Source organism: Schistocerca piceifrons, chromosome X (genome assembly GCF_021461385.2).
Source record: "Schistocerca piceifrons isolate TAMUIC-IGC-003096 chromosome X, iqSchPice1.1, whole genome shotgun sequence".
NCBI lineage: Eukaryota > Metazoa > Arthropoda > Insecta > Orthoptera > Acrididae > Schistocerca > Schistocerca piceifrons.
This window is the reverse complement of record NC_060149.1, coordinates 491,651,288-491,939,645: the sequence shown is the minus strand read 5'-3', so window position 1 is coordinate 491,939,645 and position 288,358 is coordinate 491,651,288. Positions and strand designations below refer to the sequence as shown.

The window sequence follows — 288,358 nt, the reverse complement described above, 5'->3', positions numbered from 1 at the left end:
GATGTCCTATACCTCCCCAGCGGCAGTGGTATGGCCCTTACTCTCTTTGGTGTACACATCGTCAACGTTTATGCGCCGTCGGTCTCCAGCTACCGTCGTGAACGCAATGTCTTCTTCGCGAATGAAGTTACACCCCTTTTTATGGGACCACGCGATGACTGGGTCATGGGTGGAGACTTCAACTGCACCCAGCGACCTCAGGATCAATTGCCGCGTCACTCACCATGCGCAGCTCTGGAAACAGTCATCACGCGACTACAATTTGTCGACACGTGGAGGCATGTTCACGGTGATCTTTTGGGCTTTACGTACTACACTGCACACTTCTCTAGCAGACTGGATCGCATCTACATCTCACGATCCCTAATTCAATACACTCGACAGGCTGAAATCTGGCCTGTTGCTTTCTCAGATCATGAGGCTTACTTCAATGATGTTGTTCTCACAAGACAGGCAGTATGGCACGGACGTGGTTTATGGAAATTGAACACGGCACTTCTTAATTCACCTGACTGTCGACTTCTAATAGAAGACACTTGGATCACATGTAATAGACGCCGTCCCACGTATCCGTCTACCATATCCTGGTGGATCCAGTGTGCAAAACCTGCTCTTCGAAAAACTTTGATCCGGTATGGCAAAAATGTTATCGCGTGGAGGAAGAGCACTATGGACTTTTACTACAGGATCCTACGAGAATGCTCCACGATGCCAGCCTCCCCTGAGCGCCATACAAGGATGAACCATGCTAAGGCCCAAATCTCCAATCTCATGCGAAGGCATTTGGAAGGGGCGATAGTACGATCTCGTACTGCTGATCGCATGCCTCATGAACATCCGTTAATGTACCATATCATCCAAGAACGCCACAATCGACGCCGAAAATTGATTCACGTCCTAACAGACAAAGAAGGGCGTCGCTACGTAACCCAGTCAGCAATAGGGAATGCGCTTCACGCCCACTACCAGCAGCTCTACGCCGCAATTCCACATTCCCCAGAGTTGATCGAGGAAGTCTCTCAGCTCAACTTCGGTGGTATCCCAGGAGATGCGGCGATTGACTTGATGTCAGAGGTGATTGATGATGAATTCCGCGATGCGATCTGGGCAGGAACCATCAATCGCTCCCCAGGACCTGACGGTCTTCCCCTCGAATTTTATCGCACCTTCCGTGATTTGTTAGAGTCCACCTTCACCTCCATCTGTCGGGAACTGATGTCTCCGGAAGTACCTGTGCCGGACGCTTTCATGGAAGGAATTATTATTCCTGTACATAAACCGCAAGGTGGCAACAATATCAGTGATTATTGGCCCATCACCCTTCTTAACAGTGGTATGAAAATCTTCACTCGCCTTTTGGCGGCACGTCTTAAAAATGTTGCCCGATATGTTCTGCCGCTAGACCAAGCATCTTTGGGAGGGGATAATAATATCCGCACGGCTTTATGCCGCTACAGGGATATGATCGCCGTTACCCAGGCACAACGCCTCTCTGGGGCACTTGCATCTTTGGACTTTAGTCAAGCTTTTGATAGGGTTGACCATTCCTTCCTTACGGCCGTTCTCCACTTTATGGGTTTCTCAGTCGCCGTTATCACGGTAATGATGCGCCTTCTGCGGGGTGCCTCATCCAGGATTATGTACAATGGCAGACTCACTCCTCCGATAACAATAGGTCGATCCGTACGTCAAGGTTGCCCTCTATCAGCGATTTTGTACGCCTTTTCCTTGGAATCTTTGCCATGTGGACTAAGACAACGTTGTCCATAGATCGCTACCGATTCTGTTGCACGGCCTATGCTAACGATGTAGTCATCTGTTTACGTAATGCCGACGATGTTCGAGCTGTTTTGACGTGGGTAGCGACTTATGGTGAGGCGTCGGGTAGCTCTTTAAACGTATGTAAGTCACAAGTTATGTTCATTGGGACGGGACTTCCCGTGGAGTGCGTTACACCTCTCACCACCGTTGATACCATTCGCTGTTTGGGAATAGATTTTTCGTCTGATCTCCGGCGTTCAGCCACCATCAACTGCCGACGCCTCCTTTTAATGATCAGAGCAGGTCTTATGGACCATAGACTTCGATCCCTAGATATTCCCCAACGAGCTCGATATATCAATATATATATCACATCCCGAGTTCCCCATGTAGCACAAGTTCTACCTTTCCCGCTTACTGTGGCACGTCGCATGTTGGCAGCGATGGCATCTTTCGTCAGCTCTAGGCTGTTGTTCAAAGTTAACTATGCCACCCTTACTCTTCCCCGTGAACGAGGTGGGATAGGTCTGTTTTACGTGCCGGATAGAGCTCGCGCCCTGTTTGTCAGCTCCCAGATGACGGTATGAACACGTTGCCCAACGAGACTCACTGGTCTCCTCCTGTCGGCATATACGCCGGTCTCACTGTCAGCCCCAGTGATGACCTCGGATGTTCCGGACCAGTTCCATTATATAAGATACTTCTTTCTTGAACTCAGTTCTCTACGCCTCACCTTACCAAGACAGCTTTTACTCAAGACAAAGGCAGTATACAATGTCCTCCAATTAGGTCGTCAGCCTAACCCGATTGAACAAAAGTTCCCCCAGGTTGACTGACGTCATATATGGCGCGCGGTGTTCGCCTTTTACCTTGACACGAATGTTCAATCTGTCTGGTACCTAACTGTCAATGGTACGCAAATCAACCAATCTCGCCTTCATCGTATCCACTTCGCCCAATCACCTCTATGTTCCACGTGTGGAGTGCCAGACAATGACGAACATCGGTTTGTTTGCGGACCGGCGGCGGAGGTTTGGCAATTGATTCGTCGTATTGTGGCTTTTCTAACGCGGGACATTCCGGATCGGATTACTCCCCTTTCAGTATTATTTCCGGAACGTGACTATTTTCCTCGGACAAAGACCAGTGCTGTGAACTGGATTCGCGGACATGTCATTCACTACCTATTTGGACAAACTGTAGACTCTGTACTCGATTTTTGGACATGCCTCAATGACCGTCATTATGTCGTTTTCCGTCACCCAAAATACAGACAATTTTTCTCGAACTTCCTTGGGAGTGCTTTCCACGACCCGCCTCGCAGCTGGAATGTGTTAAGCCAAGAGAGAAGAAGGTTCTCTGTTTGAACCAATGAACATTTCTGAACAATTCAACGGAACAAATCAATTTCGAGAAGACGTGACTCAACATATAACCAGTGGGGCGCAGAAGGCCTCTGATCAATTACACAACAAAAATAAACGAAAAAAATACAAATAAAAATAAAATTCAGAAAAAGGAAGATTTTGTTTTGTGTGTAAGGATAGCCCTAACCTTGAATTCCCATATTTCCCCTGGTATATAGGCAGATCTCTGGGGTAGGTTTAGTCAGGCGCCAACGCCTGAAGTGGACCAGATTTTCTTTTTATAGGATGAAAAGTGGCGGTGGCACTTAGTTTCTTTTTTTAGTTCCATTTTTCTAAGGGGCTTTAAAATAAGAGAGAAAAAAATAAAAAAAATAAAAAAATTTGGAATAAAAAAGAAACAGCTCAGATGGTAGAGCACTTGCCCGCGAAAGGCAAAGGTCCCGAGTTCGAGTCTCGGTCCGGCACACAGTTTTAAGCTGCCGGGAAGTTCCATATCAGCGCACAACTCCGCTGCAGAGTGAAAATCTCATTCTAGTATATATATATATAATTTGGCTGTGTTCAAGTCTAGCGGCCGATCAATCACTTGTTGCATCTGCACCAAATTCGTCAACCAAGAAAATGGAACTTTCAGTTAAATGCAGGCAGGAATCCGCGTAAAGAGTGTTCACTACATTCACAGATTCATTTTCCTGTTCTTTTCGTAGTAACAAGTCTGTGAATTGCCAATAATGATTATTACGCCAGTGAGAGAATTTAAATCAATCAAGGCAGTACCTAGCGCACTCCAAAATAAATAAAGAAGTACCGCTTAAGAAAATTTCAATACTCTCGCGAAGCCCGCGTACAAAATTCACGACTGCCTGGGAATGAATACTGTCAGAATCAGATTATTTGCCTCCTAGCGCTGCCAAAATCAGACTGTCCGCGCCGAGATAGCTGCCTGCTTCTTTTCTTCTCGAACATATAAAAACTGTAAATGTGTCACTTTACATACATGAATTTGTATGAAAATTTATTCAGCTTTTCATTGCTGCCTTCAGTTTTTCATTACATTCACTAGTTTTTTCGTAAATTCTCTTTATATCATGGGAAACGTTACTTGTTGTTATATTGTCGGTAATAGATACAACCAATTAATAGTAAGCGTACTCATACTTCTCTAACTACGTTTAGTTTACGATATTGCCGCTACTTTCAACATATTAATTAATCTTAGGGCTACAATTCATTATTTTCCAGCGCGGAATACACATCCCAGTCGTTATATCTGGACTGGTAATGTTTATAACAATTCTGTTTTGATTCTTTAGTAGATCTCTACAAGACCTATTCATAGACACTTCGTTTATTAAAATAGATGATGTGGTCGTAAAATCATTAACTTTTGAAGTTTATAGTGCTCACAAAGTACTTAACATAAAATAACTTAGAAGCTAGGCATCGTACCGAGTGCGTGTAATAATCATCGCACTCGTGGTAATGTTCTTCTTTTATTTGGGGTACTGGCTTTCTAGTATCTTATGGGTTCACATTTTTTTATTGGGATATCTTATATTCAGCATTATAGCTGGTCCCTCTCTGGACAGTTATGGCTACCTTTTCTTCATTCTTTGCCCCCAACGGCCAGCGAGCACGGGAAATTCCGAGCACGTGTTTTCAGAGCATCCTGAACAGCGGCTAGTCACTCCCAGACCGAACGACCCAGTAGCAAATGCTCAAAGAACGTGTAACGTTTGTGTGATTAGTTTAATAGAAAAATTAGTCTCATAGGCTTCCGTTTCCTTAATGTAAATTTTCACAACTTTACAAGCCCCCATCTACGATTATGTCGATGGTTAAACTGTACTTACATGTAAATGCTGCTTTTTTCCCTCAGTGAAGAGAACTAAACCCATCCACAGAATCTTACTGGCAGACTTCAACTTACGTGGTTACCTTTGAATTAGCATTACTCAAAAAGTGGTCCTTTACTGAAAAGCAAAATAAGTGACATTCTGTGTTTTTGTGTTTGACGTGTAAACAAAATCGTAAAGGAATACAAATCTGTCAGTTTCCTCCTAAAACGGCAATCATCATAAGACTGCAACACTCTTAAGAAATACCACGTTCCTTACTTAGGTGCCCTCCCGTTCTTTGTATCAACAAAATATTAAAAGTGATGTCGAATTTCATTGTCAGCTGTCATTATGTACAGTTTAATAGGCAGTTCACATTAATACAATAGTCTTAAAAATAAATTTGCCATGAAACGCGTTAATTAGCGACGCTGAAGCACCACGTAGTTACTCACTGCTGTAGTGTGAGCGCGAACCAGCTCGCACTAGCAGCTACGCTGAACTGCTAGACTTCTTAGTGTGCCTGTACCTGTGGAAAACCGTTTAGCCCGGCAAGAGCCCCAGGCTCAGTGCAAGTGTCACTCCGTGCAAATTTTCCAACGCCACTGAAAGCGGCACCCACCTGGCCCGTTTCCACCCATCTTTATACTGTCAAACTCGCGCTCGTGCTGCTACCGTTTGTCTTTCAACTCTCAACAAACCGTGCGGGCACAGCTCTCAAAGTTTATAGACACCGTTTTGGGGGCTGTACGTCTTAAATGCGATGTTAAAACATTTTTAAAAAAATTAACTCTGGAATTATTCTTTAGCTGCAAGATGACAGAGCATGACAAAGAGACTTTTTTTTGCAAATAATTCTGACCTCTTAATAGTTCTTTGCGATCAAGTTCTGATGAAGACTCTCACAGAATGAGAAGGAAAGGTTTTAGTGTCATATATATATATATATATATATATATATATATATATATATATATATATATATATATGCTCTCTCTCTCTCTTGTATTGCCGCGTAATTTTAGTTGACAGCTTGTGGCTACATCGTTTATTTGACCCTTGCACCACGAAATTCGATTTATAACTTAGATTGTATCATGATTCTTCTGTTAAAGTACATATGTGTGATGTCCTCTTCCTCTTGTACCTAGTGTTTACATTAAAGGCTCACAACTTCTATCACAAATTCCGATTACTTCCCCTGTGTACTGCATTTTCTAAATATATCTATAAATCAGTGTAACGTTACAAAAGTGGGAATTCTAATGGTTTTTGACATATGGGATTAGGCAACGAATTATATGATTCTTGTGTCACTAAGCGCTTGTGTAGTAGGGGCAGCATTGAGTTGTTGCTGGGTTTGTACAGCGTGCAAGTTGCCACTGGCGAGCTGTTCACACTACGCGAAGCATTTGGCAACGAATGATACTGAACCGTGTAGTACAGGTTTAAATGTCTTAACAGCAGCAGTCTGCAAGAAGTAAAAAGATGTTTTTAACTCTATGGAAGACTGCCTGCATCCACATATGTCGGTATTGTGCAGACTTGTGTCTGAATATTCTACGTTTTTACACTAAAATTATTAGTCTTTAATACTGGTCCGTTTTTATGAAGAAAATAACAAAATTGTGGTGTAATCATAGCCATCATATTAACAGATGACCTATCTGAGTACTATCTGTATCAATATAGAACGTTCACATGCAGTATATCACATTACCAAAAATAACATTTACATCCTTTGGAAGTATATAAATATACAGCATTTTGCTAACTATACTGTAAGGTTTCTACTGCGTATCTCTAATGCAATGTAGAGTATGCATATCTTCCATATCTCTCATGCCCGAAGTAGCACGTCAACTAATGTGTTTTGTCGTATGCCACGCTAGTACTAAGTTTTATTACAGTAACACTAATAATATGTAACAAATCTTCTTCTAAAGAGCGTGCATAAACAACGGTTGTTGTAACCAAGCGCACTTACGAATTTTAATTTTGCTTTCTTTCCTGTACTTTTTAAGGAGATCCAATTGGGAATGGAGGTCAATAAACAAATATTTTATCCATGTCTTCTAATGTAGTGAATACTTCCGAATCCATCACTTCCTGTTATATTTACAATTAATGCAGATATCTTGTATTGGCTTTCGTATTTAGATTTTCCGGTACTCTATTTTTAAAGTAATTATGAAGCTTCGCACACACAGCTTGTTCAAGTACTAGTTTATATTCTTCCTTTGTGACAAAGGCTTTGCACAATAACTGTACTTAAAGGACTAATTTCTATAATACGGACTTGACTTAGTGTATTCGATATATATTTCTTCTTTTTCTTAAGACCTATTAAATAACATTATTTATGGGATCAATAACAGTTTACAATTCTCTTTTGTTAAGACCTGTGGAATAAAAAGGTGCACAATGTTCATTCCACCCCACACAGATATATCATACCCATACCTAATCAAAATATCCACGGGTGTGCTGCCGGTCTATAGTGTCCAACGGGCACAATATTTCGGCGATCATACATGTCGCCATCATCAGGTGAACTGACGGACTGAGCTCCTGTGAACGTGCCGGCACGGAGATCCGTACGCTATGGCTGCTCAGAGGGAACTGGGTTCTGTCGCCTGCTGCTCTCCTTTGTGACTTCCTCGCTGTGACGATGTTCGATTGGAAGTTTGTGGCCGTTTGGCCTTTACTCCCCTGGGAATCTTGTCGAATCTTCTTTCTGTACTGGTAGGTATTTCTGGACTGGCAAGGAGTGCCGATGACCTATTTCCTGTACTTGTCGGTGTGACGATTTTTCTTCTTCTTGGCTGTTGCTGAGGACTCTTCCTCGGTTGGGATACTGGGCATAGAGTATCCTGCTTTTTCGTATTCTCCGTTGGCCAGAGCGAAGATGATGTAGCGCATTTGCCACTCTGTAAAAATAGGGTAGGAATTAATCAGAATGTAATCCTCCCTAGAAAGACCGACAAGGCCTTCTGGATACTCAGTTGGTTGATGTGGGTGTGGAGGTTTAGGATGGTTAGGTGGAACGAAAGGATAGGGGTTGTCGTGGTGGGGGTAAGTACCATCGCGAAGCGAGTCAGCGAACTTCTTCGTTACAGCGCTTGCGCTGTACATGTCTGGAAGCGGGAGGAATTGGGCTTCTTCCCACTCTTCTTCTTGCGCTGCTGCTTCGGTGTCTGTCTTGTGCTGTGTTGCCTCCCCTTCGGCAGGCAAGTCGGTCTGCGTGGCCACCGTCGCGAACTCCTTCTCACGTGGAGGAGTCGTCTGGGTGGCGGTGTCGACTGTTGTGGCGGAAGTTGCTTTGGCTGAGCGAAGCTCTTGCGTCAGCACAGCAATCTGACGCCGAGCCTCGCCCAGTTCCGCCAGCATGGCCGCCCTCTCTTCCGCCATGGTGGATTTGAAGGCGGACATGGCTTCTTGGACGGCGTCGATAAGGCGCCTGGTGACGGCGTCTTCGGTGCAAGTGACCACCTCTTCGTGTGTGGTGGTCACTTGCTTCTGCGTCTTCTTCTCCGGTCCGCGCCAATTTCTTCTGTAGGCGCAGGAACGGGCGTTGGCCGCGTGTGCGCCGCCGCAGTTGGCGCAGGTACAGGGGGCGTCCTTCTGCTTCTTGCAGTCACGTGTGTCGTGTGCTTGCGCACACTTCAACCACGCAACTGCTCCGCTGCAGTGCTTGGCGACGTGGCGTAGCTTTTGGCAGTGAAAGCACTGCGCTGTAGTCTTCCTCTTCTTCTTGCCGGATTTTCCTGCTAGCGTGAGCAGCAACTCCGCCAAGGCAGCAGCTTTGCGTCCCCTTCCGCGTTCCGACATCTCGAGTAGCAACAGCGCTAATCAGCTTATGCGTAACTCTCCGCGGCGTGAGCGGGAATGAGGCGTGAGCGGGAATGGGTTCTGTCGCGGCGGCGGCCGATTTAAATACCCTCCGTCCGCGGCGCGCTCCCTCCGCCCCGCGCCACGGTCGCGTCGTGGAACAGATTGCGACGGCGTCTGAGATGACGTCGGTGTGATGGCTCTGTCCGCCGTGGTCGTCACAACTATACGTTTGCTCGATTTACTCTTGATTAACCCAATCGCTGGTTCCCAAGCCTTGCTAAGATTATAGCCACAGTCACGGTTTATGAGGTCGTCATTGGTGCGAATTTCGATGGCCTCTCTAACAACGCTGTCCCAGTATCTCGACGTCTGTACCAGAATCTTCGTGCGGTCATACTCCATGGCGTGATTTTCCGACAAACAATGTTCAGCGACCGCCGACTTGCTCGGATACATCAGTCGAGTGTGCCTCTGGTGTTCACGGCATCGATCCTCGACGGTACGCATCGTCTGACCAATATACGACTTGCCACATTGACACGGAATCTGGTACACGCCGGCCTTCCTCAAACCGAGGTCATCTTTGGCGCTCCCCACCAGTGCACGAGTTTTATTTGGAGGACAAAACACAGTTCCGTCCCGGTGTTTCTTCAGAATGCGGTCGATTTTCCCCGAGAGTGCGCCTGTGTATGGAATAAATGCAGTGCCTACCTCCTCTCTCGTGACTTCATCCATCTCCACAGGTTGTGCTGCAGTGGTTGGGCGGAGAGCACGTTGTATCTGCCACTCTGAGTACCCTTTTTTTCGAAATACAGTTCTCAGATGTTCCAATTCCTGGGGTAGACTCTCTGCGTCAGAGATAGTGCGCGCTCTATGTTCTAGAGTTTTAAGTACCCCATTCCTCTGTGAAGGGTGGTGGCAGCTGTCTGCGTGCAAATACAGATCAGTGTGCGTTGTCTTCCGATACACCCCATGACCTAGGGTGCCGTCAGCCCTTCTCTTGACCAAGACGTCAAGGAAAGGTAATTTACCCTCCGTTTCAGTCTCCATAGTGAATTTGATGTTGGAGTGTATGGAGTTTAGATGTGTAAGGAAGTCAAGGAGTTTATCCACACCATGTGGCCAGATGACGAACGTGTCGTCCACGTAACGGAAAAAGCAAGTAGGTTTCCATACGGATGACGACAGGGCTTCCTCCTCGAAGTTCTCCATGTACAAATTCCCTGCTACCGGTGAGAGTGGGCTACCCATGGCGACTCCCTCCGTTTGTTCGTAGTATTCTCCATTAAAAAGAAAATACGTGGAAGTCAAGACATGCCTAAAAAGTTCAGTGGTCTCGGTTTGAGGAAGGCCGGCGTGTACCAGATTCCGCGTCAATGTGGCAAGTCGTATATTGGTCAGACGATGCGTACCGTCGAGGATCGATGCCGTGAACACCAGAGGCACACTCGACTGATGTATCCGAGCAAGTCGGCGGTCGCTGAACATTGTTTGTCGGAAAATCACGCCATGGAGTATGACCGCACGAGGATTCTGGTACAGACGTCGAGATACTGGGACAGCGTTGTTAGAGAGGCCATCGAAATTCGCACCAATGACGACCTCATAAACCGTGACTGTGGCTATAATCTTAGCAAGGCTTGGGAACCAGCGATTGGGTTAATCAAGAGTAAATCGAGCAAACGTATAGTTGTGACGACCACGGCGGACAGAGCCATCACACCGACGTCATCTCAGACGCCGTCGCAATCTGTTCCACCGCGCGACCGTGCCGCGGGGCGCGGACGGCGGAGGGTATTTAAATCGGCCGCCGCCGCGACCGAACCCAGTTCCCACTGAGCAGCCATAGCGTACGGATCTCCGTGCCGGCACGTTCACAGCAGCTCAGTCCGTCAGTTCACCTGATGATGGCGACATGTATGATCGCCGAAATATTGTGCCCGTTGGACACTATAGACCGGCAGCACACCAGTGGATATTTTGATTATCAAATACGCCGGGAGAAACTTAAGAATCACATAACCATACCCGTTTTTAAACCCATCCGAAAAGGAATGAAGGTTTATAAATAGATTCTTTCGCGTATTCGGTAATGTAATATACGTCATTTTTGTGCAGTTAATCTGACATGTGTCCACTTTATAGTGTTTATATTAAATGGGGATATCTCTTATCCACCATTCGTGACCAAATGTTTTACATGTTCTGTGTGTAAATGTATATGCGTCACCCTACCGGGCGTAACTTCCTTCCTTTAGCATCCGACAATCACTTGGATTCCCCTAGCCAGCCACAATCTCTACAAACTTCCTGCCAGATCACTTCTTACACTCCTGGAAATTGAAATAAGAACACCGTGAATTCATTGTCCCAGGAAGGGGAAACTTTATTGACACATTCCCGGGGTCAGATACATCACATGATCACACTGACAGAACCACAGGCACATAGACACAGGCAACAGAGCATGCACAATGTCGGCACTAGTACAGTGTATATCCACCTTTCGCAGCAATGCAGGCTGCTATTCTCCCATGGAGACGATCGTAGAGATGCTGGATGAAGTCCTGTGGAACGGCTTGCCATGCCATTTCCACCTGGCGCCTCAGTTGGACCAGCGTTCGTGCTGGACGTGCAGACTGCGTGAGACGACGCTTCATCCAGTCCCAAACATGCTCAATGGGGGACAGATCCGGAGATCTTGCTGGCCAGGGTAGTTGACTTACACCTTCTAGAGCACGTTGGGTGGCACGGGATACATGCGGACGTGCATTGTCCTGTTGGAACAGCAAGTTCCCTTGCCGGTCTAGGAATGGTAGAACGATGGGTTCGATGACGGTTTGGATGTACCGTGCACTATTCAGTGTCCCCTCGACGATCACCAGTGGTGTACGGCCAGTGTAGGAGATCGCTCCCCACACCATGATGCCGGGTGTTGGCCCTGTGTGCCTCGGTCGTATGCAGTCCTGACTGCGGCGCTCACCTGCACGGCGCCAAACACGCATACGACCATCATTGGCACCAAGGCAGAAGCGACTCTCATCGCTGAAGACGACACGTCTCCATTCGTCCCTCCATTCACGCCTGTCGCGACACCACTGGAGGCGGGCTGCACGATGTTGGGGCGTGAGCGGAAGACGGCCTAACGGTGTGCGGGACCGTAGCCCAGCTTCATGGAGACGGTTGCGAATGGTCCTCGCCGATACCCCAGGAGCAACAGTGTCCCTAATTTGCTGGGAAGTGGCGGTGCGGTCCCCTACGGCACTGCGTAGGATCCTACGGTCTTGGCGTGCATCCGTGCGTCGCTGAGGTCCGGTCCCAGGTCGACGGGCACGTGCACCTTCCGCCGACCACTGGCGACAACATCGATGTACTGTGGAGACCTCACGCCCCACGTGTTGAGCAATTCGGCGGTACGTCCACCCGGCCTCCCGCATGCCCACTATACGCCCTCGCTCAAAGGCCGTCAACTGCACATACGGTTCACGTCCACGCTGTCGCGGCATGCTACCAGTGTTAAAGACTGCGATGGAGCTCCGTATGCCACGGCAAACTGGCTGACACTGACGGCGGCGGTGCACAAATGCTGCGCAGCTAGCGCCATTCGACGGCCAACACCGCGGTTCCTGGTGTGTCCGCTGTGCCGTGCGTGTGATCATTGCTTGTACAGCCCTCTCTCAGTGTCCGGAGCAAGTATGGTGGGTCTGACACACCGGTGTCAATGTGTTCTTTTTTCCATTTCCAGGAGTGTATTTTTCCACAACATGTCTACTCAGAAAATCATCTGTAAACACACAATAAATGGTTTAAATGGCTCTGAGCACTATGGGACTCAACTGCTGAGGTCATTAGTCCCTAGAACTTAGAACTAGTTAAACCTAACTAACCTAAGGACATCACAAACATCCATGCCCGGGGCAGGATTCGAACCTGCGACCGCAGCGGTCTTGCGGTTCCAGACTGCAGCGCCTTTAACCGCACGGCCACTTCGGCCGGCTAAACACACAATACTCATCGCCGTTGCCTACATTAAAACACACGGATTATGGTGGAAGTATAGTGCATTATAATGTTAGTTATGGTATAGTATATGACTGTGCTGACTTAAGCTACCTCAAACATAGCTTTATGCTTATTGATTTCATACAAAATCTCGCTCCATGACCATATAACAAAGACGATGCCCATTTTTTACATTCTCATATGTACATAACACAGAATACGGTTCAACTCCTTCTGCCAAAGTTTCGCATATAGTCCAAACATCCAAAAAATACGCAACAGACGGAAATAAAAATAGATAACATATAAAAAATAAAAAATGTATGTGTTGTAAAACATCGCTGTAAGAGAAGGGGGAAAACAAACGCGTTTTTAGGTATCTCAGGGCGTTAAGAACGTGCATACATTCTAGCAACTATAGAAAGGTTTCATGTTGTGCTATAAGAGGCAGTATCTCTCAAGGTCTTTTAGGAACAGCTGCACAGGGTATCATAGTGGCATCGTCTGGGCAAAGAAATTATTATCGCTACTCAAATGGTAGAAGTGTGACAGATGCATATCCCTTACCTAACTTTAGAGAAACTCCGTATAATTTAGGACAGTGTAAGAACTCTTCCACAATAGAACTAAGCGGTGTCAGAGGATTTAGATACACTATGTGATCAAAAGTATCCGATCACAGCATAAAACATACGTTTTTCATATTGGGTGCATTGTGCTGCCACCTACTACCACGTACTCCATATCAGCGACCTCAGGAGTCATTAGACATCATGAGAGAGCAGAATGGGGCGCTCCGCGGAACTCACGGATTTCGAACGTGGTCAGCTGACTGGGTGTCGCTTGTGTCATACGTCTGTATGCGAGATTTCCAAACTCCTAAACATCCCTAGGTCCACTGTTTCTGATGTGATAGTGAAGTGGAAACGTGAAGGGAGACGTACAGCACAAAAGCGTAAAGGCCACCCTCGTCTGCTGACTGACAGAGACCGCCGACAATTGAAGAGAGTCGTAACCTCTCCAGACCACCACACAGGAATTCCAAACTGCATCTCGAGCCACTGCAAGTACTATAACAGTTAGACGGGGTGTGAAAAAACTTGGATTTCAAGGTCGAGCGGATGCTCATAAGCTACACACCACGCCGGTAAATGCTCGCTTGATGTAAGGAGCGATTGACAAGGGAAAAATGTTGTGTGGAGTGACGAATCATGGTACACAATGTGGCGATCTGACGGTAGGAAGCCGGCCGAAGTGGCCGCGCGGTTCTGGCGCTGCAGTCTGGAACCGCGAGACCGCTGCGGTCGCAGGTTCGAATCCTGCCTCGGGCATGGATATGTGTGATGTCCTTAGGTTAGTTAGGTTTAACTAGTTCTAAGTTCTATGGGACTAATGACCTCAGCAGTTGAGTCCCATAGTGCTCAGAGACATTTGAACAATTTTTTTGACGGTAGGATGTGGGTATGGCGAATGCCCGGTGAACGTCATCTTCCAACGTGTGTAGTGCCAACAGTAAATTTCGGAGGCGGTGGTGTTATGATGTGGTCGTGTTTTTCATGGAGGGTGCTTGCACCCCTCGTTGTTTTGAGTGGCACTATCACAGCACAGACCTAAATTGATGTTTCAAGCACCTTCTTGCTTCCCACTGATGAAGAGCGATTTGGGAATGGCATGCATCTTTCAATACGATTGTGTACCTGTTCATAATGCACGGCCTGTGGCGGAGTGGTTACACGAAAATAACATTCCTGTAATGGACTGGCCAGCACAGAGTCCTGACCTGAATCCTATATAACATCTTTGCGATGTTTTGGAACGCCGACTTCGTGCCAGGCCTCACCGACCGAAATCGATACCTCTCCTTAGTGCAGCATTCCGTGAAGAATGGGCTGCCATTCCCCAAGAAACCTTCCAGCACCTGATTGAACGTATGCTTGCGAGAGTTTAAGGACTCATAAAGGCTAAGGGTGGGCCAACACCATACTGAATTCCAGCTTCAGCGATGGAGAGCGTGACGAACTTGTAAGTCATTTTCAGTCAGGTGTCTGGATACTTTTGACCACATAGTGTACCATGTGCATTTCGACTGCTGGCACAACCCAAAATTATGTCCACTAGCAGGTGTCCTAATTCCTTTACATCACACAGTGAACTATAAGTAAATAAAAAGGGAGCAAGTTCATCAGTACTTTGTTTTTAATGTTCGTGCTACTATATATCGTTTAAACTAATATCGCACTAGACTATTTAGGGACTGTTCTATTGAATGGGTATGTTAAATGCAGCTTTAAAATCCATATTATTCATAACAGAAAACAAACCAACGCTTTCCGTCGACACTCAATGTTGCATAAAAGAGGTGTTGTAAGGGTTGATCATAACTACATTCTGGAAAAACGAAATTGCGAATATCTGCCTAAACACAAAAGACAATGGACCTGACGACTCTTAGAAGGGATACCGCATATCTCTTATAGCTGCGATAGGGGTAACATTATGCAACTTGAACAAGGGAAAGTGCATATCTCGTCATCGAACATGTAGTTAGTTTCTTAACAAAAACGTAATGTGTGCTGCTGACCAGCTTTGAGGGCTGTCTGGGTGGACTAATATCCTGTTCTATGGACCACAGCTGCCGGTAATGTGTCAACATGTCTCGTAGTTCTGCCCATGGCTGTCGCTCTCCCGCTCCTCCATGTGAGGTGACCATAGAATGACCGGTCACAGTGTATTGGTGAGGCGGTGTGTGCCTTCAAGCATGCGGCATCAGGCGATCATTTACCCACTCGGCCCTAGGTCTCAAACAGTGCCCAAAGGTGCAGTGTTACTGGCACTGATCACCTGATCACACTGCCCCCAGGTGATGGTTTGGCACATGTTCAGCTAATGGACCAGAGAGAGTAGTGATGTTTAAACATACTACATAACGCGATCTGTACCTTCCACATTTCTTACCTTATCCTACGTCCAAATGGCAGCGGCATTTATTTCAGAGCCGGCCGTTGTGACCGAGCGGTTCTAGGCGCTTCAGTCACAGGTTCGAATCCTGCCTCGGGCATGGATGTGTGTGATGTCCTTAGGTTAGTTAGGTTTAAGTAGTTCTAAGTTCTAGGGGACTGATGACCTCAGATGTTAAGTCCCATAGTGCTCAGAGCCATTTGAACCATTTTTTATTTCAGAACCTTACAAGCCGCATACAGCATAAACTTAACTCATATGAACTACGTAGGTTGCATCAGAGGGCTTCCCGTCACTTTAAACTTATGGTAAATCGATTTTTTTAGTTCTCGCCATTTTTACTCGTGAGCCATAGTGTTGGACTTACCATGGGCAGCGGGCCTTGGAAACATATGGCGACCAATTCTGGGTCATAAATGATACAAATTAAGAATGATTAATAGCACTCAAAGTTGTTTAAAATAGTGAATTAAAAAGTAATTGTTTCAAAAACAAACATTCAGAACTTTTATACTTAGTGCTGCTTATTTTTGCAGCATGATTTTAATATAATACTGGTATATATGAGTCCTAAACAAACAGCCCCAAATTTCTTAAAATTTATGAATATGATGTCATACAAAGCTTTATTGGCCAACATATTGGAAGCCATTTTTGGAACATAAATTACACTGATTACGTAATGAATTAAAAATGTAGAAATCATAAATTATACTTATAAATTAGAACTTGGATAAACCTGGTAACTGTGTGGCCTGTAATTTACACAGAAAATACGACATGGCTCAGATCGAGTTTTTAATGTGCCACTGTCATGTCACCCATTTGGCCTATAGAAGATGGGAATGGGAGAATGGTGATGAGGGATGGGGTGAACTTGACCTTGACCTTCATCTTGACCTTGGAGAAGGTCTGGCTACATTGTAGGCTGTCTTCAGAGCTGCTCTACCCTCTCCTCCCCCCTTACTAAAGACTGGCATTTGAGTGAAAAGCAGACATTGTCTTCGACCATCCCCATCTCCTCCTAATAGCACATCTCTGGAAAATGTTGCCCCCTGCCAATTGTTTCTAATTTAATACGTCTGGCGTAATGAATTATATCACACATAAGTGGGCCTTGGCGGCTCAGACCACGGCAATCAGCTAGCATTATGAGTCTCCCCTAGAGCTCCTGTTGTGTAGGCTAGGGAAAACAGACTCATATCCTAGTGTTGTAGATAAATGGGAAACCTCATGGTGCTTGGGGGAACTCCAGAAGTTGCATACTCTTGCGTTGGTAATAGACAAGTTCGTGTTTCTACTGTGCTGCCATTTATTGGGCAATACTGAAGAGACTTTAAACCCTAATTAAATACCTAATCAGTTAATTACATCTACATAGATACTCTGAAAACCACGTTTAAGTACCTGGCAGAGAGTTCATCGACCACCTTTACAATTATCTATTATTCCAATCTCGTATATCGCGCAGAACAAACGAACACCTATATCCTTCCGTGCGAGCTCTCGTTTGCCTTATTTTATTATGGTTATCATTTCTTACTATGTAGGTCGGCGTCAACAAAATGATTTCGCGTTAGGAGGAGAAACTGATTGATTGAAATTTCGTGAGAAGATTCCACCGCAAGGGAAAACGTCTTTGTTTTAATTATGTCTACCCCAAATCCTGCATTATTTCGGTGACACTCTCTCCCCTGTTTGGCGATAATACAAAACGTGCTGTCCTTCTTTGAACTTTTTCGATGTACTCCGTCAGTCCTATCCGGTAAGGGTCCCACATAGTGCAACAGTATTCTGAAAGAAGACGGACAGATTCGGCTGCTGATATTGTCTCCCAAATCGTTTGTATAGACAAGGAACAGCAAAGGGCCTATAATACTACCTTGGGGAACGCCAGAACTAACTTCTGTTTTACTCAATGACTTTCCGTCAATTACTGCGAACTGTGACCTGTCTGACAGGAAATCACGAATCCAGTCACATAACTGAGACGATGTTCCACAACCACGCAATTCCACTACAAGCCGCTAGTGTGGTAAGTTCTCAAAAGCCTTCTGGAAATCTAGAAATACGCAATCATTTTGAAACCCCTTGTCAATAGCACTCAACAGTTCGTGCGAGTAAAGAGTTAGTTGTGTTCCACAAGAACGATGCTTTCTAAATCCGTGTTGACTGTGTGTCCATAGACAGTTTTCTTGAAGGTAATTCATAATATTCGAACACAATATATGTTCCAAAATCCTGCTTCATGTCGAAGTTAATGATATTTGTCTGTAATTTAGTGGATTACTCCTACTACCTTTCTTGAATATTGGTGTGACCTATGCAACTTTCCAGTCTTTGGGTACAGATATTTCGTCGAACGAACGGGCGTATGCGATTGTTAAATAAGGAGCTATTGCATCAATATACTCTGAAAGGAACCTAAGTGCTATACAATCTGGATAGGGAGACTTGCGTTTGCCAAGTGATTTAAGTTCCTTCAGTACTCAGAGGATATCTACTTGTACGTTACTCATGTTGGTAGCTGTTCTTGATTCTAATTCTGGAATATTTATTTCGTCTTCTTTGGCGAAGGAATTTTGGAAGGCTCTGTTTAGTAACTCTGCTTTGGCCGCATTTCCTCCTATAGTATATCCACTGCTATCGTGCAGAGAAAGCATTGATTGTGTCTTGTTGCTAGCACACTTCACATATGACCAGAATCTATTTGGATATTCTGCCAGGATGCGAGACAACGTTTTGTTGTGGAAACTATTATAAGCATCTCGCGTTGAAGTCCGCACTAAATTTCCAGCATCTGTAAAAGGTCGCCAATCTTGGATATTTTACGTCCGTTTAAGTTTGGCCCAATGGTACCGACTGGCCGCCGTCAACAAAAGGATTTCATTACAGAATTTACAGAAAATTAACAAACGTGACTGCACACAAATATATCATCGTAGTTGTTGTTTCTATATTTATTGTGTCAAAAGGTCCATTGAAGATCGTTTATGTTCTGCAGACGACAATATACACTGTGGGTCCAACTATCTTCTTTATGTCAATGCTTTAACTTTAGATAACATTCCTTTTCCTGCTAGATTGGAACATGTACACATATTTCACAAAAACAACCAAATATCTGTGTTAGTGTGTACAGCAATATTGCATGGTTGTAGTAAGCAAATAAACAGTTTGAAAGGTACCATTAGACATTACAAAACGTCATAACTACTGGAAACATGTAAAACATTTAATTTTCCAAGCCGAAACCTCAGAAACGTACCTGTTCTGTTACATAAAAGCATTTCAAAGTTAGAACTTAATAGCGTTACTACTTCTCAACACCCAGTTGAAATATGTGAGAGATGCTTGTGTTACTGTCATTATAAAAAGGAGTTAGCTGCATATGTAGTTGATTACTCACAGTTAAAACGAGTCAGCAGTGTCACGCCCTGTGTAGGAAAGCACAACATAAAATTTCACAAATTTAGTAACAAATTAAGGCTTACATGAGTCATATATAGGGTGTATCAAAAAGAATCATCCGATTTGGCACGTCTATATTTCTGAAACTTATAAACATATACAATGATTTTTGTTTTCTGATAAACGAGAAACTCTAAAAGATTTTTTTCATACCTTTCCATAGGTGTTCAAAATGCCCCCCTTGAGATGCATGGCACATGTCAATGCGGTATTCAAATTGTTCCCACACTGCAGCGAGCATGTCTTGAGTTGCAGCTTCCACAGCTGCTATTATGCGATATCTCAGTTCATTAATTGTTGGTGGTAACGGAGGCCCATAAACAGAGTCTTTTATAAACCCCCAAAGAAATAATCGCATACAGTCAGGTCCAGTGAACTTGGAGGCCAGTAATGTAAGGCCGAATCATTTGGTCCAGTGCTACCGAACCATCGTTCAGTAATCCTTTGATTTAAAAATTCCTGCACTTCCAGATGTCAGTATGATGGAGCCCCATCCTTTTGGTAAATAAAGTCGTTCGAATCAGTCTCCAACTGTGGGAAAAGAGAGTTCTCAAGCACATCGAGATATGTGCTTCCTGTAACAGTGTTCTCGGCTAAGAAACATACACCTATTCCCGTGAAACTTCACAAAACACATTAAATTTTGGAGAGTCCCTCTCATGTACAATACCCCATATTCTCACATTATGACGGTTCACCTTTCCATTTAAATGGAATGTTGGGTCATCACTAAACACTAAGCGTGGAAGAAAACTGTCATCCTCAATCTTGCGAAGAACGAAATTACAGAGATCCACCCGTTGTTGTTGTTCACCTTCACGAAGAGGTTACAGTAGCTGAATTTTGTATGGTTCCATGTGTAAACGTCGACAAAACACACACCAGACCGACATCGGGGGCATATTGAGCTGTCGAGCTGCACAGCGAACGTATTCTACGGACTGCTTGTGAGATTTGACGGATACGTTCGCCGTCTATGTCAGACACTCGGTGACGGCCCGGCGCTTTGCTTTTGCACAAACAACCTGTTTCTCGGAACTGCTCTTGCCATCGTCTAACGCTCTGTGCTGCAGGAGGATCCGCACCTTACCTAGTAGGTAAGTCACTCTGAGCAGTTATTACTACCACGCACTGCGCAAAACGTAAAATACAAAACACTCTCTGTTGTCCCGTCGCCATTTTTACTAGAACTGAAGTGGGCGCACAGTGATGCTAACTAGCAGGAACCATGTAAAACTCGAGAGTTTGCTTTTCTCAATACTGCATTATTCACACACACACACACACACACACACACACATGTCTCAAATAACATAATAGTTATGATTTTTCTTAAATCGGATGATTCTTTTTGATACACCCTGTATTCTAATATTGATTTCTTCCTTCAACAGATGGTTACTGACAAAATTCTCACACATTAACTGTATAGAATTGCACTCTAGCTTCAACCCAGATGAGTTTGAGTTTTAGCTATACTTATATATCGACTAATGGTTTAGGAAACAGCTGAATCAGAATGCTGGGGGCGCAAAAGAATACGCATTCACCGCAAAACGAGCAGTTGAATATTATTTATATAGAGGATGTAGCATTTCGAGCAGCATAAATTTGCCACATCAGCTAGGAACACTTCAAGGCAATTACTCTGAAACACAGAGGTCATTGTATTTAGCTGATAGACATGTTGCAGCTGCACGTGAAGAATGTAATTAAAATCACAGATATAATTATACATTTCTAGTAGTTTTTTCCCTTCATGAGTCATGGACCTTGCCGTTGGTGGCAAGGCTTACGAGCCTGAGCGATACAGACAGCCGTACCGTAGGTAAAACCACAACGGAGAGCTATCTGTTGAGCGGCCAGACGCATGGTTCCTGAAGAGAGGCAGCAACCTTTTCAGTAATTAAAGGGGCAACACTCTGGATGGTTGACTGATCTGGCCTTGTAACATCAACCAAAACAGCCTTGCTGTGTTGTTACTGCGAACGGCTGACAGCAAGGGAAAACTACAGCCGTACTGTATGGTTATATGACGATGCCATCCTCTTGGGTAAAATATTCCGAAGGTAATCTAGTCCCCATTCGGATCTCCGGGCGGGGACCACTCAGGAGGACGTCGCTGTCAAGAGAAACAAAACTGGCGTTCTACAGATCGGACCGTGGAATGTCAGATCCCTTAATCGGGCAGATAGGTTAGAAAACTTAAAAAGGGAAATGGACAGGTTAAAGCTACATATAGTGGACATTAATGAAGTTCGGTGGTGGGAGGAACAGGACTTCTGGTCAGGTGAATACAGGGCTATAAATACAAAATCAAATACGGGTAATGCAGGAATCATTTTAACAATGAGTAAAAAAAAAAATAGGATCACGGATAAGCTACTATCAACAGCATAGTGAATGCATTATTGTAGCCAAGATAGACACGAAACCCACACCCACCCCAGTAGTACAAGTTTATATGCCAACTAGTTCTGCAGATGAGGAGGAGATTGAGGAAATGTATGATGAGATAAAAGAAATTATTCAGATAATTGAGGGAGCTGAAAATGTAAGTCACGGAGGACTGGAATTCGATAGTAGGAATAGTAAGAGATGGAAAAGTAGTAGGTGAATAAGGACTGGGGAAAAGGAAAGAAGAGTAAGCCGCATGGTAGAATTTTGCATAGAGAATAATTTAATCATAGCTAACACTCGGTTTAAGAATGATGAGAGAGGGTTGTATACATGGTAGAGACTTAGAGACACCAAAAGGTTTCAGGTTGATTATATAATAGTTAGACAGAAATTTAGGAACCATATTTTAAATTGTAAGACATTTCAAGCATGAAATGTGGACTCTGACCACAATTTATTGGTTATCAACTACAGACTGAATCTGAAAAAAACTGTAAAAAGCAGGAATTTAAGGAGATGGGACCTGGATAAACTGAATGAACCAGAGGTTGCAGAGGGTTTGAGAAGGAGCATTAGGGAACCATTGACAAGAACAGGGAAAGGAATACAGTAGAAAAAGAATAGGTAGCTTTGAGAGATGAAATAGTGAAGACAACAGAAGATCAAGTAGGTAAAAAGACGACGGCTAGTAGAAATCCTTGAGTAACACAAGACGTATTGGATTTAATCCATGAAAGGAGAAAGTATAAAAATGGAGTGAATGAAGTGGGCGAAAGGGAATACAAATATCTAAAATATGAAACTAACAGGAAGTGCAAAATGTCTAAGAAGGAATGGCTAGAGGACAAATGTTAATACGTAGAAGCATATGTCACTAGGAGTAAGATACATACTGCCTGCAGGAAAATTAAAGAGACCTTCGGAGAAAAAAGAACCACATGTACGAATATCAAGATCTCAGATGGGAAACCAGTCCTATGCAAAGAAGAGAAAGCAGAAAGATGAAAGGGGTATATAGACGGTCTATACAAGGGAGATGTACCCGAGGACAATGTTATGGAAATGGAAGGAGACGTAGAGGAAGATGAGAAGGGAGATATGACACTGCGTGAATAATTTGACAAAGCAGTGAAAGACAGACTTCAGTGGAAACAAGGCCCCGTGAGTAGACAACATTCTGTTAGAGTTACTGATAGCCTTGGGAGAGCCAGCCATGACAAAACTCTTGCCTCTGATGAGCAAGATATATGAGACAGGCGAAATACCCTCAGACTTCAAGAAGAATATAATAATCCCAATCCTAAAGACAGCATCTGCTGACAGGTGTGAAAATTACCGAACCATCAGTTTAATAAGTTACTGTTGCAAAATACTAACACGAATCCTTTACCGAAGAATGGAAAAAACTGGTGATCTCGGAGAAGATGAGTTTGGATTCCGGAGAAATGTAGGAACAAGCGAGGCAATACTGACCCTACGATTTCTCATAAAAAATAGGTTAAGGAAAGACAAACCTACCTGTATTGCATTTGTAGACTTAGAGAAGACTTTTCAGAATGTTGGCTAGAACACTCTCTTTCAAATTCTAAATGTGGCAGCAGTAAAATACACGGAGTGAAAAGCTATTTACAGTTTTTACAGAAACCAGATGACACTTACAAGAGTCGAGGGGCACTAAAGGAAAGCAGTGGTTGAGAAGGGAGTGAGATAGGGTTGTAGCCTATCCACGATGTTATTCAATCTGTATACTGAGCTATAAAAACTTTGAGGTTTGCCGATAACATTGTAATTCTGTCAGTGGTAGTAAAGGACTTGGAAGAGCAGATGAATGGAACGCACAGTGTCTTGAAAGGAGGTTATAACATGAAGACAAACAAAAGCGAAACGAGGATAATGGAATGTAGTCGAATTAAATCAGGCGATGCTGAGGGAATTAGAATAGAAAATGAGACAGTTAAAGTAATAAATAAATTTTGATATTTGGGAAGCAAAATAGCGGATGGTGGTCGAAGTAGGGTGGATATAAAATGTAGGCTGGCAGTGTCAAGAAAAGCGTTTCTGAAAATGGGAAATTTGTTAACATCGAGTATAGATTTAAGTCTCAGGAAGTCCTTTCTGAAAGTATTTGTGTAGAGTGTGGCCATGTATGGAAGTGAAATATGGACGATAAATAGTCTAGACAAGAAGAGAATAGAAGCTATTCAAACGTGGTGCTATAGAGGAATGCTGAAGATTAGATGGGTAGATCACGTAACTAATGAGGAGGTACTGAATAGAACTGGGCCGAAGAGAAATTTGTGGTACAACCTGAATAAAAGAAGGGTTCGGTTGGTAGGACACATCCTGAGACATCAAGGGATCACCAGTTTAGTACTGGAGGAAAGCGTGAGGGGTAAAAATCGTGGGGGGAGACCAAGGGATGAATACAGTAAGCAGATTCAGAGGGATGTAGGTTGCATTAGTTACTCGGAGAGGAAGGGGCTTGCCTAGGATAGAGTAGCATGGAAAGCTGCATCAAACCAGTCTTTGGACTAAAGACCACAAGAACAAACAACAACAGTAGTTTTTCACAATGTGACAAACTGGATGGTTATTTTGTAATCATGAACATATGGGAACATGTCCTACAACCTTCTTTTATGATTCTTGAACCAAGTGTTAGCTATGATTAAGTTATGCTCTGTGCAAAATTCTACCAGACGGCTTCCTCTTTCATTTCTTACCCCCAATCCATATTCACCTACTATGTTTCTTTCTCTCCCTTTTCCTACTCTTGAATTCCAGTCATCCATGACTATTAAATTTTCGTCTCCCTTCACTACATGCATAATTTCTTTTATCTCATCATACATTTCATCAATTTCTTCATCATCTGCAGAACTAGTTGGCATATAAACTTGTACTACCGTAGTAGGCATGGGCTTCGTGTCTATTTTGGCCACAATAATTTGTTCACTATGCTGCTTGTAGTAGCTTACCCGCACTCCTAATTTTTTTATTCATTATTAAACTGGTAGAAGCCAACCTCGGGGAAGATCAGTTTGGATTCCGTAGAAATGTTGGAACACGTGAGGCAATACTGACCTTACGACTTACCTTAGAAGAAAGATTAAGGAAAGGCAAACCTATGTTTCTAGCATTTGTAGACTTAGAGAAAGCTTTTGACAATGGTGAATGGAATACTCTCTTTAAAATTCTAAAGGTGGCAGGGGTAAAATACAGGGAGCGAAAGGCTATTTACAATTTGTACAGAAACCAGATGGCAGTTATAAGAGTCGAGGGGCATGAAAGGGAAGCAGTGGTTGGGAAGGGAGTGACACAGGGTTGTAGCCTCTCCCCGATGTTATTCAGTCTGTATATTGAGCAAGCAGTAAAGGAAACAAAAGAAAAATTCGGAGTAGGTATTAAAATTCATGGAGAAGAAATAAAAACTTTGAGGTTCGCCGATGACATTATAATTCTGTCAGAGACAGCAAAGGTCTTGGACGAGTAGTTGAACGGAATGGACAATGTCTTGAAAGGAGGATGTAAGATGAACATCAACAAAAGCAAAACGAAGATAATGGAATGTAGTCGAATTAAGTCGGGTGATGCTGAGGGAATTAGATTAGGAAATGAGACACTTCAAGTAGTAAAGGAATTTTGCTATTTGTGGGGGGGGGGGGGGGGAATAACTGATAATGGTCGATATGCACACTAGAACAACGAGTATGATTTTTAAAATCCGAGCCGGCCGGAGTGGCCGTGCGGTTCTAGGCGCTACAGTCTGGAGCCGAGCGACCGCTACGGTCCGGTCGCAGTTTCGAATCCTGCCTCGGGCATGGATGTGTGTGATGTCCTTAGGTTAGTTAGATTTAATTAGTTCTAAGTTCTAGGCGGCTGATGACCTCAGAAGTTAAGTCGCATAGTGCTGAGAGCCATTTGAACCATTTTTAAAATCCGATGAACTGAAAAAAACAAGAAAACATTTCTCCGAAAGTAAGCAGCTTAGCGTGACATATAAAAGTGCTGTTCTACCATATGAGTATGTAACTGAACAATCCATTTTATTGGACGACAATTTGTGTACAACTAAAGCACTCAGAACCTCGCTATCTAGTGAGTAACAACAATAGAGGATTGTGAATATCAAAGAGCGTGCAAAGTGTGGCATTTATTTGATTGCAAGGCACTAGGAGATTATTCCACTTCCATTTGAAAACCGATGTCTTGTTATTGGCTGATGTCTTTGAAAATTTTCACGCACGCTGTCTCATAACGTATGAGCTGTGTCCAGCCCTTCGTGGAACTTAAGATATTAAAGCATTGGATGCTTATTTGAGATTCACTAATGTAAAATTACAGCTTATAACTGTACAGTATAGTATCGAAGGAAATATACGGAGATCCGAAATGTGAAATAATTTGGGTGAAGGTCACGGTTAAAGCAGGCTCAAACATGGTGATTGGTTGTGTCTATAGGCCCCTGCCTCAGCAGCTGTTGTGGCTGAGCACCTGAAGGATAATTTGGAAAATATTTCGAGTAGATTTCCCCACCATGTTATAGTTCTGGGTGGAGATTTTAATTTGCCGGATATAGACTGGCAGACTCAAACTTTATAACGGGTGGCAGGGACAAAGAACCCAGTGAAATTTTTTGAAGTGCATTATCTCAAAACTACCTTGAGCAGTTAAACAGAGAACCGACTCGTGACGATAACATATTAGATCTTCTGGTGACAAACAGACCAGAACTATTTGAAACAGTTAACCCACAACAGGGAAACAGCGATCACAAAGCGGTTACGGCATCGATGATTTCAGCCGTAAATAGAAATATTAAAAAAGGTAGGAAGATTTTTCTCTTTAGCAAAAGTGACAAAAAACTGATTTCAGAGTACTTGACGGCTCAACACAAAAGTTTTCTCTCAAATACAGATAGTGTTGAGGATCATTGGACAAAGTTCAAAACCATCGTACAATATGCATCAGAAGAGTATGTACCAAGCATGATCGTAAGTGATGGAAAAGAGCCACCGTGGTACAACAACCGAGTTAGAAAAGGGAACTTCACAGCAAACATAAACATAGCCAAAGCCCTGCAGACAAACAAAAATTACGCGAAGCGAAATGTAGTGTGAGGAGGCTTATGCGAGAGGCGTTAAATAAATTCGAAAGTACTGACTTGGCAGAAAATCCTAAGAAATTTAGGTCTTATGTCAAAACGGTGAGTGGATCAAAGCAAAATGTCCAGACACTCTGTGACAAAATGGTACTGAAACAGAGGATGACAGACTAAAGACCGAAATAGTAAATGTCTATTTCCAAAGCTGTTACACAGAGGAAGACTGCACTGTAGTTCCTTCTCTAGATTGTCGCACAGATGACAAAATGGTAGATATCGAAATAGACGACAGAGGGATAGAGAAACAATTAAAATCGCTCAAATGAGGAAAGGCCGCTGGACCTGATGGGATAACGGTTCGATTTTACACAGAGTACGTGAAGGAAGTAGACCGCCTTCTTGCAGCGGTGTAGCGTAGGTCTCTAGAAGAGCGTAGCGTTCCAAAGGATTGGAAAAGGGTACAGGTTATCCCCGTTTTCAAGAAGGGACGTCGAACAGATGTGCAGAACTATAGACTTGTATCTCTAACATCGATCAAAAAATGGTTCAAATGGCTCTGAGCACTATGGGACTTAACTTCTTTGGTCATCAGTCCCCTAGTACTTAGAACTACTTAAACTTAACTAACCTAAGGCCATCACACACATCCATGCCCGTGGCAGAATTCGAACCTGCGACCGTAGCGGTAGCGTGGTTCCAGACTTGTAACACCCCATCCGTCACTTATCTGGTTTTGGCGTGTGTTCGCCCCAACTAATTGACTAACAGATCTACAGAGAGTGCAAAACTGCCACAATATCGGATAACGCAAAAAAAAGTAATAAGGCCCTGTGACTCCTGATTGAACTGCGGTGGCAGTGTTGACATTAATTGATTCAGAATTCATCACTTTTAATTAAAAATGGGTGCACATTGATGTGATATTCAGCTATTGAACACCAGGTGCAAATGTTGAATATAAAATTAATTAAGAAAGTGATTTGGGATTTTAGCTACTTGATTGAAAACAGATTCAGTCGATTAGCACAAATTTATTTTAACTCCCGTCCTTCAATCATCACACTACAAGACTCTCCTATCAGGCAGTGGTAATAAATTTCGTTTGCGTGGAGTAAAGCGCGATAACTCAAAAGTAATTCCTGTTGACTGACCCAGGCATAATGTGAAGTGCGAGAAGAATTCTACAATACACGGCCCATGAAATCCTCATCGAAACTTTGCTGATGTGATCCAACAAATTAATCAGTGGACGGAGCGGGCACAACATCACCGAACACAGCATGGTGGAGCGTCGTCATCGTGTGGACGTCGGCCGACCTCGTGGTGCTGCAAGGCTGCGCTCGTCTATTCACTCCTAGCTATCTTGCTCAGTACATAGCTGAACCTAAACTTCCTATGCTAAGTCCTAAACTGCAGAGATGCTCACTGTTTCTCAGGCAAGCTGAGTAAAGAACGCCACGTCTCCACTCTAGGCAAGCTGGGAACGGAAGACCCCTATGGGGACTTCTCACAGTCCGCTCTTCGCCTCGGTTTCCCCTACAGCAAAATCACTTACGCCAATTGCAGCGCAAGTCGCGTTAATTATGCGTCGCTTCCCAGCGCCGACCAATGCTGCTCTGGGAAGTGAACAAATTCCCACAAAATTTCCCTTCCTCTAAACTTCTGCTGTTTAGCTCCTCCCAGGCCACCCATCAAGGTTAGCGTCTGCACAAACACCAATTTTTACGGAATTCTGACTCCCAGGAGAGTACTTCAAATTCCTTGGTCCTACATTCCCATTGGAGGCCGGCGTATTTCATTCTGTCGCTCTCCACCTGATTTACTTCAGGCTCTGCAGACCGTGAATTCAGCGTGAAGTTGCTATAGTCACGAAAACACATATTTTGACCTCTGTGGACCGCTCCACCGTAGCTTTGCGCGGCTTTCTCGCATGTTTCACTGAAAACAGGACGATGGATATTAACAACAGGTGTACAAGTTCTCCGTCTGCTTCCCGGTACAGCAGCATGGTGTCAACCACCGACTCACTGTCACTCATCTTAAGGTAGCTGGAGGCCGCGCCCCGTTACCACTTTCTCAGAGCTTGAGCTGCCCTAAGCTGCCTATTGTCGCTTCCCTTTGCCACTCCCCCGCCGGCCGGCCACGGTCACTCTGTTTACTTCCCTGGGGTAAACTAGCCTCCAGTAAATCGACACGTTTCCACAAAATTTTTCATGTCGTGAGAATTACTTTAAAACCATCACCCGACATTAATTATTCCAATACGTCCATACTATACCCTCTACAAGATGCATTGTGCCTTGTCAGTCATTTTTGTTGATCCCTACTGTTTGCTCAACGTGAGTTAGGTGATCTTTAATGACTTCATGTAAGGGGCATAGTTCTTGCCATCTTACATAGCCCCTCTCTTCAAATCAATTTTGTAGTACAGGTGATGACTCCTATGGTGTTACCACCTGTGGTACAAAATTAATATCCCCATAACTGGTATTTTTAATCTGTTCACGTCATTAGTTACGGGTGATTGATTACCACTGCCTCCTCTCTGATGCAAACTCCCACTCATTCCTAGGGTACCTGCCTTCAATGACTGCATTTACTGGTAAATACGTGGTCATTATTTAGTCTTAGTTTTACTTTAATCTCTGCCGATTCCTGAGACAGTTATTGGTCAGAGTACTCAAAATAAAACTACAATTATATTACAAGGACACATGTCGCAAAGGGCAAATACACATGTTTAAGCACCTCTGTGCTTGTCATTTGAATGGCAAAACACGCAATTATACCTTAAAGTCCATTCACTCTCAGTTATCCGTCCCTACTCGACTTAAATTACTAAAAACATACATGAACAATATTCGTGTAACATTTTGTGAAGTTGATAGTGGTTGCTCTCATTCAAATATATGTGAACGTCCGTTTCACATTTTATAAGTAAAGGGATTTTTTTGTGTCTAACTGTCTCTGGACGTTTATATTGTGCATGGTGTGTCATCTTTACACAATTCAACAAGGTCTGGCCCTGTCCAGTGTCTGGGATTGTGTACACACATGTACCTTTTTTCATATATACATATCTATAAAACACAACCGAAATAACAAGAATCATTGAGTATTGAGCAACCACTGTTGTGTATTTGTAGCAAGGTATAAGTATGAGACCTTATTCTAACACAAAGAGACGTGGAATGACAAATATATGACTTTTAACAAATGGCACATTTATAAAATCATAGCCTTCTTATAAAATAATTTATAAACAGAAGAAATGAGTACTTTACGTTCGTTGAGGTGCATGTTATTCATTTGAATCCACACTGACACACTCACACACACGGCACATGTTTCTTGCAGGAACGGAAGTGACATTAGTGCTGACTAGCACGTTGAGGGATGGCCAATGGATGAGAAGAGAGAAACGTCGATTACCGAGATGGCACCACAGACACCTGCATCTTCTTGAGGTAGGATGGCTCTCACCTAAGAGCTCGTTGTTGACATCTTGTCCGACAGGCACAAGACCCCATCGGTGCATCTATGATCGGTGACCTCTCGCGGCTCAGCCACAGGTCATTGCTCCTTCTATAGACGTTTTAGGGCAAGGGAGGGACCGTGATCAGACAAGAGCCTATTTTTTGCTCAGGCCTTCAAAGTTGGTGTCATTAGGCCCAAAAGGTCAGCTGGGCTGTCGCCATACCTGACGTGGCGAGCAACAAATATAGAAACCTTCTTGGACCTCTTCATTGCTGCCCCCGTTCCGTACCGTGTACAGAGATCAGGACCGACCTCTTTGTCGTACACAGAGGTGCTGGGTGTCACCTCTCCTTGGCTGCTGAGTTGACCACCGTCCCCGTCGATTTAGGGCGTGGTCTGCATGCCATCACCATCGTCAGCTGTGTGCTCCCCTCATTGCTGTCGTCCTCGTTCCTTGTCAGCTCGTGTGTGGTGTGCCAGGTGTCGTAGCTTCAATTCCCTCTTGCTCAGTTACACCACCTTAACACACTAAGACAACTAATTTTACCACATGGAAAGTGCTCATGTTTAACCATAAGTACCATACATATTTTTTTAACACAATGAACTTGTTTCACTGCAAAAGGAATAATTTTACATGTTTGTAAATCAACTTCAGGATCAATTAAAATAGAAATGTAGCAGAACTTTTTTTATATACATAAACATAAAAAGTGTACAAGACAACTTGCTTCACAGTCGTTCACACACATACACAATCAAGGGATAGGGAATCAAGATTATCTGGACAGGATCCCATCACCATTTCTAACTACCAATTCCTACGACTAACACGGTGTTGGCCAACCCGACTACATATCTACTATTTACTACTTTTTATCTCTAATCTTGTTTTTTATTCTGAATTCCCTATGTGGCAGACGTCCCTCGTATTGGGCCTGTGAACGTGTATAAAACACAAAAAACTTAGACATGTGTCAGTCTTACCAAGATTTTTGTTGGAAGTTTGGATAGCGTCCTTTATCGTGTTCTATTGCGACACATCTTCTCTCCTCTGTTTTCTCCCCGTTTTTTCCTTTTGTCACGAATGGTTTTATAAGGCCTGTGAACATGTTTCAGATTAGCAATGTCACAATGGCACAACACAAATATAGCTCACTGCTCACACTCGCAATTGTTACACTACCTTGGTATCAACAAGTATCTCTGGCCTATCAATGCTGCTGTTCGCTCTGTAGATGATTACATCCGGTTCATTTTAACATGCACTGGGTGCGCTAATTCACGCAACTGCGCATAGCTGTCCACCTCTTACGTATTCAGGGGCATACGAGATGCGTCGGTGCGTCCTCGTAACGGCCTACGGGACTGGCCACCTTAAATATGTTCTCCAATGACGGAGATACAATTACGGGTAACTTTTCTGTAATTTACAGAGTCTCTAATCTATCTTTTTCTAGGGGTACGCCCAGAAATACTTGTTTTCCATTCTTTAACCATGTGTTTTTTACAAAATAATATAGTGAACTTCATTTTCACAACATCGAGAGGCGAGATATCATTATTATTAATAAAAACACAAAAATATCGGCACATATAAACGAGACATTCTACCACTAAGATCAGTATATACACAAACAAACAAGACTTTAAAAAAATCCTTATTCTAAGCCTATATTTACTACGTCCGCGCTCTGGTCTAGTCATTCGTAATCCTGCCCGTTAAGGTGGGATGTACCAGGCTTCGGAGGGCGGACTTCGACCTCTTCCTGGTTGTTATTTTGGTAACCATAATTCCTGTTCCTTCCCGACTGCTGATTACCGCCCCAGGTCCATTGTGATTTACTATGTTGCACCGGAGAGTGTCGCTCTTCTTCCGTGTACCTTCTTTTCGAGTTGCCATTACTCTTATTTTGATTGTGGCCGTTGTAGCTCGGTGCTGGCCTACTATCCCACTGGGGTCCATTATTGCGACGGTTGTTATTTTGTTCATGCTGTCGGCGTTTCTCCCGCGCCTGTTCCTCTTGAAATGCGAGTTCCAGTTCGCGTAAAATACACTTAAATACCTCAGTATCGCTACCACAACGACCGGCAAGTGATTGTTGATACGAGATGGGAAGTTTCATGTAGCATAATCTGATGATTTCCGCACCGTTACACGGGTTGTCTAGGTACTGGATCCTTTTTGTTATATTTTCAAAAAATTTGACCAGGCTACGGTACCCTGCCGCTTCCATATCTCTGGATGTCATAATTTCTTGTTTGAACCTTTCTTGGGTTCCTTTAGACCAATACTTGCCCAAGAACGCATTCTTGAATTCTTCGAACGAGACGCTCGTCTTCGCTACATTTCTCATGTATTCAGCGGTCGCGCCCTCCATATGGGAGCACACAAAATCCAGCTGGTACATCAATGGCCAGTGTGGGGGCAAAGATAACTCGAATTGTCCCATAAAAGTTTTTGGATGCAAGCTATTACCTTCGTCCTTGTAGTGATGGAACTTTCTGACTGATACAAAATGCTTGTAGTCAAACCAGCCATCATTCCAGTTATCATTTCGCCCTTTCTTACGATTCGTATGAACTTCGGGACGTGGACTAATTCGTTCCGACACGCTATCGTCATCTCTCCCCCTCTCTATGTTCGACAGTTGTCGAGTACTTCTAATCAGCCGACAACAATTGTGCTCACTGGACTGCTGCGCGCTGTCCGTGTTTACCTCGGTCGTTGCCTCAGAGCTGTGAATCAAGGAGTGGCTCCCGTTGCTTATAGTGTCAACTTTGTCACACCGTGAAGCGGTTATCTGTGTTCCGGCAACTGACGGTTCATTCGACGCAGTAATTACACCCTTCTCCTTTCCTGATGTCTCTGTAATGAGACGTTTTACCTCGTCCTCTAAATTTCTTTTTAATATCGCCACCTCCTGTTTCAACATTTCGTTGGGCCCTATGTCCGGTTGCTCTTGTTGCTTTTCTTCGACACGTTTTAACCGGCTTTGTAGCTTCGATGACATGACCTTTCCTACTTTTGCCGTGCTTTGTGTGGAGTCCCGAGTTTCTCTCGCTATTTTCCTTGCACCTTTCACAATTAATTTGGCTTCAATTGCCGTTCGTTTGATGATGGCAATCTCTTTCTCTATTTTGACGCCGAGATTCTTTACCTCATCTTTTACTTCCCTATGAACTTCTTTGAGCCAATAGTTCAGCTCCGAATTCGCCTTTTTAATTTCGGCATTAAGGTTCTCTTTCAGCTCCGAATTCGCCTTTTTCATTTCGGTTTTAAGGTTGGCGCTCTGCTCTAAGTTCACCGTTTGCATCTGTTGCAACAGATCCGTAATGTTTTGAGAGTAGCCGCATTTTGATCCTCGTCCTTTTGTGGTGGAAAATGCGACTGTTCTCCTCTGTTCTGAGGAACCCTTCGATATCTAGACAAGTACCGTCTCCGCGCCCCCGTCGGATCACTTGTGAATGAATTGTTTGATAATGGTCGGACACCGTTTTGTTCCAACACACTCTAGCTTCTTAGGCTGGATCTTCCATACTTATGGATTAATCCTGTACTCCCTGCGTCCCCCGAGCCCTCAGTATCACTGCCTGAATCAACGTCCGTGCTGTTCAGCGGACAAAACCAGTCGCGAGACGCAGTTTCATGAAGTTGCAACTCGCGTTCGTCACGCTCATAGGTAGAGCTTTCCCTACTATCACCCATGTTCTCCCGAGTAACAGTCTGATTATATTCTGCCGTTGTCTTGGCTTTTCCCCTTGTTATCATTTGCATTTTTACGTTACACGAAAACTCAAAACCCAGGTACCCCTTACACTCAATAATTAGATAACGCAAAACATATATAAGGACACAAATTGATACACTGGGTGTGAGCAGTGACCCGACAAACAGTTCATGAAGCACTCCCCCAAAAAGGCAAAAAGGCTAGTACCAATGATTGTGTTCTGTGTGCTCAGCATCGGCTGATTACGGCACTGCACATCATAAGTTCTCCAACAAATCACAAATACAATGAACAGGCACCTATAAATGTCATTTTGAAAGGACAGCACATGAAGAAGACAATGTAACTTATTGTAATTTTTTCAGTTAAAAATAGCTAAGCCATGGATCATATGGAAAAATTCCCTTTTTTAAGACTACTTCCTAGCAAATCCCGAAGTATTGTATCCTGGCATGGGTCAGCCATATGAAACACCCCATCTGTCACTTATCTGGTTTTGACGTGTGTTCGCCCCAGCTAATTGACCAGCAGATCAACGGAAAGTGCAAAACTGCCACAATATCGGATAACACAAAAAAAAGTATTAAGGCCCTGTGACTCCTGATTGAACTGCGGTGGCAGTGTTGACATTAATTGATTCAGAATTGATCACTTTTAATTAAAAATGGGTGCACATTGATGTGATATTCAGCTATTGAACACCGGGTGCAAATTTTGAATATAAAATTAATTAAGAAAGTGACTTGGGATTTCAACTACTTGGTTGAAAACAGATTCAGTCGATTAGCACAAATTTATTTTAACTCCCGACATTCAATCATCACATTACAAGACTCTCCTATCAGGCAGTGGTAATAAAGTTCGTTTGCATGGAGTAAAGCGCAATAACTCAAAAGTAATTCCTATCGACTGACCCAGGCGTAATGTGAAGTGCAAGAAGAATTCTACAATACACAGCCCATGAAACCCTCATGGGAACTTTGCCGATGTGATCCAACAAATTAATCAGTGGCTGGAATCACTGAATACAGCGTGGCAGAGCATCGTCGTCGTGTGGATGTCGGCCGACCTCGTGGTGCTGCAAGTCTGTGTTCGTCAATTCACTCCTAGCTATCTTGCTCAGTACATAGCTTAGCTGAACCTAAACTTCCTATCTCCAAGCTCAATCATTCCATTTGCTAAGTCCTAAACTGCAAAGATGCTCACTGTTTCTCAGGCAATCTGAGTAAAGAACGCCACGTCAACACTCTAGGCAAGCTGGGAATGGAAGACCCCTACGGAGACTTCTCAAGGTCCGCTTTTCGCCTCGGTTTCCCCTCCAGCAAAATCACTTACGCCAATTGCAGCGCAAGTCGCGTTAATTATGCGTTGCTTCCCAGCGCCGATCAATGCTGCTCTGGGAAGTGAACAAATTCCCACAAAATTTTCCTTCATCTCAACTTCTGCTATTTAGCTCCTCCCAGGCCACCCATCAAGGTTAGCGTCTGCACAAACACCAATTTTTACGGAATTCTGACTCCCAGGAGAGTACTTCAAATTCCTTGGTCCTACATTCCCATCGCAGCCTGGCATATTTCATTCTGTAGCCCTCCACCTGATTTACTTCAGGCTCTGCGGACCATGTACTCAGCGTGAAGTTGCTATAGTCAGGAACACGCATATTTTGACCTCTGTGGACCGCTCCACCGTAGCTTTGCGTGGATTTCTCGCATGTTTCACTGAAAACGGGACAACGGACACTTATCAACAGGCGTACAAGGTCTCCGTCTGCTTCCCGGTACAGCAGCATGGTGTCAACCACCGACTCACTGTCACTCATCTTAAGGCAGCTGGAGGCCGCGCCCCGTTACCACTATCTCAGAGCCTGAGCTGCCCTAAGCTGCCTATTGTCGCTTCCCTTCACCGCTCCCCCGCCGACCAGCCACGGTCACTCTGTATACTTCCCTGGGATAAACTAGCCTCCAGTAAATCGACGCGTTTCCACAAAGTTTTTCATGTCGTGTAAATCACTTTAAAACCATCACCTGACATTAATTATTCCAATACGTCCATACTATACCCTCTACAAGATGCATTGTGCCTTGTCAGTCATTTTTGTTCAGCCCTACTGTTCACTCAACGTGAGTTAGGTGATACTTAATGACTTCATGTAAGGGGCATAGTTCTTGCCATCTTACGGATTGTAGTGCCTACAACTGCTCGGCCACTCTGGCCAGCAGTTACCCCTCAGTCATTTAATGAACTAAGTAAGAGCATGTGGACGATCAGACCAATTGTGTGATTGGATGAAGAGTTCCTAAATAACAGAACACAGCATGTCATTCTCAACATAGAGAAGTCTTCCAAAGTGAGGGGAGTGTCGTAGGACCGTTGCTATTCACAATATACATAAATGACCTTGTGGGTGACATCGTTCGAATCCTGCCTCAGGCATGGATGTTTGTGATGTCCTTAGGTTAGTTAGGTTTAACTAGTTCTAAGTTCTAGGGGACTAATGACCTCAGCAGTTAAGTCCCATAGAGCTCAGAGCCATTTGAACTTTGGATGACATCAGAAGTTCACTGAGGCTTTTTGCAGATGATGCTGTGGCGTATCGAGAGGTTGTAACAATGAAAAATTGTGCTGAAATGGCGGAGGATCTGCAGAGAATTTACGCATAGTGCAGGGAATGGCAATTGAATCTCAATGTAGACAAGTGTAATGTGCTGCGAATACATAGAAAGATAGGTCCCTTATCATTTAGCTACAAGATAGCAGGTCAGTAACTGGAAACAGTTAATTCCATAAAATATCTGGGAGTAGGCATTAGGAGTGATTTAAAATGGAATGATCATATAAAGTAGATCGTCGGTAAAGCAGATGCCAGACTGAGATTCATTGGAAGGAAATGCAAATCGAAAACAAAGGAAGTAGGTTACAGTACACTTGTTCGCCCACTGCTTGAATATTGCTCACCAGTGTGGGATCCATACCAAATAGGGTTGATAGAAGGGACAGAGAAGGTCCAACGGAGAGCAGCACGCTCCGTTACAGGATCATTTAGTAATCGCAAAAGTGTTACGGAAATGGTAGATAAACTCCAGTGGAAGACACTGCAGGAGAGACGCTCAGTATCTCGGTACGGGCTTTTGTTGAGGTTTCGAGAACACACCTTCACCGAGGAGTCAAGTAGTATATTGCTCCCTCCTACGTATATCTCGCGAAGAGACCATGAGGATGAAATCAGAGAGATTAGAGCCCACACAGAGGCATACCGACAATCTTTCTTTCCATGAACAATACGAGACTGGAATAGAAGGGAGAACCGGTAGAGGTACTCAAAGTACCCTCCGTCACACACCGTCAGGTGGCTTGCGGAGTATGGATGTAGATGTAGATGTACATGTAGACATAGAACAATTAAAAATAGTCTAGTGTGGTGTCAGAGGCAGTGGTGTTACAAATGACCAATTTGTGTTCAGTTATGAAAATATATTGTTCAATCTTATTTGACAGATCTTGATGCAAATAGTTGGTACAACTGGACAATAATGCAATACTTATCACGCCTGATTTTTGCATGGCTATCAGCAGAAATGATACAGAATTTTAATTAAGTGAGTGTACCGGATGAGTCTGACACAGAATTTATTTTAGGGGTAGAACTTGAGTAGCCTTAAAATATTCATGAATTTCACTGCAGACTGCTATTAAGTCTGGAGAAAATTACCACCATCTAGTCCCAACAAGCTAGGACTTTGAAAGAAACTAATTTTCATTTTATATAATGAAATTTTTTTATTCACTACAAGACTTTAAGATAGTGTCTCAACAATAATCTTATTCCAAGAGAAATTCACAGAATATTAATATTCCATCAAGCTCCCTGGATGATGTTGTTGTTGTTGTTGTTGTTGTGGTCTTCAGTCCTGAGACTGGTTTGATGCAGCTCTCCATGCTACTCTATCCTGTGCAAGCTTTTTCATCTCCCAGTACCTACGGCAACCTACATCCTTCTGAATCTGCTTAGTGTATTCATCTCTTGGTCTCCCTCTACGATTTTTACCCTCCACGCTGCCCTCCAATACTAAATTGGTGATCCCTTGATGCCTCAGAACATGTCCTACCAACCGATCCCTTCTTCTGGTCAAGTTGTGCCACAAACTTCTCTTCTCCCCAATCCTATTCAATACTTCCTCATTAGTTATGTGATCTACCCATCTAATCTTCAGCATTCTTCTGTAGCACCACATTTCGAAAGCTTCTATTCTCTTCTTGTCCAAACTATTTATCGTCCATGTTTCACTTCCATACATGGATGTTACATATCGATATTACTATTGCTTAACGTAAAGAAATTATGTTAAGAACTCGACTGTATGTTATTAGATTCAAGCAACATTAATCTTAGACTGTAGGGCATAGTAAACTAGCATTCCTGGCCAAAAAAAATTAAGTGATTCATTTTTGAGGGTGAAATGGGCATGTTAGTTTGGGTAAACTTTTGGTTGCCGAGATAAGAAGACAGGGAAAGTCATCAGATAGATAATGTACTAAGTGTGCGACTGGAGGTGATGTAAAGTTGTTTTATGTGTAACAATATATTGTAGATTATAGTTGCAATGATCAGTACTTGTATTATGATAATTTAAATGTAGCAATAACAGAAATTCTGTGATGGAAATGTGAGGTACTGCATGTAGAGGCAGCAAAGATGCCATGCCTGTAATACGTTATTGCAAAACTTTACATTGCATGCTGATTTTAAATTGTGGCAGCACTACCGTTTGGGATAGGAAAAGTCAGTTTTGGTGCAATATTTCTAAGCGCGCAAGTTACAGCCAGGTGTGGGCCTGTTTGCAGTGAGTTCGCTCACCAGCGGTTCCGAAGTAGAATGGAGGCCACAGGGCTGTAGATCCGCTGAAAAGAGTAAACGCAGCGGTTTGCATGGCGCAATTTACAGGCAGAAGGGGTCCACTGGCCTACCTAGGTCTTATGAGTACGTGACTTGGAGCAGCACATTAGCAAACCAGAGGTGCACAGCCACGTATAAATAGGTGCCGGTTTTCTATCAAGGCATTCAAGTGTGGCAGCTCTCTTGGACGGCGGGGCGTGTCACACCACCGGCTACATATAGCAGCAGATGTGGTGCCAGCATTGCAGTCCCCAGCGGGTCGCTGGTTCGACCCTCTGAGGCTGATGCGGGGTCCGTAGCCAGCCAGCGATGGGCCATTCCACGGCTCGCTACCGCGGGCATTCCTCTTGGCTCCCAACATGCACCGGAGACATCCAAGGCGAGGGTCGCAGATTCAGACGCTGGATCGTGGCCGCTCGTTGTCGCCGCATTCTTAGCCACACCGGCCAGGGAGTGCTCTACAGGTCTCCTTGCAGCGGGCAGCAGTGAGGTGGCAGAGTTGGTTGCTGGCCCATCCTGACGACGCGGCAACTCAGCTGCTGTACAAGGCCAACACACAGCAGTGCGTGAGTGAGTCACTGAGGTAGCCATTACACGCCAAGCCGTTTCGCAGACTTTGAAGTGGTGTCCTCAGCATTGTAAGACCCAGTGACACAGACCGTGAAGAACGGGGGCACTGTAGTTGGAAACAATAAATCACTTGGAAAGCTCGGACGAGTCTTAATACGGTGCCTTCTGCCCCTTCCCGCTACATTTGGCGTTGCTGTTACATTCGGTGACAGAAGTTGCTACTACAAAATGAAGCATAAACTGACACTGCATTGCGCAAAGGTATTGAAGAGCCATTTGTTCGAAATTCCATTATTTCCCCACTTTGCGGCACAGAAGTGTGATATTTGGCTAAAAGGTCCCCACAACCTTCCTCTGTAATGGTGCGCAAGCGTAGCACCCTGCGGCGTCACCGTCCCAACTGCGGGCTATTCTAAAACATTCGACGAAATTTGAACGTGATCCGAAGCAGTTAAAAGTATTTAGGCTTTTTCAACGTCCTTTTTCAGGTCCCTCCTTTGGCATAATCATGGGGGGAGTGGGTGCTACATTGACATGTGCATGCATAAACCGGCAAAGGATCTTTCTAAGTCCCTCCCTCCCATCCCCCCACCCCCTTCCGAGTTCAGCAACACTCTCGGTGCCACCCGCGCACTTTGGTTGACAACTTACCTATACAGAGACAACCCCTGACAGATTCCTAGACGCCTGTGGAAGGCAATCCCATAACACTCTTCAGGTGAGTAGCTCTACACTGGTGCTGTAGCACCTACTTGCAGGCATGCAGAAGTTGAGGGGAGTAAAAGGAGCGACCCGCCCTCAGGTGGCTGGGAATCAGTAAAGGCTTGCGTCTGTACAGGTACATTTTTAAAGTGCTCAGTACTTTACATTACATTACATTTGTTCAGGCTGCATCGACTGCTTTGCCGGCGTCTTCGAGGAATGCTTCGGCGTTTTATTCACGCATGTGTCAATGTTGCATCTCCCGTGATCACGGCACAGGTGGGCGCAACGCAGGAGAGCTGAGAAACCTTAAACACACTTAGCTGTTTTCAGTCATGTTGAAATCTCGTCAAATGGTTTTGAAACTTTCGTAATGGTTCCCCCGCTATAACAGAATGGTTCAAATGGCTCTGAGCATTATGCGACTTAACTTCTGAGGTCATCAGTCGCCTAGAACTTAGAACTCATTAAACCTAACTAACCTAAGGATATCACACACATCCATGCCCGAGGCAGGATTCGAACCTGCGACCGTAGCGGTCGCTCGGCTCCAGACTGTAGCGCCTAGAACCGCACGGCCACTCCGGCCGGCCCGCTGTAACAGAGCCACGACTGCCACCTCACTACAGTCCAAACGGATCAGATCACGTTCTGTGGTGCTGCTGCCCCATGATGTTCTTAGAAAAGCGTTGAATAGACCAGGTCGGGGGGGGGGGGGGGGGGGGAAGGGGATCTCAGGATCTCAGTAGTGTCAAAGATTGTCAATAACGTCGTTCTGTTGCTCATCGCATTACAAACTGTCATTTCTGACCGCGAAATGTGTGTAAATGAACGCCTCAAGTAAAGTGCTGGTTTCACTGACGCGTCTTATGCCATCTCCAGAGGTCTTTTCGTGTCGATTCTGAGCGGTGGTGTGTCTGAAACGTTTTGTCGATTACCTGTAAGAAAACAGCGTGACCTCAACGCTGGACATTGCGGTTCAAATGGCTCTGAGCATTATGGGACTTAACTTCTGAGGTCATCAGTCCCCTATAACTTAGAACTACTTAAACCTAACTAACCTAAGGATATCACACACATCCATGCCCGAGGCAGGATTCGAACCTGCGACCGTAACGGTGGCGCAGCTCCAGACTGTAGCGCCTAGAACCGCTCGGCCACTCCAGCCGGCGACATTGCGGTTCTGGCCTCCAACGCAGAGGCGGCAAGAAAAGTAACGAGATGTGGGGAAGGGTGGCATGTGGCGACCTTCCGATTATGTGACACGTCCGCGGTGGTGTTGGACAGAATTGTACCGGAATTTGGTGCCAACGTGAGGTCATTATCCCATCTTACACGTCACACGAACTTCTGAGCTCTGACCTTTTCTTTTCTGTGTGTTGAGACCTTGCTGTTTGTTGCTTCACTAAGCTCATGGGTGACGTCGCAGCGCGACACACTTTTGCAAAATTAGAGAGATCCCTTGTGGCCACATTTGAGCCAAATATCACACTTCTGCTTTGCATTTGGAGAGGGAGAGGGAGGGAAATGATGTAATTTCAAAAAAAGGCGACCATTTAATTCATTTATGCATTATTTATTATTATAATGCTACATGTTGGCTCTGGATGTATGGGAGATTTAACTGTTGTATTATGATAATATTAAAAGCATACATTGCCATAAATGCAAGGAATTGATTGCATACTTTCCATTATATAGTCTCTGTAAAAATGTAAGTGTAAGTGAATTTTATGAAAATGTATAGTTTCAGAAATATAATTAGGTACACACTCGCACGCACGCACGCACACACACACACACACACACACACACACACACACACACACACACACCCGCACAGAGAGAGAGAGAGAGAAAGAAAGAAACAACTGAAAAATATTTTGCCTGTTCCAACCTGCATGCCAGACAGTTCGTTGTAAAGTAATCACCTGATATATTAACGTGCAGAGAAATATAACATTCATCCTATTAATTTAGGCTATACTGTTGTCTAAATTATGTCAATAAGCATTTAATATATTATCCATCAAACACACATTGTCATTAATGTAAGGAAGTGATTGCGTACTTTCATGATTATCATAGTTGATCACAAAAATAAATATGGCCACTACTCACAAGAAACTACAAAATACACATGTGGAGGTCATATTAGGGGTACCCAAAAAAACCGGAATAACATTCCCGAGGGCGGAGATTGTGTAGTTCGCTTTTTCGCGCTAGGCGTGTATGGAGAAACTCATTACCAGTTCAGTGCCGCCTGTTTTGTCGACCTGGCTTGTTCTGTCCATCTGTAGTGATTGTTTTTGCTGGCGCTGTTTTGTTCTTGTTTCGTTTTTCATCATGGCAAGTTTAAGTAAACAACGTGCAGCAATGAAATTTTGTTTTGTACTCGGTAAAAATACTGCTGAAACTGTTTTAATGTTAAAGCAGCTTACCAAGATGACGCTGTGAAACAAACTCAAGTGTTCGAGTGGTTTGCTCGATTTAAAAATGGCGACATGTCGATTTATGACAAACTTCGTTCTGGGCATCCATCAACAGCCCCAATCGACGAAAATATTGAAAAAATTCCAGAACTTGTGCCCATAGAACGTCGACAGACAGTTGATCAACTGCCAGAGATTAGTGGGTTATCTTGGAGGTCGGTTCAGGGAATTGTAACGGAAGATTTTGGAATTAAAGGGTCGCTGCCAGGTTCGCTCCTCGGGTTCTGACTGACAATTAGGAGGAACATCGAGTTGGAACATGTCGTGCTTTGAAACAACATCTTGAAACTTATCCAGATTTTCTGTCAAACTTCATGAGTAATGACTCAGAAACAAAGCAGTAGTCAAGCCAATTGAAGGCATCATCGTCAACCCGCCAAAAAAATGTCGGTAAGTCAAATCAAACATCAAAACAATGCTGATTTGCTTTTTTGATGCCAAGGGCGTAGTTCATTCAGAGTTTGTTCCCCCAGATTGGACCGTCAATCAAAACTTTTATTTGGAAATTTGAAAAAAATTGCGTGACAGTGTCCGTCAAAACAGACGCGATTTGTGGCAGGCAGGAGACTGGTTCTTCCACCGGTACAATGCACCTGCGCACACAGCTACCTCCGTTAGATAGTTTTTGGTTAAAAATAACATTGTTGTGCAGCCCCTCGCACCTCACTCGCTTGAACTGGCTCCGTGCGACTTTTTCTTCTTTCCACGCATGAAAGGACACCGGTTTGACAACATTGAAGAAGTCAAGAAAAAACGAGGGAAGAGCTGTCAGCCATTTATAAAGATGACTACAAAAACTGTTTCGAACAGTGAAGGCACCGGTGGACAAATGTATCAGTTTTAATGGAGAGTATTTGCTAGGGGACAGGTTGTTTTGCAAACAATTTGAAAATATATAGCTTTTTTTCTTGGGTACGCCCACGTACTTTGTCCATCACGGTAGAACCTATAACATCAGTCAATCTTCTGTCTGTTGATATGTCTATGACCGAGGTGTATGAACGTCACAAGCTGTCATATTTGAAGATCACCAAAGGCCAAGGTCAGTGTCCAAGGTGAGAAATCAGATCGAAGCCTAACGTCACATTTAACACATTTAATCCAGAGTTGTCATTGCCCTCTTGCTTAAACCCCTATATGCAGAATCTACTTGCTCTGGTATCTGCGAGAGATGTCTTCATTTTGGTGGCAGAAGAAAGTAGTTCAGACAGTGATTGATTCCAAAATTTGCTTCAGTGCCATATTGTGAAAAATAATAAGACTACAAAAATATTTTTAAATCGCACTGTGGTATTTTTTGCCCCAGAACAACAAATCTATATGAGACTGTGAGGTAACACTCTGTCATGTATGATATAAAAATCAAGTATCTCTTGCCTCGATGTTGCTAGTTTCCTTGGAGAGTAGCACTTCCAGACAGCACCCAATTCAAATGCCTGCCACAATACGAAAGTTCCCATTGAAATGGCTGCCGCAAGAGCACGATAGATCCCATAGTCACTGAGTTTCACTTTGGATTTTTTATAAGATATATACAAGCGTTACATTGCTGAATTTATGTCATAGAGATCTGCTATTCTTTCTCAAAAAATACCTTATCCCCATTTAAGAAATGATACGGTCAGTTGCATTATTACAATAGGCAATGGAGCTGTTTTTGGCAGTGCAAGTAGATAGGGCCTTTGAAACCAAATAACGTTTATCTGACCCATTTTTTGTTACATAAACTTAAACTAGTTCTTGCACGTTCTATTGCTGGGTGGGACACCATGTGTAGGATCATTTCATTGACTCCAACCCCATTGACCCAATTCATTTAATTTCAGCTAATTTAAATCGTTTGTAGTACATCCCAAAGAAAATGTAAATCAAGGTCATGTATCATGTCCGTTCGTCTGGTATGCTATTCCTGGATGAAAGAACGTTTGTTAGTTCCAAAGGAATCTGAAAAATTCTGACAATGAATGTTTGTGTTACATCTGGAGGTGCGCTTGTATGGCCTAAATGGCTCGAATACTAGTCTGACACAACTTTTCCCATGTTACGAGATTTTCAGTAATGACGTTGTTGTGAGCTTCAGTAAGATGACGGGTTTGATCCAACTCTCCATGCTACTCTATCCTGATCAGGCCTCTTCATTTCCGAATAACTACTGAACTGTTTATTGCCCATGTTTCGCTCCTGTACATGGCTACACTCCATAGAAACACTTTCGGAAAAGACTTTCTCACACTTAAACCTATATTCGATATTAACAAGTTTCTTTTCTTCAGAAACGCTTTTCTTGACAATACCTCCTAATATCGTGTCAGACCTCCTTTTGCTCGGCGTAGATCAGCAGCTCGACGTGGCATAGACTCAACAAGTCGTTGGAAGTCCCCTGCAGAAATATTTAGCCATTCTGCCTATATAACCGTCCATAATTGCAAAAGTATTGCCGGTACAGATTTTTGTAAACGAACTGATCTCGATTAAGTCCCATAAATGTTCGATAGGATTCATGACGGACGATCTGGGTGGACAAATCATTCTCTCCATCTGTCCGGAACGTTCTTCAAACCAGTCGCGAACAGTTATGGCAAAATGACATGGCGCATTGTCATTCATAAAATTTCTGTCGTTGTTTGGGAACGTGAAGTTCATTAGTGGCTTCAAATGGTCTCCAACTACCTGAACATAACTATTTTCAGTCAATGGTCGATTCAGTTGCACCAGAGGACCCAGTCTGTGCCATGTAAACACAGTCCACACCATTATGGAGCCACCACCCATTTGCACAGTGCCTTGTTGACAATTGCCTTCGTAGGGTCTGTGCCACATTCGAACTCTACCATCAGCTGTTACTATCTACAATCGGGGACTCTTCTGAACAGCCCGCAGCTTTGTACTCTTCTATGGTCCAACTGACATAATCACGAGCCCAGGACAGGCGCTGCATGACATAATCACGAGCCCAGGATAGGCGCTGCAGGCGATGTCGTGCTCTTAGTCATCGCGCTAGCGTCTGTCGTCTTCCACAGCCTATTAACGCCAGAATTCGCCGCACTGTCCTAACGGATACAAGCGTCGTACGTCCCATGTTGACTTATGCGGTTATTTCACGCAGTATTGCTTGTCTGTTTGCACTGACGCTTTTGTATTTTCGGCACACTCTCGGAACTCTGGATCTCAGAATGTTTAATTCCATAAAGCTCTCCGGAATGGAATTCCATTGCGTCTAGCTTCAGTCAACATTCCGCGTTCGAAGTCTGTTGATTCCCGTTGTGCATTCATAATCACACCGGAAACCTTTTCTAATGAATCATTTCCCTTTTATACTTTTTGTACGCGCTACTAACACCAAAATGATTCAAATGGCTCTGAGCACTATGCGACTTAACTTCTGAGGTCATCAGTCGCCTAGAACTTAGAACTACTTAAACCTAACTAACCTAAGGACATCACACACATCCATGCTCGAGGCAGGATTCGAAACTGCGACCGGACCGTAGCGGTCGCTCGGCTCCAGAGTGTAGCGCCCAGAACCGCACGGCCACTCCGGCCGGCTTACTATCACCATCTCTATATGTGCATATCACTATCCCATGTCTTTTGGCGCCTCAGAGCACTTCTACCATCGTCAATTATTTTGCTACCCGTTTAATAGAACTCATATATTATCGCAAGTGTTCCTTTCCTAATCTAATTCCTTCAGCATCTCCTGATTTAATAAGAATACTTTCCATTATCCTTGTTTTGCTTTTGTTGATGTTCATCTCACATTCTCCTTTCAAGACAGTACCCATTCCATTCAACTGCTCTTCCAAGTCCTCTGCTGTCTCTGACAGAATTGCAGTGTTATCGATAAACCACAAAGCTATTTATTTCGATTTCACTAATAAAGAGGACTAAACTTTCCCCTACCAGGCTGACAAATTCCTACTCGGTTGTGTAAGGTAATTTTTCTTTCAGTTTATTACACCTCGAAGCAGTTTAGCTGTAGAGGTACAGGTTTGCCGTTTGTGCACAGGTGACGATGCAGGCAGGCAGTGCGTCTGCGAAGAGCCGCTTGTCGGTGTCGGGCGCGCGGCCAGAGGACGGCGGGCTGTACGAGTGCGTGGCCAGCAACGCGGTGGGCACTGCCCGCCACAGCGCGCCGCTGCGCGTGCTGGGCCCGCCCCACGTGCGGCCCATGCAGGATCGCCGCGTCGTCGCCAGGGCCGACGCCGTCTTCCACTGCCGCGTTACCGGATACCCCATCAGCGAGATACGCTGGGAGCGCGAAGGTGAGCCTCCTTCCACACTACCATTTTGGCTGTGCAGCTCATCCCCACGTCTTCGTCTCTTCTTTTAAAAAATAACAGGGGTAAGCAACTACTGCTACCCCAGGCTGATCTGTGTTTCTTGTTGTACATCTACATCTACATCCACACTCCGCAAGCCACCTGACGGTGTGTGGCGGAAGGTACCTTGAGTACCTCTATCGGTTCTCCCTTCTATTCCAGTCTCGTATTGTTCGTGGAAAGAAGGATTGTCAGTATGCCTCTGTGTGGGCTCTAATCTCTCTGATTTTATCCTCATGGTCCCTTCGCGAGATATACGTAGGAGGGAGCAATATACTACTTGACTCCTCGGTGAAGGTATGTTCTCGAAACCTCAACAAAAGCCCGTACCGAGATTCTGAGCGTCTCTCCTGCAGTGTCTTCCACTGGAGTTTATCTATCATCTCCGTAACGCTTTTGCGATTACTAAATGATCCTGTAACGGAGCGTGCTGCTCTCCGTTGGACCTTCTCTATCCCTTCTATCAACCCTATTTGGTATGGATCCCACACTGGTGAGCAATATTCAAGCAGTGGGCGAACAAGTGTACTGTAACCTACTTCCTTTGTTTTCGGTTTGCATTTCCTTCCAATGAATCTCAGTCTGGCATCTGCTTTACCGACGATCTACTTTATATGATCATTCCATTTTAAATCACTCTTAATGCCTACTCCCAGATAATTTATGGTATTAACTGCTTCCAGTTGCTGACCTGCTATTTTGTAGCTAAATGATAAGGGACCTATCTTTCTATGTATTCGCAGCACATTACACTTGTCTACATTGAGATTCAATTGCCATTCCCTGCACTATGCGTAAATTCTCTGCAGATCCTCCTCCATTTCAGTACAATTTTCCATTGTTACAACATCTCGATACACCACAGCATCATCTGCAAAAAGCCCCAGTGAACTTCCGATGTCATCCACAAGGTCATTTATGTATATTGTGAATAGCAACGGTCCTATGACACTCCCCTGCGGCACACCTGAAATCACTCTTACTTCGGAAGACTTCTCTCCATTGAGAATGACATGCTGCGTTCTGTTATCTAGGAACTCTTCAATCCAATCACACAATTGGTCTGATAGTCTATATGCTCTTACTTTGTTCGTTAAACGACTGTGGGGAACTGTATCGAACGCCTTGCGAAAGTCAAGAAACACGGCATCTACCTGTGAACCCGTGTCTATGGCCCTCTGAGTCTCGTGGACGAATAGCGCGAGCTGGGTTTCACACGACCGTCTTTTTCGAAACCCATGCTGATTCCTACAGAGTAGATTTCTAGTCTCCGGAAAAGTTATTATACTCGAACATAATACGTGTTCCAAAATTTTACAACTGATCGACGTTAGAGATATTGGTCTATAGTTCTGCACATCTGTTCGACGTCCCTTCTTGAAAACGGGGATGACCTGTGCCCTTTTCCAATCCTTTGGAACGCTACGCTCTTCTAGAGATCTACGGTACACCGCTGCAAGAAGGGGCGCAAGTACCTTCGCGTACTATGTGTAATATCGAACTGGTATCCCATCAGGTCCAGCGACCTTTCCTCTTTTGAGCGATTTTAATTGTTTCTCTATCCCTCTGTCGTCTATTTCGATATCTACCATTTTGTCATCTGTGCGACAATCTAAAGAAGGAACTACAGTGCAGTCTTCCTCTGTGAAACAGCTTTGGAAAAAGACATTTAGTATTTCGGCCTTTAGTCTGTTATCCTCTGTTTCAGTACCATTTTGGTCACAGAGTGTCTGGACATTTTGTTTTGATCCACCTACCGCTTTGACATAAGACCAAAATTTCTTAGGATTTTCTGCCAAGTCAGTACATAGAACTTAACTTTCGAATTCATTGAACGCCTCTCGCATAGCCCTCCTCACACTACATTTCGCTTCGCGTAATTTGTCTTTTCTGCAAGGCTTTGGCTATGTTTATGATTGCTGTGAAGTTCCCTTTGCTTCCGCAGCAGTTTTCTAACTCGGTTGTTGTACCACGGTGGCTCTTTTCCATCTCTTACGATCTTACTTGGCACACACTCATCTAACGAATATTGTACGATGGTTTGAACTTTGTCCACTTATCCTCAACACTATCTGTACTTGAGACAAGACTTTTGTGTTGAGCCGTCAAGTACTCTGAAATCTGCTTTTTGTTCACTTTTGCTAAACAGAAAAATCTTCCTACCTTTTTTAACATTTCTTTTTACGGCTGAAATCATCGATGCAGTAACCGCTTTATGATCGCTTATTCCCTGTTCTGCGTTAACTGTTTCAAATAGTTCGGGTCTGTTTGTCACCAGAAGGTCTAATATGTTATCGCCACGAGTCGGTTCTCTGCTTAACTGCTCAAGGTAGTTTTCAGGTAATTCACTTCATAAAATTTCACTGGTTTCTTTGTCCCTGCCACCCGTTATAAAGTTTGAGTCTCCCAGTCTATATCCGGCAAATTAAAATATCCACCCAGAACTATAACATGGTGGGGAAATCTACTCGAAATATTTTCCAAATTATCCTTCAGGTGCTCACCCACAACAGCTGCTGAGCCAGGGGGCCTGTAGAGACATCCAATTACCATGTCTGAGCCTGCTTTAACCGTGACCTTCACCCAAATTATTTCACATTTCGGATCTCCGTCAATTTCCTTCGATTCTATTGCACTTCTTATCGCTATAAACACGCCTCCCCCTTCACTGTCCAGCCTGTCTCTGCAGTATATATTCCAATCTAAGTTTAGGATTTCATTACTGTTTACGTCTGGTTTCAGCCAACTTTCTGTCCCTGGCACTATATGGGCATTGTGGCCGTTTATTAATGAGAGCAGTTCTGGGACCTTTCTGTAGACGCCCCTGCAGTTTACTATTAGCACATTAATATTGTTATTCCCTGTTGCATTTTGCCTACTCCTTCCTTGCCGCGTCTCAGGAGGCGTCTTGTCGGGCCTAGGGTGGGAATTCTCTAACCTAAAAAACCCACATGTGCACTCCACACGTACTCCGCTACCCTTGTAGCCGCTTCCGGCGTGTAGTGCACGCCTGACTTATTTAGGGGGACCCTACATTTCTCCACCCGATAGCGGAGGTCGAGAAATTTGCACCCCAGATCTCCGCAGAATCTTCTGAGCCTCTGGTTTAAGCCTTCTACTCGGCTCCAAACCAGAGGACCGCGATCGGTTCTGGGAACGATACTACAAATAGTTAGCTCAGATTCCACCCCGCGAGCGAGGTTTTCCGCCTTCATCAATTCCGCCAACCGCCTGTACGAACTGAGGATGACCTCTGAACCCAGACGGCAGGAGTCATTGGTGCTGACATCAGCAACAATCTGCAGTCGGGTGCACCCAGTGCTCTCTGTCGCCGCCGGCAGGGTCTCCTCCACATCTCGGAAGAGACCCCCCGGCAAGCAGACAGAGTGAACACTGGCCTTCTTCCCCGACCTTTCCGCTATTTCCCTAAGGGGCTCCATCACCCGCCTAACGTTCCAGCTCCCAACAACTAATAAACCCCTCCCCCCGTGTGCCTGCACGGACCTTGCTGAAGGAGCGACCACATGTCCACTCACAGGCAGAGCAGGCAATGCCATACAGCCAGCCTCCACATTGATCCTCCGCCTCGTGCGCCGCGAACGTCGCTGAAACCGCCACTCCCCTTGGGGAGAGGGTGGCCCAACCTTGCCCGGTACCCGCGAAGATGTCTCGACAGCAGGGACAGTGGGTGAAGCATGTAACACCTGGGGTGTACTATGCGACGCACCAGACTCCCCACTGCCGCTACACTCCGAGGCAGCAGCCTGAAGACGGCTGACTGCGGTCATCCGCGGTGGTCTAGCGGTTCTAGGCGCTCAGTCCGGAACCGCGGGACTGCTACGGTCGCAGGTTCGAATCCTGCCTCGGGCATGGATGTGTGTGATGTTCTTAGGTTAGTTAGGTTTAAGTAGTTCTAAGTTCTAGGGGACTGATGACCTCAGATGTTAAGTCCCATAGTGCTCAGAGCCATTTGAACCATTTGAACCATTTTGAACCGCGGCCATCAACACGTTCAGCTGCTCGCCAACAGTGGTCAGCTCCTCCTGCGTCCGTACACAGCAGTCACACATCCTATCCATCCTAATAAATCAATTTACTGTAGAGAGTTAATCAACTTTTAACTAGACTGCTAATTCACTAAAGGCGGCTGATTGTTTACTAAACTGTGGTTGCTAGACACTTCTTGTAGGAAACAATGAAGATAGCACTACCTGTCTCTGGACTGTATTGAAAACAAACACTAGCACTACCGGCACTATGGTTGACTAAAGGGACTCTCTCTGACTGTATTCAAAACAAACACGAAATCTATGGAACACTATTAATAGCACTCGACAATTAAAGCTTCCTAAAAGCAAAAACTCACGGAAGAAGAAGTGACAAGTAAGAAAAATACAGTTAATACTTAAATTAACGTAGCTCACCGCACAGCAGACGTGAAGCAGACGGCAGTTACGACGACACATTACATTTGGTTTTTACTATATTGCCGCTCAGAATCACGATTCAGTGTCCCTTCGGACATGCATGCATGTCCAAAGGAACTTTGCATCGTATTTCTGAGCGACGGAGGCACTGTAATATCGTATTTATCCGCGAAAGCGACATTTAGTTAATATGTTACTCTTGTACGGGAATATACATAAAGGATGTATGAGAACAGGTTGTAGACACCTGGTTGACGACGTGAGGAAGTTTGCGTGTGGTCTTTAGTTGTGTTCGGATAAGCTAATCGTAAGGAGACCGCTCGTGACAAACGGGAAATCCGAGTTCGAGTCTCAGTCCGGCACAAATTTTGATTGTCGTCATTCCGTCATACAGCTCTTGGTTGTCCATATTCGCAACTGTGAATACATTTCATGTTTTTTGATTTTTGATCACGTGCGTTTTCTGTATCGTTTCATGGGGTCTGTCCTTTTGCGTGGAAAAACGACTTGCGATGTAGGTTTTCCATTTTTAAGTAGGACGTAGTCCACCAATTTTGGATGTATGAAATACCTTACAAATAAATTATTCGTGAACTAATCATTAGTACTTCTGCTGATGATATAATACTATTCATTGGCGTATATTCCTCTATTACTTACGACCTCAGTGCAAAACACAACTTGTCAAAAGACGACACTGACATTCTGAAGTATTTGACAAATTTTGGCGGGATTTTCCTTAATTTCTCTTCAACTGTAGAAAAAAAGGCCTATATTTTTCAGAAGTTGTTTGGACGTATGAATTTACATCTTGTATTGACGTTATTGGCGTCTTTATTTTCTTTTCAGAAACACAGATAAAAGAATCAGTTCTTCGTCATAGCGTACCTTGCAACTGGTTACTCAATCACTTAGCTCTTGCCACCGAAGTTATGCTGCGTGGTTCACTTGCGGGGGTGGAGGGTGGGGGGGCGGTCAACCGTAGCATCATCGAGCGTCGTATTCACTATGATAAGCAAGCTATACAGTTATATTTTATTACTGATTAGCGATCCGACCCGACTTCGCATGGATAGCATTGCGTATCTACGACCAGACAACCAGCCGACTTGCGTGGTGTAAAGTAGTTTATTTACGGGTCACTGTGTAGGTTTATGAATAAATTTCAAAGAACAACGTTAAGTCACCAAATTTCATCACTTTCATATAACTTACGCGATGTAAGCAGTGCATTGTAGGAAAATTGTCGGGAGGAGTGGTTGTTATGTGTTCGATATTTGGAGTGACATCTTATGGCAATGACTGGAGCCCATCGTGATGTAAGTTATATTTTTACAACAAATGTAAATATTCTTCGTGAATCATCGATGTATGTGTGTGTGGATGATTCAATATGTATCGGAATCTGGCTGATGTGGCACAAATAAAACAAAAAAAGAAAAAACACGGATGATGTACATGTTTAGCTCGTGTTACAGCACGTCTATTGTGAAGCTCAGTACGCACTGTGATACATTGTTGAGACTCATTACCGCAGTTCCTTGTCGTGTACTCTTTATGGCAGACTTCTTTGCCGTGCCATGTAAACAATCATGTAAACATCTACGTTTGATTGAAGGAAGGCAGAAATCTGAAAGCTGAGTCATCTGCTGCGCTGCCGAAAGAACGTAAAGTATCAAAACGAAGCAAAATTGCTGAAGCTGTTTCTGGGAAATCATTACAATTGTAGTGTAAACTATAAAAGGCCACATATTTTGGATTCGCAAGTTTTTTCGCTTTGCAATTGGTCTCAAACGACTGCAGGAAAACTATTGGTTCAAATTTTTTATTATTTCAAATTGGCAGTTTCACATCACAGCCCTATGATGAGGTGGTTATCCTTTCGTTATTGGTCTTACTTATTACGATACTTCAAAACTGAGTAACTCACAGCCTCTTGTTCGAAGAAATTGCAATGAATTAAGGGTGAAAACTGCGATTGCTAATCTGAGGGAAGCAGAAATTGGCACACATTGCTCACATGCTAGGTTAGGACAAGGAGCTGTTATTGTCTGTCGCACTCACAGATTTGGGTGATGAGGATGCTCGACCTATCCCCAAAACCTCGAATGCTGTTGGTGGTTCTAAAAAGTGAGATGGAGGTCAGTACTGGTCACCAACATGTGACCCATCCCACCAGCACATCACAGTGGTACCACACAGGCAGAGTGCAGATGCTGCAAATAAGAAGGTTCACACGGAGCCCAATTACTGGAGTAGGGCAGGGAGCTTATTGTCTGTCCTACACATTGATCTAAGTGATTAGAATGTATAGCCTGTTCCCAAAGCCTCGTGTGCTGCTATGCTGTAGATAAGAAGGTACTAAGTGTTCCCATGCTTTTCAGTTTTATATAAAATTTAGTGAAACGAAACGAGTATATGTGGATATAGAAGTACATCATGATAGGTGTGAAAGTGCCTATTTCTAAGTTAGACTGGGATTAAATTTGTCATGCTTCGTGCAGAGCGTTAAATCAATCAGCAGATGACCATGGAGTATTATCCAGCTCGTACCCCACTGGATATTCGCCTTACTGGTGTAAAACTATCTATTATTACAGTGTATGATGCTCTGCACTATATGTGAAATCGGATGACAAATGTGTTTATCTACAGCACACCTCAGTTGTGAACTTGTACGATGTGGATACTGTGCTGTATCTTGCGTTGAAGAGACTGAGTTGGTGATTGCCAAGCATAGACTCTGTATACCGTGATGTAAACTTTATACACGTGCATAGTGGAAGTGTAGATAATTTGGAACAGTATCTTTGTTTCTGCATGAACACAGAGCCGAAAGGAAAACAGGTTAAATGTACATATGAAAAACCAGAGTACTGTGAGGTGCCCATCGGTTTGAAGGATATACACACAGAATTTATTACTTATCAAGAAGTTTTATTTGAGATATATTGTACAGGTGCAAAGAAGATAAAGGAAGAGTCTGATTATTTTTTTGAAATACTGCAGCCGATGTACGATATTTAAATACATAATGTGTATATATAATCTCAAACTGCGTTTGTGTCTTAATTCACACATTTCTTGTTACTGTCCAAGTATTACACTTATTAATATCAGTATTTTCAATGATGTGCCTATAATCAAGCAGCGGCAGAAACTGCCTCAGATACATCCTCACCAGTCATTGTCAAACATAATGATGAAATTACTGTATGTATATATATATATATATATATATATATATATATATATATATATATATATATATATTCGCGCACTCGGTCTTCGCAGCACGACTCCTCACATGCCAGTGATAAAAAATGTCTGTCACAACATTTCGTCCAGCGAGTACATCCGGCAGAAAAAGGACGTTAAAGAGTGACAATCTGACAACACTATAACCACGTGTATAGTAACTACCTCTGCTATGTCATATTAGTTGGACTGTCCAGTTGGTGATAAAAAAACTGAGCTAATCGATCAACAACGAACTTCAACGGATGTCTTACGACGTCCGCCTCGAGCAGATGCAACGAACACAAGGGAACAAAATGAGATTTAAAAAAAAAAAAAAAAAAAGTTGGTACAGTGGCTAGAGTTTGGGGTTAGAATGCAGGAGGTGGAGGGTTCGATCCTGGGTTGGGGGTGCACTTTTTTATTTTCTAATTTCATTCTGACATTTCATACTGTAATATAAACCGTTTCTTAGTACACATGTATCCTAAATTTACAACTCTTTGTAACGGTGAACATAATAAATACGAGGTTAGACAAATACGAAATAGACAGTTGAAACAAATGACCTGTCAGAGGACAGAATAACTACAAAAACATTATCAGTTTCGAGATGCTAAAGATGACAGCACAATGGAATAACACAACTTCTACTTGTCATTTATACTGCATGTAATATGAGAGCTCAGAAGTCGTACATTAGCAACCAATGACAATAATAATGTCCGTATTAATGGCCGCATGACCTTCACAATAGAATGCGTTGTCCTCAGAACAAGAGATGCTCAAAGCGACCTCCCTGTAAGTCCAAACGTTGCGCAACCCGCCAGATCATACAGGCCTGGACCCTTCGCAGCAAAGCTGCATCCACAGTAACAAGAGCAGCATGAATACGTGTTATCAATTTTTCCACATTTGTTGGCGGAGCAGAGTACACGTGCTTCTTCAGGTCTTCCCAAGGAATAAATCCAGGGGATTTAGGTCAGGTGAATGCGGTGGCCATACAATTGGACCTCCACGTCTGAGCCATTTCCATATAAATGTTCTGTCCAAATACTGTCGCACGTTAATTCCAGAGTGTGGAGGTGCACCATCATCTTGGAACCATATCCTCTGCCCAACATGTAGTGAAATATCTTCCACCACATGAGGTTGATAGTTCGAGAGAAATGCATGATATTTTCGTGCAGTCAACCTGTCAGGCAACATGTAGGGGCCCAAACACTTGTCGCCCAATATTACGGGCGAGACGTTGATACCAAAGCTAGCTTGATAGCCATAGTCGTGGGTGACGTGAGGGCTAACCTCACACCGATGGTGGGCACTGTGCATATTGAAGACACCCTCACGAGTGATTGCTGCTTCATCCGACCATATTACGGTTGTTCTTGGAACCATTCACAGAGCTGCATCCGCTGATGGCGATCTGCAGAATGCAGGTGTTGCCTGAAAGCATAATGATAGGGGTGCAGCCCATGCTAGTACAGCACATTAGCGACCTTCCGTTGCGAGACACGCAGCTGCCTTGCTACACTACGTGTACTTCGCTAAAGTTCTTGGTGTATGACCTCCAGAATAGCTTCCTCAGTAGCTGGAGCACGGTGAGTCTGTGGAAGACCTCTGTCACGCGATTGTGGAAGGAGAGAACCTGACTCCTGAAGGTGCAGCTTCAGGTGACGAAATACATACTTATCTGGATGGCGTCGACGAGGATGTCTAGCAGCATATTCACGAGTTGCAACACCAGCCCGGTTATCAGATGCACCAAGGACCGGAAGCATATCCACATATTCATCCTTTGCGCACACCATACGTCTGCCACACTGGTTTAGAGGTTTACAATGAGAAAATTCTATACATGTACGCGTGTACATTGGAATTTGTCATAGGCGCGTTACTCCGCATTATCCCTCTGACAGTTATTGTTCTGCATGATTTATCTCGACACTTAATTGTGAAATGTTCAGTTTCGAATTACACTGTTTCCCTAACGGTAATACACGTGACGTTTCCACAGTCCGATAGATAATAATAATAATAATAATAATAAACTCCGTGGAGGCCTGGGAAAAGAATAGGCCTCCGGTATGTTCTGCCAGTCGTAAAAGGCGACGAAAAGAACAAACCACTAATAGGGCTAACCCCCCTTTTAGTGTGATTAGTTGGTTCAGGACAGAACTAATGACGCCTCGGACAAGCGCTGTAATGGTCGGGGACGACGCGTGAACCCTATGCCCGTCCACAATGGTAACGACACTGCTAGCCACACGGAAAATGATTTAAATCCAAATAGAGGTGTTTTGCAGGATATGCTTCCTGCAACCACTCTAGAAGGAAAACAAAGACCGAGGATGAGATGGTCAGATGAAGTTAACCGACACCTCATATTCTGTTATTACCAAGCAACAAACTTAGGAGCCAACACAACTGGATACAGATCACAGGTATACACAAAATTTATTACCAGATACCCAGAATTAAAATTTTTAACAGAACAACGACTAGCTGATCAGATCCATGTAATAATAAAAAATAACAGGATACCCCAGTCAGAATTAGAAAACATCAAACAACAAGTACAACAAATACTACAACAAAATAATGTGCAATCAGAAGAAGAAGAAAATACAGTAATGGACCAAACATACCAGAGCAAACAAACAAAGAACAACACACATCAATTAAACAATCAGAGGAAAACGAAATCTTAAGACAGCCACCAGAACAAGAACAAATAGAACACGAAGTGACACACATGTTAGATATAGAAGAAAAATTTCAGCTGACATATATAGAATATAAAGACACAAATACAGACATTAGACCATTCTTGCATAGACCACCAAATAACCCACAAGTCGAAACAACAATAACAACTATCAACACAATCATACAAAACAAAATAAATAAAAATACAACTATGGAAGAGTTACAACTACTGGTTTATATAGGAGCACTCACTACACTAAATATACACACTAGGCAGAGATCAGAACCAACTAACACACAGAAGAAACCCACAAAACCATCTTGGCAACACAGGCTACAGATCAGAATAGAAAAACTGAGAAAAGACATCGGACAGCTAACACAATTTGTAAGAAATTAAATATCAGACAAAATACGAAAAAGGTTAGGTAAAATCTCACAACAAGAAGCGATAGAGCAATTAGATGAAAAGAAGCAGAAATTACAAGCATTGGCCAAACGACTTAGAAGATACAAGAAAAGTGAAAATAGAAGGAAACAAAACCAAACATTCAACACAAACCAAAAGAAATTTTACCAGACAATAGATAACACACACATTACAATAGACAATCCACCAAACATAACAGATATGGAAAACTTCTGGAGCAACATATGGTCAAACCCAGTACAACATAACAGATATGCACGGTGGATACAAGCAGAAACAGACACATACAAGGTGATACCACAAATGCCTGAAGTGATAATTTTGCAACATGAAGTCACCGGAGCAGTTAATTCTACGCAGAATTGGAAAGCCCCTGGAAAAGATAAAATAGCAAATTTCTGGCTAAAGAAGTTCACCTCAACACATTCATATATAACTAAATTATTTAACAGTTACGTTGCAGACCCATACACATTCCCTAATACACTTACACAAGGAATAACTTATCTGAAACCTAAAGATCAAGCAGACACAGCAAACCCAGCAAAATATCGCCCCATTACATGCCTACCAACAATATACAAAATATTAACCTCAGTCATTACGCAGAAATTAATGACACATACAACACAGAACAAAATTGTAAATGAAGAACAAAAAGGCTACTGCAAAGGAGCACGAGGATGTAAAGAGCAACTGATAATCGACGCAGAGGTGACATATCAAGCTAAAACTAAACAAAGGTCGCTACACTACGCATACATTGATTACCAAAAAGCTTTTGATAGTATACCCCACTCACGGTTACTACAAATATTGGAAATATACAAAGTAGATCCTAAACTGATACAGTTTCTAAACATAGTAATGAAAAATTGGAAAACCACACTTAATATCCAAACAAATTCAAATAATATCACATCACATCACAGCCAATACAGATTAAGCGTGGAATATACCAAGTCCTTTCTGGTTCTGCCTTGCTCTGAACCCACTATCCAACATCCTAAATAATACAAATTATGGATATAATATTACTGGAACATACCAACACAAAATCACACATATGCTATACATGGATGATCTAAAAGTACTGGCAGCAACAAATCAACAACTCAACCAATTATTACATTTAACAGAAGTATTCAGCAATGATATAAATATGGATTCTGGAACAGACAAATGTAAGAAAAATAGCATAGTCAGGGGAAAACACATTAAACAAGAAGATTACATATTGGATAACCACAGCGACTGCCTAGAAGCAATGGAAAAAAACAGATGCCTATAAATATCCAGGATACAGACAAAAAATAGGAATAGATAATACAAATATTAAAGAAGAACTAAAAGAAAAATATAGACAGACTAACAAAAATACTGAAAACAGAATTGACAGCAAGAAACAAGACAGAAGCTATAAATACTTATGCTATACTAATATTGACCTACTCATTTGGAGTAGTGAAATGGAGTAACACAGACCTAGAAGCACTCAATACATTTACACGATCACTATGCCACAAATATAGAATACATCACATACATTCAGCAACTGAAAGATTCACATTAAGCAGAAAGGAAGGAGGAAGGGGATTTATCGACATAAAAAACCTACATTATGGACAGGTAGACAATTTAAGAAAATTCTTTATAGAACGAGCAGAAACTAGCAAAATACACAGAGCAATCACTAATATAAATACATCGGCTACACCATTGCAATTTCATAACCACTTCTACAACCCTTCAGATCACATAACATCAACACATACGAAGAAAGTAAATTGGAAAAAGAAAACACTACATGGCAAGCACCCGTATCATCTAACACAGCCACACGTCGATCAAGACACATCCAACAAATGGCTAAGAAAAGGCAATATATACAGTGAGGTGGAAGGATTCATGATTGCAATACAGGATCAAACAATAAACACCAGATATTACAGCAAGCATATTATTAAGGATCCCAATACCACAACAGATAAATGCAGACTTTGGAAACAACAAGTAGAAACAGTAGATCACATCACAAGCTGATGTACAACACTAGCAAATACAGAATACCCCAGAAGACATGACAATGTAGCAAAAATAATACATCAACAACTTGCCATACAACATAAACTAATAAAACAACACGTTCCCACATACAAGTATGCACCACAAAATGTACTGGAGAATGATGAATACAAATTATACTGGAACAGAACCATTATAACAGATAAAACAACACCACATAACAAACCTGACATCATACTCACCAATAAAAAGAAGAAACTAACACAGCTAATCGAAATATCAATACCCAATACAACAAATATTCAGAAGAAAACAGGAGGAAAAATTGAAAAATACATCCAACTATACATTATACCAATTATACTATCGACCTACGTGAGTCATACCACACAGTATCCACCAGTACATCAATGCAATACAGCTACATCCAAACGTATATATACAAGTACAGAAATCTGTAATTATTGATACATGTTCAATCACCCGAAAGTTCCTAAATGCAATGTAACATATACCGTACAGTTAAAAGGAAGTCACGCTTGATCAAGGTCCACGTCACTTTCCATTTTTAACCAGACATAACGTCTGAGAAAGGAAAGGAATAATAATAATAACGATAATAATAATAATAATGTATTGAGATATGTACTGAACAGCATAATTAATGAGACCATGGTGATAACACATACATATAGTAACTGAGTTTCGACATTATTTTCAAAGCAGGTTGCTAATCCTACTGGTCATAACGAAATGCAACGGACCTCAAGGAGGCAAGAATAATAGTTGGTACTAATTCATGGGACCATTGGAGAATGGTACAAAGAAAACAGGTTTCGCACCTAATAGATGAAGTGCTGCGAATAAATTCAAGATCACGACGTGAAAAGGGCTTCTTTAAAAGCTGACCAGTCTTCCATTTCTACGACTGTAGTTTGTAAGTGCAAATGTTTTTTAGAGGACCTGCTGCAATCGCTGTTGACGATTAGGATGCCAGATAGCGTACAATCTGGACTACGTTTACCAAACAAAGAAAGTATGCCTCAACCCAGGATCGAACACTCGACCTCCTGCATACTACCCCAAAACTCTGTCCACTGCACCAACCTTTTTTTATAAAAACATTTATTAAAAAAAAACATTGTTACACATTCCAGATACATACTATGTTCATGTACTAACCATGTACACATGTTATACATGAAGTGATTTAAACAAAAACAGTTTGATCATTTCATTTATGCTGATGTTAAAGAAAGTCAACAGAAGATTGTGTTACTGACTAAATAACCAGAAAGAATTAAGTTAAACATCAAGAAAAGTTATTTTTAAAGAAATTCAAACTTCAACATGAAGAAATAAAAATCTGCACTTTAGATTACATGTGCTCCAATCTATATAGAAGCATAAATAGCTCTTTATGAAGGATATCAGCAAGTTGGTGGGGTAATTTTAAATATAAAACAATTTAATAATCATATTAGAAAATTTCTCAAATACTTCAGAATGGCGGAAAGGAGATATTATAAAGTTGTCTAGCCTTCCATCTACATTTTCTGGGCATTAATTGAATGTTAAGTATCTGAAGTGATCAGACCTATGTAATAAGTCTTTCACTACAAAACTGATTTACACGTCACAGTGCAAAAATGAATAGGGCAATGTGGCAGCCATTGAATGTTACATTATATCAGACGGAATCTTATGGTTTTAACCAATCGATAAGGACATTTCCATAAAAACTGTCAATTTCCAGATTTCTAATATAAGCCAATAATGCACATTTAATGTTTTGTGTTTTGACACTATTAGACACACAATCTGACCGTCACATAAATTCTGTACATTAGCTTATAAATTTCAAAAAGCACACACCAAAAATATACAGCAAAATTTTAGATAGTGTCCTTAAGGTCACTACAATAATCGCTGTCAACACAGTCTTCTTATTTATATTAAAGAACTTTTTCTTGTGATTCGAATACCTTCTAATTTTGTGAAATTCACACAGAATGTGTACCTTGAACTCTATGATGCTATCGGATCCTAATTTGTTAAGGACGTAATTAACAAAATTTCCCAGCATCCAGCACTCAGCGTTATGTTTTGCTTCTGGGAAATAGCGTGCGTCAGGCTTGTGTATCAATGACAGCGACATATACTCAGGAGATGTTCTTGTAATCAGAGCTATTTGCTCCCGGATCCACTTCCAACTATTCATGTGACCACTGCAAGTATATCTATGAATTACTGTGTCAACTAGATGGCATTGTTGACATAAATTTGTTTCACAGAGTCCGATTGCGTGCAGTCTTTCATCGGTGCTATCTATGTTGTTAACTGTCTTGTACCATGACGTTTTTATATTAGACGTGAGCACATTAGAAGTAATTTTTTTCCCAAATCTCAGTCCACTCAATGTTTGGAAACTGTCGCTCTATTTTGTTCCTTCCTTCGATTTTCTTTCGTTCCCGAATTATGGCTCTTGATGTTAAGTGTCGTGACTGTCTGAGTTCGACACTTACATAACTAAACTCAACATAGAAAATCCTCATCTCCTGTAAACGACTGTCGATATTCTGCACGTCAATCGGGGGAAGCAGGCTTCGAGGTTTAATGATCTCAAAAAGTTGGCTGGCTATGCTTTCTCGCGATTCTCTTATTAAATTAACTTGCCTTTCGATAAAAAGTGCAGAGGCTTTATCCGGTATATCAGGTAATCCTAGTCCACCATTTTTAGGATCTAAAGCGGCTACTTTAGCAGGTACTTTGAACACTTCACCTCTCCAAAAAAAGTTGGTGATTTTAGACATTATTCTCCTCGCTATCATTCTCGGTATTAGAAACAGTTGGGCAGTATAATAAGCTTTAGCAAGGATGAATGAGTTGATATACTGTGTTCTTTGAACTTGGTTCATATATCGAGTTAAATTCTCTATAATGGCTCCTTGCACTTTATCTGCTGCAACTTTCCAGTTTAAAGCCGTCATTTTCATGGGGCATGCTGTCAGGGTGATCCCAAGTGTTTTATGTTGTCGGACTAATTTTGTCCACTCGACGTTGATATTATCAAAACCTCTGAGATTTAACATCTTACTTTTTTTTCCTTTGCATTGGCTCCAGATGCTCTACAGTACGAATCAATCATTGTTGCTAGCGTGGTTACCTCGTCATCATTCCTTATAATGACCCCTATATCGTCAGCATAGGCTCTTATAAATGTTTTATTTCCTGATAATGTTAAGCTTTTTAATCTAGCATGAACATGTCGGAGGAAAGGTTCCAGTGAAATGGCGAAGAGCGACATGGACAGAGGACTTCCTTGAGGAACACCTCGTTGTATTTGCATCGGCCTGGATTGTTCACAATTCACCGCTATTTTAGCGTTTATTCCAGTTGCTATGTGTATGACCCTATCGTTGAAACCTATTTTCTTCAATGTCTGTAGAAGATATTCATGATTTACTACATCGAACGCTTTATAAAAATCTAAAAACAATAAAGCACACTTTATGCTTGTTACAGAAGTTATTGCAATGATATCCCTGAATTCTGCTAGATTTTGAAAATGATTCTACCTTGCGCGCAGTTCTGATGTTGACTAATAATTTTATCAGTAAGACATGAAATTGTCTTGCTTACTATTCTAGCTATTAATTTATAATCAGAATTCAGCAGTGAAATAGGACGAAAATTATTTAAATCTTTGTTTCCATTATTTTTTGACACCAGAACAATTTTACTCTCCTTAAACTCAACCGGAATCATTTTACCCTGAATAACCTCATTTACGATGTCCGTGATTTTCGCACCTACTATTGGTCAGTAACGGATGTATAACTCTGCGGGCAGACCATCCGGCCTTGAGGACTTTTTTGGTGGTGAGGCGCAAAGAGTCTCATACACGTCTTCTTCACTGACAAAGTCTAGAAAATTTTCGATGTCATCTTCTGTCAGCTGTGGGGCTAGGATGTCAAGGAATCCTTCCAACGAAGCATCACTACTTTGATGTACAGAATATAGCTCGCAAAAATAGCGATAAATCTCGTCCATGATTCTCTGCTGGGTTCTGAGAATCGTACCGTCTTTTGTTCGAATTTCATCAATAAAAGTCCTTCTCCCATTTTTCGTATGCTTCACTAAATGCTATAGGGCAGTAGTTTCATCTTCTGACACCGAATTTGCCTTCGATTTTATTTTCAACCCTTCCATTTGACTTCTCTTGATATTAAGTAACTTGGCTTTGACTTTTTTTATGTCTGCTATCCGAAGTGAGGAACCTGCTAAGACTTGATCATATAGATCTCTCAAAACGGAATAGTAATATTCTATAGTGCATTTCATTTCTCTTGCGCTCTGGGCATTGTATTGAATAAGAACCTTCCTCAACTTTGGCTTTACCATTTTAACCCACCAGTCAATAGCAGTGGCATATCTACTACGAGCACGCAGGCATATTGCCCATGCTTCTTTAATTAGGTCTTCTAAATCATGATTTACTAACAAGGAAGTGTTCAAATTCCACTGATTCTTGAATCGGCGAACCGGCTGTCTTGTTAGATTTATGCAAGCTAAGACACTTGAATGGTCTAAAAAATACGTAGGAATGGTTTCTGCTTTTGTCACGGAAGTTTCAAGGTTTTCAGAAATATATAATCTATCAATCCTGCTACGTGATGTTGCCGTGACATAAGTGAACTCAACAATGGAGGGGTATTTGATTTCCCATGTATCCTTTAATTCTAAACCAGTAACTAGTTGTTTTAGTTCACTTGAGAAATTAAAATTAGGTAACTGATCTTTTCGATCTAAAACACAATTAAAATCACCTCCAATAATGACTGTTTTGGAGTTTTCCTTAACAAGTATATCAGGTCATCTTTGAAGAAACGTGACCTGTCAGCTCGGCGAGAACTTACTAAAGGGGCGTACAAGTTGATGATAGTCACATCAGATATTTAGTCCTATTCCTCTTCCGGATTCCAGTCGTTCCACCTCGCTTACTGTAATCCCTTCCCTCACCAAAACAGCAGATTCCAACACTTCTTTCGGGAGACACATTTGTGTATTGTAACTGACAAAACCGGGAATTACTAAGTCCGAAATTAGAACTTCCTGTAACAGGGCAATATCAGTCACGGTTCCGTACAAAAATTCCTTAAGGGCCGATAATTTCAAACCGGTCGTAATTTTATTTATGTTTATATTGGTTACAAAATATGATTGCGTCATTGTACTGTCACTATATAGTTGTTTTCGTGAGGTAAATTAGTTTCCTGTGGTTCAGGGTTCAGTTAAGCTGCAACAGTTTTCTCGGAAGGTTGAACATGGAATAACACTTCAGTCAGTTTATTAGTTACTGTCCCGTTTTTTTTCTGCTTCTGATGTTTTCTCTTGTACCGCAAGCAGACTGATTTCCTGGTGAACTTTCGGATTTTTCCTCCAGTGATTCGTGTAGGCCCGTTTCGGATCGAACATTCTTTGGGCTTGGGTCGCCCCTACGGGATTTTCCCTTCCCTTGGTTAAGAGCTACATTCTCATTTGGTTCCGTCGGTTTTTTACTTCGCGGCTTATCTGGAGCAGCAGCAGACGCTTTCGCAATTTCGGTTGCCGGCGCCTGCTCTGAGGTGTTGACTGTGATTTCCGTTTGGCCACCACTTTCTCGTCCTTTATTAATTTCACTTACTTCCTGATCGAGGGAAACAAATGGAGACTGCAGTTTTGCAACCTCTCCCTGAATTTGCTTGTTAACAGATAGCTACTGATCTTTGCAGTCGGCTACTGCACCTATTGTTTCTTACTAATTAATGCTGATTACACCCCCATCATTTTCTGGTACCGTATGTGTATTATCTTTCTGTTCATCAGTTTCCATTCGCATTTTGCCTTCCGGTTCCTCTGCCTCCTCATCGCACTGTTTTTGCTTGGGAAGTGAAGGAGTGGGAGAAGACAGCTCGTCCTCTGAACAACTATCAGTTGTCTCCAGAGTCTGCAGCTCGTGGTCGTGCGGTAGCGTTCTCGCTTCCCACGCCCGGGTTCCCGGGTTCGATTCCCGGCGGGGTCAGGGATTTTCTCTGCCTCATGACGACTGGGTGTTGTGTGATGTCCTTAGGTTAGTTAGGTTTAAGTAGTTTTAAGTTCTAGGGGACTGATGACCATAGCTGTTAAGTCCCATAGTGCTCAGAGCCATTTGAGTTGTCTCCAGAGGTCGTTTTTTCAGTTGCATTTCAGTTTCACGAGTAGTGGTAGCAGGGTTTCTCTTTGTTGTTAACGGGTGAAATTGACTGTTATCGTGAAGGGAGACATTAGCTTGGCCCGCTGCGTTAACATCCTCAACCAATTGATACGGGCTATTCTTTGGTAACAGATCATTTAATGTAAGCTTCTGATGCTGTACCAAATTACTTTTAAGAACAACAGTTCGCCAAGGACATTCCTGTCTGAAGTGGCCGGTTTCGTTACATAATATGACGTGTAGCTTCCTGACCTGTATAAACAATTTTTGCCTTATACCCACAAACAGTTATGTGAGACGCAATATTTGTCTTAACGTCCGCCTCTACACAGCGGACCCCGTTGAAACACTGCAGTTTAAAGCGAGGCGACCATCTTTCATTTGCAATTAATTTAACGTCCCCGTAGTTTGAAAGAGCTTCCTTAATCTCATCATTTTCAGTTTCAATGGGAAGATTCAAGACAAGAACGTTTTTGTAATGAAAGTCCGCTCTATACATGGAAACTTTACTTTTATAACCATTTCTATTCACAAAATCTACTTCATAGCCCCACACAGTATTTATCCTGATCCAGTTGCCAGGTATGGACGGTTTCAGAACTGAGACCGAAAACCTGTGTAATCCAGTGATCTATTTCCAGGGAAGTCGGCTGAACAGGACGGGATTCCTTGTCAAACGCAAATACCAGAGTAGTCTTCCTGAGGTTTGTAGCCATGGTTAATCCAGCGACGCAATTTCAGTTAAACAACCGAAATTCCAATTAGCAGCAGCAAGACCAGAAAGAGCGATGAGATCACAAGGAATAGGGACGAACACGGAAATTAACGGAAGGACAGCACTCGGTGAAGTACAAGTACAGCGATGTAAACACGGAAGTGCAGCGCAGCTGTTAACAGCGGCCACTCGCTAGCACGGCTGAAACGAAACTGTTGCCAGATTGCCACTCTTTAACGTCTTTTCTCTGCCGGATGCACTCGCGGGACGAAATTTTGTGAGAGACCTTTTTTGTCCCTGGCATGTGAGGAATCGCACTGCGAAGCCCGGGTGCGCGAATTTCGCTTCACCTTGTATATACAGGGGGTCCCATTTATCTTGACCATCCTAAATAACTGTCCAGATGCAGATTACTAAATGTTTCAAGCAAATGTTCGTTAGCCGTCGTGCTTGCTTGTAATTCGCTTCAGCAGGCACCACTGGAAGCAGTAAATAATTCTTTCATTCAACGAGTGCTCCAGTTTATCTGTGACCAGGGTCACCACTCTGAGCACCTTTGAATGTTCTACCCCTGGGCAATGGTACAGGAGGGTCAAAGTCAATTTTGTGTTATGTTTTTACTTGGTTTTCATTTGTTTTCTGACAACTCGAGCTAGTGGACGAGTTTGTGATCCCGGGATTAAAGTCAATGTTGTGTTATGTAATTAATAACGTTGTGTTTCAACGAATGGTACACTGATACATTTTTAATAGGTCTTTAGAAGAGAAAATGAATTACCGAACAAAAAATACAGGGTGCCATTTAAAAAAGTCATACCGCTGTTCATATCTTTGTAAAAAAACAAAGCAACAACGAAGACAATCATGCTGACTGATGTCCCCCTGACGGCTAAAGAGCATTTGCTTGAAAGGTTTCGTAATTTGCATCTGGACAAACAGTTATTTATATATATATATATATATATATATATATATATATATATATATATATATATATATATATATATATGGTGAGTCACCTAACGTTACCGCTGGATATATTTCGTAAACCACATCAAATACTGACGAACCGATTCCACAGACCGAACGTGAGGAGAGAGGCTAGTGTAATTGCTTAATTCAAACCATACAAAAATGCACGGAAGTATGTTTTTTAACACAAACCTACGTTTTTTTTAAAAGGAACCCCGTTAGTTTTGTTAGCACATATGAACATATAAACATATACGTAATCAGTGCCGTTTGTTGCATTGTAAAATGTTAATTACATCCGGAGATATTGTAACCTAAAGTTGACGCTTGAGTACCACTCCTCCGCTGTTCGATCGTGTGTATCGGAGAGCACCGAATTACGTAGGGATCCAAAGGGAACGGTGATGGACCTTAGGTACAGAAAAGACTGGAACAGCACATTACTTCCACATGCTAACACCTTTTTATTGGTCTTTTTCACTGGCGCACATGTACATTACCGTGAGGGGTGAGGTACACGTACACACGTGGTTTCCGTTTTCAATTACAGAGTGGAATAGAGTGTGTCTCGACATGTCAGGCCAATAGATGTTCAATGTAGTGGCCATCATTTGCTGCACACAATTGCAATCTCTGGCGTAATGAATGTCGTACACGCCGCAGTACATCTGGTGTAATGTCGCCGCAAGTTGCGATAATACGTTGTTTCATATCCTCTGGGGTTGTAGGCACATCACGGTACACATTCTCCTTTAACGTACGCCACAGAAAGAAGTCCAGAGGTGTAAGATCAGGAGAACGTGCTGGCCAATTTATGCGTCCTCCGCGTCCTATGAAACGCCCGTCGAACATCCTGTCAAGGGCCAGCCTAGTGTTAATTGCGGAATGTGCAGGTGCACCACCATGCTGATGCCACATACGTCGACGCGTTTCCAGTGGGACATTTTCGAGCAACGTTGGCAGATCATTCTGTAGAAACGCGATGTATGTTGCAATGCTCTCCGATACACACGATCGAACAGCGGAGGAGTGGTACTCAAGCGTCAACTTTAGGTTACAATATCTTCGGATGTAATTACCATTTTACAATGCAACAAACGGCACTGATTACGTATTTGTTTATATGTTCAGATGTGCTAACAAAACTAACTTGGTTCCGTTTAAAAAACGTAGGTTTGTGTTAAAAACATACTTCCGTGTATTTTTGTATGGTTTGTATTAAACAATTACACTAGCCCCTCTCCTCACGTTCGGTCTGTGGAATCGGTTCGTCAGTATTTGATGTGGTTTACGAAATATATCCAGCGGTAACGTTAGGTGACTCCCCCTATATATATATATATATATATATATATATATATATATATATATATATATATATATATATATATATATATATATGTGTGTGTGTGTGTGTGTGGGTGTGGGTGTGGGTGTGGGTGTGTGTGGGTGGGTGTGTGTATGTGTAGTTGAATTTTCTGTGCAGCAAAAAGAAAAAAACGACTCTAAGCACTATGGGACTTAACAGCTGAGGTCATCAGTCCTCTAGACTTAGAAGTACTTAAACCTAACTAACCTAAGGACATCACACACATCCATGCCCGAGGCAGGATTCGAACCTGCGACTGTAGCAGCAGCGCGGTTCCGGACTGAAGCGCCTAGAACCGCTCGGCCACAGTGGTGGTCTCTGTGTAGCAATTGTGGATCAGTTGGTTAAGTGACAGAGCTATTGTGGGTACACATATTGTTCCCATCCTTTCAACTGTGTGTGTGTGTGTGTGTGTGTGTGTGTGTGTGTGTGTGTGTGTGTGAGGGAGAGGGAGAGAGAGAGAGAGAGAGAGAGAGAGAGGGAGAGAGAGAGAGAGTGCGCGTGTGTCTTTCTATATGCTCTCTACTTGTCGTACCTGATTTAGTCGGTATCATGGCGGGATGGGTGAAACATCCTCATCACAAGGGCTTTGTTGTTGGTGACTGGTCCTGTGAAGATGCAGAAGAAAACCTGAAAAAGAAGAAGAAGAATGAAATACTCCTTCCTGACAATACACGAGCAATTATTGTAGGTCCATCCAATTGTGGTAAGACTAGTGTGCTCATGTCGCTGCTAACATATGTAGGTGAAGTCCGATTTGAATATGTTTCTGTATGCTCAGAAATACTGTTTCAAGCCAAGTATCAGCTACTACAGGAGATATAGCGAGGTGTAAAAGGCATTCAGTGAAAGCAGTGATATCCCCCTGTCCAAAAAAGTAAAGCCTAACGCTGTGTTGATAGTTGACGATGTTACTGTGGAAAACCAAGACCAAATTCGAAAATATTTCTGTATCGGTCATTGTATGGGTGCTGATGTATTTTACCTAAGATAAATATATTCCAGAGATAATCCAAACCTCATTATAGCCTTCAAACCAGACAATCTGAATTTAAAACACATTTACCATGCGCATGTAGGAATAATATGCCGTTCAGTGATTTTGTGAAGATATGTGCTGATTGCTGGAATCATTCACAGTATGGGTTTCTCGTTATTGATATAACAAGAAAACTGAATGATGGTAGATGTAGGTGAAACTTCGAAGAGTTTCTGTATATATAGCCTGGTAAGAGAGGTGAGTACGTCAGCATACGCAGCACCATGGACAAATCCGCGAACATGTCTGGCTCTCAACGCGAGAGAATGGGTGTACATAGACAAATCATTCGCTTGTACAAGGGTTCGAAAATTGAGACTATCGTGCATAAAGTTGGAGTTATGCGCAGATGTATTACTGGACTCTTCTAAGAGTAAACAAATGAGGTAGGCAATAAAATCGGTAAGAAAGTAAATGATTTAACTTAAAATGTTGACGCTGTTGAGGGGAAAGTAGCTGTAGAGGCCCTTGTTATTGAGATGGGGGAGCAGTCACATAATACGAGGGAGAAGGGTGGATATATAAAGCTTAACGCTGCAGAGAAGTGTGCGTAATATACATCTAAATTTCAACGAAGCAGAAAGTCATTCACGCGCGGAATGCCATTCGACAGTAATTACGATCGCTAAGGTTATGGCATATGGATCGACAGCAAACACTAAGAGAGACCTTTAAGCCACTTGCTGAATTTCTCAGGCAGCTCTCAGCAAATATAAAACCACACGATAACGATAGTGTTTTGCTACTGACGAATTCATTATTCGATATGCACTTGGCCAGATAGCAAATAGAACATTCGGCGTCAGCAGGGGAAGACTGCACATGCTGGATACGCAGCCTACAAATTTTACTGATGACGTAATATAGACTAGTGGCAGGCAGTTTGAGAGAAAACCTGACTTAATAAATCTCATTTTCCTAAGATCCAAGAAGAAAACCATAAATGATTCAGTTAATGATAGAGAAATGTACAGCGGAATACTACATTTGACTGACGTACGTAAGATCGCAAAAAGCCGAAGCAACAAGAAATATAAAACCATTTTAAAACCAATACTCGATAGTGAAAGCAACACCAGCAGCGGTGGTGGTATTGACATTGAGCATAAAGCAGTGAACAATCGAATCCCGCAGTATATACAGTATGTTATGACGACCACAACGAACTAATAGATCGACTACCCTGCTCATGGCATCGGCTGCTGCAGGTAACACAGATCATTCGAATGAAGTTGTTTCAGTAATCTCCGAGCTTAGATAGAGAGGTATCATCGAGTAAGTATGGAGGCAGTAGTTCAAATTCTGCACAAACCAGCGAACAAAACATACCCTCGTAGGAATGTTATGATTAAAGGTTTGGATGGCTTATGGCAGGCTGATCTTGTAGATATGGGGGAATATTCACATGAGAATAATTTATTCACATTTATTTTAATGGTTACTGATACATACTCCAAATTGGCCTGGACACAACCTGTTAAAGTAAAAACTGGGAATAATGTTCCGGATGTGTCTGAGCATTTGTTGCAGACGGGGCAAATCGATGCCAGGAAACCTCCAAAAGCGATCACGGTGGAGAGTTTTACAATAGGTATTTCAAGACCATGATGCAGCGGTACGGAATACATCACTATTCAACATTCACCCACCTGAAGGCGAGTATCGTGGATCATCTGAACAGAACAAAAAAAAGGTGAAATGTGGATGCGTTTTATTCTTCGCGGCTCATGCAAATGGACAGATATCCTCCCAGAAATAATTGCTCAGTATAATCGAACTAAACATAGAACAATAAAAATGAAACAAATCAATGTTCGTAATAATGAACTCATGGGCGACGTGTACTATCGCATTGAAATTCTGCATCCACATAAACAGAAATTTAATGTAGGTGATTCGATACGTATCTCAAAACACAAGACAGCACTTGAGAAACCATACCTGCCAAACTGGTCAGCAGAGATATTTACAGTTTCAAGTCTGCAAAGAACGAATACTAGAACGCATACCTTGAATGATAGTAAAGGTGAAGAAATAGCAGGTTGCTTCTACACCGAAGAGTTGCAGAAAAGTTCAGAACCGTACGTTTTTCTTGTGGAGAGAGTCATAAGAGGTCGAGCGCTAGTCAAATGGCGTGGTTTTCTTGCAGTAAAAGACAGTTGGATTGATGCTAACGATTTGCTATGTAATGGGGCGCTCAGTCCACAACCACCGCAGTAGCATAACGTGCGTGCTAGGAGATGGATTAGAGTTGTTGGTGGTATTCTAGACAAACTGCCAGTGGAATTACACATTCCGGGATATAATTACTGCAGACCTGGAACATAGCTTCAAAACTGTTGGCATGAGGTGATAAGGGGTTTAATCTGCTCAACGAAGCGTGTATGGAACACGACGTTGCATACGCTGCAAATAATGATCTCTCAAGTTGTCACATTGCCACAGGATTTTAGCTGATAGAGCTAAGGTGATATGCAGAAGAAAGGATACTGGCATAGGGCAACGCATCGCAGCATTTGAAGTTAATAAAATATTTAATGAAACCATGAGTGGAAAAATTAATTCGGGTTTAGGAGTGATGAATTTCAAGCGAGTTATTTATGCTGGATGTTGTGAAGTAAAGAAGAAGGATAGTGGGAAGCAAAGGTGTTTGAAGAACTGCATCCTGACAGTGATGTATAGCACCTTGAGTTTTACCAGTACCCAAGACGTCGGGTTGTTCTCTTCCATTCCTCATCCCAGCTCTCCCCGCTCTCTCGGCGGTGTGGACCCTCGCTGGTGATGCTGCAACTATTGCTCGAACAGTCAAGAACATGCAAAACCCCCAAGCGCAGTTAGAGGATGCAAGAAGACATAACCGCATGATGGAAGTCTCAGCCATTGAAAATGGACTATGCTTGAAACCGTACAGGAATGGCCTTTGTCTATTCATAAATTTAAAAAACGGCTCGTTAGTGTTCCTACGAGATCAGCCACACACAAATAGAATTCTTCTTAAGTTTGTCAGAAAAAAAAATCAACATTCGAAGATTCCGTGGTATGTTTATACGGGATACATTACCGAAGACTATGTGGAAAACTGGTGAATGTAGTATTGTAAATTTAAATGTTGCTGGAGGTCCTGGCACCCATTGGGAGTCATAAGTAACGAAAAATGCAAATACCGCCTACTACACTCCTGGAAATGGAAAAAAGAACACATTGACCCCGGTGTGTCAGACCCACCATACTTGCTCCGGACACTGCGAGAGGGCTGTACAAGCAATGCTCACACGCACGGCACAGCGGACACACCAGGAATCGCGGTGTTGGCTGTCGAATGGCGCTAGCTGCGCAGCATTTGTGCACCGCCGCCGTCAGTGTCAGCCAGTTTGCCGTGGCATACGGAGCTCCATCGCAGTCTTTAACACTGGTAGCATGCCGCGACAGCGTGGACGTGAACCGTATGTGCAGTTGACGGACTTTGAGCGAGGGCGTATAGTGGGCATGCGGGAGGCCGGGTGGACGTACCGCCGAATTGCTCAACACGTGGGGCGTGAGGTCTCCACAGTACATCGATGTTGTCGCCAGTGGTCGGCGGAAGGTGCACGTGCCCGTCGACCTGGGACCGGACCGCAGCGACGCACGGATGCACGCCAAGACCGTAGGATCCTACGCAGTGCCGTAGGGGACCGCACCGCCACTTCCCAGCAAATTAGGGACACTGTTGCTCCTGGGGTATCGGCGAGGACCATTCGCAACCGTCTCCATGAAGCTGGGCTACGGTCCCGCACACCGTTAGGCCGTCTTCCGCTCACGCCCCAACATCGTGCAGCCCGCCTCCAGTGGTGTCGCGACAGGCGTGAATGGAGGGACGAATGGAGACGTGTCGTCTTCAGCGATGAGAGTCGCTTCTGCCTTGGTGCCAGTGATGGTCGTATGCGTGTTTGGCACCGTGCAGGTGAGCGCCACAATCAGGACTGCATACGACCGAGGCACACAGGGCCAACACCCGGCATCATGGTGTGCGGAGCGATCTCCTACACTGGCCGTACACCACTGGTGATCGTCGAGGGGACACTGAATAGTGCACGGTACATCCAAACCGTCATCGAACCCATCGTTCTACCATTCCTAGACCGGCAAGGGAACTTGCTGTTCCAACAGGACAATGCACGTCCGCATGTATCCCGTGCCACCCAACGTGCTCTAGAAGGTGTAAGTCAACTACCCTGGCCAGCGAGATCTCCGGATCTGTCCCCCATTGAGCATGTTTGGGACTGGATGAAGCGTCGTCTCACGCGGTCTGCACGTCCAGCACGAACGCTGGTCCAACTGAGGCGCCAGGTGGAAATGGCATGGCAAGCCGTTCCACAGGACTACATCCAGCATCTCTACGATCGTCTCCATGGGAGAATAGCAGCCTGCATTGCTGCGAAAGGTGGATATACACTGTACTAGTGCCGACATTGTGCATGCTCTGTTGCCTGTGTCTATGTGCCTGTGGTTCTGTCAGTGTGATCATGTGATGTATCTGACCCCAGGAATGTGTCAATAAAGTTTCCCCTTCCTGGGACAATGAATTCACGGTTTTCTTATTTCAATTTCCAGGAGTGTATTTCGACTCATCCGGTGACCTGCAACCGCCAGATGAATTGCAACGGTACTTCACTAGCAGATACGTGTTTTCTACAATTTTAGGCGCTATCAGCACTTTAATACACACCCCTGCGGCCATCTATGCATCATGTTTCTTATGACATTTACAAAGAAGAAGAAAATATAAGGAAAAGCTTTAAAAAATCCTTCATCAGTTAAGGTTTGGATATAATGTCGTATACTTTGACTCTAAAAGAACGATCGTCAGTGTTACGTGCAAATTACTTTCCGCAAATTGATTTGAGTATTGGTGAGTGAAGTATTGCATTGATTGGACTGGAGACGTACAACTGGATATTAATGGTGAAAAAGACGTTGTGGGAATAGAACTTGGTGCATAGGATATCGACGATTTAAACGAAGTCTTTAACTATCTGGAAAAGGTATTGAGCTAGGTGCAAACATCAATACAGTTAAATCTGAAATAAATACTGTGGATGCAACGATTGACTTTAACCAGAAAGGTTCAGTAGGGGACCGACTGGGTTTCACAAAAGGATAGGTTTTGAAGAAGGACCCTAGTAAATTTTGCAAGTCAGATCAGACTGTGCACATACTGCCAGTCAGCACAACCCGAGTCGAATGTAGCAATGCAACGAACTCCTATCTCAACGACGGTCTGATTCATAGTATTTACGGATTGTTATCCTCAGTTGCAACAGGGTATAACGTTGCTGAGACTCTCACCAATGGAGTATACCTTCCAGTGACAGTTCAGACATTTGACTATTTGGAGTTGCGTATTATGGACCAGAATAATCAACTTGTTGACTTTCGCGGTGAGGAAATTATTTTAGATTACATCTAAGGCAGGATGGGCGTACGGTATAAAATCAGAGCATGAAATCCACAGCACACCACTTCGCTGGCGAACCGCAAAGTGATGACACATGTGGACAACGAGTTTCTTGAATCAGTTGGCTTGAAACCTCGCAATGACATCCTCACTCAGTATAACCAGTGCAGCCGAGTATGATGAGCAAATTATACATCAGTAATACTTCTCGCATCAACCTTATGCATCAACCACTTTTAACAAGAATGATGAATGTCATCCAGCACCAAGACGCGCTGAAGCTTCAGTGCAAGAATTTCATATATTTGGAGGGATAATTCAAGAAAACCAACGGCATCGCTACAGTCAGATCCAAGCTTACATGTAACGCTTTAGCATTACTGTTTCAAGAGATGCGATATGAACTTAGTGGGCCTGAGATCGACCGTACACGCAATGTCAGTGTAACACCAACCCTCAAAAGATACGTCTCTGCATCACCCACCGATCTGAATGGTTTAGAATATGCAGGATGGCTCATAGACGAACTGACAGATAGAACAGTTGCAGGGTACAAACGATTTACTGCATGCATACCTCTAAAAGAGCCTAGGGGCTACTTTGAGGACAAGAAGCAGGTTATTATGAATGCTAGAGAGGAACTCATTCTGGTACGGAGTGCGACCGGTAACAACTCATACATCAAAGGAGCTCAAGGTCATATACTACTCTGCAGACACACACACTCTCTCACTCATTCTCTCCCTCTCCATCAATGATCGCAATAAGCGAGGTAATGTGGAAAATGCCTCACATCAGTGCATCAAACGAGGAGATTTTAAAGCTTTTAAAAGTTCTGAATTCCGGTACATATCTATCACTAACAATCCATTCGTGGAGGTTTTCGAGTACCCAGTGCTACAGACTGCAAGCAGACAAACACACTATTTAAACCTCTTCGCATCTAGAGACACCTAGATTCATCATACTTGCGTTTCAGACTGATAGAATGGGGAATATAGCAAATCATTCCACTATATTTGACAACTGCAAGTTGCCAGAGTCTACCTGAATTCAGAATTCTACCCGTATGAAATTTTACACCTGCTGTGGGATGAAAATGTATACAGTCTAGCATGTGACATGTATGTTAGGTTTCCTGCTTCTTACTATGAAAGTGCTGAAGAAGAAGAAGGGTGCCTGCTCATTCCACGGATATTCAAGGAGGTGTAACCGACCATCGTAATAGACTGCTCAAAACAGAACGAGATAATTAAATCTGGACCTATAGATGTACGAATTGAATTTCAGTCTTGGGCAAATTTCCTGGAACAAACTACAGTTCATGGTCTGGTTCTACATGACCATATGATTAACTACAGCCAGCTCACCAGTGTTGTGCAACGAGCTGTATAAATGAATAGATGCTGCACAATACCCAGAGAATTCCACAATGGTATCTCAAGGTGTGAACACCATTGCAGACGGTCAGGGTTTCTATAGTGATGAGCGTAGACAGTTCATCTTTAAATATGTTGCATTCGTAGCTTACACTGAAGATGCCGGAATAATAGAGACATTCTCAGCAAATATTGCATCACCGAGGTCGCTCAAGGATTGAAGTGCGCTAAAACACGGAAGAGTGCAAAGTGGTTATCACATTTCGATCATGAAATTCACTGGGATGATCCTAGCATACCCTATAAAGACATGGTGACGTCGCTTCGATAATTCGAACATACGGATACCATCATCTATATGAAAGGGAAGGAGGAGATCTCATGGATACGTTGAATCTTCAAGTTTTCTGCAGTTCAAGACTTGGAATTCTACGGGTGTCCTGCTCTCCATCGACTCAAGAAGATGAGTGTGAAAACAGTGTTGCTGTGTCTCCTTATGAAAATGCAAAATTACTTTCAGGTCGGATGAGAAGTAAATGAATTTTTACCTCATAATACGTGTATGATTTCTCTTCACCCTGTTCCCGCATTGATAGTGCACAGTTTTGCCCAGCTGCTATGTCTAAGGTTTTCTTCAAGCAGAAGAGATATAATCATAGACATTTTTGGTATATGTCTTTGGAAGCCTCCTTATCCCAAAGCCAATTCGTAATCCAATAAAACCATTCTATATATTTTGTTATCTATCATCTTAAACCGCACTTCTTTAATATCACTCATCTTCAAAAAACTAGCGTCCTTTGTGTCAAGCACTTCCTTTATACGCACACAATGTGATAGGGGATGGTATTTTGTAAATAATAAAAGCAAAGTCTTATGGTAACGAATTTTTCTTCATTTATTCATTTGACAGACGTACAATTTCATTTTTGAGATATAGTTCAGTTCTTGAGGTACAATTTGACTCTGATGTTTCAATGAAGGTATACTTTTAATTTACACGCTACAACAGTAAAATTGGTTGAGAATAATTTTTAAAATTTATGTTCCAGTAGCACTGGATGGGAATGTTTTTACATTTATTTTAAATATACGCTAAAAACTAATGCGGAGACACTTTTTTTTACTACTATAACTAAATTCAAGAGTATCAATAGCGGAGGTTGAACAATAATTCTGATGGACTGTGTATACTTAGAAACTAATCAATCTTGGACTGCTAGCAGCAAGTGAAACTCGAAAACTATTCATGTGCGTCATGTAAATAGAATGGTTTGGCATCTCTATGGACACATTGGCAAAGTACCCCATGGATCCATCGCTGAAAGAAAAGAAGCATGTCAGCATCAATATATATATATATATATATATATGTTGACGGACATCATTTTGAGCATTTATTGCTTTAATGTGGTAGTCACAAGTAATGACGTTGAAACAGCATGCGTTCTCAGATATGGTAAGTTCAAAAGGGTACATGTATCACATTGGAACAACCGAAATAAAATGTTCAAACATACCTACGTTCTGCATTTTAATTTAAAAAACCTACCTGTTACCAACTGTGTGTCTAAAATTGTGAGCCATTTGTTTGTGACTATTACAGCGCCATCTATCACAAAGCGAAAAACGTGGTCCAACTAAAACATTCATATTTCTTTACGTACTACACGATTATGCAATAAAAAATGGGGGTTCCTATTTTAAAAAACGCAGTTGATATCCGTTTGACTATCAATGGACCACCCTATATATATATATATATATATATATATATATATATATATGTGTGTGTGTGTGTGTGTGTGTGTGTGTGTGTGTGTGTATGTGTGTGTGCACAATGTGTGAAAAAATCATATATATACGGGGTGTTACAAAAAGGTACGGCCAAACTTTCAGGAAACATTCCTCACACACAAAGAAAGAAAATATGTTATGTGGACATGTGTCCGGAAACGCTTACTTTCCATGTTAGAGCTCATTTTATTACTTCTCTTCAAATCACATTAATCATGGAATGGAAACACACAGCAACAGAACGTACCAGCGTGACTTCAAACACTTTGTTACAGGAAATGATCAAAATGTCCTCCGTTAGCGAGGATACATGCATCCACCCTTCGTCGCATGGAATCCCCGATGCGCTGATGCAGCCCTGGAGAATGGCGTATTGTATCACAGCCGTCCACAATACGAACACGATGAGTCTCTACATTTAGTACCAGGGTTGCGTAGACAAGACCTTTCAAATGCCCCCATAAATGTAAGTCAAGAGGGTTGAGGTCAGGAGAGCGTGGAGGCCATGGAATTGGTCCGCCTTTACCAATCCATCGGTCACCGAATCTGTTGTTGATAAGCGTACGAACACTTCGACTGAAATGTGCAGGAGCTCCATCGTGCATGAACCACATGTTGTGTCGTACTTATAAAGGCACATGTTCTAGCAGCACAGGTAGGGTATCCCGTATGAAATCATGATAACGTGCTCCATTGAGCGTAGGTGGAAGAACATGGGACCCAATCAAGACATCACCAACAATACTTGCCCAAACGTTCACAGAAAATCTGTGTTGATGACGTGATTGCACAATTGCGTGCGGATTCTTGTCAGCCCACACATGTTGATTGTGAAAATTTTCAATTTGATCACGTTGGAATGAAGCCTCATCCGTAAAGAGAACATTTGCACTGAAATGAGGATTGACACATTGTTGGATGAACCATTCGCAGAAGTGTACCCGTGGAGGCCAATCAGCTGCTGATAGTGCCTGCACACGCTGTACGTGGTACGGAAACAACTGGTTCTCCCGTAGCACTCTCCATACAGTGACGTGGTCCACGTTACCTTGTACAGCAGCAACTTCTCTGACGCAAACATTAGGGTTATCGTCAACTGCACGAAGAATTGCCTCGTCCATTGCAGGTGTCCTCGTCGTTCTAGGTCTTCCCCTGTCGCGAGTCAGAGGCTGGAATGTTCCGTGCTCCCTAAGACGCCGATCAATTGCTTCGAACGTCTTCCTGTCGGGACACCTTCGTTCTGGAAATCTGTCTCGATACAAACGTACCGCGCCACGGCTATTGCCCCGTACATCAAATGGGCATCTGCCAACTCCGCATTTGTAGACATTGCACTGACTGCAAAACCACGTTCGTGATGAACACTAACCTGTTGATGCTACGTAGTGATGTGCTTGATGCTAGTACCGTAGAGCAATGAGTCGCATGTCAACACAAGCACCGAAGTCAACATTACCTTCCTTCAATTGGGCCAACTGGCGGTGAATCGAGGAAGTACAGTACATACTGACGAAACTAAAATGAGCTCTAACATGGAAATTAAGCGTTTCCGGACTCATGTCCACATAACATCTTTTCTTTATTTGTGTGTGAGGACTGTTCCCTGAAAATTTGGCCGTACCTTTTTGTAATAGATATATATATATATATATATATATATATATATATATATATATATATATATGATTTTTTCACACATTGTGCACATATATACACGTATATATTGTACACATACACCTCTGTACAGGCACCACAAATACTCTTCAGTAGAGAGGGCTCTCGATGCCATACTACGCACACCATTAGCCCGCCTCCGTGTGGCACCTTCCATTGTGCGATACACATACATTTTTTATTGCAAACCTACAAACTCCACAATCGGCAATCCATTCACTTCGTCTTTCAAAAGGCCGAAAACCTTGTTGTTCTGTGGAACAATTCCATAAGGATCGACCATTAATGAGACATGTCGAATTCGTTACCGTGATACCTCATTACTTCATATGGATCAGAGTTCTTCACCCAATCTGTATCTATATAAAGTAATTTAGGATCTGCAGAATCAGTTTTCGCAAACCCATAATGAAAGTGGTACATGTGGGGTTTGGATAGGTCTAGTATACACATTCCCCTCTATAAATTGCTCTCTCAAAATATCATCTTCAACAACCCTTCTTTTTCCTCCTTATTTATGTTACACATTATAACTTCAGAGAAACCCTCAATCTCATTATCTTTTCCTAGACTCTCCTGATCTGCCTCAAAATTATCCTGTAAATTCGTCACATCGTCGTCCTCATTAGCATCAAACATATTATTCCCAGCCTCTGAAGTAACGATATCAGAAGCTGCACCCTACTCACAATTAAACACAAATCTTATTTCATCTCCCTTAAATAAAATCTCTCGTATTTCCGCCGAATCACTACAGGCTTTATTACAGTTAAATTCATTGACATCCGCCGGTAACCTATAAGCCTATTTGCTTAATCTTACTTTAAATCCTTCGATATATTTTAAAAATCACCATCAATAACTCCATCAGCCTCCTCCGATACATCACACAAATTGCCGCTCCTGCAATTCTTCGGAATTCACAGTACACTCGAATTTCGCCAAACTCTGATCTTCTTCTGTTTCCGTTGCTTTTCCTTTCATCTTAGTGGCCTCCGTCGCTTAATGCTTTAACTTACTGCCTAACATATTATTTCCACATTCACACTTCTACTTATACTCACAATTCATGTTTCCATCAAGATCCTTCATTTCACTTCGCACAATAGAGATATGTTAATCAGTAGCTTCAGCCTTCGTAACTTCAGCACTTAAAGCATTTTTAACCTTCCTTTACCAGAAAATACCCACTTTCGCCTATATATAATAAATTTCATTACCAGCTAACCAGACTACTGCTATGCCGCCCTCACAAATATCTTAACACACTTCCGCCGATACACAACCATGCATATTTTTCTCACCTACATAGTTATAATTGTTGCTACTGACTAATGCCTCTTCATAATTCTTCAGACGTTTTTCCTCCACAAAATTCAGATCCAACTTAGCCTCTCTTCTGGTCACTGAATTATCCATCAAACACACATTCAATCCACCATTCACTTCCCTTGCACCAAATAAAGTTTTGACCCCATATCACCATTATCAAATTCCTGTACATATTTTTCAACATTTCTTGCTCCCTCTTAGTGGTTGTGCCGCTTAAAAAATATTCTTCATTTTATTCTTACTTCTTATTACCTCTATTTCCACCATTTGTGGCTTTGCCGAATTTTCAGTTTGCACAAAATTTTTAAAATATCTTGTCCTTGTCAGCGCCAGTTTATTACGCCACCTCCTGCCCTGAGATTTGGCGAGCCCGAGATTTTCAACCTCTTATTCTGCTGTTGAAAGTCATGAGGCGGCTGCCCCTTAAACCCCAGTTCCCGGTTTCCATTTCTCCTTTGAAATTTATTATTACCATTACAATTATGATTATTTTGGCTGTCATGCTAATGATTGTTTTGATGATTATTGTTGTTCCCGTTCTGGTACTCATTTCTCTATCTACTGTTCCCATTAGGTGGCTTGAATTTCAGTGTTTCATCTGATTTTTGAACAAAACCTAAAAGTCCATCGTTAGAATGTGTCGGACTATGAAAAAGATCCCATTGTAAAAGTTCCAGGAAGCATCTCTTGAGCATCATGATCTCTGTTAATAGTCCCAGCAGATGATATACATATGTCAACTTAGCCAGCTCATGCACACAAAAATTCTGCATCGGCCGGTATCCGTGTTTGAAATTTACTGCATTTAGCAGCTCATGTAGAAGTACCGTTTGCTTCAGTTCAGTTCAGAATTAATTCAGAAAACAACTCTCATATACTTCATTGGTAGTAAATGAAGAACACATTAAATTTTCCAGTGACTGTGTGCTGCCCTCAAGAGGCCTTTTTGTGAATTTCATTTTAGCTTCTTACAACATCCCTCACACAAAGCCATCTCTACATGCAGCTATAAAATCAACTCATGGTATTTCCCATCATTTGCGGAACACTGTCGTTCCTGGATTAACCCATGGAACACCTATCACAGTAGTAGCCTGATTCACTTCTATAGAATTTAATTTTGCCCGTACATCTTGAATCTGCTGTTCCCACTGAAAAGCTTCGTTATTTATTCCTGATTCAAAATGTTCCCTATTTTTAACCACCTCTGTCTCACATTCTGCCTCTCTGCCCACCGAATTTTTAACCTATTTAGTGGTCACTTCCTCAAGCTCATATTGCCTCTGCATGTAATTCTTTACCTCCCTGCCCAATTCGTTTTGCGTCTTTTCTAACTTGTCCCTAAATCTTTTACCATTATGTTGACTTGGTGTTAAGCACGCCAACCTCCTCAGAAATATTTCCAACATCTGCCGTTATAGCCTCTAGTTTCGTATCTACCATCTCTCTAATCTGTGATTTCATTTTTTCCACCTCAGCTTTTACACTTTCTATATTCGTCTCTACTTTCTCAATTTTTGCCTCTACATTTTCAATTTTCGACCGTAGTTCTGTTTCAGAGCCCCTACAACAGAGTTCAAATTTGTCAGTCACTCTCTTAACCATACCACTGAATCAACCACAATTACATCGCCCATCTATGATTCTGGACATCTGTCCCGTTTATATCGTACCTGTCAACACTACCACGTTCAGATTTTGAGTTGCCACACTAACCTTATCCGCACCACACATTCTGGCATCTGGGTGTTTGCTTAATCGTTGTAAGCTCCATCGCTGGTAATGACCCCGCACATTCATACATATTCACACTTTCGGCACATATATACTTCACTTGTCGGTCATGACCGTTGACCGGTGCTACTGCTTTGCTGCTGCTGCCGAAACTGTAGATGCTGCTGATGCCAATTTCAATGAACTCAATGTCATGCCTATGCTGCAATGGCTGTTGCTGCTGCTTGGGCCTCCGTCAAAGTCACTGCCGTTGGTTGCACCAGACTGAAACTCTGCACACCTCCTCATAGCTTCTTCTTTTTTCTTTAAGTTATTCACTACTCCTAATTTCTGCTACAGATTTTCACGCATATAAATGCTGAAAAATCTTATGCTCGGAGTCCCCATGAAAACTGCCTATCATGCAACAGGTTTGTTACCTGGGTCACAGAATATTGTGAAGTGTTAGAGTTACATCTGCAGTTCTAAAGGGATTAGATTCATATCGTGGATAAGCCCCCAATTGGGACTTTATCTTGAGGATATTCTGCTGAGAGGCACCTTCTCTAACCAGCAGTCCACACGAGCAAACCAATTGTTTCTCTGCCTGCAGTTACTCATACCTTAGGTAGTTGGGCAATGCACGGCTCTGTTTAAAAGAATAGCTCGAAAATTGTCCTCTTGAAGAACTTACGTAAAAGTATCTTCTTCAAGACCTAACGTAAAAACACTCAAATGTTAAAATCTTGTAGCGATAATTCACCACCCTGAACCGGTTTATATCTTACCTAACAACACTACCACATTCAGATTTTGAACTAACTGGCCCACAAACCTCATCTGGGCCCCACATTCTGGGTGACTGCTTAATCGTTGTAAGCGCCATCGCTTATAATGGCCCTGCAGATTCACACACTTTCATAATCAAATACCACATGTTATGACAGGCAGGTCAGCCTTCTTCCTGGACTTGACAAAGTGTCTTCTTCAAAAACTCACGTTAAAGTCTCCCAAATCACACCTTGAGTGCATCACTCGAAAAGTGTCTGTCCTCACCAGGCTCCAGCTGTGTTCCACCACTGCCTGCTTCTCCATTGCCTGAAGGCTGACTGTACCTAAAATACAACATTTTTATATTCTACAGCGATGATTTTTACTCAATTTGACCACTTTCTTCATTAAACTAATATAATATAAAAGTATTTAAATATAAGAATGTTATATGCAATTGGTCACAATCATACCATTCACAATAAATAAAAATAATAACTGGCCCATAGTTAAATAATTCAATATTATTGATCATGTGCACTCACATTAATTAACAGTAAAAAGGTCATTAAATAATGCTGAAAGAATTATTTAACTCTGCTTTATAGAAGTGATAACTGGGCTCCTTTTCTATGGTGGTGTCGGTTAACACATGTGATTGAACACTATTAAATTATTTTTTTTAAATGTCAGCTATAATCAGTAGTTAAGGAAATATCTGGCAAAAATAGTAACATATTCATTTAGTAATTACACAAGTATGGCAAGATATGAGGTTGCTGCATTCATTTGCTGCGTTATTGTTGAGGATACAATGTTCTGACAAACATTTGCATAATAAAAAAGATACAAAAGACATCAGAAGTCAATAAATAAAGTAGACACAAATATGTAGGTTTCAGGTATGATAGCTATAGCACAATGCTGTCATTTGAGATATCGTTTCTTGAAACTTCATGAAGTGTTTAAAAGTTGTTAATTTTAGGGTTCATTCTGAAAATATTTAGTCACCGTAAAATATTAACTTCTGTAGTTTTTGAAGATATTGGAAATATAGTCGTTGGATGTGCCTCATTTTTATAAGATCACCGATGTATATAGATTTGCTTTATTATTCAAATGTGATTTATTATAGGTTTTCGAAGAGCTCTAAGAAGCCATCTTTCAGACTGCATTCAACTCCACCATTCTGGTGAATGTTCTGCACGTCGGCCAAACAAGCCACCACCTTCACATGCTCTGGAGTTTACCCACTTGCAGCTAAGCTGCTTACTGCCTTTGTACTCAGGACCGGGCCTTAATGGTAGACTGATCCTGCCACGCCGTGACCAGCACCCTGGGTCCTCTGCTGTTCAGCCTCACGAGCAAATTCACCTCCTACCAACTCATGGTACCTAAATAACTCGCCGACATCCATGTAGCGCTACACAAGGGATGCAGAATTACTTCACGGTTTCCAAGTGCAGTTGCAGCAGCTGCAGCAGGTACAAGGATATACTCTCGAGTACCGAAGAAATGAAATGCCGGATAACACGAGCCTGTGTTGTGATGAGCCCGGATGAAATTCAACATATAGTATTTTCTGCCTGGAATAGCTTTGTAGCATGTATCAGTGCTGAAGGTCAATATTTAAAAAAAAATGTCGTGTGACTAGGGCCACCCGTCGGGTAGACCGTTCGCCGGGTGCAAATCTTTCGATTTGATGCCACTTCGGCGACTTGCGCGTCGATGGAGATGAAATGATGATGATTAGGACAACAGAACACCCAGTCCCTGAGCGGAGAAAATCTCCGACCCAACCGGGAATCGAACCTGGACCCTTAGGATTGACATTCTGTCGCTCTGACCACTCAGCTACCGGGGGCGGATTGATCAATATTGACAGCACTAGATATGACAGTTACGCCCAGGGGCTATGGGGTCCACCGCCTCACTCCCCCCTAGCTCTGAGAGAAAGGAAAAAATATAGTTCAGACAAGAGTTTTTCTTTCAAGCAAATGATCTAAAAGTCGACATACATAGATTTTTAACAGTGTCAGAACCGGAATTTCTATGGCTAATTACAAGTCGCCATTCCTCTTCCAAAATATTAAAAATACACCATATCCCAAGTTCTAGCCACCCATCACCACCAAAAAATTAAGATATGGGAGATACTGCGCAGTTATGAAATTAGATAAATGAATTGTACATGAGTCACATATTTGCTTACCTTAGATACAGTGGGGATAGCTTTTCTGGGACCTCTTCTCCTGGTGGCGAGTCTGTGGTATGCGACGTTGTTGCCTTGTTACTATTTCATCAAATTACACATATACTGGAGTTCTCTTCGAATGCACGTTCCAGGGCAACAGAAAAAAAAGAGTTCCATAAAAAAGTCAGGTTGGGTCAGAATTTGGCAGCTACGAAAGTTATAAATTACTTTTACATTTCAGAAAATTCATCCCGTTGTCCGCTATAGCTAAGCGAAAGCCACACCTCCGTACATTAATTCGTTCTCAGTTCAAACAGAGCAGACACTAATTCAGACGACCCAGGAACATCACGCTTCTCTTCAGATGTGCCATATCCAACTGAAACCACTGACTGATTGATGACAACACCGTCTACCCATAATGTTCTGCGACTGATTTTATTCCTGGTGTGTAAGCTACGTCAGCGCAGTAACTACTGTGGCAGCTTGAACTAAGAACTGTAAACAACACTGTGCTCTCGACCAGTCGACTGTGAGCAGGCAGCGTTAAGTAGTAGCCGTGAAACAGTAGTTTGTCAGTATTGTTGTGTCACAAATGGTAATGGAACAGTGTCTCTAAATCAAGTGGACATGAGGTTATCCATAATGTTTTGAAGAACAGACAAGGGTGCGCAAAGTTTTTTTCACAGGTGACAAGACTTTGTGTTATCAGTACGAACCTATCATAAAATGACAAAGTGAATAAATTCACATGAAGGGTCAGCTCTTTCACGACGTAACAGATTTTCAAACCAATAACACACGCCACTTGAACAACATTCCAAAGAAGGACTTTTCTGACATTATCACATAGTTGTATGAAATCTCTGTCCGCTGTATTCAAGCGAACAGAGAAGCATTACCACCACTATCTTAAATTTCTCTATTTTTTATTAATCCAGTCTGGAAACTTTTTGGACTGGCAGGGTGGATCTCACAGAGCTGTCAAATTGCGGGGATGTTGGTTACGATGTTTCAGTTGTCGTTACACATAGTTCCACAATTTTCTGTGGTGTTAGGATCGGGCGATTTGGCGGGCTAGTAGAGGTGCATACGATAAGGTGCCTGAGAAAGTATGTGTGAAGCCTTATGGACGTGGCTATTGCTCTCTTGGAAGACATGAGTCCACAGAATACTCATTATGAAGATGTCGAAGAAAGGGCGAACCCTTGGTCATCGAGTATATACAAATATACATACTGTTCTGCAAAACGAACAACACTCCTCTTCAGAGCACTAGAACTCGTTCACACTTAGCATAGCTCCAGGGCAGCAACATAAAATCTATTGGATTACATTCTTCAAAGCTGATTCTAAGATGAAGCACGAAGAGCCTTCTCATAGCCATCATATAGGACAGCCCACAAGAAGATGGTAAAGAACTGTCGATATTTGTCAATTTTTTTAACTTTCAAGTAGTGTTCCCACAAATATATTAAGTGAGAAATCGTACCACCAATTTGAGTGTCTGTGACGGCATAGACCGTATGATCATGGAGCTACACTATCGAGTTATGCCTGGCCTTTAGAAAGGGTTTAAAATCCGGCAGGATAACACTGCTTAAACTCACATTTGCAGGAGATGTTCCGTTGACGAATGCCACCATGATCTGTCGGATTTCCCACACTGGGCGACACTTTAATCGATGTTCCCGTGCGTCGGGGTCACTATACCTTCCACAAGTAGCTGGACTGGTGTCCACGAGTAGCTGGTTCTTTGGTAAGGCGTTATTCACTACTTCGTACCATAGTCCGCGAACATCTGGTGGCAGCACTGTATGAGTAATATTCTTCCACAACTGTTTCCAGTCCAATGTAGACAACCGAATTTGCAGCTTGTGGACGTGTGGTCGTCCGAGCACGGCAGCATAAAGTCGCCGCACCTTCCTGTGCCTGTCCATGGCCCTCCGTAAACAGTAACTCTTGGTGAGGAAGTTCACGTACGAAAGACATCTGGTACGGGACGCCCGACACTGAAAAATATCTAGAGTCAACTCTTTGACGTCATAACAGATATTCAAACCAATACGACACGCCAGTTGAACAACATCCCAAAGAAGGGCATCTGCCGATGGATTGCCAAAAGTACCGCCGTCGATCTATCCAGACTGTTGGCTTGCAAGGTGGCTGTGCGGTGGGCAAGCAGTGCCGTGCAATGACATGTCTAGTACACCGGTCGCCGCAGTGACTTTAAAAGCCTCGGATCTCTGGAGCTGCCAATGTACAACTTGCGAAACTGACCAGCATAGAAGATTTGGTACGATTTCAATCTGAACAATGTACCTGGCCTTGGATAGGATGAACGTACTGACTAGTGTCACTTATTGATGCAGATTAATCCTTCTACTTGCCTGGATTGTGCAAAGTTCCTATATGATATTAAAACTTCCTCGCCAGGTTAGTGCCGGTGTTTGTCGCGGGCATGCAGTGACATTAAGCACCAATATCGTGTCCTCGCACGTAACATGGTACCAAGGTCATCTGTCGGCAATTCCGTTCTGGCCAGTTGAGAGGACTGTTGTACGGCGACCGTGTGCTGCACCTGAGGCGCGTTCATACTGACTCAGTAACTGACGAATCAAATCAATGTCATTCGTTTGTTCTGTGAAGATGGCCACCTCAACAGTGGCAGCCCTGCAGAACAGACCGTTGTTTTGCAATTGGCTTCGTTCTTCGGCTATTAATGAGCCACAGACCTCACTCCTGTGAGGAAGTTCTTGATTACCTGCGGGAACTGTTGCCTAAAGCCAAGTGTGGCAATGACAAACAATAGATACCTGTCACTGGTGCGGTCGAAGGGGTTGGCGAAGTCAGTTGATCGAATTATCGCGGACAGCCTATTGAGTGCAGTGTAGAAGACTGCGTCCCTGCATGCAGATGCAGCTTGGAGAATGTTGCGACGACGCTCCACATGACTGGTATGGGCTGATGACTTTGTCCATGAAAAGCTTCATCTTCGCCACGACGCATCTTGGTGCTAGTTTATAATCGGCGTTCACGAGTTTTATGGTTCGTAGTTCCTCAGCACGACACGTTTCATGTACCTTCGGTATCAACGCTATTCGTCTTTCGAGAAATTTGCTCTGGGACCGCTATACCACGAATGATGTCGTTTACCACGTTAGTGAATGTTTCTCCAATGATATCGGCGAAGACCTGATAAAATTCCGTTGGAAGACCATCTTAGCCTCGAGACATTACTTTAGGGCATCCTTTCAACATCTCAACGTCATGCTGCCTCACTTCTTCTTCCAGTGCACCGCGATCAGAATCAGAGATAACGCAAGGTATTCCTTCCAACAAGGAGCATATGGCAGCGTTGTTATCTACATCTACGTGGATAATCTACAAATCACATTTAAGTTTCTGGCAGAGGGTTCATCGAACCTCCTTCACAATTCTCTATTATTCCACTCTCGTATAGCGCGTAGAAAGAACGAACACCTATATCTTCCTATACGAGCTCTGATTTCCCTTATTTTATCACGGTGATCGTTTCTACCTAGGTAGGTTAGTGGCAAAAAACTATTGGAGGTGACTGAAATTTCGTGAGAAGATTCCGCCGAAACGAAAAACGCCTTTGTTTTAATGATGCCATCCCCAAATCCTGTATCATTTCAGTGACACTCTCTCCCCTATTTCGCGATAATACAAAACGTACTGCTCTTCTTTGAACTTTTTCGATGTACTCCGTCAATTGTATCTTGTAAGGATCCCACACCGCGAAGCTGTATTCTAAAAGAAGACTGACAAGCGTAGTGTAGGCAGTCTCCTTAGTAGATCTGTTACATTTTCTAAGAGTCCTGCTAATAAAACGCAGTCTTTGGTTAGCCTTCCTCACAACATTTTCGATGTGTTTCTTCCAATTTAAGTTGTTCGTAATTGTAATTCCTAGGTATTTAGTGTAATTTACGGCCTTTATATTTGTCAGATTTATCGTGTAACCGAAGTTTAACGGATTCCTTTTAGCACTCATGTGGATGACATCATACTTTTTGTTATTTACGGTCAGGTGCCAATTTTGGCACCATACAGGTATCTTTTCTAAATCGTTTTGCAATTTGTTTAGATCTTCTGACGACTTCTTTAATCCATAAACGGCAGCATCATCTGCAAATAACCTCATACGACTGCTCATATTGTCTCCCAAATCGTTTATATACATACGGGACAGCAAAGGGCCTATAACACTACCTTGAGGAACGCCAGAAATCAATTGCTTTACTCGGTGACTTTCCGTCAATTAATACGATCTGTGACTTTTCGGACAGGAAATCACGAATCCAGTCACATAACTGAGATAGTATTCCAAAAGCACGCAATTCCACTACAAGCCGCTTGTGTGGTACAGTATCAAAAGCCTTCCGGAAATCCTGAAATACGGAATCAATCTGAAATCCCTTGTCAAGTGCACTCAACTTTTCATGCGAGTAAAGAGCTAGTTGTGTTTCACAAGAACGATGTTTTCTAAATCCATGTTGACTGTGTGTCAATAGACCGTTTTCTTCGAGGTAAATAATAATGCTCTAACACAATATATGTTCCAAAATCCTGCTGCATATCGACGTTAATAATATGGTCCTGTAATTTAGTGGATTACCCCAACTACCTTTCATGAATATTGGTGTGACATATGCAACTTTCCAGTCTTTAGGTACGGATCTTCCGTCGAGCGAATGGTTGTATATGATTGCTAAGTATGGAACTAGTGCATCAGCATACTCCGAAAGGAACCTAACTGGTATACAGTCTGGACCAGAAGACTTGCTTTCATTAAGTGATTTAAATTGCTTCGCTACTCCGAGGATATTTACTTCTACGTTACTCATGTTGGCAGTTGTTCTTGATTAGAATTCTGGAATAATTACTTCGTCTTCTTTTGTGAAGTCATTTCGGAAGGTAGTGTTTAGTAACTCTGCTTTGGCAGCACTGTCTTCGAAGGTATCTCCATTGCTATCGCGCAGAGAAGGCATTGATTGTGTCTTGCCGCCAGCGTACTTCACATACGACCAGAATGTCGTTGGATTTTCTGACAGGTTTTGAGACAAAGTTTCGTTGTGGAAACTATTATAAGCACTTCGCATAGAAGTCCGCGCCAAATTTCGAGCTTCTGTAAAGATCGGTAGTCTTGGGGATTTTGCGTTTGTTTAAATTTGGCATGTATGTTTCGTTGTATCTGCAACAGTATTCTGACCAGTTTTGTGTACCAAAGTGGGTCAGCTCCGTCGTTTGTTAATTTATTTGGTATAAATCTCTCAATTGCTGCCGATATTATTGCTTTGAGTTGAAGCCACATCTGGTCTAAACTTACACTACTGGCCATTAAAATTGCTACACCAAGAAGAAATGCATTGGGCAAATATATTATACTTGAACTGACATGTGATTACATTTTCACGCAATTCGGAAACATAGATCCTAAGAAATCAGTACCCAGAGCAACCACCTCTGGCCGTAATAACGGCCTTGATACGCCTGGGCATTCAGTCAAATAGAGCTTGGATGGCATGTACAGGTACAGCTGCCCATGCAGCTTCAACACGATACCACAGTTCATCAAGAGTAGTGACTGGCGTATTGTGACGAGCCAGTTGCTCGGCCACCATTGACCTGATGTTTTCAATTGGTGAGAGATCTGGAGAATGTGCTGGCTAGGGCAGCAGTCGAACATTTTCTGTATCCAGAAAGGCCCACACAGGACCTGCAACATGCGGTCGTGCATTATCCTGCTGAAATGTAGGGTTTCGCAGGGATCGAATGAAGGGTAGAGCCACGGGTCGTAACACATCAGAAATGTAACGTCCACTGTTCAAAGTGCCGTCAATGCGAACAAGAGGTGACCGAGACGTGTACCCAATGGCACCCCATATCATCACGCCGGGCGATACGCCAGTATGGCGATGACGAATACACGCTTCCAGTGTGCATTCACCGCGATGTCGCCAAACACGGATGCGACCATCATGATGCTGTAAACAGAACCTGGATTCATCCGGAAAAATGACGTTTTGCTATTCGTGAACCCAGGTTCGTCGTTGAGTACACCATCGCAGGCGCTCCTGTCTGTGATGCAGCGTCAAGGGTAACCGCAGCCATGGTCTCCGAGATGATATTCCATGCTGCTGCAAACGTCGTCGAACTGTTCGTGCAGATGGTTGTTGTCTTGCAAACGTCCCCATATGTTGACTCAGGGATCGAGACGTGGCTGCACGATCCGCTACAGCCATGCGGATAAGATGCCTGTCATCTCGACTGCTAGCGATACGAGTCCGTTGGGATCCAGCATGGCGTTCCGTATTACCCTCCTGAACCCACCGATTCGATATTCTGCTAAGAGTTATGGGATCTTGACCAACCCGAGCAGCAATGTCACAATACGACAAACCGCAAACTTGATATTCTACAATCCAACCTTTACGCATTTGTCCTTCTTACACGAGGCATCACAACAACGTTTCACCAGGCAACGCCGGTCAACTGCTGTTTGTGTATGAGAAATCGATTGGAAACTTTCCTCATGTCAGCACGTTGTAGGTGTCGCCTCCGGCGCCAACCTTGTGTGAATGCTCTGAAAAGCTAAGCATTTGCATATCACAGCATCTTCTTCCTGTCGGTTAAACTTCTCGTCTGTAGCTCGTCATCTTCGTGGTGTAGCAATTTTAATGGCCAGTAGTGTACTACAGCCGCATATTCATGTTTCAAATGTATTCTTCTGACTTTTCGGTAGCGTACGAGAGCTCGGAGTGGTCCCCAGTGAAGTCATCCAAGGGCAATCTTCAATTATATCTTTTACAGTTTGCCCTGCAGCGCCGCCACAACCGCGCTTGGGAGAAGCTGTTTTTCCCCATCCATACAGCGAGGCAGCACATTTGCCACACTTTATTCAAATTCTACCTAGAACAGCCCATAGTTTTCGAGGCTTGTAGAATCCAAGTAGTGCGGTGGTGAGGCAAGGCATACTGCAGGGGTGCGTATTTGGTCCAACTCCGCTTTCCAGTGATTGCTTAGGCTGAATCCATTTTCATCCGAAATTTTTGCACTCTTTAGGGGTGGATGTCTAGAGTGCAATCTGTTTCTATCACTGTGAGGGATGTTTTGATGGATTTGTAGAAGAGATTTTTCCTCGATCTTTTTGAGTTCTCTAATGAGTGACTGCTCTCGTCGCAGACGGGAAGGAGCTATATTGATTAGCTTGAGTAGCCAGTAGTCTCAGGTTGCCTTTACTGTATCTGTTACAAGGTACATAGTTCGATTAAGATGGACATCGATGCAACTAGTGTAAGTAGGCATACAGTATTCCGCTACTGTGTAGACTAGACCTAAGATTCAATTCCGTAACATGGTGTCTGAAGATCGCAATGAAGTTCCACCAAGTTTCTGCAGGATGTTGCTGCGAGTTCTAAATTTGGAAGCTATGTTCGACAGATGATTCTTGAAGCTCAGTGATCTATCCAGGGTGACACCTAAATATTATGGCTGTCGGTTGTGGGACAGTAGATTGTTCTCAAAGTAAATATTGAGTTCTATGTTGGCTAACTTGTTGATGAGATGTACTGCAGAGGTATCAGTCTTTGAGGCACTAAATTGCAGTCTCTGTGGATAAATTATTTCCCAATAACTTTCAGGTCCTTCGTCAATATATCCGTTAGCCTCTATATCCTTAACACTTACTGCCAAGACCCAATCGTCGACAGATCCAAACTTCTATGAGGTTGTTTCGGGCATATCAGCTATATACACGGACGGAAAAGAGATTTACACTCTTTCCAGTTCACTAAAGGTTAATTGCTGCAACAGTGCACGTGGAGTATACGAAATGATTACATTTACAAGTCAGTAGCGGTTATGAGGTACCAGATATCGATCTATGCTGAAACACCCACGTTAGTACGTGGTGCAGTCTTCATGGGCAATGCAGGCACTGACTCTGGCATCCAGATGATATTACTGATGGCGAATCCTATCCTGGGATACGCTATGCCACACCCGCTCGACTTGTTCACGTAGCTGTGCAGGAGATGCTGGTTGACGAGTCTCACGAGTCACTTGTCATCCCATCATATCCCACACGTGCTCGATTGAAGACAAATCTGTAGATCGTGCTGGCCACGGAAATTGCTGCACATCTCGCAGAGCAGGTTAAGTTTCGTGCGCGATGTGTGGACGAGCATTATCCAACTGGAACAACACATCTCCTTCCAATGGCAAGAACGGCAAAAGAATGAGTCTAACAGTATTCTCTACGTACCGAGTGCAGGTTAGCGCACCCTCCAGAAACACCAATAGTGAACGAGAGTTCTAGCTTGTCGCACCCCAGATCATAAGTCCAGGTGTGGAGCAGACAACACTCACCAGGTCTATGTCGTACATGCAAACAACCATCATTTGCGTGCAAGCAGTATCTGGTTTCATGGCTGAAGAACATGGCGCGCCATTCCATCATCCAGATGATCCTCTGACAGCACCAGTCGAGCTGTGCACGTTGATGCTGTGGCATGAGTGGAAGACAGGCTAGAGGCGTTCGTGCTTGTAGTCCCAGTGCTAACAACCGTTTCGCAACAGTTCGTGTTGACATGTCTGGGCTTACGAACCCTCTTGTCTATGCTATGGTAGGTGTACAATCTGTCACTGCTGCCCTTACAATACGACGATCATGGCGAGCATCTATGCTGCGTGGACGTCCAGAATCTCGTGTACAGGTATGAGAATGTTCACCTGATCACTGATACCAGCGTCTTTGCACATCTGACGCAGCACGTTCAACTTATGTGGCAGTTCTCTCGAAGGACCATCCCACCACTCGGAAGGCCACAATTTGACTCCTTTCAGAATCACTCAGTCGGCTGTAGAGTGCAAGAATGCATCTCCGTGGCATGGTTAGCTGCTTGCTTCACGTGTTTGCACCACACTGAGCCCTCTGGCTGTGAGAATTCCCTATTAAAGAGTAGACACTGATGGCGCACTGGTAGTTATGCCACAACGTTATCTGTTGATGGACGACGTTTAAATCGTTGTAAGTACATCTACTATCCCTCAGGTGGCATACGCCGACATTGAATCAAAATCGAAGTCGTCTTTCCAGATGAATTTTTTTTTCCAGTAACGTTTATAGGCTGAATAACGGGGGAACCAAAACAGGTGCTTGCTGGATGTCATTGTTCAGTTTAGTTTAGTTTGGGTGCTCAGTCTATTACCCCTGATCACTTGGAAGAATTTATTAGAAATTCTGGCAGTAACCATGTTGGTGGTAGTTCTGCATGAGATCACTTTCATGAACGTAAGTATAATGCCCGGCCTCCAGCCTGTGCCGTATGCTGCTGTAAGGCTGATAAATATAACTGATGTGTTCAGGTGTTTTTGGTAAACTGCTTCTATGAACGTTGTTAACGAAAGAATTCGACCTGAACAGCTTCGAAAAGGGAGTAATCCCACCTGTTCTATTGGAACAGGTTTATTTATCTCAGGGCTGATTCTGTTATCATTAATCTTCCTGAAAGTTTGCAAATCATCCTGCTTAGTGCAACTGGTCTAAAGTTTTGTGGGGAATCATTTGTTTTTCCTGGTTTTAAGGTGGTGCAGATCTTAGTTCCCTTGACTTGGTGGGGAACACTACCTGTCTGAAAAGATATCCGTGACAAATCTTACAAACCACATTCTTGTATAGTTAGGAACTCTTTATGGATGCTATTGAAACTAGGGTCTTTTAATAATTTCATTTCTTGAACAGCTGCTGTGATTTCTTCCAAACAAAAGGGGACTCAGTAATTGGTAGTAGTGGGACAACCTTCGTGTCAGCGCACTCTGCATTGTTGCCAAATTCATTCAAGATTGCGGCGATGGCGGTATGTAGACTTGGCAACATCGCATGACGTCAACCTAGATGGCGGATTTCGGCGGGAAAAAAGGGCGATTGTGCTACATCCACTAACCTAAGCCGCCAGAAGAAAAAATGGGGGAAGTTTGAATTCCAACAGGATAATGCATGCAAAAACAGTACATTTCTTTATTATTATTGATTATCATTTATTAACATTCATTATCATTTATTATTATTTACTATCATTTATTATTATTTATCATCATTTAATTCTATTTATTATTATTGACCTGCCTCCACTAGAAAATTCCGTCCAAATTCAAATTCCAGCATGATAATGGCTCCAAAACCTTACTTTTGTTTATTATTATTCATTATTATTCATTATCATTAACTAACATTCATTATCATTTATTATCATTCATTATTATTATTATTATTATTATTACTATTATTTATTACTATATCCCTACCTCCACTAGAAAATTGCATCAAATTCAAATTCCAGCACGATAATGTCTCGAAAACTTTACTTCTATTTATTATTATTATCTTTTATCATTTATTCAAGACGTCCGATTTTCTCGGCGAGAAAGCCATTTTCCTTACATCCATAACAAAAAATCTTTCACAAGTTCAAATCCCAGCACCATAATTGATCACACATACGAACTTTCTCCGTCACTTATCTTTTTTCACTGGTAGCCTATCATAATCACATCAAATAATAAACTGCACTTACAGTAATGTAAGTCACGTCCTTCGATTTTGCGGGAGGGAAAGGGACTGAAGACTTTATCTCAAGCAGTACGGTCATCACTTGTTTTCCAACACAGTCAGCACACACATCTTTGATATCGCAGTGCAGTCGCCACAACGACCGCATTCCAACTGAATTAGTTCAAATCCTCGCCACCCCCTGGCCAGCGCACGGAGACACTGCCGACGCCTGTCACATGAACTGGCCGGCCACTCGCACTGGACTGGCGGTACGCTGGGGGCGAGCCCAGCAATCGCTCCCACATCGTAAACATGTTTTCGCTGGACACGCTGGAACTTGCCGAGTTTGATGTCACAGCGGTCCCTTGTCCAATCACCACGTATATTCATCGCCTCCACACGTTTCCCGCCAAAATTGTTTGACTCAGAGCTGAATCAGACAACAGTTGGCCGTTCCCTGCCACACTTTTGGCGCCAAAGTTGTTTTCCTGGGCATGTTCAAACCTGTCGATGCCGGCCACTCACCGTCCACAACGTGTCCTTGTGCGATCGAGAGCGCAGTGCTACACTTTGGGCGGCAAAGTTTGCTCGACAGTGGAATCCGCCACGACTATATAACAGCACGTTTGATCTGCACTAGAACGCTCGCTAATTGACTCGCTCTCACGTGCGTGTAATAACTGTACAATCGTTGCGCCGCCGCCCCGCATACATCACACACCCTCCATACACGCGACAGACATAGTCTTCTGTAAATACCTAAGTACTAAATTCCATTTCGATTTTAGTCATATTAAATAATTCAATTTACAGTTTCATCTACATATGCAAAGGTGTTCAACTACCTAATTTCAACTACTTTTCGAGGACTAGACAGCCACCTCTTCCTAGGAACCAGCGCCAAGTTTGAAATCTACCAGTAAACAAAGCTCACTTGCGCTCCCGCCACTAACCTAAGAAAATTATTGCAAACGAAGCTCATCACCACTAAACTAAGCCACCAGCACCCAACCTCTTCCTGCACGTTTCAGCTAAAAGGACTCACCCTGCACTAGGACCATGGATGGAGGCTCCAATTTACTTTGTTTAGGAATGGAGCATATGAATCACACCGACATGTTCCACACCATACAGACCTGCAAAACACTCCTTCATACGTCATTTATAATGCTCTAGACACACGCTTGCTAATTGTAAACAGTAAAAAACAACTCATAGCACAGCCTACAGACATGCGAACTGCTCATAAATAATGCAAAAACATTTACGTCCAAATAGCCAAACAATTGCTAATGTTCCTCAATAATTTCTGTGCATAGGCTGATGGAAGGAGGAACGAGTGTACTTTATTTCTTTGCGACATATCTTTTTGAAACTTTTGCTTCTCATAGGTTTCGATATGTAAGGCTGACCTAAGGCATGTTCTGAACTCCCGTACTGCACTGCACTTGGCAACACAACCACACCCATCAAGATATTCATACCAATCCAGACCTGTAACTCCTCTACAGATAAATTTGTCCAGTTATTTGTCGACTCACTCACAGTGTGACCAGATTGCCGTTATTGCGCAAAAACAGCTCAGACTGCGCTGTGCTGCTCGGGGAAGTAAGGAAGGACTGCACTCTATTTATTTCAAGCCCTTTTATTTAGTAGTGGAGTATATTTATCACAAAACACCAGCACTGATCCCACTGTGGTCATCTGACACAGGCCACAAACACGTAAACAACTCCTAATTTCACCACACAATAGCAAACAGCTCTTAAATAATGCAGTAACCAATCACAGCAGACAAGCTCTGTACTCTTAAACTCTCCAAATAAAGCACCGCACAGTGCACAGACATGCTCGCAAAATAGTGCAACAGACGCGCCCAAACACCCCCAGCTGCCAAACCGACCAAAAGTCTCTGCTCGGCCTCCCCCAAATATGACCTCAACACAGTCGCATTCGCACCTAACGAAAGAGAAATTGACATCGCCTATGCGTCTTAGATTACGCCCCAAGGCAGGCCACGCACGCGTGCGGGGAAGGGCGTTCCAGAGCCTTCACTCAAGTTCAGCTTCCCAGCGCTCGCTCGTGACAGCCGACCAGAAAAGGCACTCTCATCTGACACACATGAAAGCTGTAATGTTCTTCTTATGTATACTGCTGGCGTCTCAGGTCTGGACCTGCCTTCACGTCTATTGTCAGAATAGCTCATAGCTCGTTGACACACACGATTAACGCGGCTGGGAAGACATTTACTACTCGCATGCAACCGAGATGGTGACGGAAAACCAATCACTCTGATCTGCGCTGCAGGCGCATGTAATCATTGAGAACACTCTATCTATTTTTTCGAACAACTTATTTAACCATACAGTATATCTATCACACTATCACAAAACACCCGCCCAGATGTGCCCTGGGCCATGTTACACGGCCCACAGCCCACTGAGGACATAGCCTTCAATATTACAGTTCTTAATCCAATAACCACCGAAACAAGTACTAAATGCTCAAACTAATTCCATAGCACCTTACAAGGCGAGTGTCCGAGCGCCGCTGGCGGCATGTCAGAGCCACATAGCTGTCCATATGAACAGCCTTCCACTCAGTCCCAGGACCAGATTTCTGAAGTGGGCTCTCCCTATACCTGCTCTCCAGCTATTGTCTAACGACATAAAGTGCACAAATGCATTCCTGAATAGCGCAGATCTCTATCTCCCGCTTGCATCTCCAACAGGACATGTAAACAGTGTGTCCCCCCAGCCAGCGAACCCGACGTCATTCACCCTTCGCTGAAACACTTTCATATATAAAACCATATTCACTCCTGTCAAAACTCACTTAATAAAAAAGCATTCTCCCTCTCTAAGCATAGATGAGTATGCATTTATCTTCACCCATCTGATCTCTGCAATTTAATTTGGAGAAAGACATATTATTTACCTTCTGCAACTTGTCTATAAACAAACGATCGTAGTTACTACAACAGGACATTGTTTTGACCATTCGCCGGAAATGCGCGCAATGTTGTACGCCTCAAACTAGGTACAAGTACAACAGATCCTCAACACCCTATCATCTTTATCCTCTACCATCAAACAGTGAAAAAGTCAGGAAGGCACCAATGCGATCCACCTCCAGCGCGGACAAACGGAATTCACAATACTCCCCCGAATAACTCAGAGTGCGACCATCCAAGAATTCCTAACAGCTCGCCAAGTCCGACACCGCAAACTACACATCCCTATATGAACAAGATCATATTAAATATACACACGCTGCAGAGATCCCTTTAAAGTTTGGTCACCCATACTCTAAGCGAATGAGAAGTTGCCTCTGGCCCTTGTTCAAACAGTGTTTTCGAACACGCTTTTGTACACTGCCGAGCATTTCGTCTTTCTGCCGCGACTTCGAAGTCAGTGTCTGATTCTAAACAGACATTAACACGGACTGATGCACGGCCTCTCACAGGAAACTATACCTTGCACCTTGTAAATCACATTCTTACAGTCGTTAGCATAACATTGAATGATTTTAAATAAAGGACATCTCATGTGTGATGAAAGTTGACACATTCCTCTAAACGCACTTTGATTTACGCGATCCCCACCCTGCCGCATGCTTGGTGTAAAATCGAGACTTCAGCGTCATAACTAAGTTAGCTGCGGGTATTTGTGAGGGGCTGTAATCATTTTGTACACACTTACCCGACAGACGCGTGTTTACAGAGTCGGTGACGGGATGACTTGTAATTTTCGCATGTTGGACGCTGCTGTTATGCGTATCTGTTTGCTTGTAGGATGTACCGGTTGCTAATAACAATCATTTTTATATAGACCTGATGGAGTAATAGTATTATTTCTGACTCGTGATCTGGTGTGACCATTGGGCACTAGACGTGTCCGCAGGGCTATAATGGGCTCGTATAATAGAAATGAAAAGTTTTATGATTGGGGTAGAGATAGCTCAGCGTAGGGGGACCGGGGAGAAGGCTGTATGTCTGACAGGATAGAAAAGTAAGCGATCTAAGGTTATCGCCCGTTTTTAAGTGCTGAACGTTCTAGTCTTAGGAGTGTGTGTGTGTTTATGTTCTTTCTCTCTCTCTCTCTCTCTCTCTCTCCTACCGGAACCTACGATGCACCGATCCTGCACTCTAGAACAATACTTTACACATGATAGATTGGATGATTTACTTAAAAATGTGTCGAACTACGTTGTGTATAAATATCGCTCCGTTCTTGTTCTTAATAATTGAATGCTATTAAATTAAGGCACTTTGAGATCTGTTACTATAGATTGATATGGTGTGCTAAGCTCCAAGACTGGGTTACATTTCGAGAAATGTGGTGCACTTGGAGGGGTTAGGAGTAGGAAAGCTCTATTCAGTCAAGAGAGGTGGACTGTAGTTGTAATCGTCTGCTCGGTTGAGGAATAATTGGGTAGCGATGTTGCGGGGTAGGTTGGTCAATGCCGAGGTGAGGATGATCTTTTAACGTAAGAGGGCTAGATAGCTCTGTGACCGCCATACGCAGAGAGACTGATCGGGTACTGTGCACAAGGTCTTAGAAATATGTATAGTGTTGTGTGGTATAATTTGATCATCTTTATGTGTTCGAGAATTAAGTGTGAATGGACGTGCTAAGCAGTCATCTATGAATGTTCGCAATGATACTTGCAAAGCAAAGGATGTATGGTTTAGCTATGATACTGACATTGAAAAAACAAGCTGTCACATGATTGGCCAGTGTTGGACTTACTGTAAAAGTTTTCGCGATATCACATTTGATGGATAATATTACAGTAGAGCGGTGGTGTCTTATCCATCGCATCTGTGCACTGGGTACGACATAATGATTGACTGACAATGCTTGCTTGAGTTGGAGGGCAAGTTATGGTTGATGGACAGCAACTTCTGGCGTTGCTAGCACCGAAAACGGTGATCCTGTACTTGTGTGCAAAAATGACTGATCACTAGAAATGGAACGCAGAGTTATAAACTATTCGGTCACTGCGACATATGAGTTTAAATGTAGAGGTGGTCAATCACTTTCGAGGGAAGTCGCTACAACGCCAGCAGGCTCTTCTAGTTTCCTTGTGTTGTGGCTGTCCTTTATTTAAAATCATTTAATGTTATGCTATCGACTGTAAGAATATGATTTACAAGGTGCAAGGCATAGTTTCCTGTGAGAGGCCGTGCATCAGTCCGTGTTAATGTCTGTTTAGAATCAGACACTGACTTCGAAGTCGCGGCAGAAAGACGAAATGCTCGGCAGTGTGCAAAAGCGTGTTAGAAAACACTGTTTGAACAAGGGCCAGAGGCAACTTCTCATTCGCTTAGAGTATGGGCGATCAAACTTTAAAGGGATCTCTGCACCGTGTGTATATTTAATACGATCTTGTTCATATAGGCATCTGTAGTTTGAGGTGTCGGACTTAGCCAGCTGTTAGGAATTCTTGGATGGTCGCACTCTGAGTTATTCGGGGGAGTATTGTGAATTCCGTTTGTCCGCGCTGGAGGTGGATCGCATTGGTGCCTTCGTGACTTTATCACTGTTTGATGGTAGAGAATAAAGATGATAGGGTGTTGAGGATCTGTTGTACTTGTACCTAGTTTGAGGCGTACAACATTGCGCGCATTTCCGGCGAATGGTCAATACAAGGTCCTGTTGTAGTAACTAAGATTGTTCTGTTTATAGACAAGTCGCAGAAGGTAATAGAAATGTCTTTCTCTGACTTAAATTGCAGAGATCAGATGGGTGAAGATAAATGCATACTCATCTATGCTTAGAGAGGGAGAATGCTTTTTTATTATTAAGTGAGTTTTGACAGGAGTGAATATGATTTTATATATGCAAGTGTTTCAGCGAAGGGTGAATGACGTCGGTTTCGCTGGCTGGGGGGACACACTGTTTACATGTCCTGTTGGAGATGCAAGGGGGAGATAGAGATCTGCGCTATTCAGGAATCCATTTGTGCACTGTATGTCGTTAGACAATAGCTGGAGAGCAGGTATAGGGAGAGCCCACTTCAGAAATCTGGTCCTGGGGGCTGAGTGGACGGTTGTTCAGATGGACAGCTATGTGGCTTTGATATGCTGCCGGCGGCACTCGGACACTCGCTTTGTAAGGTGCTATGGGATTAGTTTGAGCATTTAGTATTTGTTCCGGTGGTTATTGGATTAAGAACTGTAATATTGAAGGTCATGTCCTCAGCGGGGTCGCTGTGTAATTGAGTAAGTGTGTTTAAGTATTTGAGGACATGTTTCGCGAATGGTGATATTAAGTTGATGGCGCAATTTACCTACCACTGTAAAAGAAATAACTGTCTGCTGCTGAAAGAAAGAAAGGAAAAAAGAAAGAAAGAAAGAACGGGGTGGCCTAGCCCCCCGACCTGATGGATGAGTTATTAGATAAGAGCAAGTGATAGTTGAATTATGCTATGTGTTCGGATATAGGAGTCTCTAAAAGGCGGGGCGAGATTTTTTATGTGGAAATTTATGCAATCTATAGATAGTGATATTCGACCTCCAGTGACAATAGCTAAGAGCGGAAAAATAGGTACAAATCGAGCGCTGGCAGAATGTTGCGGCAATAGTAATAATATTTAAATCAGGGTAGGTGGTAAATATGGATCAGGCTTTGAATATTGGTGTGAGTGTCGTATGTGCTTGATGCTCTGTATAAAAGTTTGACTCTTTAATTGCGTTTGGTATTTCTGGGTGTGTGTAAAATTAATTTTACTGTTGAAAGTGCGAGAAAGATGAGTTGATTGGTGTTTAATAGAGGCTACGTTTGTAAGATAGGGTGTCAAGACAGGGTTGAGGACGTTTGTGTATGTTTATGGTGGGAAGGGTGTGAGGTCAGGTGCGGTGAGAGGTGTAAATTAGATCTTTTTTTTTAAATGTTGTAAAGTAAGAATAATATTGAGAAGGTTATAGATGGCTGGTCACGCAACGAGGCGAGAGCAGGGCTGTTTAGTTATGTTCAGTTAAAGGGCCGTGTAATGTCGTGTGAGGAGCAATGTGCAGTGTGCTACAGTGTCATAGGAGGTAAAGACATGTGCTGCTATGATGTGTCTAGCGTATGGTGGCTGCGCTTTGCAATTATCCTACATTGATATAAAGTTGACTTTCACCCTCGTTCGGTGGTCACGGCTCGGGATTGTGACGGATCGCGGTCCTGGACGGACGTATGTGTGTGCTTTGACCGCTGACGAGCGCGTTGACTGCGCCAACTCACGCTTTCGGAAACCGAGCAGGGGCTGTGCGAGGTCTGAAATCAGACGGATGGGTGACTTCACGCTCCTGTGGGCAGGGTGTGGAGTGGCGGTACCTGCGCACGTTTCCTGAGCTATTTTGCGAGCGGATCTGCAGGCTCTGCTATGCGTTATTTGGATAGTTTACGAGTACTGAGTGTATCTACACATCTGTGTGAGGAATTATTTAGTAACAGTTTGCTACAGTGTGTACTGAAATTATGATTGGGTGCATGTCTGCTGTGCAACATGGCCCAGGGCACAAATGGGCGGGTGTTTTGTGATAGTGTGATAGATATACTATATGGTTAAATAAGTTGTTCGAAACAATAAATAGAGTGTTCTCAATGATTACACGCGCCTGCAGCGCAGATCTGAGTGATTGGTTTTCCGTCACCATCTCGGTTGCATGCGAGTAGTAAATGTCTTCCCAGCCGCGTTAATCGTGTCAACGAGCTATGAGCTATTCCGACAATAGACGTGAAGGCAGGTCCAGACCTGAGACGCCGGCAGTATACATGAGAAGAACGTTGCAGCTTTCATGTGTGTCAGATGAGAGTGCCTTTTCTGGTCGGCTGTCACGAGCGAGCGCTGGGAAGCTGAACTTGAGTGAAGGCTCTGGAACGCCCTTCCTCGCACGCGTGCGCGGCCTGCCTTGGAGCGTAATCTAAGACGCATAGGCGATGTCAATTTCTCTTTTGTTAGGTGCGAATGCGACTGTGTTGAGGTCATATTTGGGGGAGGCCGAGCAGAGACTTTTGGTCGGTTTGGCAGCTGGGGGTGTTTGGGCGCGTCTGTTGCACTATTTTGCGAGCATGTCTGTGCACTGTGCGGTGCTTTATTTGGAGAGTTTAAGAGTACAGAGCTCGTCTGCTGATATTGTGTACTGCATTATTTAAGAACTGTTTGTTATTGTGTGGTGAAATTAGGAGTTGTTTTCGTGTTTGTGGCCTGTGTCAGATGACCACAGTGGGATCAGTGTGGGTGTTTTGTGACAAATATACTCGACTACTAAATAAAAGGGCTTGAAATAAATAGAGTGCAGTCCTTCCTTACTTCCCCGAGCAGCACAGCGCAGTCTGAGCTGTTTTTGCGCAATAACGGCAATCTGGTCACACTGTGAGTGAGTCGACAAATAACTGGACTAGTTTATCTGTAGAGGAGTTACAGGTCTGGACCGGAATGAATATCTTGATGGGTGTGGTTGTGTTGCCAAGTGTAGTGCACTACGGGAGTTCAGAACACGCCTTAGGTCAGCCTTACATATCGAATCCTATGAGAAGCATAAGTTTCAAAAAGATATGTCGCAAATAAATAAAGTACACTCGTTCCTCCTTCCATCAGCCTATGCACTGAAATTATTGAGGAAAATTAGCAGTTGTTTGGCTATTTGGACGTAAATGTTTTGCATTATTCACGAGCGATTTACATGTCTGTAGGCTGTGATATCAGTTATTTTTTACTGTTTACAATTAGCAAGCGTGTGTCTAGAGCATTATAAATGAATTGCGTAGGAGTGTTTTGCAGCTCTGTATGGTGTGGAACATGTCGGTGTGAGCTTTGTTTACTGGCAGATTTCAAACTTGGCGCTGGTTCCTAGGAGGAAGTGGCGGTTGGGCGGCTGAGGTTGGTACAAGTGCCCTTTCTTTACTGCCAGAATTCAAACTCGGCGCTGGTTCCTAGGAAGAGGTGGCTGTCTGGTCCTCGAAAAGTAGTTGAAATTCGGTAGTTGAACACCTTTGCATACGTATATGAAACCGTAAATTCAGTTATTTGATATGATTAAAATCGAAATGGAATTTAGTACTTAGGTATTTACAGAAGACTATGTCTGTCGCGTGTATGGAGGGTGTATGATGTAAGCGGGGCGGCGGCGCAGCGATTGTACAGTTATTGCGCGCACACGAGAGCGAGTAAATTAGCGGGCGTTCTAGTGCGGACCAAACGTGCTGTTATATAGTCATGGCGGATGCCACTGTGGAGCAAACTTTACCGCCAAAAGTGTAGCACTACGCTCTCGCTCGCACAAGGACACGTGGTGGACGGTGAGCGGCCGGCATCGACAGGTTTGAACGTGCCCAGGAAAACAACTTTGGCGCCAAAAGCGTGGCAGGGAACGGCCAACCATTGTGTGATTCAGCTCCGAGGCAAACAATTTTGGCTTGAAACGTGCGGAGGCGGCGAATACATGTGGTGAGCAGACAAGGGACCGCTGTGATATCAAACTCGGCAAGTTCCAGCGTGTCCAGCGAAAACATGTTTACGATGTGGGAGCGATCGCTGGGCTCGCCCCCAGCGTACCGCCAGTCCAGCGCGAGTGGCCGGCCACTTCATGTGACAGGCGTCGGCAGTGTCTCCGCGCGCTGGCCAGGGGGTGGCGAGGATTTGACCTAATTCAGTTGGGGCGCGGACGTCATGGCGACTGCACTGCGATATCAAAGTTGTGTGTGCTGACTGTGTTGGAGAACAAGTGATGACCGTACTGCTTGAGATAGTCTTCAGTCCCTTCCCCCCTGCAAAATCAAAGGACGTGGCTTACGTTACTATAAGTTCAGTTTATTATTTGACGCGATTGTGATAGGCTACCAGTGAAGAAAGATAAGTGACGGAGAAAGTTCGTATGTGTGATCAATTATTGTGTTGGGATTTGAACTTGTGAAAAATTTTTTGTTATGGATGTAAGGAAAATGGCTTTCTCGCCGAGAAAATCGGACGTCTTGAATAAATAATGAATGATAATAATAATAAATAGAAGTACAGTTTTTGAGACGTTATCGTGCCGGAATTTGAATTTGATGCAATTTTCTAGTGGAGGTAGGGATATAGTAATAAATAATAATAATAATAATAATAATAATAATGAATGATAATGAATGATAATTAATGATAATGAATTTTAGTAAATGATAATGAATAATAATGAATAATAATAAACAAAAGTAAGGTTTTGGAGCCTTTATCATGCTGGAATTTGAATTTGATGCAATTTTCTAGTGGAGGCAGGTCAATAATAAAAAATAATAATAAATTATGATAAATAATAGTAAATGATGATAAATAATAATAAATGATAATGAATGTTAATAAATGATAACCAATAATAATAAAGACATGTACTGTTTTTGCATGCATTATCCTGTTGGAAACCGAGCGAGGTGGCGCAGTGGTTAGCACACTGGACTCGCATTCGGGAGGATGACGGTTCAATCCCGTCTCTGGCCATCCTGATTTAGGTTTTCCGTGATTTCCCTAAATCGCTTCAGGCAAATGCCGGGATGGTTCCTTTGAAAGGGCACGGCAGATTTCCTTCCCTCACCCGAGCTTCCGCTTCGTCTCTAATGACCTCGGTGTCGACGTGACGTTAAACACTAATCTCCTCCTCCTCGTGTTGGAATTCAAACTTCCCATCATTTTTTCTTCTGGAGGCTTAGGTTAGTGGATGTAGTACAATTGGTCTACTTTCCCGCCAAAACTCAAAATTCCCGCCATTTTTTCTTCAGGTTAGGTTAGTGCACGTAGCACAATTGGCCTATTTCCCGCCAAAATCGCCATCTTGGATGACGTCATGCGATGTTGCCAAGTCTACATACCGCCATCTTGGATGACGTCATCGCCTCCATCTTGAATAAATTTGGCAACAATGCAGTGTGTGCTGACACGAAGGTTGTCCCACTACTATTGGTTTGTGTGTTTCAGGATGGTTTTACTGTCCTGAGCTCTTTTTTAAGCTTGTTGTATGCTTGACGCTGTCAAGATATGATTAGTGACTTACTTTGGCGATATAAAGTCGCATACACGTTCCAGTAGGCTAGCACCCCCCAAACTTCCTTAGCATAGACCAAGCTGTTCTACCTGACTTTCTTAAAATCCAAGCTTTCAACGGTCCGACCCACTTCCCGCGTCTCGCAGTATCGATGCTGTGAAGTAATTCATCTGCTATCTCTTGATCTCCACTTTGCTAAAATTGCTCGTTCAAGTTCTCGCACTCGAAGGTCCAGCTAGCGATATATTCCTACCGGGAGGCTCTAGAAATGACTTCTTTTGGTGTACTGGTAACTGTCTCAGTAAACCTCTGGTAGTCCTCACTTGTTGGCGGTGTCCATCCCAGCGTGTCAATAAATGTTACGAGATAGTTTACGTAGTTTCTGAGTATCCACACCACAGTATTTTAACGATGACTAAACGATAGCGCTCTCATTCCATCTCCATTTTAGTACCAAACGGATTCTTTTCCGTGAGCAGCTATAGTGACGTCTTTGGAGTCTTTGTTTTTGCTTTTCTTCCGCACTGCATTGGTATTTCGATGGAATCTGTTTCCACGGGCGTCCGCTAGTCTTGAACATCTTGACACATGGAGGAGTCGGAGGGTCTTGACCGCCATCGGAATCCATCTGTTCTCGAGTCGCTTCTTATTCCTGCTTCGCAGACGTATTTTCCGCTACTGGCAATAAGCTTCCGCTTTCCCTTTGCTTTCCTGCTTGCTTGATGTCACTAAGTCTTTCGTCATATTTGTTTTGTGTTTGTGACGGATACACGTCTGTTTCTGCACAAGCACTGCTTTCCTTGTTTTGTTTATCAAGAGTTCGTGCTTGTGGTTCAGCTTGTTTTGTTTGGGAAACTAACAGCGGCATTTGCGGGATCAAAATGGCCTCTGAATGTTGCCCTACAGGAGCTGCCTGCAAGTTGCTCTGTGTGACGTCCTGCACTGCTGCCTTAACTTCTGGTCCTGTAGCTTTTGCGGCGTTCGTTTTAGGTGCCGGTTTCGGACTTTCTTTCCATGCGATCTGTTCTAAATCAGGTACGTCCTCGTTCGTGCTGCTTCTATCACACGTTTGACGCCGCTTGTGTTTTTAGAGGCTGAACATTTGCTCCCAGTTCTGACAGTAAAGGAGGAAAACGAGCAGCTGGTAGTTTTGATTCCTGTTATAATACGACACAAGAGCTTGATCCTTCCATATCTATCATTTGGTTCTCCGTCAGTAGTTTAGCTAACAGTTTTTTTTGCGTTTCTCTAGTGAATCTTTCTAACTGAAAACTCGACTTTGGCATTTCGTTCTTTAATTGCCGCGTTCATTTCAGATAAAGCATGTTCCTATCTGTCGACTGCGAGTACATGCGCCTCGTATCCACAAAAAATTGGATGGGACGGAATATTCTGTCTGAATTGCATTTCAACTGATCTGATGCCGCTAAAACACTGCAATTTGTGTTGGGTAGAACAACGTTCGTTACGGATTTGTTTCATTTTTCAATACTTGGTTGAAACCTCTTTTAAACAACAGCTCTCAGCCTCAGGAGGCAGGTTAAACATGCGTTCATTTTTGCACTCTATGTCAGCGTTTGAAATTATGTCAGTACTCACCGAGGCTTCACGGTGACGGAATTCAACTTTCTCTCCTTGTTTTAGCAGTGTACTTTCCAGCAACACATGGTTTAAGAGTTTCACAAAAAGCAGTGGAGCTCCATGTTACAGTAAGCAGTGTGAACTTGATCTGATGTGATACTTGCGCGATCCAGTAGTGTACTGCTAATGAACTTGGTTGAACATTTCTTGTTGCCTTGTCGAATTCGAAACTGAGTACGCATTTCCTCAGAGACATTATTGATATCATCACGACTAATAAACGGCCGAAACCACTAATATGGAAGAACACAAAACACTATAACAGAAGGACAACGGGAAAACAACAAATGATTATAGAATACGGAGAAAACAAATATTATTTGTGGCTTGCGAACGCTAAGAAGGATTGGATGCACAGGGTGTTAATATTTAAACTTTGGCTAGTTGAGAGATCCCCCCACCCCCTTCCAGCAAAAGCTAGTGATCGTATGACAATGAAACTTAGTGGAAACATTTGTAAGTACATGCGAAAGAGAGCTAACGAATAAAGTGTGCTTCATCACTGCACAAAATGTTCCAAGGCCACATGTCGTCAACTTCAACCCTTGCAAGAAACGTAGAGCAAATTCTACGGGAATGTCTGCGTCAGGTGGCAAAAGTTCGTGAGGAACGTGAAGTTTGTACGAGTACCATTTCGCAATTGTTCGTAACACTTTGAGAACGGTGGACCATAGAACGTTCATCTATAGTGCACAGCTCGTGCACTGCTTGAAGGTCGCACATTGCATCCAGCATTCTCAGCCATGTCAACAATAACTTCTCCAACAGTTTGTGGCGCAATCGGCCGTCGACCTCTCCAAGGAGAAATTCATAAACCGACAGTTAATTCGAACCTCTGAATCATGTTCTTCAACCCCTGTGCGAAAAGAGGACCTCTCCGTATTCCTTTAAGGCGTCTATTCTCGCGAAGAGCAGCTGCAGTACTGTTGTTATTTTGATAAAACTGTTTTATGAATAAAGCCCTACTCCCCTTGTCCAGACCCATGTTGACTGTCTGCAACTGCAATGCACACTGATGTTTGTTTTTCAACCCTACGTTGTCGTATCGGTACTGGCGAATGACGGCAAGTCATTACACTAATGTCACTAAAAACGCAAACCCACAGTGCACAGTCTGAACATCATTCTTATAAAGTTTAATAATCATATGTTTAACAGTTTTCCCTCTACACTCGCTCAAGTAGCAAAAGTATACTTACAAACACCCTGTATAACACGTCCGCTCTGTTTGATGTCCCATGTGGAACTTCCTACTAGACGGACTACCACGCCATAATTCGAACTGGTTCCCAGTGAAGGAGACCTACAGTTCAACATTGAATTCGAAATAAATTTCCTTTCGCGTAAATGTCCATGTCATTTAGAGATCAGTGCCAGGTTAAAATACACAGTAAAACATCTGTGGTCCTAGCGGTATTTGCTTCTGTGACCATTCAAGTTTCCAGGCAAGTGCTTTATGGCTATACGATCAGCCACGACTCGTGCTGTACTCAAGCTTCGCTGCCCTCTGGCGTTGTTGCAGCTGTACCGCTAGATGGCAATGCCATCGTCTTTACAGCGACGGCGGAGTTTAATTCCTCATAGTTCAGCCAATTTATACGAAATATTTATAAATTAATATACACGACATACCTCGTGAGTCACTCTATCTATTAGTCAAAACCGAATCAAAATCCCTACTGTAATTCCTAAAATTATCTACATCTACCTACATCTACATTGATACTCCGCAAGCCACCCAACGGTGTGTGGCGGAGGGCACTTTACGTGCCACTGTCATTACCTCCCTTTCCTGTTCCAGTCGCGTATGGTTCGCGGGAAGAACGACTGTCTGAAAGCCTCCGTGCGCGCTCTAATCTCTCTAATTTTACATTCGTGATCTCCTCGGGAAGTATAAGTAGGGGGAAGCAATATATTCGATACCTCATCCAGAAACGCACCCTCTCGAAACCTGGCATCGTCAGAAGCGAGCAGGGAACTTTAATTTATATACTAAGAGAAGAGGAGATATGTAGAACATTCAAATCACAGCACAAGACATTAAACTTATCCTCCGGTCAAAACGCAACACAGCCCACGATCACGACTGCATCACCTACTGCCAACTCAAAGAATGCCCCTCCTCCTCCTTCCTGACTGTCCTTGCCGATTTATAAAACGTCATCCTCTCCACCAGCTTCTATCCCGACCGGTGGAAGACTTCCCCGCGTCCTCTTGTTCCTCAAATCCGACAAACCCCCTTGCTCTGCCTCTTCATATCGTCCCATGTGCCTCACCTCTGTCTTCAGTAAGGTATTCGAATCCATCCTCCCCCATCGTATCCATCACCACCTTAATCAACACCACCTCCTCCCCCTTACCCAGCATGGCTTCCGACCCTCCTTCTCCGCTGAAGACCAACTCCTTAACCTCGTCCACCTTCTCTCCCTCCACCTTAACTGTCGTCGCTCCGCCATTTTTGTTTCCCTCGACCTCCGAAATGCTTACTACCGCATATGGCATCCTGGCCTCCTCTTTAAACTCCAAACCTTCGCCCTGCCTATCAATTTTGTCCTGTTGGTCGCTTCCTTCCTCTCACGCCGCCCTTCCTATGTCACCTTCCAAGGTACCAACTCCCATATCTTTTATCCCGCCGCTGGCGTCCTCCAAGGCTCCGTCCTCTCCCCTCTCCACTATCTCCTGTATACTTCCGATATGCCCAAGCCACCCCCACCTGTACAGCTACTCTGATATGCTGATAACACTGCTTTCCTGGCTCTCTATCCTACCCTTCAACAGTCCCAACACACCCTCCAAACCCACCTTGACCATTTCACCACTTGTTGCAACCAGTGGGTCCTTTGTATGAACCCCTCCAAGACCCAAGCAATCATCATAGGCCGCACCACCCACACCTTCCAGCTCCATAATTTCTACCAAACAATTTATGGTCATCCCATCCAGCTCACCCCCACCCTGAGATACCTTGGCCTTACTCTTGACCGTCACCTCTCCTGGACCCCTCATCTCCTAATCATCCAGCAGAAAGCCCATACCCGCCTCCACCTCTGCCTCCTGAAATTCCTGTCCTGCCGGACATGGGGATTGCATCCTTCCACCATCCTCCACACCTACAAATTCCTCCTGTCCTATCCTCTGTTATGCCAGCATTGCCAGGATCTCCATCATCCCCCCCTTCGCCTTGCCTTCCATATCTGCCTTCTGTCCCCCACATGGCTCCTGCATGACCTCATCCCCTTCCCCACCACCTCCTTTCCCTCCAACATATTCACATCCTTTACACTGCCCGTAGGCTTGATCCCCCCCACCCCCTGGTGCCCTCCATCTTTTCCACCCCCCATCCGTTGCTGTGCCTCTATTGCTGAATCCCCCCCCCCCCCTCTGTCCACCTCCACACTCTCTGTACCCTTCATCAGGACAGTTTCCAGCACCTTCCCCTCCCAAATGATGAACTTCGCCATGACATCTACCTTTCGTACCAACTGTAGCCTGGCCATGTCCCCCATCCCCAGGGCCCCCCTGTCTCATCCGCTCCTTTCCCCAGAGTGGTCTTCCTCCTGTCCTTCCCTCTCAGCCCCCTTTGTCGCGCCTCCACCCTATTTCCCCCTCTCTCCCATGCCTCTAGCACCACCACTTCCCCTCCTTTCTTCCATTCTCCCTCGTATCCCTAACCCTGGCAGATCCTCCCAGTTTGTTCTGTGCTACGTCAGTGTTGTGTTTGGTGTTGTTCTCCAGTGGCGTCAAGTGCTGTTCTTTTAATTGTGTGCTTGACTTAAGTATATAGTTTTGGTGCTTGTGATTGTTCTGTGGTACGCCATCCGTCACATGGCTGTTTTAATCATTCTGCAACTTTTATGCCCCAGCCGTACTTCACCTTGTCTTCTTTCAATCCTTAGTGTGTGCGGTTTTTTTGTGTTAACTACTTTTTCAGATTTATATCTCCATTTTTGCAGTCACCCCCTTTTTGGGTACTCTCTTCCATTATGTTTTTCCTTTTTATATCTATGTTCCGGCATGTTTTCTCCTTTATGTTGTTTTCAGTGTCTTCATGTTACGTATTTAATGTCTCTCGGCTGAAGAGCAGCGCCTATGCTGCTGCCAGCCTGCCCCAGATGGGGGATTGAAATACAATAAAGAACAAAAAGAGATATGTAGAGAAGAGGAGAAGAGACAGATCTTTTAATACAGAAATGTCTACTCCAAGCATGATCATTATCATGAAGAGAGAGATAATTGTCGTCACCAGCCTATTATGGGGCTTATTGATAATCAGTATTCACACCATGCAGTCTGTATGATGTACAAATGTAGCTATCATCCTGAAACAATGTGGACTATAATTCATGAGACCAAGTAGATAAAGATGAAAACTCATCTTTATCCAATGGGGTACATGGATGGTAGTTCCTGTCATAATTTGCAATTGTAGCTTGTTCGCAATAATCAAAATCAAAATCAAGAATTAAGAGTCATTGATAGTGACCTAGTGAATGTTAAATGCATTTGATGCAGTATTCGTAGTGCACAATGTCTCAGGACTGTAATGTTGTATTCAACAATTTTAAAATATGGATGTGGAATGACCTAAATCAGTATAGTCAATGAAAGACTCTTTTAAGTATGTAAATTTACCATTACTTGCGCAAATCTCAGAGAGCTGAGAAAAGGCATAAAATTTACTCACTACCAAAATGCATTTATTTTCAGGGAGATCTCTACCAGAAAACCATCGCCAACAAATCTTTCCTAATGGAACCCTAATAATTAAGGATATTCAGAAGCAAGCTGATGAGGGAGGATATGTCTGTATTGCAACAAATCCCGATGGTCACACTTCCAGAAGCAAGTTAAATATTCAAGTTCTTGGTAAGAAATATTTTGTTTAAGTACTTCAGTAACGCTCTTCCATTTGCGATAGAATTCTCTCTCAAGAAATTTTTAATTATAACTGTGTGTCAGCATATTTTGTATTCATATACTTAAAGATATTACGGCACATTATGAAGGCACTGGCCGTGAGTCTCCAGAGGAGGCGTATTCATTTATTCATAACTACATTCAGAGTAATATCTCACCAATGAAAGAAGTTTAAATTTCTTCAGACAACTGTGAAGGTCAAATTAAAATCATACAGTTATGCAACTTTCGCTTGCACTGACTCACTTGGGGATGTTTCATAAAATCGTGCACTGTTTCTCCCAACGATGTCATTCATTTCTCCCGTACGATCGTGACTTTGGTAGTGAAACGCAAAGTCAAAAGGTCAGACAGAGTGTATGTGCCAGAACATTATAATGCCATAATCAATCTGGCAAGCACAAACAACAAATTCGCTGTAATCAGAGTCACTTCTAATGGTTTTCTTAATCTTAAAGACCGGTCGACACAATTTACCGGAGGATCTGCTGCTCAACACCCGCACTTGGGATAAAAAGTAAAGAGAATTACCGAATCTGCCTACTCAAACGATAAACCTGGAGTTTTGAGTGCTAGAGTTTACATCGTCAATGATGCTGCTGAGCACATACACCGATGTCCAGAATTAAAGCAACAAATGGCAATTTACCCGTCCTGTGCCTATTTCTCGATATAATCATACAAACTGTCAACAGATGTCCGTACAATCGTATTCTGCACGGAAGATGGCATTTCGGAGAACAGAAAGCCACGCCAACAATTACCTCAGGGCACCTATCAAGCGGGTAGTGTTTGCCGGGTTGTCCCACAGCCAAAATTGCTGTGTATACAATCACACACGGTACAGTATGTCACAGAGAAGACGCCTACCAGGGTCTATGCGACGGAGGGCCGTAGAAAGAATGGAAACAGAACAGTCGCAAACTCATGTGACCCAATGGCTTAATGTGTATCGTTCTGTTGTTTTTCGGATGTGGCGACAGTTTATAGAGACTGAAACTGTATGCTGAAGACCAAGGCAGGGTCGACCACGTGCGACATCAGAAAGAGAGGACAGTTATCTGGCTGTAAGGGCCCGACGATACCTCCTTAGTACTGCGCAGCAATTGGCATCTGACCTCGCAGCATCCACTGGACGCGTTGTATAGAGGAAACGATCTAGAGAAGGCTTCGGCAGAGTGGCCTTTATTGTCGGAGACCTGCTGTATGTGTGCCTCTGACGCGTCTTCACAGAAGGGAACGTCTGGAATGGAGTCATCAACATGCCACCTGGACACTTGAACAGTGGGCCAATGTTCTTTTCACAGATGAGTCCCGATTTGGTCTGGAGAGTGATTCCTGACAGATTCGCATCTGAACATGACTTCAAGACCCGAACATTGTGGAAAGAAACTGATATCGAGGAGGATAAATAATGATGTGGTCAGGCATTTTGTTGACCACTCGAACATCTCTTTATGAAATTTTTTGGGTGAATCGGGAAGGTTTAACTGCTGTTAGGTATCGCGACGAGGTCTTGGGACCTCATGTATGGTTGTTGCGAGGTGCTTTCCGCCCAGACTTCGTATTGATGGACCATAACGCTCGACCCCATAGAGAACGAGTGGTTGATGTTTTCTTGGAAACGGAAGATACAGCACGCGTGGCGTGGTCTGCTCACACTCCCGATTTGAATCCCATAGCGCCTGTCTGGGATGCTCTAGGGAGACGGGTTGCATCACGTCAACATCCACCGACCACTCTCCAAAAAAATGGTTCAAATGGCTCTGAGCACTATGGGACTCAACATCTATGGTCATAAGTGCCCTAGAACTTAGAACTACTTAAACCTAACTAACCTAAGGACAGCACACAACACCCAGCCATCACGAGGCAGAGAAAATCCCTGACCCCGCCGGGAATCGAACGCGGGAACCCGGGCGTAGGAAGCGAGAACGCTACCGCACGACCACGAGATGCGGGCCCACTCTCCAAGACTTGCGAGCAGCTCTACAGGAAGAATGGGCATTATTACCGCAACATGAGATTGATGACGTTATTCACAGCATGCTCCGTCGTTGTCAGCACTGTACTGCTGCCAGAGGCGGTCACCTCCCATAGTGAACACATTAACCAGTTGTCGCAATGTGTGTACGAATCTGTTAAGTTGGGAAAAACGAAGAATATTTTCGTCTACTGTATGTTGCAGTTGTTTACGGTCTGTGTTCTTTACGTTGTTTCTGCTTTGCTGTCACCTGTTTATAATGTTTTGTGACAAAATAAACGCAACCTTGCAGAATTTGCGTTTGTGCTTTAATTTTGGACATCAGTGTATTTTCTTTGCAAAAACCGGGCACTGGATGCCTAAAAGGGCATATAGTGGGACAACTCCACGACATTCAAAAAGTATAGCAGTGCATTCCAACAGATGACAGTTCCCTCTATAAAGATATAACGAATTGGCCAGCTTGTGACAAGGAATGTGCTGAGGACTACGTATAAGAAAATTACGTTGTATTTAATCAGTATTCTACCATTAACTTTGGAGGCTCACTTTGAAAAATGTATCATAATACTGAAGTAGCTCTTTGTTAAGTTGAAGCAATAGTTACTCAAAGCAAGTCTGCCTTGTTTCTTTAATATTAAGCTGTTTCATATCAAAGTGATTTTGGTTAAACTGGATTTAACTGTTTATTGGTTTACATAAATATACAGGGTGTTTCAAAAATGACCAGTATATTTGAAACGGCAATAAAAACTAAACGAGCAGCGATAGAAATACACCGTTTGTTGCAGTATGCTTGGGACAACAGTACATTTTCAGGCAGACAAACTTTCGAAATTACAGTAGTTACAATTTTCAACAACAGATGGCGCTGCGGTCTGGGAAACTCTATAGTACGATATTTTCCACATATCCACCATGCGTAGCAATAATATGGCGTAGTTTCTGAATTAAATTACCCGAAACCTTTGACAACGTGTCTGGCGGAATGGCTTCACATGCAGATGAGATGTACTGCTTCAGCTGTTCAATTGTTTCTGGATTCTGGCGGTACACCTGGTCTTTCAAGTGTCCCCACAGAAAGAAGTCACAGGGGTTCATGTCTGGCGAATAGGGAGGCCAATCCACGCCGCCTCCTGTATGTTTCTGATAGCCCAAAGCAATCACACGATCATCGAAATATTCATTCAGGAAATTAAAGACGTCGGCCGTGCGATGTGGCCGGGCACCATCTTGCATAAACCACGAGGTGTTCGCAGTGTCGTCTAAGGAAGTTTGTACCGCCACAAATTCACGAAGAATGTCCAGATAGCGTGATGCAGTAATCGTTTCGGATCTGAAAAATGGGCCAATGATTCCTTTGGAAGAAATGGCGGCCCAGACCAGTACTTTTTGAGGATGCAAGGACGATGGGACTGCAACATGGGGCTTTTCGGTTCCCCATATGCGCCAGTTCTGTTTATTGATGAAGCCGTCCAGGTAAAAATAAGCTTCGTCAGTAAACCAAATGCTGCCCACATGCATATCGCCGTCATCAATCCTGTGCACTATATCGTTAGCGAATGTCTCTCGTGCAGCAATGGTAGCGGCGCTGAAGGGTTGCCGCATTTGAATTTTGTATGGATAGAGGTGTAAACTCTGGCGCATGGACGATACGTGGACGTTGGCGTCATTTGGACCGCAGCTGCAACACGGCGAACGGAAACCCGAGGCCGCTGTTGGATCACCTGCTGCACTAGCTGCGCGTTGCCCTCTGTGGTTGCCGTACGCGGTCGCCCTACCTTTCCAGCATGTTCATCCGTCACGTTCCCAGTCCGTTGAAATTTTTCAAACAGATCCTTTATTGTATCGCTTTTCGGTCCTTTGGTTACATTAAACCTCCGTTGAAAACTTCGTCTTGTTGCAACAACACTGTGTTCTAGGCGGTGGAATTCCAACACCAGAAAAATCCTCTGTTCTAAGGAATAAACCATGTTGTCTACAGCACACTTGCACGTTGCGAACAGCACACGCTTGCAGCAGAAAGACGACGTACAGAATGGCGCACCCACAGACTGTGTTGTCTTCTACATCTTTCACATCACTTGCAGCGCCATCTGTTGTTGAAAATTGTAACTACTGTAATTTCGAAAGTTTGTCCGCCTGAAAATGTACTGTTGTCCCAAGCATATTGCAACAAACGGTGTATTTCTATCGCTGCTCGTTTAGTTTTTATTGCCGTTTCAAATATACTGGTCATTTTTGAAACACCCTGTATTATCTCATATTCCATTTTATTGTATTGAATAGTTTAATTTCTCTGGAATGCAGCAACATAGATTCTACTTTATATGCAATGCCTTACATATTCTTTTAGTACTAGATATAGATTTATAATCTGAAAAATAGTGTGAAATTTAGGGTATATCACTTGCATAATTTCTATTGTTGTTGAGGTGACAAAAGTCATGGGTTAGCGATACGCACATATACAGATGGCGGTAGTATCGTGTACACAAGACATAAAAGGGCGGTGCATTGGTGGAGCTGTCATTTGTACTCAGGTGATTTATGTGAAAAGGCTTCAGACGTGATTATGGCGGCAGGACGGGAATTAACAGACTGAACGCAGAATGTTAGTCGTTAGTTAATTCAATATTCCAAGATCGACAGTGTCAAGAGTGTGCCGAGAATACCAAATTTCAGACATTACCTGTCACCACGGACAACGCAGTGGCCGACATCCTTCACTTAACGACCGACAACAGCCGCGTTTGAGTACAGTTGTCAGTGCTAACAGACAAGCAGTACTGTGTGAAATAACAGCAGAAATCAAAGCGGGACGTACGACGCTTATATCCGTTACGACAGTGCGGCGCAATTTGGTGTTAATAGGCTATGGCAGCAGACGACCAACGCGAGTGCGTTTGTTAACAGCACGATATAGCCTGCAGCGCCTGTCCTGGGCTCGTGATCATATCAGTTCGACCCTACACAACAGGTCAGATGAGTCGCGATTTCAGCTGGTTAGGACTGATGGCAAGGTTCGAGAGTGGCACAGACGCACGAAGCCATGGACCCAAGTCGTCATCAAGACAGTGTGCATGGTGGTGGTGGCCCCACGATGGTGTGTGCCGTGTTTATATGGAATATACTGGGTCCTCTAGTCCAAATGAAGCGGTCATTGACTCGGAATAGCTATTTTCGGCTACTTGGAGACCATTTGCAGCCATTTAGGGACGTCATGTTCCCGAACATGTCACCGGACCACAACTGTTTGCAGTTGATTTGTGAACATTGTGGGCAATTCGAGCGAGTGATTTGGCCACCCAGATAGCCCGACATGAATCCCATCGAACATTTATAGGACATAATTGAGAGGCCAGTTCGCGCAGAAAATCCTGCACCGGTAACACTTCAGCAATTATGGACTGCTGTAGAGGTTCCACGGCTCATAATTTCGGCAGGGGGCTTCTTACGACTTGTTACGCCCATGCCACTTCGAGTTACTGCAGTACGCCGGGCAAAGAGCTCCGACACAATATTAGGAGGTAGCCCACGGCTTCTGTCACCTCAGTGTAATTTAGAGCTTTCCAGTAATACCTCCTGAAAACACGTGTGTTTCGGTACATTCCTATTACATATGCAACACTTCATTACTAAAAGGGGACAAGTCAGGGTTTGAATAAAGATCATTCTGGACATTTTTTTGATATGTATGTCTTCAAAAATGCACAATTAAACTTCTTAAACACTGATCCAAACCTGGGAAAAAGGCTAAAACTAATTTATTATTGTAAGTGAAAACAGGTTTTTTTATGTTATCTCCAAATTTACATTTTTTTATTTATCCTGTTTCTGCAGTGACCGATTCAATTATATTCTTAAAGTCTCTCATGTTCAAACATCTAGTCGCTCAACAAAATAATTGTGGTACTTAATTCTTCACTTTGCAGAGACTGGACGTCTTCCTATTTTATTTCATCATAATGTGGGAAGTAACTGCAGATGCTTTAATGCTACGAATTACTAGTAGACTCTGGAAACTATAGTATATTTATATTTGTAAATGACAGATACGTAACTGGAAATGGCTCAGCAGTAATAGTCAGTGTAAAGCTGGTGTGTCAGGTTCCTAGCTGAAGGGGCTCTTCACTACGGTCAACCGTCTTCAGGATGCTGCCTCGGGGTGCAGCGGTGGCAGAGAGTAGGCCCATCACATGGGATACCTCGGTGTCGCTTGTTTCGCCAACAGACTCTGCTGCTGAGGCACCTTCCAGTGTCATCGACGCTGTGGACCCAAGCTCATCCCAAGGGAGTGGCGGATGGTAATCCGTTCGCATCCCTCTAGGCGGTGCGCCGATGTGGAAGATGGTCATCTAATCTTGCCCATTCATCCAGTGAGAGGGCAAGTGGCCGTTCCTTCAGCAGGGTTCTAGCAGGCACACGGGAGAAGGCGACAGCTAATTATCGGGAGCTCCAATATTCGGTGCGTTATGAAGCCTCTTAGGGTAATAGTGTTCAAGGGCCGAAAGGAAATCAATATACAGTTGGTATTTCTGCCGAGAGGTCTCGTCCGACAGGAGGAGTAGGCCTTTCGTGCGTACAGGGTGCAGCCATCCCTAAGTTGCTCACGTAGGCATCAATGACGCCTGTCGCTTGGGTTCCGAGGGCGTCCCTACTTCATACAGGCAGCCGGCGGAAGTGGTGAAGGCTGCTGGCCTCGTGGGTGGGTTCGAAACAGAGTTGACCGTTTGCATCATTGTTCCCACATTTGATGGGGATCCTTTGGTTTGCAGAATTCGTTGACTCCATGACGGCTTGGCTTCAGAATTCTGGACCTGCGTTACTGGGTTGAGAATTGTAGGACTCCTCTTGATAGGCCAGGAGTGGAGTACTTATGGACTTATGGAGTGCATGTGAATGTTTTTTAGGCTAGACTGTAGTTTGAGATACTCTGATGAATACTCGCGAATCGACGCGTAAATAGGTAATCAGAACGCTTTCAGAGTAAAGACAATTCGACCGTCAAAATGGTATCAGTAAACTGTCTAAGATTCTGTAACAAAGTTCCAGAATTTACCATCCTCCAGGGAATTTCTCGCGCTGAAATTATTCTCGGGACTAAGAGCAGGCCAAAACCCGAAGTAGAAAGCTCTGAGTCATAAAATGTACATCGGAAAGACAGGTGAGACGCCATGGGAGGGGGAGTGTACATTACAGTTCACAAAAATATTGTCTCTACTGACGTCGACGTTTAGTGGCCAGTAAAGTTATCTGGAATGCGTATAACAGATCTAGCTGAAATCAAGTTAACTGCTGATGTTTTTACCGGCCACCCGGTTCCGCTGTGACAGTTTTACAGACATCCAAAGAAATTCCACGGTCAGCAGCGCGGAAATACCTAGATCATGCAATATTAACTGAGACGACTTTAGCCTACTGAGACGTCTATGGGTTCATTGCATGGGGTACGGACAAAAAAGTCTTGCGAACTACTTTTGAACATGCTTTCCGAAAACTGTTCTGAGCAGCTATTTCGACAGCCCACGCGCAATGAAAATATTTGAGACCGTGTAGCTAAAAACAGGTCTGACCTTATCAACGGTGTCAGTATAGTAACAAGGGTTATTGAGCAAGAAATGGTCATAGCAACGGTGGTTACTAAAATTAATAAATCTATCAAAAAGTCTAGGAGAGTGTTTCTACTAGAAAGAGCAGATAGCAATTGTAGGCATCAAACTTAGTCAACGAATGGATATCATTTAGCCCCAGCATTATTGACGTAGAGGAATTATGGGCTAACTTTAAACGAACCGTAAATCAAGCTCTGGAGATGTATGTGCCGAGGCAAGTAAGTGGTTGAAGGAAGCAAAAGACCCAGCTTGGATTAGCAACAAAATTCGGAGATTGTTGTGGAAGGAAAGACTGTTGCACTGTCGGTTCAAAAGAAGACGATCAAATTATGACAGACAAAAATTAATAGAAACTGGTGCGTCTGTGAAAAGATAGATGAGCGAGGCATACAACTACCATAGTCATACCTTTCCACGAGGTATTGCCTAGAAAATACCTAAGCGGGTCGAAGGTTTGCATCGAGGTATTGCCTAGAAAATACCTAAGCGGGTCGAAGGTTTGCATCTAGTCACTCCTTGACCAATCTGGTGCGGCAGCGGAAGATATCAGAAGGAAACCTGAAGCGTTATATTTCGCGTTCAAGAAATCGTTCAAGCAGGTGAATAGTATAAACATACTGTCGCTTGACTATCTCACAGACTCCCGTGTAGAGGACATAGTAACAGACATCCCTGGCATAGAGAAACAACTGAAACAGTTGAAAATAAATAAGTCGCCGGGCCTGGCTGGAACCACAGTTCGGTTTTATAGACTATTATACAGCATTGGACTCTTGCTTAGCTTGCGTTTATCGCGTATCTCCCGTCCAGCAAAAAGTACCAATCGACTGGAGAAACGCTCAGGTCACTCCGTTATAAGAAGGGTAAGGAAACTTTTTCAACGGTTTACTGCAAAATTACTGAACAAAAAACCGAATGTAACAAATTTCGTTGGCACGGAAAAAGTCCTGTCCACAAACCATCAGTCGAACGAAACTCAGCTTGCCATTTTCTCACATGATATCCTGTGAACCATGGATGGAGTGCAACAGACGAATTCCATGTTTCTAGATTTCCGAAAAGCGTTTGACTCGGTGGCCCAATGTAGACTGTTAACGAAGGTGCGACCATACGGAAAGGATCCCCGATATGTTAGTGGGTTGAAGACTTCTCAAGTATCAGAACCGGTATGTTATCCACGACGGGGTGGGTTCATCAAAGACAAGGATATCGTCATTAGTGCCCCAGGGAAGTCTGATACGACCCTTGATATCATCAGTTTACATAAATGATCTGACGGACAGGGTGAGCAGCAAACTGCAGCTGTTTGCTGATAATACTGTTTTGTAGGGCAAGGTGTCGTCGTTGAATGGCTGTAGGAGGATACGAGATGACTTACACAAAATTTGTAGTTGGTGTGATGAATGGCAGCGAGCTTTAAATGTAGAAAAATACAAGTTAATAGTGCCGAGTAGGAAAAATAATCCCGTAATGTTCGAAAATAGCATTAGCAGTGCGCTGTTTGTCACAGTCACGTCGATTAAATATCTAGGCGTAACATTGCAAGGCGATAAATTATAAGGATTGTTGTAGAGAGGCGAACGGTCGACTTCTGTTTATTGGGAGAATTTTAGGGAAGTGTAGTTCATCAGTAAACGATACCGTGTATACGACACTAGTGCGACCCATTCTTGAGTGCTGCTCGAGTTTTTGGAACCCATCAGATCGGATTAAAGGAAGACTTCAGAGACTGACTGCTAGATTTGTTACCGGTAGGTTCGATCAACAAGCAAGTATTACGGAAATGCTTAGGGAACTCAACTGGGAATCCCTAGAGGGTGGGCGACGTTCTTTTCGAGGAACATTGCTGAGAAAATTTAGGGAACGGGCATTTGTAGCTGACTATACGACGATTCTACTGTCGTCGACGTACATTTCGCACAAGTAACACAAAGGTTAGATCAGAGAAATTTTTACTCGTATGAAGGTATGCAGACAGTCGTTTTTCCTTCGCTCTGTTTTCGAGTGGTATAAGAAATGAAATGACTAGTAGTTGTACAAGGTACCCTCTCGATGCACCATATGGTGGCATTGGGAGTATGTATGTAGATATACAGGGTGGTCCATTGATCGTGACTGGGCCAAATATCTCACGAAATAAGCGTCAAACGAAAAAACTATAAAGCACGAAACTTATCTAGCTTGAAGGGAGAAACCAGATGGTGCTATGGTTGGCCCGTTAGATGGCGCTGCCATAGGTCAACCGGATATCAACTGCGTTTTCTTCAATAGGAACCCCCATTTTTTTATTATTCGTGTAGTACGTAAAGAAATATGAATGTTTTAGTTGGACTACTTTTTTCACTTTGTGATAGATGGCGCTGTAATAGTCACAAACATATGGCTCACAATTTTAGACGAACAGTTGGTAACAGGTAGGCTTTTTAAATTGAAATACAGAACGTAGGTACGTTTGAACATTTTGTTTCGGTTGTTCCAATGTGATACATGTACCTTTGTGAACTTATCATTTCTGAGAACGCATGCTGTTACAGCGTGATTACCTGTAAATACCACATTAATTCAATAAATGCTCAAAAGATGTCCGTCAACCTCAATGCATTTGGCAATACGTGTAACGACATTCCTCTCAACAGCGAGTAGTTCGCCTTCCGTAATGTTCGCACATGCATTGACAATGCGATGACGCATGTTGTCAGGCGTTGTCGGTGGATCACGATAGCAAATATCCTTCAACATTCCCCACAGAAAGAAATCCGGGAATGTCAGATCCGGTGAACGTGCGGGCTATGGTATGGTGCTTCGACGATCATTCCACCTGTCATGAAATATGCTATTTAATACCGCTTCAACCGCACGCGAACTATGTGCCGGACATCCATCATGTTGGAAGTACATCGCCATTCTGTCATGCAGTGAAACATCTTGTAGTAACATCGGTAGAACGTTACGTAGGAAATCAACATACATTGCACCATTTAGATTGCCATCGATAAAATGGGGGCCAATTATCCATCCTCCCATAATGCCGCACCATACAGTAACCCGCCAAGGTCGCTGATGTTCCACCTGTCGCAGCCATCGTGGATTTTCCATAGCCCAATAGTGCATATTATGCCGGTTTACGTTACCCCTGTTGGTGAATGACGCTTCGTCGCTAAATAGAACGCGTGCAAAAAATCTGTCATCGTCGCGTAATTTCTCTTGTGCCCAGTGGCAGAACTGTACACGACGTTCAAAGCCGTCGCCATGCAATTCCTGGTGCATATAAATATGGTACGGGTGAAATCGATGTTGATGTAGCATTCTTAACACCGACGTTTTTGAGATTCCCGATTCTCGCGCAATTTGTCTGCTACTGATGTGCGGATTAGCCGCGACAGAAGCTAAAACACCTACTTGGGCATCATCATTTGTTGTAGGTCGTGGTTGAGGTTTCACATGTGGCTGAACACTTTCTGTCTCCTTAAATAACGTAACTATCCGGCGAACGGTCCGGACACTTGGATGATGTTGTCCAGGATACCGAGCAGTATATATAGCACACGCCCGTTGGGCATTTTGATCACAACAGCCATACATCAACACGATATCGACCTTTTCCGCAATTGGTAAACTGTCCATCTTAACACGGGTAATGCATCACGAAGCAAATACCGTCCGCACTGGCGGAATGTTGCGTGATACCACGTACTTATACGTTTGCGACTATTAGAGCGGCATCTATCACAAAGCGAAAAAAGTTGTCCAACTAAAACATTCATATTTCTTTACGTACTACACGAATATGTAATAAAAAATGGGGGGTCCTATTAAAAAAAAAAACAGTTGATATCCGTTTGACCTATGGCAGCACCATCCGGCGGGCCAACCATAGCGCCATCTGGTTTCCCCCTTCAAGCTAGACGAGTTTCGTTATTTGTTGTTTTTTCGTTTGATGCTTATTTCGTGAGATATTTGGCCCGGTCACTGTCAATGGACCACCCTGTCGATGTAGATATGCACATAGGTGTGGATGTATATAACCAGCCGTGATAAAACTATTCCACGTCGTGTGCAAGAAGTATAAGTCAGGCGAAATATCCTCAGACTTGTGCAGGAATTTAATAATTTCTGTGGCATAGAAAACTCGTACTGACAGGTGTAACTATTACGGATCTATCAGCTTCAGAAGTGATCGTTGCAAAATATTAACACAAGTTATTTACTGAAGAATGGAGAAACGGGTAGAAGCCGACCTCGGGGGAGCGTCAGTATGGGTCCCAGAGAAATACTGAAACATGCGACGCTATGCTGGTTCTTCCACTCACCTTAGAATATAGGTTAAGGACAGAAAACCTACGTTTGTAGTATTTGAGGCTTGGAGAAATCTTTTGTTGATGTGTACTAGAACACGCTCTTTGAAATTCTGAAGACAGTGGTGGTAAAACGCATGGAGCGAAAGGCTATTTACAACCTGTACAGAAACCAGACGACCATTACAAAAGGCGAGGGACATGAAAGGAAAGCAGTGCTTGTGAAGGAAGTGAGATAGGGTTGTAGCCTATCCGCCATGTAATTTAATCTGTACCCTGAGAAAGCAGTAAAGGAAACAAAGGAAAATTGGGTGAAGGAGTTAACGTTCATGGAGAAGAAATGAAAACTTTGAGATTTGCCGATGACACTGTAATTCTGTCAGTGGTAGCAAGGGACTTGAAGGAACAGTGGAACTTCCGACAGAATCTTGAAAGGAGGATATAACATGAACATTAACAAAATCAAGAGAAGAGTAATGGAATGTAGTTGAATTAATTAAGGCAATGATGAGAGCATTAGCTTAGTTAATGGTACACTAAAAGTAGTAAATGAATTTTGCAATTTGGGTAGTAAAATAATTAATGACGACCGAAGTAGAGATGACGTGAAATGTAGACTGGCAATGGGAAGAAGAGCATAGCTTAAAGAAGATATTTCTTAACATCGAACATAGATTTAAGTGTAGGAAGTCTTTTCTGTAGGTATTTGTCCAGAGCGTAGCGTTTTATGGGAGTAAAACATGGCTACATGCGACAGCATCAACAGAAATCAGTTGTTTCAGGCGTTACAGAAGATGGGCATACATGGTAATCTCCTGAGAATGGTTCAAATGATTATGTCTGCCGTAAGAAGCTCCATTCGAGTTCGAGGAAATTACTCAGACCCACTGAAAATTTAAAAAAAATGGGTTACGTCAGGGAGGTGCATTAGTATGCTTATTATTCAATATAACACTCGATAAGGTGATTAGGGAAGACTAAGAGCACCATCTTCTACAAGTCAATGCAGGTTTTAGCATATGCAGATGACGTAGACATCATAGCAAGGACAGCATCAGCACTGAAAGAAGCTTTTGCAGTCTTAAGTCAAGCAAGTAAGAAGAGGTGTCTTATGATAAATGAAAATAAAACTAAATACATGGCCTGTCGGAAAGCATATCAACTCAATATGCAGTCAACTTTGATTGAAAGGGTTGATAGCTTCAAGTGTCTTGGTTCTACAGTCACTTGCTTTAATGACATCTCAACTGAAATTAAGGTTCAGCTGGTATCAGCAAATAAGGCATATTTTGCGTTGAGTAATTTATTCGTGTCAAGACTCCTCAGCCGCCCAACAAAATCCACTATTTATAAAACCCTTGTTAGACCAGTTCTCACTTATGCTTCGGAAACATGACCCTTGGCGGAAACCGATGCAAGGCTGCTCGACGGATTTGTGAGGAATGTTTTGAGGAGGATAATTAGCCCTGTGTATGACAAAGAACAAAGCAGGAAAGGTACAATGCAGAATTGTACACTATATATTCCGATGCTCCTATAACAAAAATTATACGATCAAGAAGGATAAGATGGGCAGGTCATGTGGCAAGAATGGAAGAGTCTGAGGTGATAAACGAGACTCTCTTTGGTAATCCAGGAGAACAAAGAGGGCGAGTCGACCTCGAGGAAGGTGGCTCGATGAAATGGAAGAAGGCCTACGGAAGCTCGGATGCAAAAACTGAAGAGGGCAGCATGTGGCCGTGATGAATGGCGGAAGCTCGTCCGGATGGTCAAGGTTCATTTTGGACTGTAGCGCCACGGAAGAAGAAGAAGGTACTTGGATGATAAACACCTTACAACAGCAGAGAAGAGAAGCTTTTGAAAATCACAACCCCAACAACAAAGATGAATACATCTACAATATAGCATGGCCGTGTTCTTCAGTCTGTAAGATCTGCTGTGCCGTGTAAAGCTCAGTGTCGAAGGAGTAAGTCATCATGGTTCTTTTTTGTCTACAAACCATAAACTATAGCAGAGATTCTCTTGTGCAGCAAGAGCAAGGACTGCCCTCGTGGAATTTGGGACGGATGACGTTAACGTACGCTGCTTACCATCCATATTCGTGTTGTGCTGCGTATCTGCGTGACATGGTACTGGGTCGTGCCATTTCTGCAGTTCAATGATGGCTGTACGAGGAAGCGACAGAAAACAGATTGAGGACGCTATTTCAGCACTGCTCTCTTATCCATACTGACTGTATAATAGCGAAGAAATCGCCGCCACATCGAGGAATCGCCATAATTCTCCGTGAACTGCGTGACAAAAAAATAATTTAGGTATATAGTGATTGCTATAGTAACAGTATTTCCCATCACAAAAAGCTATGTTAGATCTACAGCGTAGTAAAGTCCCATGGTATTTGGACGCAAGGGCAATATTAGGGACTTATTTCTAGGGCCAAAATAGTTAAAAAAATATTTTACTTTGCTTTAGACTAATATATCAGAAATACAAAAACTATGTTATTAAAAAGTGATATAATGTACGATAAATGAGTCAACAATACACACAACTCAAGAACATGTAACAACAGGTGAACTTAAAGTAAATACTAACTTAAAAGGTCAGTGAATGGTAAACCATTCAAAAATATGTAATATCATATTCAAAATCATAGCAAAAAATCACAATATTTTCAAAAGTAACAATGCACATTACATAGAGGAAAGAGAAAAATTAATATGACTTCCCAGCAGTACTTACAATGTTAAAACGGTACTTTCAAGGCATTGTGCAACATGATGCAATAATCTGTCTGTATACAGTAACTGTCAGACAATAGTGAAAAGCACATATCAACAAAATTTCACCACTACCCTAGAGGCGAAAAGTGGGAATGCAGTTAAATTATCAACGACGCTACATGCGGCAAGGTCCTTCGAGAGGTGAAGCAAGAACTACGATTCTGCCACGCAGATGAAAATGTTGGCAACGTCGATGTTGAACTTGCTGGACTGGGACTGCGGACTATACGCATATTCGGCCGACCCTTCGAACTGCCAGCACCAGACGTCGTGGTGGCGCTTCGCTTTATGGTACAGTACAAGAACATGTGGCAGAAATGTGGACGCAGTTTAAGACGTATCCATTCCTTAATGGAGTACGCCAGATGCGCATTGAACACAGACGACACATACCGTCATAAATAGGAGGCTGTTAGAACATATTTATATTCAGCCAACATAAAATGTTCTGAGTGCCTCCAAAGTCGGATCATACTACTCCCACTACAGGACGTTGCACCCTCACTGGCGCTGACGATCCTGCCAGTAACTGATGTAGTGGTGCTGCAACGGAACAGACCGACGTCGCAGTACGGGAACTACCCACTGTGGACCAGCGCCTGGCCGATCAATGAGCCTGGCCAGTGGCGGAATGCCGTACAACGCCACTGATACCACCAAACACTGCACGCACTACCGACAGCTGTATGGCAATCGATACATTTATCATACCAACAGACGCCTTTGTGCCAGCGAGGCGTGAGTCAGTGCCATCGTTCGGCACGGAAGGTAACACACGAAAGCAGCGTTCTCCAAAACACCGAAAATGACGCCGCAGGACCGTGTCGGAATACGGTAGCTCCCACTCACAGGAGGAAGAAGAACCGATCCTACAGGACACCATCCATGAGGCTGATAGCATTGCTACTGACTCCATTCTTGCAGACCGGACGGCGGGGCTGCCGGAGTCCGTCTGCCAGTCCTCTGTGGCGAACAGTGATCAGCAGGAAGGTTCCAGTGCAGGCTGCAAAGCCGCACGTTCCCTTCTAATCAACCGTCACGACCTTATGGAACATGAACAGACTTCCACGACAACGCCGTTGTCTGAGGGCGTCGAGACCAGGTAGGGCCCCGATATTAGGCCCACTACGGTTTGAATAACACCGGGAGGGCCGCGGTCGGAGGAGTGCAACGGCATTCGCGATATCCGCTGTCTAAACTGGATCGAACAATATGGACAGGCTGCGGGCAGCCTTCTGAACATCAACACGCTGGCAGCGCTGGATATTGGGCAGGGTCGTGGGCCAGATGGTGTCGCCCCCTCCCGCCTCTTATTGGACTGATATATTTGGGAGCAACATTTATAAAGGATGCGCGGGGAACGGCTGCGGAAAATTGTCAATGGTTACTACAGATTGTACATGTGATGATGCTCCAGACCCTGCTCTGGGACTTGAAACAGCTGCAACGTGTGGAATACCTGAAACCCTACGTGGAGTCAGAACTCATTAACGTGGCACAGGTCCTTCCCCTATTGGCAGTGATTGGTTGCAGACTTCAGGCGGCCTTTAATTATTTCCTATCCACAGGTCAAAATAAACTGTCAAAATAAACTGTGACACTCCCACACCGTCCCTACGCGATGGATGCCTGGAACTGTTTAACGTCTGGTCACTGGCAGCTGTTCTTTCCACGAGCAACATGTGCAAACGGTGGATCAATCAACACACGACCCTCACGGACTGTCGATTAGAGTTCTTGTCGACGGTCTCTCACTTACGAGTGGTCTCGATGATGAACAATACGGCACAGCTCTTCCATGTATCGACATTCATTCTAGAATACAACTGTGTGACCTCGGATCTCCCCACAACACGCCTACGAAGGCCAGAGATTTTTTACACCACCCTTCTGCTGGCAGTTCCGCGTGACGTGGTATAAATCAAGTACCCAGCTGTCAGTTGACCACGAGCGTAAAAAACGATACACAGATTTATTCTGCCGTCCACCGTGGCCGCGACGTGGTATCAAGTCTCCAACAAAAAATATGGAATGAGACACTGGCTCCACGTTATCAAATTGACGAACTCCCTACTTCGCCTTGACTATTGACTCCTGGACACTGATTAACGTCACTTCACGTGCGTTTGGCGACTGACACAGAGGTCTTAATTTGTTACTTCGTGTTCACATAATCCGATTGAACCTCAGACTCTTCTGTGTCCAGATAACTGTTACTTTCCCCTCATAAAATATCATGTGCTTACATAGTTGAAGGGAATGACCGTCGATTACATCGTCGGCGAAGGAAAGAAAGTGGAGCTTGATTACTGGAGGTACCTGCAAAACGCTCACAACGATCTTGAATGCACACCGCGGTACAGCACACACTTTGCAAAATTTATGAACTGTTTTCGTAAACCCGCCTTCTACAGTGAAGAGCCAAAGAAACTGGTATACCTGTCTAATATCGTGTAGAGCCCCCGCGAGCACGAAGAAGTTCCACAACACGACATGGCATGGACTCGACTAATGACTGAAGTAGTGCTGGAGGGAACTGACACCATGAATCCTGCAGGGGTGTCCATAAATCCGTAAGAGTACGAGGGGGTGAGAACAGCGCGTTGAAAGGGATCCCAGATATGCTCAGTAATGTTCATGTCTGGGGAGTTTGGTGGCCAGTGGAAGTGTTTAAACTGAGAAAAGTGTTCCTGGAGTCACTCTGTAGCAATTGTGGGCGTTTGGGGTGTCGCATTGTCTGGCTAGAATTTCCCAAGCCCATCGGAATGCCCAATGGACATGAATGGATGCAGGTGATCAGACAGGATGCTTACGTACTGTCAGCGTCATACCTATCCCATATCACTCCAACTGTACACACCCCACACCAGATTGAACAGTCCCCTGCTGACATGCAGGGTCCAAGGATTCGTGAGATTGTGCACGTCCATCCGCTCGATACAATTTGAAACGAGACTCGTCCGACCAGGCAACTTGATCCAGTCATCAACAGTCCAATGTCGGTTTTGAAGGGTCCAGACGAGACGTGAAGCATTGTGTTGTGCAATCAAAGGTATGCGACTGGGCCTTCGGCTCCGAAAACCGGTACTGATGATGTTTCGGTGAATGGTTCGCACGCTGACACTTGTTGATGGCGCAGCCTTGAAATCTGCAGCAATTTGCGTCAACGTTGCACTTCTGTCACGGTGAACGAGTCTCTTCAGTCGTCGTCGGTCCCGTTCTTGCAAGATCTTTTTCCTCCCGAAGCGATATCGGAGATTTGATGTTTTACTGGATTCCTGATATTCATGGTACACTCTTGAAACGGTCGTATGGGAAAATCCCCACTTCATCGTTACCTCGAAGATGCTGTGTCCCATCGCTCGTGCGCCTACTGTAACACCACGTTCAAAGTCACAAAGCCACTTATATCTTGATAACCTACCATTGTAACAGCAGTAACCGATCTAACAACTCCGTCAGATACTTGTTGTCTTATATAGGCGTTTCCGACTGCAGCACCGTATTCTGCCTGTTTACGTATCTCTGTATTTGAAAACGCATGCCTATTCCAGTTTCCTTGGCGCTTCAGTGTAGTTAGGGCGTGCCAGGCTCAGTGTGATGTTCGGCATAGCATCACATCGAAGACAGAATGACCTGCATTGTAAGCAGTGAGGAAGAAAATAGACTGTCTGATTCATGGAAAGCTGCATCCATTGAGGCATTAGCAAAGCAGCATGAGACTGTCGTATGTATTTTATACGACGTTGTTGTAGAAAGAAAACGCCAATGACAGTGGACAAGAAAACTCCAGTTGCATCATTACTTAAAGAAAGTCTTTTAGCTGAAGCAGCACATGTCATGTATAAGGCTGTTTTAGTTTGTCCTTTCAATCACATGTTTCGTAACATTCCATTTTTTGGAATTTTCGCTTGTATACATTTACTAATTATAATCATAAATTAAAAAATAAGTAAATAATAAAAATATATACAACTGTGGAGTCTGTCGGCTTGGGAGAGTTTTAGGGAATAGTTAGGGCCAACGCCTGAAGAAGGATAGTTCATTTTTTTATGATAGAGTATACTTGGCGGTGCCAAGTAGCAGTGGATTTGATTTTAGATTCATTTTCTTTGGAGATTAAACTTCGATAGATAAGGAGATAGACGCATCAAAATAAAGTGATAATCGGGGCATCATCTGAATGCAACGTCTCGAGTTCGAAACCGCACGTAGCCTAAATTTTTATAGCGCCTTTCGTCCAAATGCACAAGTCTTTAGTGTAATGGTAGCACAGCTACACTGTAATTCACTTTCTGATTCAACAATAAAAACAGTTCCGTCCAAGAACGTTTTTGTGAAAGATTTCGTGGCAGACTGTCTGCCTCTGAACCCCGTATGCGTCAGAGTTCTCTGGGGCAGCAGCTACCGCGGCGGGGCTGCGCTGACTCGCACTTTGTCGAAAGCGTCAGGTACCGTTCATCGTTTTGGAAAGTATAAAATGCTTTACTGTTGTTGAGAGATGATTTATAAAAAATATCTACGATTTGCATTTTACGCTCCATAACAAAGGAGGCAGACGACCTGTTTTTATACGATCGGTATTGCATTACACTAATATGCAAGACATGAATAACGCTCAAACCTAATTTTATAGTTTGTGATGCAGTCTGACTAACTTACTACGTTCTTTAATGACATTCTTAAAGTTTTATATCTTGTTTATTTCCCTTTTAGAAGTAATTCTTCGTCCAAGATTTTCGTCATAAATTCATGTGTTTTCGTCAAGGCACAGTCAGTAGCTGTGCTATAATGAGTTTTACTGTCGTGGTTTGATTTCTTGTGGTAAGTGCTGTGATAACCTATGTGAATACTCTGCAATGGATGCTCTATAACAACGCAGGTATACTGTACATTTTGAGGTCCACTTACGGATTCACGGAAAACTGAACGCTGACAGAAAGTGCTGTTTAAGGTATTCGGTTACATTTAAACCAACAAAATTGCCCATTTCTGAAGCTACACAGAGTGGAAAATGATGCTAACATCAAATTTGAATGGTTGACGGTTGGTTAGAAGTTCCTTAGATACGTTTATGTTGTGAAGAAGCTTGGCATTCTCAAAGCAGACATCTATGACCATTTACACAGCATACTGAATCGAGCTTGTGAGAAAACTTAATGTGTAAAGGTTTTCTTCGGATTTTGTTAAAGTATTTCTTGTAGCAGTTTCCAGCTGCCTTAAATAAAACGGAAAATAATAATCAAGCGTGCATTTGTCTGTACCCCAATTAGAACTGATAACTCACGCCGGCCTTGTATTGCAAGACATGTGTTGAACCACTGAGATAAGGAGGCGCTCTCTCATCGGACGATTCAGCACCATATGCAACCAAAATGGCTCTGAGCACTATGGGACTTAATTTATGAGGTCATCAGTTCCCTAGAACGTAGAACTACTTAAACCTAACTAACCTAAGGACATCACACACATCCATGCCCGAGGCAGGATTCGAACCTGCGACCATAGCGGTCGCGCGGTTCCAGACTGTAGCGCCTAGAACCGCTCAGCCACTCCGGCCGGCCTACACATATTACCAATGATATTTCCAGTTCTTACCTGTGCTAGGGATAGCTATGAAGCGAAATATTTATCACGCTCATGTTATCTGGGCGCTTAGCGAGCACGTTTGGTTTTTATGCAGCGTAATCTCCGGAACTTTCTAACGTCGCACATTAACCGTGACAAAACATACAGCAATCTGCTTCTCCAGATTTTCTTCGCTCGGGGACTGTGTGCTGTGTTGCCCCTATCATCGTTTCATAATCATCGACCCGCATGTCGCACGCTATGGCGTCTCCTTGAAAGACTTGCAACTTGGCGGCCGAGCTTCTCCAGGTGGGGACTTACGGCTATCATTACATTTCACTGGTCATGTGCATCGTTAGCAGATAGGAATAGGACAGATCTTGCGAAAAAACGGTAAGAAACTAATAATAAATGAAGTTTATTGTCTTACAAAAGAATGTCGTCAGTTAAAAACAATTATATACAACAATAGGTTGACGTTCAGTTGACGCCGGCAAAAGTTTTCTTAGCATTTTGTTACTGAATTCCGTTTTGTCTAATTCCAGAGATAACAAAAAATGAACCAATACCATCTTTAGTTCAACGGGATCTGAACCAGCAACTGCCCTTGCCTTTGATCACGAGCTGAACATTGCGCCGTGGAACAGCTCTCTGTCACCGCTCTGATGGAGGTCAATATATATAAATACTAAAGCAATTGAATAATAAGCGTGCAATTATCTGCATAGGGCCGAGAAATTTAATTTATGATCTCGATCTCATATAAATGCGATGACTATTCAGATTACTCCATCAGTATGAAAAGAGAATATTAAGAGAATTTAGCAGGCTCACCCAGCATCAGTCACGAAAACAAGCAAAAGATTACGAGGTACTAAACATAGTCTGCAATATTACCAATTTTCAACGGCACAAGCAATATGAAAAACTTCATATACAGCTTACAATCTCCTTATTACAATTCATAGCCTAGTCCAGCCAGTCGTCAGAGAATCTGCGCTACCAGATGCCGATCTGAGGGGCAGCATCAAACCGACAGTAGATTACAACACTGAAAAATACAAATAAGTTGCGCACTTATCCTCTTCAGTTTCTTGCGAAAACTTATTTCAATAAAACTGAAAATATGTGCAAAAACGACGTTGTCCAAAAGTCAATAAACTGTTGACCTCAAATGAACTATATTTACGCCCAGTCTAGTGTCATGCACAATTAGAACATCAGGTATACCAGAAAAATGTGTAGATATTGTGGATAATAGACTAATACATCGATGCCACAGAGTAATAAATCAGATTGTGGATTCACAGGGAAAAATTGAACGCACTACTGAAGCAGAAACAAAAGAGGCAAATGTGCAGTCGTGCCCTTTCATACGTTTTTGAACTACAGATCTACAATAAGTAATGCGTACTAACAAGCTTGTTCATTGCTTCCACGATTTATCCTGTCTTGTTCGATACAGAGATGATGACCAAAATACAATCCGTGTCACTGACAGTTGCTTCGAACCAGTTCAGACACTTTCTTTTGTCTTATTGTTGACGTAACAGCGTATTTGCGATGCTGGCCGCTATAGCTACTCCTGCGTGGCTGACAGACGACATAGGACATGCAGTGTTAAGATTCTTCACTTAACTTGTGGCAGTTAGCGGCTCAATTAAAGTAGTAGCGAAAGTAAGCGATAAGCTACAACTTTTGCAGAAAAACTGAAAATGATTTCGAAAAGAAGTAGCGTTTTAGATATTATTTATTTTCAAATTGTCGTGCAGAGCAACTAGTACCACCGGTGAGAGAAATTCGGAATCCATCCAGTCCATCGTCGCGAGACAAGGTGAAAGTAAGATTAGTCAAACACTGGATGCGACGTAACGCAGGAAGGTATTTTATCGATTACACCTCGATAGTTATTCCCACACGAATATGCCGACATTTTTGTACTAATAGCACCCTTAGGAGCAATCCGGTAGTAAACTGAGAGGAAACGGTACCAACTTCTGGCATTATGTCAACCCTGCACCCGCTCAAGGTGGTAAACATGCTGCTCTTAATATTATTTTATTTCTTTCGGTCTGTAGTGTTCTGCAAATTGTAAAGCTCGTTCACCAGACGTTGTTCGCATTTATTGTCAAAGTTTTCTGAGCGACCACGCGGTAAACAATACCTGCAGATGGCGTTTATCGCCTTTTTGAAGGATAGACGTAAATAGAAGGACAATACACTGTAATATAATTAAGTCAGGTTATGGAGATGGAGTTTTACTACGTAGGCACTGAAACACCTGATGGTGGCAGAAGCGAAAAGGATATGAAATGTCTACTGGCAACAGCAAGAACAGCTCTCCTCAAAAGCTAAACATGCTAACTTCATAGATAAATCAGAATGTTCGGAAGTCTTTAATCATTCTGTGGGTTGGAGTTAGCAAATTCCAAATCGGAAGATTTCTGCATCCTGGGTTACACTCAAGGGCGAAATCGAAGTTTAGGAAGCCCCACTCTGCTGCCGTCTGTCGCCGCCCGATGTTCGCCGTCGCCACATCCCCATCTCCGTTCTCACCTTTTCCCTTCTGTGTCGTCTCGCCGCTCCTCGCTATCCTACCTCCGCGACGCCCGTCGCTGGTAGGCCCAATACCATTTCAACATGGACACTTCTACCACCACCACCATCATCTACACCTCCTCCTCACCAGCCCCCACCTTCACTTCATGGAGCACCTTCTCCAGCCCCCCTCCTTACTCCCAGCCTCCTATTATTATGGTTTCGTCCACCTCCATCTCCTTCCCCAACTTGTAGCCCCACATTTATCAGCCCACTCCCACTCCCGCTGCCGCTCCCGCTCCCGCCATTCGTCATCATGAGTTTCTCCCTCTTCCCAAACGCCGTAAGCCCCACACAGCTCCTTCACTTGCCCAGGTCATAGTCCCCAACCCAGATGATGCGCTGACACCACCTGCTGATGGCACCTCCGCACCCTGAGTGGGGCCTGACTCCCACCACCTCCCACTCCAGCCTATTCCTCACCCTTCTTCCCATGCCAATCTCACTAAAAAAACCTCTAAACGAACTAGTGTCGACCCACTGCTGCCCCCTCCACCAAAAAACCGCCACTGACCACCACCACTTCTGACCCCCGCCATGGAAACCACCCCTGTTCCCACAACCCAACCCCCACTGTGCACACCTTCATCCTCTCCCACCCTCACCCCAAGTTCCTTGACGTCCACGCCCTCACCTCGGAAATATGCAAATAGTTCCCCACTACCCCCATTTCCCAACTCATCCCCCGCAATGACTCCATCCTTATCAAACCGCCAATCCCTCCCTCCACACTGACCTTCTCAAAAAGATCTCCCACATCACCTTAGGTCCTCATGCCACTCTTACATCCTTCCTTACACGTCCTCTCTCTGCCAGCCCCAACCTTCTCCCCATCCGTCAACTCTCACTTAGCGATCATGAAGCTCAGCTCTATAGTCATGGAGTTTGAAGTGTTGGCAGAAACGAATGCCTCCAAATTCGTTCTGGCTGCCATATCTACAATGACTCTGGACCCACCTTCCTTATGCATGTATTCATCGATCTCCCTCCTCCATCGACCACCTCCTCACCCAGAGAGCACTTATTTATAACTGCCCCCACCTTGTTGTCCCTTCCCACTCCCCTACACAGTCCCACTGGTGCCAAAAGTGCCTGGTCTATAACAACCACCTTACCTCTGCCTGCAAAAGTCCTCCCACCTGCCCCCGCTGCAAAGCGTCTCATTTTCTCAAACAGTGTCCGAACCTTGCCTCCCCTCCTTCTTGCAATACATGTAATGAAGCTTATAGCACCTATTTCTCTAAATGTAAGGCAACCCCTCCCCCACAACCAAACCAGAACCCACCATCCCCATTCATCCCATTGATCAACCCGTCCACCCCAACAATTCTCTCTGTCCACCTCCCACCTCTCCACAGCTGACGACATCATCTGGTTCCCTACCATCGTTCAAAACATCCACCCGTTCCAACACCCACACACCCTCCAGCACATCTCCCTCGCCACCTATTCCATTTGCCACATGAACGCCTACACCAACTACTCTCACAACCAAGCTCACTTGATTTTTATCCGCTTCTACGCCTAAACCTTCCTCAGCTCTCCTCCTTCCCCTTCCTCTCTCTCCATCTTGGCGCAATGAAAGTATCATCTCCTTTACCAAAACATTCGCTCCTTCTCTGCCAACAAGCCCTTCTTCTTGCACTGTCACAGCACCAGGTTGATGATTTCATCCTCAATGAAACCGTCCTACATTCTTACTGCAACATCCACACCTCTCCCTATGTCCTTCACTGTACTGACAATCCCAGCCACTTGGCGCAAGGTGGGGTCGCTAATGGCCACCTTAAGCATATCTCTGTCTGGCCACAATCCCTGCTCAATGATCCTACTGAACACCTGATCCTCAACGTCATTTTCCCTACGCTCACCTTCACCTATGCCACAATCTATGTCTGTCCTGCTGCTCCGCTCTGCTTTAACTTCCCCTCCCATATTGACTGCATTCTCCTCCTATATGACTGCCGCTGACCTTAACATACATAGCCATGACCTTTCCACCCTCTGGTGGTGGCATCAGTTCCTTTACACCCTTCAAGGCGACGTTGTCCCCCTCCCTCAGCAGATCCATCTCAAAAGTAACACAACCCCTGCTGTATCTCTGTGGAAGTCCTTGATCCCATTGGCAGTGATCAGCTCCCAGTCCTTCACACTATTTCCTTCGCCCCTCACCGTTCCCCAGCTCCCTGCCCTGTAGCCCCTCCCAAAGTCATTCACAGCTACCTCTATGCAGACTGGATTACCTACTGGGAATCCATTAATACCCAGGTGGGAATCACCCCCTAGCCTTCCACCACCCTGATGACGTCACTCACGCCTCGTCCTTCCTCCACAAGACCATCTCTGACAATGTTGTGGCCCACATTCCCAACAAACTTCTCCACCCCCACCATCGTACCCTCCACCTACAGGCCGTACTCCTTCTCCGTGAATTCTGCTTGCTCTACCATTCCTTCCTCCGCACTACACTCTTCCACCACTGGCTATTATAAAGACATGTTCTTAACCTCCTGACAGCGAAGAGACGCCGGGACTGACGCCATACATGGACCTGACTCAACACCACCTTCCCTGTTAACTCCTCCAAGTACTGGTCTGCCTTCCACTGCTTTACTGGCAGCTATCCCACCCTGTATTACCCACTGCTCCATGACAACTGCCCCTTTCCTGACAACCTCCATAAAACCAACCATTTTGCTTCCCACCTCTACAAAGGCATCTCCATACCTGATGACCCTGACTTTGGTTACTCCCTCTTCCCTGATGTCCTTGACCACACTAATACTGCTGTCCTGCCAGTTGCTCCCAGCTTCCTGTACTTGGACCAGTTACCACCCTCAGAACTGAACACTCCTATCACAGCACGTGGTATTATACTCATCCTCCACCCCAAACGCAACACCTCCCCTGGCCACGATTGCATTACCTATCACCACCTCACGGAATGCCCTCTCTCCTTACTCGTCACCCTCACTACCCTGTGCAACATCTTCCTCTCCACTGGCCTCTACCCCAACCTGTGGAAACTTCCCATATCCTACTCCTTCTTACACCTACCAAACCGTCTTCTGACACCTCCTCCTATCACCCCATCAGCCTCAGCTCTGAGTGCAGCAAGGTCTTCGAGTCCATCCTCTCCTGCCATATCCATCACCACCTAACTCTACACCACTTCCTCCCTCTTACCCAGTGTGGTTTCCAGTCCTCCTTCTCTGCCGATGACCAGCTCCTTAACCTCCCACATCTCCTCTTCCTCCAACTTGACTCCTGTCACTCTGCTATTTTTGTTTCCCCTGACCTACAGAATTCCTATGACCATGTATAGCATTCTGGGCTCCGTTTCAAACTCCAGACCTATGCCCTTCCTGTCAACTTTATCCATCTCACTGCATCCTTCCTCTGCCGTCATCCTTCCTCTGCCATTATCCTTCCTATGTCACCATTAATAATACCAATTCCTGTACCTTCTACCCCACCGCAGGTGTACCCCAGGGCACTGTACTTTCTCCTCTCCTGTATCTCCTGTACACCGCTAATATGCCCAAACCACCCCCAGCCATCCATCTCGTTCAATATGCTGATTACACCGCCTTCCTTGCCCTCTGCCATAACCTTCAATAGTCCCAGTGCTCCCTCCAAACCCACCTTAACCAGTTTACTGCTTGGTGCTACCAGTGGCTCCTTCGAATCAATCCTTCCAAAACACAACAATCATTATAGGAGGTACCATACCCTCCTTCTGGCTCCAGGATTTCTACCTCACCATCTATGACTACCCTCATTCAACTTACCCCCACTCTGCAATACCTTGGCCTCACCCTTGACACACTGGACTCGCATTTGGGAGGACGACGGTTCAATCCCGTTTCCGGCCGTCCTGATTTAGGTTTTCCGTGATTTCCCTAAATCGTTTCAGGCAAATGCTGGGATGGTTCCTTTGAAAGGGCAAGGCCGATTTCCTTCCCCATCCTTCCCTAACCCGAGCTTGCGCTCCGTCTCTAATGACCTCGTTGCTGACGGGACGTTAAACACTAACCACCACCACCACCATCACCCTTGACCATCACCTCACTGGATTCACTGGACTCCCCATCTCCTCACAATAGACTCTGCCTCATGAAACTCCTGTCTGGCGGACGTGGGGATTGTACCCTTCCACCATCCTTCATACCTACAAATCCTTCATCTGTCCTATCCTTCATTATGCCAGTGGTGCCTGGATCTCCTCCCCTCTTAATTCTATAAAGCCCTCCAAATCCTTGAACACCCTGTGCTCCTCCTCGCTTTCCATATCCGTCTCTCACCCCCCCCCCCACAAGGTTCCTATATGAACTCATTCTCTTCCCATATCTACTCCTTTTCCTTGAACACATCCTTATCTTCTACACCAACTGCCAAATCGATCCCTCTCGCCTCCTGGTGCCTCCGTTCCCCTCCACTGCCCACCTGATGCTGCACCTTTACAGATGTGTCCCCCCTTCTCCATTTCCACATCCTCCACCTCCTCTCCCAAAGGAACTTCCACCATCTACCCATCCCAGATGATGTGCCTCACCCCAATGTTTATCCTTTCTTCCAACTCTGACCTTTCTCTTACCCTCCGCTCCTCCCTTGGGTTCCCTGTCCTTCCCCTCTCCGCCTCTGCTATTTCTCCCTCCTCCCCCTGTCCTCCTCACCTCTCCTTTCGCAGTCCTTGCACTCTCTCCCCATCTCCTGCTCCTTGGTGTGCCACAGACTCCACCTTTTCCCCCCTCTTTCCTACCTCCCTCCTCTGTCACCACACATCTCTCTTTCCTCTCTCCCCCCTTTAAGACCTCCCCTCTCTTGGCAGGCTCTTCAAATTTTATTACAGTTACTTTGTGTTTTGGTGTTCACCGTGTCTGTAACATCAGTGCAGTGTGTGCTCTATGTCATCATCCCTTACTGTGAAAGCCATTTTTAATTGTGCTGTTTGTGCCGCCAGTGTTACTGTGCCACATCTTCATTGAGTGCCATTTTAATTGTATGTGGATTTTATGTAAACATGCCTCTTTCCACTACCCCTTTTTTTGTACATTTTAACTCCAATTGCTTCCCTCTTCTCATATGTACATTTCATCTTTTGTCCACCTATTTTGTGAATATAATGTTTTCCTACGGTATTTCATGTAATCTCTTGGCTGAATAGCGGCGAATTTTATCGCTACTCATTTGTATTGATGAAATGAATTCATCTAACCAAATTGACATAATCTGCCTCTCTGAACATCAAGTGACCACTGGTATAGATATGTTAGACATTTCAGGATTTAAGCTAGCTTCCTACTTCTGCAGAGTAGATATGGAGGTAGGAGGAGTTGCCACATTTATTAAAAACTGCCATAAATTCAAGAATATTGACATTAATAAATTCTGTTTACAGCAGCATCTAGAAGCATGTGTAACAGAAGTAGAGTTCCATAACAGATCCTATATAATAGTAACTATCTACCGAGCTCCTGCAGGAATTTATAATCTATTCATTAATCATCTAGAAGCTCTTTTGTGTTATTTAACAGGAAGAAACAAAGAAATTTTGATTGCTGGTGACTTTAATACAGATTTTCTAATGCAATCTTCCAGTACACATTTACTGCAGTTAGTAATGTTGTCTTTCAATCTAACTCACACTGTAAACTTTTCAACTAGGTTCACTAAATCTTCAACGAAAGCCATTGATAACATTTTTATAGACAAATCAAAGGAACAAAATCATATCATAAAACCTGTAATAAATGGACTATCAGATCATGACATGCAGCTCTCTGTTTTGGACGTAAATTCTAGGCAGATTATCAAGACTGCTAGATCCGAGTACAGGAGGGTACTCAATAAACCAAAAATTGAGTGTTTTAGAAAACTGCTTAAAGATATGAACTGGAAAGATGTTTATAGTGCTCATGGCATGAATGAAAAATATAACACATTCATGAACAATGTCAGTACCATGTTTGAAAACTGTTTTCCTCTGAAAGTTACTCAAATTAAACAGAAATCTATAATAAAACCATGGATTACGCAAGGATAAAGATTTCCTGTAAGACAAAAAGGGAAAATGTATCTGTCGACCAAGAATAGCTCCAATGCTGATGATTTAACTAAATACAAGGAATACTGTAAAATATTAAAAAAAGCAATTCAGACATCTAAACAAATGCACTACGAGAAGAAGATAGCAATGTCCGGGAACAAAATAAAAACAATATGGGATATAGTGAAAGAGTAGACTGGTAGAACCAGAAAGGAACAGGAGCAAGTAGCATTAAGGGTAGATGAAACATTAGGAACCGATGGGCATAGTGTGGCAAATCTATGTAACAAGTACTTTATATCCGTTACTGATAGAATGGGATTGTCAAGATCAGTAAATAATACCCTTGATTATCTGAAACTAGCCTTTACGAATAGCTTCAGGTACATGAATACGTCACTCACTTCACCAAAAGAAATAACTTCCATAATAAAATTTTTAAAAACAAAGCATTCGAGTGGTTAAGATGAAATATCAACAAAGTTAATTAATGCATGTTCTTGTGCGTTTAGTACAATTCTAAGTTACTTGTGTAACCAATCAATTTTAACTGGGACATTTCCTGACTGGCTAAAATATGCAGATGTTAAGCCACTATTCAAGAAAGGGGATAAAGAGATACCATCAAACTACAGACCCATTTCACTATTGCCAGCATTCTCAAAGATTTTAGAAAAAGTAATGTACAGGCAGCTTCTCAACCATCTGACCACAAATAACATATCAAGAACACAGTCTGGATTTCTGAAGGGTTCTGATATCGAGAAGGCTAGTTACAACTACAGTGAAAATGTACTTAATTCATTAAATAACAAATTACAAGCAGCAGGTATTTTCTGTGATTTGTCAAAGGCAATTGATTGTGTGAACCACAACATCCTTTTAAATAAATTAGAATTCTATGGTGTCACTGGCAGCGCTGCAAAATGGTTCAAGTCATACCTCCCTAACAGGAAACAAAGGGTGTCAGTGCAAAAGACTAGTGAATTAAGTCATCAGTCATCATCAGAATGGGAAGAAATTACATGTGGTGTCCCACAAGGATCCATTTTAGGGCCATTGCTTTTTCTTGTGTACATTAATGATCTCTCATCAGTTACACTGCCAGAAGGAGAGTTCGTTTTGTTCGCAGTTGACACAAGTATTGCAATAAATAGTTTGTCGAGTGTAGTTCTAGAAAGATCTGCTAATGATATTATCATGGATATTAATAAATAGTTTAAAGCCAACTCACTGACATTAAACTTCGAAAAGAATCACTATATGCAATTCAGAACCTGTAAGAGGTTTTCACCCAGCATATGCATAACGTACGAAGAAGAGCAGATAGAAGAGGTTGATAGTCTTAAATTACTGGGATTACAACTTGATAATAAATTCAGTTGGGAGGAGCACACCACAGAACTGCAGAAACGCCTTAACAAATCTGTATTTGCAATTCAAGTGTTAGCAGACATAGGCGACATAAAAATGAAAAAGCTTGCATACTTGGCCTACTTTCATTCCATAATGTCATATGGTCTAATATTTTGGGGTAACTCTTCAAGTCAAACAAAAGTTTTCAGAGTCCAAAAGCGTGTAATACGTATTATTTGTGGAGTAAATTCACGGACGTCCTGTAGAAACCTCTTCAAAGAACTGGGTATACTAACTACTGCCTCTCAGTATATTCACTCCTTAATGAAATTTGTCCTATATAATATATCTCTTTTTCCAACAAACAGCTCAGTTCATACATACAATACCAGGAACAAAAATGATCTGCACAAGGACTTAAAAGCACTTACTTTAGTTGAAAAAGGGGTCCACTACTCAGGAACACTCATCTTCAATAATTTGCCAGCAAACATGGAAAATTTAGTTACAAATAAAGATCAGATTAAGAAGCCTGAAAGACTTACTAGTGGCCAACTCCTTCTACTCCATTGACGAATTTTTTAACAGAAACAAATGATATACTGTATATACTCACACTAATCGTATTGTCATTTCACCTTAAAAAAAGTGACATGTTCCACATCCACGAGGATCTCCTCAATATGGATCTATGGAACGAAAAACTAATCTAATCTCACCAGCCCACCCTCTGCCCCCATGCTGCAGGGAAATGAAATGACAGTAACGAAAAGAAAGAAACTTTACTGAAAGTATTTTTCAGCCCGCCTTCTGTTATTCTACGGTGTATTTGTATGCTAACATCGAAGATAAATACGAATGTTAGGGAGTCTTTATTGAAACTATTTGTTAGCCTTTCTGTTGTTATTCTGTAGTGTAGTCTGTCGTCACTATGGAGAACCATTGTTCTTAGATAAGCATTACCCACCAGCAGAGTCACATAAATGGGAAAAAGACTCAGTGGGGTTTTATTCAGTTTTCTGCTCGTTTTATACAGCTGGAAAGACGTGTCTAAAATCCGGGGAAGTGTCACCAACATATTGTCTAGCAGTGAAGCTAAAAAAATGTTCTAACACTGTCAGACATCTAGATGATGTGAGAGACTATATTGCTGCTTCTATATTTATTTTACACGGTTATATGCTTTTTTCAATGAACTAACGAAAAACCACTACATACTATGCACTGTACTAAAAAAATCAATTGCAGTTTATCATGATAATGTTACGAAAAAGTCTTTTTTAATTATACAGAGAATTCCAAATTGTCACGCATTAGCAGGATATTGCGCACTTACGGCGTCAAAACGGTCTGTCTCTACGTTCAGCCCACAGACGTATTAAAAACGTCTTCCAGGACTATCACAGAAGTGTGTGAAGTGGTAGTAGGGATATATACATGGCAAAATTCAGTTAACAAATCGTTCCGTATCACAATTATCCCAGTAAAATTGACAGAAGCAGAAAAATTAGGCATAAGTGTGTAATTCAGCAAGTTTATCACCTTTAGACCTAAGGGTACAGAATTAATGTAGTGACAAAACGTACGGGAGAGAAGTTATCTTAGGATTTCTTTACTGATTGTCAATCTGCCTGCTAGTGGCTTTTACACAGAGGATGTAAAAATCTTGTTTCCAGTGAGATTAGAACCGAAAACTACAGCACTCTTCTCCTAGCTGTGCGAACACTTTAATGTTAAGCTAGCGTACAACACTGCAGTGTTTGCGAGCAAAAACAGCAAATAGGACAATGAGCGTTATCCGCATTTCTGTTACTATAATTTTGGTCTAAAGCAGGGCTTCCCAACCTTTTCAGCGGCGGACCCCTTCTTCAGTTGAAAATCAGTCAATAACACAGTAACTTTAAATTTCAGAGCGAAACCCATGGGAACTGAATACTTCTTAATGCAAGTGCCATGTTCCAATGACCCCCCCCCCCCCCCCCCCCGAAGTATCAATAGCCTTTGGTTTAGAGATGAATGAAAACAACTTGAAATTAACGATCCAATTTGAATTGCCACTGTATCCAGACACTTCCTAGTGGATTTACTCCCTTTTTTCAACACACTATAGCCCGATTAAAATTACTTTGTAATTGACATTTCACACGTTGGAGCTCCCTTCCTCCAAGAGCAATCAACGTCACATCCAAACTGTTCGTTCATTGGTCGACAAAGCTCGCTCCGCGATGCGTAAAAGGTTTCAGCGCATCTAGCGCCGTGAGCCGGCGCACAAACAACCCCGTATTGTCGCGAAACAGTCGATCAGAGAAACCGCATTCTCCGGCACTAAACTGTGTATGCGTTCTCACTTAAGAACCGCAAAGGCTGCTTGGGAATACGATCTGAAGTAAAAGTAAACGTGTTTTTCATCTGAAAAAATAGTGATGAATTTGATTTTCACATCTTTATTCAATAATTTTACTCATTATTTTACGCGATTTGGTGAAAGGTGGCCGCGGACCCCCTAGAAAGAGCCGGCAGACCCCTAAGGGGTCCGTGGACCACACGTTGGGAAGCCCTGGTCTAAAGCATAGTTAGGAATATTATCCAGATGCACCGACTGCAACTCGAACACCATAAATAGGAGCAGCAAAAATTATTTCAGTGGTTCTCCCCTATTGTAGATACCGTAGATATTTCTGTTTTTCTGCATTAAGTAATATAGTGGCAACTTCTCATACCGGATGTAACAGAAACACTAAATGTAGCGGGAAGAGACAGAAGGCTCCGTTTTAAGACTCATCTGATCTTTCCTAGTGATTTATTGTTTCCAACTACAGCGCAGTGTTCCCTTGGTCTGCATCACCGGGTCCCACAATGCTGAGCACACCACTTCGCTGTCTGCGAAACGGCTTGGTGCAGAATGGCTGCCTCAGCAACCCGTGCACACACTGCTGTGTGTCGGCCTTGTACAACCATGAGTCAGGATGTGCTGGTAGCTGACTCAGCAGCCTTCGCCTCTGCTGCCTCAACGCCGCTCTCCGGGAGCCGCAGGCGGCCCACTGCACGCTTCTTTGCCATCATGGTTCAGATCACGGGCGACAACAAGCGCCTGCAATCCGACGTACGAATCTGCGGCCCTCGCCTCTGGCATGTGTTGGGAGCCAACAAGTCTGCCCGCGGTAGCGAGCCGTGGGGTAGCCCGTTGCTGGTTAACTATGCGTTGTGGTCTAGCGGTTCTAGGCGCGCAGTCAGGAACCGCGCAACTGCTACGGTCGCAGGTTCGAATCCTGCCTCGGGCATGGATGTGTGTGATGTCCTTAGGTTAGTTAGGTTTAACTAGTGCTAAGTTCTAGGGGACTGATGACCTTAGCAGTTAAGTCCCATAGTGCTCAGAGCCAGCCAACTATGCGTTGCCCTCAGAGGGTCGAACCAGCGACCCTCAGTGGACTGGAACGCTGACGCCCCATCCGCTGCTGCAGATAGCCAGTGGTGTGACACACCCTGCCATCCAGGAAAGCTGCCACACTTGAATGCTTTGTTAGTGAACCAGCACCTATTTATATGTGGCTGTGCGCCTTTGTTTTGCTAAACGAGCTGCTCCGCGTCACGTACTAATAACACTTACGTTGCCCAGTGGGCCCCTTCTGCCTGTGACTTGTGCCGTGCAAACCGCTGTGTGTACTTTTTCCAGCGGTTCTACGCCCCTCTGGCCTCTGTTTTACTTCGAAACTGCTGGTGAGCATAACTCACTGTAAACAGGCCCGCGCCTGGCTGTAACTTGCGCACTCAGAAATATTGCACCAAAACTGACTTTTCCTATCCCAAATGGTAGTGCCACAACATTATTCTCCCCTTTGGAAAGACTTGCATGGGTCAGCACCTATGACCTGAATGTGGTCTAGTGCACCTTGAAATTCATGACATGAAACAAAACGTAAAAATTACTTACTGGACGACCACTGCTCGATCAACCTCTTACCTACTCATCTCACGCCCTCAGTATCCGATCTACTGGGCATTGGACTACCCTTGGTTCCCTCTTGGAATTGGCTCTCCGCCTGATCAGAATGAAAACAACTCATAACAAAGTTAAGGCTGCAAAGACACTTGGCACAGAGGTGCTCAACATGATCGTTATTTGCCGTTGCCTTGCCCTGTACTGAGCGACATGTTGCACAAGCTGTTCAGCTGATATGGGCCCCTCTTGCTCTAAAATGAACTGGTTCATGGATCTCAACAGATCTGGCTCCAGAGTTTGATTTAACAAGGTCAGATTCTACCGTGGCAAAACTCTAAAGTGGTTTCTGGCCAGTACAGCTGTGACTGCGTAACATTCAATTGCGTGACTTCTGAAATTGACGCTGGCAGATGGAAGGTTGGTCCTATTATGTTACATGCAGTTCCATTGATTAATATTCCGCTCCCCTCGATCTCTATACGTTTCACTTTTGCAAATACTCCCTGCTCAGAACATCTTGCTACTACTTCCAAATTCTCATAGGCGGAGAAGATCAAATGCTTCCTGACCCATTGTAAGCTCAATTTTTGCTCCATAATGTCCCCTGAAGAGTCTATTCCTTTCCGCCTATGTAAAAATAACTGCACCGTGCACGTGTCCGAATTGGTGCTTACCAGCCTGGCTGGACATACCGTTACCTTCCCTCTATGGCACCTTTGTAGTTACTCCCTTGCCATCTCAGCATACAGGTTGCTAGCTGCCGAGATCAGCAATACCTCCTCAGTTTCCTACTCCTACCAACTTGCTCAACACTCTCCTTTTTAGTGACCTGAAGACAGGGATCACCATCACCTTTCCTCCCTCTTCAAAAAGACTGTTGTCCCCAGCAGGCTCACAATACTCGAAAACACATACAGCATAAGAAAATACAATGCCTAATTAATCTACGCAAACCCAGTGATACATAACAAGAAAACAAAAAAACTACAAATACTCCACTACTTTCTGGATGACAAAGCATAGGGTACTTCATGCTGTACTCTGTCTTCCTAGTTTCCTGTGTGCTTAGCACCTCGCTTCACTCTCTATTTCTTCCTCTTTCCTTCCTGTGGCCGGCCGGTGTGGCCGAACGGCTATAGACGCTTCAGTCTGGAACCGCGCGACCGCTACGGTCGCAGGTTCGAATCCTGCCTCGGGCATGGATGTGTGTGATGTCCTTAGGTTAGTTAGGTTTAAGTAGTTCTAAGTTCTAGGGGACTAATGACCTCAGATGTTGAGTCCCATAGTGCTCAGAGCCATTTGAACCATTTTGAACCTTCCTGTGACATGCCTGGAATCACATCTTGGCAACCCTTAAATGGCTCCAACCGCCCGATGTGTACTATCGTTGTTCTAGTTGGCAGCTGAAGCTTAATATTAACGGTGGATATCGTATCAACAACTTGGTATGGCCCTTGATACCTCGTGACGAACTTCTTCGTTTTCCCTTTTTGCATATAGGGGCTGGACAGCATTACAAATTGTCCCCCTCTATACTGCGGTAAACTTCCTTTCAGCTTCACTGCGTCTTCCGGCCTTTCCAAAGCCTTCGTATTCACCTTTTATACCCGTTTCCAAACATCCTGAATTGTTCTCGCAAACTGACGTACAGATTCACCGGTCCTTCCTTTCTGTAGCCTCACCAAATCCAACGGCCACGGCATTTTTCGCCCGTACACTACCTTCTATGGAGACAAACCGGTATTTATATGGATTTTTGCATTATTTGCGTATACAATATCCTTCAAATACTTGTCCCACTGGTGTTGATGAAAAACCACATAAAAACTCAGCATCTTCCCGAATATTCTGTGTACCCATTCCGTCCTTCCGTTGGCCTGTGGATGCAACGCACTCATCCTCAACTTCTTTACGTTGAACAATTTACACAGTTCCTTCATTCAATCCGACATGAAGTTGGTACCTTGGTCACTAATTATCGTCTCTGGTACACCAAACTTCAAAATCCAGTTGTTTACTAACGCTTGCACGACTATTGCTGTCTGTTGATTTGGCATAGCCACCATCTCCACATACATCTCAGAATGGTCTATTACTGTCAGAACGAATCTGTTTCCCGATGGTGTTCGCCTGAAATGTCCTAAGACATCAATCCCCAACATAGAGAATGGACATGTCGCTTCCGGCAATCGTTGTAGTTGTATCCGTTTCCGACTCAAATCTGCTCTTTGCACACACGGTATACAATTATTGACATCCTGATACGTATTTACTTTCATACCTCTCCACTAATGCCTCTCCGCAACTCTCCTGTTCGTCGCTCTACGCCCTCCATGACCAGATAACCCGTGATCATGTGCCTCCTTTAAAACCTCATCTCTCAGTTTCGCTGGCACTACTACCCTTGGCCCTAACTTCGTTTCCCTGCACAGAAGACCGAAGCACGTATTAAATTGTGACTGTCCGATACACTTTACAATCGTTGTCTGCATCCTGTAATTTTTGCCATACCGCTAGGTCATAACCTATGACTTCTACTTTCGCCACCTTCCTACTTTGTGCATCCGCATTAACATGCTTCTTCCCAGGCTTGTGCACCACCCCGTAGTCAAATTCACTAAGCCTCACAGCCCATCTAGCGAGTCTAGTGGACAGACCCCAACAACCACTTCAACGCAACATGATCTGTCACTACCCGAAATCTTCTCCCATATAAAAAACATTTAAAATATGTGATTCCATAGATTCCGCTAAGCATCTCCCTCTCTGTTGTTGAGTAATTCCTCTCTGCTGCATTCAACTGCCTAGACGCATAGGCTACAAGATGTTCTTTCCCATCAGTTTATGACTAAGAACACAGCCTAATGTTGGATTTGATGCATAGCATGCTACAATAAATTCCTTTTCAAAATCTGGAAAAACAAGAACCGGACTTGATGTTAACACTCCATCAATTTTTCAAACGCTTTCTGACACTCTTCTATCCACTCAAATTTCACACCCTTCCGTAACAATCGCTTCAATGTCTGTGCCAAATCTGCAAACCCCTTCACCAACTTTCGACAGAAATTGCATATTCCGATTAATGACTGCACTTCCTTAGCTGTTTTCAGTTCCTGAAAATCCCTTATAGCCTGTACCAACCTCTAATCTGTTCGCACTCCGTCCTTACTGATAATATGACTCAAATATTTTACTTCTTCTAATGCAAAATCACACTTCTCCAGGCTCAACATCAATCGACCTGCTCTTACCCTCATAAAGACTTCCCTTAACCTCTGTCCATGTCGCTCCATACTACATGAAAACAGTATAATGTCATCCAAATAGACAAGATATTGCTGTCGTTTCAAACCCCTCAACACACTGTCTAACAACCTCTGAAACGTTGCCAGAGCGTTTTTTAAACCGAATGGCATTCTGATGTACTGGTAATGGCCTCCAGGAGTGGAGAAAGCAGTTTCATTCTGATGTACTGGTAATGGCTCTCTGGCTCTGAGCACTATGGGACTTAACATCTGTGGTCATCAGTCCCCTAGAACTTAGAACTACGTAAACCTAACTAACCTAAGGACATCACACACATCCATGCCCGAGGCAGGATTCGAACCTGCGACCGTAGCAGTCCCGCGGTTCCGGACTGAGCGCCTGAACCGCTAGACCACCGCGGCCGGCTGGTAATGGCTTCCAGGAGTGGAGAAAGCAGTTTCTGGACGATCCTCTGGAGCCACCTCTAACTAATTATAACCACTTGTCAAATCCATTGTAGAAAAGTACTGGCACTGTCCTAAGTGATCCAAAGTCTCCGATATGTTTGGAATGGGGTATGCGTCCATTACTGTCTTATTATTGAGGTATCGGTAGTCGCAACAGAACCTGTATTCCTTAGTTTCATCTATAGATTTTTTAGGCACAACGACACTGCCTGGTCGCCGGCAACTGTTACTATGCTCTATAATACCGTCCGCAAGCTGCTGGTCAATAAAATACTCCATCAGCGGCTGAAAATACCTCGGTATTCTGTATGGTTTACCGTAAACAGGTGCTTCATTCCCTGTTGGTATCCTATGTTGAACTAATGGAGTTGCTGCCAACGGCCCTTGCGGAAAAACAAATCCTTAAATTCCCACAATAATTCTTCCACATGCTCTCTTTCCCCTCCTTTCAAATGCTTAATTTTGTTACGCATTGCAGTTCTATCTGCAGTTAGTGGTTGATCGCTTCCCCTACCTCTTGAACCCCAGTCTTCGTCATCTGGCACATCCAAATTTGCTACTAAAACCCCTTTTCTCAAATTCGCGTCTACAGTGCTAAAAATTATGCACGTCACGGGGACCACTCGCCCGTCGTTTCCCTGTTTTACGCGTACAATACTATGTTTCACAAAACAACCTAATGGATCCAGAAATTAATTATCCTCCAATGGTTCAATCACACATACCATACCCGCAGGTAGATTTGACTCTACACTTACCCAAAGCGACTTCCCAGTGCCAATAGACACACACTCATGCGAATTAATCCTTAATGCTAATGTACGCGGTTCAATTGGTTTGTTCCTTACGTTGAACGCTCCTCCTGACAGCTCTGCATCGACAACAGTTTCTCCTAGCTGAAATAACATTCCACCAAGTTCCACATTTCGTTGTCCATGGTCAATTTTGGCATGATGTTGATGCAAGAAATTTGCTCCTAGGATCATGTCGTAGCCCTCGCTTACCCATGGTACTACCTCCATGCATCCATCAAATCTGACTTTTCCTATTCGAAAGTCAACTGTCACTGGCCTCAATGGTATGACCTCCTTATCCCCCACTCCACGCGACCTATAACGAAGTGGGCGTAACTTCCTTCGTCCCATTAAACTCTTAGTAGCTACTGACACTTGCGCCCCTGTGTCCAACAAAATCTTTAACTTTTTAGTTCCTACGGATCCTGCCACTGAACATCCTACGTCTGCATACGTATTTGTAGCACTGAAATTAAACGGGAGCTCCTTTAGGTGGGTCTTGGGCCCCCTCTGCCGTTTAATGATTGTTCACCTCTACTAACTCCACTCCTCCATCCTCCACGCTGCTGATTTCCACCCCTTCCTTTATTCCTCGGTGACTGGGTACATTGCCTCTGCACATGTCCTGTACGACTACACTTATAACATTTTATACCCGCTGCAGACACTGTTTGTCTATCACGTACCCCCGTTGCGACATCTATTTCCTCACATTGGATTGCAAGCTGAATGGCCGAAGACAAATCGTTCGATGTCCCTTCACGTACTTTCCGCGACATATGCGCCGGTAACCCTCTCAAAAATACATCAAGCGCTCTTTGCTTGGGCTCCTGCAACAGAACACCATTCGCTCCATCGCTTTGACCCTACTTGTAAGTGTACTCGTTAATTTCTCTTATTCTGTCCGCAAATTTCTCTACCGTCTCCCTCTATCTCTTCGTAATTGTACTCAACCTCTCCCTAAAGTACCAATCGCTATTCTGTCTCTTGTACCTTTGTAAATACCCCTCCTTCAACTGCTTAAACTGTCCTGCCTTCCTTAAGGCCTCAGAATACCTTACATATGTCTTTGCTTCACCCGTTAATCTAATCTTGGCTACATGTAACAACTGTTCATCAGACCAGTCATTCATCACTGCTGAAGTTTCCAAGTCCTCCACAAACGAACGCACATCCTCAGATGCCTTACCAGAAAATGGAATAGTCAGACTCGCAGCAGCAGAATCAATCTCCTGCTGCAGTTTCCTAGACAACAATGACTGATCCGATGTGGTTTCCCGCTCACTTCAAGATGTCAATTAACTCATCAACTGCATATTGTGTGCTGTCAATTGTGCTACCTTTTCCAACAAAATCCGTACCGCTTCTGGTTCCGACACACCTCGCATCCCTGACTCTGCCATTGTGTTGCTTGTTAGTCCCGAAACAAAACATTTAAGTACAAGAATAACCTGACTTCCTACAGCTCTGTATCATTATACTCAGTATCATCATACACCAATACAAAATGCCACGACAAAAAACATCTTACTGCCCCAAACCCACTAACACTTATTCTGACAAAAAATAATAATAATATACCTACGCAAAACATCTAAAATGGCCTGCCGTGAGCCATACTCAAAACCACACAAAAGAAAGAAAACGTCCAATACTCAAAAGAAAACTGGTCAAAACTCACCACATCTTGTAATCCAGGCGGTGGGCCCGAACGTCATACTGTACAGATGACGTCCGCTATTCTGGCACCAAATGTAGTGGAAACTTCTGACACTGAATGTAACAGAAACACCAAATGTGGCGGGAAGACGTAGAAAGCTCCGTATTAAGACTCATCCAAGCTTTCCTAGTAATTTATTGTTTCCATCTACAGTGCCCTGTTCTCCTTGGTCTACGCCACCGGGTCCCGCTATACTGAGGACACCACTTCACTGTCTGTGAAACGTCTTGGCGCAGAATGGCTGCCTCAGCAACCCGTGCACGCACTGCTGTGTGTCATCCTTGTACGGCTGAGACGTCAGTTTGTGCCGGTAGCCGACTTGCGGCCTTCGCCTCTGTATCTCAGTGCCACTCGCCAGGAGCCATGCTTCTTCGCCGTCGTGGTTCAGACAGCAGGCGACAAAAAGCGCCTGCAATCCGATGTTCGAATCTGCGGCCCTCGCCTTGGGATGCCTCCAGCGTGTGTTGGGAGCCAACAAGTCTGCCCGCAGTAGTGAGCCATGGAGTGGCCTGTCGCTGGCTGGCTGCGGACCCCTCGTTGGCCTCAGAGGGTCGAACCAGCGACCCGCCATGGACTGGAACACTGACGCCCCATCTGCTACTACGTGTGTCCGGTGGTGTGACACGCCCCGCCGTCCAGGAGAGCTGCCACAGTTGAATGCTTTGTTAGTGAACCGGCACCTATTTTGCTAAACGCGCCGCTCCGCGTCGAATCTCATAACACTTAGGTTGGCGAGTGGGCCCCTTCTGCCTTTGACTTGCGCCATGCAAACCACTGCGTGTACTTTTTTCCAGCGGTTCTACGCCCCTGTGGCCTCTATTTTGCTTCGCAACTGCTGGTGAGCGTAACTCACTGTAAACAGGCCCGCCCATGGCTGTAACTTGCACACTCAGAAATATTGCACCACAACTGACTTTTCCTATCCCAAACGGTAGTGCCGCTACAGTAAACTGCAAACAAAAAATCTCATTAATCGGAGGCTATTCGCTTCTTTAGAGTCACCAAACGCTACTAACATTATGAATAAATAATGTTCATTTTTATGTTGTATACTTGAAAACAGTGTCCCTTAGGCAAAACTGTCATTCATTAGGAAAAAAAAATCAAAGAGACGAAAAGTAAAATCTAATTTAAACGATTTCAGTATAACTACAGGATTTCATTGACCAATAACAGCGAAAAGCGCTTGATGAATGAGCCTTTCAATTTTCAGACATCTTAAGACAGAGAGGATCAAAGTAACAAGAATATGTTGCCCTAGGTGAGTGTGAGAGGGAGTTTCTATGCAGTATCTCACATCTGATGCATTTTGCACATAGTTTATTTCTCTGTTGCTCCATACCACCCACTCCTCCAGGCTATCACAACATTCATATGTGAAGTATCGAGGTGTAATTGTTGAAACAGACTGCTATCTTAAATAATTATATGTAAAGTGAAGGTGGAGAGGGGAAGAAAGGAAAGGAAGGGGTGGGGATCGCTGCTGTCAGCTGCCTCGAGACTTTACACAGACTCAGTCGTGATGAGTGAAAATGTATATCGGACCGGAGTTCGAAATCTGGATTTCCTGCTTACTAGGCAGGCGTGTTAACCACTGGACCATCTGGGACCCAGCGTTATCGCACCTGCGCGTACTATCTCGACTCGCCTCACGGTCGATTCACATTCCCCTCGAACGCTACCTATCCGCAGTGTCTGTCCATTTCCCCCATATTCGTTCTATGAGACTCCCACAGGAGTCGGACGTGTTTGTGCATCCATACAGAAGCATTCATATAATGCTACCTTGAATATTACAGCACTTGTGGCCGAATGTAACTCAGTGGATAACTCTAATTGTAATTTCATTTCATCTTGGAGAATACTTTAAAGGTTTAATAACGCTTTAAAGATAATCACTGCGCACGTAAACTTGTATGCTTAGGCAGTTGCTCATCGGCTCTTGCTTAACTAAAAAGTTGAGGGTCACATAAGTAGGGAAAAACCAGAAGGACAAATAGGCATGGAGACCAGGCACCTCAGTCTTTACATCAGTGTGGACTAGCTCCAAAAAGTTGCATTGGTGAGGCAAGGAGTTTAGATGAAACTTCCTGGCAGATTAAAACTGTGTGCCCGACCGAGACTCGAACTCGGGACCTTTGCCTTTCGCGGGCAAGTGCTCTACCAACTGAGCTACCGAAGCACGACTCACGCCCGGTACTCACAGCTTTACTTCTGCCAGTACCTCGTCTCCTACCTTCCAAACTTTACAGAAGCTCTCCTGCGAACCTTGCAGAACTAGCACTCCTGAAAGAAAGGATATTGCGGAGACATGGCTTAGCCACAGCCTGGGGGATGTTTCCAGAATGAGATTTTCACTCTGCAGCGGAGTGTGCGCTGGTATGAAACTTCCTGGCAGATTAAAACTGTGTGCCCGACCGAGACTCGAACTCGGGAGTTTAGATGAAATGGAGTTGATGAGATTAATTAAATATTTCTAAAAGAAAATATTTCTTAAGTATTTCTGTTTTTAATTGTCTCTACACAGCTAACAAACTCCAAATACGTGTAATTGAGGGTCTCTTCGAGTCGTTACAAACCGGTAACTCTAGGTGGCAGTGGGGGTGTCCGCTACGCGATACTGTCATCATCGCAATATCGGTGCGACACAATCCCCAACCGGCATCCAATAGTTCATCGAAAACTTTAGGAATGATGTAGTTCTAGAAATAGTTCAAAAGAGTGAACAAAAAAGTCCAGTTTTCATGGAATCAATACGGTTTAATCTTACTTTAATAAGCCTAATTACATCGTAGTAGGCAGAACGTGATGATTAATTTCGATTGCATATTAGTTTCACAAGACCAATGTTTGTGGCCCATATGGATTGGCGCGAAAATACTGCAAGAACTCCATGTTCTATTCACGGGTGTGGAGCTACATCAGCAGTTTCCTGAGACTATAGCTTACGAGGAGGAGGCACAATAGCTCGCTCTCTGACACAGTTGAAAGAAACTTCGTTTGGTGAAAAAAATGGCGAAAATAAAGGAACAGCTATTTTGGCTGAGTTGCCAACGCTCGATAGTTTGCGAGAAAGTGACGATAAAGGTTTAGGTGCTACCACATCAGTTCTCTCAGATGGTGTCATAGCAAGCGAGCTGCTCTTTACTATGTTTCCTATATGTCTGCGGATCTATTAAGACGTTAATTTTACTGTGACAGTCGGTCGCATTCAAAATTACCGTCGTATTTTTTAGTGTGACCAACTATCTTAGTAAGATTAACGACTTCTAGATCCAAGGCATATAGGAAACTGTGTAATGACCCCACTGACAAAGGTCTTAGAACTGTTAACGCGGTTGATAAAAAAAGTCTTCTGTCGAACAGAGCGTTCAAAAAAGTCTGTACAATTCAGTTGCTCTACCAGCATGACTTTATGGGTTGCTGAAGGTGCATAAAGAACATGTTTCTCTAAGACCTATAGTGAGAGCTGTTGGTTCGCCCACCTATTCGACTGCCGGGTCCTTACAACAATATTATTACCATATGTGCGCCGTGTATCAAGAATCGGCACATTTTATCACAAAATTAAACGTTGTAGTAGTCTAGCCGGAGCCCTCGGACACACATGTCAAGAATTAGGCACATTTGTCACTAAATTAAACGGCACAGTGATCCAGCCGGAGGACATATTAGTTAGTTTTGATATTGTATTGCTATTTACTATGGTTCCGCTCAACGAGGAATTGCAGCAGCTCAAACGTATTTTTCCTCCTCATATTGCAGAATTGTTTGAATATTGCCTCATAACCACATGTTTCCAATGATTTCTGTGAATACACGGATTGCGTGGCTATGGGAAGCCCCCTAAAGCTCAGTTATAGTGAATTTCTTTCTGGAAAAATTTGAGGTACCGGCACTGGAAACTGCCAACAAGAAACCGAATGTTTGGTTCCGCTACGTGGGTGATACGTTTATTTTGTGCAGGCATGTCAGAGAGAAACTAGGTCGTATTCACAAGCATTTCAACGGGATTCATCCGAAAATCCAGTTTACCATGTAAGAGGAGGCAGGCAGAAGGTTATATTTATTGGTGTACTAGTTTTTGAGAAAGAAGATGGTAGTTTAGGCCACACAGTTACCTCCACCGGGCTTCAAACCACCACCCACAACAAAAGTGAGTCATCATAACAAAGTTGGAGGAGAGAGGAAGGAATATCTGTGGAACAGAGCTGCTTCACACCGAATTCAAACATTTCGCCAATGCATTGGAAAGTAATGGTTACTCGTTCGCTGACGTAAAAAGGAAGCATTAAGACCACCGCGCAGAAATCATGCCGCCTGTGAAATCGAAAGTTTTCCTGCCTTTCATTAAGGACGTTACTGACAAAAAAAGAAAAGCTTGAAAAACTGTAACATTGATGTAATCTACAAACCAATCAGCAAGATACAAGATCGCCTAAAATTGGTCAAGGATGCTCTCAAACCATTGCAAAAAGCAGGAATTTATAGGATTCTGTGTATTTGCGGGGAGGTGTACGTGAGTGCTACAAAAAGTACGGTCAAAAAACGACTTGGAGATAACAAGAGCAAATGCAGAATCGGGGAGATTGACGGATCAGTTGTTGCTGAACGTGCTTTTCACCACATTCATTTTGATAGGACTCAAGTACTGACAGCCACAGCGGATACCATGACAGACTATACAGAGAGGCCACTGACATTTCCAAACAGTCCAGGGATTTCAGCAGGAAATTGAATGACATTTGGATCCCGGTGCTGAATAAGATGTGTACCAGTCTCCCACCAGAGGGTGATAGCGACAGCGGACGACGGCAATCGACAACGGCCAATTGCGCTCGGGTATTCAGAACATCTCACGACACGCCACTGCGCGGAAGCACACGTAATTGTAACTATGCGGCGGTGAGTGGCGAATCAAGGTGTGAATCGGACACTCAAAGACGCTACGATCCCCCTTGAAAAGTATTGTGCAGATGAAGACGAAACGTTGCCTCTAAATGCCAAATCCATTCGACCACGGCATAATAGGAACATTTTATTAATTGTGAGCAATGAGATGCTGCAGCCATTCCCCGCTGCCACAACACTCGTGTCCACTGCTTCTAGTCTCTGAAAAACGATCGAACACACACGAATCGTTCGTTTTATATATATTTAGAGATGATCCTCCACTTGTCACTTTGGTCCACCATTGCGATAGCTGTTTTGTACATGTGAGCTTACGCACTCACATACTGCCCAGTAAGCATTAACACTTCCCGAAAAACTGTTACTAACAGTTTTTGTTTGTCTCCAAGAAGTCAGTGGCAAAGTTGTGCTCGACTCCAACAAGACGTAACCAGCCAATGGAACGGCATCATAATGCGTACCCAACAGTTACGAAATCTATATACAGGGTGACAATTATTGAACTGTATGAAAACAGACGTAAATTGGTTACATACTACGGCGTGCACACAATTTATTCAACATGTAAACGTCACTACAGGTATTCGGATTTAGGTTATGACATGTTCAATATGCCTGTCATCATTGGTGATGACGTGGCGCAGACGAATAGCGAAATTCTGCATGACCCGCTAAAGTGTCGGAACATTCATGCTGTCGATGACCTCCTGAATGGCTGCTTTCAGCTCGTCAATGGCTTCTGGGTTATTGCTGTACACCTTGTCTTTAAAATAGGCCCACAAAATAGTTCCAAAAAAATGAGTCGCATGTGTTCAAACCGGAAAATATGGCGGCCAATCGAGGCCCACCCCAGAGCCAGAATGCGGTCCCCAAAGTACTCCTTCAGGACATCAAACACTCTCCTCCTTCAGTGGAGTCGAGCTCCGTCTTGCATTAACCACATCTTGTCGACATCTGGGTCACTTTGGATAATGGGGATGAAATCCTCTTCCTAAACTTTCATGAAGCGTCGGTAGTCACCGTGCATCGTGCACCGATTATTCCGTGACTGGACATTGCATACCACACAGTCTCCTGTTGAAGGTGAAGAGACTTCTCGATCGTAAAATGCGCATTCTCAGTCCCCCAAATGCGCCAGTCTTGCTTATTGACGAACCCATCCAATTGAGTGTGGGCTTCGTCTCCAAAACCGCGTGCGCGTATGCATACTAATTTCCATAATGCCCCGCCGCCAAATTTGCAGTTGGAATGTCCTAACGCAAACAGTTCGGAGGTTATGATGATTTTATTTCATATAGCTCTATAATTGTCACCCTGTAGCTCACCAAAGATACCTGTCATCAGTTTTAGGGCAAAGTTCTGCGACCTTACATTAAAACGGACCCGTTTTTGTACGCTAATGATTTGCGGGTTGGGCAAAGCTAATCTGCCTCATACGATGGCGTGGTTGTCAATGAAATCGGCATCTCGTCGAGTTCATTAAAAGTAATTCCGTCAAAGTTTATGTAGTTCTGTCAAACCTACGACGTGTACTTTTACTGACAGGTAAAAAATTGTGTTCGCCTATTACAAAATATTCTGTTCTCGTAGCAAAGCAAATGAAAATCACGAATAGATGCGATGACGTTATATAAATATAGCACGAACCCGTAATTAACTGCAAGCTCCTGCTATTGAGAAAATGCTTTGAAATGGTTGGTTAACCTTGAAATTTTCGTCAGATAACGAGGTATTTAGAACATTAACAATGTTGCTATTCATCATGACACATTTAGGAATATGACTGCGGCATATGTGCCTTCACACGTTGCTAGTGCTGGAGAGGAAGGACCTCACAACAGAAAATTCAGGTACATAGCAGAATCTATAATGTTTATTTATAAAAAAATTCAGTATGCAGGGTTGAATCTCTCTTGATCAACATTCTCTGCTGTTGGGGAAGGTGTAGGACTTGTAAGATACATGGAAAAAAGTAATTAAATCGTTCGCTTTTTTATCCCGATCGCATAAAGAACATGTCCTTCAGCGGCCATGCCACGTGCCAATATCCAAAAGGTGTCAGCTCGGGCCCCGCGACTCACAGACCGGATGTCACGCTAATCCATGAAGAAAAGCATTAACTGACAGCAAACCCTTTATACTTCATACTCGATTTATTCCTGTGGAAACACGTGCTCTCTCTCTTTTACTCTCTCTCATCCTGTATCGTGCCACTGCTGGGCCTGCACTCGCCATCAGTTGCGGTCAGATCACACCACAAACAAAGCAGCGTTTACCCAGTAAACCCCTGTGGAATACCGATGCATGCGAGAACTCGTTCCACGTCAAATGCGTGATTGAAAATGAATTCCGCTGTGGCCTCTAAGCTGCCGTCTGTGCTGGAGAGGAAGGGTCTCACGATACGACTTTCAATTATATAGCATTAGATATACTCTTTATTTATAAAATTCAAATCGCAGGGGCTGGACTTGTAGTTGGTGGGAAAATCACACATCCAGCAACTACATGTCTTAATTACGTAATTACACTGCTGCCGATTTGAGGTGTCGTCTTACTGGAAAATTTTCATGTGTGCGCTCACCTTGACATGCAGAGATTGACTGAGCTAGCAATCAGTGCCATCACCATAGGACATCCCATCCCACTACCCTTCGCCCCCTCCGTCACCACCCATCGCAGAAAAAAAATGGTGGGAGAAAGTCTCAGTTCATGCTGGAGAGGAAGAATCTCACGACACAAAATTCAAATCAAAGTCAATAATATATTGATACATATTCGTTATTTAGTCAGTTTGCGGGAGAGAGGGTTCCCTCACTTTGGTAGACATCAAGACTGCATCCCCCACTCTTACTCCCCATGACATAATAACTGTAATCACCAGGGGATGGAATCAAGTGCGGTATAGTAACCACTGTTTAGGGGCACCTACGTGTGTGTCTATCGTCATGGCGCCTTGCGAAGGTCAAAACAGCCCATTGCCCTAATTACAGATCACGTTGCTAAATACCACCGACCACGCACCGTATATCGGCCTCATTTGATCTCGTGGCCCCTAAACAAAGCAAAAATCCAGACTCGCTTCCTATCTCCGGCTCTCTCAAGAGGCTTGTCTGTGTGAATAACGTCTCCAAACACGAAGATGGAGGTTTTCATCTCTACTCAGAACTTCGAGGTGTGTAGTCAACAACATCGCTGCACTGGATAGGGTAAAGCAGATTTTTTAAGCCGGTGGGCCTATGTCATGGTGGAGTTGTATACAACTACTGTATACATCCAAGCTGCAGCTACTTGTTTCGCAGTGCACCACGGCTGGCTGCAGCGGCAGTCACGAGGAGTCGGAACCGGAAGTAACGGATTAGTTCAGCCTGGGCTGGGTACAAAGAATGCGGCGACCTATCTGATCTTGCCCATGGCAATAAGGTCTGTGTGGTGTGTGAGTGCAGCAGAGTGGAACGTGGGTGTGTTGCGTGAGAGAAGATTCACAGTTATGGATGTTTGCACTGGACGTATTGATGACATCCAAATTCCTACCACTCCAGTCATCCCCAGATGCCCTCCATAGCCGCGGGTGGTGCACTCTGGCATACATGTGCGTCCATAACTGTGGTTGCGGCCGCAGCTGTAGTTTCTTCCAGACCTGAACGTCGGAGCTGCCAGTGTAGCAGTGGACAGCTGCGCTGTGTGTGGACGACTAGGAGGTGAGCGTGAGCGATTTGCAAGTGTTTCAGCGATCTCTGACATCCACCCACGGCAGCTACTGCTACGGCTCATGGTTTAAGTGTGTCGTGTTTAGTGCTTCTCAATACATCGCAGTGGACTCTGTCTTGCAGTGGTATTTGCTTTTGTCTCTATCCAATCACACAATAGAACTTTCATCTCTCCTTCCGAATGTAACAGAGGGAGCCAGGTAAGGAAGTCTGTTGTACTTTTAAAAACCCAATCGCGAAGTCAAATTCCCGATTGATTAGTTTGCTGTTTCCATTAATTGTACGTCATGCGTTCGGTACGGGCGGGCATGAATGTCGTGGGTGTGGGTCTCTCTCTCTCTCCAAGCAGGCGTGGGTGGTGATAACCAGCAGTTGGCGGATGGTGCGCTTCAAGATCGCGAGTTTGTGTGATCGTCATGATTTTTTCTTCGCCTAATGTGTTTGTGGAAACGTTGTGGTGGGGTCTGAAACGTCACTGCGTACAAGATCTCGAATATATTTAGTGCTACTCTCTACTTGTGACAAAAATTTCATTACTTGATTTGCATAATGTTTGCGTGTGATACTCAAACGCCGAAAATATGTTTTATTATGAAGAATAGTCATTGTAAGGTGTAAGTGAGTGTGTTAAGCGATTTGTTTGACTCCTGTAAATTGCTAAGCAATTAATTTGACAGGATAGTGCAAATGGGTTGCTTCACTCTATTTTTGATATCCAAATTGCGTCAGCTTTCCCTTTGTCTCCAGCATTAGCAATAGGAATACAGTATACTGAGGAGAGATGAAAACCTCCATCAGAGAGTGGCCTCTTGAGAGCGACAGTGATACGAAGCGAGTCTGGACTTTTCCGATCAACACAATTCCACCACTTGATGCTTTGTTTAGGGGCCACGAGATCAAATGAGGCCGATATCCGGTGCGTGGTCGGTAGTACTCAGTAACGTGATCTGTAATTAGGCTATTGGGCTGTTTTGACCTTCATGGTAGCGCCATGATGATAGGCACACACGAGGGAGACCTCAAACAGTGGCTACTATACCGCACTTCATTTCATTCCCTGGTGATTACAGTTCTTATGTCATGGGGAGCAATGGTGGGGGGGGGGGGGGGGGGGAGGTGCAGTCTTGATGTCTACTCAAGTAGAAGAACCTTGTCTCCCACTAACTAATTATATAAAGAATATGTATCAATATATTATTGAGTTTGATTTGAATTTCGTGTCGTGACATTCTTCCGCTCCAGCACAGAGTGAGAGTTTTGCCTACCAACTTCTTCTGGGATTGGTGGAGAGGCTGGAGGCAAGGGGTTGGGGAGTAAGATGTTCTCTGGTGGTTGCACTGTACACTAGCTCAGTCGATCTCTGCATGTCAAGGTGAGCACACATGAAAATTTTCCAGTAAGACGAGACCTCCAATCTACAGCAATGTAATTTCGTAATTAGAACATGTAGTGGTCAGATATGAACTTCTGCCACCAAATAAAAGTGAGGTTCAAGCCCTGAAAATATAATTTTATAACTAAACAGCATATTCTATGCTGTATAACCGAATTTCCTGGCGGAATCGATCGCCTGTCAGGCATTTGCCTTGGAAGGAGTTCTCACATGCGTCGGTATTCCGCAGGGGTTTACCAGGTAAACGCTGCTTTGTTTGTGGTTGGTTTCTGACCATGCAGGCCCAGCACTGACACGCTACAGTATGAGAGAGAGAGAGAGAGAGAGAGAGAGAGAGAGAGAGAGAGAGAGAGAGAGAGAGAGAGAGAGAGGGAGAGGGAGAGGGAGAAAGAAAGAGAGAGAGAGATAGAGACAGAGACAGAGACAGAGAGAGAGAGAGAGAGCATGATTTTCGACAGGAATTTCTCGTGTACAAGTATCAAAGGGTTGCCACCAACTGATGCTTTGGTTTGGGGATTATCTTTTTATCCAGTTTGTCAGTCATGGTGCCCGAGTGAACACATCTAGAACACCAGAGTGTGGCATGGCCACTGACGGACATGTCACTTTGCAGGGGCCCCGGTGCAGCCTCAATCTGACTCTGGACAACCTGCATGAATGGATGTGGGAGGTCGTACTGGCTGAAGGACTGTGGATAGTCCGTTCTTCGCGATCGATAGATTTTTTAACAGTGTAATTACGTGTGATGACTGTTTCATGATGGTATTCCTTGAGTGATCAGGATAAAAAAGCGATCGATTTAATTACTTCCTTTTGATGTATTTTATAAGAGCTGCATCTTCCCAAACAGCAGAAAATGATGAGTAGGGGAGATACAACCACTGCAAACTGATTTTTTTATAAATAATCAATACAGCTTCTGCTATGTAATTGAATTTCCTGTTGTGAGATCCTTCCTCTCCAGCACAGAGTCGCCAATTTCCAGCTGGGGAGGGCGGGAATGGAGGGGAGGGTTGGGTGTTTACCAGAGGGGGAGGCGTTAATTAATTGATCAAGTTAATGAAGTAGTCAATAAAACTGATAGAGAGGGAGGGGGCTGTTCGAAAAACTTAGGCCTGAAAGTGTACCTGTATCAGAAAGGGGGTGGAGGAGGTCATAATCCTCTTAAGAGAATAGTAGGCAAAAGAGAACAATAGGTTTGCCCCTGAAAGTATAAATGCCCCTGATGTATGCAACCCACACTAACAAAGCGCCACAAAACGCAGTTTGCTCTACTACTACATAAGGATTGAGGTGTCTACTCTCCATGCTCATTTCTCCTTCTTGTTTTAAACTATTTATGTAATCCTCAACTTTGTAGTTAAGCCAGAGCCGATGAGCAATTGTCTTAGAATAAAAGTTGATGTGTGCAGTGTGTATCTCCAAAGCATTATTAAGCCTTTCCAGTAGGATCCTAAATGAAGTGAAATTACAATTGGCGCTGTCCACTGAGTCGGATCAGGCCACAAGTGTCGAAAATTTACAATAGCAGTTTGTTTTAACAATTACACCTCGATAAATCACTTATGAATGTTGTGATAGCCTAGAGGGGTGGTTCGTGTGAAACAGCAATGAAATAAACTATGTGCAAAATTCATCAAAGCGTAATACTGCATAGAAATCCACTCTCACACTCACCTATCTTTATCATATTTTGGTAACTCTATGTCTTACGCACTCTGACAATTCAAAGGCACATTCATCAGCGCTTTTCGCTGTTATTGACCAATCAGGTCCAGCAGTTACATTGATATCGTTTTAATTAGGTGATACCTTACAGCTCTTTGTCCTTTTTTTTATGAATGACACTTTTCTTACAGGACATTGTTTTCAAGTATATAGCATTAAAGCGAGCGTTATTCCCTCAAATGTTAATAGCGTTTGGTGATGCTGTATTCTAAATTATTTTGACTTAAGGTAGCAAACGTACGGTTTTGATTCCATGAAGCTCATTCTAACAGAAACTGAATCTTACTTCTCTATTTACGTTGTGCATTCTCTCTCTTGCCCATCAGTGGGACAACAAGGTAGCCGCTGTGTGATGCAGTTGTATGCTAGCTTAGCGGTAATGTGTTCGCACTTCTATGATAAGAGAGCGGTAGTTTTCGGTTCTAATCTCACTGAAAACATTATTTTTATGTCCTCTGTGAAGAAGCCACTAGAAGGCAGATTGACAATCAGTTAATAAATCCTCAGACAACTTGTCCCCCGTACGATATGTTATTAGCACGTTTATTTTTTGAGAAGAGCTGTTCTTGCTTTTGCCAGTCTATCGTTTTTGCTGTTGCCACCATCATGTGTTTTGCTGTCTACATAGCAAAACTCCCTCTGCATAATCTGACTTAATTATGTTACAGTATATTGCTCATCTATTACGTCTATCCTTCAAAAGAACGATAGCGAAATCTACACGTAATGTTTAACACATGGTCGCTCAGAAAACTTTGATAATAATTGCGAACATCATCAGGTGAACGAACTTTTCAATTTGCAGAACACTTCAGATAGAAGGAAATAAAATATTAGAAAGAGCAGCATACTTACCACATTGAGCGTGTGCAGGGTTGACGTATTGCCAGAAGTTGGTGCCGTTTCCTCACAGTTAACTGCCTGATTACTCCTAAGGGTGATGTTGGTACAAAAATGTGGGCATATTCATATGGGAATAACTATCGAGGTGTAATCGATAAAATTCCTTGCTACTTTAGGTCTCATCCAGTGTCTAACTAACCTTACTTTCACCTTGTCTCTTTGCGATGTACTGAATGGATTCCGAATTTCTCTCACCGTTGCTTGCCTCGTTGATTTCAGAAAGTATTATTTCATCTGGCAGTCAGAACTTAATGCAGAAAGTCTTTCAGTGTTGAATACATCAAATCTTTTAAGTTGTTAGTTGCTCTGCACGACAATTTGAAAATAAATAATATCTAAAACGCTACTTCTTTTCGAAATCATTTTCAGCTTTTCTGCAAAAGCTGTACTTTATCGCTTCCTTTCACTACTTCCTCTGTTGAGCTGCGAACTGCCACAAGTTAAGCGAAGAATCTTAACACTCCATGTCATATATCTTCTGTCACCCACGCAGGAGTAGCCATAGCGGCCGACATCGCATATACGCAGTTACATCAACAACAATACAAAAGAAAGTGTCTGAACTGATTCGAAGCAACTGTCAGTGACACGCATCTGTATTTCGGTCATCCTCTCGGTATCAAACAAGACGGGATAATTCACGGAAATAATGAACAAGCTTATTAGTACGCATTAGTTATTGTAGATCTGTAGGTGGAAAACGTATGAAAGGGCACGACTGCACATTTGCCTCATTTCTTTCTGTTTCAGTAGCCATACTTTAAATTTTTCCCTGTGAATCCACAATTTGATTTATTACTCTGTGAAACTGATTTTATTTTATTTTATTTATTTGCACGTCAAGTCCCGTAGGACCAAACTGAGGAGCAAGTCTTTCACCAAAGTTATTCAAACAGTACAATGAACGAGTTGTGAAGAAACCGAAGCAGAACTTTGGAGTCGGAATCGAAGTGCAGGGAGAAGAAATAAAAACTTTGAGATTTGTCAGTGCCATTGTAATTCTCTCAGAGATAACAAAGGACTTGGAAAAATATTTGAATAGAATGAATAATATATTCAAAAAATGATGGTGGTGGTATGTAGTTTAATTAATTCAGATGATGCTGAAAGATTTAGATAAATAAGTGAGACACTAAAAGTGGTAGACGAGTTTAAGTATTTAGGCAATGAAATAACTGCTACGACCAACTTAACAAAGAATACAAAATGCATGCTGACAATAAGAAGAAAATCATTTTTGCAAAAAAGAAATTTATTGACATAGAATATAAACGTAAACTTGTAGGAAGCCTTTTCTGAAGTTATTTATCTGGAGTGATGCCTTCTATGGATGAATAACATAGACAATAAACTGTTCAGAAATGTAAATAATACAAGCTATTGAAATCTGGTGATAATGAAGAATGCAGAACTTGAAATGGATATGTGAGATAACTAATGAAGAGTCACTGTATCGAACTGGGGAGAAAAGAAATATTAGACACAACTAAAATAAAAGAAATGATCGGATAAGAGGACACTTTCTGAAGTATGAAATAAACGTTAGTTTGGTAATGAACGGAAAAGAGGGGGGTAAAAACTGTTGATGCAGACATAGGCCTGACTACAGTAAGTAGGTTCAAATCGATGTAGGTTTCAGTAGTTAGGGAGAGTGGAAGAGGATTGCACACATAAAAATAGTGTGGAGAACTGCATCAAATTAGCGTTGGGATTGAAGACTACGTCACTGCCTACAACAACAATTAATTTTCAGCCAGAAATATGTAAGTAATTGTAAATGTAGTTTCATTGCTACCATTCAAACAAATAAGCTACAAGTGTACAGATGGAACACAATCTTAATAATAAGTAGTTATGTGTTTCTATTTTCTCTTAATCAGTATTATGCATTCAATGTTTATTTTTCAGTTCTCACACTCCTGACCTTTCGCCTCTTTTTCTCTCATGCGAGACTGCCTATATTAAGTGCAATCATTGATGTGTAGTTGTAGCATGCAATTCAGATAGTGGTCTGACAGTGAGTTTCTCAAGTGTTTTTTATTTTTGTTCATTGCTGAAAACATTGGTTCACGAACGTTTGTTAACAAATATTGATATTATTCCCGTAGCCATCTTTCGCAAAAAAGAAAATCGATCCTTGTGGAAATGTTGAGTGAACTCTACAATGTTTCTCGTTTTATTAGATTTGTCTTTATAGTCCATATCGCAATAAGGGTCAATTACTTCAAGAGGCAGATCTGTGCCACTGTCAATAATATTCATTAAATGTGGGAAGAAAACAGTTAAATCCCTTTTTACAGGAACGGCCAAGACTGGCTCGTGAAGCGTTCTCTGACATGACTGCCATAGCGCTCAGCTTGGATGCAAATTTCCTCCACCGCCTTGCCACACTGCTCGGTGTGCGGAGGGAGAAGAGGGGAACACAGCAAACACCCCCCTCGTTTAAATGGCAATGCAGTCGCGCTGCATACGACTTGGTTTCATGTTGCATATTTTAGCAACATACATCACAAACAAAACAAATTTCCAATACTGTTCCTTTTTTTGCGCACTGAAAACACAATACAACTTTTATGTGGTACAATGTATCGGCATACGGACAGACGCAGACACTTCCACAGCTTTTCGCACTCAGGCTGCCACGTTATCGTCACTTAATTAGTTTCATAATCGAAAAAAGATCTTTCACACATATATGTTGACCGGAATATTGTGGCACTTTTGCAACCTCATTATGGAGACGTGGAATCCCTGACTGAGGAAAACAGTGTAGACGTCCTGGAAACTTTTAACGTAAGAGGGTATGTCTTTAAACGGGAATTACGTTTCAGATCAACCACTTACATCTGCACATGCACAGTGAAGCTTTCAACTGAAATGGCAAACTGTCTCAAAAACAACTGAAACCGATTTAAGATTGGCAGTGTCCTCAAAACGTGTAGAAAGCTACTCCTGTCATTATTTCAAGGCCACAATGAATTCTTCAAACCTCGCATTTCCTTTAATGTCATTGAGGTTAGAGAACTGAAGTGAGTTTGTCAGAATTTATCTCTTCTACAGTGCGATTTTCTTTGTAAATGCTCCCCCATAAAAACAGAAATAAGTTGTTTCTCACCTTTCAGTGCCTTAACTGTGGGCGTTGCGCAGTCAAGTCCACTTAAAATGTAAGGTGTACGGCCCACTCCGCAAGTTCTAATTATTGTGGCTGCACTTCTTTTTCCCTCATACTTTCGATAAAAGGGGGTTTTAAATAGAAAAGTTGTTCCAGGAATGTTCCTTGACTTATCAAATCTACTTTGTAGCAAGTCTCCATATTCGTTTTATTTTATTTTATTTATTTATTATTTACACGTCAATTTCCTTAGGACCAAATTGAGGACAAGGTCATGGAACGTCTCAGTACAAGAAATTACAACATACAAGTAATAACAAATAAAAATAAAATGTTTAGAAACCCGAAAAAAGTCAGGCCATAAGTTTAGGTAAACGCAACCAACAATACAAGAACAATCAGCTTAATTTTTCACGGAACTCCTTGACAGAATAGAAGGAGTGACTCATGAGGAAACTCTTCAGTTTTGATTTGAAAGCGCGTGGATTACTAGGAGTTTTGAATTCTAGTGGTAGCTTATTGAAAATGGGTGCAGCAGTATACTGCACACCTTTCTGCACAAGAGTCAAGGAAATCTGACCCAAATGCAGATTTGATTTTTGCCGAGTATTAACTGAGTGGAAGTCGGCCTGCTTAGCTGCGTAGTAACGTGCTTGCCTCTCATGCACTGGGCCTGGATTCGATTCCCGGCCAGGTTGGAGATTTTCTCCGCTCGTGAACTGGGTGTTGTGTGGTCCTCGTCATCATTTCATCCTCGTCATCGGGCGCAAGTCGCCCAATGTGGCGCCGACTGAAATAAGACTTGAACTTGGCGGTCGAACCTGAATGGGACATCCAGGCCAACAGTGCCATACGATCATTTCATTTCACTGAGTGAAAGCTGCTTATTTTTGGGAATAAGCTTCTGTTGTTAACAAAAAAGGAATATATATATTGAGAGGCCAATGTCAAAATACGCAGACTCGTGAACAAGGTTGAGAAGAGGTTCGTGAACTTATAGCACTTATTGCCCGAACCGCCCGTTTCTGAGCCAAATATATCCTCTTAGAATGGGAAGAAGTACCCAAAAATATAATACCATACGACATAAGCAAATGAAAATAAGCAAATAGAATAATTTTCGTGTCGAACGATCACTCACTTCAGATAACGTTCGAATAGTAAAAAGGCAGCATTAACTCTTTTAGAGTTACCCGTAATACTAGAGGGCATATCAATTACTTAAATAAGGAGAAGGAGTAGCCCCGACACTGATCCCTGGGGCACCCCCAGTTTGACCATATCCCACTCAGGCCCCACATCACAGCCATTCTCAACACTGTGAATAATGACCTTTTGCTGTCTGTTGTTAAAGTAAGAGGTGAACCAATTGTGAGCTACTCCCCGTATTCCATGATGGTCCAATATCTGGAGCGAAATTTTGTGATCAACACACTCCAACGCCTTAATTAAATCAAAAAATATGCCTAGTGCTCGAAACTTTTTGTTTAACCCATCCAGTACCTCACATCACATCCATATCCATGAGAGTCCGTAGTCTTCAGTGATTTAATTATTGACTCAATCTTCCACTTGTCAATATCACAGAGAAGTATTTCAGACATCAATTTCGGAAAGGCATTTTCCAAGAGAGTTATATGATTCCCTGTAGAAGCTAAATTTTTATTTAGTTCACCAGCAATGCTCAAAAACTGATAGTTAAATACTGTACATATATCTGATATATCAGTAACAGAAATATTTTTACTACGAACTGACTTCATATCGTTGACCATGTGCTGCTGACCAGACACGTCCTTCGCAACTGACCATATGGTTTTAATTTTATCCTGTGAATTAGCTATTCTATTTGCGCACCACATACTCTTTGCCTTCCTAATGACATGTTTAAACACCCTGCAATACTGTCTGTAATGGCCTACAGTAGCTTGATTGTAACTACTTCTAACATTTTCATATAATTCCCGCTTTGTTCTATAAGATATCCTTATGCCACTTGTCAGCCACCCAGGCTGCCTTTTACTGCTAGCACCCCATTTATAATGTTCTAATGAAAGCAACTCTCAAAGAGCGTGATAAATGTCTTAAGGAAAGCATTATATTTGTCACCTATGTTACCTGCACTACAAAACTTCATGCCACACTTGTTCCTTGACGAGTTTTAAAAAACTCTCTATTGCCGTTGTATTACCTTTCCTGCATAGTTTGTAATTATATGTGACATTTGTTTGAGCACAAAAGCCATTTAGTGTTGAAATTTGTGCATCATAGTATGAAAGATCATTCACCCTTTTCCTAACAGAATGCTCATCTATTAATGAAGAATGAATAAAACTATTGTCTATGACTGTGCTACTGTTCCCTTGCACCCTAGTTGGAAAAAACACATATGCGTCAGATCATATGAATTTAGGAGGTATACCAACAACCTCTTTCTTGCACAATGATATACAAAATTAATACTGAAGTTACCACAGATAACTAATTTCTGGTACTTCCTATTAAGTAAATGAAGAAGCCTCTCTAGCTTGAACAGAATTGTTCTGAAGTCAGAGTTAGGGGACCTATAAACAACAACAACAATTAGAAGTTTAGTTTCATTAAATTCAACTGCCCCTGCACAGCATCCAAATATCTGTTCAGTGCAGTGCCATGATACGTCTATGGACTCAATTGGAATATTGTTTTTTACGTACGTGGCCACTAGGCCATCCCGCAAGGATCTCCTTGAGAAACAGCCAGCTAATCTGTATCCTGGTAAAGGAAGCCTCTGAATTGTCAAATTATTTAAGTTGTGTTTCGATATACCACTAATTTCTGAGTCAACATGTATAAGCAGTTCTCTAACTTTATCTCTAATATCTCCTATACTTTGATGAAATATGCTAATTTCTTCTCTGATTGGAAACTTGACGTCCTCTGAAGGTGATTCCTTACTTAGAGGGACTTCCCTTAAGCAGGTATACCTCTCAGCTGAATTCAATCTAAAATCGATGTATTAGTGTATTATACATAACATCTCCACATTTTTGTGGTTTTCCTGATATTCTAATTGTGCATGACACTAGACTGGACGTAGATATAATTCATTTGAGATCAACAGTTTATGACCTTTGGACAAGGTCGTTTGCGCACATATTTTCAGTTTTACTAAAATAAGTTCTCGTCACAAACGGAATAGGATAAGCGGGCAACTTAAAATGAATTTCTTCATATTGCTAGTGGCGTAGAGAAATCGTTATACTGCTGCCTATGTTTAGCACCTCGTAATCGTTTGCATCTTTTCGTGAATGAAGCTGAGTGATCCTGCTAAATTCTCTTAATATTCCTTTTTCATATTGATGAAGCAGTGTGAACAGTCATCGCATTTGTATGAGATAAAGATCGTAAATTAAATTCTTCGGCCCTACGCAGATAATTGCACGCTTAATATTCAATTGCTTTTATATTTCATGTTGTGAACTGTCTGTGTTAACCACCATCAGACCGATGACAGAGAGTTGTTTCATAATTGCTCCATGGCGCCATGTTCAGCTCGTGATCAAGGGCAAGGGTAGGTGCTGGTTCAAATCCCGCTCAACTAACGATGTTATTGATTCATTTTTTCTTATCTCTGGAAATAGCCAAATCGGAAATCAGTAACAAAATGCTAAGAAAACATTTTTCGGCGTCAACTGAACATCAACCTATTTTTATTGATTATTGTTTTTAACTGACGACACCCTGTTGTAAGATTCGGAAATAACGCTGTATGAAGAGCAAACGTGCTCTCGCCTATCTTATGATCCAGTATAACACGAGCATGAAAGACCAGCGTTGCCAACAATTAAAGTGAGCTCCCCGCCCCCCACCCCCCAGTTTCAAGTGCAAACACCACCAAAAAAACAGTAACAAAAATGCTCCTACTCTCATAATCGCTAAAATTACCACTAATTTTTTAAATTATTATGAAAACAGTAAGTATATTATTAATTAGTTTCATTTATTATTAAGTAATAAAATATTCACAATCATTAAATGAACATATAATAAATAAATCAGCAAGTCAAGGTCAGGAACATAAAAAAAGTTCTATAACACCAGCTAATTGCTTAAATGAATTCGTCTTCTTCTGATGAATCATTTTGGTCCGCACCAACATCACTGTCGCTTTCAGATTGATACGATTCTTTGGTACCGATTTGTTTCACAACGTTTATTGGAATTTCATATTCGTTGCAGCATTTTCATTCCAAGCTCAAACCACACCGTATTCTTAATACAGCAGTTAAAAGATTTAACTTCATTCTATTCCTCTGCTTGTTTTTAATTACATTCATACTGTTAAACAGTCTCTCAACATCGGCACTGGAATGAGGCCGTATTAGGAGAGTAATCGTAAAAGTCGCTAATTCCTCAAATCTCGATTCCCCTTGAGCATCTCTGAAATGCAATACTTAATTCCAAAATTTGTCGCCACTGATCATCTACTCTTGCTATAAATTCTACACTTTTATTGAACTGAGCCATTATATCAATTAGATTTTGTTTGTTGTGATTAAGTGCTTGTTCAACACTTAATCTGGAATTTTTTTCATCAACGTCACATTTTCTGGTAACCTGTTTTTTATTTCTTCAATCAGACTTACTACAAATGTTCTGCACCGATTACGCAACATTTCTTTGTCTTCCCATTGCAGTCCTTTTAGTCTGACTTCAAGCAACTACTTTTTAAAGTGGAATCCCAGATTATATCTTCGATCGAAGAAATCACGAATATTTTGAGTGAAAATTCTCCACTTTGCTGACAAGCATATTTATCAGGTTGGTCAACTCATCAAAGAGTTAGGCGTGTTCTGTATCTTTGGACTCGAGCATTTTATTGACTCTGTTTGTTTCAGTTAATATTGGCTATAAAAATTAAATATATGCGTAATTAATCTCGTTCACATACATAGCGTGCAATAACTCTGTCATGTGACACCTTTCGCCCACTTCAGGTATCAAAAAAATATGTTTTTAGCTTTGACCATTGCGTGTAGATTCTTGAGAGAGCGGATTCTATTGATAACCACTTTGCCTGGCACGCCTCAACTATTTGTAATGGTTTCTGTCCATCGTTGGTGGTTTTGTATAGCTCCTTATAAAGAGATTGTCTGGAAGAGGAGTGACTAAACCAGTCACATACCCCTTTAATTAAAACTCCAAATTTCTCGGTAAAAATTCTTTTGTAGCAGCTGAAACAGCCGGTTGCAAGGAATGGCACAAGCAACGTGCTAAAAACAGGTGTGGTTCCTCTTCTTTCAATTTCATAAATACACCGTTATTTACTCCAACCATGACAGTGGTTTTATTTGTAACAATGCCCATTAAATTTTCAAGTTTCAAATCGAATCGTTGAAGTGTCTTCTTTGTAGCAGAGATAATAGCTTAAGCATTGCACTCGTGCGGTTCAAGAAGGTCAAGGTATGTAAGTGCTATTATTTGGTGTAATTTACTGTAATAAACTATAATCAATCCCAATTACTTATGTACAGCAATATCAGTAGTTTCATCAATTAATAAGCTAAATGGTTTGTCTTTGCAATCTTGTTTTATAACGTCAGTGAAATGCAGTGCTAACAAGCTTTTTATAACTGAGGTGCACTTAGTTTGATGCAGATGAACTTTTTCGATATCATTTTCATGACTGTGATTAATTACCTCTCCCAGATGGTCGACTACACGTGTACTGGTATGCATGGCTGTGAATAATGCATGTCTTTCATCTTCCTTTTTTAAAATTCCCAATGGGCTCTGACTTACGAAAAATTTTAGGGTGCGTAGTTACAACCTGCAACAATTTACTTAGTCAAGGAGTGGTCAAAGATGTAAAGCCGATTAATGAATGACTAATCAATTGAAAAAAGGTTGCTTACCTTTTTATTTTGTAGATGCTTCTTTGACATCCCGTGAGACTTCTTATCTCCGTGTGACTCCTTAAAACTGATCCACAAAATTTGTGCTTCGCTATCTGACCAGTAGTAGTTTCAATAACTCGAAGCCAATCTTTTCAATTTGCGTCTTGAAGCCAAGAATCCCGAAACTTTTGCCTATATTGTGGTTTCGGCACGTATGAATTCGTGAAATAATACCATACATTGAGAATCACAATTGTATAGTGCACACCAAGAACAACGAAAGTCGAGTTACTTTTTTGCTCATCTGACGTGACGCTTTCTGCGTTAGCCAACAAGCGCTCTGTCGTTATCCGAAGCCACGCGGGGTATCCCCGTGGTCTAAGGGCCCTTGTCACAATTCGCGCAGATCCCCCCCGTCGGAGGTTCGAGTCCTCTCTCGGGCATGGGTGTGTGTGTTGTACTTAGCGTAAGTTAGTTTAAGTTCAATTAAGTAGTGTGTAAGCTTAGGGACTGATGACCTCAGCAGTTTGGTCCCTTAGGACTTCACAACGTTTTTGGTTATTCGAAGCGACAGTGAAATAAGTGAGCACCCATTGCTTGAAACTGGTTGCTGCACTCCCTGCACCTGCGCAAGTCGCCTTCGCTCATGAAATGAACTATAACTACTCGTAGTTACCACTAAATACTGTTAATTCTACAGGGAATCCGCGCATGTGGTCTATGCAGTGTGATGGTTCGTTTGATGCCACATTGTAAAACAACAGTGCTGTCTTCGTAGTAAAAGTTAAATACTCCTGAAATCAAATAAAGTAGAAATAACATGTTTCGAAACACGTAAATAGCTTATTGGTTGAGAGACCATATTTTCAGTAACTGAAACTGAATTCTACTAAACCACAATAAAATCCAGTAGCCATATTTCGCCATTAAAAGGGAGATAGAAACCACCAGTTTTAGTGGAAAATCCCCAAAGTTGGCAACACTATGACAGATATATCTCTATGCAGCTGTCCCCAGCACAGCTAAGAAATGGCAACATCGTTACAATTATTGGCAACCCTGTAATAGTGCACTTACTTCCCCATGTGGCTCTGAATCGTTCCGCTGTATTCACCTGGAATTCCCTTTCGATTTCGATGACTTATGCTACATAATCCTCACGTAAGATGATACACTGAAGCAGATAAATTGATTTTGGGGCTCCAGGAATTCCGTACTTAACATAAGTAACAACTGTTTTTATCTTTATCATTGCGTTATGAGGATTAGCGACCGATATTGCGATGAGAGAAAGTTGATCCCAGCTGCGTCTCATCTCAGTGGTTCCACACATGTCTTGCAATACAAGGGCAGTGTGAGTTCTCAGTTCTAATTGGGGAACAGACAAACACACACTTGGTTATTATTTTCCGTGTTATTTAATGCAGCTGAAAACCGCTAGAAGAAATTCTTTAAAAAATCGGAGGAAGACCTTTCACATAAAGTCTTCCCACAAGCTCGATTCAGTACGCTGTGTTAATGGTCATAGATGTCTGGGTTGGGAATGCCACGTTTCTTCACTACATAAACGTGTCTGAAGAACTTTTAACCGACCATCAACCATACGAATTCGAATTTCGTTCGTCATATAGGACCCATATGTCAGGGTACTAGTTACGAAATGAATATATGAGGGTTGGAACTTAGATAGTGGCAACTATTTATTCACAACCGATACAAAAAAGTTACATGTTTGCACCTGTTACTGCCATTCAAACTAGTAACCAGCGTAGTGTAGAACCCATGGAAGGCGTAGTATACCGTTAGCAGAGCCTGTTCTATTGATGGTGCAAATGGAGCGGTCTACTGCTTGTCGAATCTCTGAAACAGTTCTGAAGCGAATGCCACAAAGTGGTTCCTTCATCTTTGGAATCAAATCAAAGTCACGAGGACTTAAGTCCGGGGAGTATTGTGGATGGTACAGTACTTCGCAGTCCCATTGACCGAACAGAGCAGCCACAGCTTGCACTGTATGCATTGTCGCGCAAAATGGTGGGTGGGTTGTGCAGAAAGTGTCACTGCTTCTTTCGCAAAGGTGGTCGCAGGTGATGCTCCGAAAACGAACAGTAATACTGTGCATTGACGGTCTGCCGTGGAGGAACGTGATCACGGTCGTACACTAGAATCGCCATAACTTTAGACCGCTCCATTCGCACAATCAACAGAACAGGGTCTGCTAACGGTATACTAAGCCTTCCACATCGCTGGCAACGGGTTCTACACAACGCTGGTGACTATTTTGAAGGACAGTAACAGGTGCTACCATGTAACTCTTTTGTATCGGCTGTGAATAAATAGTTGCCACTATTTAAGTTCCAACCCTCGTAGCTCCTCTGTCCTTAATCTGTGAAAGCACCCCTGTAGACATTTGCTGACACCGACATTAGCAACTTCCCCCTCTCTGGGTAGCTTCAGAAATGGCCAATTTTGTTGGTTTGGATCTGATTGAATACCTTAAACATCACATTAATGAGGGCCCAGAGAGGGAGAGAGAACAAAATAATCCAATATGTCTTCGATATGACGTAGCAATAACGCAACAGTGTCCGCGTACGCTCGCACCGAGAAAGGTTCTCCCAATGTCTTCCAGCCATATAACTGATCAGCAATACGGCGAATCAGAGGTTCTAAGGACAAGACAGAAAGGGATATAGAGTTCGATTCACCTCCGGTAAGCCTCGTCGAATTGTATTCTGGAGAGTAAGTTGTCCATTCACCACGAGAGATGCTTGAATACCAGTAACTAGATTGGATAATACCTGATACGCAATGTGATTGAGACCGGTTGACTCGAGCACCCGCAGAAATAAGCTGTAACTAACCCTGTCAAATGTCTTATTAAAACCAATAGAAAGTAAGGCTCCAGAAGCGGAAGTAGCTGCAGCTACCGAGACGACGTCATGGCATTCAACCACAGAAAGCAGGACCGTGCGCTCAGGCACGCAGCTTTGGTGAGCAGCAACAATAATCTCTAGCAGTATCGACAAATGGCTGATAACAGCCCGGGCGACTGTTTTGTGATCTAAATTAAGGAGTCTGATTGGGTGGAACTTACATAAAGTTTCTTAGGAATACTGTAGAGTCCCATTGATTTTTGCGATTGTGAAATAATAATAAGGGGATATATATCAACTCGAGTAAATTCACTTAGAAATTTATCACTTAATGCAGGAGTAACAACGCAGTTCAGGAGAGGAATAAATGAATGAGGGAAAATCGTATCAGTAGCACGGTCGTCATAAGAGTCGGCAACGTAATTACAGATCGCTGGGGAAATATCACGTTGGAACGTCAGTACGTCACCATCGATGTGAGTGAGGGACGCGACATGCTCTTTTTCGGCGCCCCCGCAACCCGATGAGATGATATCAGGAAGTGAATTCAGCCAGTAACAATGTGCGGGATTTTGATCACAACCTGAAACCTTCCATTTGTTCTCTATTTGACTGAAGAAGCTTCCCCTTAACATGATGGGCACCAATAATCCTTAAGGTAGCTTGATGGCACCTTCATAAATTATTCATAAGTCGGAATAATAAAATTCCTGGGTCTGCAGGAGATCCCTCGCAGTCTCAGCATCGTAATGCATTAACGCTTTCCGGCTCAACGGTTTTGCATGCCTTGACCACTATTCCATAGGAGAAGGATAACGTCCTGGAAAGGCAAGCTACGAGTCCAAACGTGTCGAACGAGAATCTTGAGGGAAGGGACCTTTAAGAGAGATGTGTTCATCATCCTTAGGAGCCAATATAGTTTTACTGGTTGCGGTACCTGATCTGAGGTTTCAGAGAAAAAAATGTGATCAGTGAAACAAGCGGGTATCATGTTTATCGCTAACAGTTGCCAACATAAAGAACAAGAAAGATGAAAACAATAGAGTCTGCTGCTGGAGGAAGCTGTAAAATGCGATTACCTGACAAGAGGTGGATAGTGACAGATCCATGCATCTCGTATTTGCAAAGAGCGCACCAAATCGTCAAGTTCCTTATTGAAATTGATGTTCTGGGTATGATCTACATGACGCAAAACACAATTAAAATCTCCGCCTAACTGTAGGTTCTGCTAAGTTTTAAAAAATAAATAACATACATCCTGTTTGCAAAAACGCACTCGATCTTCGGAATGACCAGATGCTGTAGGGGCATAAAGAAGAATTAAAGTAATGTCACAAAAAGTGCAGCCTATCCCTCGGCCATTGTTAGAAACATCGAAATCGGTCAATGGTATTCCCTCCCTGTAAAATAATGCGGTACCAGTGGATAGTTCAGAAGTCTCATTTAAAAAATGTAGAAAAGGTAGGAATAGAAAATTCATCAACTAACACTTCTTGCAAAACTATCACGTCTGCAGTTGAATCGTAAGTAAACTGTCACAGTGCCGCAAGCCTAAGATCGGAACTAATACTGTTCACATTCTAGGTACGAAAGGTACAGGTCTGCATCTAGTTGTTACTAAAAGAATTCAGATGATTGCTTGCAATTGGCCTTTAAGCTCGTGTATCACAGCCCACAGCCCGTGGCAGATTCAACGGAGGAATTTAAATGTAAAGTGTTGGATCCGTCTCTTCCACCCTCTTTCTCTCCACCCCCCCCCCCTCTTTTTTTCCGCGATGCCGCGATCAGATTGAAAACGCTGTTCGTTGCAGCTTGGCGGGAAGGCGACTACCACCTGGGGCAACGTGGGTGCAGAGGACACACCCCACTCTTCCAGGGTGGGTGGTGCGACTCCTGAGAATCGACGGAAATGAAAACCGGCGGTATGTCTTTTGCCTTCAACACATGTTCCACTGGCACACTTGTGCCTATCCGGGTCTGATCGGCAGCGGCCTGTGGCATGGTTTCCCCATCCGGGGTCGCAGAAGAAGGGTGGGAATGCGTTACAGGTTCAGGGATACCCTGCAAGTCTGTCGATATAGTACGAAGCTCCAAACAGGTCCATCTTCACGCGATCCCGAGGAGGTGATCACAGTCTCTGGAGATACATCACAGGGGATGCTGGACGCTTTCGAATCTTGAACAGCAGTCGACATGTTATCATCTGGTATGAACTCAGTGAAGGAAGCGACCTCCTCCAACAGAATAGTTCCAGTAGAGCATAGAAGGGAAGAGGACTCGGTTGACTCCTCACCATCTTGCGTACGTATTTGCTTGTTTTGAAGTAGAAGTGGTGGCGAAGCATCAGCTACTGCGGCAAAGTCCGTACGCGAGGTTAACCGTGGAAATTCACTAGGACAATCACGAAATGGCTCACGTTGCCCCTCAGGAAGTACGTTTGGGCACAACGGTTGTCACTGGTGGAACGAGGTCCCCAAAAGTCAGCCTTTTACGATGTTCGTAAGTGGATTTCAAGACGGTGACACGACGGGGACAGTTTGTGCGGTAGTGACCACTCTCATTACATATAAAACAGGTCCCTACTTGTCCTGTGTAAATTACATGTGCGTGGTATCCGAACACCTGCAAACGAGAGGAGATATTCCGTTCTACCACGATGTCCACGGATCTGACCACTGCAAACTTGTAAACTACGACGATCGGACCAGCTTTCCAAATGGTTCAAAGGGCTCTGAGCACTATGAGACTTAACATCTATGGTCATCAGTCCCCTAGAACTTAGAACTACTTAAACCTAACTAACCTAAGGACATCACGCACATCCATGCCCGAGGGAGGATTCGAACCTGCGACCGTAGCAGTCGCGCGGTTCCGGACTGAGCGCCTAGAACCGCTCGGTCACTGCGGCCGGCTCCAGCTTTCCCGCTGTATATTTTTCATGTCTCCAAACGGAAGCAGGACGATCTTGAGGAAACTGTCATCAACTTTGGACGGAAGGTTAAACACCCTGGCATTCGTATAATCCGCCACCGCACTTGACAAAATAAGCGTATAATTAGAACCATCACGATAAATGAAAGGGACTTGTTGTCTGTACCACAAAAGGAGCCTTTTAACTTGAAGTGGATCTAAAAACTTGACATAAAACACGCACGATTCATACTCGAATTAAGCCATGTGAACCTTTTCTGAAGTTACCTTCATCGTGTCTATAAGACAATCTTAAATTTCTAACGAACCTGGTGGCACATGCCGCATGGAATTGTCAAAACTATAACTGACAATACCTGTGCATGGAATGTTCCTGGAAGCCACCGACGACATCGCGGTACAAGACAACGCCGCTTCAAAATTGAGTCCCGAACATGAGACGCAGAGAGACAAACAGTGATGTTGCGTACGCAAGGACTCACACGACACTAAAGGGGAACAAGGAAGCTCTCGCGGCCGTACGGTAGAGGCGGGAACAGGCCGAACCTACTAGCCCGACGTGCGAAACGGGAGTATCGCTAGACCATGGGCGCAGATGCAGCATAGTATCTTGAACAGGATACTATACTTCCTTCGTGAATTGTCACAGCTTACAGTGTTGCCACATTGTGCAGATAGCCGGATTTAGAGAATTATCTGTGTGGCCCGTTGATTTGTCCCATGTTGCGATTGACACGGCTTAAACTCTGCTGCGGCCAGCCGAAAGCCAGATTTTAATCAAAGATTGTGCATGCAGTGAGACTGCTAGTGGAAACACTCAGCGTTCTGCCATGTGCTAGACCATGCATAGGCAACCTTTGACGACTCGCGGGTCTGATTCACACATTTGCTCAAGCCCAATGACCACATCATCACATGAAACAACAGCAGCACTCTTTGCACATAATGTCAAAACTCAGAGGTATCGCACCGGCATGTATGGAATCCCTTCCCCAGTGCGCCACACTAACAAATTATACCTCTTAACACACATTTTTAAGAGTGCATTCATTTTACATTCACCCCATTTACAGAAGTTTACATTGATTTATGCGTCATGAACATTGTTTCTTTACTTACAGTATTTTACAATAGCTGTCTTAAAAACGTTCGTTGCGATATTCTGCAACACTTCGTTCTCTCTCCAATTTCTTCCGCGAGTCACACTGAGACTATTCGCAGGCTGGATACAGCACATGGACTACCAGTTGTCCACCCATGTGCCAGACACTGGACGGCAAGTTGTCTGAAACCTGATAACTACTTAGGCGGTTGCTTCTTAAAGCGAAGATGTGGATTGTGTTCAGCAAACAGCACTTACAATACTCAGGTGCAAAGATTATATGAAAATAACACTTTCAAGTACCGAAAGTCAGAATAATGTTTATGGAAGTACTGAAACTCAAGTGCCTAGAGGCTTTCATTCTCACATAGAAGCTCCAATACACAAAGCATAGTATAACCAAGACTTAATGATTGCGCAGAAATGTATCCTTCAAATCAGCTTACTTCATTTAAAATGAAGTTCACTAATCACATATACGCCAACGGTCATTCATGTAAGGTGTTACCTTAATGAGGATAATTTTTATACAACTTGTCTCCAGTGGACTAATTCTCTAAATTTACAACTTTTTTGTTGTTTTCAGGCCTGTTTAATCAATTAATGTGATGGATAGCTATAGTAGGCTGATGTTCATTGTATTTACAGGTCTTTTACCACAAGACGACAAGAACGGAATGTCTTATTTAGACCAAATAAATCCCGACTGCAGTTAAAATATCGTATTATGCTTTAATTTGTTTCTTATAATAACCGTAAACACTGGCTACACTATACTCAACGAATACATAACATACTGATTTCAGTTTAATTCACTGAATAGAGCTTTGTTCGTATTACGCTTCGTGTCACTTCCATTCAGCTTAGTATTCATTAAATGTTATTCAGATATTGAATAACATTTTCTCATTTGCTTTGGTTTATTAACTTAGTAAACAAATTTTAAAGTTTCTCCTATATATGGACTTATTTTGGGGGAGAATTAGAGACGAAATTTAAAATAAATCGTTTTCAGAAATGTACCTAGGCCTATAACTATGTACAAATTATTCTTAATTCCTTTATGTACAATAGACTTTATTTTGAACTAGTGATCAATAATGTTATATTCTTGCATTTTTCAGAACCACCTGAAATTGACCCCATAGCTGTGAAGTCAGATTTACAAGAAGGAATGAGAATGCATCTTACATGCGTTGTCAGGAAAGGAGACTTTCCTATCAGCATTCATTGGTTAAAGGACGGAGCTGTTATTTCCCGAGACCAGGAAATATCTGCAAAGCCATATGATGAATATTCCAGCATACTCAGCTTTACTCGACTTGCTATTAGGCATACTGGAAATTATACCTGTCAAGCAACCAATGCTGCTGCTGTAACAAATTATACAGTGGAAATAATTGTTAATGGTAATTTTCACTGAAACTTACGTTAACAGTTTCACATCTGGTAATGATATTTATTTCTTGACACTCTTGGCCTAAGACGTAGCACATTTTAGTTTATGATCATTACTGTTGTCACTCATTGGTCATTTTTCCACTTCAGTTTGCGATTCATAGTACTTTATAAACTAAACAAGAATACAGTACGGCGTTGGTGATGGGAGTATTGCAACTTTCACACAAGGAAACCAAAATAAAAATATAATTGTCATCATACTTAGTAGCTCTCTCACTTTCTAGCTAGCGAACTCATTTTTAAGTGGTTTTTCGTTACGCTGCTTTAGGTAGTCTATAGTTTTAGAAATGACGTTTATGTGGTTCTGTATTGTATCACATTAATTTCCTGCTATGTTGTGATCTAGAATTTTGGGAGTCATGAAATGCGCCTGTGATTTCAGGTAGCCTAAAAGAAAAGAAAATTAGGAGCACATACTGGGATCAAGACAATAGAAACACAACGTAATATCATCACCTCTCAATAAATTAGAGAATATGCACTGAATGATTTACTTTGCCATGAGCACAGACGACTATCACAGCAGTCATTTTTAAATAATTACATTGCAAATCATTCTGCAAGACTGACTGCAGACCATTATGAGTTAACTGAAGGAGATAACCTTGTACTTGGTCTTGAGTTCACATAGGGCCTTTCTTGCTTCTCCATTGTATATGGGAATTATACACTTTTTTCCTGGCCAAATAAATTCATTTATGTAGCATAACAAGAACCTCAAAATTAGCATCCTCACGGAAGTATTATACTACAACAAGGTACACTGTAGGGACTTGCAGTGGTGAAGTTCTCAGGAAACAGCTACTGAGCGATCACAGAACTGTCATTATAGAAAAGACGTCAATTACAGACGTGTGACCTGTGCATTCAACTCCACCAACGAAATTAAATTCACTTATAGCTTTTTAGACATTTAGCTGATGGCAAGGTACTACACTCAGCAAATTTCTGCAATTAAATTGAAGTACAGTCCTCTAGAAACAAATGGAACCAAGAATATACGAAGCCAAACTGTACAACAAAGGCAATGAATAAGTTTGTGTTCTTATTTAAACGTCAGATGAGCAATATAAATTATGTCTCTGGTGAAGTATTCTGATTGCACTTCTGAAATTAACATGTATTAATTCTGTAGCTGTAAAACAGTTATACAATTAATATATTTGAAGTTGTAAACAGAGAATGTAAAAAAATCTAGGTTATCCGCAACACATTACTCAAAATCTAGCTGTAAGTATATCCAATCGGATAAAATGTCAGTCTGCAGGTAGCTGTACGTTATATGAATTATTACTTCTAATGTTGTAAAGTAACCACTTTTCATTGTTCTTGCACAGTATACAAAGCTAATATCTCATCCAAATCTGCCGACATCGTAAACGGCATACCTACATGCTCGGAAAAGAACAGACACCAGTGGTGTACGCTAGTAGATTCTTACAGCTCAATCCTCGTAAAACTCCAGGACCTACAAAAATTCTAAAGGCAGAACTCTGATAATTCACTGCATTACACACCCTGGATGTTGATGATAGCAATCCACAAAATTAGTCAGTCAGCACCCCAAACACGTAGATTTGTTACTATTTTACAAGGGCGAGAAGCAACTCTACTTGTGTGTCAAAAGAATTTCCCACCTACATTCGGCCCAAATGACTAAACACGAACGACATATTTGTTGTAGATGCCTCAATTCGTTTACCACAAGTGCATAGCTTGAAAGGTTTATTAAAGACTGCTCGTGCCATGAACCGGTACATGTCGAATTGCTTACCAGGATAAAAACTTACTAAAGTTTAGGAACGCCCACCACCAGGAGCAATGTCCATCGCTTTATGTTCCGATTTCGAGTGCCTCCTTGTTCTTGCGGCTCGTTGAAGGAGACCACAATGCCTCCCATACTAAAAGGCGTGTCCGAAAAGAGTACTATTTCGGTCTGTCATATACTGGTTCATTGTATTTCCACCGACGCTATTACAGCCGGACTATGTTATGTTTTTTTGCTGGTGATAGTTCAAAATTTTTAAGACGATCTCTGGGATGGTCAGTTATGAAGTGTGTTCTGTACTACGGTTTTTTAGTGCTCGGAATGTTAAGCCAGCTGAAATTCATTGTCAACTTGTAGAGACTTATGGTGAAAATGTAGTGATCGATGGAATAGTAACAAAGTGGGTAAGAAAATTCAGTGATGGACTAAGCAATGTTCATGACAAATCACAGAGTGGGTGGCCTTCTGTTTTCTATGATTGTTTCGTTGAGAAAGCGAATGAGAAAATTCGTTAAAACAGTTAGTTCACAATAAGAATGCTTTTTGATGAGCTTTCACAAATTTCTAAAACTGTTTTGCATGATACTGTCACAAATTGCTCAAATTTTCGCAAATTGTGTTGCCACTGGGTTCCAAAAATCTTTAGAATGCCCACAACACGTAGCGCCTTGGAAGTTCTTTGAAATTTCTTACCTGATGCATAGACAAAGGAGATGAATTCTTAAACAGAATTGTGCCTGGTAATCAACCTTGGGTTTGTCATGTCACTCCAGAATCAAAACAACAGTCAGTCATAATATATTTCTTTCAAGCCCGTACCGCCATTAGACTGTTGTTTATTTGCAGTGTTACATTTACACTTACACAATCATGATTTCGGCTTCAAAGTGCCATTATCAAGTGTTTTAAGTGTTATACAGTGCCTAAGATGGCATACTGTCGTATTTAAAATACACTATTAGACACATTTTCTAAGGGTCGATATTTCTGATAAAGCCTACTGCTTTGTTTCATCACTGAGTATACCATCTTGACTAGACGATAAATTACAGCGTCATCAGCAAACAATCCAAGGGGGCTGCTCAGATTATCACCTAGACCATTTACGTAAATCAGAAACAGCAGAGGGCCTATGACACTACCTTGCGGAACGCCAGATATAAGTTCTGTTCTACTCGATGATTTACCGTCTATCACTACGAACTGTGACCTCTCTGAGAGGAAATCACGAATCCAGTCACACGTCACACATCTGAGACGATACTCCATATGCACGGAATTTGATTAATAGTCGCTTGTGAGGAACGGTATCAAAAGCCTTCTGGAAATCTAGGAATATAGAATCGAAATTGTTAAGGCTTTCGTGGCCACTTGTTGACAAACTGCCTATTGGCTTCTGTCTCGGGTTCTTCGGCCGACGTTCATCTAATGATTTTTCTGACGTTTCGCCAGCACGAGTGGCTGGCATTATCAAAGCTTCACCTTCCATTGCCGGTGGTGAACTGGAGCCGAGCTCGCGGCCGCAGACTATATGTACCTGGCGCGCCAACGTCCGAGGGCTTCTCCGCGGTCATTTCCGGTGCGGTTCTCCTCTTGCTACCTGACACGGTCGTTCGCTGCAGTACGGGAAGCCAGGATCCGTTTACCTTAAGGCTTTCCTCTTTCTTGTTGAAACTGTTCGCGTGTTTTTGTATTTCTACAGCTTCTCTAAACAAGCGCGTGTGATAGTGCTTCTCTACAGCCAGAACTTCCGTGTCGGCGAATTTTATTACGTGGTCGGTCTCATTCAGTGCGTGCTCTGCCACGGCCGATTTCTCCACCTGCCCCAATCTGCAATGTCGCTTATGCTCTTTGATCCTGGTGTTAATGGATCGTCCAGTCATTCCGACATAAACTTTTCCGCATGTGCATGGTATACGGTATATTCCCGACATTACAAGTGGGTCTCTTTTCTCCTTCGCCGATCTAAGACACTCTTTGATCTTCCTTGTCGGTTTGAAAATCGTCTTTACGCCATGTTTGCGCAATATACGGCCGATTCTGTCCGTCACTCTGGGAATGTATGGCAGAAAGGCCGTACCCGACATTTCTTTTTCAGATTCCTTACTTCGCCGAGTGCTTGGCTCTGTTACACTTCTAATGTAATTTGTGGAGTACCCATTGCTCCTCAGAACAGTTTCCAGGTGTTGCATTTCTCGTTTGAGGTGTTGCGGCTCACATATTCGTCCTGCTCTCGTTACGAGCGTACTAACCATGCCTATTTTCTGGCTCGGGTGGTGGTTTGACAGTTTGTGCAGGTATCGGTTCGTGTGTGTTGGTTTTCGATACACGCTTTGTCCCAGGTTTTCGCCGTCCCTTGTGACCAGCACATCTAGAAATGGCAGTTTCTTGTCTTTTTCTACTTCCATGGTAAATGTTATGTTGGCATGGAGGCTGTTCAAGTGCCTTAGGAAGTCACCGAGCTGTTCTTCACCATGGCTCTACACCACGAAAGTATCATCGACGTACCTGTACCACACCTTAGGTTTGCAAGTCGCCGAGTCCAGTGCCTGTGCTTCTAATTGTTCCATGAAGAAGTTGGTCACCACTGGACTGAGAGGACTACCCATGGCGACGCCTTCCAGCTGTCCGTAGAAATCACCATTCCACGTGAAATAGCTCGTGGTGAGACATGCATGGAAGAGCTTTTTGATGTCTTGCGGGAACATGGAACCGATGTGCTCCAGAGCGTCACTGAGTGGCATTTTAGTAAATAACGAAACAACATCAAAGCTGACCAGTATGTCGTTTGATGCAAGTTTCAGTTCCTTCAGTTTCTCAATGAAATGTCCTGAGTCCTTAATGTATGTGTCGGTCTTCCCCACGTATGGCTGGAGCAGAGAGGCCAAGTGTTTTGCCAGTTTATACGTTTGTGAGCCAGGAGCGCTAACGATCGGTCTCAGTGGAACGTTGTTCTTATGGATCTTGGGTAATCCATACAGCCGAGGTGGTAGGGCTTCTGTGTTGCGCAGGTTTCTCTGTATGTCCGCTGGCAGAGAAGACGCCTTGATTAATCGATTCGTATTCAGAGTGATACGCTGCGTCGGATCTGCACTGAATAGAGCTTTGTTCGTATTACGCTTCGTGTCATTTCCATTCAGCTTAGTATTCATTAAATGTTATTCAGATACTGAATACCATTTTCTCATTTGCTTTGGTTTATTACCTTAGTAAATTTCACATGAATCACGTGAGTGCAAATGACAGCTCCACCAATGTACTATCCTTTTATACCTTATGTATGCGATACTACCGCCATCTGTACATGTGCATATCGCTATCTCATGACGTTTTTCTTCACCTCAGTGTACTACGAATACTGTGTGAATAACTAAAACAATAAAGAGTTTTAAAAAATATGGTATCATTTTCCCAGTGAATGATCGGTTCAGTTGGACCAGAGGACCCATTCTATTCCACATAAATACACCCCACATCATTATGGAGCCACCACCAGTAGGCACAGTGCCTTGTTGACATCAGATGTATGGTATGTTTGCATATTTTGGTTAATTTCTGTCGATAGCTAGAAGAAGCCATACAATCCAAAAGCCATCCCATTCAGCAGTATTCTGGGCATTAATGCATGATATTTTTGGCGGCAATATATCTCGGAAGAGAGATAATACTGGAGCCCCAAAAAGTGGATAAAACTCAGGCGAGTATATATCAAGGTGCGGTACACAGCGAAGTGCCTTATCGGACCCTCTTCCTGCATTTCGGAGAAATGCGTCTGTGTGACGCTCTTGGTAAAAGCTGTAAACCACTCTGCGGTTTACTTAGCCCACAATATTTCACCATTTCCCCCAAATTTGGACAATGATCTGGTGACATGGCTCACTGTCATCAATAAAAATTCTGTTGTTGTTTAGGAACATGTAATCCACGAATGTCTGTAAATGATCTCGAAGTAGCCGAACATAACCATTCCCAGTGAATGATCGGTTCAGTTGGACCAGAGGACCCAGTCTATTCCACATAAATACACCCCACATCATTATGGAGCCACCACCAGTAGGCACAGTGCCTTGTTGACAACCTGGGTCCATGGCTTCATGGGGAGTGCACCCTACTTGAACCCTGCCATCAGCTCTTACCAACTGAAATTGAGACTCACCTGACGAGGCCACGGTTTTCCCATCGTCTAGGGTCCAACCGATACGGCCACGAGCTCAGTAGAGGCACTGCGGGCGATATCGTGCTGTTGGCAAAGGCACTCGTTTTGGTTGTCTGTTACCATAGCCCTTTAACGCTAGATTTCGCCGCACTGTCCTAACGGATGCGTTCATCGTACGTCCCACATTGATTTCAGTGGTTATTTCACGCAGTGCTGCTTGTCTGTTAGCACTGACAACTCTACGCATACGCCACTGCTCTCTGTCGTTAAGTGAAAGCCATCGGCCACTGCATTGTCAATGGCGAGAGGTAATGCCTGAAGTTTGGTATTCTCGACAAACTCTTGAAACTTTGGCTCTCGGAATATTGAATTCCCTGAAGATTTCCGAAATGGAAAGTCCCATGCGTCTACTGCCAACTACCATTCCATTCTCAAAGTCTGTTAATTCCCGTCGTGCGGCATTATCATGTCAGAAATTTCACATGAATCACGTGAGTGCAAATGACAGCTCCACCAATGTACTATCTTTTTATACCTTATGTACGCGATACTACCGCCATCTGTACATGTGCATATCGCTATCTCATGACGTTTTTCTTCACCTCAGTGTACAACGAATACTGTGTGAATAACTAAAACAATAAAGAGTTTTAAAAAATATGGTATCATTTTCTGATAACCCAATTTAAAAGTATCAGTAAATTTTCTGATGCACATATATAATCACTAATGTGTCTGCCACACTTATTTCTAAGACTCCAAACATCTCGGCAGTTATAATCTTCAAGATTTCTCACTGACACACTTTTGAAAATATTATGAAGCGACAACACTTTTTCAGTCTTTGACGTAATCTGTTGTGCCATTATGATCTTAGATTCAGAGTGATGTTATCATTTCTTCATACTGCAATCTGTCATCATCCGACGGCTTTCCATGGTGATGGCGCGTCAACCTCGTAGCTCTCCATTGAACCTTGGTTCTTTGTATTGTACAACGGCGTGCTGAAAAGTAACGCCTCCGCCTTTTCTGTTCTGTTCTCTATATCGGTTGGAGTATTACATCTCATGCAATTCTTGGTCGTCTTTCCCAGTTCGATGACGCAAGAGGGCACCGAATTCTAACGTGTGCTGTGGCGATGTGTAACGTGACTATATTGGTATGTGAGAGACCCTCAGAAAACTGAAACCGCAAATTCAAAGTTTCTATCGATACATGCAGCACCCTCTCTTTCAGTATGGTAATGCCAGACCACGCACGAGTGCGGCGACACCTGCTGCAATCTGGGCGCCTTGTGCTCATGTCATAGTTCATCCTCCATACAGTCTCGATATAACGCCATCTGATTTGCACCTGTTTCAGAAAGTTAAAGGACATCACTGAGGACTTCATTTTGTTGGTGATGAAGCGGACCCAACAGAGGTGAAGTTGTCGCTCCGTTAGCTAAGTCAAACATTCTACAGTAACGGTATCGACATACTGGTCTGTTATTGGGAGAAATGTGCCTGTCACTAGGGTGACTATTGTTTAGAATAAATACATAGACCTGAAGAATAAAAATGTGAGCTGACAATAAACTTGTTCGTATTATAAAATCGTTACGACTTTTTCTATAAAAAATTTGGTGGCATCACTTTTCAGCTTGCCCTCATATTAAATGGTTTAGGTGAAGCGACAGTAACGGAAAATATCACAATACTCATCCATGTTGTCAAATGCAGTGAATGCAACAACTTTATATACATACTGTCTACACTTATTGTAAAAGTCCTGCACAACCCTGGATGTTCTCATTTTGAAGTATCATCGTGGAATGCCTTTGGTGTGAAACAGCACCAACACATTTATACTAATCGCTATAAAATTCCTGTGAAATGCAATTAATTAATAATACAATCATGCAGAAGTAATGCACATGCCACGCTACTTAAAGGAAAATTGTCTGATGATTCAAATTCAGTTTGGATAACTATGGGGCCTGTCTCAATAATTTAGCTTTGCTTTGAGCAGTTGATCACAACTGGAGCTAATTCTTTAAACTTCTGTGGGCTCAGCATGCATCCAAATTGATTGTCTCATAGTAAGAAGAACAAACCTTGAGTACATATCGTACAGTAGACCAATACCAGTCAAGTTGTAGACTTCTGTATGGGTAATATAAAGAATTTTGGAACGCTTTTGCATCGATTAAGTTACAGTCGTCAAATACCTTGGAATCCCTATTTGTATTCCCTCTCCTGTCTATCTGCAGCACCAGAATATTAAATATATGGTTTCTAGTTAAACATGTATTGTTATTGGCCAGCTATGTCTTAATGTCATCAGTAAAACGGGATACTCAGAGAGTTCGCATGAATGGAATCTTAATGCCACATGAACTCCAGAATGTTGCACATGTCAAAGTTTCAGATGGCCCTCACCTGATACAGATATGTGCGGTAATTTCCACACCAACATATCCAAAATACTTTTCTTTCCTGCCGCTTCTGTCTCCTGAATGTATGCATTGTTATCTGTAACACCTCAAACGTTAATCAGTTCTTGTTTGGCCTTTGTAATGATGTGTTTATTTTCCTCAAAGGATGCCATGAAGATTTTGAGAATGATACACATACTAAAATGATTACTTACATATTCATGAATGATTCATGCTACATTTTGTAGGGCATTGAGGTCTGAATTTGATGTATGTACTCAAGTTTTGAGTGCTGAGGTTATTCCAATGTTTCTTGTTTGGTCAACTTCAATGTCATTAAGTTTGTATCATATTTCTTGAAACATAAAGGTGAAGACATTGTGTGTAAGTCTCTGTTTTTCCTCTGGAGGGCTTTCATCATTCTTCGGAGATCTACCCCTGTCGGAGGTTCGAGTCCTCCCTCGGGGATGGGTGTGTGTGGTGTCGTTAGCGTATGTGTAAGCCTAGGGACCGATGACCTTGGCAGACTGGTCCCGTAGGAATTTACAACAAATTTCCAAAATTTCTTCGTAGATGTGCCTTCCAAGTACAGAAAACTACGGCTCAGAAGTGTCAAATCATCTTGATGTTGAATCACAATTCTCATCGCGTCATTATTACTGAACCCTGGCAAAGCAAATGGTTTGTAGGAGATATATTCCTGACGATTGATCTGTTCATCGTGTGGAAGCTGGAGGTGTTATAGGTTCCAATACCACTGAATTGAGGAACTCGTAATTCTGACTTGTTATCACGTTGCCCTAATGCTGCGGAGTGGAGTACTGACTGGTGTGCAGATTGGTTACACTCATAATGCTGCTTCAAATGAAGATACACCACGGTTTCCTGTCCTCGAAAATCGACTGTATTCCCGTCCTTGTCAACAATGCCGAAACCAAGGTGGTATAATGTCTGAACAGTCACTGGGAGGTATACTGGATTGCTCACCAACTCAACGAGTCTGTGTTCTAGTTCCAATTAGGGAAAAATCCGTAGGTAGTACGTATGAACCAGCTGTTACACGCAAATCTAAGTTGCTGCACTAAGTGCTTTTCAAAATAATGTCCTTCTTTCAATGTATGAACCCTGTTGTAAATATTATGATGTGAATATACGATGCATGATTGTTATACAGCACTGTGTGGGTTGTAAAAAGTAAAAAAATTATTTTTACTACTCAATATATTTTTAAAATAATATGGGTAGGAAGTACTTGGTAATGTTTTAGGAATCAAAAACGCTGTCACTATGTTATAGTCTCCATATCCCTTCATGACTGTTATTTCATACTTTAATGAGGAGGACACAACTGTGTGTCCATCCATTACAGAGCTGTGTGCCCCATGTGTGGCCACAGATTATTGGGACCTCCTTTAAGCTGCAAGCTCTCTCTCTCTCTCTCTCTCTCTCTCTCTCTCTCTCGACATGCGACACCATCTGATACTCATCCACATTTTTTCTATGAGGGAGGCAGCTGCAGCGATGGTGATGGCATCGAGTGTGATTGCAGAGGTGTCAGGGGTGGCAGCGGAGATGTCAGGGGCGGTAAAATTACATGGTGTAGTGGCAGCAGAGAAATTTAAAAATACCGGCATTCTGTAAAGCCTTAAATTCGGCTAATATTGCATTCAGTCTAATAGGAGAGCTAACATTCATAGGAATTGCTTCAGTGGACTCAGCCTCTACAGGCTTAACATGTTCTATACTTATACACTTTGATATAGGTTGATTACAGTCATTGGTACACTGTTCCAACAGCTACATGGTTACATTAAATCTGCTCAAATAGTTAACAAACTCATTGTACACGCCTCTACATATGGTCACCAGTATCAAAATTTGTCTGTCGTGATCAGATCATCTAAATTCACAACACCTGAATGTTTTAGATATATGTGCCCCATGAAGTTAATTCTAGCATTGTCTTCATATACATATCTACTATGGAGACTTTACGTAGTAATATTTGAATGTCTATAGCAGTATGTAATGGATCATACTCAAATTGCACCTTATTCTTTATACACCCCATCATAATGCACAGATATTCCCACTCATACCACAAGTGTGGAACTTTGGCATCAACACATACCATATTTTCAGCTTCAGTCATCACTCCAAAGTCTCAGTGCGGTGATAGACCCACATTTACATGCATTCGTAGTCACATTATAAGTGTTGATGAACAACAGCACTCTTGAGGGACTATCCTGCGGCCCTGTGAGCTGTGGAAGTACCAACAGCGATGGTTGGTGCTGCTGCAGCTGTGGTTCAGAATAATCAAACGATACAAGGTCCAGTAAATCTTGATGAACATCTGTGGATTGTTGCTGAGTCACCTCGTCCAGCAGATCCACTGGCAGACCAGGGATGTGTTGCACTGCTGGGGAAAAAAAACATCAAAACGTAATTACAGTGCAACCGAATGTACACTGAGGTAAAGATGTATGCCATGGGATAGTAATATGCACATGTATAGATGGCGGTAGTATCGTGTGCACAAAATATAAAAGGGCAGTGCATTGGTGGAACCTTCATTTTTACTCAAGTGATCAAGTGAAAAGGTGTCCAATACGATTATGGCTGTAAGATGGGGATTAACAGACTTTCAGTGCGGGATGGTAGTTGGAGCTAGATGCATGGGACATTCCATTTCGGATGTCGTCAGGGAGTTCAGTATTCCAAGATCAACAATGTCAAGAGTGTGCTGAGAATACCAAATTTCAGGCATTACCTCTCAGCATAGACAACACTGTGGCCAACGGCCTTCACTTAATGACAGAGAGCAGTAGCATTTGTGTAGAGTTGTTATTACAAACAGACAAGCAAAACCGCATGAAATAATCGCAGAAATCTATGTGGGACATACAACTAACATATCCATTAGGAAGTATGGTGAAATCTGGTGTTAATGGGCTATGGCAGTAGACAACTGACCCGAGAGCCTGTGCTTACATTACGACATCACCTGCAGTGTCTCCTGATCTCGAGACCATAACAGTTGGACCATAGGCGACTGTAAGACTGTGGCCTGGTTAGATGAGTCCTAATTTAGTAAGAGCTGATGGTATGGTTCAAGTGTGACACAGACCCCAAGAAGCCATAGACCCAACTTGTCAACAAGGCACTGTGTAAGCTGGTTGTGGCTCTATAATGGTGTGGGTTGTGGTTACATGGAAAGGACTGTGTCCTCTGGTCCAATTGAACCGATCATTGACTGTAAATGGCTATGTTCATCTACTTGGAGATCATTTACAGCCATTCGTGAACTTCACGTCTGGGCTACAATTGTTCACAATTACTTTGAAAAACATTCTGGACAATATGAGGAAATGATTTGGCCACACAGATCACCAGACATGAATCCCGTTGAACAATTGTGGGACATAACTGAGAGGTAAGTTCGTGTATAAAATCCTGCACCAGCAACACTTAAGCAATTATAGATGGCTGTAGAGGCTAAAGAGGCTTGTTGACTCCATGACATGTTGAGATGCTGTGCTACGCTGGGCAAAAGGAGGTCCGACAAGATGTTAGGAGGTTTGACTTTTGTCACCTCTATGTATTTACTAATAACAATATTAATAACTATAACATTAACAGATAATTACTTTCAAATTTAACAGTCTTATTCTTCTTATGCCTGGCGTATTGGCTGGCGCCTGGCAGCAATTTATCATTTCACTATCACCATCAGATTTTGAATCAGGAGGTTTGGGCAGCTGGATTCATAATACAATAAAGGGCAGGGGAAGGGATAACGCGCTTCCTATTGGTTTGGACTGCCTATTGGTCCAGGGGGAAGGGTGGAAAGCGAAGGCGGAGGGGTACAGGTGATCCTGATCAGTTGCTGGCTATTCCCCAGGTGCAGGGGAGTGGGGATGGTCTTCAACATAACTAGTACAAGTGAGTAACCTGACGCCAGAAAACCTTGTCACTGCTCTTGTGATAAGAAACAGGCTATAACAAGATTTCGGCTGGAACCAGCACTGATGACCTGTCTGTGGCGAGCTGATCATGGATGGAGAAATGGGTAGCCAGCTCAGTAGAGATTTACATTGTCCTTTTGTTTCTGTTTTAACAATACATTTTATACCATGACTATAGAACAGGTTGTGGGAGTATGAATTGGAAAAATGGCTGTAATTTGTATTAGGAGTAGATATTTATTTTTAAACATTCTAACCACTTTTGTCACAAAGGCGTTAATTGAGGCTCTGGTGACCACAACAAATAGCACTGTAGTTGTAACATCACTACCTACTCTGTAAAGACGTGCTTAGCCATTTGCACAACACTTGTTTGCGTGTAACGCATGCTGGAAAACCCATATCACATGTTAAACTTTTGTAGACTGTCCAAGACTAAGAATTACCAACATACCATAATCTCATATCATATGATCTAAGCTGGAAACCCACATTGCTCAAGACTCACTGAACAACGCCTAAAATTAGTGAAGCCTCCTTGCTGGGATATTGTCCCTCAAACTTATTCTGCAGAAAATAGCACACTGGTTAACAGTTCTTGAATGGTATGGCTACTTAATGGGGATATAGTTGGTGCTACAATGAAAACCAAGTCTGGAATGCTATTAATGTTATCTGTGACAGAGTTCAGCAGCATCATATATCTCCTCTTCACAATACCATATTACTTTAAACACAAAACACACAAACACATAAAATATATTGTAATCTCTACAGTACGACCTGGGACTTCGGGCTGGGTGATTGTCTAGTCACTGACCGACTACTAGTTCAAATAGTTGTCATCATGAACCATCGAATATAAGTAGCTTTCTTCAAAGGGATACATTTATTCTTTCATTTTTAGTTTTGAACACAAACAGATTCATTAAAAACATTCAACGAATGTTACTATGTTGAGAGACTGCCCCAGCCATCAAGATACTGTTGGATTCACGTATCATAGGTTAAATAACAAAGTCAGTTTAGGACACAAACTTTTTCCGGTGGTGCTTTTTACCTGATGTCATTGGTGTGGAATCAGCTACGTGCCCACATTCCTAGCTCATTACCCCACAGTAGCAAGTATTATAGGTCACACCCCTGCACTGATATGAAGTTTTTTATTACATTTATCGCGTGTATGTACACTGGATTACTAGTTTCGATAGGACTAAGCTGCCGTCTTCAGATCCATAGAGCACGGGTTATGAAGTCATGGTGTACAACAAATCGTATGATTGTTGTCGTACCATCGAAACGGAATAATAATAGAAGCAGAGTAGCCGACAACCAGCGGAGACACATGTGGCAATTCTTGATGTGGCCACCCTTGTATGACTCTTTCTTGCCATGAAGACACAGCTGTGTTTTGTAATGTTCTCCTCTCTTTTTATTATGAGTCTGTCTCGACGGCACGAAACAAACGTGCAGTTTATCGCACAACGTGGTTTCATAGCCTGTACTGTGTGGATCTGAAGATGGCAGCTTAGCCCTGTCGAAATTAATAATCCATTGTAAATACAAGCGCTGGAGGAAATAAAAAACTTCATGTCAGAATCTTTCTTTACAATGAATTAATTGATCACTCTTCATCAGCTGACAGTGTCAGGTATTTATAAAAATCACTAAGCATTTTGTTCTCAACCAGTGGAATATGTTAAATCATCCTGAAGAAGTTGGGTACTTTGATGGGTTAATAGGAGACAGGTGTGGAAAATTATCAGGTTATTAACTGCCTCTTATTACTCAATAAATTGAACAGTGCTATTGAAAACTACTGTGTATACAAACGAATTGCCATCATCTGACATGGGTCACAAAATAGCTACTTCGAATCACATAATCAGATTTGAGGTGAGGTGAGATTTTAAGTCATCCATCTTTGACATGCTAGCGGCTACATGCAGGATTAAGAGGCCGGCGGAAGTCTACCTGTGGATTTTTAGATAACTGTGGTTGGGGACAGTACTAAATGACTTAGATGTCAGAGTCTGGAGTGGCTTTAGATCTCCTTTTAATGCTTCTTTACGTGTTTATGCAAACATTCCCAAGGGCATAAACACTGGTTTATAACTTTAGTCGTGGCACACACACAACGTAAGTGTAAAACACAGACGATGCTTGTATCCTTAACCTATTGCTAGATACTTCAACCAAGTACCAGAACAAATGGCCACACTGTCCTAACACACTTTTATGATTAAGGTACACGAAACAACGTCTAAAAATTTTACTGGAACCACTAACCACTGTTGGAGCTAGTTACTATTGCTACAATTGAACCCTTAGGTTCAGCTACACATCACAATGAAAGTGACAAACAGATATACAAGGGTTGTACAAAAATATGGATGCATCGCTAGAAACGTTGCAGGTGTCAGTCGTGGTTAGAACAGTGGTCTGTGTAGTTGTGAGTGCATCATGTCTGAGCTAAGTGAATTCGAACGTGGACAAATTGTTGGTGCTCGTGTGGTGGGTGCTTCTGTAACCAAGGCAGCCGACGTGTTTCATGTTTCAAGAGACGTCATATCGAAGATTTACTCTGCGTACAGGGAAAGCGGAAAAATATCTGCTGAGTCACAACACAGTCGAAAGTGTGTGCTGAGTGATCGTGACAAACGGTCATTGAAGAGGACTGTTACGAAAATAAGAGGACGATAGCTGCAAAAGCCACAGCAGAACTAAATGTCACACTCGCGAACTCTGTCCACACCAAAACAACACGAAGGGAGCGCCATAAGCAGAGAACTGAAGGTCGATCTGGAATTCCAAAGTCACTCATCAGTGAGGCAAATGCCCGTAACAGGAAAGTGTGCTGCCGAAGCCATAAAATCTGGGATGTGGATCAACGGAAGAAAATCATTTGGTCGGAAAAGTTTTGTTTCACACTGTTTCCAACTTCTGGTTGATTTTCCGTGCCAAGAGTAAAAGATGGTGGCGATTCGGTGATGATTCAAGCACCCCAATCGTGGTATTTCATGGGCCTCGTTGGTACTCTGCAAGGTCGCATTATTGCAAGGATTATATGACCGTTTTGGATGAAGGTCCAGCCTACGGTACAATTTTTGTTCCTCAATGATGATGCTGCTTTTCAAGATGACAGGGCCCGTATTCACACAGTCTGCATCGTCCAAGACTGGTTTTGTGAGCATTAGGATGAACTGTTGCATCTCCCGTGACCATCACAGTCACTATATCTCAGTGCTATTAAGTATTTGTGGTCTGCTTTGGGGATAAGGGTGCGAGATCGCTGTCCACCTCCGTCATCGTTTCCTGAACATGAAGCTATTTTTCAGGAAGAACGGTATCAGATTCCCTTGAAAACCAACATTCCGACAACTGGAAGCTGTTTTAAGTGCGAACGGTTTTCCTATACCGCACTGGGCATGATATTGTGTTGTATTACTGTTACTTCTATATTTTTTTCCAACCCACGTATATTGTCACTTCATAGCGATCAACTTATGAAGAATGTGCTACCTTTATATTCTTTTTCGGTTTTCAGATAGTTCTAAAAGTTCATTATGCTGAACTTTTGATAAGAATTGTTGTCATCTGTAACTAACTGTTGGTGCGCAATGAGCTAGTCCACTGGGATGGCTTTTTATATTGTTTTCGGTACGCTGAGCTCTGGGTGATGTCTGCCATGGTAGAAAGGGACGGTGGATTTCGATGCTGTGCTTTGGACACTGATGTTACTGTGTCGTCACAGGGTTCACGTACCACATCACAGTGTTCCCTTACTATGCTATGTGCAGGATCCAAACATATGAGCTGGCTAAACATCTAAAAATACTGTGATGTCCACATGTTTGATACTGTCAGCATGATACATGAAACTCGGGAGACGTTCTACAGTGAGTTCAAGAACTTGTAGTGTGCAATATGATGGTTACTTGACTTGATGTCTCTTTTCATTCTCTCTTTCCATACCACACACAATTATTTTAGTAGTGGCTACATCATTGGAAGAAAAATTGACAGTAATACTCAAGTTTAATTTGAAAATAGTTTTTCAAGTTATTCCAGTTTGAATTCATGCTCAGTTAGGTTTTGTATCCAATGTTTATAAACTTTTTCTAAGTTAACTACAGTGCCAACATAAGTGCAACTGTGGCTTAAGTCACAGAATCGCTTGCCTAATTTCAGTTGAGTTAAATCGTTATGAAATGACACAATAGACTGACTAACAAAACAAGTGAAGCACCCAGAAAGGGATGAGTAAATAAAATGAAACTTTACAGGTTGACGGGGTATGTGATGTTATTTTAGTGATTACAAAATCGAGTCAAATTTACAAAAGACTCAGCAGACTATGTTCACTTATGATTGTTACTTGGATCCTGCTCTGGCGTGGATGCATGCACTAATTCGGTTGGGAAGGGTGTCGTAAAGCTGTAGGGTCTTCTTCTGAGTAAAGCCGGCCCACAACTGTTGTAAATGACCTTGATATCTTGGGTACTACCACCGCGGAAGAGCTAATATTCGAGCCGGCCTCATACGCTCTCTTGAGAACCGATTTTGGTGATTTCACTGGCCACAGAGTAACTTACCATCACGCAAACAGTCCACAAAAACACATGCCATGTGTGGACGAGCGTTGTCCTGTTGAAAAATGACACCACGATAGATGAGAACCCAGAACGTCTGTGAAATTTCATTGTGCTGTCAAGAGTTCCCTCAGCCAGCCGGCCTGAAGTCATACCTGATGGCTCCCCACATGCTGATGCCATGAGTAACACCACTGTGCATCTCTTAAACACTGGTTGAAGGTCGCTGCCGTACTTACCCACGATGGTCATCCGGGGTACTGCGGAACTGGGAGTCATCACTGAACACAATGTGATTCCGTTCATCAGCAGCGCATGCTTCCCGTTCACGGCACCACTCAAGACGCAGCCGTTTGTGTTGTGATGTTAATGGCAGCCTACACACGGGACAGTAATTCCCTAGTGAAGCTGCTGCTCGTCACATGCCAGTGGTATGGGGTGACACAGACTCTTGCAGGGAATCTGTTATTTCGGACTACTGGCGCAATTGTAAAGGGGTTCCAATGTTATTGGTGTACAATACCGCGATTCTACTTTGTAGTAATTAGACATGGTCTACTGGAACTTCGACGACGATTATACTTACCCTCTCTTTACATGCTGTCCCACGCTGGGCCACTGTCACCTCCAAATGCCCCACGAATCTGGATATCGTACGATTCAACCAAACAACCAGCTGTAGACCCACAATGAGTCCACTTTCAAACTCTGTCAGATGCCGATAACGTTGTATCACACGATTATGTGGCATCTTCATGTACCTCACAGTGATCACTCAACATCTAATGTTGTTCACACCTCTTACATACCCCAACAGGTATTATAAAAACTCAAACACGAACAACACTAATGTATTCTGGTAGCTGTTTTCCCTGTCACAGAGAACTGCAAGTCTATAGTCTGATTAAAATTGCTCGACAATGGTCACTTGCCACTATGTTGCCGCATCGGCTGCTGTGTACCACTCGGTTATAGGCGACACACAAACACAACTATCGACAGAGCATCTCGCATTTCCGTCATACCTCGTGGCGGCAGCTTCCAACACTGCTCCGCGTCACACATTAACAGCATTCGTGAAGTGTCACGAATGCTGTTAATGTGTGACGCGGAGCAGTGTTGGAAGCTGCCGCCACGAGGTATGACGGAAATGCGAGATGCTCTGTCGATAGTTGATTTTAAGTGACCAATGACTAAACTACAGGAGACGACGCGGTTTGTAGGACTCAGCTTAAACTCACGTTGTAACGTATCAACAATCTAGTGATGTGCAATGGATCCGAGAAAACGGCGGTCAACAGTCTGAATCAGAGCAAAAAATCACTATTTTTATGTTCACAGCGAAAGGCTAACCTCTAGGAGCATACTCAAGCCAGAAAAAGTTCAGTTTCAGCGCTAAAAGCAAAATTTAATTTCTCGCTATCATTGGTTTCCTGAAACTATGCTCACACTGGCTACATGATCTGCCGCATTGCCAACCGAGGAGCAGTCCTGGTTGGCACTTGGTTGCAGATTATAGGCGACACAGGTAGATCCCAAACAAATAAAGAATAATAGGAAGAAAAATAAAAGCAAGTTAAAAAGTCAATAAGACAATGAAAATGCCACAGCAAAGTATTAGAAATAAATAGAATTACATTTCATAAAATGAAGTGAATAAAAATAATAATCGAAATGTTTATATTTGATTTAGTATCAAAAACAATTCGCTGCTGTTAACGTTACTCGAACCTACGAGCCAATCTTTGTGATTATAGTATCATTACATATGATGCTGTATGGCGTTTTGCGCGGAAGGATCCAGTAGTGTTTGGTTAGTGCTGTGAATGAAACGTTTGTATTTAGTTACAACCGGCGTGTGTGTGTGTGTGTGTGTGTGTGTGTGTGTGTGTGTGTGTGTGTGTGGTTATCATGTGCGATGAAATAACAAATAAAAGTTCCAGACCCAAGGTTCAGGAGTAAACACTTCAAGAAAGAAAGCCAGATAAAGAATTAGAACTGAACTGTAGTGACAGTTTGGCAGCAGCGAACGGATAGGGCGTGACGTTGAGCGCTCTTCTTGATAGAAACCAGCTCCAACGCATGAAGTATGAACTACCAAATGATTTTAATCGAACTTCTAATCTTTTACACACCCTCCGAAGCTGTGTATGTGTACACAGCTACATTGACACATGACATTTTCTTCTGAGTGCTTCACTGTTTTGTCGTGTAGCGTATATTCAAGTAAGCTAGATGACGTTATTTTTATTTGGCACATTATTTGCACTTTGACTTTAGATTCAAGATGCGTGCTACTGATATGTGCAGAAGTGTTTTCTGACAGAATAAACTCTTCATAATAAATAAACTAGTTTCACATATCTGTCATCTCTCTCTCTCTCTCTCTCTCTCTCTCTCTCTTTCTCTCTGTAGCTGCCTATCTGTCTGTACCAAAATTTGTTCAGTCTAAAGTTCCCAGAAGAGTAATTTTTTTTCAAGGACTAAAAACATAAATGACATACTTCCTGTTATCTCCCATTCTACATCGATATTCACACCCACACCCTGAAAATTATTGGTAAGCACATGGTAGGGGCTACATCCCTTTGTACCATTTATTAGCGTTTCTTCATGTCTGCATCACACACTGAACAAGAAAAGAATGACTGCTTAAATGTTTATATACTTACGATAATTAGTAGAATCTTGTCTTCATAATACCTATGGCAGCGATACATAGAGAGTTGTATTATATTCCTAGTTTCATCAATGAAAGTTGTTCCCTGTAATTTATTAAGAATGCTTTCACGGGATAGTGTGGATCTATCTTCAAGCCTTTGCTAGGTCAGTTTTTTTAGCATCTCTTTGAAGATATCCCATAGACCAAACAAACCTGTGAACTCTTGTTCTGCCCTTCTTTGAAGATGTTAGACCTATATGGTTACAGGTTCCATACACTTGAGCAACGTTCTAGGATGGATCGCATGAATGTTTTGTACTGTTCTTTCGCAGACTGATATCGTTTCCCCATTATTCTACCAATGAACCATTGGCTTCCACTGAAGTGTAAAATTTTATATTTTTTAACATTTAAAGAAAGTTTACACTCTTTGGACCGCTTTGAAATCTTATCAAGATGTGACTGCATATTTGTGCAGATATTTTTCAGACTCTGCCATTATAGATAAAGAAATCTGCGAAATGTTTTAGAATACTTTTAATCTTGTCTGCAAAAGGAAAGGAGGAAGATCAGAGTTAAATGTTCCGTCGGCAGCATGGTGATAAGAGATGAAGCTAAAACTCTGATTAAGAAAAGTTCATCCTCAAAGCAGTCACAAATTTCACTTGATACCCCATATTATCATATTTTCGATAAGTGCATATGAAATGCTGAGTCAAATGCTTTTCAAAAGTCAAGAAATACTGCATATCCCTGGCTGCATTGATCCATGGCTTTCAGGATATAATGTGTGACAAGCATGAGTTGTGTGTCACATGACTGATGTTCTCAGAATCCATGTTGATTGTTATGGAGGAGATCATTCTTCTCGAAATTTTGTCATTGTTGTTGTTGTTGTTATCGTTGTAGTCTTCAAAAAAATGTGTTCAAATGTGTGTGAAATCGTATGGGACTTTACTGCTAACGTCATTAGTCCCCAAGCTTACACACTACTTAACCTAAATCATCCTAAAGACAAACACACACACCCGTGCTCGAGGGAGGACACGAACCTCCGCCAGGATCAGCCGCACAGTCCATGAGTGCATTGTAGTCTTCAGTTAGAAGACTGGTTTGGTGTACCTTTCCCCCTCCCCTCTTTATTGTGTGAAAGCCCCTTCATCTTCTACAAACTACTACAATCTAGACAGATTTGAACTTGAATACAGTATTCATGCACTGGTGTCTCTCTACAGTTATTATCCGCCACAGTTCCATCTATTACCATTCTGAAGATTCCTTCAAGCCTCATGATGTGTGCTATCAATCGACCTCTTCTTTTAGTTAATTTATGCAATAAATTTCTTTTGCCTCCATTTCAGTTCCTCATTAGACCCTCGATGTACCCATCTAACCATCATCACCCTTCTGTAGCACCACATTTCAAAATCTTCTATTCTCTCCTTGTGTGCACCGCTTATCAGCCACATTTCACTTACGCTACATTCCAGTGAAATAACTTCAGGAAAGTCATCCTAACACTCAATTTTATATCTGATGTTAACAAATTTCCCTTCTGTATAAATTCCATTCTTACCGTTGTCAGTCTGCATTTTATAACATCTCTTAAGTTGGCCATTTTAGATATTTTGCTGCCCAAATATCAAAATTCATCTACTACTTTTAGTGTCTCGTTTCCTACACTAATTCCTTCAGCATAGCCTGATTTAATTCGATTACATTCCATTACCCTTATTTTACTTTTCTTGACGTTCGTCTTATAACCTCTTTTCAAGACATTATCCATTCCATTCAGTTACTTTTCCAAGTCCTTTCCTGTCTCTGGCAGAATTACAATGTCCTTGGCAAACCTCGAAGATTTTATTTCTTCTCCTTAAACTTTATTTCCTCTCCCAATTTCACCTTGGTTTCCTTTATTGCTTGCTCAATGTCCAGACTGAATAACATCGAGGATATCTTACACCCCTGTCTCGCTGCCTTCTCCATCCAGCCTTCATTCCCTGTCCTTCGATTACGATAACTGTCATGCGGTTTCTTTACAACTATTAAATACATTTTCACTCTCTTTTTTGTATCCCTGCTACCTTCAAAATTTCAAAGAGTGTATTCCAGCCAAAATTGTCAGAAGCTTCCACTAAGTTTATAAATGCTATAAACTTAGGTATGCCTTTCCTCAACATATCTTCTAATCTAACCTGTGGAGTAAGTATGGCCTCTTGTGTTTTTACCCTTCTCCTGAACTATAAAATGATCTTCCTAAAGGTCAATAAATAACAGTTTCTTCGTTCTTTGGTAAATAATTCACGTCAGTATTTTACAAGTAAAACTTACTAAACTGGTAGTTCAGCAATATTCAAAATTATCCTGCTTTCTTTGGAGTCTGAATAATAACATTTTTCTGAAGAGTGGATCTCATTATATTTTATTTGAGCCTAGAATATGCTCTAAGATTCTACATCAAATATATGTCAATCATACTGGATGGTAGTTTTGTATATCAATTTGTTGCCTTATTTTTCAACAACCGCTTCCATCTGTACTTGTTATGCTATTCTTTTTTCTACTTCCTAATTTTACAGATCCACCATCATGGAAAGTAGAGCCAACTGATGCAGAAACAGTGGCAGGAAAATCAATTATTCTTCCATGTGCTGCAGAGGGATCTCCAACTCCCCTAATAATGTGGAAGAGAGATACTGGAGCTATACCTCCCCTTTATCAAGAACTTAACCATTTAATGAAGAACTATAAGTGAGTACAATAGTACAATATTTTAAGTAAGTAATTACAAATGCGCATCTTTCTGGGTGTTGAATTAATGCTACTGCTTACATTAAGACGTCAGGCCTTTGTAATACTAAGGTAGTATCTTTTATGTGTATGAACGTGTATGGGTATGTATGTATGCCCTGTACAGAAAATAATTGAAAAACATTATCTTCACATACTAACACAAAGATAGTCATACATATAAAAGTTGTTATCTAAGTCTAAAACCGTTCAGATGTGTTAATGTATACAGTAGCAAAAACGCATGTGATCTGTTTCTTGAGAAGAAAGGAAACAAAGTAGGTCTACATCAAATGGTTCAAATGGCTCTGAGCACTATGGGACTTAACATCTGTGGTCATTAGTCCCCTAGAACTTAGAACTACTTAAACCTAACTAACCTAAGGACATCACACACATCCATGCCCGAGGCAGGATTCGAACCTGCGACCGTAGCAGTCGCGCGGTTCCGGACTGAGCGCCTAGAACCGCTAGACCACCGCGGCCGGCGAGGCCTACATCGAAAACGAGTGTATTGAGGAACTAAACAAGTGTTATGGCTTTGAAGAAAACTTCCATAGGAAATCTTTAACATCAAAAACTAGTGTATTCAGGAACTAAACATGTCTTATGACTTTGAAAAAAACTTGTGTAGAATACCATTAAGCGCTGGTAAGTCTATGAGAGTGTTTCATGAAGTAGTTGATACAACTATTGCAATCTAAAAGTAATAGATTGCTGACAATACTATAAAAATGTATATAGTGTATGTTAACACTTTATGCAAATGTTAAAATCCATATATCTTATAAAAATGGAAATATGTATGTGGTGTTCCACATCTCCTCCGAAACCATCAGATCAATTTCAACCAGACCTGATATACATAGCACTTACTGTCCGGAAATACATACCACTTACTGTTTGGAAAGAATCACTGTGGGGGTAGGGACAGCCTACCTCTCAAAGTAGCTGGGGTGAAAAGAAGCACTGCTCGCAATACGAAAATAGATTATATTCATTTGCTACGTCAGAATGGGAGCACATGGTGACTTGCAACCAACTTTATGGATAATTGTAAGCCTGTTCGAGACATCTTCTCACTGACACCCAGCGAAATGCCGAATGGAAAAAGTTTATTGCTTACCATTACTGCAACATCGCAGCTCATGCAGTAAAAATGCCACATCAGGCATGATCTTTTAATTTATTACTTATTTACTTCGCCGCTGTTTGCAACACATTTGCAGGCCGTTTTTACATATATCATTGAACTGCAAAAATATATCATATTACGACATATGCTTATAGAGATATGACATCATAAACATTGAGCTGCGTGAACACGGAACTGAAAGGCGAAGTTCGCTAGAGATACAGGTGAAATATGTGTTCAAATGTGTGCGAAATATGTTACATATATGTGAAACATACGTGACATGTGAGTACAGTGGCAAAACCATGATAAGGAAGCTCCTGTTAAACCCCTGGATTGATTTAAATGGAAGTTGGTACCACATTACTTGCAAGCAAATCCTATGGGGGAAAGAACCAGCAACCTCCTGTTGGGTTGGTAGTGAGATAACATGGAGTGAGAGGGAGGGAGGAAGATATAGACATAGAGTGGAGAGGGGGATGTAAACAGAAGATGAGGAGCAGAAGATCGACAATGAAAGGGGAAAAGAGTAGATGGGCACAGAAAGAAAAATGATCAGAGAGAAGGGGGGAGGATGAGATGGTCAAAGAGGAGGGAGTTGGAGACGGGCAGAGAGAGTGTGGAGGATGAGTAGGGCAGGGAGAGGAACACAGTGTGGGATGAGGAGATGGACAAAGAGAATGGGGAGAAGTAGATGAACTTGTAAGGGGCAAGAGGAAATAGATGGAAAGAAGAAGGTGACACAAGGGGAAAGAGCAGATGAACAGAGGGGGAAGAAGAAGATGAATAGAGGGAGAGCAACAGATGGACAGTGATAGAGGAGGATCAGATGAACAGTGAGGCACGGGTGGATAATATGGGCAGTAGTGGGGTGTGGAGGAGGGGAATAGACAAATGATAGGAGAAGAAGATACATGGGGAAGGGAAGGAGAAATTAGTCAGAAAAAGACAGAAGGTGAAAATGGACTGATGAAGATTGCAATAAATACATACTGCACAACATCGATTGCACACATAAAAATAGTGTGGAGAACTGCATCAAATTAGTGTTAGGATTGAAGACTACGTCACTGCCTACAACAACAATTAATTTTCAGCCAGAAATATGTAAGTAATTGTAAATGTAGTTTCATTGCTACAATTCAAACAAATAAGCTACAAGTGTACAGATGGAATATAATCTTGTTAATAAGTAGTTATTAGTTTCTATATTCTCTTAATCAGTATGAAGCATGTAATGTTTATTTATCAGTTCTCACACTCCTGACCTTTCACCTCTTTTTCTCTTATGCGAGACTACCCATACTCAGATGTGTAGATGCAGCATGCAACTCAGATAATGGTCTGACAGTGAGTTTCTCAAGTGCGTTTTATTTTTGTTCATTGCTGAAAACATTGCTTCATGAACGTGTGTAACAAGACATTGATATTACGCCCGCAGCCATCAATCCTCGTGGAAATGTTGAATGAAGAGTACAATGTTTCTCATTTTATTAGATTTGTCTTTATATTCCATATCGCAATACAGGTCAGTTACTTAAAGATGTAGATCTGTACCAGTTCACTAATCTTCGTTGAACATGGGAAGGAAACATTTGAATCCGTTTTTACAGCAACGGCCAAGACTTCCGCTCGCGAACCGTTCTCTGGCATGACTGCCATAGCACTCAGCCAGGATGCAAATTTTCTCCACCGCCTTGCCACGCTGCTCGGTGTGCGGAGGGAGAAGAGGGGAACACAGCAAACACCCCCCTCATTTAAATGGCAATGCAGTCGCACTGCATACGACTTCGTTTCATGTTCCATATTTTGGCAATATACATCACAAACAAAACAAATTTTCAATACTGTCCCTGTTTTTGTGCGGTGAAAACACAATACAACTTTTATGTGGTACAATGTATCGGCATACGGACAGACTCAGACACTTCCACAGATTTTCGCACTCAGGCTGCCACGCAATCGTCACTTACTTAGTTTCATAATCGAAGAAAGGTCTTTCATACATATATGTTGATCGAATTATTGTGGCACTTTTGCAACCTCATTATGGAGACGTGGAATCCCTGCCAGAGGAAAACGGTGTAGATGTCCTGCAAAGTTTTAACGTAAAAGGGTATGTCTTTAAACGGGAATTACGTTTCAGATCAGTCATTTCCATTTACACATGCACAGTGAAGCTTTCAGCTGAAATGGCAGATTGTCTGAAAAACAACTTAAACGGATTTAAGATTGGCAGTGTCCTCAAAACGTTTAGAAAGCTACTCCTGTCATTATTGCAAGGCCGCAATGAATTTCTCAAACATCGCATTTTCTTTAATGCAATTGAGCTTAGAGAACTGAACTGTGTTTGTCAGAATTGATCTCTTCTACAGTGCGATTTTCTTTCTAAATGCTCCCTCATAAAAACAGAAATAAGTCGTTTCTCACCTTTCAGTGTCGTAACTGTGGGCACTGCGCAGTCAAGTCTTAAAATGCTAGGTGTGCAACCCACTCCGCAAGTTCTAAATATTGTTGCTGCACTTCTTTTTCCTTCATTCTTTCGACAAAAGCAGGTTTTAAATAGAAAAGTTGTTCCAGGCATGTTCCTTGACTTAACCAGTCTACTTTGTAGCAAGTCTCTACAATCATTTTATTTATGTTTGTATTTACACGTCAAGTTCCTTAGTACCAAATTGGGGAGCAGATCTCCAAGGTCATGGAACGTGTCAGTACATGAAATTACAACATAAAAGTAATAACAGATAAAAAATAAAATGTTTATGAACCCTAAAAAGTCAAGCCATATGTTTAATTAAACGTAAACAACAATACGACAACAATCAGCTTACTTTTTCACGGAACTCCTCGACAGAGTAGAAGGAGTGACCCATGTGTAAACTTTTCAGTTTCGATTTGAAAGCGCGTGGATTACCGCTAAGATTTTTCAATTCTAGTGGTAGATTATTGAAAATGGATGCTGCAGTATACTGCACACCGCTCTGCACAAGAGTTAAGGATGTCTGACCCAAATGCAGGTTTGATTTCTGCAGCGTATTAACTGAATGAAAGCTGCTTATTCTTGGGAATAAGCTAATATAGTTAACAAGAAAGGAATATATATATATATATATATATATATATATATATATATATATAGAGAGAGAGAGAGAGAGAGAGAGAGAGAGGCCAATGTCATAATATGCAGACTTGTGAACAGGGGTCGACAAGAGGTTCGTCAACTTATACCACTTACTGCCCGAACAGCCCGTTTCTGAGCCAAATATATCCTTTTAGAATGGGAAGAGTTACCCCAAAATATAATACCACACGACACAAGCGAATGGAAATAAGCGAAGTAGACTAATTTTCGTGTCGAACGATCACTCATTTCAGATACCGTTCGAATAGTAAAATTGGCAGCGTTAAGTCTTAGGACAAGATCCTGAATGTGGGCTTTCGACAGTTTACTATCTATCTGAATACCAAGAAATCTTAACTGTTCAGTTTCACTAATCATATTCCCATTCTTTGAAATTAAAACGTCAGTTTTGTTGAATTGTGTGTTACAAACGGTAAAAACTGAGTCTTACTGTGATTTAGCGCTAGTTTATTTTCTACAAGCCATAAACTTATATCATGAGCTGCACTATTTGGAACGGATCCATCGTTGCACACAACATGTTTTACTACCAAGGTAGCGTCATCAGCAAACAGAAATATTTTAGAGTTACCTGTAATACTAGAAGGCATATCATTTACATAAATAAAGAACAGGAGTGGCCCCAACACTGATCCCTGGGGCACTCCGCATTTGACCATATCCCACTCAGACCCCACATCACAACAATTCTCAACACTGTGAGTTGCTGTCTGTTGCTGAAGTAAGAAGTGAACCAATTGTGAACTACTCCCCGTATTCTGCAATGGTCCATCTTCTGGAACAATATTTTGTGACCAAAACAATCACACTCCTTAGTTAAATCAAAAAATGTGCTTTGCGTTCGAAACCTTTTGTTTAATCCATCCAGTAACTCACAGAGAAAAGAGGATATAGCATTTTCAGTTATTAAACGACTTCTAAAGCCAAACTTTACATTTCATATCAGATTGTGTGATATAAAATTATCAATTACCCTTACATACACAGCCGTTTCAGCAACGTTAGCAAACACTGATGGCAGAGAAATAGGTGACCATTCCTAAAGGAAAAATTACAAATATGGCTAAATACAGGGCTAACACGTGCAGCACAGTACTTTAATATTCTGCTAGGCACTACATCATATCCATGAAAGACCTTAGTCTTCAGTGATTTAATTATTAACTCAGTCTCCCCCTCGTCTGTATCACAGAGGAGTATTTCAGACATCAATCTCAGAAAGGCATTTGCCAAGAGAGTTATATGGTTCCCTGTATAAACTAAATTTTTATTTAAGTCACCAACTGTTCTCAGAACATGATTGTTAAATACTGTACATATATCTGAATTATCAGTAACAGAATTATTTTTACTACGAACTGACTTTATATCGTCGACCTTGTGCTGCTCACCAGACACTTTCTTCACAACTGACCATATGGTTTTAATTTTATCCTGTAAATTAGCTATTCTATTTGCATACCACATACTCTTTGCCTTCCTAATAACATTTTAAGCACCTTACAGCACTATTTGTAATTGGCTACTGCAGCTTGATTGTGACTACTTCTAATATTTTGATATACACTACTGGCCATTAAAACTGCTACACCACGAAGATGACGTGTTACAGACGCGAAATTTAACCAACAGGAAGAAGATGCTCTGATATGCAAATGATCAGCTTTGCAGAGCACTCACCCAAGGTTGGCGCCGGTGGCGACACCTACAACGTCCTGACATGAGGAAAGTTTCCAACCGATTTCTCATACACAAACAGCAGTTGACAGGCGTTGCCTGATGAAACGTTGTTGTGATGCCTCGTGTAAGGAGGAGAAATGCGTACCATCACGTTTCTGACTTTGATAAAGGTCAGATTGTAGGCTATCGCGGTTGCGGTTTACCGTATCGCGACATTGCTGCTCTCGTTGGTCGAGATCCAATGACTGTTAGCAGAATGTGGAATCGGTGGGTTCAGGAGGGTAATATGGAACGCCGTGCTGGATCCCAACGGCCTCGTATCACCAGCAGTCGAGATGACAGGCATCTATTCCTCATGGCTGTAACGGATCGTGCAGCCACGTCTTGATCCCTGAGTCAACAGATGGGGACGTTTGCAAGACAACAACCATCTGCACGAACAGTTCGACGACGTTTGCAGCAGCATGGACTATCAGCTCGGAGACATGGCTGCTGTTACCCTTGACGCTGCATCACAGACAGGAAGGATAGCCTGCAATGGTGTACTCAACGACGAACCTGGGTGCACGAACGTCAAAATGTCATTTTTTCGGATGAATCCAGGTTCTGTTTACAGCGTCATGACGGTCGCATCCGCGTTTGGCGGCTGACATCGCGGTGAAAGCACATTGGAAACGTGTATTCATCATGGCCATACTCACGTATCACCCGGTGTGATGGTATGGGGCGCCATTGGTTACAGGTCTCGGTCACCTCTCGTTCTCATTGACGGCACTTTGAACAGTGGACGTTACATTTCAGATGTGTTACGACCCGTGGCTCTACCCTTCATTCGATCTGTGCGAAACCCTACATTACAGTAGGATAATGCACGACCGCATGTTGCAGGTCCTGTACGGGCCTTTCTGGATACAGAAAATGTTCGACTGCTGCCCTGGTCATCACATTCTCCAGATCTCTCACCAACTGAAAACGTCTGGTCAATGGTGGCCGAGCAACTGGCTCGTCACAATACGCCAGTCACTACTCTTGATGAACTGTGGTATCGTGTTTAAGCTGTACCTGTACACGCCATCCAAGCTGTGTTTGACTCAATGCCCAGGCGTATGAAGACCGTTATTACGGCCAGAGGTGGTTGTTCTGGGTGCTGATTTCTCAGGATCTACACTCCTGGAAATGGAAAAACGAACACATTGACACCGGTGTGTCAGACCCACCATACTTGCTCCGGACACTGCGAGAGGGCTGTACAAGCAATGATCACACGCACGGCACAGCGGACACACCAGGAACCGCGGTGTTTGCCGTCGAATGGCGCTAGCTGCGCAGCATTTGTGCACCGCCGCCGTCAGTGTCGGCCAGTTTGCCGTGGCATACGGAGCTCCATCGCAGTCTTTAACACTGGTAGCATGCCGCGACAGCGTGGACGTGAACCGTATGTGCAGTTGACGGACTTTGAGCGAGGGCGTATAGTGGGCATGCGGGAGGCCGGGTGGACGTACCGCCGAATTGCTCAACACGTGGGGCGTGAGGTCTCCACAGTACATCGATGTTGTCGCCAGTGGTCGGCGGAAGGTGCACGTGCCCGTCGACCTGGGACCGGACCGCAGCGACGCACGGATGCACGCCAAGACCGTAGGATCCTACGCAGTACCGTAGGGGACCGCACCACCACTTCCCAGCAAATTAGGGACACTGTTGCTCCTGGGGTATCGGCGAGGACCATTCGCAACCGTCTCCATGAAGCTGGGCTACGGTCCCGCACACCGTTAGGCCGTCTTCCGCTCACGCCCCAACATCGTGCAGTCCGCCTCCAGTGGTGTCGCGACAGGCGTGAATGGAGGGACGAATGGAGACGTTTCGTCTTCAGCGATGAGAGTCGCTTCTGCCTTGGTGCCAATGATGGTCGTATGCGTGTTTGGCGCCGTGCAGGTGAGCGCCACAATCAGGACTGCATACGACCGAGGCACACAGGGCCAACACCCGGCATCATGGTGTGGGGAGCGATCTCCTACACTGGCCGTACACCACTGGTGATCGTCGAGGGGACACTGAATAGTGCACGGTACATCCAAACCGTCATCGAACCCATCGTTCTACCATTCCTAGACCGGCAAGGGAACTTGCTGTTCCAACAGGACAATGCACGTCCGCATGTATCCCGTGCCACCCAACGTGCTCTAGAAGGTGTAAGTCAACTACCCTGGCCACCAAGATCTCCGGATCTGTCCCCCATTGAGCATGTTTGGGACTGGATGAAGCGTCGTCTCACGCGGTCTGCACGTCCAGCACGAACGCTGGTCCAACTGAGGCGCCAGGTGGAAATGGCATGGCAAGCCGTTCCACAGGACCACATCCATCATCTCTACTATCGTCTCCATGGGAGAATAGCAGCCTGCATTGCTGCGAAAGGTGGATATACAATGTGCTAGTGCCGACATTGTGCATGCTCTGTTGCCTGTGTCTATGTGCCTGTGGTTCTGTCAGTGTGATCATGTGATGTATCTGACCCCAGGAATGTGTCAATAAAGTTTCCCCTTCCTGGGACAATGAATTCACGGTGTTCTTATTTCAATTTCCAGGAGTGTATTCACCCAAATTGCGTGAAAATGTAATCACATGTCGGTTCTAGTATAATATATTTGTCCAATGATTACCCGTTTATCATCTACATTTCTTCTTGGTGTAGCAATTTTAATGGCCAGTAGTGTAATTCCCGCTTTGTTCTGCATGATATCCTTATCCCACTAGTCTGCCACCCGAGCTGCCTTTTACTGCAAGTACCCCATTTAGAACGTTTTAATGGAAAACAACTCTCAAAGAGCATGAGTAATGTGTTAAGGAAAGCATTATATTTCTCATCTATGTTATCGGCACTATAAACATCCTGCCGCTCTTGTTCCTTGACGAGGTTTAAAAAACTCTCTGTTGCTGTGGGATTAACGTTCCTACGTAGTTTGTAATTATATGTGACATTTGTTTGAGTACAAAAGCCTTTTAGTCTTAAAATTTGTGCATCATAGTATGAAAGGTCATTTATCCTTTTACTAACAGCATGCTCATATAGTAATGAAGAATGAATAAAAACATTCCCTAGTTGGAAAAAACACAGTCTGCATCAGATCATATGAATTTAGGAGATCTATCATTATCCTTTTTCTTGCACCATCATATACAAAATTTACATCGAAATCGTCACACATAATTAATTTCTGGTACTTGTTATAAAGTGAATCAAGAATCCTCTCTAGCTTGAGCAGAAATGCTCTGAAATCAGTGTTAGGGAACCTATAAACAACAAAATTTAGAAGTTTAGTTTCACTAAATTCAACTGCCGCTGCACTATATTCAAATATCTGTTCAGCGCCGTGCCGTGATACGTCTATGGACTCAAATGGAATTCCGTTTTTTACGTACATAGCCACTCTCCCACCCCGCAAGGAACTCCTTGAAAAACAGCCAGCTAATCTGTATCCTGGTAAAGGAAGCCTCTGAATCGTCAAATTATTTAAGTGGTGCTCCGATATACCAATAATTTTATCTACAAGCAGTTCACTAACTTTATCTCTAATACCTCTTATATTTTGATGAAATATGCTAATTCCTTCTCTACTTGGAAACATGACGTCCTCTGAAGGTGAGCCCTTAGTTAGCTGGACTTCCTTAAAAAGATATACCTATCAGCTGACTTCAATCTAAAAAAGGTGCAGCTCTACCACCAACTACTATAGGAATTTTTCCGTGAATTATACCACCACAGAACATTTATTTACCTATAAGCTTTGCCAGCCTCCCTTGCCCATATCTGTTGAGGTGCAGGCCCTGCCTAGTGAACCCCAATATAATGATATACTCAACTGGCACCACTGAAATGTGACCCATGCCCTCTGCCATCAGTGCCTTCTCCAGCCCCATGTTAACACGCCTTACAGCCGCGTTAAGATGAGGCCAATCATGATGGTGAAACAACTACACGAAATGCACATTAGTGCCACCAGTTTGAGAAGCTAATTTTACCAGGTCACCACCTACATCATATTCCCCATCCCTATCAAGACTGTTTCCTGCACCACCCGCTATCACTACCTGATCCTCCTTCATAAAATTCCTACATAACTCCCCTCTGCTGTCAGTCACCTGAGCCAACCCTGCACTAGGCTTCACATTGCTGGTGACCTGGTACTCACTCCCCAACACTTCTTGCAACTGCTGGCCCACACCTCTACAGTGGGGACTGCCTAGCAGCAGAACCTTCTTCTTTCTGTTAGATTTTGCAACTGATCTAGGGCTCCTAACTGCTGAGGACTGCTGCATGTTCCTTACACCTACAGCTACAAAAGGCTCCTCTCCACTCAACTCTGGCAGATGGTTAAATCTATTGCATATACGCAAAGTATAACGGTGTGAATACCTCCTCCTCCTATCTGCCTTCTTGCCAACTGCCAGTTCCCATACCCCGGCACCCTTCTCCCTCCTCACCGTTCCTAGTTCCTCCTTTGCGTGTTGTAACTGCACCTGAAGGGCACAGACCTTACGCTCCTGTTCCTGCTCCTCTACTACAGATTCTGCGTTCCCAAGAGAGGATCTCGATAGAATGCCCACTGACTTCCATAATGCACCCCCTCCCCCCAGCGAAAATACTTTGAAAAAATCCCACACCATAACCCACTACTCACAAACCTACGACAGAGCCCAGACTTCTCACTCATGGTAAAATTTTACAGTTACTGAAAAAAACTATACGTCTACGTTACATAATAATATATATGAACTCAGAAATTTTACTATTGTACCACCAATCCCTTCATGTGCTCTGTACCTGCTAATTGTACACAAAGCGCTTCCTGGTCCACAGAACAGTGAATCCCGTCTGTCAATCGTTGTCATTCTTTGCTCTATTCTTCTTCTTTCGTTTCACCCTCTTTGGGGTGACCTGTATCAATCATTTCTTTGTGCGTTGTTCTTTTCTTAGGGCCCAGTATTTCTTCATTCTTTCTGATTTTCTTCTCCTCTCTTCTTCCGAGATGAATCGTTTGGACTTTTGTGCAGATTTGTCTTGGAACCTTATGTTTTCATCTTTAGTAATTAATTTAGCTGTTCGATCAACAAGTGAATTTTCTGAAATCTTTGATTCTACTAGGTCTTTCTCAGTTTCTTTAAATCAGTTCGGTTTCGTTGTGCGGTTACGGAAGAAGTCAAAGATTTGTTTAGTTAATCTGTTGGAATTCATTCTGAGAAGATGACCATAAAAATTTATTCTCCTTTTCCAATAGAATTTGAAAGTTTTTCAATTTTCTTGTAGAGAGTTTCCTTTTTGATGTATATAAACTTATTGTCTTGAAATTTTGGCCCAATGATTTTGCTTAAAATTTTTCTTTCCTTTAGCTCAAGTTTCTCCATTTTGCCTTTGAAATTCATGTTAAGTGTTTCTGCTGCATACAGTGCTTCTGGCTTAATCACTGTCTTGTGATGTGTAATTTTGGACCCCCATGAAAGGGATTTTTTGTTGTATGTATTTTTTGTTAGTTGGAAGGCCAATTCAAGTTTATTTTTTCTGGATTCCATTGCTTTGCTTTCCCCAGCATTCCAGCTAATCCATTCTCCGAGATATTTGAATTCTTTTAGTATTTCAATCTTCTGTTCTTGAACTTTGAGGTATTTACATGAGTGCTTGATGTTTGTCAATATCTTAGTTTTTTCAAAGTAGATGTGAAGACCTATTTTAGCTGCTTGTTTCTTTAGTTCAAGGATTTGCTCCCGTGCTTCTTCCATTGTTTCAGCAAACAGGGCCATATCATCTGCAAAAGCAATCAAATTTACTTCCTTTTGCAACCCAGTCTTATACCACTCTTAATTCTCTGACTACTTTCTCAAGCGCACAATTGAACAGCAACGGTGAGAGCCCATTCTCCTGTCGCACTCCCGTTTTTATTTCAAAGGGTTCCGATAGTTCGCCCATAAATTTAACTTTCGAAAATGTATTTGTAATGGTCGCTTTTATAATATTAGTTGTTTTCTTATCCAAACTCATTTCTTCCAGGACTGATAATAGAGATTCTCTATCAATCGAATCATATGGTTTTTGAAATGAATGAAGGAGATTACGTATGTCTTTGGCCTTGATTTTTGGTATGATTTTTGGTTTGCTCTTTTATTATCAACTAAATCTTTAAATTCTTTCTGTGTGGTACTGTAATGTCCTTTAACAGCAAATTTGCAGTACCCGTCGATTATGCGACTGCATATAAAAAATTACCATCCCTCTCTTCTATCATCACATTCAGTTGTAAAGGCTTGTGACGATAGGTAGCTAGATTGCCTCTTTTTGTGCAAACGGACGCGGGACCCGTGAACGTCCTTAGGAACTCTTTGAGTGCGAGGTCGCAAAAGGACAATGACGTTTACGGCATTCGACGCCTCACATATCGTCCGATACTGCTTTCTAACGGCAACAGGAGGACGAACTTGATGTATCCAATGGCGAGCACAACATGCGTCTACGCAGCGTAACTGAACTGCTTAGTCGACGAGTGCCAGTGGTGTTCGTACGGAGCAGAATAGTGGCAACGATAAACAAAGAAAATATTGCATTATGTCTACAGTAACATTTGCCGAAGTTGATATTTCATCAGAAAGGAACCCTTCAGAAAGGAACCCTAGGAATTTTAGATAGTAGGAAGAAGTGGCAGATGGAATATTAACGTTTGTGCAACATGTCAGTGGAATGTGTGGTGTGCTATACGCTCGACTGTGCAGACAATGTACATGAGGAGTACAATATATGTGCTTAACAAGTGAAAGTGATACCAAAACAGGTATCGAGCCGTGTAGTTCATCATCCTTGACAGTCAGGGAGCCACAAATCCCGACTCAGTGAAACATAGTAACGGGCAATCGTTGTCCAAGGAGCGGATATTAATCACGATTATGTACAAGGGAGATCATTCACAGATTTAGAATAAGTCGCAGCAATATGGCCTTGTAGTGCATAAGAAAAACTACGGACATTCAAGGGAGCTCAAGGTGCACTTAGAAAAACCTGGTGTATGCACGTTTTAAGGATGCTCGACAAAATTTCCAAGATGTGCATATGTGTATGATAGTGACCTACTACGTCATGCACATCAAATTGCGCGCGACATAGATTACTGTGATTTATGGGAAGCACTGGATGATTGCATAACTTCAGACAATGCTACAGAATTGGAAGACATAAACTAACGAATTTTCAAACAAAGTGTCAACTTGACGATGCACAGCGAACTGCGGAATCGATCTGAAAATTTGTAGATGAGATAAACTAACTTATCCCATCTTTAAGCAAGGAACTTGTTTTCAACACCGACCAATCGGAATGTGAAGAGGAAATGCGTATAAAAGGAACTCTGTGAATTAGAAGTACCAAGAGAGTTGTACCAAGAGCAACTAAAATAAGTGCTTTAACCCTTTCGTATACAATTGTGCCGACTGTTAATCTGGATGGTAAATTGGCTGGAAAGTTATTTACTGTGCTGCGGGGAGGTGGAAGTGCTCTGGCTCCTATGATTCGTTCTGGTGTGCGTGATCTTGCAAGGGTAGTGGGGAATATTTACGTCACAGCAAGCAAGAGTGAGAAAATGAGCGTAAGAGAACTACAGCTATGGTATTATCACTGCGTTTGGACAATAGCTGGTCAAAATAAGGTAATTTTTCTTGATTCCTGGTCTAAGCATAAAAATCATGCCCTTAGAGCAAAATATCCTTCCCGAAAAGTGTGTGGCGTTGTAATTCATACCACCTGGAACCACTGGACACATGCAGCCTCTGGATGTTTGTTTTCAGTGCCTATAAAACATATCATCGCACTATCTGCAGCTACGCCTTAATGGATAGGCAGTTTCACGATAAGCTCCACGATAGACTGTTTCGCATTAGGTTGCATGCCATTACATTCCATCAGTTCTCATCACCCCTTACACTAGTATGATTCTATATGCATTCTTCAAGAGCGGATATCTACCTGAAATTCCTGTACGGTTTGTAATTCCCAAGGAGTTCGTCTGCGAAACTCTGTGATCACTCTTTCACGCCATTTTTCAATCGGCGTTCATGGTGCAAGTCAATGGTTTGTTTTGAACGTTTCGTGAATGTCAACGATGTCCATTTTGTTAATTGTAATACAGACATCCCATGAAGGTTGATCCCTGCACGTCCCGACTCTCATTTTCTGTCGCCCTCCTGATACACATCGTGAATCATTAGGAACTAATATTTTTGTGTCATAATTGTTAACACAACACTTTCAAATGAACCTTACTAAAAACTGAAGTTGCGACCTCGCACTCAAGGGGTTCCTTGTAAATCAAATGTCGCGCTGTTCCGGATACTTCCGTGAAGATCCGAACAAAGTCGAATGGCGTGCGGTTTGGCATGTCGTCATCGGTCCTGCGTTTGTCCTGCTGATTTCCCCTAAGAGGCAGTTTCATTCTGAATACTTGTAAACAGCTGATGAACTGCGTTATCAGCAGATCCTTATCCGAAAACGAAATATTCAAGTCATTCAGATGGCTGTGTATATCATCAAGGAATGCAAGATCACTTTTCCATGAATTCCATGAAGATTAACTATAAAGGTTATTTCATTGAAATCCTCTCATAAATTGCTTAGTGACAAAACTTGTTTCACTGACTAATCATTATCAGTAGCTCATAAACCCCTCTCGGCCAGTGGATGTGTCGTGACATGCTAGGAGTCAACGGTTCTATGAGGCTCCTGCTTAAAAGTTAAATGCTCACTGATATTCTGTGCCTGTGATATATTGTAGAAATAAACAAAATATTCCATGAGGACTATTTCAGTTCAGGATATAAACGTTACTCGTTCCCATAAACCTATTTAACTCATCCACAAAACAAAGATATCGGTTTAGCAACTGGCTCCGATTAAGTCAATGAATTTCACTATAACAAGGCAGACTTTCGTACCTGTTATCCATATCTTCAAGAAAGTTTTTGAATTGACAGTGTTGAAATCTTTGCCTTCCATGTATGATTAGTCATATGAACAACAGTCATGCGTTTTTCAAAGTGTTATTCTTTGTACATAAATTTTCCTGGTGAATCTTATTGTAAACATCCCTGATTTCATTGAGAAGCTTAATGAAAGTTCTTTCCTTTTCTCTTTCAGGTGCGCTAAGAATCCTTATCCATATCCCAGCATAGCTGGCGTTCAGTCAGTACACATAGAAACTAATTAATAGCATCATAAACCTATATTTTCGACATTTGTTCAACGCTGCTAATTATGTCACATTTATTCATCGTGTTCCTCAGTGCTGGTATGTCCAGGACCTCTTCTCTCACCTCAAGTTCACTGTTAACTTCTCCGATAAAGATGTCTAGTTATGCTGTGCCGTGGTATCTACAATTTCAGCGAGCACTAAGGAATATGCAACAAATTCTTAAAAAGATTTGTGAGCTGCCACATCCTGTATGCAACGCGTGACTGTCATCTTTAACTATTCTACTTGAAGCAGACATAAATTTCAGCTAGTAATTACGAAGAATTCTTTTATTACGTCACCACCTGAAGAAAATATGCGCAAGGATTTTGTTAAGAGTAATGTATTTTTGCAGCGTGCCAAACTGGCAGGCTCTTTTGATTTTCCTTTGGCTTCTGCCTCCTCTTCACAGAGCTCCCTTTTAATTTTTAAAACCTTGTGTACACGCCCATGTCCTTCAGATATTCTGTTCATACATTCTTTGACGTTGTTAAGACTAGAAATATATGTTTTTAAACAGATCTTCCTAAATGTAATCCAGGTCTTGTCTCGCACTAAACATTTTACGAAACCTCTTTTTACCTCTCACTGTGCGAAGACATTGTCCTTGTACCAGAGGCTGTTTCACCATTGCTGTTAGTACAGGGCACCACTCTCAAAACTGACCAACTCCTATTTCACTATGTCGTTTCACTTTTGTTGCCGTGACAACACTGAGCGCTTGCATGTTCCTCACTCCCGACCTCCAATATTAACGCGAACAAGAGCCCACGCGGGTGTGAATACTCTCAAAATCATTGGGTCGCTAATCGCTGATCTAAATCACACAAGAAGAAAAGTCATCCGTGTCTTAGAATTTAGAACTGTATTAGGTAGGATTACATCGACAGTACGAGGATAGAATACATTTAATTAATAAATCCTAATTTATATTTAGTAATTTAAAGGTGTATCTTAGACGCAGGATTTTATGAATTAACATCAAACACTGAGAACATGTTTTCTCAAAAATTAGAAGGGGATTCAAGTCTTACTGTGACACTGCTGATCTGTCTGCCATTCTGGTCATTAATGTGAAGTACTAATGTAGCCACCATGATCTGTTGGATATTATTATTCCACACTTATCTAACAGAGTCAGATACAATCCCACTCGCTCCTAAGATGTTTGGAAAAAAAATCATGATTTGTAGTGCCAAACAGCGCAAATGAGGCGACAGAAGTTCAGAATACTTTCTTGTCCTTATCATGGAAATTTGTCCTGCTTCTAAAAGGTAGAAGAATCAGTAACCATAAACAGCATGGTGATACAGAATGAAATGGAACCTTGGCGTTAATGTAAAACATACATCCACAAGATAATTATACAGTTTTCTAGGACTTCCTCAAGATATATGATTTCCTCTTGATCTTGACCTTCTGACAGGTACCGCCAATGTTATGGTTATGAGGAAGAGAACAAATGAGACTAACGTTCTGTGAACTAGAGTGATAACTGATATAAGTGTGAATGTTATTAGAAAGTGGGAAAAGCTAAAGCTCCACATAGGAGGAATTACGTAAATGAAATGGAAAGAGGACATGCATTTCTCAATATTTTCCCAGCATTTAAAATATTCAATGCATCCGGGTGACGTCTTCGACAACCACCGATATTTCGACTGGCTCACTGCCTGTCATTTCCAAGGCTGAAATGCAGCGAGAATGCGCCGTGTAAGGAAATTTAAAACCTCGATGTGCAGAACAACCTGGGAAGATTACACACGCACACACACACACACACACACACACACACACACACACACACACACACACACACACACTTTAAACACTATCGCCACAGCACAGCGTAAAATGTCCAGTGACAAAAGTTATTGATAGTGAACATTAATAACCAAAGTGTGAGGCAGCATTAACTCTGTCCCTCTGTTGTTTGGCCAGGGCGAGAGTAGGAATATACGCATAATTTAAGCAAATATTTCCATCTCTATTTATAAAATTACTCACAAATTTAATTTCATCTGCTTCCTTAATAACACTATCCCAATAGCTGGAAGTGCATGCCAGACTTCCCGTGTTTTTATATTCCGTACGATAACCAGTGCGAAGGCAGTGTTCTAAAATGATCGTCTTGTTCAGTGAGTAAGAGCACTTCGTTCCTTGGGTCACACGGCCCACGTCACCTCATACACTGAAAATTTGTCAGCTGAGTTAGCTCATCTCGAAGTCACTTTTCCTCAAATGATAATAATGAGATGGCACCTAAGTCGACGACCTTCTTTCCTTAAGCGGGAAACATTTCCAATAGGACTGTCGGTTTCCGCGGAAATTGTGCGTGAAATGTGTTTTCAGATCTTCATATAAGGTTAGGGCCCTTTTCGGATCCGTAAATGATGATCTTGGTTTGCGTAAGATGGGTGAGTATCGTATTCCTTACAGGTGGCATGCCATGTTTTGGTCAAACCCTGAGGGCAGTGGAGGAACAGTGTATCGAGCGTTAAGTGTCATACAGCCTTACAACAGCCGAGCAAATATGCTCTTACAGAACACTGCATTTGCACCGGCCATACCATGGAGGATAATAAATCGGAGTTTCTGACATATTCTTCCAGCTACTGCCATATTGTTATTAAGGAAGCTGCTGAAACTGAACTAGAAAGTGATCGTATAAATAGGGATGGAGATTTTTGCTGACAGTCTGTGCGGAATACTGCTGTCTCACTGATCGAACAACGTAAGGACAGACTTAATGCTGCTTCATCCGTTAATTGGTAAAATCCACTAACGATAACTTTTAACGTTGGTTTCAGTGTTTGTGTGCCCGTGCTAGTTCTAGGCGCTGCAGTCTGGAACCGCGCGACACTACGGTCGCAGGTTCGAATCCTGCCTCGGGCATGGATGTGTGTGATGTCCTTAGGTTAGTTAGATTTAAGTAGTTCTAAGTTCTAGGGGACTGATGACCTCAGATGTTAAGTCCCATAGTGCTCAGAGCCATTTTTTTGCCCGTGTTATCTTCCTGCATATGCTCTGCACACAGTGGTCTTATATTTCCTTGCAAAGCTCTCTCTCGCTGCTTATGTGTCTTGAAAACTACAGGATGTTCATGTTCCGAAATATCGGCGGTTATTGAAGACGCCACCTGGCTGGATTTCCGTACCTTATTTGGACATATACTTCTCGCCGGATTTTTCTGTGGTACCAACAATAACAACTAGTATAACATGTATTGGAGGCATTTACTGTTAGATGGTAGGTGATGAGGTAAGTCATTGTCACCGAAACTGAGGAAATTATTTGTCTGAGATCTTAAATAAAGTTCTTGCCAACCACCACAATATAGGTAATATTCTGTAATAGCCAACCAGCTCAGTGTGAAAGGGTACTTCTTACCTTGGTTCCAGTTGCGCACTAAGGAATGAGGGTGGGGGGGGGGGGGAGGCGACAGGGAAGGGGATTGTTCCGGGTCTCTGACCCTGGGGGCCACCAAATCTCGAGGACCTCGAGATTTGGAGGCTGCCCTGGCCCAGACCATTTTTAATCAAATCCCAGTATATACACTGATGAGCCAAAGAAACTGGTATAGGCATGAGTATTCAAATACAGAGATATGTAAATAGGCAGAATACGGCGCTGCAGTCGGCAACGCCTATATAAGACAAGCGTCTGGCTCAGGTGTTAAATCAGTTACTGCTGGAGCAATGGTAGGTTATCAAGATTTTTAAGTGTGTTTGAACGTGGTTGTTATAGTCCACGCGCGAGCGATGAGACACAGCATCTCCGAGGTAGCTACGAAGTGGGGATTTTCCCGTACGACCATTGCACGAGTGTACCGTGAGTATCAGGAATCCGGTAAAACATCAAACCTCCGACATCGCTGCGGCCGGAAAACGTTCCTGCAACAACGGGACCAACGACTCTGAAAGGTGACATTTATATAAGCATCCTGTCTCATGACGTGTATCCATTCATGTCCATTGTGCATTCCGATGGACTTTGGCAATTCCAGCAGGACAATGCGACATCCCACACGTCGAGAATTGCTGCAGAGTGACTCCAGGAACACCCTACTGAGTTTAAACACTTCCGCTGGCTACTAAACGCCCCCAGACATGAACGTTGTTGAGTATATCTGAGATTCCTTGCAACGTGCTGTTGAGAAGAGATCTCCACCCCCTCGTACTCTTACTGATTTATGGACAGCCCTGCAGGATTCATGGTGTCAGTTCCCTCCAGCACTAACTCAGAGATTAGTCGAGTCCATGCACGTCCTGTTGCGGCACTTCTGCGTGCTCACAGGGGCCCTACACGATATTAGGCAGATGTACCAGTTTCTTTAGCTGTTCAGTGTAAGAGGCTGTTTGCCATTCGAGGCCCCATACGTATGCACAATATAAACATATGTACCTAATTACCAATTATCAAGCCATGGTGTTGTCAATGGGTGAATTCAGAATGTTTTGAATTTTTGCAGAACGTTGCACGAAACTTACAAATGGTAGAAAGATGACCACTTGTCCGCTAGACGCAATTACTCTAGTTGAAATGTTTTTGATACCTGTGGCATCTGCACACGTGTGCTATAATTAAAGATTAAAAATTCGTGGTTAAATGCAGTGAAGAACTTACCAGTCACATATTTATTTGTTAACCAAAGTTTTATATTCGGAAAATAATTTTTTCAAGCTTTTGACATAATTATTATATAGTTTGTTTTATGAATATGAAAATGCAATTAGTTGAACTAGAGTGGAGTAATCTAGATTCTAGAAGTGGTTTTCATCAACTATAGATGATCAAGATCAGTTTTAGAGTCATCTAGACTTCATGCTCCAGAACTAGGGGATGGTCGTCTGTTACTGGAGAGCGAGCGGTATCAGACAAAAGCAGTTTCCATTATTTCCCGCTTGTGGCAGCACCTGTCAATCATACACTGAGCTGGTCATAATGAACTATGCAAGCCCACGCCATATTGGAATTGTCCTATGAGCAGTATGTTTCGTGATTCAGGTTTTTGTATTTTTGCGAATGTAGACTAATTGTATTTCTGTATTATTGCTATCACAGCATTTATTGTGGTTTATATACCTACATAATTGATGCGTTCTAGTTTTATTCGTGTTGTTACAAGACGGTAGACAGCGATGACGAGGTGTGAGGTATTCGTAACAGCAACTGCTGTTAAAGAAGATGGTAGCATTATTATTGCTATAACTATTATTATTGTCATTATTATTAATATTATTATTACATTATTGTTTATTATTATCCAAGTAACAGTGTTGTTGCAATTATTATTATTATTGTCATTGCTATTATGTTATTGTTTAAGATTATCCGTTATTGCGTCGCATCACACCCTAGTAGGCCTACTACACTGAATAAAGTCGTCCGCCATCTGTTAAAGTACAAAATCCAACCTCTTGAACATTAGGCTAAGCGATATTGGACACTCAGAAAATACCTGTTTTTGTATCTAAGTAAATAAGGATGATATCAAAAGTTCCGGTAGTCACAATTTTAATTATATTTGACATCAACTCTTCGATCCTTCTCGTCTAAAACTTCAGTCGTGGAGTCATATAATAACAATTGATGTTTATAGACTTATAACAGCTAGTTCCATCCTTAGTCGAAGAGTATCAAAATACCCACCGTAGGAAATCGTCAAGGAATTAAATGCTGCCTCAGGGAAGTTATCTGTTTATTGGCTATACTTACCGTAATTCATAAGTGAAAGAGAGTCCAAATTATTCAAATCAGCATACCTGTCAGTTAACTAACACGAGACAGTATTAACAATTTCTCAAAACAAAGCACAGTGCCATGTTTCTCTGTCAGTCACGTCGTTTCATTGCTTCTTTGTTGGAGGCTGACTATCGCTTTCTTCTGTCTCAGTTCTAGACCACCCTGCTCCAGGTTTACCACGAAGTTCCTGTACCTGTCTTAAAGTGGTTCATCTTTCTTCAAACAATATTGGACCTTAACTTCACACTTAACCAGAAACTAAATTAAAGTCGTTAAAAAATATACTCATTCACTATAGTTATAATGAATAAATAATAATATGCACTAGACCACTATGTACTCTGATTCATATCTGAACACTTTCAGCACTGTAGAACCCGAAGGAATAACACATGTGTCTTGAGAAGAACTAGCGAATCGTAGGCGCCACACGATTATCAGCTGCTTTTAGCAGCTGCCACTCTTTCTCTAGCGGAAGCTAGAGCGGGTATAGACCTAGCAATGGGACGCGTGCTCACTATTAATGGCTGTTGCTGGGAAGTTGGCAGGGGTGTGTAGCTAACCAGCCCCTTCCAGCCTTCCAAAATGGCGCCTGTCACACTGACAGCCGTTCATGTCTTAAATGCCGTGGTTTAAGAGTGCATTTTAAAAGTATGAAGTAAGCCCGCAACTGAAATTGTAGAAAAAATATATACCGAGAATGTTTAAATGTAAAAAAATGTCGTCTTATTTGTAACTGTTATCTGCAATTACGACAGATACTAACACGCCTCGCCTCTGGTAGAGAGCCATTAATACGTTGTCTGGTATCGGGTGGTGTTGCACATCACATTGATAAAAACATTTCAAGTTTTGTGTTGGTTTCTGGCTTTCCAAGGGAACCGTGGAGATAATACATGGCAATTGGGATGAAAAAGATATGAAGTTGCCATGACGATATTATTTGTAAAGAAATGACAGTTGCTAGATATAGTGTTCCTAAGAGTACTTCAGGAGATCGTGTCAAAAGTCCGTTGGAAGGGAAAGGGGCCACAGCTAAGCCTTGTTGCTAGGATAACGAAAGCATGTTTAGTGGAACGTTTTACAGTGACCAAGATGAAATACTATACAATCATGTAAAAGTTTTCGGTAGTCAACTAATAGTATTAAGCAAACCTGAATTTTTAGAACTAGTTTGCAAACTTACTGAAAACCTAAAAAGCAAACACTGCTTCAATAAAGAAACACGTATGGCTGGAAAAGATTTTCATTATATCTTTATAAACCAACATCTGTGCTTAAGACTGAGAATAGCGGAATTGAAAAGCCTACAGCGTGCTGTTGGTTTCAATCAGGAAACGTTCACCACATGTTCACACCGTCACGAATACTTAATGCGGACAAAACCAGTGTGCCTTGTGTACACAACAACAGACTAAAGGTAATGTCTTTAGAAGGGAAAAAGACAAGTTGAGAAATCGGAATCTGGGGAGAGATGAAGGAATGTCTGTTCTGTTCTCGATAAATGCAGCAGGAGGTCAGTTCATTCCTGCTTTGTTCGTATTTCCTGGTGTGAGGACTGATAATGGCTTTAAAAAGGACGATTCTGTAGAAGCACTTTCGACAGGCAGATGAGTGGATAGATGGATTCCCGAAATGAATTAAAGGTTTTATTTAAAGTGTAAACCTTACTGAGAAGAGCCCAGTCATATTTGTTATAGATGGCCACTCTAGTAACAAGGATCTTGGCTTAATCCTCCATATGAAACGAAAACAAATTCACATGATATGTCTGCCAATTCACACTTCCCAAAAGATGCAGTCGTTGGATCAGTCAATTCTCTACGGCACTGGACCCTCACTTAGCTTGCATTTATCGTGAATATCTCGTCCAACACGAGGTCTCAAGTGACTGAAAAAAAGCACAGTTGACTCCTGTATACAGGGTGAGTCACCTAACATTACCGCTGGATATATTTCGTAAACCACATCAAATACTGACGAATCGATTCCACAGACCGAACGTGAGGAGAGGGGCTAGTGTAATTGGTTAATACAAACCATAAAAAAATGCACGGAAGTATGTTTTTTAACACAAACCTACGTTTTTTAAAATGTAACCCCGTTAGTTTTGTTAGCACATCTGGACATATAAACAAATACGTAATCAGTGCCGTTTGTTGCATTGTAAAATGTTAATTACATCCGGAGATATTGTAACCTAAAGTTGACGCTTGAGTACCACTCCTCCGCTGTTCGATCGTGTGTATCGGAGAGCACCGAATTACGTAGGGATCCAAAGGGAACGGTGATGGACCTTAGGTACAGAAGAGACTGGAACTGCACATTAAGTCCACATGCTAGCACCTTTTTATTGGTCTTTTTCACTGACGCACGTGTACATTACCATGAGGGGTGAGGTACACGTATACACGTGGTTTCCGTTTTCAATTACGGAGTGGAATGGAGTGTGTCCCGACATGTCAGGCCAATAGATGTTCAATGTGGTGGCCATCATTTGCTGCACACAATTGCAATCTCTGGCGTAATGAATGTCGTACACGCCGCAGTACATCTGGTGTAATGTCGCCGCAGGCTGCCACAATACGTTGTTTCATATCCTCTGGGGTTGTAGGCACATCACGATACACATTCTCCTTTAACGTACCCCACAGAAAGAAGTCCAGAGGTGTAAGATCAGGAGAACGGGCTGGCCAATTTATGCGTCCTCCACGTCCTATGAAACGCCCGTCGAACATCCTGTCAAGGGTCAGCCTAGTGTTAATTGCGGAATGTGCAGGTGCACCATCATGCTGATACCACATACGTCGACGCGTTTCCAGTGGGACATTTTCGAGCAACGTTGGCAGATCATTCTGTAGAAACGCGATGTATGTTGCAGCTGTTTGTTACAACACGCAACTGAGCGTCGGAAGTTTCAAGCGTCAATTTTAGGTTACAATATCTCCGGATGTAATTAACATTTTACAATGCAACAAACGGCACTGATTACGTATTTGTTTATGTGTTCAGATGTGCTAACAAAACTAACGTGGTTCCATTTAAAAAAACGTAGGTTTGTGATAAAAAACAGACTTCCGTGCATTTTTTTATGATTTGTATTAAACAATTACACTAGCCCCTCTCCTCACGTTCGGTCTGTGGAATCGGTTCGTCAGTATTTGATGTGGTTTACGAAATATATCCAGCGGTAACGTTAGGTGACTCACCCTGTACAAGAAGGGTAAAACCAAGAACCTGAAACATTACGTACCAATATCCCTAATATCAGTTTGCTGCAGAATGCTTGAACATATTCTCAGTTCGATTATAATAAATTTTCTTAGTACTGAGAAACTTATGTCCACAATCAAAACAGTTTTTCTAGATTTCTGGAAAGCATTTGACACAGTGTTCCACTACAGACTGTTAACGAAGGTAGAAGCATATGAGTTAGGTTCTCAGATATGTGTGTTGTTCAAAGACTTATTATGTTAGGTAGATACTTGGTTACATGTTCCATACATCATTTGAACGATTCTTTTATCGAAATGATGTAGAGTGAATCAGTTTACAGGATATCTATATACGATTAACGTTAACATTAATGGACACATTGTCATTTTAACCCTTCTTATGCAATTAATTTTAAAACAAGCTTTGAAATACTGATTAACAGTTTTTAAATAGAAATTCGTCAACAGAATGAAAGGGTTGTCCAGGAGAAGTGATTTTAAATTAGATTAAGCCTTCCTTCGCTACTTATCAGACATTTTATGTTACTCAACGAATAATCATTTTTGGTACTGCATACTGAACTTATTTCTTAGCCACTGATGCCTTCAACAATGTGTAATAAAGGTCATTCTTCCCTCTAGTGTTGTAGGTATTTACATCTCTGTTCTTCTCAAATTCTGGTGGATTATTTACGACGAATTTCGTTAGCGAAAATACGTATTGACACGCTTTTTAAAATGTCTTGCCACTTGAAGAGGTACCTACATGACGTCTGTGGGTGAACACCACATATTATTCTTACTGCTCGATTTTTTGCAATCAGTTCTTTCTTTCTGAGTGATAAGCTACCCCATAAAATTATTGTGTACTACATTACTGATTGGAACTATGCATAATGCTTTAGGAGGTTGATATGTTTGTTTCCAAGGTTAGCAATTATACTAAGAGAAAAAGTAGCTAAACTTAATTGTTTGAGGAGATAAGTAGTATGCTTCTTTCAATTCCAATTTTCATTAAATTGTACACCCACAAATTTGGAGCTTCTCTATTATTTACTGACTCCTGCTCATGTACTCAGTGGTTGATATTACTCCATTTTTTGTACAGAACTGAAAATAGTGTGTTTTTCTCAAAATTTAGGGAGAGTCCATTGTCAGAGAACCACTTAATAATTCTTAGCAAAATATCATTAACTAACTCTCCTATTTTTTTCTCTCTAGTGGGATTCATTGTAACGCTAGCATCGTCTGAAAAAGGTACAGATTTTGCTTGCCGAATGTTACGTGGAAGGTCACTCACATATATAAGGAACAGGAGTGGAGCGAAAATTTAAACCTGTGTGGCTCCCTATGTGATTTTACCCCAGTCACTAAATTTTTTTATCTTTCCAACATTGTCAGAATTATTCAGCACAACCTTTTGCATTCTGTTTGTCAAGTATGATTGAAACCAGCTGTGTGTAAAGCCATCAGTTCCATAAAACGTGGGTTTTTCTAAGAAAATAACGTGATCTACACAATCGAAGGCCTTTGTGAGATCGCAAAAATATCAACAGCCGTTATATTATTATTTAAGGCTTGTACTATTTGGTGGATGAATGTGTAAATAGATTTTCAGCCAAGCAACCTCCCTGGAGTCCAAACTGTGGTATGCTAAGAAAATTGTTCCCACTTATGTGTGCGACTACTCTGGAGTACATTACTTTTTTTAATATTTTGGAAAAAGATTCAGTAAGGAAATTGGAGGATAACTGTTTAAATCTGCCTTGTCACCTGTCTTATGAAGTGGCTTTATAACTGTGTATGTTAAACTGTCTGGAAGAATTCCCTGTGTCAGTGATGCATTGCACACAACACTAAGAACAGCACTTATTAAGTTGGAACAATTCTTCAGATTCTGTTTGAAATACCATCAAGCCCACAAGAGCTTGTGTCTTTTAGAATTTTTATAATTGTATTAATTTCAGTGAAATACGTTGGTGTTACTTCTATTTGCTTGAAGTTTTGTGGGCGGCATTTTCAGACATTCTTTTGCATCTTCAACTGAACCATGTAATCTTATATTTACTGATACATTTAGAGGCTTATTGTTAAAAGTACTTGCAACTTGCGAGCTATCAATCACAACATTGTCATTTAGTTTAATTTTTATGGGATCTTGTACGTCTGAGAATGTCCCATAGTGTTTTAATCTTATTATCTGCATTATATATTTCTGTCAGGACATGCATTCTACTGTACATTCACTATTTATTTTCATTAATTGCGCATCATGATCAGATAGTCCATTACAAATTGGGTACACAATAATTGTTTCAGGTTGATCAGTGCCTATAAAAATGTTATCAATCACTGTTTTATAATTTTGGTGCAGGCGAATTGGAAAATTTAATTCTGTAATTGGAGTGAAACACCCAAATAATAATTAGTTCATTTTCACTGTCCATATCTCTTAATAAATCTGCATTGATATCTCCACAAACTAATAACTGTTTCTTCTTGTCTGACAGGTCGTTCAATAATGCATCTAGATTTCTCATTAAAAGGTGAAAGTTTCCTAAAAGATATCTGTAGACTGTTACAATTAGTAAAGTATTCTACAGTATCAGCTCACAAGCACATGCTTCTAGGTTCTGACCAACACAAAATCTATTTGTTTCAATATTTTTGACTTTATGTCCAACTTTTACATATGTTGCAACTCTTCCTTTTTCCATGTTAACTCTGCATAAAAATGATGCAAGTTTATAATCCCTAATATTTAACTTCTCCATCCCTGTGGCTAAATGGTGTTCAGAAAGGCACAGAATATCTATCCCTTCAGAATTTTCCACGTCTTCAAGGCATAAAATAAGCTCATCTACCTTGTTTTTCGCCCCTCAAATGTTTTCATGCAACAAATTGATTTTATTTCTCTGAAAACTGTTACACGTATTATGGTCTTGTAGTACTATAATTTCTTTCAGTACTCTCTGTCTGTAACCTGACTCTAAACTAAAAGTTGTGCCCCTTTGATTACAGTAATCAAGGGATTTTGTCTTATGTGCTGGTGCCCCCCCCCCCCCTTACACTTTCTGCAAGGTCCTCAGCTAATCTTTGATTCTCCCACCTATTTAGGAGCAGGCCATATTAATATATACTCATCTTCCAGTCGCAGAAATGGGCATAGCACAGACATGAGACTTCGTTTCGTTAAAAGCAACGCGCTCAGCTCTTTCTTCACACAGCTTACAGCCTTGTTAACCCAGGACTGGGCATGTCACTGCAAAACTTCGACAAACCCCACATATGTGTGTGCTGTTGCTCCTCCTGTTTTCTCCCAGTCACTTAGTCAGTCAGCTGATATTTCAAACTTGGCTGATAGACATGAGCCAGCCGGCCGGTGTGGCCGAGCGGTTCTAGGCGCTTCAGTCTGGAATCGCGCGACCACTACGGTGGCAGGTTCGAATCCTGCCTCGGGCATGGATGTGTGTGATGTCCTTAGGTTAGTTAGGTTTAAGTAATTCTAAGTTCTAGGGGACTGATGACCTCAGATGTTAATTCCCATAGTGCTCAGAGCCATTTCTTTAGACATGAGGCTAATTCAGACAATCCTGTTGATGAAAGTACAAATCTCAACTATTCTTCAAAAGCGGGATCTTCTCACGCTTCCAGCTTGCCGAAGGCTCCAAACCAAACCTGTGGCTAATGCCAAGAAATATATAGCTACTTTGATATCAACGAGTACCCAGCAAATATTGGCACAAATTTCAGTGCTACTAAACACTTCAGGTGGAAATTAGGAAATAAAACAAGATCGCACAGAGAATAGTGAACTTCTAACATAAAAATATGCTTAAGGAGAAAAAAGCCCGTATCGAAAAAAAGGAAGCTAAAACACAATGAAGGGACATAAAATAAAATATGAAGGAGAAAACAATGCCCATAAACATAACGCAGAAAAGCAAAAATTGAACATCCCTAAACAAGGAAACCGACTTCCAATGGAACAAAACTAGTCTCAAGAAAATGACGGAAGTCTGATAGCTGCAGCATTCCATCTCCTTCAAACAGCAGAGCTCTAGACTTTTCGACTGTTCGTACATCTTCTTCATGGATCACAAAGTGCATAATCTGCAGGGAGTGTTTCGATGAAGATCTGATTCAATGCAAGATCCGGGCGGTCGCAGAGGGTGGGCTTACTGGTAGTTGGGAGCTCCAACGTCAGGCGCGTAATGGGGCCCCTTAGGGAAATGGCAGCAAGAGAGGGGAAGAAAACCAATGTGCACTCCGTGTGCATACCGGGGGGAGTCATTACAGATGTGGAAAGGGTCCTTCCGGATGCCATGAAGGGTACAGGGTGCACCCATCTGCAGGTGGTCGCTCATGTCGGCACCAATGATGTGTGTCGCTGTGGATCCGAGGAAATCCTCTCTGGCTTCCGGCGGCTATCTGATTTGGTGAAGACTGCCAGTCTCGCTAGCGGGATGAAAGCAGAGCTCACCATCTGCAGCATCGTCGACAGGACTGACTGCGGACCTTTGGTACAGAGCCGAGTGGAGGGTCTGAATCAGAGGCTGAGACGGTTCTGCGACCGGGTGGGCTGCAGATTCCTCGACTTGCGCCATAGGGTGGTGGGGTTTCGGGTTCCGCTGGATAGGTCAGGAGTCCACCACACGCAACAAGCGGCTACACGGGTAGCAGGGGTTGTGTGGCGTGGGCTGGGCGGTTTTTTAGGTTAGATGGCCTTGGGCAAGTACAGAAAGGGCAACAGCCTCAACGGGTGCGGGGCAAAGTCAGGACATGCGTGGACCAAGCAGCAATCGGTATTGTAATTGTCAACTGACGAAGCTGCGTTGGTAAAGTACCAGAACTTCAAGCGCTGATAGAAAGCACCGAAGCTGAAATCGTTATAGGTACAGAAAGCTGGCTTAAGCCAGAGATAAATTCTGCCGAAATTTTTACAAAGGTACAGACGGTATTTAGAAAGGATAGATTGCATGCAACCGGTGGTGGAGTGTTCGTCGCTGTTAGTAGTAGTTTATCCTGTAGTGAAGTAGAAGTGGATAGTTCCTGTGAATTATTATGGGTGGAGGTTACACTCAACAACCGAGCTAGGTTAATAATTGGCTCCTTTTACCGACCTCCCGACTCAGCAGCATTAGTGGCAGAACAACTGAGAGAAAATTTGGAATACATTTCACATAAATTTTCTCAGCATGTTATAGTCTTAGGTGGAGATTTCAATTTACCAGATATAGACTGGGACACTCAGATGTTTAGGACGGGTGGTAGGGACAGAGCATCGAGTGACATTATACTGAGTGCACTATCCGAAAATTACCTCGAGCAATTAAACAGAGAACCGACTCGTGGAGATAACATCTTGGACCTACTGATAACAAACAGACCCGAACTTTTCGACTCTGTATGTACAGAACAGGGAATCAGTGATCATAAGGCCGTTGCAGCATCCCTGAATATGGAAGTTAATAGGAATATAAAAAAAGGGAGGAAGGTTTATCTGTTTAGCAAGAGTAATAGAAGGCAGATTTCAGACTACCTAACAGATCAAAACGAAAATTTCTGTTCCGACACTGACAATGTTGAGTGTTTATGGAAAAAGTTCAAGGCAATCGTAAAATGCGTTTTAGACAGGTACGTGCCGAGTAAAACTGTGAGGGACGGGAAAAACCCACCGTGGTACAACAACAAAGTTAGGAAACTACTGCGAAAGCAAAGAGAGCTTCACTCCAAGTTTAAACGCAGCCAAAACCTCTCAGACAAACAGAAGCTAAACGATGTCAAAGTTGGCGTAAGGAGGGCTATGCGTGAAGCGTTCAGTGAATTCGAAAGTAAAATTCTATGTACCGACTTGACAGAAAATCCTAGGAAGTTCTGGTCTTACGATAAATCAGTAAGTGGCTCGAAACAGCATATCCAGACACTCCGGGATGATGATGGCATTGAAACAGAGGATGACACGCGTAAAGCTGAAATACTAAACACCTTTTTCCAAAGCTGTTTCACAGAGGAAGACCGCACTGCAGTTCCTTCTCTAAATCCTCGCACAAACGAAAAAATTGCTGACATCGAAATAAGTGTCCAAGGAATAGAAAAGCAACTGGAATCACTCAATAGAGGAAAGTCCACTGGACCTGACGGGATACCAATTCGATTCTACACAGAGTACGCGAAAGAACTTGCCCACCTTCTAACAGCCGTGTACCGCTAGTCTCTAGAGGAACGGAGGGTTCCAAATGATTGGAAAAGAGCACAGGTAGTCCCAGTCTTCAAGAAGGGTCGTCGAGCAGATGCGCAAAACTATAGACCTATATCTCTGACGTCGATCTGTTGTAGAATTTTAGAACATGTTTTTTGCTCGAGTATCATGTCGTTTTTGGAAACCCAGAATCTACTATGTAGGAATCAACATGGATTCCGGAAACAGCCATCGTGTGAGACCCAACTCGCTTTATTTGTTCATGAGACCCAGAAAATATTAGATACAGGCTCCCAGGTAGATGCTATTTTTCTTGACTTCCGGAAGGCGTTCGATACAGTTCCGCACTGTCGCCTGATAAACAAAGTAAGAGCCTACGGAATATCAGACCAGCTGTGTGGCTGGATTGAAGAGTTTTTAGCAAACAGAACACAGCATGTTGTTATCAATGGAGAGACGTCTACAGACGTTAAAGTAACCTCTGGCGTGCCACAGGGGAGTGTTATGGGACCATTGCTTTTCACAATATATATAAATGACCTAGTAGATAGTGTCGGAAGTTCCATGCGGCTTTTCGCGGATGATGCTGTAGTATACAGAGAAGTTGCAGCATTAGAAAATTGTAGCGAAATGCAGGAGGATCTGCAGCGGATAGGCACTTGGTGCAGGGAGTGGCAACTGTCCCTTAACATAGACAAATGTAATGTATTGCGAATACATAGAAAGAAGGATCCTTTATTGTATGATTATATGATAGCGGAACAAACACTGGTAGCAGTTACTTCTGTAAAATATCTGGGAGTATGCGTGCGGAACGATTTGAAGTGGAATGATCATATAAAATTAATTGTTGGTAAGGCGGGTGCCAGGTTGAGATTCATTGGGAGAGTGCTTAGAAAATGTAGTCCATCAACAAAGGAGGTGGCTTACAAAACACTCGTTCGACCTGTACTTGAGTATTGTTCATCAGTGTGGGATCCGTACCAGATCGGTTTGAGGGAGGAGATAGAGAAGATCCAAAGAAGAGCGGCGCGTTTCGTCACAGGGTTATTTGGTAACCGTGATAGCGTTACGGAGATGTTTAATAAACTCAAGTGGCAGACTCTGCAAGAGAGGCGCTCTGCATTGCGGTGTAGCTTGCTCGCCAGGTTTCGAGAGGGTGCGTTTCTGGATGAGGTATCGAATATATTGCTTCCCCCTACTTATACCTCCCGAGGAGATCACGAATGTAAAATTAGAGAGATTAGAGCGCACACGGAGGCTTTCAGACAGTCGTTCTTCCCACGAACCATACGCGACTGGAACAAGAAAGGGAGGTAATGACAGTGGCACGTAAAGTGCCCTCCGCCACACACCGTTGGGTGGCTTACGGAGTATAAATGTAGATGTAGGTAGATGTAGATGTAAATTCTGGGCCCAAGAACAATGTCCCATTGTTGATGACACACTATTTTCTCTTTGTGATTTGGGTAAGAACAAGAATTATCATTCTTCATGAGCCCCTAAGAGTATTAATTTCTAACTATCTTTTACTTTTTATTTATATTGTAAATTGTATTTCAAAGCCTAATAAAACTGTATAATCTGTGGTTAAGAACTCCTGTAATTAAACGGTTAGTATTTGCGATTTGTACTGTTATTTAATTACGTGAAAAGACCAATGCCCTATAAATTATGTTGTCCAATACCTCCCACCAATTTTAAGGACGCTAATTAGTATTACCTTTGATTTCTTTACAGAAATGTATATTATTAGTTTTCACCCATCAAATCATCTTTAACATATTCTGTATAAGATAACAGGGTATCATTTTGTGCATGAAGTAGTTTGATATAGCTATCTTTCAGCCTGACAGACTTCAAAAGTTACGGTATCCTCTACCCGACGACCTTCCCGTAACCTCAGAAAAACGTTTTGTAATTTATTTTTCTGCAGAACTCGCCCTGTAGCGCATAAATCTTTATCTAGTAATAGTCAGTGCCTTGAACAGCTGTACCAAAATTGCTCTATGGAGGCTTTGGCGCGAAACATAACAGACCCAAACAGCAGTAAAATTTTGTGCTTATTTCTTTCGTAAAAGAAACAACATAGTACCTGTTAAAGAATGGCAACGAAGGCAACCAATTTAAACCTTACTGTACGATATATTACGTTATAACTTGCAGCTTATTAGGGAACTAAATGAAGATAATACCCACTGCGGGACATCCCGTCAACTTCCATTCAGAACTGTCACGGAATACCCATCAGAACGGGGAAGGCCCAAGCAGGCCGCTGGTGAATGCACTCTTTAATGCCTTGAGTTTCGCATAGATTTCACTTCATTTCATTCTTCATAAAACCCGATTAAAATACTATGGAATTAATATGTTTTCTTTTGATTTTTGTTGTGGCGTGTTAAGGGGCTCCGGAACACCCTATACTTGCAATGTTAAAATAACGCTTATAAATTACATCTTTCCTCACAAAGTATTTGAGGTAGGAAGTTGAACTTTTTACAGATTATTTATTGGAATATGGGCTACAACTTAACACACGGATTTTACAAAATTTTAGTTCAGTTATTAAAGATGATTTTTTTTCAATTGTAATGAAAATTCACAACATTTTTTTGCAATATATTCAAAAATATACAGTTTTTTGGAAAAAGGCTGTGTTAAATTATGCAGAAGGTACTGTGTAACATTTACTGAAAGTTTGAAACGAATATGTTTGGAAGATCCTTAGAAAACATGTAATTAGTATGAGAAAATAAAAGTTTTGGGAATCGAGCGACAAAGATTGGATTAACTTTTTAGTGCATTCCAGGTCCATAGGATGGATTATCTTCATCCTCTGCAAACTCCTCCTCCAGCTTCCTCTTGTTCCTCCTCCTGTTTACTCTTGCTTGTATTTCTAGACTCTTTACAGCCCTGTCTGCAGCCCGAAGGCGTTCCTTGTCTAAAGCAAGCATCGCTCGTACCATGTTAGAACCTATCTTCATTCCCATATTTCTAAATACCTTGCACCTTACAATGTTGCCATCATTTAAAGTCGCAACAGCATCATACACACCAAAGTGAAGTGTTTCTATTCCAACAAATACAGTCTTGGGGATTCTCGACCATATAACACTATTTACACTTTCATTGGGGTTTTGAGTTTTTCCGTGAATACACTTTTTCAATAGTTCAGGTGCTGCTAAGTCTCTGAAAATAGGTTTTATCACCTCCATTATTGCATGAGGCAGACTATGCCTATGAGTGTACACTTCACCAGTTAGCAATCCTTTGTTATATTTACACCAACTGTTTTCTTCTTTGGGACACAAGCTATGTTGGGGATTTTCATCGGTTGAAGAAGTATGAAAAAAAAAGAGCCCAAACAGCCTTCCTCATTTCGTCGACACTTTGTGTATTTTGCCTAATAGCCATTCCATATTGTTGTTGTTGTGGTCTTCAGTCCTGAGACTGGTTTGATGCAGCTCTCCATGCTACTCTATCCTGTGCAAGCTTTTTCATCTCCCAGTACCTACTGCAACCTACATCCTTCTGAATCTGCTTAGTGTATTCATCTCTTGGTCTCCCTCTACGATTTTTACCCTCCACGCTGCCCTCCAATACTAAACTGGTGATCCCTTGATGCCTCAGAACATGTCCTACCAACCGATCCCTTCTTCTGGTCAAGTTGTGCCACAAACTTCTCTTCTCCCCAATCCTATTCAATACTTCCTCATTAGTTATGTGATCTACCCATCTAATCTTCAGCATTCTTCTGTAGCACCAGATTTCAAAAGCTTCTATTCTCTTCTTGTCCAAACTATTTATCGTCCATGTTTCACTTCCATACATGGCTACACTCCATACAAATACTTTCAGAAACGACTTCCTGACACTTAAATCAATACTGGATGTTAACAAATTTCTCTTCTTCAGAAACGCTTTCCTTGCCATTGCCAGCCTACATTTTATATCCTCTCTACTTCGACCATCATCAGTTATTTTGCTCCCCAAATAGCAAAACTCCTTTACTACTTTAAGTGCCTCATTTCCTAATCTAATTCCCTCAGCATCACCCGACTTAATTAGACTACATTCCATTATCCTTGTTTTGCTTTTGTTGATGTTCATCTTATATCCTCCTTTCAAGACACTGTCCATTCCAATCAACTGCTCTTCCAAGTCCTTTGCTGTCTCTGACAGAATTCCATAATAGTTCTGTATTTTGTCAATTACACTGTCAGTTAACCCTCCCTTCCCATCCAACCCTTTACCATCACTGAGTTTTTGTTTTTTGTACGAAGCTTTCAGTCGCCGAAGTCTTGTTCCCATTCGCTTCTGTACGTGTCCAATACACTCAGATTTCTGCACTACAACATCATCACCATAGGGCTTCAGTCCTTGATCATGTTTGAGACTTTTAGAATCACCGTCACCAAGGTAATTAACATATCGCACTTTATCACACGCCTCAGAACGCTGGAATACACTGGCAACACCAGCCACTTCCATTCCTCCACTACTGCCACTATAGTTAGCTTTGCAATTATTTTCATGTGTACCTTTATATTTTTGTGGACATCTACAATACTTTGATATTGCTGCTACATCTAAAACTTTCCCTGTATACATACTGGTGGCAGATACTACACCATGAAGAGATGTGTGTCCCCGTTTATGCCAGGTACCATCGAACGCTGCAGTCAAATCTCGGTTACCATTATTTTCCATTACTGCTTCTTCCACAGCGTTCTTCATAGATTCTATACAGACATCTTCTACTTTAGACCCTATTAATTTATTATTGGTCGTAAACTTGGTTGGGGGATTTGGAAGATTCATGATGCCACAGAAAATTGCACCTGCAGTAGCACCCTTACCAACTGAACGCAAGGAATAAACAAATCTAATGTTGTGTTCGTAGATTTTGCTACCATTTTCTTCAGTTGCAGTTACGGCAACACTGTTCCAAAAGGTGGTCATGTATGAACACTTATCACATTTCAGTTGTATTTCACTAGCAAGTCCTACGTGTTGTATTATGGAGAGTTCCAGACCAACTTCACTACAGTGAATACATCTTACACAGTTCGAAAAAATTCCATTGAGAACCGACATATCAAATATTTCATTCACATCCGATTCGCCCATAAAACATTCATAGTTTTCACTCATTGAACCAAGCTTCTTCTGTGAAGTATTTTCTTTCCCACTTTGACTGCTATGGGCAGGTGTACTTGAGAGGTTAGGTTCACTCACTTGGTTATCGTCTTTATTGTTTACAGTAATAACACATACCTTTGGCTTTCCAACATTTCTCCTTTTCTTAAAAGCCTTCAGAGGATTTCTAATAACTTTACTTTTCCTCATTATTATACTTCAACAAAACAGAGACTCAAGAAACAGAATTAATTACGAATATTTTCGAGATAACGACAGAGCAAATAAACATGAAACAATCGACAATCACACCAGCGATATATATTGAACCATCACAGGTTAGCCACAACACATACTTTATCTCACATCACTAAAATGTACCTGATGAACACGGACGTTAATAATAACACCATTTGACAGCAGTTTAACAGCGCCACAGTGGGTCACGCCCATATAGAACACATTTCAAAAAAAAATTTAAAAATAGTTGTAGTCTTCGGAATTGAATAAATTATATATCTATTAAAAGGTAATAGTCTGCAGATTCAGAAAACGCAAAAAAGTAAAAATTGAACTTTTCATGATTTTGAGCCTTTCCGGAGCCCCTTAAGTGAGTTTAAACAGAGATTGTTTTATCATGGATTTAACCCAAAATGTGAGTACCTACATTTCTAATTAGGTTATTATTACCTCGAAAATTTCTAGTACACATTATCAGGATTAAAAATGCATGGACACGTAAAGTTCTATAATTCTTTGCAAACATACTTCATTTACACCGTTTTACAGCAAATAACACTATGTTGTAATATCTAAATGTGTTGCAAATTCTAGAGCAGTGATGTTTAACAAACAGATAATGATTTATCAATAAAAATACACTCCTGGAAATGGAACAAAGAACACATTGACACCGGTGTGTCAGACCCACCATACTTGCTCCGGACACTGCGAGAGGGCTGTACAAGCAATGATCACACGCACGGCACAGCGGACACACCAGGAACCGCGGTGTTGGCCGTCGAATGGCGCTAGCTGCGCAGCATTTGTGCACCGCCGCCGTCAGTGTCAGCCAGTTTGCCGTGGCATACGGAGCTCCATCGCAATCTTTAACACTGGTAGCATGCCGCGACAGCGTGGACGTGAACCGTATGTGCAGTTGACGGACTTTGAGCGAGGGCGTATAGTGGGCATGCGGGAGGCCGGGTGGACGTACCGCCGAATTGCTCAACACGTGGGGCGTGGGGTCTCCACAGTACATCGATGTTGTCGCCAGTGGTCGGCGGAAGGTGCACGTGCCCGTCGACCTGGGACCGGACCGCAGCGCCGCACGGATGCACGCCAAGACCGTAGGATCCTACGCAGTGCCGTAGGGGACCGCACCGCCACTTCCCAGCAAATTAGGGACACTGTTGCTCCTGGGGTATCGGCGAGGACCATTCGCAACCGTCTCCATGAAGCTGGGCTACGGTCCCGCACACCGTTAGGCCGTCTTCCGCTCACGCCCCAAGATCGTGCAGCCCGCCTCCAGTGGTGTCGCGACAGGCGTGAATGGAGGGACGAATGGAGACGTGTCGTCTTCAGCGATGAGAGTCGCTTCTGCCTTGGTGCCAATGATGGTCGTATGCGTGTTTGGCGCCGTGCAGGTGAGCGCCACAATCAGGACTGCATACGACCGAGGCACACAGGGCCAACACCCGGCATCATGGTGTGGGGAGCGGTCTCCTACACTGGCCGTACACCACTGGTGATCGTCGAGGGGACACTGAATAGTGCACGGTACATCCAAACCGTCATCGAACCCATCGTTCTACCATTCCTAGACCGGCAAGGGAACTTGCTGTTCCAACAGGACAATGCACGTCCGCATGTATCCCGTGCCACCCAACGTGCTCTAGAAGGTGTAAGTCAACTACCCTGGCCAGCAAGATCTCCGGATCTGTCCCCCATTGAGCATGTTTGGGACTGGATGAAGCGTCGTCTCACGCGGTCTGCACGTCCAGCACGAACGCTGGTCCAACTGAGGCGCCAGGTGGAAATGGCATGGCAAGCCGTTCCACAGGACAACATCCAGCATCTCTACGATCGTCTCCATGGGAGAATAGCAGCCTGCATTGCTGCGAAAGGTGGATATACACTGTACTAGTGCCGACATTGTGCATGCTCTGTTGCCTGTGTCTATGTGCCTGTGGTTCAGTCAGTGTGATCATGTGATGTATCTGACCCCAGGAATGTGTCAATAAAGTTTCCCCTTCCTGGGACAATGAATTCACGGTGTTCTTATTTCAATTTCCAGGAGTGTAGCCATTTTATCCACAAAAAAATTGGCGTTATGGCAGCTGCTATACACAACATTCATCTGAAAATGGCCATGTATTTATGATCATGACGACACCCATCTGCTCCCTACTACGAGCCTACAGGTTACACAGACAGAAAAAATTTCTGTTAATGGACATGTAGTGCATGATCTGTCACTGACATTACCTTGCGAATCTTTGTAGTGAAAAGGATTCACTCGGTTCTCAGAAAGAAAGCTAAGATAAGCAAAGACTGGAGAGGCTAAATGACTCGCTGGATCTTTATCCAAATGTCCTTTTGCTTGTAGAGAAAAGAAAGATGGCGAAGGAAACAGTAACTAGACTGTTGAATCTGCCTCTGACATACATATAAATATAATGTTGAGACTACAGACACGGGTGAAAAGCCTGTTGCATGTGACTTTAAAAAATTTTTATGTAAGAGACACTGAAGAAAAGATTATGAAGGTAGCAATGATGAGAAAATTACTGAGGATGAACATATTTCTGATGCACTTAACTTCGTCTCCTCTTCTTCCATTGATATTGCGCATTGATCAGTAACTGTTACAGAGCAAATTATCGGATTATCTTCGTCATGATTTTACTCATATTTCAACGAGATTAAATATTTAAGGAAATGCACTCACCATCAACAAAAAACGGTACAGTTTTTGCTGCAGGTTATTTGCCTCTGAAGCTGACACCAATAAAAATTAATTTATCTCTGGTCTGTGTCAGTGGTGTTAATTGAGTCCAAAAATATCAAAGCGTGAATCGCCACCTGAACATCTATCAAACTTAGAAAAATCGAAAACACTCTCTGTGCGCTTAAAACGTAATAAAATCATTGACAGAGATAATCAGTAGATTGTTAATGATGAGACCAAGAAACGGAAAAGCATTTTACATCGCTTATTAGATGTTACACTACTTTAGCCCATCAAACCTTGTTATACGTGGTCATTGTGAAGTAATTTCATCGGGAAACAGAGGAAATTTCTTAGAATTGGTGCATTTGATGGCGAAATATGAATCAGTACTGAAAGAACATTGTTTAAAAATTCAAGAGTCCGCCAGTGAATCAAAGAGAGTACCTTCTCGTTTGTCAAAAGGGTTACAAAATGTATTTGTACTTTTATTTTACGTGAACACGTTCAGGAAAATATTGTTGCAGATATCTAAAAAAGGTTAAATATTACGGAATAATTTTTAGCAGCACTCCCAATGAAACAACAAGCTTGCTCCTTCCAGCTACACGTTGTTTTGCCTTTTTATCCTACTTCAACTGTTGTCACATAGTACTAGAGGAAGTAAGTTTAGTCCAACAATATCTACCGCCTCCCCAAATGACATGGGAGAAAGGATTCGCCAATTAAAAACACTGGATGAATTTTTGGAGATGGAACGAAGTAAAATTGTAGACTATGATGACAAAAATGCAGTGATGTGGACATTAACATTTATCGGCGAGGAAGAAGGATGGTAAATAAAACAATGTCTCGTGAACCACCTGATGATGCTGGATTATCGATTCAAGAAGAAGTACCTTGATCAATTTCTGAATGCATAGACTGACATACACAAGAATTTTCACAACCAAAAATAGCTATGAAGGAAATCACCTTAGTTTTCCAGGAACAAAATTTATGCGTAAAGTTTCTGATAACACTGTAGCTGTAACACAGGAGAATCTGGCAGAAATTTAAGATGGTTTTATAAGGAGCAGATGCGGCAACGTATAGAAAGATATTGGCATCTATGGACAAAACGGTTCTTCACTGAATCATACACTGCACATTACGTATAATCTTTTACTTGTTGAGCATTTGTGTCTCAGTTGTGTCATGCAAGATAAGTTTTTCTAAGCTGAAGCTAGCCAAAAATTATCCTTGCTCTATGATGTATCGAGGACGACTAGCCAATCTCTCCACTTTATCAGTTGAAAGACAATTTTCAAATAAAACATATTTCAACGATGGTACTGAGAAGTTCAGTAAAATAAAGGCATGGAAACATGTACTATAATAGTGTCAATAATTACGATTTTTTTGTATTAAGGTTATGAAACTAACTGGTACTATGATTGCAGAAGCTTTTTTTCCAGACATATAAAATAAAGTGTAATTTTCTTATTCTTTTCTTTATTATTTCTTAGCACTCTGCCTTATGGTGGCCGTGCTAAATACAGATTATCATTTTAAGCTTCTCATCTATGCTCTCAGTGATGTATATTAAAATGAAAAGAGACTACACAAATTATAATTTTTTCAACCATCATGTGTATATTTTTCATATTGTATGAAATATATACTGCAAATACATCAGTTTCTAGGCAGACCAGGTGCCTCATTTAGTTTTGCCACCCTGGGCCTCCAAATGGCTTAGTCTGCCGCTACTTTGTTCACAGGATCCACGTCATCTCAGATCCTGAGAATTTTTCATCAGCTGTGTTAGCCTATCTCTAAGTCACCTATCATCAGTCACAAGTTGAAAAATGAGAAAACTTCTGAGAAAATTGAGAAATTGACAAAACATTTCGATTACAATAAAAATTTGATCATCTTCGTCGATTATAATACTATAGTACAGAAAAGAAAAGAAGGCAGAATAAGTGAAGAAAATTGACTGTGGGAAAGAAAATGAGTAATAAAAATTATATGAATTCTTCAATATGGCTCAAGTCATTCTAGATTATAACATTCTTCCAAACTCATGATGTATACTTTGATATATCAGAGAGACAATAAAATACTAATTGGAGTGCATCGTGATTGTATAGTTATTTAAAGAATAACTGCTGTATTACAAAGCACGCTCTTATGCAGAGAAAGATTTACGTCCTTGACTCCGATGAACATTACTTTGTGATTGACAGATTGTATAGGTAGTGGGAGGGAGTGTGTTGCCGGTATGCAGCCACCCACTCTTCATAAGGCGATGCACGTTTCTACAAAACAAGCAACACAGCAGCTGATCCTTACCACTCAGCTCACTGAAACGTCGATCACAAAGTCATTTTAATTGGACTATAGTAAAAACTAGGGGTGGGCGGGGGGGGGGGGGTGGTTATAACGAGAGGTAGTCGAAACAGCCTAGGTGAAAGAAATGAGGATCTTTCAGTAGAAAAGGGTCAGAATGTATTAATGGGGGAGGTAATCAAGGTAGAACAGGCCACTATCAGAATCACTCAGGTTGAGAAGCCTCTGTTAAATTTAGAGAAAGGAACAAGTAGATGATAGGAGTATGCTGGAGGACTTTATGACGGAGGAGAACTCTTTTGAAACATGATAATAGAGGGAAGAGAGGCTTTTTAGGAATCAGGTGTTTCAATTGTGTGGTCATAGTCAGCTAGAGTTGATGATAATCTTATAAATTTACTAAAACCCATGGAAGACATAAAATTTAGTACGACACTTGTTTTTTGAAATTAAAAAAAGTTATGTGACAGGGCATATGTCATCACATTAAGAGAACAATATTATTGTTACAAGAGTATAAATCTGAAAACTTTGTGATGCCAGTCTGACATTTCATGCGTTTTAATTGCTAGCTGGAATTATACACAAAAGAATATACAAAATTGAAAATGCATTGTATGATGATAAGTTTGATTTTCGAAAATAGAAAGGTACGAGGGAAGCAGTTCCAAACTTGCAAGTGGTAACAAAAAACAAGATTAAAAAAAAATAAGAATACTATCATAGCATTTGCGGATCTAGAAAAAAACAGTTGATAATGTAACATGACATACTATAATGAGAAAAATTAGGGATGTACATATGCAAATTAATGTTCAGCTCGTATAAAAACCAAAACAGTGGAAGATCATTAAAGACAATTTAACGTAAAAAATGGACATAAGCCAAGTTCCAGTTTATTATTCTTGTTTCAACTGTGTGTTGAAGAAGCAGCATAGTAAGTTAAATAATATTTAAGAATGGGAGTAAAACTGCAATTGTGCTACGTCTTACATAACTCCTTTGACGAAAAGCAAGAAATCAAGAAATACTTAGAAATCTTTTTGAATGCCTCAATGCATGAAATGATGGTAGTGGGCAGAAGATATACAAAATGAGTGCATTTTATTGCTGCCGGAGCATGGATGACTGACGCGTGGACAACTACATTTCAACGTCATGCTGACTGCCCTTTCAAAGTCAGGCTACTGAAATAATGTTCCTGACACTTCATGCATTATGTAGAGTAGACATTCTAACGCCAGTCCTAGTACTGTAAGCCGTAAATGTGTGGTGCCGTGTTGCCACACTTACAACTCAAGGTCAGAAATTGTGTTATAAATTCTTGGTGCCTGCAAATCGTGTCGCACATGCTCATAATTTGTCACGTGTTGTTGGTTAATGATTCAGTTCGTGCAACTGGCGTGATGTAAACTTTGGTATTGTTTGTTTGAAATGTATTTGAAAGTATGGTACCTGTCTCAAGCCACAGGAAAGTAGGTAGGGCGCTACTTTAAAGTGCCTATTTTGTGAGCTCGTATATAATGTTCGATTCTGTTTTGAAGAAGAAAATGATTACGACAGGCCCATTACATCTTTTTCGAAAGTCGTCGAAGGAGTAGCTGCAACTAAGAAAATTGGAACGACTTCTGTGAAGAAAATAACAAGAGGAAAGTGTGGTAGAGATCTACAGTAACCAACTGCTGCTCTTTTGGTTACAGAAAGAACAAGAGTGCATGTTTCTAAAACGACAGAAGTCGATAATTTTCAAGAGGACGCATTTCGGCTGCATGTAAGACACTATTATGCACAGAAAGAATATTCTACCTGGAAGAAACAGCTTCTCGCAATCCAAGATAGTGAGTTGTTCTTCTACGGAAAATTCAACCTGTCAGTGGTATTAAAGAAGACAGGATTTCGATGGAAAAAAGTTTTGGGAAGAAGAGTTCTGCTTGAACAGAAGGATTACATTGTCTGGAGATGCTGTTTTTTTGAAGAAAGTTTTTAAGTGAAAACCTCACGAAATTGTTTGGTTAGACGAAACATGGGTAAGTGCTGGTGTTTCCAGATCAATTGCATAGAGTGAAGAAGCTGGACGAGGAACACTGAAAGCTCGGCTCTTTCTTTCACATGCTGAAACAATCAGTGGGTTTGTTCTACATGCTTTGTTATTTTTTACATCAAAGATATCTGGGAAATACCAAGAAAAAATGACAGGAACGGAATTTAAAGAATGGTTCGTATACTCTTGGCTTCCAAACATAGATAAGAACTTTACTATAATATTCAATAAGGTATCATATCGCTACATTCAGTTTAAAAAAAGTCCCTACTTGCAGCAGCAGGTGGAATGTCATAGTCAACTGGATAAAGAAAACGTCATAAATACATTTCTTAGAGAAATTAAAAAGGCAGAGCTGCTGGAAATTGTGAAATAGCGTAAACCACACAATAAAATTTACGACGGTGACAAAATTGCAGAAGAAAATGGTAGTAGAGTGTTGCGTTTTCCATCATATCATTGTCATTTCAACGCAAAAGAACTTGTGTGCGCTCACATGACATCATTTGTTGCCGACAGAAATAAAAGTTTTAAATTAAAAGATGGATGTATTTTTAGTGACGATGTATTGAGCAGTATTACTCCCACGAAATGGATGAGTATTGTCACACACACGTAGTACATTTTGGAAGAACCACAGCACCGAGAAGGTGAACTGGAACAAAGAATGGAAGAATTTTTAATAAGGTTTTGGGATGATAGTGACAGCAGCAGCAGCATCAGCAGCAGCAGTGACAATATTGACACGGACACTGAAACAGGAGATGTGGCTGATGGCGATACTCTCTGTGAAGACTACAGGTAAGGGATGCATCTATGCAATAAAATATGTATTAAAGTACTGACACATCGTAATCTTTACTTTATGTTAACATATATTTCCAAACCTGTTCCTTTTAATGACAAAGAGAACGTTTAGATCCACGAAGCTATTAGCATTTTTTCACATTTCAGTAGTACAGCACTGCAATGGTTCTAATATTCTCAGATGTGAAATTTGTAGTAGGGCAACTGACATGGTGAAACAACAAACAGCCACTTAGTAACATTGGAAACATAGCTGCTGGTTGTGACAGACCTCCTTCTTGTGGCCGGACTACAATGTGTAACAGTGTCAAGGACTTACTATGAGTTCCTCATTTCTGGGAAAACCACCAATGCCACAATCAACTGCTGTGTCCAGCAACACAGTGATGATGGCTCTAAGTTAAATATCTGGGGTTGTACGAGCACTGAAACAGACCACAGTGCTGCACATCCCTCATCACTTTTCTGCTGGATAATGACAGTCAGTGAGCAGCTATATCACCAGATCCACCTTGCTACAGGTACAAAAGCGATGGAACCATACATATACCTCATCTCTCCACACTTCACAGGGCCCATATAGTAGCATGGTCAAAAGGGCACCCCCATTGATACTCCATGTATGAAAAATTGTCTCCTGAATTGATGCCCCATAGTTCATGTTGGTTGATACTATGAGGGTGAGTCAAATGAAAACCTTAAATATTTTATTAAATATTTTTATTGCGCAGAAGTGGTACAAAGTTCTATCACTTTTCAATATAATCTCCCTCACGCTGAATGCAAGTCCTCCAGCGCTTACAAAGTGCATAAATTCCATTAGAAAAAAATTCTTTTCGTAGTCCATGCAACCACTCGTGCACTGCGTGGCGTACCTCTTCATCAGAACGGAACTTCTTTCCTCCCATTGCGTCTTTGAGTGGTCCAAACAAATGAAAATCACTTGGGGAAAGGTCTGGTGAGTATGGTGGATGAGGAAGACACTAAAAATGCAGGTCTGCGATTGTTGCCACTGTTATATGGGCAGTGTGGGGCGTGGAATTGTCGTGTTGCAAAAGGACACCTGCTGACAGCAATCCACGCCGCTTTGATTTGATTGCAGGCCGCAGATGATTTTTTAGGAGATCTGTGTATGATGCGCTGGTGACAGTGTTCCCTCTAGGCATGCAATGCTCCAAAATGACGCCTTTTTTGTCCCAAAAGAGAGTCAGCATAAACTTCCATGCTGATGGTTCTGTTCGAAACTTCTTTGGTTTTGTTGATGAGGCATGGCGCCATTCCTTGCTCGCTCTCTTCGTTTCCAGTTGGTGGAAGTGAACCCAGGTTTCGTCCCCAGTAACGACTCTTGCAAGGAAGCCATCACCTTCTCGTTCAAAGCGCCGAAGAAGTTCTTCACAAGCATCAACACGTCGTTCTCTCATTTCAGGAGTCAGCTGCCGTGGTACCCATCATGCAGACACTTTGTGAAACTGGAGCACATCATGCACAATGTGCTGTGCTGACCCATGACTAATCTGTAAACATGCTGCAATGTCATTCAGTGTCACTCGGCGGTTTTCCTTCACTATGGTTTCAATTGCTGCAATGTTCTGTGGAGTCACAACTCGTTGAGCCTGACTTGAACGAAGAGCATCTCCCACTGAAGTCACACCATTTGCGAACTTCCTACTCCATTCGTAAACTTGCTGCTGTGACAAACATGCATCACCGTACTGAACCTTCATTCGTCGATGAATTTCAATAGGTTTCACACCTTCACTACTCAAAAACCGAATAACAGAAGGCTGTTCTTCCCTGGTGCAAGTCGCAAGTGAAGCGGCCATCTTTATTCTGATGCTGCGACGGTATGTGTGCATCTGGACTATGCTGCCACCTACAGGCCATTCTGCACGCTGTTTTTAGCATGCTTACCAACTTACAGGATAACGGCGAAAAATTTCGATTTGCTATTACAAATTTAAGGTTTTCATTTGACTCACCCTCGTATTATCAGGATCCTGAGTGCATCTAAAGCCAAGTTAGGCACCCTGCTTGCCAAAGGTTGAGGCAAACGGTGGTTGTGTTCTCATATGTAGGACTGGCGTTAAGAATGATCCTGTTACAATTGATATCGGTTCCCACTGCTCTCTGACCATTTATACCTATTTGTTTATGTACGACAGTTCACAAGAGACCTACACATTCAGCAATGCTATACTTCACATCTTTGTTCTCAAACTATGTTACTGAGCGAGGTAACGCAGTAGTAAGACATTGGGCTCTCTCAGGAGAGTGGTAGTTCAAATTCATGTCCGTTCATCTGCATTTATATCTTTTCTAATTTCCTTAAATCATTTAAGTTGAATTCGAGAATGGTTCGTTTCAAAGAATGTGGCCTGATGCCATCCCCATTTAGAGCTTACACTCCTTCTCTAATGACTTCATTGCCAATGGCACATTAAAACCTAATTCTCCTTCCTTCTCAATCATATTGTGACATACTGGTTTGAGAAACACTATATGGATATGAAGAAGCTTATGTGTAACACACTCCCCACTCCCATCCAGATAGCATATCATCGAGTGATGTGTGCATTCTTAGGAAACAGCTCTGATCAATCTCCATCAGCTGTGGGTTGCTGTCTACCAACTTAGGCTCAGGATGCCTCCCCAATGCCAACTGTGTTTTGCGGAGTACAGCCATGGTGAATCACCGCATGAGTGGTATGCGCAACCAGACAAAAAAATGGCTCTGAGTACTATGGGACTTAACATCTGAGGTCATCAGTCCCCTAGAACTCAGAACTACTTAATCCTAACTAACCTAAGCACAGCACACACATCCATGCCCGAGGCAGGATTCGAACCTGCGACCGTAACAGTCACGCGGTTCCGGACTGACGCGCCTAGAACCGCACGGCCACCGCGGCCGGCAACCAGACAAATGTGTGAATTCAGTTACCTGTGAGCTTAAGGTACAGCATAACCAGATGTATTAGGATAGTGAAGATCTCACAAGTTATGAATTAACACTAATGTAAACTGTCATTTAAGAGTTGTATAAACTTTTCTTATAATAGTGAGTGAATACATGTCACAGTGTTTAAATCATTATTTGCATTTGGGAGCAGTGAAGTTCCAGTCCCAATGTGCCCTTCCTCGTTTAGATTTTTCATGCTTTCCCTAAACTGAATAAACCAAAATCCTGTGCGGTCCTTTAAAAATAATACAGTCATTTTTCTTTTCAATTCTTGCCCAGTCCTGTACTCCATCTCTAATAACAATGTTGTTAGATGTCAGATTCAAATCTATTTTCTTCATTGTGACTAAACAAATAAATCAAGTGACGCCCATTTCATTAAAAGTCACTTCTATTGACTTCTGATCAGATATTCCTGCAATTCCAAGTCACTGATAAATATTTGGGTGTGGGTAAATAAGAATGTTATACAAACTTGTTTACAGAATATTACCCTTCTGTGCACCATTCTATTACATAACAGTCACATTATGTCATGCATACGTAATTAGTTACTTTTATTGTCAGAGGAAAATATAGATTCACTGACTGCAAAGCTAATTAAATTTTTTAAAACAACCATACCACTGTTCAAACATTTACTAAAATCTAAAAAGATGTAAAAATGATTGGCTAAAGTAACACTGAAACAGTCCTGTATCTCACAGCAGTATGGATAAAAACGACTCAGAGTGGTGATTTTAGCACCCGAATTGCCCATAAAATAGAAGTTTTACATCATAGCTCACATTTAGAATTTGCATTTTCCATCTAAGCCTAATCAGGTTTTTCAACACCAGGCAGAAATATTATTGATGCTCATTCTGTTTTTGTACTCCATCCATAGGTTGAACTCTTTATCATCCACAAGATTTCAGATACAATTCTCGAGATTGTTAGGTATCCACATTCTGTGGGCATGATCATGCGTCAATTTTTAGTTCACATGAAGGGAGGATGTGCTGCGGTGCCCATCCAGGCACCGGCAGAAGTCTAGGTGAAGGCTGAAGCAACGCTATGTAGAACGCTGCTGATGTTGACTCAGCAGCAGCAGAGGCGGAGGCAGCTGGCGGTCAAGGCCCCATGACTCGGCCTATGTTGCAGGCTGCAGTTATATTTCTGGGCAGTGGGAAGCTCCAAACTACAAGCCTTAGAGAATTAGCGGCGACTGGCAAAGAAGGACAACTGCCTAGTCACCTAGTAGATGTTGGAGGTACAGTGAACCCATCCATCTGCTCGATTGGATGATGCATGGCAGCCATCCAGTTACTGTTCCCACCAGCTCAATTATCTGGACGCAGTTCTCACTCACCCACCCTATCTGGTTTCTACAAGACCATCGTAAAACAGAGGATGACCAGTGTTTAGGTGATGTTGTCAGCCGTGTTGTATTTACTGCAGAAGACACTAAAAGTGTGTCATGCGAGATCGTAGCACTCCTCCATTATTCATAAAACTTGCTTCACAAATTCAGTGTCTTAGCTGGTTTCAGAGACTCTACATGTCCTGGAAATAGACACTAGGTTAGCTGCTACATTTATACTCTTGGATTCCATTTGGTAGCTTTGTCCATAATTCTTCCACTCATTTCAGTTGCTTGTATTAAAAATTTACATTGATCGATAATCCAGTCACTGAACTTCGTTCCTTCACGCCTTCATGAGTGATAACATCGTTGCTATGGACCCGTAGGCGAAAGGATGATGAGGGCACGATTTGGATGACTTTCCGTCTGTGGCAGATGTAAGCTTAGCCAGCAGCGATTAGTACTAAGAAGGGAGGCGATGAAGAGGTTCCCTGCACATTAATCTGGTGCTGGTAGTCCTTGCGATATTCGCGCACATGCTGAAATAATTGTTCGATTCTGATTTGGTAGCTAGGTAGCTAGCAGCTATTAATCCGTCCAGGGAAGAAAGAACATTAGGTTCTAGGATGGTGTTTAGGTAGGTCAGATTTTCAGTGGCCAAGATTTTAAAGGGAAGATAAGAAAGGAAGAGCAGGAAATGGATTGAAACTTCCTGGCAGATTAAAACTGTGTGCCCGACCGAGACTCGAACTCGGGACCTTTGCCTTTCGCGGGCAAGTGCTCTACCAACTGAGCTACCGAAGCACGACTCACGCCCGGTACTCACAGCTTTACTTCTGCCAGTATCTCGTCTCCTACCTTCCAAACTTTACAGAAGCTCTTCTGCGAACCTTGCAGAACTAGCACTCCTGAAAGAAAGGTTCGCAGAAGAGCTTCTGTAAAGTTTGGAAGGTAGGAGACGAGATACTGGCAGAAGTAAAGCTGTGAGTACTGGGCGTGAGTCGTACTTCGGTAGCTCAGTTGGTAGAGCACTTGCCCGCGAAAGGCAAAGGTCCCGAGTTCGAGTCTCGGTCGGGCACACAGTTTTAATCTGCCAGGAAGTTTCATATCAGCGCACACTCCGCTGCAGAGTGAAAATCTCATTCTGGAAACATCCCCCAGGCTGTGGCTAAGCCATGTCTCCGCTATATCCTTTCTTTCAGGAGTGCTAGTTCTGCAAGGTTCGCAGAAGAGCTTCTGTAAAGTTTGGAAGGTAGGAGACGAGATACTGGCAGAAGTAAAGCTGTGAGTACCGGGCGTGAGTCGTGCTTCGGTAGCTCAGTTGGTAGAGCACTTGCCCGCGAAAGGCAAAGGTCCCGAGTTCGAGTCTCGGTCGGGCACACAGTTTTAATCTGCCAGGAAGTTTCATATCAGCGCACACTCCGCTGCAGAGTGAAAATCTCATTCAGGAAATGGATTGTTTTCACTGTTCTGGTCCCCGTCAACGCCGAAATTCACACGCAGTATCTTCCCACATCTACTGACGTCAATACATACAGTATATAGGGTCTCGTGTGGCTACAGTGGAATTTTCTTCCGTCGATGTATCGTTCTTCTTCGCTCTACCACTTCCTCCTCACTTCTGGTGTGGCTGCTGGTACCTAACTGTGTCAGAGCTTCTGGGGTGCCTTTGGAAGGTCGAATGCACTCCACATGTGCAACAGTGTTTCGGCCTGGAAGCTGCTATTTTACATTAACGGGAGACGTCATTTACACTATCATATAGGAACCCTGATATCAAGTGACAAACTTATTTCTTGTTCCTCTAGTTAGCATTACCAGCTGACCAATGCAGAATTTTGGAAGTGTAGCTTTCCTTCATAATACGTCTTCCTGACGTTCTAGAGTTTTAATGTCTACCTAACGAATTTGGCGTCACACTGCTTTTAACCTTGTCGCAGATCCATGGACAACTGAAACATACTCCTCGTGAGGCATGATGAACTCAAAATGTGAAGTCATCCTTTGTCTATAAACGACCACATAGGTCGAAACTCAACTCGACGCCTTGATCAGGCATGGGTTTGAAACTGAATCTTGTTTTGGAAGTTCTAATTTTTAATCTGATAATGGCGTTAGGTGAAACGACATTATAAATAACGACATATATTACGCCATCTAGACAGTTTATTTCATAAAATAACTGATTCCCATCAATCTCTTGCAAATACGATACACTGAGTGCACTGAATATCGCAACTTGTCCAGTCCCTCATTCTCGCCAAAGATTCCACTAGACACAAAGTACTGACTGTCTGGTGAACCCACTCCTGTGTCTGCCCTGACTAGTTTTCATATATCTTGCGGTACTTTATCTCGCGAGTCGATTATAAGAGACCGTTCACGTAGTTTACATAGCAGCCCCTGGCCTAGGGGAGTGCCTTGCGGCTGTTTGGTATTTTCGGCAGCAGTATCTAAACGGAACAGTTCGCCATACAGCTTTACTATGTGTCATTCAGAAAGACTTTTTTGTGATGTTTCAGAAAATCTGGTCCACGAAAACCGTTTTAGCTGTTGCCAACTTGAGGAAACATATCCATGAAAGCTTGGAAGTCTTTCCTCCCGTTCTGTAGTTCACTAATGGAATGAGTGCACTTTACCTCCGCCTGCCACACTCAGTTTACAACGAGAAGAGTCCAGATTTCTTACTCTAAGTACATCTTGACTTGTCACAGATACCTACAACTCCGTACTGAACATAAAGTTGCATAGTGTTCCTCTTACAGGCCGGCCATGCGATCCTCCACAACTGGTTCAACACAGGTTCCCTGTGCTTATTTCGTTTTAGTTTTTTTAGTACTCCATATTAAATAACCACAATGTACGGTATCTCTTTTTTTTCATTTACCCAGACGTGTTTTGACACCTATGTGTCATCTTCTGTGGGCCCCGAATCGTTTCTGTACAATCTCGTAAATGTTTAGTGCTTGTTTTTCTATTTTAGGTATAAGTCTATTGTATTGTATTGTATGTTAACCGGGGGCCTAGAAACGACGGAGAGGCTCCGTCCCCGCCGCAGCCGCAGTCCACGACGCAGCCACGACGACTACCGCAGTCCACTTCACCCATCCGTCTCCCCACACCGAACCACTCTTTTAGAGTTATTGTGCGGTTCGGCCCAAGGTGGACCCCCCCCCCCCCCCCCCCCCGCACACCGGAACGTCGCATACCAGACGAGTGTAACCCCTATGATTGTGTGGTAGAGTAATGGTGGTGCACGCGTACGTGGAGAACTTGTTTGCGCAGCAATCGCCGACATAGTGTAGCTGAGGCGGAATAAGGGGAACCAGGCCGCATTCGCCGAGGCAGATGGAAAACCACCTAAAAAAACCATCCACGGATTGGCCGGCTCATCGGACCTCGACGCAAGTCCGCCGGGCGGATTCGTGCCCAGGGCCAGGCGCTCCTTCCCAATCCGGAAAGTCGTGCGTTAGATCGCACGGCTAACAGGGCGGGCAGGTATATGTCTAAGAACTATAGCATACGCATTTTGTTTTATCTGTTTCGAGTGTTCAACTTGAGTGTAATTCCATGGGAACAGTCAAAATAAATTGAGCAAAATGAAAAATAAAAACACTTAACCAAAATGCTCATGTTACAGTTTTTAGGCCTAAAACAGGAAAAAAAACCATGAACTTTTTGTTTTACAGGCACAAATCCACACCCACAGAATATGACACATATGAGTCGAAACAAGTCTGGGTAAATAAGAAAAGCACATGGGGAAGGAATGAGATTCTCGTGGTACATAACGTTTGCCTGTATCCCCCATTAACCTTAATTCAGCTATATGCTACATTTTCTCATCGTTCCATCCTCCTGCCTTTTCAGTCGGTGTTGTCCACAAAAACAAAAACATTTAGTCTAGACTTACTCGAAAAATGAACAGATAATGTGGCATTGCCAGTATCTGGAATGGAGAAGGAAACTGTAGGAGAAAACCGTTCCCTTCTATCTTTCCAGAACCTTTCAGTTCTTTACACAATTCAGTATTATCTATTCGCCTGTGGGCAGCCTAATCAAGTAACGCTGGATTGCCTCCTGGATAGTCATCTTCTCATCCTTAGCACATGACACCATTTTGCTTACAGTATGCCAGCATGTGAAGACAAAGGAAAAATAGCAAGATGATTTCAATAAAAAGTGGAAACATGACTACAAGCCCATACAACATTCCCAACTGGCACTTATTTGCATATTCCCGATGCATACTACTTTTGAATTACTGCTGCTGAATTTGTCATTGCTCTTCCTTGTCAGTGGTGTCACTGACATCTGATGACACTTCCACGTGTACGCCACACAATACTGTTACCAAATGTAAAAGATATTAGTGTAATGCCATACCTCCTACCACATGTGACATCCCACTTCTGTGAGCAAATGTAGAATTCCGATTTACTGTGGTTGCTACTGAGGAGTGGGGAGATGTGGTTCTGCCGTCAGAATGGTGTGGATGCTTCCTGCCCAGGTGCTCCGGGTTCAAATGGTGGCTGTGGAGGTTAGAAATCAGATAGGAATATGTCAACAACTGTGTTGAACTCTTTTTTTAACTATAGTATTTGAGATAAATTAACCGTGTACGGGTAGGCATCGCATCCTGTGGTCATAGATAGGCAATGAACTTTGGCTCATGCAAAGCAAGGCTGTAAGGCTGCACTGCAGTCAGTGCACGGGTCTGGTCAGCAGCAGTAGACTACGTGGTGGCCGAAACAACGTTGCTAATGCTGACTCAGCGGGGGTATGGGCGTTTGGCGCTCAAGCCCCACAGCGTGACTTACATTGCAGGCTTTGATTGTAATACTGGACAGTGTGGAGCTCCAAATCACGGGCTGCGGTGAGTGAGTGGTGGCTAGCAATGAACGATGGATGCCCATTGGATGTTGTGCGATTATTGGAACCCACATAAGCTTAATCAGACGATGCATGGTAGCTACCCAGTTACTGTAGGCACCAGCACGATCATGGATGGCTAGATGGGCTCTGCTAAACGGCATATATTTGTTGGGTTGCTGCTGGTGATAGTGTCATGAAGCAATGTTACAAATGCTGATTTGACATCCTGCATGTCTAGTTGCTGCAAAGCAATCATAATACAGTCAACGATCAGTGATGCCATCAACAGTGAAGTAACTCTCACAGGATGTGTTAAAGGTGTGTTGTGTTGGGCCAGAGCAGTGTCACATTATGAATCTTCGACAGCGATAGCAATAAAGCAATTTCTCCTTTGAATATAAAAAATCGCTGAGGAATCATCAAACTCAGCAAGAAACCACAGTGGTAGGAGATCCTGAATGATAGACTGTGAAAGAAAAGAGAAGCTTAGGAGAGGCTCCGTATAACAACTTCAGTTCCTCTTCTTCCTTTGTTGTTGTTTCCTATTTTTCCAGTATTCCCTCATTTTCTCCCAATGAAGTCTCTTCCTTTCTCTTGTCCATGTTGTCCCCGATTTTTTATTTCTTCTGCTTTGAAAGCCTTCCAAATTTAGTATTTTATTTTTAAAACGGTTTCTTTCTGCTATTTCTAATTCTTTGATATTGTTTCTTTCTAGATCTTTCCTTACTTCCGTAATCCATGCTAGCATCAATTTCTTCTTCCAGAAGTATAGGAGTATTTGTTTTGTCATCTATTTCCATTCATTCGGTAGAGGTGTCCGAAAAAGTTTAATCTTCGTTTGGCCATTACTTCATATAGTTTCTCTATATCTTTCTAGATCTCCTCATTACTTCTTATTTTCCAACCATCTGCAGTTTTTATTGCACCCATTATTTTTTCTAATAATCCTTCTTTCCAGTACCTCTAGTTTGTCCATCTTATAGTTCATCGTTAGGCATTCAGATCCATATAAACATTCTGGTTGTACCACTATGGAGTAGTGTTTTTGTTTTGTTTTTCTAGATATGCATTTCTTGTTGCTAATATTTTTGGTCAAACCATATGCTCTTTCCATTTTGTTAATTCTTACATGTATTGCAGATTTTCCTAGTCCATTCTGTTGTATAGTTTCTTCAATATATTTAAATTTATGCACTCGCTTTATTTCAGCTATTTGTGTTTCTATTAATTTTGGCGCATTTTTTTTATTTGCCATGAATTTTGTTTTTTCAGCTGAAATTTTGAGACCAGGTCTGTTTGCTATCTTTTCTAGAAGATTTGTTTGAAAAACTGCTACTGCTTGGTTTTCTGAAAGTATTGCAAAATCATCCGCAAAAACCAAGCAGTTTACCTTAATTCTATTTGTTTCCCTTCCCAGAGTTTTTGATTCAACTTTGTGATTTTTAGCTCCAAATTCCAGATCCTTACAATTTTATCTGCACTGCAATTAAACAGTAAAGTTGATAAACCATCATCTTGTCTAATGCTAGTTCTTATTTCAAATGGCTGAGATACTTCTCCCATAAATTTGACTTTAGATATTGCACCTGTTAGTGTTTCACGAATTATATTTGCTAATTTTGATTTAACACTAAATTCTCTAATGACCTTATCTTTTGTTTCTCTGTCTATACAATCAAATACTTTCTAGAAATCAATAAATGACACTATTATTGGTTTGCTCGATAACATTCTATGGCGAATTATTGACTTTAAGTTAAAGATTTGCTCTGCACAGGATCTTCACTTTCGAAAACCTCCCTGATATTCTCCCAGTTGTTTGTCTAAAGTATCTACCACTCTGTTCAGGAGAATTTTTGATAATATTTTGTATGCCACTGGCTGAAGTGACACTCCTCTGTAATTACCGACGTTTTGTTTATCTCCCTTTCTATGTAGCGGGTGCATTACTGCTGTTTTCCATTCAATTGGAATCTTTTCAGTGTTATTATTGTTACATTCTGCTTTTATTATTATTATTATTATTATTATTATTATTATTATTATTATTATCACCTTTTTCTCCTTTCATTTCTGCCTTCAAACAATTACATGAGAATTTCAGTTCTTCACATTCTCGGTTTCTCTTCCTTTCCCTCCAGTATTCCTTCATCATTTTGTTGTGTTGCCTTCCCCTCTCCAGACCTCATTTAATACTTTCTTTCTTTCCATCTGTGCCTTAGAATCCTTCCATCTGCAACTTTATTGTTAAACTGTTCCTATCTGTTGTTTTACCTTCTCTTATGTTGCTTCTTTGTTAATCTATCTCAACGTGCTGAAACAAGAATGTAGTTGTGTGAATCTGAAAAAGTTATTCAAGGATCTGTTTGGTTATCTGTTGCTATCCACTCTGTACAAATAAAAGACGAGTATCAGTGCCCCCTTCCTTTTTAACATTCTGATATACCGTACTTCAGCAATACGGTACTTTTTAATTTCTAGTATCCTGTCATTTTTAGTGGATCCTTAATTTTCTATTTTCCCTTCCCATCCAACTTTTAATTATATATCATATTTTCACTACTATATTTCTATGTTTTGTTTTAACTTTCATATATAAGCAATATTTTCTTGTTGTAAACATTGTTCGTCATATTAGGTTGGTGCATAATTTCGAAACGTTTTTGTTTTGTGTGGTGGTACTCCAGATTATGTGGGTTTATTTATCGATTGTCTTTTTTTATCTGTAGTTCACTGTTCCTACTTGAGTTTGTATATTGTCATTTTGTCATCTGGAGATACCGAGTCGAGCTGTGGGCGCTAAAAAACGGAGTGCCAAGTGCAGAAATCGGAAAATTTCCGACATATTCTTCTGTTTGAGTTCAGTAGAGAAGTGACAGCAGCGAAGACCGCACGAAACATTTGCGCGATGTATGGGGATAATGCCATAGGACAGAGCATGGCAAGAAAATGCTTTTCTCGGTTTAAAGAGGATCATTTGTAACATTAGTGACTCTCCACCTTCAGGTTTTGATGATCCACAATGATCCACATTAGTGTATTCAAGAACTAGCAATTATGATGAACTGTGATTATTTCACCATCGTGCAACATTTGTATGCAATGGGGGAGGTTAAAAAATTGTGTGTATGGGTACTGCATGCTCTAAGCCAAAATCACAAAAATCATCTGGTGGCCATATGTGCATCTTGGCTTGATTGTCATCAATTTGCTCGTGAACAACGCCAACCATTCCTTTCCTGTTTTGCTACTGGTGACAATATATCATGTCTCTATGCCAGCACAAGGAAAATAAATGAATGGTTGAGCCCAAACAAAGCAGCAACTCCTCATACAAAGACTTACATGCATCCACGAAAGATAGTGTTATGCATCTGGTGGAACAGCAACGGTGTGTTGTATTATGAATTGCTTCCCTGGGGTATAACCATCGCTGCTGACATTTACTGTCAACAGCTGAGACGTCTTGCAGACACAACAACGAGCAGGAAGGCTGCGTGAAGTGAAGCTACTACACGATAACGCCCGCCCGCATTTTGCTAGACTGACAAAAAACACTACACAGGAGTCGGGTTGGGAAATCATTCCACACCTACATTACTCACCTCATCTTGCGCTCTCAGTTTTTCACCTTTTCTGGTCTCTGTTGAACAGCCTTCAAGGAACTTCCTTTCAGGATGAAAATGTGCTCCGAACATGGCACATTGTGTTCTTCGCCCAAAACCATGTGATTTCTACAACTGCGGAATCGAAAAGTTACTTGGGTCTTGGCAGAGCGTTGTAAATATTGAAGGGGAATATATAATTTATGACTAAAGTCTCTGTCACATGTATCTGTTGTGTTTATTAAACTTGCGGTAAAACACTACGAACTTATGCACCAACCCAATATCATAGCTCTTTCCATCATGTAGATCGTTTCCTCTATAGCAGTTTTTTCCATACCATTTTCTTGGATTATTTCTACCAAGCATTTCATTTTTGTTTTTACTTTTTCTTTTTGATCACTATATGTTATTAAAAACATTTGATAATAGTTTTTTTTTTGTTTTCTGCAGTCATTCTTAAACCTTTTGTGGTATTTACTACCTCCACATATCTGAGGCTGCCTAGAACTACAGAAAAAATTTTAGCTTTCTGGTATGCCAGAGAATTTTCTTGAACACCTCTGTTCTTTCGTCCCAGCAGTATTGGTGAAATTTTATGTTGTGCCAGTTTTTCATTCTACGATCTTTCAATGTTCAATAGAACGCAACTGAAAAGGGTCGGACAACCGTCACGTTGCCTCACTGAAGTATTTGCACTGTGTAACGGGATTAAAGGATCATTTATTTGAGACCTTATAATTGTTGATTGTTGTCTCAAAGATGCCAACAACCTTCCTCTGTAGTGGTGCTGGTACGAAAGCATGGCGCTCAACAATGTCGCCCTCTGGCTTGACGACGCTTCAAACAGAAAGATGTCGACACATGCAGAAGAAAAACCACAGCTCAGAATTTCATCAAGGATGTAAAATGGGTTAATTTCTTCACGATTCTGCCCAACGACACCGCGGACAAGTCACACGATGGGAAATTCGTCGCTCCTCCTTTTACTTATAGTTAACGCCTTCTTTTGATGCCTCTGTGATGCAGGTCAGAACAGCGACGCCCAGCGTTGCAATCACGCGGTTTTCTTATGTGTGAATGAGGAAAACATTTCAGACACACCGCCGCTAAGAATCGACACTAAGAGGCTCCAGGGTGTAGCATAGGCCTAATGGACGCCAATGAAATCGCCCCTACCCTTCAGGTCTTGATTCCCACGCATTTCGCGGTCGAAAACGACAGTTCGCAGTGCGGTGAGCAACAGGACTACATTCTTGACAATCTTTGACACTGCTGACACCCGGCTGACGTTTCAAATCTTCTCTAAAGACGTCTTGGACCAACAAACCTATTGAACTTGAAACCTATAATGTAGCCTAGGCGCCCAAAAGCAGGCATCTGGCCTCGGAGGAGTATCAAGTGGTTGCCTACCTGCATGCACCTAAGGCTAATTGCGGGATTTCTCTGTAAAGAGACACTTTTTAATTTCACAGTGATTATGGGCTGGTGCCAACGACGATGTTGCCAGACAGGGAGCGTCTTAGATGGACCCTTTGTCGTTTTATTCAAACAATGTATCAAAGTCGCACCGCTCTGTGATCACGACTCAGTAGGGCTGAAAAAAATGCAAGCACCCTTTGCCGCTTCAGATCAGGTTGATATTTCGTAAAATGGTTATGAATGGCCCCTAGTGGCTCCATGTTGTACTCCAGACCAGAAGTTGTGGTCGCACTGCACTGCAAAAGGGTGCGTTCGCGTTCAGTGGGGTTGCTGTCCAACAAAGTCCTTAGAGAAGGGTTGAAGCCTCCATCGGGTGTCAGCAGTGTGCATCATTGTGAAGAATGTCGTCCTGTTGCTCAACGCGCTCCAAACTGTCGTTTTCGACCGCGAAATGTGTGGGAAGCAACGTCTGAAGGGAAACAGTTGTTTCATTGACGCCGCTTATGCCACCCCGCGAGGCTTTCCGTGTCGACTCCGAGCAGCGGTGTGTCTGAAATGTTTCCTTCGGACACCCATAAGAAAGTCGCGAGTTTTCAACGCGGGGTGCAGCAGATCTAAACTTCATCGCAGAGGCGTCAAATAAAATGGGTGAAATGTGGGTAAGAAGGGGTGCGACGACCTTCCTACCGTGTGACACTTCCACAGTGGCATTGGGGAGATTTGTGGTGAGATTTGGTGCAAACGTGACATCAGTAATTCGCCTTACACCTCACATCAACTTCTGGGCTCTGGCCTTTTTCCGCATGTGTCGACAATTAGCCGTTTGAAGCGTCGGTGAACCTGAGGACGACGTCGCAAGGTGCCGGTTTTTGCACGTTATGGAGGGAGGTTGTAGGCATCTTTGCACCAAAATTCAAATTTGTCGCAATGGGAAATAAGTATGAATTTGCGAAAAACTGATCCTTTAATTCTGTTGTTGAGTGTATTTTGATGTTGATCCATAATTATTTTTGAAGTTGCATCTTTGATGCTTGGTAACAGTTTTAGCAGAAAATTCACAGATTACTATATATGTGGTTTCCTTGTCAAAATAATCAAAAACGTTTTTAAAATCAATGAATTTTGCAACTGTACGGTATCCTTAATATTTAGTAATATATAATGAATTGTGTAGCTTAAATTTCCGAACCCGCTCTTATAGTCATTAAAATGATAGCCGAGTGAGGACTGTTCAACGAAGTTCTTTGAACTCGCCCTTGAGTGTTCATTATTACTCTTCTATGTTGAATAAATTTTTCGTAGAGTTCACTCTTTCCTGGACATTTTCATATTTTCTATGTGTTCGTTCTGTCAATGTTTCTCTACGTACTTCATTCTACTATTCTTTTTTCTTTCTTTTAAATTTTGGAGGGAGTAAAGTAAACAACGAATCACCATATAGCTGAATCATTGATAGGCACGTACACATAACCGAGAACATTTTGAATAATAACCCTGGCCGCTCACGTAAATAATTCATTTAACGACGAGTTTCGTTGCTTAGAAGCCACATCCTCGGGTTAGGTATGTTAAATGATGACATTAAACTTGCGACATGAATGGTATCAAACATTCCTTGTCTATGAATAAGTGACGCAATTGTTGGGTAAGCAGAAAGCATGGGTCCGTGATTCCTCATGCATGCCATGAACCAAGAAATGCTTGAGGAATCGTGGATCCATGCTTTCTCGATATCTGACAAATCGTTGATTGCATCGATTATTCATAGACAAGGAATGTTCTGTCTCGTCCATGTCACAAGTTTACTGTCATGATTTAACATACCTAACCTGATGATGTGACTTCTAAGCTACAAAACCGTAGATAAATCAATTATTTACAAGATATCCCAAGTGCTGATTATTCAAGGTGTCTACTAATGGCTGCAACTGTCCATGACGGACAGTCTGTAACTGAGAACATTGCTGAGCTTTTGGATGAATCCTTCTTCAGATCTAACAGAATACACCTACACGTACATGAACACACACAGCTGTACTGTCCCAGCCAACTAGATTGTGATGGCACTGCAGCATGACTGGTGTGAGGGATTGTGTCGGGTGAGAAAGCAATGGCATAAAGAGGGCTGGGAGCGAGAGGAAGGCTTGAGGAATAGTTGCTAACAGCTGAGAGGGAGATGCAACAAGTGAGCAGGATAGAAATGTGGCACTGGCGAGCTCACTCTGAAGCAGACAGATGGAACTGTGTTTCATTCACACTTGCATGTGTAGGACTACACTGTGAAGGGGAGGGAGAATAGTGGAAGAGAGATTATGTCAAGAGAAGGGTGGAAGTGGCTGTGGGACAAGGGTTAGTGAAGACTGAGGCCAGAAACGAGTGTTGAGGGAAGGACGCAGATGGCATGTTATGTGTAGCAGCTATTGAATTATAGCATGTTGTACTTAGCAGGAAGTTTCACCACTAAGTGGTCATATCTGTCCTTGACCACAGTTTGGCACTAGCCGTTCATTTGGGTGTACAGCTCGTTCTTGATTGTGCCCACATAAAAGGACATGCAAATGTTGCAGCAGAGCTGGTATATGACAGGACTGCCTTCACACATGGGCCTACCTATAACAGAACAGAATAATCCTGTGGCAGGACTGGAGTAGGACACGATGGGTGAATACATCAGACAGTCATGCTTTCTGTGAACCGTGTGACAGTGTATTTGGAGTATGAGTGGCATAAAGATGCACTAGGATATTTCATAGATTGTGATGGCAGCAGAATACCGCTTTTGGAAGGGTGAAAAGGACTGTGGATAGGATGTTCCTCAATTCTTGGCACCATGACAAGTATTTGAAACCAGGATTTCTACACACGCATTAATGATGATGTAACCTGAAACTGCTTTGGAAGACATCCAACTCTTAGATTTTGTACCCTGTTTATTCAAGAAGATCGGCATTATTTTCAGAGTAGATGTTTTACAGAGAGTGTTTAATTATGTGCCATTTTTATGATTACTTTTGTGTACTAGGTAGTCTCCCACTAATTTTTAAAAGGTTTGTCTTTGCGTTTATACTCAATGAAATTACCAAGTAATATTAGATATAGGATTTTGGTATATTGGCTCATTTGTTTTCCAAAAGGTCACAGGATTCTTTAATTGTATTTATGTTTTTCTTGTTATCTTTATTTATTTGAAAATGACAGTTAATGAAGATGTACCTCTTATTTTTTGCATGTTGCAGTTGGAAGGAATATTCTTGTAGAACTACATATAAATTCTGTTACATTATCAATTACTCTTTTATGAACAGAAAAATCAGTATCTAACACCAGAATTCTTTCCATAATATTAATCATTGGTTTGCCTTTAAAATTTCTGTAGTGTTTGGCTTCTGTTAATTTCTAATCTAAAACTTTTCTTTCTTGAACAGCTGGAGCTCAGATTTCATTTTTTTCTGGGTATTTCCAGTTCTCTTTGCTTACTAACATTTTGCAAGTTTGGAATTTACATTCAAAATGCTAGAAACAGGTTTTCCTTATGGAGAGTGTTCAATAAGTAACAACAACTTTTTTGTGATAGCAGGTTGGTTTTATTAAAGATTCCATTAAACCATACTATTCCTCAAAAGCTATATTTCAACATATTCTCCATTCAATATGATGGCATTATGCCGCCTTACTGGGAGGGCCCAAAATGTAATTAGACTGTTACTATGAAATGATATTTCTTTGTGACTTATTCCACTAGTGTTTTCCACCCTCTTTCCTTTTGTAAACTGCTATTCCTCTTCCACCTCAGAATCTGTGGACCAAGTGTCACTCTAACCATCAGCTGTGGCACTTACGGGATACTACCATCAGGAGCCAGCTGGGCCCAGGTTTCTTCACAAAGTATTATTTCTCAACCAACCCCCCCCTCCCCTCCCCCCCCCCCCCCCCACCGTGTCATCACTGTCCCTCCCAAACCCACCCTTGTTGTTCTTCATCTATTGCAAGTTGAATCCTTGAGCTTGTAACTGGCAATGGTATAATTCATCATCGTGATCATCATTATAATTATTGGTTTGGGATGAGATGACTGTTCCCTCTTCTGTTGCCACATTAATCTTAATGTTATTATTAATTCGAAATGAGATAATGTAGATAGTGATCATTTTAGTCATTTCTTCCCCTCTTTATTCCTTTACTTAGAAATTTTATTTATTGTTTGTGAACATTTTCAATATTCTTCTAACCCATGATGCATAAATTTTTGCCTTAGAATTCATGAAATACAATTAATTTTATGAAGACTGTTCCTAAATGATGGAAGTTCTTTAATGTATTCTTTCTGGGGAATATACATATTGTTTTATTTCTACCTTTATAATGTGTATGTGGCCATTTCCAAATTTTGGAAGTTGATAAGGTATATTCTTAAGAAGCTGTTGATATGTATCTTTGAAAGCATTATACTGCTGACAATAAAATAGTGTAACACATTAAATGAATCTACGAGAAACTGTTATGTAGAAGATTGTTTAGGCAGATACTCAAGAAAGTAAGATCAAAAATGAAAGTGGTAATATGTTAGAATAATATTTGAAAGCATATGCCAGTTTCATTTTTGTTTTTTAAAGAAGTAAGTCTTAGAGCCGCAGATGATCTTAAGAAGGGAAAACAGGAAGAGAAAAACATAGTAGACTGACAATGATTTGCCATCCATTGAAGAGTGTGTGCCTATAATACATTATCAGGGATGACAACATTTATTTTAATAACTCAGTGCACTTGTGTTTTGGTTATTATTTGACAAATACTTGAGTGTCACGTAATTTATCCCTCATAAATGTATGGCAGATAATGTATTGTAGTTTTCTCCACTTTTATACGTATTGCTTTCTCTTCTCCTCCCCATTGCTTTCATTCTTCCTTTTACCATTTAACACCATTATTCACTAGACTTTTTATTACTTTTTTCTTTCATTTTTTAATTAACTTCATCCTGTCATCCTGATTGTATCACTCTGTATTCTTCTGCAACTGTAATATGTTTTCATTTATGATTTCATTATTTACAACACTGTCTTATCTTGTATGGCAGCTAACTTTTATTCTAATTCATTTCTCATGTCCCTCTCTTTAAAATACACTGTTGGGATTATTGCATTTTCTTAGACTTCTCTCTCTTACTTTTGAAGACAGAATCTTCCATTTTATAAACTTGTTTGAGCCATGAATAGAATTTATATATCTGAACTACAGTTTCATAAGTATTAGTATTATGTTATAAGATCATTTGCTAACAGATATAACTCTGTTGTTTCAGAATGATGCAAAATGGCAGCCTTATTATTTATGACACTCATCCTGAGGATTCTGGTTATTACCTGTGTCAGGTCTCAAATGGCATTGGAGTGGGACTCAGCAAAGTCATCTATCTCACTGTCCATGGCAAGTACTAAATTCAAAGAATTTGTATGTTTCATTGGAATTATGTTTTATAAAGGAAATGGGGACAGGCATTATAAACAGGTAAAATCTATGCCACAAACTTTGTACTTCTTTTCTCAGCATTAGTTATAATAAATATGTATGTAATGAAACAGTACAGTGTTGAAAACCTTGAGCAATTCAGGAACTGTTGTGAGCTAGGTCAAAGTACTCAGTGCCTCCAAGGTGTCAAAGGTACAGAGATTTCTAGGGTTTAGTTATTCTAATAAGAAAAAGTAAACTGCAGAATTGTAGAGAAGAGTATGCTCTTGCTTCACAGATATAAACTGAAGAAAGTAATAAATACTAATTAAAGATATTCGCCAAAATTACTCATGATTACTCTTCTGTACAAATAGCTTTAGATGCCTAATGTGGCATAAAAAAGTTTGAGATATGGTTTCTACATAGTCGAGCTGAAAGGTGCATTCTTACTTGAGATGCCTTAGGGACAATAATGATTTCTTAAATGCCTCTGTATGTACTGTGGTTAATAAAATCTTGTCACAACGGCCTGCATGGGAACATTTTGTAGAGGATTGTTGTGTATTTCTAGATTCCTCACTTAATACCAGTTCGTAAAATGCTGGCGGTAGGTGTTTGCAGGTTACTTGGTGTCTATGTTGAAGCATCTGCTAGTACACATTTTTCAGCATCTGAATGAAGCTCTTCCATAGGTCAAACAAAAATCCATTTGTACTGCCCTTCTTTCTATATGTTTAATACTCCTTTGTTAGTCTTATGTGACATTGAGAAGTTTTCTAAGATGGTGTGCATGAGCATTTTGTAAACAATCTCCTTTTCAGACTGTTACATTTTCCCAGTATCCTGGCATTAACTCAAAGTCTGCCACCTATTTTACCTATTGCTAAATCCATGTCTGTATTTTTTTACGTAAGACAGAACAACAGTATAAAATTTTGAATCTCACAATGTGAATATAGCATTGGGCAACAGCCATCTTGTCCAAATGGCTATCATGATCAGTACAGCTTCACTCATTGTTGGCTTGGTGCTGTAATCAAAGGAATGTTTCTACATAGTCAGTCCTGCACCATCAGCTCTGAGTTGGATTGAAGGCAGGCGGTCTAGCCATTGTGTTTGCCATGACTGTTCACAAAGCCTCAAACTCAAACTACAGCAGGTATATGAAAGCAATTGCTGGCCTGCTCAAAGGCTGTTTTCATACAAGTTAAATTTCAATCTGTCATGCTGTTAATTTCAAATATGTCAGGCACTACCATGGTGAACTCAGCTTGGTGGGCCACATTGTAGGGCACACATGAAATGTGGTGTTTTGGTGTGCCATTCAATACAACAAGTTACATCAACTCATGTCTTGCAGGCAGTATTAGTAGTACCAGATAGTTTAGATAATTTCAGAGCCTGAGGAACTGAAACTTTTTCTGGCATATTCCACTTACTTATGGCAGGGTATGTTTATTGTTTTCTTCACACAGTACTGAGTACTTCTGCTTCCAATGCCTGCATGTTAACTTTTCATGTTACCCATCAAACACATATCAGACACAGTTGGTCAGTAACTTATTTGGCATGCTCATATAGCAATTACTGTTGAGGCTTTGAGGACTTGCACACAGCAAATATGGAGGCACACCCCCAAAAATATACACAAGCTACTTTAATTTCACACTAGAATGTTTAGTAGCTGTGATTGTAGCATGTATGTGTGTCATATCATACAGCATTCTTAGACTTGGTGATTATGTAAAAGATGGAGGCAGACACCACAGAAATATACACAAACCTCTGAGTCCAAACCAGGATATTAAGTGACTATGATTCCAGCATGTGTGACCTCACAAAATATTGAATTCTCAAACTTGGTGAATATGAACAATTATATAATCGTTATCAGTTGTGTATTTTTATGATGCTAACATGTTACATAATTTTCATTTCAGTCACACATATTTTCTTTGGTGTTACAGTTGTCACAAATATTGGTGTATTATATGAAGTGAAATGCCTGAATTCCTGTATTTTAAGGTTTTTCAGAACAATAATGTAATGAAAAAGTGTGTCATTATTATTTTTCCTCATTAAAATAATCACACATACATTTTGGAACATGAATGATTCATGCCCTGAATGTATTCACTGTATATACCAAGTTCTAAATGTATTCCTCACTATAATAACTCAGACAAAGCAATACATGAGTTAATAGTTCTGTGGATATGATCATATGTCATAAGCTACTGTTTAATGTAGTACAAATTATGTTGGCTGTTTTGCATCTCAGTGATGTGGTTCATCCAGACATTTTACTTTTGAGTGTTTTCTACAGCAAAGCTTCTCATTAAATGATGTAAGTGTAAATGAAATGTACAGACCATTTGTGACACCACTCTATCACATTGACATTCATTGTGATCCACCCTGCAGACATTTTGCTTCATTTCTGTGTATGAGCTCTGTTTTGTAGCTTAACAAATGGTATTGTCCTTAAATTCCATCATACTGTGCCGTACTGAGCTCTTCATCACAGGAGTAGTGAACATTAATTAGCTATAGTATGTACACTATGTAAAAAATGCAACAATAGCACTGTTTTCACCATCCTGTTAAGTAGCTCATCAAAGGGTTTCTTAAGTAACTTCTTGTGCACCAAAGATAAATGAATGTCTATAACTAAGTTCACCATTTGCACTACATTGCCTTATTCTGATAATTTCTGGAGCACTGGCTGTAATGCTTCAATTTTCATACTTTTATACAACTTACAAAATAAATTCTGTGGATTCCAAAATATCCAACCTTTCCTTTCTGTCTGTTAGGATAATAATTTTTTCATAGACAATTTTTGAAGTTTTAGCATCTGCAGAAGGTGTGACAGTGCTGCTACTCAACACGGTTGGTGAGCAAGTAATAATCTGAGAACAGAACCCTGTAAGTGGAACTAACTCACTCTCTGAATGGAAAAACAGATGTAGAGTGACCATACCCATGGAAATATGTGCATGGCAATAACTCAGCATGCAGGTGGCTAACAGTGAAGCACATAATAACATGTGGCATGAGCTCTAGTCTAGGTGCTCAGTGATCTAACTCCACAGGAAAACTGCCATGCTCTGCTTACTGCCTTTTGTAGGTAAACACTAACATCAGTGTGTCTGCCAATTTTATGCAACGTGTGTGCCCTACATCACAGGTTCCTGAGTGACTCTGCTGTTCTTCCCATGCCAGCTCATCTGCCTCCATTTGAACGTCCACTGGTGGGGATACTAAATCCCTCTCACCTGAACAGATCACATAGGGCCAAAAATGGTACAGGACCAGAGATAGTACTGGAGAATCTAGCAGTGGACCAACCACTGGAGGAGGCACCACCAGTGCTGCCGGCAGGATGGAAGGTCACGAAGACTGCAGCAATGATGGGTCCCATGGTGGCAGTGGGGTTGATGCCACCTCCATCAACAAAGGGGGACAGGAGGCAGTAGTAGCAGGAGGGGGGGGGGGGCAGGTAGAAATTCATGGGCTACACCACAGCAGATGAAGCATGAACCACACTGGGGCCCATGGCTGCAGGTGATGGCGGGAAGAGCGAGAGTGCAGAGGAGGTGGCAATGGTGAGGAATGCTGCTGCATGTGGGAGCCCACTCCAGGAACAATATCACAAGCATCCTTGTTCAGCTGACTGGAAGGCCACAGTGACAATGCTCCAATATTGTGTGGGCACATCTGACTAGCATGATAAGTCATCAAGGGAAGAGACAGAAATGGATTTCCTCATCTGAGTCTTGAATACACTCCTGGAAATTGAAATAAGAACACCATGAATTCATTGTCCCAGGAAGGGGAAACTTTATTGACACATTCCTGGGGTCAGATACATCACATGATCACACTGGCAGAACCACAGGCACATAGACACAGGCAACAGAGCATGCACAATGTCGGCGCTAGTACAGTGTATATCCACCTTTCGCAGCAATGCAGGCTGCTATTCTCCCATGGAGACGATCGTAGAGATGCTGGATGTAGTCCTGTGGAACGGCTTGCCATGCCATTTCCACCTGGCGCCTCAGTTGGACCAGTGTTCGTGCTGGACGTGCAGACCGCGTGAGACGACGCTTCATCCAGTCCCAAACATGCTCAATGGGGGACAGATCCGAGATCTTGCTGGCCAGGGTAGCTGACTTACACCTTCTAGAGCACGTTGGGTGGCACGGGATACATGCGGACGTGCATTGTCCAGTTGGAACAGCAAGTTCCCTTGCCGGTCTAGGAATGGTAGAACGATGGGTTCGATGACGGTTTGGATGTACCGTGCACTATTCAGTGTCCCCTCGACGATCACCAGTGGTGTACGGCCAGTGTAGGAGATCGCTCCCCACACCATGATGCCGGGTGTTGGCCCTGTGTGCCTCGGTCGTATGCAGTCCTGATTGTGGCGCTCACCTGCACGGCGCCAAACACGCATACGACCATCATTGGCACCAAGGCAGAAGCGACTCTCATCGCTGAAGACGACACGTCTCCATTCGTCCCTCCATTCACGCCTGTCGCGACACCACTGGAGGCGGGCTGCACGACGTTGGGGCGTGAGCGGAAGACGGCCTAACGGTGTGCGGGACCGTAGCCCAGCTTCATGGGGACGGTTGCGAATGGTCCTCGCCGATACCCCAGGAGCAACAGTGTCCCTAATTTGCTGGGAAGTGGCGGTGCGGTCCCCTACGGCACTGCGTAGGATCCTACGGTCTTGGCGTGCATCCGTGCGGCGCTGTGGTCCGGTCCCAGGTCGACGGGCACGTGCACCTTCCGCCGACCACTGGCGACAACATCGATGTACTGTGGAGACCTCACGCCCCACGTGTTGAGCAATTCGGCGGTACGTCCACCCGGCCTCCCACATGCCCACTATAGACCCTCGCTCAAAGTCCGTCAACTGCACATACGGTTCACGTCCACGCTGTCGCGGCATGCTACCAGTGTTAAAGACTGCGATGGAGCTCCGTATGCCACGGCAAACTGGCTGACACTGACGGTGGCGGTGCACAAATGCTGCGCAGCTAGCGCCATTCGACGGCCAACACCGCGGTTCCTGGTGTGTCCGCTGTGCCGTGCGTGTGATCATTGCTTGTACAGCCCTCTCGCAGTGCCCGGAGCAAGTATGGTGGGACTGACACACCGGTGTCAATGTGTTCTTTTTTCCATTTCCAGGAGTGTATATCCGCAAAGTGCTCCACCTCCACATTAGAAGCTGGGTGAACTGGGGTGGTAGCCAGATGTTGCATACAAATGTGGATGCAAAAATCTTCTAAGTCCCTTGACATTAATTGCCTACCATTATCAGACACAAAGGTCATAGCAAATTCCCAATTGCAAAAACAACAAGCAACATGTGAACGATGATGGTCAATGATGTGTAGGACGGCTTGGCTATGTATGGGAAATTTGACAATGCATTGACAACAAACAACCACGTGCTACCCAAAAATGGACACTTGAAATTGATGTGCACGCTGTCCAAGGCTACTCCAGGACTTTCCATGGAGACAACTGGTGCCGAAGAGCAACTTGGTTCTGAGCACAAGCCCCACAAGTGAATACCAGATGTTTGATGTCATGATTGACCATTGACCAATAGACATGATGTTGAGCCAACACTTTCAATCAGGTCATACCCCAGAGTGACGCATGCAACAACTGGAGACTGTGAGGACACAAAGCTGAAGGGGAGGGGGGGGGAGGAGGGGGACAACCACTTGATAGCATTGCTCTTCTGTAGGAAGCATCAGGATTCTCTGGACAACATGAGTCAATGAGTTGAAGACGGGAAAAAACTTATGTCACACTGGATATGCACCTCATGAGACATGCTCTGGCCAACCCATCAGGATTGCTGAAACAATGTTCCAGAAAAGCAGGTCAGCAATTGTGATGGTCATGATATCTTGTGTTGTCAGTGGAATATCCAATAGGATTTGCTGCAAAGTGTCATCCAACGCAAATATGAGAGCTTCTTTCTGGTAGCCATGAAAGCATTGGTATGCTGAGTGGTGAAATGGTAGTGCATGTCATAAGACCAGTCACTGAGAAAGAGGACCCACTGCTGCAACTAGTGGGCAGTCTTATCCACCAGCTTGGAATAAGGGCCAAATAAGGAAACCAACGGCTTGTGATCAGTGATAAGAAGGAATCTCTCTGCATTCAAGAAGACATGAAACTTTTTGATGCTGAAAAATAATAGATTGTGTCTCCTTTTCCACCTGTGAATAGTTCTGTTGTGCAGTGGAAAGTGTCTTTGAAGTGTAACTGATGACCTGTTTGGTGCCATTCAGGCTCCAATGGGACAGGACAGCACCAGTGCCATAATGGGATGCATCAGAGGCCAGGGTCAAAAGTTTACCTTGTGTAAAAGAAACCAGACATGGCACAGAGCACAAATGCTGCTTAAGGGACTGAAAAGCCTATTGGCAATCCAAAGACCAGATGAACTTAACTCTCTACTGGCTAAGGCAGTTAGGAGGCTGATGCAACCTGTCAAGTTATTTCTATCTGAAATCAGATATTGAAAGCATTCCTTTATGTTTTGTCCATATAAGCAAAATGAATTATATCAAAACCAAATATGGCAGGGGTTTATGTCAGTGGATTTAGGCTAAAGACTAGCAGGGAATCAAATAATAAACCATATAAAACTAAAAAAACTTTATAGTGAAATAAAAATGGAACAGTAACCATAATGAAGGCAGGCTGTTCAAAATCCTGTGCATATCTTTGCACATATTTGAAATTAAAATTGGGTGCTGGATACATTCAACATCATTTTGCTCCACCCTGTGCAATGTAATATGCTTGGATCCTTCTTCGCTTGAGATGGTTGAGGCACTGCTGCTCAAGCCTATTCCACTCTTTGATGCTGATCCACCTGAGTTCCTCCATTGGTTGATGCATGCCAAAGTTTTGCATAATCCCAAGCACTGGGATCATGTCAGTAGGTACTGCAGGCAATTCTATTTGAATACTTTATGCCTTCTGTAGGGATGTTTTCATCAGGTGTGCATCAGTAGTCTTGAAGGACAAATCTGTCATCAAATTTTTTACCATAGAGATGCACAATTTATTGGAGGATCTTATTCTGCCAATGTGATACCTCAAATACTACCGATAGTGATGAGAGTCATCCATATGTAAATACTGTCCCAAAACATGGCTGACTCTGTTCCCTGCTGAACTCATGGGACTACATGCCTGAGAAATGTGATGGTACATGTCCATCTCCACACTCTTCTGCAATGTTCATCATGCAGCTCACAAATCTTAAACTCACCAACAAAGAAAGTTTGAATTAATTGATCCTAGATCTAGTCACTGTATTCACTTTACTGCCTTCTTCATGAGGGGGAGGGGGATTGTAGTGTTGTTTACAGTGGTTTTCTAGGGGCCAAATTAACTATGTGGAGACTGTTGCTTTTTGCTAGGTTTTCATGGCCCTCCCAGTTCTCTCCAAAATGGCAGCATTCAGTTTCATTGCATTCTCCTTGGGGTACCTAGGACACACAATTTGTAGGTAGCAGTCACAACTTGGTGTTGTTTCCCACAAGTGACTACTAAAATGCATTTCTCTGTTGTTTTGCATTTCATGAATGTTGAAATGACATCACTGTTGTTTACAGTTTGCTGGGTGGCATTGTGAGGTGTCAACCGTTCTTTCCATAATGTGACATTGTGTGCATTGTCTAAGTGTGAAATAAGTCCTAGAGACATGTTAACCTACTGAACAGTGTACACAAGCTACAATGTGCCATTCATGATTGAATACATGGTGTTTTCTACTGAAATGCACCAAAAAAGGGTTTCTAATGAAAAAACACTACACACACACACAAAAACAAGCAAACGACCAAGGCAAGTCAGCTGTGGGGTGAAAAACTTATTTTTAACAGTTTATTATAGCACCTGTAATGTCCAGTCTTTGAGTTTATCAGCACAGTAATTAATATGCAAAGAATGTTCAAAATCAAAAATTCTTAGTGGCTAAGTACTATTTACATGCACTATATGTGCTTTCCATTTTGCTGTTCTTAGAGGCTTCTGTCTTGTATTGACGGAGTTGGAAGCCCATTTGCATTTAGTTATTGTTTCATAATAAGTTTTGTTTCGGTAATTAATTATTATGTCATCTTTGCTGTGCAGTTAATGAAGGTTAGTAAGTTTTTTACGTAGTAAGCAACAAAACAGGGCACAACACATTTTGGTATGTAGCATATTTTGAATCCAAAACTGGTTTCTTGCCACACTTTCTTTTTAAAGCAAACCATGCATCTATGCATTAACACACTATACTTGGAGTGTTTCCTTTTAAAAGTTTTCTGTACAGTAGCACATAATTTTTTTACATAATTTTGCAAATTATTTATTTTAGATCTAATAGTTGCCCGAACTTGTCATCAGTTTTATTTATTTATTTATTGTTAATTTATTTTTGAGTTCCATGGATCCTCAATGTGAGTGTATCACTAAGATGTTGAATATGTCAAGTTATTACAGTAATAATTGTATGTAAACAGATACATGAGGTTCAAATATTCAAATAACAACACAGATTATAGTAGTAATGATTGTTACACAAACAAATTATAAGGCTTACACTCTAATTCATATAAAAAGCATTCTGTCGGCAATTGATATGCCAGTGCTACATAGTCATTTCTTATAGAATTACTTAAAATTAAACACATTTCATTAAGTATTACACACTGTCGGAAAAATCCTGTAAAGAATAGAAAGAACAATTCAAAAAATAAAGTTGTAGCTGTTTTTTGAGTTTAGTCTTATCTTCAATGACTGATTTAACATGAACTGGAAGTTTATTGTATACTTTTATGCTGCACCATGCTGAGATTTTTTTATATCTTTGTGGAGATCATGGTTACTTCTTGTATCATGATGATGATATACACTATTTATTCTGAAAATTGTCTGACTATCATTAACAAAGCACATTAGTGAGAAAATATATTGGCATGACATGGAGATGATCCCCAGTTGTTAGAATAAATTTCTGTAATAGTATCTAGGATGCACTATAGCCATAATTCTGATGACTCTTTTCTGTGCAATAAAGACTTTATTTGCTCACGACTTGTTTCCCCAGAACATGACGCCATATGTCATAAGTGAATGGAAATATCCAAAATATGCAGCTTTTATTGTTTCCAAGTCACAAACCAACAAAGTTGAGCGAATGGCAAATGCTGCCAAATTCAGTCATTTACATAGGTCAGTGATGTGAAGTGACCAGTTTAGAGTGCTGTTAATACGTAATCCTAGGAATTTAGAAGACTCAGCTCTTAATATCTCTGTGCTACCACATTTTATTTTAGTATTGTCCATTTTTTAGTTTGCTGTTTGAAACTGAATGAATTGAATCTTGTTAATATTGATGGACAGACCATTTTGAATATAGTGGTTGCAGAGTTCTCTAGACTTCAGTTTCATACTTTCTCTATCATAATGGTTGTGTTGTCTGTAAATAGGATGAACTGTGCTTTTTGTGTCATATGTCACGGCAGATCATTGATAATGATTAGAAAAAGTAAGGCACCAAACACAGAGCACTATGGTTTAGGAAAGTGGTCCAGATGTGCTGTGTGAGTTCCTGAATGTTTTCCAGTAGATGAGCGGAAGGGATTGATCTCAAATGTAACCCATCTAAAGAAATCACAAAATAACAGGTCTTTTGAGCATAGTGATCAGGGTAACAGGATCTGATTCTTACCCAAGCTTCATCTAATCCTTCCCTTTGGTAGTTATTGGATTAAAAATGCCGTTCCCTCCGGTAGTTATTGGGTTAACAATGCTGTGACCTCTCTGTGGAAATGAAGTGGTGTGCTATCCCTTTGCAGTATGAAATCATCAATTGGGGTGTATAATTAATCAAATGTCCTGGGCTATTATGCTGTGGTCAAATGGATTTCACATTCAAATACAACATTCTGTCCCTATATGTGAAGTACATTTTTCATGGGGGATTGTAACTTCTCTGAGTGTCACATTCACACCCTGGCTCACTACTGACTTCAGAAATATTCCACTTACATGTGCTTCCAAGCAGTGAATACCTGAGCACAACTGGCTGTTGTCAACTGCTGTCATCCACTGTTGCTATCATCCCAAGGTGGAAGACTGGTAATCTTCTTCAGCACCGGAATCCAACTGCCATTCAGTTTCATTCTATCCTCCTTCCTACTGACATTCTTGGGGTGTTTTACAATCTCTATGGCCTCTCTATAGAGCCTTTCATGATACCCACTTGTGGCTGCCAGTACTTGAGTTCTATCAAAATGACTGTGATGGTCTCCTTGCTACAGAACGTGTTTCATAACAGCTGTGCTGTCAATCTCCCACCTATTGCAATTGCTTTTGTGCTCTCTAGTCATTTTTAGCTGCTCTTTTTGTAATCCCCATGTACACTTTCCCACAGCTACAGAGAATCTTATAAATTCCTGCTTTTTGCAGCAGTGTTTGAGCATACTTGGCCAATTATAGGTGATCTTCTATCTTCTGAAAGGATTTATAGATTAGCATTATGTTCTGTTTCTTTTATTTATTTATTTTCCCCAAGAGTTTTCCGATTTGACTTGCACTTGTGAATCACTATGATTTCTTCATGGTGGTCTTAACAGTCCTCTTAACCCAGCAGATGAATGATCATTCTTGAGCAGTACATTGGTGAGATGTTTTAATTCTGCATCAAGCAGCTGTGGTTTGGAGATGTTCCTTTCTCTATCCACCAATGTTTATATGATACCTCACTTTTGTTGTGGGTGGTGGTTCAGATCTCAGTGTAGTTAATAGTGAGCATGAGGGGGTTTTCAATAAACTGTGTGGCCTTAGCTACCATCTTCCTTCTTGATAACTTGTACACTGAGATAGTTTAATCTCCCACCTGCCTCCTCCTCCATGGTAAACTGAATCTTCAGATTAAGCCTGTTGAGATGCTTGTGAAAACGACCTGGTTCCTCTCTGCCATGCTTCCATAAAATGAGCATATCATCCATGTAGTGCAACCAAGTACTCGGTTTCTTGTTGGCAGTTTCTAGTCCCTGTTGTTCGAATTTTTCTGTAAAGAAATTTGCTATAATTGGGCTCAAGGGGTTCCCCTGAAATACATGGTTTTTAGGCAATATTTAAACAATTCTGCTATATTGGGAGGAAAATTGTATTCAGCTGTTGCAACACCTCATTGAGTGGAGCTACAGTAAACAGCTATACCACATCAAAACTAACTAATTTGTCCTCTGGCTGGGCCACTGTACCATTTATTTTCTGATAAAATTTGCTGAATTCTTGATATACAAATACAACCAGCCCACATACAGTGGTAATAATGTTGCCAAGAACTTGGCAACTGAATAAGTGGGCAAACCAATAGCACTCACTATAGGTCTTAGAGGAACATGTTGTGTGTGCACCTTTGGCACCCCATAGAGTCATGGTGGTAGCACAACTGAATTGAACTGACTTTTCTGAACTACCAACAAGACTTTATGGGTTGCTAAAGGTTCATGAAGAATATGTTCCTCTAAGACCTACAGTGAGGGCTATTGGTTTGCCCATCTATTCGGCTGCCAAGCTCTTGACAACATTATTACAACCATACGTGCATCTTTTTCACATTTTATCAGTAAATTAAACAGCGTGGTGGTCCAGCTGGAGGACATATTAGTTAGTTTTGATTTGGTATCACTGTTTGCTCTCAATGAGGTGCTGCAACAGCTCAATTGGATTTTCCCTCCCGATATTGTAGAATTGTTTAAATATTTCAAATGGAGCAATGAGTTCTATGAACAGACAGATGGTGTGGCTATGCCTAGCTATTGTGAATTCCTGTATGGGAAATTCAAGGAGCAGACACTGGAAAGTGCCAATGAGAAACCAAATATTTGGTTCCAGTATGTGGATGATATATTTGTTTTGTGGAGTCTGGGCAGAGAGGAACTAGGTTTTTTTCACAGGGATCTCAACAGGCTTAATCCAAAGCTCCAATTTACCATTGAGGAGGAGGCAGCTAGGAGATTAAATATTCTTGATGTGCTGATTTGAAGAAAGAAAGATGGCAACTTAGGACATACAGTTTACCAAAAACCCACGCACACAGCCTGTTACCTTCACTGAGATTCGAACTACCACCCGCAACAAAAGCGAGGCTTCATAAAAAACATTGGCAGATGGAGCAAGGAACATCTGTGAACCAGATTTGCTTAGCATGGAATTAAAACATGTCACCAATGCACTGATCAAGAATGGTTATTCATCTGCTGAGGTAAAAAGAGCATTAAGACTATTCATAATAATGCACAGGTTCCTATAAAATCAAAAAAATTTCCTGCCTTTTATTAAGGATGTTACTGATCACATAGTGAAACCTTAAAAAATGAAACATCACAGTAATCTACAAACCCACCTGGAAGATAGATCACCTAAAATTGCCTAAGGACGCTCACAAACTGCTGGAAAAAGCAGGAAATCATAGGATACCATGTAGTTGTGGGAAGTTGTAGGCAGGTACTACAAAAAGAATGGCCAAAAAACGACTAGAAGAGCCCAAGGGCAATTGGAGAAATGGGGAGACTGACAGATCAGATGCTGAACATGCTTTGCAGTCAGGAGATCACCACAATCATTATGATAGGACTCAAGTAATGGCTGCCACAAGAAAAGGCTATACACGGGGGCCATAAATATTGTAAAACACCCCAGGAATTTCAGTAGGAAGGAGGAGGGTATGAAATTGAATGACATTTGGATCCCAGTGCTGAAGAACGTGTGTACCTGTCTTCCACCATGGGATGATAGCAACAGCTGATGACAGCATTTGACAACAGCCATTTGTGCTCAGATATTTGAAACATCTGACATCACACCACTGCTTGGAAGGCTGCATTAACAGAATTTTGTTACAGCCAGTAGTGAGCCAGGGTGTGAATCGGACACCCTCCTTCAAAATATCTTCTACAGATAGGGATGAAACTTTGAGTTTAAAATGTGAAATCCATTCAACCACAGCATAATAGCCCAGAACATCTTATTAAGTGTGACATTTCTGGGTGTGAAAGTTTACATTTTACAATATAACTGGGATAATACCCATTCTTTAAGCATGTCCAGTTGTAAGAGCCCTAACACTGTCAGTTAAGTGAATAAGAATGATCTGTAGACCTTTGTCTATGTAAGAGCAGAGAACACATTCACTCCGAGCAAGTCACACACTTGTTACACATATCAATGGGACTTTCTTGCTCCACAAATGTGAATGTTTTGTTTATTCACCTTTCCACTCACATACAAAGGTTGATTTATGGCTGAAAACTAGTCTGCTATGGAAAGCCATCTTCTTCCAGACATTCCGTCACTGCAGTGCTAAAATTCTAACACAGACTTTTGATATTAACTGTTAAAGCTGGATGCAGTTTTTAGCACTATAGCATCATCTTCTGGTGCCTTTGGAACACATGTCATAATATGGTTTGAGGTTCATTCAGTTACCTGCTGCCTCTTATAGTTGATTTCTTTGAACTAAGGATACAAGTTACCCCAATCATCTTACCTACCACATCTGGCACACTGGAACAGCCACTGCTTTGAGCTTTACATAAACAACCCTGTGTCATAAATTTAGTGTACCATCTGCAAACAGAGTTGTTGGAGGTAGGCTTCTTTCTTTATTTCACTAAAAAATGGCTCTGCTCTTTGGTAACGGTCTAATGTTGATGATAATGAGAAGCACAAAATGTTTCTAGTGGCCACCATTACACAAACACTACTCAAACTGCCTTCTGATGGTAACTAAGGTAACTAAACCCTATGCAAAACAAAACTTTGAGAGTCTTATTATCTATCACCATAAAGTTAGTAAATTCATGTTTTCCACAGACTCTTAAAGCAGTTGTGAAGCCCCAACAATAATTTAGAATAACCCCATAGTAAAAGATACTCATCACTAGAACTTCTTCCCTGTCAGTTTTTCTTCATACTAAAATCATAGTCTGCAAACATTTGTGAAGTGCATTGTGTTACATTAGTTAATAAAAGTTTTCTTATCAGAGATGAATGAAACTCTACTATTTTTAATATTCCCATCCATGCAGATGTTTAGAACTTGAATCACACAGGTGCAGAACAAGAAAGATGAACTTTCTGTACAGTGCCAGTACCATTTCACAGGGGTACACTGATCAAACTGGATTCAGTAGTTTGCCTTGGGGGCCTGCATTCCTGTACATGAGATTTACTCAAAAATTTTATTTCATCCAATTTCTGGTCAGCAATTTCAGCCTCAAACATGTCTACAGCACTTAAGGTGGACAACATCTGTACTTCGTTTATGTTGTATAGCTTGACTGACAAGCAGTGTAACAGTTTATGTTTCAATGATTCCTGCCAACAGCATCACATGTGGTTGTTCCATTGTTGTGAATGTGAACCTAGAGAATATGTCTAACAGGGAAGCCCTAGAGTGCAAGGTCACATGTTCTATCTTCAGTAAAACTCATTTGAAAGTGTAGTGTTAAGTTATGACACCACATGCATCAGGAGGGTGACAAAAAATGAGTGTCCAGGAGGTGCAGAGATCAACCTTCTGTTGGATGGATGTATTACACTTCACAAAATGGACATCATCAGCATTCAAGAAATGTTCAAAACAAACCATTAATTTTTACCATGAGTACCCAGTGAAAAATGGTGCGCCACAGTGATCACAAAGGTTTGTACCATCAAGATTGAAGGAAAATTCCTTGGGAGTTACAAACTGTACAGGATGTTTAGCTAGGTATACACTCTTAAAGAATGTATATAGAATCATATTAGAGTAATGGGTTGATGAGAAGTGATGGAATGTGATGACATGCAGCCAAATGTGAAACAGTCTGTCATGGAGCTTATCATGAAACTGGTTATCCTTTAAGGCACAGCTGCAGATAGTGCAATAATATGTTTTATAGGAATAAAAAAACAAATATCCAGACACTGAATTTTCCAGGAGTTCCAGGTGGTATGAACTGAAATGTCACACACATTTCAGGAGGGATAATTTGCTCTAAAGGAGTATGATCTTTATACACAGACCAGGAATCAATCAAAAGAAAGGTATTTTGACCTGTTATTGACCAAATGCAGTGCTCATACCATACTTGCAGTTCTCGTATGCCCATTTTCCCACTCTTGCTTGCTCTGACGTAATATTCCCTACTGCCCTTGCAAAATTACACACATGAGAAAGAATCGCAGCAGGCAGAGCATCTCCTACTTCTTGCAACACATTAAATAAACTTCCAGGCAATTTAAGATCCAGATTAACCATCATCACAATTGTATACAAAGGTGTTAAGGCATTGATGCTAGTTGATCTTGATAAAACTCTCTGTCCTCTTCAAATTATGATTGGTTGAAGTCGAACACAAATTCCTTACTGAATGGCGGGATAAGTTTGTTTATCTTATCTACAGATTTTCAGACAGATTTCACAGTTTGCTGTGCATCATCAGGTTGACACTTTGTTTGAAATTTTGTTATCTTACATCTTCCAATTTTGTAGCATTGTTTGAAGTTACGTAACCATCCACAGATTCCCTTGAAATCACTGTTATCTATGTCATGCACAGTTTGATGTGCATAATGTAGTAGGTCACTATGATTCACATCCTGTAAATTGTATTGAGCATCCTTGAAACATGCAATTGCCAGTTTTTATAACAAGTGTCCTCCATTGAATAGCCATAGATTTTCTTATGCAATTCACAGTCATATTGCTGTAGACTTATTTGAAACCTGTTCATAATTGTTTTTTTACTATGCTGCATCTGGTCTTGCATGTATGTAATTATGTTTAGCACCTGATACTTGGGCAATGAATGTCCTGTACCCCATTTCACTGGAGACATGATTTGTGGCTCCCTCTCTGACAAAGATGATGAACTAAATGGATCAACACGTGTTTCAGTATCACTTTCACTTGTGAAGCATGTATCATCATCATTGTACTCCTCAAGTACATTGTCCACACAGTCAAGCCTTTACAACACCACATGTTTCACTCACTCATATTGAATAAATGCTGAAATTTCATCTGCCACTCCTTTCTCACTCTGCTAAATTTTTTGGGCTTCTTTCTGATAAAATGTCAACTTTGGCAACTGTTGTTGTAGGTATAATGCAATGTTTGCTTTGTTTATCATTGCCATTGCTCTGATTTGTATCAACATCACTAGTACTGTAGCACTGTTGTGAGTTACTTGTCGACTGAGAAGTTCAACTACTTTCCATAGCCTGATGCTCTGATCACCATTGGATACCTTCAGTAGCATCCCCTACTGCCATTAGCAGTCAACATTGTGGTTGTAAGGTAGACAATATGTGGGGCACTGAATGCCATAAACATCATTGGTCTTTTTTGACCTTGTACTCGAGGGGTTCCTTGTAAAGGTGAATACCACTTGTTGGCATAAGAACTTATCTTGATTGCATGAAACAATGGCATTTCTACTAGAATGTTGGATGCCTTACAAATTATACCAATTCTTGTCATGCTAATTTTGTATAAACTTGATTGTCCAATACTACCACAGTTGTGACTGAAGAGAAGCACATTTTCAACAGTAATACAGAACACAGAACTTCATTTTGCAGAAATCTGCAGTGTTCAACAATACATCATCATATTAATGATTACCAATTTTTTGTCTGAATCATGAAAAGAAATATATCAGTGAAGCACTAAAGTTAGTTCAATCCTGTATCTTTCTGCTTTGACAACTGACAGCTCACTGATTCATGCATACTGATATCAGTAAAGTTAACTGGTTTTATTTACTGTAAATATCAACAGATCATCAATGAGAAATATCACAAAATGGAACATGCCTACCTGACTTTTGTGTCCAAAATTCAAATAATTAAAAGCTTATGTAAATGTATGAAAATCATTTTCTTCTCAGTATAACATGTTGCTGAAGCATACTACTTTCCCATGAGTTTCACCATCTCTTTCAATATAACTGGAATTAAAGGACTATTAGCCATGTTTGTTGTTGGGTCAACATAGTAATGTTTCACAGTTGCTAAATTGTACAACTCAAGACTGTTACTTTGAAGTGCTGTGGAGGATCATTACAATTATTGAATTAAAAAAATCAATATCATTGTAATTCCTAAGCTTTCTTCCTCTGTGCACACTGATGGATTTAGACTGGGGACACAGGGGTGAGTGACCCCCAGACAGGGTTACTATAAAACATCACTTGTTAGAACACTGTATGCATGACCCATGCATTTTGTACATATGTACTTGCAACTATGGCCAGCAGATGGTTGTAGTAGAGATACTGCTATCCCTATTTGGTGTAATTTAAAAAGGCAAGGTTGGAAATTTGTTACTTGTGGATTGAATGTGACAAATATGATAAATTCAGCAATTACTTCTAAGCATACGTTATAGTATTTGCTTCCTGTTGTGCATTAAAGAGGAGGCAGTATGAGTCAGCCTAATGAGATGGTTTATATGATGGTGAGACCATTGTGGATGAACATGACATCAGTCATCTGGTGAAGAGAAGTTGACATATGATGGGTGAGGAAATATTTCAATGGTTAAAGTTCATTTGGGTACCTCCTACCAAATTTTTATTTCCACAAGTTTCACAAGGTAATCAAATGTGATCGTTCCAGAGAAAATGGCTAGAAGACAATGTTTGGCTAGCTTACTGCAACAAATTAA

General features: G+C 42.3%; 1 protein-coding gene across 1 annotated transcript; it reads left to right on the top strand.

Annotated features, from left to right (window-relative positions):
- Positions 1–46,616: 46,616 nt before the first annotated feature.
- Positions 46,617–207,255, top strand: LOC124722457 (Down syndrome cell adhesion molecule-like protein Dscam2). Its single transcript, XM_047247615.1, has 4 exons — positions 46,617–46,866; positions 114,311–114,469; positions 184,602–184,886; positions 207,080–207,255. The coding sequence occupies exons 1-4, from the start codon at positions 46,617–46,619 to the stop codon at positions 207,253–207,255; spliced, it is 870 nt and encodes a 289-aa protein (XP_047103571.1).
- Positions 207,256–288,358: the final 81,103 nt, after the last annotated feature.

Coding starts and splice junctions, on each gene's coding strand:
- LOC124722457 (XM_047247615.1), top strand. CDS start 46,617: ATGCAGGCAGGCAGTGCGTCTGCGAAGAGCCGCTTGTCGGTGTCGGGC. Junction 46,867..114,310: donor GATACGCTGGGAGCGCGAAG/GTGAGCCTCCTT, acceptor ATTTATTTTCAG/GGAGATCTCTACCAGAAAAC. Junction 114,470..184,601: donor GTTAAATATTCAAGTTCTTG/GTAAGAAATATT, acceptor TGCATTTTTCAG/AACCACCTGAAATTGACCCC.